General features: G+C 38.1%; 14 protein-coding genes across 17 annotated transcripts; 5 read left to right on the plus strand and 9 right to left on the minus strand.

Annotated features, from left to right (window-relative positions):
* Positions 1 to 2,266: 2,266 nt before the first annotated feature.
* Positions 2,267 to 32,181, minus strand: LOC134666544 (uncharacterized). Its single transcript, XM_063523738.1, has 9 exons — positions 31,879 to 32,181; positions 15,076 to 15,216; positions 10,827 to 11,097; positions 8,289 to 8,572; positions 7,174 to 7,388; positions 5,582 to 5,726; positions 4,878 to 5,247; positions 4,163 to 4,354; positions 2,267 to 2,437 (listed from the first exon to the last, which is right to left on the minus strand). Exons 2-9 carry the CDS (start codon positions 15,190 to 15,192, stop codon positions 2,301 to 2,303), a joined length of 1,731 nt encoding a protein of 576 aa, XP_063379808.1. The 5' UTR covers positions 15,193 to 15,216; positions 31,879 to 32,181; the 3' UTR covers positions 2,267 to 2,300.
* Positions 32,182 to 47,401: 15,220 nt separating this feature from the next.
* Positions 47,402 to 56,322, plus strand: LOC134666513 (uncharacterized). The gene is made up of 6 exons (XM_063523701.1): positions 47,402 to 47,648; positions 50,060 to 50,186; positions 50,382 to 50,525; positions 53,274 to 54,848; positions 55,237 to 55,428; positions 56,118 to 56,322. Exons 1-6 carry the CDS (start codon positions 47,532 to 47,534, stop codon positions 56,267 to 56,269), a joined length of 2,307 nt encoding a protein of 768 aa, XP_063379771.1. The 5' UTR covers positions 47,402 to 47,531; the 3' UTR covers positions 56,270 to 56,322.
* Positions 56,323 to 61,752: 5,430 nt separating this feature from the next.
* Positions 61,753 to 67,549, plus strand: LOC134666545 (monocarboxylate transporter 9-like). Its single transcript, XM_063523740.1, has 6 exons — positions 61,753 to 61,982; positions 63,880 to 64,150; positions 64,654 to 64,977; positions 65,078 to 65,686; positions 66,595 to 66,786; positions 67,279 to 67,549. Exons 1-6 carry the CDS (start codon positions 61,902 to 61,904, stop codon positions 67,428 to 67,430), a joined length of 1,629 nt encoding a protein of 542 aa, XP_063379810.1. The 5' UTR covers positions 61,753 to 61,901; the 3' UTR covers positions 67,431 to 67,549.
* A 180-nt stretch (positions 67,550 to 67,729) lies between these two features.
* Positions 67,730 to 94,787, minus strand: LOC134666538 (uncharacterized). Of its 2 annotated transcripts, none has more exons than XM_063523731.1 (4): positions 94,389 to 94,787; positions 72,277 to 75,334; positions 72,047 to 72,097; positions 67,730 to 68,079 (listed from the first exon to the last, which is right to left on the minus strand). In XM_063523731.1, the coding sequence occupies exons 1-4, from the start codon at positions 94,401 to 94,403 to the stop codon at positions 68,042 to 68,044; spliced, it is 3,162 nt and encodes a 1,053-aa protein (XP_063379801.1). In that variant the 5' UTR covers positions 94,404 to 94,787; the 3' UTR covers positions 67,730 to 68,041. The 2 variants fall into 2 exon arrangements, with proteins under 2 accessions (XP_063379801.1, XP_063379800.1); XM_063523730.1 differs by having other exon boundaries at positions 72,015 to 72,097; positions 94,389 to 94,786.
* A 15,124-nt stretch (positions 94,788 to 109,911) lies between these two features.
* Positions 109,912 to 110,997, minus strand: LOC134666514 (uncharacterized). The gene is made up of 2 exons (XM_063523702.1): positions 110,950 to 110,997; positions 109,912 to 110,548 (listed from the first exon to the last, which is right to left on the minus strand). The coding sequence occupies exons 1-2, from the start codon at positions 110,980 to 110,982 to the stop codon at positions 109,943 to 109,945; spliced, it is 639 nt and encodes a 212-aa protein (XP_063379772.1). The 5' UTR covers positions 110,983 to 110,997; the 3' UTR covers positions 109,912 to 109,942.
* Positions 110,998 to 111,959: 962 nt separating this feature from the next.
* Positions 111,960 to 113,121, minus strand: LOC134667002 (uncharacterized). The gene is made up of 2 exons (XM_063524310.1): positions 113,081 to 113,121; positions 111,960 to 112,586 (listed from the first exon to the last, which is right to left on the minus strand). Exons 1-2 carry the CDS (start codon positions 113,111 to 113,113, stop codon positions 112,005 to 112,007), a joined length of 615 nt encoding a protein of 204 aa, XP_063380380.1. The 5' UTR covers positions 113,114 to 113,121; the 3' UTR covers positions 111,960 to 112,004.
* A 2,534-nt stretch (positions 113,122 to 115,655) lies between these two features.
* Positions 115,656 to 116,684, plus strand: LOC134667003 (uncharacterized). Its single transcript, XM_063524311.1, has 2 exons — positions 115,656 to 115,798; positions 116,133 to 116,684. The coding sequence occupies exons 1-2, from the start codon at positions 115,763 to 115,765 to the stop codon at positions 116,652 to 116,654; spliced, it is 558 nt and encodes a 185-aa protein (XP_063380381.1). The 5' UTR covers positions 115,656 to 115,762; the 3' UTR covers positions 116,655 to 116,684.
* A 3,025-nt stretch (positions 116,685 to 119,709) lies between these two features.
* On the plus strand, positions 119,710 to 127,607 carry LOC134666556 (CCR4-NOT transcription complex subunit 7-like). Of its 2 annotated transcripts, XM_063523754.1 has the most exons (8): positions 119,710 to 119,898; positions 119,977 to 120,250; positions 121,097 to 121,206; positions 121,915 to 122,028; positions 122,765 to 122,883; positions 123,419 to 123,576; positions 124,153 to 124,293; positions 125,359 to 127,607. In XM_063523754.1, exons 2-8 carry the CDS (start codon positions 120,131 to 120,133, stop codon positions 125,452 to 125,454), a joined length of 858 nt encoding a protein of 285 aa, XP_063379824.1. In that variant the 5' UTR covers positions 119,710 to 119,898; positions 119,977 to 120,130; the 3' UTR covers positions 125,455 to 127,607. The 2 variants fall into 2 exon arrangements, with proteins under 2 accessions (XP_063379824.1, XP_063379823.1); XM_063523753.1 differs by having other exon boundaries at positions 119,710 to 120,250.
* On the minus strand, positions 127,603 to 162,446 carry LOC134666539 (chromatin-remodeling complex ATPase chain Iswi). The gene is made up of 17 exons (XM_063523732.1): positions 162,215 to 162,446; positions 161,884 to 162,107; positions 161,428 to 161,685; positions 160,972 to 161,095; positions 159,815 to 160,102; positions 158,830 to 159,043; positions 157,825 to 158,096; positions 157,274 to 157,501; positions 156,394 to 156,639; positions 156,030 to 156,135; positions 148,653 to 148,798; positions 143,806 to 143,912; positions 142,764 to 142,897; positions 142,379 to 142,494; positions 141,709 to 141,929; positions 129,552 to 129,692; positions 127,603 to 128,702 (listed from the first exon to the last, which is right to left on the minus strand). Exons 1-17 carry the CDS (start codon positions 162,263 to 162,265, stop codon positions 128,510 to 128,512), a joined length of 3,069 nt encoding a protein of 1,022 aa, XP_063379802.1. The 5' UTR covers positions 162,266 to 162,446; the 3' UTR covers positions 127,603 to 128,509.
* On the plus strand, positions 131,266 to 133,371 carry LOC134667004 (uncharacterized). The gene is made up of 3 exons (XM_063524312.1): positions 131,266 to 131,538; positions 131,651 to 132,080; positions 132,547 to 133,371. The coding sequence occupies exons 2-3, from the start codon at positions 131,676 to 131,678 to the stop codon at positions 132,610 to 132,612; spliced, it is 471 nt and encodes a 156-aa protein (XP_063380382.1). The 5' UTR covers positions 131,266 to 131,538; positions 131,651 to 131,675; the 3' UTR covers positions 132,613 to 133,371.
* A 1,215-nt stretch (positions 162,447 to 163,661) lies between the features above and the next one.
* LOC134666515 (uncharacterized) lies at positions 163,662 to 166,328 on the minus strand. The gene is made up of 3 exons (XM_063523703.1): positions 164,568 to 166,328; positions 164,218 to 164,438; positions 163,662 to 163,768 (listed from the first exon to the last, which is right to left on the minus strand). The coding sequence occupies exons 1-3, from the start codon at positions 166,180 to 166,182 to the stop codon at positions 163,667 to 163,669; spliced, it is 1,938 nt and encodes a 645-aa protein (XP_063379773.1). The 5' UTR covers positions 166,183 to 166,328; the 3' UTR covers positions 163,662 to 163,666.
* A 1,256-nt stretch (positions 166,329 to 167,584) lies between these two features.
* LOC134667005 (uncharacterized) lies at positions 167,585 to 169,899 on the minus strand. The gene is made up of 3 exons (XM_063524313.1): positions 169,629 to 169,899; positions 168,555 to 168,784; positions 167,585 to 168,170 (listed from the first exon to the last, which is right to left on the minus strand). The coding sequence occupies exons 1-3, from the start codon at positions 169,747 to 169,749 to the stop codon at positions 167,784 to 167,786; spliced, it is 738 nt and encodes a 245-aa protein (XP_063380383.1). The 5' UTR covers positions 169,750 to 169,899; the 3' UTR covers positions 167,585 to 167,783.
* Positions 169,900 to 172,150: 2,251 nt separating this feature from the next.
* LOC134666517 (uncharacterized) lies at positions 172,151 to 234,766 on the minus strand. Of its 2 annotated transcripts, none has more exons than XM_063523705.1 (12): positions 234,511 to 234,766; positions 222,028 to 222,244; positions 205,672 to 205,780; positions 204,171 to 204,195; positions 203,540 to 203,695; positions 202,084 to 202,228; positions 199,198 to 199,421; positions 197,891 to 198,383; positions 196,621 to 196,818; positions 174,615 to 174,929; positions 173,683 to 174,204; positions 172,151 to 172,941 (listed from the first exon to the last, which is right to left on the minus strand). In XM_063523705.1, the coding sequence occupies exons 2-12, from the start codon at positions 222,235 to 222,237 to the stop codon at positions 172,924 to 172,926; spliced, it is 2,415 nt and encodes an 804-aa protein (XP_063379775.1). In that variant the 5' UTR covers positions 222,238 to 222,244; positions 234,511 to 234,766; the 3' UTR covers positions 172,151 to 172,923. The 2 variants fall into 2 exon arrangements, with proteins under 2 accessions (XP_063379775.1, XP_063379774.1); XM_063523704.1 differs by lacking the exon at positions 172,151 to 172,941 and adding an exon at positions 173,165 to 173,603.
* A 9,426-nt stretch (positions 234,767 to 244,192) lies between these two features.
* LOC134666915 (sodium- and chloride-dependent glycine transporter 1-like) lies at positions 244,193 to 262,372 on the minus strand. The gene is made up of 13 exons (XM_063524220.1): positions 262,175 to 262,372; positions 259,918 to 260,077; positions 257,011 to 257,298; positions 256,124 to 256,277; positions 253,778 to 253,910; positions 248,886 to 249,020; positions 248,403 to 248,506; positions 247,729 to 247,966; positions 246,732 to 246,860; positions 246,156 to 246,365; positions 245,476 to 245,649; positions 244,828 to 245,013; positions 244,193 to 244,330 (listed from the first exon to the last, which is right to left on the minus strand). The coding sequence occupies exons 1-12, from the start codon at positions 262,370 to 262,372 to the stop codon at positions 244,864 to 244,866; spliced, it is 2,073 nt and encodes a 690-aa protein (XP_063380290.1). The 3' UTR covers positions 244,193 to 244,330; positions 244,828 to 244,863.
* Positions 262,373 to 273,098: the final 10,726 nt, after the last annotated feature.

Raw genomic sequence — 273,098 nt, forward strand, 5'->3', positions numbered from 1 at the left:
AAAAAAAAAGATCTTAGTTTTAATTTATATGCATTTTAAGTTTATATATCTGTAAGCTATGTAATAACGTAAATTTTAAATCATGCTATATACTATGAATTTATAAATACTATGTCCTCCGTACCAAGGCTCCGTCCCCTGTCATGAATGTCATGATAAGTTCACTGGATTTGTCATTAAATTTGTGACCATTGATGTATGTCAAAGAGATCTAAGTTTTATCTTTATTATAGGTTACAACCGGACTTTGATAGAAATCGGCTTCAAAGCTATAGCCCCATTTAGACATGCATGCAATATTCGATATACTGCTTTCTACAACGTAGAATTAATTCATTCGAACGACCAAATACCGCAATGTAACGAATATCACGTGCTAATTTTTGATCCGTCTAAATGGAGCTTCAGAAGCTTGATCGACCGACCAAACAGTCACACAAATGTAACATAAGTTAGAACCATTTCACATGTAACGTTTTGCTAAAATATTTATACATATAAATATTGGAACTGACCTTAAGTACTGACAACCGAAAATGTATGTTTTACATGCAAACGTCACATAAAAATAAATGTTACAATGTTTGTTTTGTCTGGTAATAGCTATAAGTAACACTCTTCACACGACAATCTTCACACGTCAGTTTTAAAATAAGTCATTCTCTATTCACTGGAAAATAATAGAATAATATGGAAGGAACAAGTTTTCAGACATATAAAAATCGAGGCAATATAATTACAGTTACTTAGTACTGGGTGCAGCGATCATAATGTGAATAAGTTGGCTGTCACGGTGAATTAGAGTTTTTATGTTCACCTAAGAATTATTAAGTTTTTGGATCCCAGAAGTGCTAAATAACCACTATGGTTTTATTGTATTGTTTTTGTTTAGCTGGGTACTGTTCTAGAGTACCTATGTTGTTCTAGACAAGTTCATTTAAAAATAACACTGCTCTTTCAAAACAACCATATCCATACCCGTTTAAAGTAAAAAAAACTTGAGCACATTCTAAACTGAAGTACTCAACCTATGAGTTACACCGAACTGATACCATACCATGACAAACGCGTTTTAGCATTTCTAGGACCAATAAGATCTTCTAATTTTTTTTTATCATACTCTAAATGTATGATAAAATGAATCTTATGCTAAGTCTGTTTATTCTATCCACATTCCGATCGCAGCCTGTGTAATATTCCGCTGTATTTTCCCCAACAAATGCTAAGTATCAATATTTACTTATTAGCTCTCAGGGACTAAAATTATAGTAAGTATTTGTCTGAAATCTAGCACCGTAAACAACACTTAAAAGTATCCGCATAACAAAAAAATACTTAACGCTAAAACAGTTAATCGCTCTGTCATTCTGCTAGAGAAGCTACAAGTAGCACAATTTGATATAATTAATAAATCGTCGAAACAAAAATATATATTATCATAATTATAATTGGCATCGACCGAAACATACTGTGGTCGCGGTTGACCGTCTAAAAGTTAAACTAGGCAAGAAAATAATATCAAAATATTGGAAGAGTCATGATCGGCTAAAAGGAAAATTCATTCGCTTAAACTAGATTATAAATACGTCAACGTCGCCCTGATATTTGTTTAAAAGTATAGTAAAATAGTCATAATGACCGCATAAGAGAAAATTAAAAAAATAAGCATTCAAGGATTGTTATTAGTCTAACGGTAATTGATTCCATTGTATTAAGAAAAAATATACTATAAATTGTACTGTTTTGTACTTATTTTATAGACATGTAAATCAACGGCATACAACAACACACTTACACGCATGTAACTTAAATGATAACGGCTTAATTTTCGTCAAACAACGGGATCAATTCACATAAGACTAATTACGGTCCTTAATTCTTTTTTACCATTCACCCATAAACTCCGACACCTTGGCCACGAAACAACATTTGACCAATGGCGGATGGCGTCAGAGTGCACGGTGCACGGGCACGGTTGCTCGTTGCACGGCACACGGCGCACGCTCGGTGCGTGCGAACGTGACCTTCGGGGGAGAGTGCAGGCGACGACAGACACTGCGCGCGAGCATGACACATGACACTCATTTAGACGGTGCGAGAACTCGCATCAGCCCTTACGCCTCCCCCACGACATCAAGCGACTTGCGACGGCGGGAGCGATAACCATAGGTTGGAGCGAAAGGTCCAATCGCTGTGTCACGCTCAATGGATATCGCTCCCGCCGTCGCAAGTCGCTCGATGTCATGGCCGACCCGTACGGAGAGTGCAGGCGACGACAGACGAGAGACACACGGGACACACTAGATCTGCACGACCTTGCGGCGACGCGTGAAGGCCAGCGCGTACTCCACACCCCACACCACCACGCACGACATGATCAGCGCGTTCTGCACGTGGATGCACAGAGCGAAGCTGCCCGAGTAGTCGCGGACGAAACCTGCACAACAAACGAAACGACCCCATTATACTCTGTATATTTAGGTATTTAAATAAAAGTAAACAAAATCTACCCTCAAATGGCTCCATAAGCCAATTGAGGGTAGATGAAATCATTACGTGATCAAATAATGTAGATTAAAAGCAGGTCGTCCAGTAACTGATCCTGGTATTTGGTTGGTTAACCGACGAAAATACGATGTAAGGAATATTCATTACCTCTGTAAGTACCTATAGTAATCTATAAGTACCTATAGTAATCTATAAGTACCTATAGTAATCTATAGGTACTTACAGAGGTAATGAATATTCCTTACATCGTATTTTCTCGGTATCGTTCACATTTGTCCATGCTACTTCAGTCAACCTCAGTACTTCACTACACCTTATAAAACAAAATCCCCGGACGCGTCTGTCTGTGTATATGTATGTTCGCGTTAAACTCAAAAACACCTGAACGGATTTTCATGCGGTTTTCACCTATCAATAGAGTGATTCTTGAGGAAGGTTTAGGTGTATAATTTGTTAAGATTTTGGTAACCCCTGCGTAGCCGGGGCGGGGCGGGTTTAAGGGCACTTTAGTACTGAGACTGACTGAAATAGCATGACACTTTCGTACGTTTCCGCAAAAAATCGATAGGAAAGGTTTATACACTACATCTGTGCTAAAATAATTCATAAACGATTCATATCATAAGAAATCTGTAAAACGATAAACTTCTTTGAAGATTTCTTGTAATTGGGTAGAATTTTCCGAGCCCTTTCCGCTTATTATGACTTATTGCCCTTTTCTGTCCAGTGTCCACTTTGCTAATCGATAATTGTGAGTCTCGGTTACGAGACTATTAGTCACGCTAGCCATAAATAATGGCAGCGCGTCTTAGAAAAAGGAAAACCGTGTTATAAAAAAATATACAATTATGTCTTCATCACTCAGCTGGGTTAAGAAAAGGAAAATGACTTTGTACCACAAGCCAGGACAATATGCAATTCTTTTAAATGGCCTAAGTGCTGCTTTAATTGATAATTGGTCAATTTATTTGAGATTGTGGCAAACCGAGAACTAAACAATACAATATAGGTAAAGGAAAATGTTTGTTTTACTGTGTAACACCGTATTATATGACTAAACAATGACTACATCAAAACTATAAGATGACGAAATAAAACAATTTAGTCGTAGAATGTATGAGGTCCCTTACATTCTACAATTCTTCTCTTTTCGCAAACAATCTAATAACCACGGTCCAAACTTTTTATCGATTCAGTCACAGAGACAAAATGCCATTGAGTAAGAACTTTGATTCGTCCTCAATTTAAATGGTTTCATAGCTATAACGAAAGTTATCCATAAAAATGTATATTTTTCGTTACGTAAAAAAATAATCTTTCGATTAATAGATAACTCCATTAGACTTTAACTCTCTATTAAAATACGGACGCTAGTTGCGGGTCAATGTACGTAATTCTTCGTGCTCAGCGTCCTTACTTTACAATCAATAAGGGCTGATTTAGACGGCGTGCGACCTCGCATGCGAGTTTCATTACATTGCGGTTTTTGATCGGTGAGTTGAATTGGACGTAACCAACATTCTGCAATGTAACTAAAATCGCATGCGAGGGCGCGCGCCGTTTAAATCAGCCCTAAGCGCCACTTTTACAGTTAATAATATATATTTTTAATATTTTAGAGTAATGACGGCAATAATTTCCAACAAGGACTCACCAATAATAGGTCCAATGATGACGACGAAGACTCCCTTGCCGACCATGTGCAACCCGAAGGCTGCCGGCAGCTTCTCGAGCGGGCAATACTCGGAGATGGTCAGCGTGAAGTTGCTCAGGCACATGCCTCGGAAGAACCCGCAGATGGACAGCCAGATCATCAGCGGCACCCATTCCCGCTGCTCCGCGAGCACTGCATATAAAAAACGTACTTGTGAAAAATATCCCCTAAGAATTTTCTCTTTAAATCCGTCGAGTTCCGCGAAAAATTACCTTTTAGATGTGACATCGGAATTTTATACACTGGGGACTCGGGAGATTTCTGATATTGTATACTCGTAAAAACCTCGACAACTCGAGGGTTTAAGACTTGGCCAATGTTTTTTTAAATTTTTATTATTACTTCAAATCTCATGGGGATCTTTGGCGGAGATTTTTATTTAGATAATATTTTTTATATCCTTGTTGCCGCAATATTAAATCAGTGAAAAGCGAAGCGCTAAGGATTAATTTAAGTATAAATTAAGGAAGAAAGTTCTGTTCGCTTTTGTTTTGACTGGTAGTATTCATTAATCTGGGGACAAGGCAGTGCTCTCACCAATTCGAACAAAACAAAGAAACATAGATGTGCCAACCATTACCCGAAGCCATACCTAAAGTCATTGAATTTACCGAGTTTGGGCATAAATTATTATATCAATATGCATATTACTAACCTGATCTCGTAGCCGCCAAAAAGAAAGCTGATACGAAAAATATCATTTTCTTGGATATAGTTGTCCTGTCAAAAATGGGGGGCAATATTAATCGCACCAAAATATCAGTGATGGCGGTCATAGACAGGCAAAACGCAGTATCCTCCATGTTGTAGCCCAAGTCTCGGATAAAGAAGGGCGTCAACATTCTAAACTGCAGCTCCCCGCTCCAAAACAGAGAGAGCCCCAGTAAAAGGTTCAAAAACGACCAGTCTTTCAGTAAATCTAAGTCCATTAAGTCTATGAACTTTCTTAAGAATCCTTTCTTTTTCTCCTCTTCTGGCTCTGATTTTTTAAAAGTTTTCATTTGTATGGCATCTTCGTCAGCTGTCTGAAATGAAAAAAGAAATACAATTACAATAAATGAAATGAAATGAAAAACGTTACAAGCTAGTGCGTGACACAGTATAATAGTATAATGTTCAGCATACTTGGGTTAATACGGATTACAATTTAGCCAGCCAATCGTGATAGAACTTTTGACATCGGATGATGGTAGCATGGCGTAGAAAAACGGGGTCATTCGAAGCATGATTTTTGGATGATATCAGGGGAGTGGGGTAAAATCGTCAAAAATAGATGACGTAATTTATGAACAGTCCCTATGTGAGGTTTGCAATAAAGAGTGTTGTATTGTATGATAGTGAGAAAAGATCATGACCTACATCGAGATAGAGCTGCAGGTAGCTGCCGGTGAAGTCCATGTTGGAGATGTTGGAGATGACGGACACCTTGCGCCGGCGCACCTCGCTCATGTTGGCCGCTGACGTCACGCGCGGCATCGCCGCCACCGACAGCGATGTGTTCAAGCTATACACAACAAAAAATTATTGATTTTAATTGAAGGGATGTTTACAAAAACAACATAACTGCTTAGAGCGGTTGACACTTTTTTAAGAACATTGTTAATCGTTTCAGGTGTCAACCAGTGTAGTCGGTTATGTTGTTTTTGTAAACACCCCTTCAATTAAATCGTACGTCATTACGTTGTACGTGTATGTAAAGTGTGCAAAAAATTGTATTGTAAATATAGTAGCTAGTTTCACGGCCTCCTAGCCTAGTCAGTGGTGACCTGCCTATGTTTCACGGCCTCCTAGCCTAGTCAGTGGTGACCTGCCTATGAAGCGGGGAGTCAAGGGTTCATTATAGGTGGTATTATAAACGTTTATAAAGGGTTTATTATAAACGTATATAATGGTTCCTGAGAGCTGAGTTATTGATATTTTCTATATATTCAAGAATTTATTTAATTTATTTTTTATGCTTTTATTCTATTGATTCATAAATTTACACAGCATTACAGCGGACCAAAGCAGTGCGAATAACAGATAGTACTTATATAAGCAAGGTACATGATACAGTCTAGAAAGAACAAACAGAACAAACGTGAGAAACAAACAATTTATAAAATCGTTTGGCACCCACAACAAGAGCCTTATTGAGCTTACTGTGGGACTAAGTCGATTTGTGTACGATCATCTCATGTTTATTTAAATTAATAAGTTTGTGCCAAACATTTCACTTTTTGGGCGCAAGGCGTAAATGTGAAGTTTATTCTTCCGATGTAGCCCACAATACGGCAGAACCTACTATACACAAGAAAACGTATGAGAACGGCACTTGCTTAAGGCCACGTGATGACCAACTCTCGACCGCGCACAGTCCGTATGGGCTCATTTAGACGATGCGAGAACTCGCATGCGAGTTTCATTACATTTCAGGTTTTGATCGGTCGGTTGAGTTGGACGTAACAGTCCGCAATGTAACTAAAATCGCATGCGAGTTCGCGTACCATCTAAATCAGCCTTATGGCACGCGTGGCTCACTCCGCGATTTCGTCGCTTTGCTACATGTAGCTAAAAGTACATCCGTTCCACACCAATTTTGGTGGATCGCCATAAGCCGCGCGTGGCGCTGTCGCCACCTAGCGGCCATATATGTGCTAATCGTAACAGACGCGTTTTGTTAGAGAGTGAGTCTTATGTCATCATCATCTCAGCCATAAGACGTCCACTGCTGAACATAGGCATCCCCCTTTTTTGAGGGGTGAATGCCATAATCGCCACGCTTGGCAGGCGGGTTGGCGATCGCAGTCGAGTACACCGAATTTGAGGGACGCTGCTGCCCCTCCACTGGTGGTCTTGGACGTGGTTTAAGGATTTACCCGGGTCCTGGACGTAGTTTAAGGACATACCCCCGGGTATGTCCTTATATACCTAGTACCTATTATTTATTCTGTGCTTATGGCGTTGTGTACCTTAAACCTAGTTTGTCCTTCTTGTCGAAGTCCTGCAGCGGCTTGTCGGCGGTGGCGGCGCGCGGCATGCCGACGGTGCGCACGGAGGGGTGGTTGGCGTTCATGTTGGCGTGCGAGCGCTGCGCCGTCAGCTTCGGCATCGGGTGCGCCACCAGCGGGTTGATCTCGAACTTGTCCACCTCCTCCTCGTCGCTCTCCAGTATACACTCCATCTCCTGAAACGGAAAGCGCATCGGTTAAAAACATCGGTCGGACTCTCCCTTAATTGCTCAAAAGTTAACTGGAAGCAGGCGTGGCTCACTCCGCGCTTTGCTACAGATAGCTAAAAGTACATACGTTCGACCCCAATTTTGGGGTTTGCCATTAGCCGCGCGTGGCGCTGTCGCCACCTAGCGGCCATATCTGTGCTGGTCGTAACAGACGCGTTTTGTTCGAGAGTGAGTCTTCTGTACCTGGTACTATTATTTATTCTGTGCTGGAAGAGATCCCTTAAAGGGACGAGTTCGCCTTTGTAATAAGTACGAATGTTATTTTTCCTGTTTTGTTCTGATTTTTGTACAATAAATAGTTTCGCTACTACTACTACTACCTACTAAAATCTAAACATTATGTACAGAGGTATACAAGATGAGGCATGGATAGTTTATTTTTCCTGTTTAGTCGCATCTCAACCCATCTCTTTGGGATAATAGTATACATATGTATTATGTGCATAATATTAAAATAACTTATCAATCTAGGTCAATAACCGGTCTATAAAGCAGTTATTTATAATGTAGGTTTTACAACGAATTGTACAGTCTTGTGTAAAAATATGGTTGCACAAATCATACTCAAAAGATGTCCCATGGCTCTTATGACAGCGAATTAAGTACCATGAGACATATCTTTGAGTAAGTTGTCTACACCCATATTTTTACACTTGACGGTACATAAGTAATATACCTAAAGGCTAAAGGCTATAGTACCTAAAGGTTGTCTGGAAGAGTTCGTTTTTTAGCGATAAGACCGCCTGTTGTTTAACCTCTTCTTCCTGTATTATTTGTATTGTTTTCTGTAATAAGGTGTGCAATGAAGGGTATTTGTATTGTATTGTATTGTAATATGTAACCAACCTTAACAGTCTGCATTTCGCAGTCAACCGGCTCCTCCTTGAGATGCCGCTTGACGGGCTGCAGAAGGCAGGAGCCCAACACGGCGTGGAAGGCGAGGCCGCCGAGGATCACCACCGTCCACCGGAACCCGTACTCCTCCAGCAGTATCTTGACTAGTTGCGGCATCACCATGAGGCCGAAGCCGGTGCCGGCCATGGAGAGGCCGACGGCCTGGCCTCGCTTCTTGGTGAAATAGTGATTCAGGGACACGAAGGACGACGATGACGCAAGCCCTACGCCGAATCCTGGAATTCATAAAACAGTTATTTGATATATGGATGACAGGATTTTGTTTTATGGTGTCATATGCTGTTTCTAGTGCAAATTCGCATTACTGGCCTGACCTACCTACTAAAAACTTTAAAGATTAAAGAAAGAATGTGTAAACTTTACAGTTTACACATAATATAGCTGTAGGTATGCACTATGATAACAGACAAGGAGAAAATGAAAATCAAGGGAAGCTGTAACTTTCGATCGATCACAATAGAACTTTTATTTTTATTCTTCTAAATTATTTATCATTTAAAAATTAACTCTTAATTTTGCTTAAATAATATTGGAAGTAATAAAAATATCATTAAAAGCCGACTTATTTACTACCTAGCACAAATTCTTATAAACGTGCAAAACTCAATTCAAAACAATTCTGTACAGTTATTTCAATTTAGTATCCGGCCCATTAATTTTAATCGAAGTTTAACATCTAAATCCATCTCATCCAGAAAATATGAAACTTTTCTATAAGAAGAACGATATTCCTCGGAGGGTGTACTACTGACTTTGTTGTTGATTTTTGACTGACTAATTGGTTTGTTTTCTTACTCAAGGCTCAGGTGATAGTGCCGCCCACGACAGCAAACCATGACTGTCTATAACTTATTTTTAGAAATGATTGAACTCAATTTACTCTGATATAAATAAAACGCTCTTATAAGGCACACTACTGTAGATATTGTAAACAAACTGGATGAAAACGAAATGTGTACGTAGGCACCAATATAAGTAATTAGCACAAAACGTACGTGTTTATTAGCAGCGATTATTTTAATTAAACGAGGACTACAGGGTCAGCTGACACTTCATACATAGTTTAACCGTTATATAAACGCAACGTATAATATGTATATGTACCTATTGTACCTACTAAGTATTTGGTGTGTAAATTGTTGAAAAAACCAAGACTACAGAATTTTAAATGTGTGGTTAACATCTCCTATATTTAGAGTCTCAGTATATGTGTAGGTTGATAAAATTTCCATGGTAAGACACAATGAGCTTCTTTTACGGACACAGTCAATATATTGATAACAGGCAGGTACATAACAGCCAAAAAAATATTTTATTGATACTGTAATGAATACGCCTTTCAGTTTTTCTGTCAGCAGTTGGATGTTCTCCAAATACGATGAACAGAAATTAAAACGAAAAAGCGGATATTGGTTACAATATTGTGAACTTACAACAAATTATGGTTGAAAGCTCCAAGTAAAATTATACTTGTGGCAGGAGATCCCGCTCTTCCTACCAAAGTTACATTCAAAGTAATCGAAAATATACTTAAATGAAAATCTTACAAACTAGACTTAGATCTAGAAATATAAGATAAACTACGCCAGTTATATTTGACAATACGTTTTTGTAAACGTTACTGTGCATACTAAGCAATAAAACAAATAAACATTTGGAGGTGACGCAAAACGAGAGCCATAACCAGGCTCGTTTTAACGATTCATAAAATTGTTTTATAACAAGGCATTAAATCATTTAACGCTTAGAAGTACGTGTGAATCATAAAATTAATGAACTATTCTTATAGTTTTACGTATTTGAATTAAAAAAAACTATAGATGTATAATAAATTGTCTAAGATTTATCCTCATTACGAGCTAATATAAAATAATTAAGTTTCTCGCGCAAAGATTCTCCATAGCAATCCAGCGCGGGAACGCTGCCTGCGTGATGGGCACCTTAACAAGGGCGCAAAATTTTGATAGGTATTTTTAATTTTTAGCTTTAGTTTTTAGTTGTAGTTAATTTTAGTTTTGTATTCATTTTATAACACTTATTTTACAATAAATGAGTTTATTTTCATTAAGTTTTTTTTAAACATTAGTCTAATATATCTAAAGATTATACTACATTTGATATTTTTAAAGTGATTATGTCATAATACGTAAAATAAAATAGTTTTTTGAGTGTTATGGATTTGATTTTATCCAAGAAAGTATGTAATGTCAAATGTAAATGCGATAACGGTTTACGGTAAAAGGCAAATCGCGGCAGACAATAAACACTTAGGTATGGTGAAAGCAAAGTGAAACTAAATCTCCTAGAAAACACAGTCCATTAAGTTTGCGAACGACCGTTATGTTGAGTTTACTTGGCTCTCAAATATCGGCTTTAGGAACAAAAGCTGATCGTTAATTACAGGTTATCATAAACATGCCGATAAGAGCAATCGTCAACTGCACGTGCGGCCAATGTGATTTAACTTACCCCCTAGAATGCTGTACGTGGCTAAGATATGGGCCATGCTGTTCGCCGGGGCGGTGAACAATAGACCCAGGGCGCATATTGTCGAGCCGACAATGCAGACTTTTCTGTAGGAGAAGGTCTTTATGACAGGCCCCACGAAGAACCCGGAGAAGTTGACGACAGAGTCGAGCGTGCTGGCGATCACGGAAGCGCCCGTCGTCCGGACGCCTAGCTCGTCAAGCAGATCTTTGAACAGGAGACCGAATGACGGCTCCAGTGAACGCGTTGAAAACTGGAACATGAAATGTGCCCAATTCAAAAATCATGCACAAATAGATATATCGCAAAGATATCTTGTTGCATGAACAATATACATATAGCTTAAAAAAAGGTTATGAAAAGGTTATGCAGCTTAAATTGTTTTATTTTATTAATATAATGTCTTCTTGCAGTTATTTTAGTAAAATGTTCCATCTACAATATTCAAGGTACTTTCCCTCCATGTGGCTTAGCCGTGGGACGCCCTGTATATTGACTTAATGGGTAACAAAAATTTTGCTACCTACTGCTTATTCTTGACCTCTTTTTGGCGATGTGATATGATAATATTGACCTTAAAGTTTTTGTCAATAAATACAAATTAGGGCACGTTATTATTTCATTGATCTTTAACGGGCACAAACAATACCATAAATATAAAACATGTAAAGTTTAAAAACCATTAAAGTTTAAGCAATTATTTTTTTGGATTGGTTAGATTGAATTATGTAAGTAGGTATTACGAGGGTCGCACTGAAATATTCGGGAATGGGACACTTAGAAATAACATAATAGAAAGAGGCATATAATTTATAAAAATGTAACTCTTTATAAAACTTTTAAGGTATATTTCATTTGGTTGTCATTTGTATTTAAGAATTACTGGCAATTTGAAAATTGTATGTCGAACATTATTTGAATTTTTGGCAAAGTGATTTTTCCGATCAAATTTTTAAACGGTTTTCAATATGCCCTCAGCGAACAAATAAAAGTTACAATGGGCTTCTGTTATTTTTTTATGAACTAGAGTTCATCGTACGCTCGTTTGCGGTTAAAATTAAATATGAAAGTCACTTTCATTTTATCCCATAGATGATCTTAAAGAAGCATGTCATTCCAAAGCGACGTCAAAAATTAAAATCGCATTTGTGCTGTTAATTAAAAAGACTGCCAAAAAAGTTGCATATCGGCAGATTTCGACATTCCTAAATATTCATATGACAACAGTAAAAAAATATTATATATATATATATATGTAAAAAAAACTTCAATTCCGTTGGCTACTCCACGAATTTCATACAAAACCACTAAGGCTCCAAAATCGCCATACAAAAAGGACTTTGGGATTATGAGCCGTGTGCATTACAGAATGATTACTTTCAAAAGAAAATTTATATGCGTGGTCAGTTTGAGATTAAGTATGCATTAAAATAAAGATTGACTGTCTAGATGCGACAGTATTCTCTATTCCCGACATTTTCAGTGCAACCCTCGTATAACAAACATTATCACAATAAACCTATTAAGATTATGGTAGTAAATAAGGTAATAATGCTTAGTGCCGAAGTATCCAAGGATCAATAATATTCAAGATAACCTCATTTACGCAGTCACGCGCTTTTGCACGTAGCCCACTGCATAAAAGCATAATACCGTCATTGATAATTTTGGCACTACCCAACTACTTATATCTAAGTATAGTATAAACATCTTTACTATCTTATTACTAACTGTAAATGTTACCTATCTATTGATATTGATCACTTTAATGATGACGCGTTAGATAAAAAATGTTATACGAATGATGGCACCAATTTACTCATTGATACGAATACCAACGGCACTGGGGTATCATTTTGTGAAGGCTCGAATCCGATTTCTGAAAAAGTACCTAATTCTTGACGACAAGTGCATGTTGATGATTCATCATTTATTTAATACCATTTTTCGTGTAATATTTCACAATAATATCGTGTTGTTTGATATATAATACCACGGCATGTGGATAAACAAACAGGGAATGATTATCACTCGTCAACATAACTGAAAGCGTTTTAAATTTCTCCCGATTCAACGGAAACTAGACTCCTTTAGATCAATTCAAAGATAAGTATAAAGAATGTCGCGAACGCAATTAGTACAGTCATTATAGATTTTGACCCGTGAATAATTAGTTCTTGGATTTTTTTTTCGTAGGTCCCTCGGGGGGGTCACTGGGAGTGTAAATTCAAAAAGTAGGCTTAATCAGGCTCCTGCGTATATTCAAAAAATGGTTTTTTTTTCCAAAAAAACGGTTTTTCTTCAATAACTCGGCCATTTTTGATTTTACAGTAAAACCGTAAGGACAAAAACTGTAGGAAATTTGATTCTCTACAAGTTAGTCCAGTCATTATATCCAAAAAACCGACCCTTCCCGTGAATAATCAGTTCTTGGTTTTTTTTTCGTAGGTCCCTCGGGGGAATCACTGGGAGTGTAAATTCAAAAAGTAGACTGAATCAGGGTCCTGTGTATATTCCAAAAACGGTTTTTCTTGAATAACTCGGTCATTTTTGATTTTACAGTAAAACCGTGAGGACAAAAATTTTAGAAAATTTGATTCTTTACAAGTTTGGTCCTTACAATTTTTCTTCTAGGATCGATAGTTTGGAAATAAAATTTGAAAAAAGCGACAAATTCAAAATATTCTCAACATCTCGTTTATTTTCAACTTTACGACATAAATGAACAGGACTAAACTTGTAGAGAATCAAATTCTGAACAATTTTGGTTCCCACCTTCTTTCCCCCAAAATCGATATTTTAGAAATTAAACCTGAAAAACGCGACAAATTCAAAATATTATCATTATCTCCTATGTTCCACGCTTTACGGCATAAATGAAGGGAAACAAAGTTGTAGAGAATCAAATTCTGAACAATTTTTGTCCTCACGGTTTTACTGTAAAATCAAAAATGGCCGAGTTATTGAAGAAAAACCGTTTTTGGAATATACACAGGACCCTGATTCAGTCTACTTTTTGAATTTACACTCCCAGTGATTCCCCCGAGGGACGTAATAAAAAAAAATCAAGAACTGATTATTCATGGGAAGGGTCGGTTTTTTGGATATAATGACTGGACTAACTTGTAGAGAATCAAATTTCCTACAGTCTTTGTCCTTACGGTTTTACTGTAAAATCAAAAATGGCCGAGTTATTGAAGAAAAACCGTTTCTTTGGAAAAAAACCATTTTTCGAATATACGCAGGAGCCTGATTAAGCCTACTTTTTGAATTTACACTCCCAGTGATCCCCCCGAGGGACCTACGAAAAAAAAATCCAAGAACTAATTATTCACGGGTAGGGTCGGTTTTTTGGATATAATGACTGTACTAAATGCACTTAAAAGTAATTGTGTCAATTAGCACGTGAGCACAAAAGGTCTGATTAAGCAATGATAATTATGAACAAGTGCCCTGCTGTATACAGAATCGTTTTTCATACAACAAACGGTTGTGTAGGTTGAATGAACTTTATCATTCTATGTTTTAAACAATGAAGCTAAATTACAGACATCATACCATGACTGTTAGTGTTATTAAATACATGGACTTCATGGGCTATTAACGTAGTTTTTTGGTTTTACCTATAAATCAGAGATTAGTGTAGACGTAAGACGTAAGTACCTACGAACTAAAGTCACCGACATAGCCCACCGGATTAGCAAGCTGAAGTGGCAATGGGCAGGCCACATTCTATATCCTTAAGACGAAACAGGAGCTGAGTTTTAAATATTTTAGGTAAATATACCCGTCTTGCTAACGGAAGCGGCTCCTAAAACTAGTGCGATAAGGACAAGGCGAAAAATCCTGCGTAAAAATCTCATAAATCGAGGTTTCGTACTCGACTGTTTCCTCCTCCAAAACTTAACCAATCGTAACCAAATTTGGAAATCTAAATGATTATGAAATTATCTGTGTCGGACCGTTTTGCTTTTTTGGCTAATTGATATCAGTTTTGAATACTACGTCTCTCTTTGCGGCATAGTCAATGAGGCCATTTTGGCCATTTTTGAAGGGCTCTAGCGCCTTAAAAAACAAAAATATAAAATAAAAACGGTCCGACACTATTAATCTGTGTTGAAAAAATCATTGCTCTAGCATCAAAATCCACGGAGGAAACAGTCGAGTACGTTTGTATGGAGAAATGACCACTCCTGTTGGCTCTTAAAGATGTCAGGTACTAATGACTTACATTAACTAAGCTGACACCTAAGCAGACCATCCACGCCCAGCCGCCGTCGGGGGCGACCTTCCGCGTCGCGGGCGGGATCATCTTGGTCTGAGCACCTTTGCTCTTCTCCACCGTCATGTTGAGCCTTCGTCACCTTTGAGCCTGCAACAGATAGAAAATTACTGTCCATATATAATCACTAATATTCAATGATGGCCTCATCTCAAAATTCAAAGTCGCTCAACGAGCTATGGAGAGGGCTATGCTCGGAGTTTCTCTGCGTGATCGAATCAGAAATGAGGAGATCCGTAGACGAACTAAAGTCACCGACATAGCCCACCGGATTAGCAAGCTGAAGTGGCAATGGGCAGGCCACATTTGGGCGCAGAGAAGATGGCCGATGGGGTCGAAAAGTGCTCGAGTGGAGACCACGGACTAGCAAGCGCAGCGTAGGACGTCCACCCACAAGATGGAAGGACGACCTTGTTAAGGCCACCGGAAGACGCTGGATGCGGGTCGCTTCCAACCGGTACGAATGGAGGTCCAAGGGGGAGGCCTATGTTCAGCAGTAGACGTCTTATGGCTGAGATGATGGTTCAATGATGGTCCAATGACGACCCAGAACAGAAATGGCTGGCGAAAGGCCGGAGAAAGAAGAAGAAGAAGATATAATCACTAATATTGTTCACCAAGTAATTATGTTTTCACCAAGGAAAAGTTTTGGCCGAAAGGTGTCAAGTGATATAAATTACATATTTATTGGCTTAATTAATGTTTTATAAATACGTTGACAATGAAAAGTGAATTGACAGACATGACATATGAAGACCGTCGATAATGTGATATGCGGTATGAAATGAGGTTGTAACATTCGTCCGCCTTTAAAGATTTACATGTCCATCTCATCAATTAGCCGACGAGGTGGTTTAATGGCACGCTTGCTTCGACGCGGTGCCATCGGTGTAGCTGCTGTGGCCTCGCTAGCCTCATTCTGAGGTGAGCCAGCTGGACTAACTTCTGGAGCCTCATTCTGAGGTGAGCCAGCTGAAATAACTTCTGGGTCAAGTTCCACTCCAGCTCTTGACCCTGGGCAAGGCATTGCGGATCTATTGGTTCCCAGTACTGGCGTCGATGAGGCAACTGGGACCATAGATGATTGAGAAGTTTGCTCTGCAGGGCTTTCTTCTAGATCAGGCAGACGGGGTCGTATATGATCTGCGTGATACCTCCTCTCCACCCCGACTGGAGTGTTAATGACATAGGAGTATCGATGCGTGCGTCGAGATACTGTGGCAGGCTCCCACCGCGGCTGCTCCCTGCTTCGCACATACACAGCATCACCTGGTCTATAGTTTGGAGTCTGGCCGTCGGAGTTAACATTTGCTTGTATCTGTTTGTATTGTAATGAACGTCTAGCACTTGGTCGGGCATTGTCAAGCACACAATGTAGTTGTCTTCCAAACATTAGCTGGCCCGGGGATTTGCCAGTGGTGCTATGGGGTGTGATGCGATAAGCGAAAAGGAAATGTTCTAAACGTTTTTTGAGGCATCCTGTGCTGGATGACATTCTGGTCTTGAAAGTCCTCACAAGCCTTTCGGCCAATCCGTTCGTCCGTGGATGATAAGGTGACGATTTGATATGATTTATTCCTTTTTCTTTGCAGTAATCCTGAAATTCCTTAGATATAAATTGTGGGCCATTGTCAGACACTAAAAATTGGGGTAGGCCAAAGGTAGTAAAAATGGTATCCAGTTCATCACAGAGTTTGGTTGTCGTAATTTTGGTCATCGGCTTGATCTCGATCCATTTGGAAAAAGCATCTGATACAACTAACCAATATGTGCCCTCGAATGGTCCGGCAAAGTCAACGTGAATCCTTTCCCAGGCTTGATCTGGCATAGACCATGAGAAGATTGGTAAATCTGAAGTATTAGGTCTATTCTCTTGGCATTTGTGGCAAGCCTTCACATGCGTGTCTATATCTTCCTCTATAGTTGGCCACCAAACGTAAAAACGTGCCAGTGCTCTCATTGCTGAAATGCCTGGGTGTCCACGATGCAGATATTTTAGGGTCGCCTTCCTTAGAGTATCAGGAACAATAATACGGCCCTGCCACATGACTATTTTATCTTCTAGTGACAACTCACCGCGCTTTCGAGCATATGGTTTTACATCGTTTGAGTATTGATGCTCACGCCAACCAGTTTTTATAAGATGATATACTTGTTTCAGCGTGATATCTTTGCGTGTTTCTTCTCGTATAACGCTTTCAGATAGTGCAAGATCACCAATGCTGTCAGTCTGCAATCGCGCTACAATTCTGTGAACCTTAAGCTCAGATTTGGATGGCAGTTCTTCTGGGTTGGGCATTCTTGATAAATAGTCTGCGATCAGGTTGTTACAACCTTTTGTATACTTAATGTCGTAATCGTAACTTCCAATTATTAAAGCCCATCGTACTAGGCGATTGTTAGCGAGTTTGGGTAAGTTTCGTTGAGATCCCAAAATGTGTATTAGGGGCTTATGATCCGTGACTAATGTAAATTTCGTGCCGCGAAGGTATTGGTCAAATTTTCTAATTCCATAAAATATTGCTAGGGCTTCGCGGTCTATGACAGAATACTTTGACTCTGCGGGTCGGAGTTTTCGTGATGCGAAAGCGATTGGTTGTTCAATATTATTCCTCATGTGAAAAAGCACTGCTCCGACGCCCTTTTCTGAAGCATCACAGGCTAGATAAAGTGGGCATTTGTCATTGAAAGCTACAAGTGGTTTAGAATGTACAATCATTAACTTAGCACGTTCAAAAGCCTCAGCTTCCTTGTCGGTCCATTGCCATTTCACCCTGTTTCCAGTTAGTGCGTGAAGATCAGCACAGACGCTGTGCAAGTGTGGTATAAACCGCTCATAGAAGTTGACCAACCCAAGGAATGCTCGTAGCTCCTTGGCATTAGCTGGCGGGGAGGCTTTGGTGATGGCTTCAATCTTTGATTTTGTAGGGCGTACTCCATTTTTGTCAATTGTGTGTCCAAGATATTCGACTTCTGGCTGTAAAAAGGTGCATTTCTTTAAATTGACTTTCAATCCGGCTTGTTCCAGTCTTTCGAATACGGTACGTAATGTTTCAAGGTGGTCTTTGTCATTTTTCCCTGTAACCGCAATGTCATCAAAATAGACTGCTACATTTGGCAATCCCTCTAGAAGCTTGTCAAGGTAATGTTGGAATATTGACGGCGCCGTCGAAATGCCAAACGGCATTCTGTTGTAGACGTAGTATCCTTTGTGTGTCGATATTGTCAGGAATTGTTTCGATTCAGGTTCAATTTCAAATTGTAAGTACGCGTCTTTTAGGTCAATTTTCGAGAATTTCTCACCATCCGCTAGACTCTGGCGTAGTTGGTCAAATAAAGGAACAGGGTGTGCGTGTGTTATAAGAACAGGGTTAAGTGTACTGCGGAAGTCACCACAGATTCTGATCTGGCCATTGGTTTTCACCACGTTAACTGTCGGCGTTGCCCACTGAACCGGAGTTATATTTGGGTCTACTTTGGTTATAATTCCTTCTTCGACCAAACGATCTAGTTCAACTTCAATGTTTTTCTTCATTGAAAATTTAATTGATCTGGCTGGGATGTGTTTCGGTTGAGCATGGGGCTTGATATGTATGTTTACTCGATAATCTTTTACTTTTCCAAGTTTGCCGTCGAAGAGAGTTGTATGCTTGTCCAAGAGTTGTTTTAGTGTAATGGATTCGTGTCGAGTTTTCTTGATGGAATAGACTGGCTTTGGGAAATCCATCTGGAACATTTCGCTCCACTGTAGGCCGAACAACATAGGGTCAGCTGACTTCATTACAACAACAGGAAGTAGTTTTTCCTCGTCTTGAATGCGTACGGTAACGTTTGTTAGACCCTTTGGTTTGAGTCTTGTATTTCCATATGCGCGCAAGCTGGGAGCCTTCATGAGGGAAGGAGCTCCGATACGCGCCCACAATTGTGTACTAATAATTGAATAGAGTGAACCGGGGTCCCAGTCCATCGTGCACGGAATGTCGTTAATGAAAACATCAATTTTTTTGCTGTCCTTGCTTTTAGTTTTGCTTATTTGACAGACAACGTCCGTTTCATCTCCGCTGTCGTCTGAGTAGGAAGATTGAGACAAGTGGCTGCTGCTCCCGTCATGCTTAAGTTTGTGCAGCTTGTTTCCTTTAGTAAATGTTGTTTGTTTATAGTTCCGATTAGGTAAGCATGCTTTGCCTGATTTGATGCAGCAATCCTCAAAGTGACCTGGTGTGTTACACTGTTTGCATGTATGTGCTTTGGCAGCACACTGGTTTAATGGATGTCTTTCGGGCTCACCGCATCTCAAGCATTGATGGGTCCGTAATTTGCGCGGTGACGTGTTCTGGTAAGATTTGGGGTTTCTTTTAATCTTATTGACTTTGACGTGTGTGTCTGTATCGCCTTCTGCTCGTTCCCGCGATTGAGCAACGCTAAAAATCTGAGAGAAGGTGACTTCTTTCGTCGTACCATCTTGAATTTCTTGTAGATCCGGCCATTTTTGTTTCAGGTCGATCTGTAATTGTTCGTGGTTAAGCCCGGTTGCAAATCGGTCACGTAACTGTCGTTCTAATAAGTTATCGCTATAGCCACAATCTTTACTTATTTCTTTCAATCTGTTAGCGTAATGTTCCATAGATTCGTTGTCTTTTCGTATGCAGTTCCAAAAGTCCGTTAATGCTCTGTATCGTGTGCGTTTAATTCTAAATAGGTCGAGCAGTTTATTTCGAATATCCGCATATGTACTGTTTTCAAAGTGCGGTGTAAGGGCAACCTTAATTTCGTGAAAGGTCTCCGGTGAGAGGCAGGTAAATAGCAGTTCCTTCTGTATGATACGTGCATCCTCGCCCCAAAGTTTGCATTTGGTTTCGAAATAGTCGATAAAATTTTCAACTGCGGTGTCATCCGGGTTGAATTTGTCGCTCTTAAAGCCGTTGTAAACATTGTTTCTGTTACCGTTCGTGTTCGAAGAGCTGGGCGACTCCGTGCCGTGTGTCGTTGTTGGTGTGGGAGTCGCGGCAGCTGCCTTTTGCTGTTGCGTTAACAGCAATTGTAATATGTCCGAGATTTGTTGTTGTTGTGTAGCTTGCAATGCAAGGAATTTGTCAAATTGTTCGCTGTTCATTTTGTGACGATTTTTCTTTAATCCTCGTCGCCACTGATATAAATTACATATTTATTGGCTTAATTAATGTTTTATAAATACGTTGACAATGAAAAGTGAATTGACAGACATGACATATGAAGACCGTCGATAATGTGATATGCGGTATGAAATGAGGTTGTAACATCAAGTCCAGGCGGTTATGCGACCGGCTCCCTGACACCGCCGTGTTGCATTACATATCGCAGCCATAATGCAATCCAGGTTTCGTTTTTAGATACTTTTAAAAGATGTACTTATGCTAGATTTTAAGGTATGAGCCCTTTACTGACTAATAATAAAGAATACATCGAATGGTAAATAATGCACGTTCATCATGTACGTTTTATGAGAAATTGGTGGTTTAACAAGGTAAACAATTACGAAAAATCTCATGGATAGTTGAACTCGTATCAGGCGAACTTTTTTGACTCTACCAGCCCTGGCTGAAAAATAATCCATCTGATTTAGCGCAACCAAAGCTCAACTATAATTATAGAACCTGTGTAATGTTCGTACTTGGTACACAAGACACTTACGGCCGTAAAAATGATGAAAATAGCGTCTCTACTCGCATGTCAAACATCACAGCACTGATGGCTATACATGACCGTAACTCGCAATCGGCAACAAATGGGTACTTGTAAATTATCAGTTAATATCAGATCTGTGTGCGCCAGCAAAGGCAAGAGTTATCAGGCCGCGTAGCCAAAATGCCAATCGCTTACGCTCCGTAGCGATCGAAACGCAACTGTCTCTGTCGCACTAATATGGAAGAGTGATAGAGAGACACAAAGCGTTTCGTTGTCGAAGCGATAGCGATTGTAACCTTGGCTAGGCCGGCAGTACGAGTAGGTATCGTGGAGCGTGTTTTGAACGCCGGCCGGCGGACCACATCGACAACAAACCAACTGCGAGCGTATAAAAAACTAAGCCACGCGACTGGTTCGTGAAACCGAGTTCTGCGGTTGATTTCTCTGTAGAGCGCAGAGTCATTTTTCCCAGTATAAGTGTGATCTCCGATGGCGTAACGTTTCGGTTCTTTCGATCATCCTTATACCAGTTCGACTGAGGCGATACGCTTGGTAAATTGGGAGTTATAGCCCTGGAGATACGGTACGGGGCAGTGCGTGCCGGAATATCGTATCGTTAATAAGTACACGTGCGTTTGGTAATAATGAGAGCAGATAACATGCAAACTTAACATGTAAACATTTTACAAAAATGTGCTTATCGAAATTATAGGTTCAGAAGTACCTATTTAACAATAGGTACTTGTGAACAAATTCGATATCATTAAAAGATATGTAGGTAATAAAGAAACAGTATCAAATGTAAATCAAGGTTTAAACATGTTTTTTTCATAGTAAACGAAGTTAGATTACCTTTTTAACATTCAATATTCAATCATTGAAGATTAACAACGACAGTAAACATAACTCATAACAACGATGAGTAGACGACGAGCGGACCCCGAGCAATATCCATTTATTAAGGCTCTGGCCTGTACGAATAGGCATGTGATATGGATGATACTTATATAAGAGGCACGTGCTATATTAATAATGCCGTTTCCAACGCGCTGTCTCCAGATCCATGCTCGACATCGCAAGCAGAACGGATTCATTCAATGGCAGTAGTTGAACGACTTACCTATATTTTACTCTCAACAAATCTCTCTCTCATCTCTCAAATAGGTGTGTACCTTACGAACACACCTGAATTAGAACATTACAAAATGTTATTGAAAATATATGATTACTCGCCGAAATTGGCATATACCTAATAGTAGGTACTTAATTTGCAACTTGCAAGTTCGTATCGGCTTCCTGACGCTATTAAAATAGGCGTAGGCATTGAATTAGACATTAAATCGCACACTAACCCCAAGCGAAAATCAAATAATGAGGTCTGCACACATCTGTCTTGGTAACCAAACCGGTTATCATTATCATTTACTTGGCATATTCGCCTTACGTGTGTATCTAACAGGCAAATGCAAAAAAAACATGTTTATCCTGCTGAAGCTCTGAGAAAACCAATTATTTAGATAAATCCGGTGTATGAGAGGAATAGAGGATCGCCGGTGGAGAAGAGCGTGCTTTTCGTGGAGAAATGGACGACCCAGCGACCGCCAAACGTCGGACCGCATAACCGTGTCCTCAAATTGACGCTTGAGCATAATTCGTTCGATCGCACTCTGTAAGGGTTTGTGCACAAATCACGCGAGGTTCGAGGTGAAATCAAAACAGATCACGTTGGGGGTATAACGAGACCTCACGTATATTTGTCTACAGTGAACGAAACTAAGAAACAAATACCTAGATGATACATGAGTAGATACTTTTTCTCAGTTTCGTTAAACATACATCTTCACTCCACACTTCAAATAGCGAGTCTATTTTACGAAATTTTGAAGCACGTGGCCTTGACCGGTCGGATGGAAAAATTTCAAAAAAATACACGGGGAGGAGGGGTAACCATAAACCTCACCAAAATATCACCAAGGGAGAGAGTGATTTGTGCACAACCCGTAAAGTCCTTGCAATGAGTACGGTACGTAAGTACGGTACCTACGATATATCGACATAAAGATTTACGACGTCAATTTGTACAGTATCAGTTAACAGATAGCTAGCTCAACTGAGATGAATATTTAGGTACAGTACAACAGAAGCCAGAACACAAGGTTACAGTCACGGTAGCACGCGATTTCATAAGACCTGTGCTCGAATAAAAACAACATAGGCCGGGTTATCATACTTATCATCTCGGTTAAAAATCGTATGGTTTACAAATAACTCGGATTTACCTAGCCGGAGTGCTGGGACGTCCTAAAATAGCCTACAATCCACTGGTAACCTTGCGCCGTACGGTGTCGCGTGTCCCGCGGACGCACATAGAGTACAATTCCAGTTTCTAGCCAATATTCTCTTGTGACATAATACGAAGAAAACAACCTACTTCGTAGACAATAGGACATTTCATGTAATGAGTATAGTAACTATCCGTTCACATGACTTATTTGCTCATCGGAAACTATTAGGCTCATGGAAACTTTGTTGTAACCGCATCTACAGCAGATTTAATTATGTGGTTAATTATAATTATAAGTATAATGTTGAAAACAAATCTACATATGGCCACATATAACTAAATATAAATGCGATAAATAAATTATACAGTGGTTTAATTGGAATAGGGAGAGGGAAATATTTACATAATTCCACAAAAACTACAATAAATGTGGTTGTTAATTTAAGTTTATATGTTAATTAAAGATACATAAATATATATGTTAGTACTTATATTTTACACTATGGGACTAATCAGTTAATAAAAAGGCTCTGGTCAGACGCAGATAAAATCCCTACCATTTCTGAGCTGAGAAAGGATTTATTATTTATAAAATCACCTATTATTAATAAATAACCTTGATAGTAACCCTATCATAACTTTATATTAGTTTTTGTTTATACATAGCAGTTTGTATGCAAAGGTGCTAAGCGAATAATACAATGTTATAGTACATTGTACAATGTAAGTATAGCCACATAAACTATTATACTATTCATTATACATGCCTACATAAATGCAATAAAATAGAGCGTAAAGAAGGCGGACTGACGTGCATTTGGAATTTGGACTCGCGAGTATTTGGTGCTACATCAAGATCAGCATTTAATATTCGGCGCGCACGCAAATTATGTCGTCTTGCTCTAGTATTTCTAATATGTCAAAGACATACCCATCGTTGTATTGAATAATTCAGATATGCATACATACCAAACCATTGTACCAACATAGTGTTGGTTAATTAATTAATTGAAGTACATTTTTTCCATATCCTTATACCAGTACTAGGTACCACATGTATTTAGGTTGCCATCCTGTAAGCTAAGTTAAGGTTTTAAGCTTAATCGTAAAATTCGTAAATGTAAAACTAAAATGTGATTGCATAAACAAAGAAAATTAAGAATTTGACTTGAAAGTTACTGAATAATGAACAAGACGAAAAAACGGTACAGCAAGGGTCATTAACCCACGCTGGTGCCAGTCACTACGAAAACTTAGTACGTGTGGTTTTGCATGTAAGTATAAGGATCGCGATTTCATCAGACCGATGTAATCGGAATCACGTGCCTTTAGGAATGTTGACACATTTGACATTAGCTCAGTATTTGAAAGTACAATGTTCAGTGCACGGGCGCCGCGGATTATTCCGCTGAGGAAACTGGAGGGTACGCAGTTTTTTGAAGCTTCTTTAACATAATAAAACAATGTAATTAACTGTTGAAAACATATGTTCGTATGCAGAATTTCCTACAGACGGATTTCGCCACATTGAGCTTAGTTTTCTAAGAACACCCTACTAATAAACATCACAGATATTCGAAGTACACGTTATTTTTATATCCCTATCCAAAAAGATGGTCCAAACAGCTCAATTCACTAACAGTTCCCAACAAATATATAAATGAATGAATATGAAAACATTAAATTTATCAGCTTAGTACGAGAAATCTCGATCTCATATTTGCTCTATATCTTTCAATGGAATATTAAATATTTAGTAGGGATGCAAACGTAAAACAAAATTGGTATAGATTCTCCTGATTTCTGTATAATATGTAAATTAAATCAATTTTTTTTTCTAGTTTCATATTACTTTCTATACAAGCATGCCAAATTACAGCTTTCTAGCCCTAACTATCCGGAGCGGCCGCAGACGGACATGGCGGAACTAGATAAGGGTTCCTAGTTCCTAGTTGACTACGGAACCTTAAAAATGGCAATTGTATCGCATGGTAGATATGTAACATAGAAACACATACAATCTTTCAAATCTAGTAGATATTCAATACTTATCTTAACGAATGACGATTAAACTTATCACATTGGAAAAGTGGGTCATTAGGAAGAACTATAATTGCACATTGTCACGTGAAGTGACGATCATATGATATGAACGACAAATAGACAAATGATACAGATTGCTATTGATGCCAATTGATTATCATGATGTTTTGAGCATTAACTTTGATTTATAAGTCTTATCTCTAATTTTAAAATTTGATGCATAAGTGATTAAATTCTAGACTTGTAAAATCTATAGAGGAGTGCGTTGGCATCGTCCGCTCTACATCCATTTACAAGCAATTAACTACTACGAGTACCTACTCTATTCTAGGTGACTTTCATGACAACTTGATCGTCACGTAGGCTCCGTATTCGATTTTATGAACGCACATTCGTATGACTAGGTCTTATACACCTATCTTATAATTGGGTCCCTTTCTTCGCATCTTATATTATTGTCATGTCTTGTCAATATTGGGTATCTTCAAATTATTGTTATCTATCAAAATTCCTCCACCTACGCGACTGCATAGTACTATTAGGATGCCTTATAAATGCAGTGACGTCACAGACACAGATCTAAGTGCTGACGACGACGTAAGTTGGACAAGATTTGCATGAATAACAAATGAGAGAGAAGCCAGAAAAATAACCGAAATACTGTAGCCTCTGTACCCGGGAAAGCTCGTTAAGCTCACCGCTCGTTGCTCAACTCTTAAAGAAGTCTAGCCTAAAGTCCAACAAAAAAGAGACAAAATAAATAAACAGTAACTAAAAGATAACCACAACGGCAAAGGTAGTTGGCCAAAATTTCAAATAGGCAACTATCTCTATATAAGTAGTAGTGAAGGTTTGACAGTGTTCTCAACATATTTAGACAAGTAGGTAAGATAACATGACAAACAGTTCGATATTCGGCCTGGGCTATCCACTGAAATTGTTATTGCAGAGTTGATGCATGCTCTCAAGTACTACATTGAGAACACGTCGGTATTTGGTTGTTTCCTAGACCCGTCAAAGGCGTTCGACTTAGTTTCATAAGACATTTTGTGGGATGAATTGAAGCTGGCTCGGGTACCAACCAAATTAATGTTATAAAGTGAGCAAAATTGTCTTCGCATATGTGCTCGGGTAAAGTTTGAATGCTAATCATAGTCATAAGTAGTTAAGATACCTACTAATAAATTATGGATCATGATGAATAAAATAAATAAATTTAATATCTATGGTATGTATTTCATAATAAATCAAGGCATCACACCGTACATGTGTACCCTGCCTAGAGTGCAAATGAATGAATTTCATTCCATTTATATCGATAACCTATTGTTTTTTAGAATTGTATCACCTATTTCTATTAGAAATTATTTACTCTAGTGTAGTATATAAACTGCTATTAGCTATATTAGACACTACCGTAAATAAATCTAAACAGCAATTAGCGTGCAGAGCGGCTACCGCGAAAATCGAAATTCGCAAATTGCGGGGATCTTTCTCTTTTACTCCAATGAAGGCGTAATTAGAGTGGCAGAGAAAAATCCCCGCAATTTGCGAACTTCGATTTTCGCGGTTATAGACCAGGACGCATGAAACATCCGTAAATCCCCTTCATTTGCGACCGAATGAGGTGGATGTTTCCATGATGTCATTGCATCCAGTGGAAGCTCAATGGAGGGCCTATTTTATACTCTTTCTAATCGGACTGTTTGTAATGGACCTAGTTAAAAAAAAGGTTTTAAAAATCGTTATAAGGATTAAACTAAATGTACTAAGAATACTTAAGTAATATTTAGAGTAACAGTATTCTCCTAATCCTCTTATACTAACCGTAAAACCGTAATGTATGTGAAAAGTGAACCAGGTTAATTGTTTACTAAATCTTCACGTACATATAATTCAATCCCATGCCCATATTAACATATGCGGGATATTTGGACAAAGTTTCGTATTTGTAAAATAAAAAAAAAAAACATCTAACCCGCAATTATGCCCTATTGTTAATTAAACGTTTATATATCTGAAATTATGGTGAATAGAACATATCGACGCTGTGAAACTGTATGTAATTTCTACATTACCTGACACATTCCATATGGCAAAAAAATGGTTGAAAAAATTAAATTGGGTTCGCCAAAGCTCTTTATATAATTTATTTCAGTCCTTTTCCCTGAGAAAGGCTATTGTTAGAAAGCCTGGTTCAGGGTAATATTCCAGCTTTAGCCAGGCCATACATACATACTAAAATACCTCAAGATTGCTATTCATATTTTTTGCAACCGTATAATGAAAGCGTCACGATTTTTAAAAACTCCGCCGGCTCAACCCGCTGAACACCTTAAAGCCATCTTAAAGCCACTTCAGATTGGTAGTTGGGATAAAATTGCGTTGTCTCTCTCAATCCAGTCGGGTGTTACAATATTGTATCAATAATACTATAACAATTGTATCAATAATAATATGTAGTGACGTATCAGGAACTCAAAACAGTAGCAGAGAAGAGAACGGAATGGCGAATACTCCACCGACAAGAGCTAGGCTCTTAAGAACAATGATGATGATGATGAATACTATATTCAAAGTCCATTCCATTTTACTCTGACCGAGCCATGGTAGGTACTCTGATTACACGTTACACATATACTTGCAATATGCATTTAAATGTATATTCCCTGTAGTTGTTTACAGCGAATAACTTTATTTAAACAGCATATAGGTGTACCAGTGTACCTACGTATTTACTCTGAAACCAGGGGCACAGAATAAATAATAGTACTAGGTATATAAGACTCACTCTCTAACAAAACGCGTCTGTTACGATCAGCACAGATATGGCCGCTAGGTGGCGACAGCGCCACGCGCGGCTTTCCCCAAATTTGGGGTAGAACGGATGTATACTTTTAGCTACCTGTAGCAAAGCGACGAAATCGCGGAGTGAGCCACGCCTGCCAGGGCTGCGAAACTCCTGACTTCGGCCAAACTCGGCTCGGCTCAGCATTGCTCCGAGCAATTATTAGGGTTGACACAACTTGAAGTCCCTTTGCGTGCACGACCTCAGATAAGATAATGGCTTGAATTTTGACAACCCTAGCCGAAAGGGATAGTGCATATATAGCCGAAAGGGACAGTGCATATATGCTGTTAAACTTCGGTTTCGTAGGAAGTTTCCTTTCTGTACAGTAGTACTATTATTTATTCTGTGCCGAAACTATTAATTTTCGCTGCACTTACAATTACATGGGTCATGGGTCGGTCGAACCGGTAGCTCTTAAGGCCCTCTACCATGGGCCTCGTTGTACAGATGTAGTGCATAATTAATTTCCGTCGTATTTTAACTGAAATGTAAGAACGTGTCTTGCTATTTCAGTCCGTCTTGGTACAAAAAGTACTGAGGTTAACTGAAGTAGCATGACAAACATGAACGTTTCCGAGAAAATACGATGGAAAACAATACGTACATTACGTACTTAACGCGACACTGTAGGTCTAGGATATTTTACAATTACCCTTTTTTGGGTTATACTTATGTACTTATACCAGCGTACTCTGAAGTAACACTTCAGATTCCAGAATGAAATGGACGCTTTCGGATAGAAATAGACGCTTCGTTCCGTTCCGTGTTATTTATAAAGATAATTAGTTTTAACCTAATTCGATTGCGCGGGAATACAGGTCGGTTATCTTATTTTTATGAATTCCCAACTGTTTCAAAGAACAGGTACCCTGTTCCTCCAAAACACGTAAATAATATTATTTCTAGTCGGTGACTGTGATTGTGACCTTGCCTATGAATGTGGGGGACCACTGAATACAAAACACGTATACTGTTTGTTGTTGTTATTTTTTAAGTATTTATTTGTCTATCTATTATAATATACCGTCGTTTATTTTTCTTTGAACTCAGCTGAAATAAACATGAGATCATCAGAATCAGGCACTGTCTGTATTCGTTAAAATTTTGAAGTAAATAAAGATCAAATATTAATCGTGAAAGTTTAGATTCAGATTCTGCAGAGATCATTCTAATCACTACACCTTATAAAACAAAGTATCCCGCCGTGTCTGTCTGTTTGTATTATGTTCGCGATAAACTCAAAAACTATTGAACTGATCTTCATGCGGTTTTCACCTATCTACTATCAATAGAGTTATTCTTGAGGAAGGTTTAGTTGTATACTTAATTTGTTAACTCGTGCGAAGCCGGGGCGGGTGGCTAGTTATTATTACTATTTGATACTTATTATTTTAGTGCTTATTAGTAACTAAAACAAAGTACAAAGTAGTAGAAGTAATCGGTATTAAGTACATGTCACCTATGGTCATCGCGGTAGTGTAACGTACTGCTTGTAGAGTCTAACAATAGAAACAATAAAATTAATGAGAACTAATCAGCGTAACGAACTTCCTTTTTAACTATAACCCAGATAACAACAAACAACAAATGCGGTGCTGTGCAGATTATATGTAGGTTTTTAAAACTATGGCCCTTTTCTAAATTGGATGGATAAGTATGCGCTACATCTCGTTCACACCGGGCCGGTTTGCGACGTCCAAAGTTTAGGACGAGTTTTATTTATTTACAGATCCTAATGAGAAACGGCACACAGCTTGCGTGATGTGTGCGTGCAGCCGTGCACGCAGGCTCCAACATTTAAACGCACCGCACACGCAACCGGTGTGCTCTGGCCATCCCAACTTTTTTTTTTTACCCCGATGTTTCAAACAACGTGTGCCTTGGAGAACTCGAGCCAAGCAACATTTTTTTAAGTCTCTAGTCTAGAGCCCTTATGCTCACTTACGAGTATAAAATAATGTTATTATAAGTTCACGCACACAAACAAAAAAGTGAGGTTAAAGGCCAGGCCACACCGGCTGCGTGTGCGTAGACGTGCACGGGCGCGTGTACTAAAATGTTGGAGCCCCGCACGCACACGTCACGCAAGCGGTGTGCCGTCTATCATAAGGAGCGATGTCTACGCACACGCACCAGGTGTGTCCAGGCCTTAAAACTTTTGCCGTGGAGTTGTGGATTGGAGGAGAGTAGTCAGAGTAGAGTATAATGATGTATCTGTGTAGGTATTTTCCCAGTTCACTCCATACACCATCAATACACCATAATTGAGTTGTAAATTAGTTAGAACTTATTGAAGATACTAATGATACAAAAGAAACGTTTTTTTTTAGTCACCGTCGAAGTAGTTAAAATATACTGAAACACACTTTTGTTACCATAGAAATAAGGATGTGTTCTAATACATTTGGCTACTATGAAAGGAGTTGGACATTGTAATGCACATTGGAGCATTATGTTAGTATAATATGACTATTTCACACAAAATGTCACGTGTATGAGTCATGACTAAAATAACACATGTTATTGACTACATACTATGTAATAAACAGAATCCTCATTACTGACCCTATTCAATATTCGGTACAATAAGTTTGTTATTCTTAGAACTAATGTAAATGAGGCAAGTTTCCTGTTTATTATTATGTTGGATACCTGAAGATAGTGACAGTATAGAAGGCCTCCTTTACTTCATTTAAATTTTTTTCTTGTAATAATTGTTTACACTCCTTCCAATTTGACTTTTTTGTACCAATTCAGAGCCATTTAAAAGCCAATTAACAACTTGGAAGTGGTCAGCTGAAAGTTTCCAACAGTATCTTGCAGACTATAATACTTAAAATACTTAAATAATGCATGATATAAAAAAAATATCAAGATTAGCTTATTATACAGGGTGTTTGGTACATTGTTTGCCTGTATCTACTCATGCCTAGAAAAAAAAAATTGGCCATGGTTTTTTTTACTACTGTGCAAGTAAAAATTTGAAATTTACGAAAAACTGGCATAAAGCTGAATAAAAAACATGCGCAAAATTAAAAATTTCTAGGCCTCGGAACATAGCAAATGCCGTTTGCCTCAACCTATCTGCCGTTTTAATTTGGCAAACCAAACACCCTGTATATTAATATATAACATTTTAACACAACATAATTTGTATACTAAAGGCATCAATATCAATACACCCTATGTTGCATACAATAGTAGTTTATGTGAAACATGTGAAAAGCAATAGCTAAGTCTCATAAAACATCACACAAGTATAATATAGCCTAATTATCTACACACATATAAGATCTTCTATTTATAATTATATGGCGCCATCATAGCTTGCCCCATTCTCTATCTCTTCTCTAGCATCCAGGGCATAAAATACTATTAAAAAAAAGACAAGAACTTGACACAAAACTAGGGTTTGACAGGGCAAGCTACGCTGGCACAATCTGCTAAATACTTCGACCGGCCAACCCCATTGACATTTCATTTTGAATAAACATGATTTCGAGTGATGAGAATACTATTATTAGTAATAATGATAGATACTGGTATAGAACAGCACAGAATAAGAAAGAATGGGAAAACTGGGGGAAACCTATTCTGTACATGCCACATGCATATGAATATATTAAATAATATACGACACTTAATTTAACTACTTATTCACACAGCAAATAAATTAAAATTAAAGGTAAAAAATAATTGAATAACAGAAATTAAGGTTGGCAAAAAAGTTTGAATGTGCACAAAAGAGATTAACATGTAAGGTCCTATGAAAGTTATTTTATTTGTCTTCAACGACCCTTTGTTTCAACAGAAACAAAAACTTCGACCTAAATTAGTTTTAAAACTACCTATACTTAAACTTAAAATTTAGAGCTGTGAAGTTTCTTACTTGTGCCAAATAAATACATACCGTTCTGATGTGTAATTCCAAACAGCGTTGTCGATTAGCATGCCATTTAATCCTTTATTTTTCCTTAATTCTTCCTCACTTTCTATTGTTATCGACTGCAAACTATCAGACAAAGAATGGATAATTTAAATAGCTCTTTAATTTTTCACTGAACAAATAAACAACTTACTACAAATCAATACACTTTATTAGCAACAGATGAAGGTAACATAGTTAAAACCTAAGATTAAATTAGGTATTTCAACTTTATAATCAACTTAAGTAAAATAATAATAATGTAAGCAACAACCGCTCGCGGACGGATTGTCCCACAGACTAAACAGACAAATGTAAATGTCATCGAACGGGTCAAAAAAGGTTTACAGACGTAAAAATTCAACTTCAACTTAGGCCCCGTTCGCACGGCAGCTTTTTCAACGCGCGTTAAAAAGCGTTTGAATGACGCAAATGGATAACCATGTATGTATTCACACGAAGGCGGTTTTTAAGCGCGGCGCTTTTTTATCGAGCACTGTTCGATTTTCGGCGTTGAGCGTTGGCGTCAAATTGAATAGAACATACGGAACTCTGTGTATCTGTTCTCACAAGCGTTAAAAAAGCGCCGGCGCTGCTGTCAGTTGGCTGTCAAGTGTCAATTTTTGGTGTCAATCGTCAAGATTATTATTAGTTTCACCTTAAAAATGTCAACTTATGCTTACAAATTCCTGAAATATTCAAGCTATATTCAAATAATACATCGTAATAGCAAATAAAGTATGGCTTTGCTGAGATGCGTACGTGGCAGTACGACCCACAAGTGATTTTTAAGCGTTCATATGAACACAAATATTGGAAACGGTAAAAAAGCGCCAACGTCGGGATATAACGCAACGCTTTTTAAGCTGTCGTGCGAATGGGGCCTTATCGTTGCGATTTGTTGGGGTCATTGACTTATTAATAAGTTATTTCCTAGACCGGGAATCCTACTCTAAAGCCCCCTCCAGACTATGCGCGTGAATCGCGGGCGAAGCTGCGAACGCAAGTGTGGCGTCGATTTCGCAGATTGTTCACGCCTTCGCGCCTTGTTCTCCGTTTTTTGTCGGTATTTCGGCCCGCGTCAAAGGAGACGCGAAGCGCGAACTTGCAAGACTCCACATTACACAATATTTTGGCTCCTCTGTGGCAAGATAAATATGAATTATAATGATTATATTATATTAAGCAGCTATATTTTACGGTTTTACAATAAAACAAAATGGAAAAACAGCTAAATGATGCCATAGATAACTAACAGTTAAACTCGATCAGCTGATGCTTTTCCGCCATATTGCCGCAAACCAAACTGCGAAATCGCCGTGAAGTGTGCGAGTGTGGAGTCTTACGTCAACTTCGCGATATGTTCGCTCCGCGACGTCGCGCCGCGATTCACGCACATAGTCTGGAGGGGGCTTAATAGCCGTATCAGACTTTTAAGTAGCTAACACACTATCGCACCGCACCAAGGTCATTGTGGGACGCACCCATAAGTAAGAGGGAGAAAGGGATATCGCTTTCTCCCTTTTACTTATGGGTGCGTCCCACAATGACCTTGGTGCGGTGCGGTAGTGTGTTAGCTACTCTAGAATGTAATTTGAAACATAAAATTTAGGTAGCAACAACAACAGTTAACTATTTAAAACAGCGTGAAACGAAACGTTCACGTCCATGTTGGGCATGTTGGGGCATAGATATAATAATATACAGAGATACCTTCCAAGCGAGCTGTCACTGCATAGACTTATAATATAATATATAGAGTTTAACGAAGATATTGAAGCTTCAATTAATCGCTATTTCGTTCCGCTGTGTAGCGTTTATCGATATATAACATGATTAAAATCGACTTTTCACATCCCTAAAAGAGCACCATATACGCTTTTACGCACACATACACAGCCTGGGCGCATCAAGAAAGGCAACACTTGATTTGAAGTCCACCTTGTCAACAGTATGGTTGTCCTTTTTTGACAAACGGCATTTTTAAAAGAGCGAGGAGAGAGAAATGATACTAGTTGCTGCGCCGTGAAAGAGAACAGAAAACGTTGGGCCCTTATGCGGCCCTACCGCGAACCACGTTCGAAGTGTTGCCTCTCTGTCGCACTTGTAAATTTGTACTTAAGTGTGATAGGGAGGCAACACTTCGAACGTGGTTCGCGGTAGGCCCTCTGTCACTGTTGCCACTTTTGTTTAGTGTACGATTAACAATGAGGCCCACCTTGCTGTAGCCATGTCGATAAAGTCATATCTTGCAATTTTAATTTTACTTCAAAGGCTTAACGATACCTAAAATGAACAAACACGCTTTTATTCTTTATTGTGGTTATCAGATCACAATTTTATAGTCACGCCCCAGAAGTAACCAAGGGAAAGTTCAGATATATAATTAAAATACATAAATACCTACAAAAATAGGTGTTCCGCTGAATTATTTCATTATATTATAATATATTCATTATCCATTAGCATTTCAATTATAGCTGGTCAAGCAAATCTTGTCAGTAAAAAAAGGCGCGAAATTCAAATTTTCTATGGGACGATATCCCCTCGCGCCTACATTTTTCAAATTTGCCGCCTTTTTCTACTGACAAGATCTGCTTGACCAAGTATATGTTTATGTTTAACGAAGATATTGAAGCTTCAATTAATCGCTATTTCGTTCCGCTGTGTAGCGTTTATCGATATATAACATGATTAAAATCGACTTTTCACATCCCTAAAAGAGCACACATATACGTTTTTACGCACACATACACAACGTGGGTCTACCTAAAAAGGGGACACCTGGATTTGAAGTCCATTTTGTCAACAGTATGGTTGTCCTTTTTTGACAAACGGCATTTTTAAAAGAGCAAGGAGAGAGAAATGATACTAGTTTCTGCGCCGTCAAAGAGAACAGACAGCGTTGGGGCCTTGTGTTGGGGCATGGCCAACGAAAAATCGCAAGCCAAATTGTATAATGTATAGAGGCCCTTAAAGTGTTAAAGCCATAAAGCCCCCTCCAGACTATGCGCGTGAATCGCGGGCGAAGCCGCGAACGCGAGTGTGGAGTCGATTTCGCTGTCTGCTAAAATCGACGCCACACTCACGTTCGCGGCTTCGCGCCGCGATTCGCGCACGAGTGTGGAGGAGACTTAACAGACTACCGCACTGCGGCCTTGGTACGCCATACCCATAACATAAGTGAGCGCGATAAAGAGATATTTCTTTTTCGCTCTCACTTATGGGTATGGCGCACCAAGGACGTGGTGCGGTGCGGTAGTCTGTTACGGCTATTACTAAACCACGAAAATCTGGGTGGCTCACTTCTTTATACATAATAACTAACTTCTAAAATACATCTTAGGAACACATATATTAATTCTGCCAAATGAAATATTTTATTCAGAGAACGCCGTATTTGATCTTTTTATTATGTAGATAGTGTGCAAGCACGACTAGCTAGATTAACTCAACAGTACCAACTTACCTATCAAATAATCTGTTTAACCAGTTTATCATCTGATTTATCTACAGTGAAATAGTACATTATTGTCGAGGCTCGGAAGTAGCTACTTGCAGGCTGAGGATTCGTTTTAAACGGACGACCTTGGGAGTCCGTTTAATTGAATCCGAAGCCAGCAAGTAGCCTTCCAGCCGAGTCATATATAGTGCTTTTCTCAAAAATGGTGCAAGAAATATAAATGTCATAGAAATATTTTACAAAAGCAACGTTCTTACATATATATTTTGACAGAAAAAAGCCCTTGCCGCCATTTTATTTTTTTTAATAAAAAAATAGAAGTGTATTTTTCTGCCAAAAATACGCCAACCTATTTGAGACATCTAAATAGTCGCGGTACTAATCATCTGTTTGGCTGTTTAATGGGCCTGTGCCTTCATTTGATATGGTCATTTCAACTTTTAAAAAGTTTGGAACTCGACAAATAATGGAATTTGTATGCAACATTGCAGTCCCAAAATCGAGACTGCAATGTTTTTAACTTTTTAATTTTTGACTGACCATAAACTACGCGCTTCGCGACCTATTTTTTAGACGGCAAAGTCGACTATGCCGTCCATTTTTGAGAAAAACATATTTAAATATACTTACAAACATATAAAAGTCGGTCATGAAGTTATGACTCCTAACGGAAACACGCCGGCTGGTCGTGCGCCTATTGTGTTATACTTACTTATTATTTGTATTGCAGGTACACATCATAGTTTTGATAATGATCATTCCTTTATTTGTTTAGATAATGACTAACGTAATAAAAATATTAACGTGATTATAAATATTAAGTAGACATAGAAACACGCGCCTGCAAAATGATATACATAAAATCAATTAATCAGCCGGTGACATGGCGTCGCGTCTGCCAAAACTTGAGACTGTTAAATAGGTAGTAAGTAGTTATAGCTGGTCAAGCAAATCTTGTCAGTAAAAAAAGGCGCGAAATTCTAATTTTCTAAGGGACAATATCCCTTCGCGCCTACATTTTTCAAATTTGCCGCCCCTTTCTACTGCTTACAAGATCTGCTTGACCAACATAGTTATATATATAAGTTTCTAATCAAAGATACCTATCGGTAATCGGTAAGTAGTGTTATTACTTATTAGGTTAAGCAGTATCCAGACGGGACAGTTTTCGCACAATCCGATTAATAGCAGAATATCGATATACAACTTATTCTATATCGGGCGCAAAAACACCTACCGTTATTGCGCCCGATATATTCTGCTATTATTTATAATCGAATTTTGTGTTTTTGTTAGAATACCTATACCTAATACTAGTAATCAATCAAAGAAGAGTACCTATGATTTTAATAAAAGTAAGATCACAGCTTTAAGTCAGCTACAGGTCAGTGCAGTTGGGATGCAGTCCGTCGGTTAACTGATATGATTCCATTCCAATACCGTTCGAATTGGCCTGTAAGTTTTACATTGCGTCAGTACCAACCCACTCAAAGTGCTACCTATTATTTTTATTTATTTTCATTTCATCACCCTCCCTGCAAACCAATTTTTATGCAGTTATCTCTGTAGCTGGAGCTGGCTGTAGGTACGTATGTTTAATTATGTAGGGCGTTCGAGCGTCACTCGACCTTAATAATACTTACTAACAATTATTTCATGTACTGTGATTATTAGACATCACGTCGCCGGCTGATGATAACATGATCGATGGGCGTTTGTCCTTACGCACTATCGCGCACTTTAAGGTTCCAGCTAAGTTGGTTGTTCTATACTTATTTTATTAATCTCTTTATTTATTTTTCGTCCTAAGTTAGGTTATTTATAATATGAATATAAAAGTAAAATATAAAAACACTTACAAAACAATAAAAAATACATATAAACACATTATAAAAAACCTAACCTAGGGTGCCGCCGGCAGCGGGGCAGGGCCTAAAATAAAAGTAAAATATAAAAACACTTACAAAACCCGGCAACCTTCAAATCAAGAGTGAACAGGCACCTTCTGGGCGAGCTCGCTCCATCGTAGGCCACGTCTACGCCTCGGCTAGTCTGTGGCCATGAGTAAACCCATGCATAATAATAATAAAAAAAAAACAATAAATAGGGTGCCGCCGGCAGCGGGGCAGGGCCCAAGCTGCCGGTGGTCAGGGCCGCAGAGTGAGGAACCGACGTACTATACGCGCCGTGTCCAAAATTACCGCCTTCTGCACTCCGCCTTATTTTATTTATTATTATGAATCCATATTGTCCCACTGCTGGGAAAAGGCCTCCTTCTTATTTCTCCAGCTACGTATCACTATCCCCAGGAGACTCCCACCAGTCTCTGTCAAAGACGTCAAGCTCGTCCCGCCATCTCCGACGAGGTCTACGTGTCGCCGTACAATTTGTGGGATCCAACGGGTGCTGTTTTGGCCCACAGAGCATCCGGCATACGGCAGACGTGTCCCGCCCAATCCCATATTTTAAGCTTCAATACTTACGCGGTGAAATGTCCGAGGTAATTGTATTATTAAAATATTTTTAGTTTTTTTCTGTCAATATAGCAACAAAAAATAGAAGTGAGTGTAACCGTTGTGATCTAAATATTTTAAAATAATTATGTCTCACGAAAGTTTAATTTTGAGGTACGGGGTACATAATTAAAATATAAGGCTACTTTTACATGTACGTACATGGGTTTAAACTGGGCTGCTTTCATACATCCATCTGTTTTTGCCAATCAGTTATATACTTAAACGTAACGCAGTTTGAATAGGTATATATACCTACCTATACTCCGTTAATTTCTAATAACTATCGGGATTTTCATTTCATGTTCGGAGCCTGACAATATTATACCACCCATGTTTAGCGAATGTTGGGCCAAACTTGTATGGGAGCGGAACATCATCCTTTGAAAAGCATGGGACTAAAATTTTTCGAGCCATTTGAGGCCGACCGTCGGGGTACATATATATATATATAGTTATGTGAAGATAAGTATTGATAAAATTGATAGCTGTGCGACGATCATATTATATGCAAGCGCATGTTATTATTATTACGCTGCACAAACTTCTTCAATGATAAATATTAACTGTGTAGTACGCGCTTATCATTCAACCTATTCCACATGAAAGTTACAGAGGTAAAACCAAAATTAAAAATATGTATGATTTATGAACGCAACTCCAACGCTGAACGGTTCCCGCGCCGTCATCTGTCACGTCATTGTGTTTATTCATGTCAACCTAAACCATTACAGCTTGATAAAATATAACATTTTTATCAGAAAATAATAGTGAATACATAATTAACATGTGAAAAAATTAAATGTTAGTGTACGACAGTCCGACCAATTACAAAATTGGAAGAAAATACAAGAAGATTGAAGAAGGAAATGCTACTTTCGCGATCAAGGTCAAAGGCGGCGTCGTTTCGTGGATAGCATCATATAATTCATATAGCATGGATAGCCATCCATGCCCGGATATCAAAATAAGAATCTAGCAGGCCATGGACGTACCTACTTTTTATTTTAGGTCTGCATTATCATCTCCATCTCCGCCAGCGGCGTAGAGAAAAAAGCGATTTTTCGCGTGGCGTATAAAAAGCAATCTATGCCCTCCTCGCTCGCCAGCGACCGAATGTTTAATACATATCTAAAATTCCGAAAGGGAAAGAAAAAGGTAAGAAATATAGTGGAGAAATATCAAGTGCTTATTCGTTCATGATTTTCGACTATTCTAGCTAGGTGCATCTGTCTGCTAACTGCACACGGTGGTTGGGCCGTGCCAGTTGTGCATTCTGGGCCACTATATTAGGTGTGTCTGTCTGCTAACTGCACATGGTGACTGAGCTGTGCACTGCATTCTGGAGCACTATGATAGGTGCATCTGTCTGCTAACTGCACACGGTGGTTGTGCCGTGCACTGTGCATTCTGGGCCACTATACTAGGTGTGTCTGTCTGCTAACTGCACTTGGTGACTGAGCTGTGCACTGCATTTTGGAGCACTAATTTAGGTGCATCTGTTTGCAAAATGGCTATGCTAAGTTTTTTGGAGTACTAACCTAGGTATCTCTGATGATATTTGCACTTGGCAATTCTTCACATACTAATACTAGGTGCGTTCACTGCCAGTATCCTTGGGACATTGTGGTGTTGTCATATTCCTTACTAACAGCACTGAGATATTGCTCATGTCCTACCTGCCAATGGCAGTGGACTTAAGGCCACAAGTCTTGCTAGAACTGGGTTTTGTGGCGTGTTAGACTAGACACAGCTCTTAACCCCATGAGTTAATCAATGTGGTATGCCAAATAGGCCATCTCTTCATATATACTCATCCTCAAGTAGGTGAATTAAAACATTTATTCTTATTTCAGCAAGCAAAGAATTAAGCGAGTAAATCTTGACATCGTGGGACGGAGGCACCAGAAATTTGGATATGGAAAAATCCTAATAGGACAACCTCGTTGTTTGTTTTCAGATGTATAATTAAAAACATTACAAAACCAGTATGACCTAAACAATATTATGCAAAAATAATCTGCGCTGTAAAATTTTATTGGTGCTCTGAAGATGAACCCACCAACTTAAACTGCCGCTGGTGAGATTCTTGTCAGTAAGGAACAAGGCTAAGTATTGAAATGAAACAAAATAAAGTTTCCTGGTTGCTAACTGTGATGATTTAGCTCTCAATCAATTTTGTGCTGCAACCGGCTATGACAACCTGGTGTCGCTTTCAAGTGACTGACTTTCTTTTCTTTGAGAATCTTTGCTAAGGCAGCAGTCCTTTAAATACTAAAGCACAATAAATGGCATTAGAGATTCTTTAAAATATGCTGTCAACAAGTGATATAAGAAAATCTAACAGAAAAACTAATGGCTTAGGGCCCGGTACTTCAACTTCAAGGCCTCAATTATCAATCATATTTTTCAATGTATGTTTTGCTGTTACTTGTATTTGTTTCATATAATTAAGTATTAATTTAACATTACAACAGACAAAAACCCTGGTCAAAAAGCAGCACTTTCTTCTCTGCAGTCGTAATGTGGTCGCACTCAAGTGACATTACAACAGCCTGTGTCCATTTAGAACAAATTCTCATAAGCTGTGGTTTATTTAAATACACTTCTTTAATTGCAGTGACATCATATTTACAAGGATTTCGTCATACAAAATTAAATTTTTTGTCTGTGCCAATACCTACAGGTATCCCGAAATATGATCACTTCTGTGAAATTGATAGTCAAATACTAGAAAACTAGGTGACTGTGATATATACTGTGTGTATATGCCTATGATGTTCTTATATAATAATGTAGGTAAACTTTATACAGTTTAATATTGACTTAAATATTTTCTGTACCAAATCCTAAGAGAAATAAATACAGGTACCTATATATTTAAGACAAGTAAATTTATTGCAACTAAGCAATTTAAGTCAACAGGGAATTGGAACTGTTATGAAACTAATGAAGTACCTAATGACATAAGTCCATTTATTAGACTAGGTGTCTATATGTGTCAGACCTTCCATGAAGTGTCTAAGATCTAGAGGTAACACAATGAGCAATTGTTTAGATTATATATCAATTGTTGAAGCTCATTATTAAATGTTTTCATACAATGTAGGTGCATACCTATACAAGATACACTTAATTAGTCTTGATACCATTACCTATATGGAGCTATAATCAAATGAAACTAGTTCCTTAGTACTTACCTTAGAGAGCTGGGTAATACTAGAATTATTTCTTTAGCCGATAAGAAAAAATACAAACTTAAATAAAACAGAACAAGTCCTTTATATACTTATTGGTCTCATTGTCATTATTTTTAATGAACTCTGCTCATATAAATGGGTTGTTTGTACCGATACCTACAAGTTTGGCTAATGAATATGATTATGTGTGTATTTAAAGAGCTGAAAAGATAAAAGTACTTACCTATACTGAATATCGTATATTTTAAAGAAATACAATTCCAATATATCACCTAGTGTGACATAATTTGGTGGCTAATTAAAATAAAGGGTTATAAATATATATTTTTTTGCAGAATGTTAATCACTTTGAGTAATACTTACACCCGTGTGGAAATTATGAAATGAGCCTAATAGAATGCATTACATTAATTTTGTTCAGCTTATGGTGGTCTTGTTTATGTTTGAAGACCCTCATTTCCGGTTTACCAGACTGAGATACATCTGAGAGAAGCCAACACAGCTATCGCAATTACATTTCATACATAGTTTATTTAAAAACTGGTGAAATGAAATACAGTATTTTTATGTCTAGGAACATTAAGCAGTGGTGTGAAAAGAAACATTACAATATTTTACTTAAATGATATATGTGCTGTGTCATAAGCTGATTGAATGAAAATAGTGTAAGATTTCAGATTTAACCCAAATTAAATTTGAAATTTCTTACAACATTTTAGAAATCTATATAGTACCTACCGAGTACCGAGTTGTAGTTATTATACAAATATCCTGGTGAAGTAACCCAGATGTTTTTTCTACATAAGTAGATGCTTTTGCATAAAATATTTTATCTATGTTTTCCTTCCAATTGAAACGAAATCTAAGGTCTTAAAGTTTTAGGAAAAGTAGAAAGCATCAAGGCACGGTCATTGGAATTGCCCAGTTTACAAAATATTTATATGCATATGTACATATAATTGTATAGATTTGCGCCCCAGCTCTCATTTATAATAACATATTTTATTAACTGGTTTCAAGTTTCAACAGCGTATTATCCTGGTTACCCCAGTGTTATCCAGGAAGTGCCATCAGCCATCACTGAAGGAGAAGAGGAAGGGGAGAAAGGAGTACAGTGCGGTGTAATCCCTTGCGCCCAACACCGTCAAGCACACACACACACACACACTTGAAATACTAGTGTATGTTATGTAAAAATAATTACATTCATTACTTTATGGCATCTGTTCCAGAAGTGCTTGCCGTTTTAATAGCATTACTTATGTAATGAGGGAGCTAGGTATAGATGTGTAAATAATTGTAAATCTGCTCGTGTGCTTTTATTGGGGAATAAGCTCTCCTCAAAATGACAGAATTGAACATTTTATGAAGAACGTTTTTTCGATCACACCAAACTCAACCTTAAAGTGTGACCTAGGTACCCTTAATCGGTCTTAAATTATTTATTAATAATGTCACCAACTAATGAAAATCATTCATTACAGGATTAAATCACTTTTATTAGCTGTTGTGATTGTACACAACGTGCAAACCCTGTCCTTGAAAAAATATCAAACTTTACTGTTATTCTGATTGATAAATTTCAGCAACCCTTGCTATCCATAGTATTATTATTACTTTTTCAGGGAAAACACTAATTTTAAATTGGATGAGGTGTAAAACATTGATTACCTGTACCTATATAAATAACAAACAATAATATTCGTGATGGTAGTTATTAACTTGTTAGTGATTATTTATTGCCCTCAAAATCATGAAAAAATCACTTCCCTAATGATTTGTAGAGGGACTAAGTCAACTCTTAAAGACTTGTATTGATAAGTATATTTTTATTTTCACCACCTATTTAGCCTGTTTTGTGTTGGTGTCAACTGTAAATCGTTTAGGAGTTAATATTGGTGGAAGAAAAACATCAAGGTGGAGTGATTCTTAATTATAACGATTTTCTCAATTTCATAGTCATGGTTCTATCCAATAATTTTTAGTAAATCCTTACTATGATAAATGAGAAAATAACTGTTACTAAAAGTTGTAACCTGCAACACACTGTCAAGAGTTGCTTACTGTAGTTGTTGTATTCGTTAATAATTGCATCTCATGCTATCCTTTGATTTCTTTGATATTCCTATAATAATTAAGTTTATATGTGGTATTTGGTGGTATAAATGAAATACATCTATTAATAAGGATTACATTATTTTTGTTTCAACTATCTATACTGACGATAGACAGTTGATGAAATGATATCACTAGATCTCTAAATAATGTTATAAACTAAATATACATATATTTTGAAAATAGTTAATGATAACTAAAAAGGTACCTAATTTAAAATGAAATCAATCATTGTTAATCAATGATTTCATTGTTGCAATACAAAGCCAAAACAAACTTTGAATAAGTACTTATCTCTAAACATCTACACAGTTAATATTTATCATTGAAGAAGTTTGTGCAGCGTAATAATAATTGGAAATTAAACGAACTTACCTGTAAGTGAAGTTCTATTTCAATTATATTAGCTGCACAAACTTCGAAATGATAACCCATCCCACCCAGTACCCACGTTGTCCTGAGACAACCAGGGATTCGTGTACCTATAATCCCTGTCAAAGTTATGTTAATATTGGCTTTGCTGAATTGGAGGCCAAGTTGTTCCATCTATTGGCATATTCACTGCCAGCGTGAGCTACAAGTATAGCGGATACCATATGTTTTTTCCGCTTTGTAGCGATAAGTACCTAAGAATAGAGAACTCTAGCGGGCTACTGGCAGTGAAAGTGTTATGTCTTGGCTTGTTACTCTAAACTAAATGACGTGACAGATGACGGCGCGGGAACCGTTCAGCGTTGGAGTTGCGTTCATAAATCATACATATTTTTAATTTTGGTTTTACCTCTGTAACTTTCATGTGGAATAGGTTGAATGATAAGCGCGTACTACACAGTTAATATTTATCATTTCGAAGTTTGTGCAGCTAATATAATTGAAATAGAACTTCACTTACAGGTAAGTTCGTTTAATTTCCAATTATGTGAGTACCTACCTATGTACAGCTAACATGACATACTTACCGTACATAGTTCGACCAAGCTAACTTGGCAGCGATTTTGATAGTACAGAAAACGTCATAATTTCATAAAAGGTTGAAGTTTAAAATAACACTTGCGCAGTCTAATCTATCAAAAACGCTGAAAACTTAGCTTGGTGTAGCCTACATTTGCGGATTGAGATCAGCACTCAGGTACAGTAATACCTAGTTTTAGTGTCTGTTATTGTATTTTTGTGTCTTCTGTGTGCATACGTTTTTGTTTTAGGTTTTAAGTTCGGACATTTATTTTAGTGTAGGTATAGCACCAGTCATGGGACATTTAAGAGGAAATTTGGAGTATTTATGATATTTCCCTTATACATGTAAATGGTCTACCGCTTAGCGTGTTAAAAGATGAAAGTCCTATCCGTCTTTCATGTTTTAGGCGTGTTGTATCAAAGATACTGCAATTAGTTTCCACATATTTAACAAATTAAAACTATGCTTTTTTTCTCCAGTCATGGACACCAAAGTTCCAGTAATGGGCCCCCAGTAATGGACGTGGATCCAGTAATGGGCCCCCTATAATGGACATTACTCTATCAGTATAAAATATTGAAATGGGGAATAAATTACGGCAAAATAAAACAATTTTTGGTATAAGCTTTTATCGCTGAATGTATTTTTCTTTCCACAGCCAATTATTATTGTATTAGATCCATCGAGACAATTCTAATATACCCTAACACAATTAGTTAGGGTTTAATGCGATAAAGTTCCCATGGCCACCTCCTGTCTCCATCATCAGATCAGGTCCATGTTATCATAATATTGCATTATCATACGATTTTTTTTTTTTTTTTTTTTGTTTTATTAATTACACTTTAATAAGTTTAAACAAAACTTACATGGAATTAACATCACAATTATGCTTCGCAAAACAGTGTTGGTGTGTCAAAGAGGCTCATTGATCGATATCTACTACATAATACGGATTCATACACAAATAACTCTAATCAGAAAAATCTCAAAATATCTAAAGAACAATATAAGCAATTTTGAAATATTAGACGTTGAACATTCAAAGGATTTGCATACTTAATTACGTACTTACACAAAATTTCAACTGAATCGGAAATCGAAAAGTGGCTCAAATTCAGCTACCAAGATTGGACCCACACTAACTAAACAGGGCAAGTTAAATAAAAGTTTGGAAAAACGATATTAATTTATCCGAAGTCCGAGAATACCTCCTGATTGACATATTTCTTAACTACATTTTATTTCTGTATTGTTTAAACATGAAATTATGGCATAGCAAGCATCATTCTGTCATTTGTCCCATCATAGGAGGTACGCAGTTTTACGTGTGTAGTGTGTTGTATACCTTATCTCATGGTAAATGCAATTGATATCGCAATATTTTCGAACAAGTCAGAAGAAATACAGGATATGATGCAATCACTACAAACGACGAGCAAATGTATCGGCCTCGAAATGAATATCAATAAAACCAAAATAATGACTAACGGAAGAAGAGACAAAATATATATCGATACAGAAGAAATAGAATATGTAGAGAGCTATATATATTTAGGCAAGGAAATCTCATTCGATAAGAACAGAGGAGTTAAAGAACTGGACAGAAGAATAACAAAAACATGGAGCAAATTTTGGAGCCTAAAAGAGGTCCTAAAAAGCAATCTTCCAATAAGTCTAAAGAAAAAAGTTCTAGACACTAGTTTACTGCCGTGCTTGACCTACGGCTGTCAGACTTGGACTTACACCAAAGACATAAGACACAAGATTCAAACTTGCCAAAGAGCCCAAGAAAGAAGCATACTAAACTTAAAAAGACTAGACAGAGTGAGGAACACAAAAATAAGAGAGAGAACGAGAGTCATCGACGCATTAGAACACTGTCTGAAAATGAAATGGCAATGAGCAGGCCATATAGCGAGAATGAGCGACCAAAAATGGACCAAACGTGTGACACTTTGGAAAGGGCCACAAGGAAAAAGAAAACCTGGCAGACCAATCACAAGATGGGTCGATGACGTCACCGACACCATACCGCACAAATGGCAAGAGGTAGCGCAGGACCGCTCAGAATGGCGGAGGCTGGGGGAGGCCTTTACTCGCGAAGAGGTCCACCAATCATAGTAATTAAGTTTTTCATTTTAATATCAATAATTTTAATTAGGTATGTTAGCTATATTGTTATTTTTTAAGTTATTTGTTCATATTGTGTGGAATTAAAGGCTTTTTTATTTATTTTATTTATTAAATGCAATTAACAAAACACATTCTAGTTTTCATCAAGTATTAATTAATTAAAATTTAATAAATTAACTCACCTCTCTTAGCGAAGTTGTTAAGAATTCGTAGTGGTATTTTTTTTCAGTGACACGACAACTGACGCCAATTTCTTAAAAAACAACCAAATTTAATAAAACTTCAAACTGAAACAGCTCTAGGACTCTTATTTATGATAATATACAGCCAGTGTTTATAAACTACTTTTAGATACTTATTTTAGAGGAATTATGTTTTTTTGTCCCATTACTGGTTCCACGTCCATTATAGGGTCCACTACATATATGTTAATTTCTACAATTTCTTGTCGGTCTATAACTTTTTATGAATATTATGAATTAAATTGATTTGATATCAAGTTAGCGCATCATTTATTCCCATACTTGATCAATTTATACCCATATATCACACCGAACACTCAAACACATCGTGTTGGCCTTTAGATAATTAGATACAATTGATAACCTATTGTCAGAATTTATCAATAATGTTTTGTAAACAAAGGCGGCGGTTCAGCTGAATTACGGCAAGCGGTTTAAACCAGAACAGGACTTAAATGTAGGTAACCAGGATCCTAGTAAATTATTGAGATTAACTATTCCTATATTACAAAATAAACATTTTATTAATAGGTTTGATTAAAAAACAAATAATTATCGAAAACCTCTTAACAATATTCCACAAGATATGTTCATTGTTAAGTTTAAGAAAAAACCCATACAAAACCAAATAAAATACTTATGGTAAAATTTACGTAGGTATTATGTATTTTGGACTGAAGATATGTTAGTGGTTCTTATGGACTTTTGCAGGAAATTTTACTGTGCATACTTTATTACCTACCTTTTCAATACAGTATGCAGTTAATAAATACCTGATCATTAACATCGATTGAGATGATGTTATGCCATTCCTAATAAAACCATACATTTAGCTTCGAGTTATTAGTAAACCACTGTACGCATAAATGTATAGACGTCTGTCACAATACTCGTGCCTACATCATATGTGAGGCTAACGCAATAAAAAGTTATCAGTTTTGTCCGTAACGTATCAAAGACTGCACTGCCCCGTCCACATTTCTATACATTTAATTCGATAATAAATGTTAGTGGATGAAAAGGATGGCGAAAACAAAGGAGATGAAATCTAAAGTGAAAATGGAAGGTGAATTCATCCCCCCGGACGGCGGCTGGGGGTGGATGATTATCATTGCCGCTGGATTTTCTAACGTGAGTTTAAATAACCCTTTAAATCGTTGTTTCTTATAAAATGTGTGGTTAATAATTGGAATAGCGAAGTGCAGTTTTAATTGCAGTATAACTGCAATTTCTGTGAAGGCTAAATCACAATACCAAGTTAAAGTGCTTGCAGAGGTTTCATTCGTTCGACATTTAGCTGAGCGTACAATACAAAACATCAGCGTTGAAACAATTAATAAGTTTTAACATTGATGTTTTCCTTCTTGGTGACGATTACAATCCAAAAAGGTACTTAAAAAGTTTTTTTATGCGTCACAAGCGTGTGGCCCGCCTGATGTTAAGCAGCCACCGAAGCCTATGGGCGCTTTCAACTCTAGTATGAGTTACGTTAAATTCTTAAAAGATTGTATTTAGGTTGGGAATAAAATTGATCAGTTTGCCGAGCAGTCTCCTACTATAAAAAAAGTAATATTTTTAGTTTACTGAGATTTGTTTGACTTAGTATTCAATTGTAGATTTTTTTTTATTAAATTACAATCGTAAAGGCGTGCACGTGCTAGACACTTTATTAGGTTTAAAACTTGGCACTTTATAAGCAACAATAGATTGAGGTAGGTAACTAAACTAGGTACCTAACTATTGCACATACCTACCTATTAAATACCTACCTGCCTTCTTATGACTACTTAGAGACTAGAACTTTATTCGGTATGACTCATAAACTCATAGGAAAATATTACTTACGAGTAGGTTCACTTGCACCATTCCTCTAACCCGGGGTTAAGTTGTTTAACCGTCAACCCAGTGTCGAATTGTACTGGTAACCATGGTAACTCCAGGTTTAATCGGTTAACCCCGGGTTAGTGGAATGGTGCAAGTTGGCCTTAATGTCTATAACGAGACCGTGCATTATTAGTAGGTACCAGACCAATAATAAGGTACTGTATTAGATGAATGCTTGTTGTTTCAAGAATACGTTTAGGTACTCGACTCTTGGAACCTTTTTTATTAGGCTTTATCCGGTTCGTAAGATCGAGTTATGTTTTCATAAAAAGATACCTAATACTCAAATACATGTAGGCATGTTATGACAAAACTGCTCATTATAACGAATAATAAACTGACGTGTTCTGTTTTTATTTTTATGTAGGTAACAAGTATGTTATTTTTGTATTTGGGGTTTCATGTAAGTAGGTATCTAAAAATATAATTAAACTTAACCTAACTAACTTAAAAAATGGACAATCACCAAACCAGTCAGCATTCCTCCAGGCGCAAAGGTGCCCATTGCGCTCGGCACGTAGAACGCCACGTTGGACAGCAAAGGGACAATCACGGCACCATGAACGACCCAGAGCGAGGATCATGACCAATTGACCATTCTCCCGTAAGGGTTTCTTTATCATTTTTAGCCGACTTCTTAGCCTATTCAATATTCTACGAGGGGAGGTTCTCAATTCGGTTCTGTTTATGTTTTTTTTTTGTTTTTAATCAACTTCAAAATTCCTAAAGCAGGAGGTTGTTCATTCGGTTTCATGCTTTTTTTAAAGTTAGTTCCCTCTGAACTCCGTCATTTCTCAACCAATTTTGGAAAATTCAATCAATCAATTTAATTTAATTTGCTATAAGTAAGCACAGTCGCATGCATGCAAATATACAGTTCATTTCACTTATATGTAATAATTTCATATCGTCACAGTCCCTTAGATTTTTTATTGTAAGTAGGTATATATATATGTATATACTTAATTACACATTGGTTCCTTTCTTGTCAAAATTCAGTTCTGATAATGGATTCCATGAGGAATTGAGGAAACTTCTTAACTCTTGTATGCAATGTTTTTTTGTTTTAATCTAAAAAACCAAGCATAAGGATACACATTATTGTAACTTCACGATTCGTTTAAGCGGCAATGTTGCCGCTGAGATTTTTGCCGCGTACGTAGCGCAGGCTCTACCTTTTCATTCCAGTTTTTCAGGTTTAAGAGGTTGCTAAAGATTTAGGTAAAGAGCCATTACGTTATTTTCTAGCTCTATAACCAGAAGGTAAATCAGCTTTGTTCAATTTATTTGGTCTCTAGTAAAAACTATTCACGACGTCAAGTTTAACCTCCAAAATATCTGACCTTCACTTGTTTACTTAGTAACTTCAGTTGTTTAAGTACCATATTCTAACTAAAACTAATTTTGATCAAACAGAAACATCTGCGATAGGCGTTACCACAAATTTTTATATTAAAGAAAAAATGCAAAAATTATAAAACTTGTTTTTATCGCCTTCCATTTTTTTTAAATTTATTTCTTAACATAACACATAAAGCATAAATTTAAAAAATCATGACAACGAACAAAGCCCCCTCAGGCCTAACTGCCGCTGTAAGTAATTTTTTTTAAAAGTTTATTAAGTACACATTTTAAAGCTATGAAGTATTACGTTCCAGCTGTCCGCCCTGCCGATGCTCCAGCAGTTCGGGCTGCTGTTCCGCGACAGGTTTTCCAGCCTTGGCATCACCAGCTCGGAGACCACCACCATCATAAACATGAACTCGGCGCTGACCTCTTGCGTCGGTGCGTGACGCGCCTCGTGGTCACTACCATGGCACATTGAGTATTCCATTTTTTATAACCTGCGCTAAATATTTACTTTTTAAAGCTTTTTAAACATTTTTGTTTTAAATATTTTTCTCGTTGTCAGTCAATGAAATTCCCATCAGTTAACATTTCTATTGCCGACATTCAACTAACTTTTTTTTAATTTCACAGGTTTAGCCAACGGGCCAGTGTTTAAAACATTCACATACCGCCAAGTGTCGCTGACTGGAGCGTGCGTGGTCTTCATTTCATTAATTCTGTGCACTTTTTCGTACAACTTCGTCACCTACCTCGTATCGTTTTCTATACTCTATGGTAAGTGAATATTTTAAATAATACTACATTAAATCATTTATTTTGTTTTGGGTTGACGCGAGATGGCCTTTGATTAAGCTGCCGACGCTCAATGATGTTGGCTCTATCTGTCGCTTTATTTAACAGATAAAACTTGTCATGTTGTTTACATATTTAAACAGATCTTCGTCTGTATGCCATGCCATACCGAGGCTGAACTCTTAAGCTTAACGATAATGGTTGTTTATTTTGCCTTGGGGTACTTAGTTAATGAACAAACACGTCATTCTTTCGGGCTTTGATACAACCAATTGGTTAGGGAGGCGAATAGGGGAATTTTCTGCAATACTCGAGCGTGGCAGTTTAAGATATGAGAGATACCTTAGACCTAATAGAACAACCTTGTAAAGTATTTAGCTCTATATGTAGTGACGCGCGCCTAGGATAGACGATCAGATTAGTAAAAAAAAATGGATAGTCTGAAATACTCGAGCGCGTCAGATTAAGATATTGGGGGTTGATTTTAGTGTTCAAAGACTAAATTTAACTAATCTGACGATAAGTCCTTGACGCCGCCGAGTTATAGGGTCGCGAACTTGTAAAAAAAAAACGTTAATCCGGCATTCTCGAGCGCGATTTTTTATTTTTTTATTTTGGAGAATATAATCTAAAACTTACTAAAAATACAAAATCTGCCGGTTTCCGCATGACCGGAAGTGTGGAGGAGCCATTTCGTCTTCCTAAGAACGCGTTGCGGCATATAAGTCGCGAACGATACATTTTACAAAAAAAAAAGTTTAAATAAACAAAAAAGGTAATTTTATTTTACACAAAAAAGGTCTCTTTACATTTTTGTCCAAAGTTAAAACTTTTTGACTTGAAGCATCATAAAATCGGTCAGATTAAGAGAACCCACCAACATTTTTGTCAGATTAAAAAAATATGCTTTCAGGATACCGAGATAAACCTCCCCTATGAAAATCTGACGCGCTCGAGTATTTCAAAAAAACTTTATTTTTTTGCATTTTCAAAAATTCATCGTAACTTATCGTCACGCCGAAATCGTCAGTTTTTTTAAAGGAAGCTTCCTTGGGGCCTACTTAACACCCCTTCCGAAAATCTGACGCGCTCGAGTAATTTTTTTTTTTTGCATTTTTGACTACTTTATATGCCTACCCCCACCACGCAAACCGGCAGATTAGTATACCGTTGTTATCAGAGGCACTCGGGGCATACGTAGTATGAATATCTGACGCGCTCGAGAATGCCCAAGTAACTGTTTTTTTTAACATTTTTGAAAAACCGTACACGCCAAACCCACCGCTAAAATGGTTTTTGCCATACGAGCTTTTCTTTTCGAAATTATTTTATCTTTCGATTTTGATAGGTCTCGACGGCGCCGTTGAATTACGCCATTTAGCTACCTCGCCTCCCTAACTAAATTAAACCAATGCCGAGAGTAACTTTATTTGCAAGTTTCCTGGCAACGACGGGGTATGAAACTAGACTAAGTAAATTTACTTATTTGGGAATAAAATCATGCGTACAACATATTCCAGTCTCCTAATTGCTGGATAAGTTGGAGCTTATGTTGGAATTCAGTAGGGGTTGCTGGAGATATGCTTTACAACTTCATTTTGCTAGTACTCACAAACCTACTTAAGTACAAATTTAGTACGAATTGTGTACTAAATCCTCAAATAGTAAAAAATGCCAAAACTCAATATGGGGATGCGGGAGAGCATGACGTGAACAAACGCTAATGTGACAAATTTGAATGGGATTAAGAAAAATAATCCATTTTTAAGTACCAATAATCACTATAATCTGCAATAGTACCAGTACCAATTATATGTAGGTATATGGTACAATCATCATTCATGTGTGTGGGGATTAAACAACTGCCAATAACAATCCCAATTCCAATAATATCAATACATTGTGACCACGCCTCGCAAGCGTCATCACTCATCATTTCATAAGTCGTAAGAAATTTATCTGATAACCACTAGTTCGTCGTGCAATCATTTAATAGAAGGGTGATTACAGTTATACGCATAAGTATACGATACTTATATCTTATATAGATAAATACATACTTATAGATAGATATTACATAGAAAATACCTTATGGAAAACACACATGACTCCAGAACAAATATCTGTGTTCAACACATGCACAAATAAAAGCCCTTACCGGGATTCGAACCTGGGACCATCGGCTTCAAAGGCACGGTCACTATGGGTATACCCACTAGGCCAGACCGGTTGTCAGAAAGAATTATTTCCAATTTTTGCAGAGTCTAACGGAATATATTTCAACATGATATTTTTTTTAAATTAATAGAATGGGGAATGATCATTTTTTTACAAACAAGATACATGCAGTGGTATTAGTAAAATAAGTTAATAAATAGATAACTAATTAATAGAATTGAGATATTTGGGATCTAGGCCTATTGTGGTATTGATATAAATGCGATACAAGAAATTACTCACTGCACGTTTATAATGATCACCTAAACAGTCAGACGAAAGTCAAGTGTACAGGTTTTATCCATGTGATGTTTACCCACAGTGTTTAATACCTATCAGACATGATGAGTGGGTGACTGTATTTTAATTATAAAAAAACATGAAGGTCATTAAGTACCATGGTATGTATGTATGGTTAAAATTTGATTAGTCATCGATAATTTTCGTCCATGTGTCTAAAATTAGATCAAATATGAAGTTAGAATGCGCCTAACATTAATTTTACAATTTCAGGTGCTGGATACGGAATTAGCAGCTCAGCTAATGCACTTGCTTTAAACACTTACTGGAAGAATAGAAGACGTCTAGCGACCGGCCTCTCATGGACTACCACAGGTCTCGGCCCTATGTTATGGCCACACATTATCACCGGTCTGATCTATCTCTTTGGCGAACATGGATGCATTTTCCTTATAAGTGGGTTTTCCTTACATGCCATCGCTTGCGCATTGCTACTTCAACCGGTGGAATGGCACTGCAAATCTACTAATCGAGAAAATGGCGATGAAGAAAAATTACTGGGCTCAGAGCAATCTGACAAAAAGGATAAAGAAAGTGGTTATTTCAGCAATATGTCAAAATTTAAGAATTTTAGTGCTTTTTCCAGTCAGTATATTTATAATGAGGATGATCCAGTTAATCCAGGATATGAAATCACAGACCCAGGAGTGCCCATGATGTTGCGTGCCAACGACGGTTACTTCAGTCAATCACGACAATCGAGAAGCAGGCTGTCGTCAAGGGATGCCTCAGCTAAAACTTCCCGTATGAATTCAAAAAAACCTTCAATGTCAAATCTAACTGAAAATCGTTCTCGCAAATCTTCTACGTTATACCTCAACGAATCTAAAAAAAACTCCGCAGCAAATCTGGGCACACTAGCCAATGAGCGTGAAAATTATAAATCTAAGCTATACCTTAATGAATCTAAGAAAAACTCGGCTGTGAATTTAGGAGCCATGGCTCAAGACAGAGACAATTTTAAACCAAAAAGAAAAACTTCGATCACACAAACTCAGATTCCAGAATCGGAAATAGAAGACTGCCCGACACTTAAAGCTCCCCAAGATCTCAAAGCTGATGAAAAGGTAGCTGTTGAAAATATAGACCCAGAAAAAGCTAAAGTTATTGCAGATAAGGCTGAAAAACACTTAGCTGGCAGTAAGAGTCTAAAATCATTCAAAATGGAGGGTCAGTACGGTGAGACATATAACAAAAATAATCATAGCAACATATCGCTTAAAAATCAAGACGATGTTGATGAACGAAAATATTTAAGAGACAATGCCAGCAATCAATCATACCGTACTAGATATAGACGGAAATCGAACAATTTTAATTACGAAAGTGAAGTATTAAAACAAGCTTCTTTGAAATTAGAGCAGTATTTAAAAGAGAACGAAGAACCTGATAAGTTCAAATTGTTAATTAATGGCCAGTTAGAGGATGATGTGTTTGAAGAAAACACAGAAAACAAGGATGTTGAAGATGATGAAGAAGAACAGCTCACGTTTTGTCAAAAAGTGGCAATATTCTTCGATTTAGATTTGCTGAGAGACTTCACTTTCATTAACTTGATGCTCGGAATCACCTTAGCTAACTTTAATGAGCTCAATTTTTCTATCCTAACGCCATTTCTGCTAGGCGATTACGGTATGAGTAAATCAGAAGTGGCTTTTTTTATGTCGTTGCTAGCGGGAGTGGACATTTGCGTCAGATTCTGCATCCCTTTCGTAGCTGGCAAAATAGGATGGGACAACAATTCGTTTTTCCTCTTTGGTGTCTTATCAATGGCAATGGGTAGAGTGGGTAAGTCGGTTTATTCCAAAATTTTGTTTAATTTGCTAATCCTATATTATTATTATTTGGAGTGTGCTAGGATGAATAATCTAGATGTGTACGCAAAAAGCAAGAAAGACAATAATTACTTGGAAAAGTATTGTAGTAATTAAGAGTAACGGTTTATTAGAAACTACCAGGTTTCGTTAATATCCACCGCTGTACACTGTCTGCATTCTGAAACCAAATCAGTCCCAGTAACTGACGGCCCGATTCGAACTTTTAGAAACTGACGTTTCTGTTGACACTGACATATCTAATCCATATCGTATCTAGACTAGACGTAATATTTGACTTATCTAAAACTTCGAATCGGGCCGTGAGTCTCCGAGACTCTAAGTATGACCTTCTGTTACAGTTCTCGCCCACTACCAGACGTACTCCGTAGTGCTCCTGGTGGCGGTGATGATCGGCTTCGGCAAGGGTCTGCGCACGGTGTTCATGGCGCTGGTGATCCCCACCCACGTGCCGCTGCACAAGCTGCCCGGGGCTACCGGCATCCAGCTGCTCACGGCCGGCATCGTGTACTTGGTGTTGGGACCTGTTGTTGGTACGGTTATTAGCACATCACTTACCAGACGAACTCCGTAGTGCTCCTGGTGGTGGTCATGATCGGCTTCAGCAAGGGTCTGCGGACGATGTTCATGGCGCTGGTGATCCCCACCCACGTGCCGCTGCACAAGCTGCCCGGGGCTACCGGCATCCAGCTGCTCACGGCCGGCATCGTGTCTTTGGTGTTGGGACCTGTTGTTGGTACGGTTATTAGCACACTTACCTATAGGCCCCGTGCATGAACTATAGGGGCAGCATAGGAGCCGTCAGATTTTTGGCGTGAGGCGTAAATGTGTCGTTTATGATTCTGATGTAGCCCACAAGATGGCAGAACCTACTATACACAAGGAAACGTAACGACGAGAACGGTAGATGGTAGCACTAGCTTTGGCAATGTACATGTGCACATATGTTTCCAATTCAGGCCACAAGATGGCAGACTCTCCAACGCGCTCGGTTCCTATACAGAGTATATTTTAGATATTTGTATGAAAAAAAAATCAAATTAAAGATCTGCATGATTTTTTATAAGTTTTTTTTTATCGATTGAGGAGTACTTGTACCATTTGCCGGTAGTGTAGGAACTGCAAAAGTGCATATATGAATGGAATTCATCCACAAAGTAGTGCATTCACTATAATACAATTTGATATCACGGTTACACAGATGAAATACTTTTATTTTCAGGTTGGATAAAAGACAATGCCTCTACAGCTGTCACATTACATAGTTTAAACATATTTACGTGGCTCACAGCTCTCTCGTGGGGCCTTGAAAAATACATCAGATCAAAGCAACAGCCCGTAACCGTAACCAAAGAAGACATTATTAAAACATAATTACGTAATAAATTAATAATAAATAGGATACACATTTCATACTAATTCTATTATTTAATAATTGAATAAAATAATTGTAGATAAGGAAAGACAAGTTTTATTCACCTGTCCCTGTAAAGTAACATCAACATTACCTATGGAGAACATAATAGTATTTTGTACAACAGGTACATAATAAAGAAGTCCTTAAAATTCAAGGGCCGAAGTTACAAAACGAGACAAAGTCGAGTTTTGTAAAGACAGGCCCTCTCTTCTCAACCAAACGTCACATTTGACACTGGCAGGTCGGTTATAAGCCTTGTTCGAATACGGCCGTACGTAACTTAAGTTTCCATAATGTTTGCATCACGACAGAATCGGTGTCACATACAATATTTATATGTTTTTGTCTTATTACTGACTACATTAAAAAGTAACGGCTCGATCCAAACGATGCTCATATAGTGGCATAGCGATACGATACCGAACTGTCAGTGTCAACAAAAGTATCATACGAATCGCTCCATTGTTTACTTGTGTTCCTTGACGTTTTTTTGTTGAGGAAACGTCTCTTGACACTGACAGATCGTGAGATCGGTATCGTATAGCTGTGTCATCTTATAATGGCTCCTCTACACGATGGACCAACGCCGGCCAATACAAGGGACGCATTTATGCGTTAGAGGGAGCAAGTGATATTGCTATCTCATTCTACCGCATGGCTGCGTCCCTTGGAGGGGTCGGCGTTGGCCCATCATGTAGAGGGGCCATAAGCATTATTCTATAGTCAGACCGTAAAAAGTCTGCAGCGATTTTGATAGCCCACGCAGTGCAAGTGTCATTTTAAACGTCAAACTTCTATGAAATTATGTCGTACAAATAACACTTACACTGCGTGGGCTATCAAATCCGCTGCAGACTTTTATTGGTGCGACTATAATTGGGGCGTAAGTATGTATATATATATATGTATGTAATACATTAATGTAGAGTATAACGGAAGTACTATTGTGCTGTGTAACAATCAGCTGAACCAATAAATATTTATTTTCTACCTGAAAACATATGGCTTGTTGAAAGTGATTTTGTCGAAGTCAGTGACACGCCACCTTTGTACTACGATTACGGTGTATAAGACCGCTCGTTGAGTAAACCGGCACTCTTAATCAATGAAGTCGATTAGTCGCCGCCGCAGGCGCAGTGCTAGGGGTCATCCGAGTGCGCACGCACACGCATTTCACACTACCTACGCGTGTGTCATTGTAAAACAGTGATACCTCGTCTATCAGTGAGAGTGAAGTGTGCTTTTGTTTCTAAATAGTGTTTGTTAGTGTAGTGTAAGTTTGTGTAGGCTTAAGTTTCGAAAGTTTCTTAAGTAGGTATGTTGGAAAGTTTCAGGAAAATATTGTAGACTTTGATCTGAAAATTAGTTTGAAGGAAAATGATTCCGTTTTTACTTGTCACTTTTAACCTACAATCAGATTAATATTTATTTAAATTTAAGTAGATACCTATTTTAAAAAATTCCCATGATGCGCATTGCATTATATCAATAATTATTAAAATTTTCTAAGCGTTATATTGTGTATAATGATAACATTATTTCCAACAGTTGTGTAAAAACCGATAACATATCATTACTTACGCTACGTCTTACGTAGGCGAACAACGCGCGAACGCGGCGCGGCGCGGCGCGGCGAAATCAATCCTTTGATGCCCATAGAAGTGTCCTACGTAAGCGATCTCGTTGCGAACGCGGTGCGGCGCGATTTGCAAGCGAATGTCAGGCGGCGCGGCGCGGCGCGGCGCGGCGGCGGCCGCTTTCGCCGCGCCGCGCCGCGCCGCGTTCGCGCGTTGTTCGCCTACGTAAGACGTAGCGTTAAATGTTCAAAGTGCTATTAGGCAACATAGCAGCGCCTATGCAGTAGAGAGTAGCCAAGTGGCATCAAAATACGAGTAATATGAACGTTTCTTAGCAGGCGTGTTTTTTAACAAACTTAAATAAATTAAATTTAGACCAAGAAAAGTCTGCAGCGATTTTTATAGCCCACTGAATCCAAATGTTATTTTAAACGTCAAACTTATATGAAATTATGACGTAAAAAATAACACTTGCACTGCGTGGACTATCAACATCGCTGCAGACTTTTCTTGGTTTAACTCTAACTATTAAGGCACGTTACACTTCATTAGTAGGTAATACTGCTGGCCGAATTATTGAAAAAAGCGCTGGTGGCCTAGCGGTAAGAGTGTGCGACTTTCAATCCGGAGGTCGCGGGTTCAAACCCCGGCTTGTACCAATGAGTTTTTCGGAACTTATGTACGAAATATCATTTGATATTTACCAGTTGCCTTTCGGTGAAGGAAAACATCGTGAGGAAACCGGATTAATCCCAATAAGGCCTAGTTTCCCTCTGGGTTGGAAGGTCAGATGGCAGTCGATTTCGTAAAAACTAGTGCCTACGTGAAATCATGGGATTAGTTGTCAAGCGGACCCCAGGCTCCCATGAGCCATGGCAAAATGCTGGGATAACGCGAGGAAGAAGACTGCTGGCTGAATTATAATGCTTAAAGTTTTTGACAGTTCGTGACATAGCAACCCTTGTGTTATGTTATTGTATTACCGCTTACCGCCATTTAACGAAACTACTAATACTACCGTACAGAAAAGAGACTTCCTACAAAACCGAAGATTGACAGCAATTTAGCGACGAATCATGCTAGTCGCTGTCATTAATTTTACGTAAGAATTTGTCATTAATCCGCAATTAAGTAATTACAAGATAATTCGAACGTGACTACTTTATCATAATCACAAAAATTATCAATACGTAAGTCTCTTTAAACGGATCCGTTTTTTAAGGGGTAAAATATTATAGGCACAGAAGACTCACTCTCTGACAAAACGCGTCTGTTACGATCAGCACAGATATGGCCGCTATAGGTGGCGACAGCGCCACGCGCGGCTTATGGCTTTCCCCAAAATTGGGGTGGAACGGATGTACTTTTAGCTACCTGTAGCAAAGCGACGAAATCGCGGAGTGAGGCACGCCTGATATAGGTAGGTATAGGTAGGTTATTATACATCAACTTTTTACCAGGGCACTTTCATCAGGAAATGATGAGGAACAGTACCCACAGTAGTAGGTTACATAAAAAAATATGTTAGATCTCTATCTTCGCGTTAAAATCGCGTTTTTTTAGTCGAAGATTGCTGACAAAAAATAAACAAAAAAATAAAAAATATCTTGTCTGATTTTAGTAAGAGTAGGGGCATTAAATTGCTCGTTGTTTATGGAGTTAGAAAAACATATTACTGATCACGACTCAAATGTCACCCTGTATATTGAGCGCAACGTTTCGATTATTACCTAAATATTTGTTTACAGTTATCATAAAGTACGCTGAAGGACTCGCTGCAACCTGATTTGTTATCAGTAGAACACGATACTCTACTAGTATGTACATAGATAATTGTACCAATATTCTATTGTATCTAGTAATTTATCATTCAATGAACTCTGAAGGGGAGCAGTTACTTAAATATATAGTTTTGTGACATCAATGCAACGAAACTGTGCTAAACGAAGAAATTTTCCAACCATTGCCCTTTAAACAGTAGGTAGGGGCAGGCGTTGGCTCACTCCGCGATTTCGTCGCTTTGCTACATGTAGCTAAAAGTACATCCGTTCCACACAAATTTTGGTGGCTAGCCATAAGCCGCGCGTGGCGCTGTCGCCACCTTACCTAGCGGACATATCTGTCCTGATCGTAACTGACGCGCTTTGTTAGAGAGTGAGTCTTCTGTACCAAGTACTATTATTTATTCTGTGGTAGGGGGCTGGGTACGAGTACATAACTCTATGGCTTAAAACGCACTGCAATTAATTTCTTGCGGTTTCAGTTTAATTTAGGCGATTTTATTCTTGCAAGTCATGCAAGTGCGTGAGCTTATGGAGCATGCTTGCGGCATGCCGTACGTTACACTCTTTGCAGTCCTGAAACCGCAAGAATTTAATCGCAGTGTGTTCTGAGCCTAAGATTGTACTAAGCACATATTTTTACAAACATAATCTGCCTTCTGCGCTTCCCCAAAATCTTTCCAAATTCTAACTCTGAGGGGAATATGGGCCCTGTTACAATTCCGTGGGAATATGGCCATTATAATATAATATGTTACCTATTGCTTTTATAATGTGGCAAGGAATTGATTATGAGATTAGAATAATCGCTAGTCGTGGGTTAGACCCCAGACAGGTAGACTTATCAATATAACAACTAAATTGTGCTCTTAAAATCTTTTTAGAACTGCCGTAAAATAAAATAATTGTATCAGTAAAGAGTGGTTTCAGCTTAAATCAGTAAAATAAGGTCCATTTCTTTTGGCTTATATCGGCTATCTGGGAATTTGTCAATGTGCGTCTTGGATTATGAGAGCCACAGAGTTGGACATAAAAACTTATTAATTACGATTTGCGAAATTCGCCGTAGGTAGGCCCGAAAATATATTGATCAGATAAAACCTACCAAGTAGGTAATTAAGATTAAGACATATTCACGTCTGAATAATCAGTTAGTAAGCCTGTTATCTGAAACACGTAATATACGTGTGTATCAAATTCAAATCAGGGTTAAAGTTGTATTAACGCTTAGGTCTCTATATGAAGGCAACCACTTTCAATGTTTGTCTGTACCAAAAAGGTTTTTTTTAAGACATATACTTAGCCAGTAATAGAAATATAGCAAATCTCACTCTTAAAAAGTGTAACAAAAATAGTGGAAATACGAGTATATTGTTGATATATTCGGTATCATGTTCAATTTATAAAAAACAGAAGAAACAATTTTTTGGCGCGCTTAGATTTTGGCCTTTGAACGGAGGGCAGATTTAGACGACCGAAATAATGTTTTTGCGTTTCTATTACATTTTCCTTAACTGAACAGGGCACGGAATATCAAACGGATCCCCACTATTTTTGATACACGCAGACTAAATTGACATTTGCTTTTTAAGCTACGCGCATAAAAAAATGCATAATTGCGCTCCAATATTTTAATTTATAGAAATTACTTTTGCATCTTTGATTTATGATTTCTTTTATTCCTTATATACCTATCTCTATATTCTCTCAATACATTGCCGTGTAATTAATTACCTAATTTAAATAAGCTACTTATTTGTGACGTTCCGCGGCAAAAGGTACCTTATGGCGGCTGGCGCTTAAGTCGCGTAGCGCCGCAATGATATTGGAGCGGCGTTAATAATAGCGTAAGCGCCAACCGCCATAAGGTACCTTTACCCGTGGGACGTCACAAATAAGTAGCTTATTTAAATTAGGTACCTAGATATTATCACAGCTATGAGTAAATACACAATACCTCGTACATGATAACAGGGACTGAAAAGTCAGCCCGATAACGAGAGTCTACTGGCATCATGTCATTTAATAACACCAACGTCGAAAGCAGAGTCGCTACATCAGTGTAATAACAATGCACTGAGATAGTGCTATAATATCGACTAGTCAATAAGGACTAGTGCAATGAGAACGTTTTGTAATATATAAGTGTTTTAAATTTAATTTGGGAAGAACATTAAGTGAATAAAGTGAATTGTGAGGAGATGTGATAGTGGGAACAAAGTTACATTACAATGTCTAGACCCAAAGTGACCAAAGTGCCGCCTGACGGAGGATACGGCTGGGTCGTCACATTTGCTTACGCTTTAAACAATGTAAGTATTTGTACTTTTGTTATTGAATTAACAGGCTAATTAGAACGTACACTGACATCAGAATGATTACTAAATGTTATCATTTAGCTATCGTGCATTTCGATCGTACTTGTCCGTACATACATTGGCTTGAGCGAGACGCACTATAACAAAATGGCATCATTTAGAATTTTAGATTATCATTCTGATGTCTAAGTAAATACGTTCGTATTGGCCTGTAAGAATAGGTAGCTAAGTTTCACAATGATTATTTTTTTACTTGTTACCGGCTTTTGTTTTTTAAGCAAATATCGAGAATATTAAGTAACCTACTTAATAAACATAATCAAAATACATAGATATATGTAAAGTTCTTTAGGAACCTAAAATTAACGATATGTGTCAAATCTATCATTAGATTAAATCTAACCAAAAACAATTTATTATAATACATGGTGTGTCTGACTATGGGGCCTTAAATCTAGGGCTTGATTTTACTCGCTAAACTGAGCTACTTTTACTATGGGACCAACCGTCAAATCGGGGAAAAATGTTTGGCTTTTCCCTCGGAGTAATTAACAATGGAGCCGCCATTAACAGGCATTCCCCTCTGTCGAAAATAGGCGGCCAATGGTCAACCATATGTATGGACTGACGTTTATCTGACATGACGTACCTATACATTTGATGTGCCCCTCCCCCGCAAAAAACGGCAGACTATTTTGTACCGAAAATTTTAGACATGGCGTCTCCGTTGTTAATTACTCCGAGGGCTTTTCCATAGAAAACGTCGACATCTGATCAGCCAAAATGTATGAAAAAGTAAAAAAAAAAATCGGGATATCGGGGGAAGGGGGGGGATTTTTTTTGCCATAGTAAAAGTAGCTCATTGCCAGTTTAGCGAGTAGAATCGAGCCCTGGATTTTAAGCCCTATGGTCAGGCACACACTGTATACACTGGGCCTCACGAGGTCATTGACACCATATCAGTTTGCATGTAGATGGATACATTATCGCATTAATGTATCCATGTACATGCAATATTAACAATTATTGCTAAACTCACTCACGCTACGTCTTACGTAGGCGAACAACGCGCGAACGCGGCGCGGCGCGGCGCGGCGAAAGCGGCCGCCGCCGCGCCGCGCCGCGCCGCGCCGCCTGATGCTACGTCTTACGTAGGCGAACAACGCGCGAACGCGGCGCGGCGCGGCGCGGCGAAAGCGGCCGCCGCCGCGCCGCGCCGCGCCGCGCCGCCTGAGATTCGCGTGCAAATCGATTGATTTCGCCGCGCCGCGCCGCGCCGCGTTCGCGCGTTGTTCGCCTACGTAAGACGTAGCGTCATAGATAACTATGTCACAAATTCGGCTCTATACAGTAGAGTAGAAAATTTGTCATAAAACTTGTAATTGTGTGTAAGTAACTGTTTAATCACTGTAAGGGCCACTTACGCCAGCCAAGGTTAGCCACTAACCCGGGGTCAACCGTTAACCCAGTGTCAAATTGTGACGTTCCACGGTAAAAGGTACCTTATGGCGGCTAGCACTTATGTCGCATAGCACCGTAATATTATTGGAGCGGCGTTAATAATAGCATAAGCGCCAAACGCCATAAGGTAACTTTAGCCTTGGGACGTCACGATTGTACCGGTAACCATGGTAACTCCAGGTTTAACCGGTTAACCCTGGGTTAGTGGGCTAACCCTGGATGGTGCAAGTGGTGCTTGTAACATTAAAGTAAAAACATAAGACTATCAGCCGTATTCGAACAATGAGATACTTCAAATACTAGATATTGAAACGATATGGATCGAATATGTCAGTATCGAACAAGTGTCAAGATTCACGTATCTCATTGTTCGAATACTGCTGTATGTTATTATATTCAAGCTAGTCATCTAACCGGTTTTTTGTCCTAGGTCGTGGTACTGCCGCTCATAGCCGGTTTCGGCTTAGTGTTCCAAGAAGCGTTTCACGACGTGGGCTTGTCAGCTACACACGGCACCCTGATCATCACCTTGAACCATGGGTTCGGGATGCTGTTGTCCTTCTTCGGAGGGCCGGTGCTGCGCCGCTTCGGGTACAGGAAGGTGGCCATCACGGGAGCCATATTCATCTCAGCGGGGCTAATGCTCACGGCCGTTGCGACCAGTTTCTGGCTCTTCCTGTTTTCTTATAGCATTTTAAATTGTGAGTTTTTTGTACTTGTTTGTGACAGTGATTGTCAGTGCACAGTCTTTATTTACATACAGGTTGATTTTGTTGTCTGACCACACTGACCATAGTGACCACTCTCTGACAGGTGACTGTTCCGTGGAAAACATGGACATACTCGTATCATCATCATCAACTCTTTTGCGTCGTCCCGGCTGTTTGTCATGGCTTGGGAGAGACTAGTTGTTAGAAAACATACAATTCTCAAATATGTTGGAAGCGCCGATTTTTTTCCGTTTGGAGTGGACCGAATAGTAGAAGTTGTTTAGTATAATTTACACACGTGTCCGACCATACACCTCTTAGAGTTTGATCAGACATAACAAAGTCACCCTGTATATTTATTTAACCATAATAATTGATTTCTTTTATCTAGTATAATGTTTACCTATTATACCAACAATAAAATACCAATCATACAAGGCGAAATAAAAAGTATTAATTTAAACGTTAAAATTATTTATTTCAATGTGTTTCAGCAATGGGAGTAGCATCAGTCATGGCGGCCTTCTCCCTAGCCATTAACTCATATTTTAAAGAGAAAAGAAGCAGAGCTGTTGGTGTTGGAATGTCCATCACAGGGCTCGGAGCCATCTACATGCCTCTACTCATGAGCGCTCTCATATATGCCTACGGATGGAGGTACGCTGTGCTCACTCTGGGAGCAATTTGCCTTCACTCTTTGGTAGGAGCTTGCTTACTTAGACCAGTAAAATGGTACATGGTAACACCTCCCCAGGAAATGGTGCCGCTGAAAAAAGATGAACAAGTAGAACTTATTAATGAAGGACTTCCACATAATGGTAAGAAAACACTGTACAATCTATTTACATAGATTGTTTGTATTAAATATCATTTATCAATACAAGAGTTTTCTCAAGTTGGCTTTTTAAATCATTTCAGGCACTGTACCATCGCTACCACAACTTGAAGAGTTGAAAGAAAATGGATCGGTGTCTGTCAAAAGCCTGTCAATGAGATCACTATCCAACGGTTTAAGTTTAGAAACCAGAAACGCCATTTCACATCCCGATGTGCATAAAAAGTCTCAAGAACCAACATCGGTTTTAGAGTATAAATGGTGGGAATCTCAAGAAATCAATTTGGGTAGTTCGATAAATATATTTCGTGAGAGCGAGCTTCACAAAAAGCCTGTACCAGAAAAGGAGGCTTTCATAGAAAAAACACCAGAAATTGAATCAAACAAAACGCTTGTTCAAAAATTTGTTGACTTTTTCGATCTGACTTTATTGAGAGATCCAATATTCTTGAACATAATGTTTGGATTATCAATGGCTGGTTGTGTAGAGACAAATTTTTCCTTATTATTTCCAATAATACTTAAAGATATGTTAAGATTTGAGACTTCGCAAATAGCAAACTTAATGGCTGTGATCGGATTTTCCGATACTTTGTTTCGACTAGTGTCTCCGTTTATAGGAGAGTGGTGCAATAAGTCGCCCAGAGTCATGTACATGGTCAGCTTAGCTATGGTCATCTTTATTCGGTCAAGTAAGTACAAACTTATTGAGTACTTAATTATCTGAATTCTTGTGCAAAAGTTTCAGTGTCCTAGCTGGACCCGTAGCTAACATGCCAATCGCTTACGCTCCGTAGCGATCGAAACGCAACTGTCACTGTCGCACTAATATGGAAGAGTGATAGAGAGACACAAAGCGTTTCGTTGTCGTAGCGATAGCGATTGTCACCTTGGCTCGGCTGATTTCCCATTGCAGGTCCCTATTTGAGTTGAGAAAGTGACAGAAGGTGGAGTGACCTAACACTAATAAACTAGAGTCTGTGCGGAAAGAGAAGAGTCGTGGAATGTATCCCAATACACTTCACGACTCTTCTCTTTCCGAACTACTCCCTGAAGACCCATCAGACTTTGTTTCTATAATCAACATCTTCATCAATAACATGGCTGATACGTTTTATAAATAAGAACTATTAGTCTTTTGTAAATACTATTTAGCTGTCGTTACTAGAATTCAGGCTACGTACACAATAACACGTCATGTATAATGTATAATGATATAATGATACCTAATGGAAGCGGGATTTTCATGCCGGTAGTAAGATCAACAGGAAAATGCAAGATGAAAGTATACAATCACATTATATATTTCGTTCATTTAATATATTTCATATTGTATTTTTTGCCAATAGTACTCTATGTAGCTATGAGTGTACTTAAAATCATAATAGGTACCTCAATTCTCCTAGCGACACTTACTATCTCTGTATCTCTGCTCGTACGCAATGCGGAAAGAGAAGAGTCGTAGAATATATAGGTACCATAACATTCCACGACTATTATCTTCCCGCACAGACTTAATTAGAAATTTATTAGGGTGGTTTCGTTCGTAACAGACAAGCGAAAGCACGCTATAATACTTAAATTAAACTTCTATTTTCAGTAATGTTGTTTACAACTTCGTTCATCGGAATGATATTCGTAGCCCTAGCAATGGGGATAACGAAAGGGGTGCGGACGGTCTACATGAATGTTGTGATACCGAACTACGTGCCCTTAGAACGACTGCCTTTCGCCTCTGGAATTCAGATGTTCTTCAATGGTATCATTATCATCACGCTAGGTACCGTACTAGGTAAGTACTTAATCATTCATTTAAGCATTTATTTTTCATCACACTAGCTCGTGATGATGGCTGATGGGGTCGAAAAGTGCTCGAGTGGAGACCACGGACTAGCAAACGCAACGTAGGACGTCCACCCACAATATGGACAGACGACCTTGTTAAGGTCGCCGGAAGACGCTGGATGTGGGTCGCTTCCAACCGGCACGTATGGAGGTCCAAGGGGGAGGCCTATGTTCGGCAGTGGACGTCTTATGGCTGAGATGATGATGATGATGATGACACTAGCTCGTAAAGGCTCTCTTTGTTTTTCAAAAACTTATGAGAAAGTTGCATTTTGTTCACAAGAGTGCTAAAGTAATTTTATGCCAATTTTGAGTTGTTTCCCCATGGCGGCTGGTGGAATTTGCAGAACATTGGGCATATAATTATAGTTATATATTTAACAAACACTCAAAATTATAATATCGGCTAGGTACCTATTTATGTTTTCATATGTTTCAGGAAAAGTCCGCGAGCTATCCGGAAACTACAGAATACCTATCGTTATCTTGAACTGTGTCACAATGGTCACTGTAATCATGTGGGGTGCCGAGTTTCTCTACTTCAAGTTCAAGAACAAATCCAATGAAGAGGTAAAAGAAACCACCAGTTGAACGCTGAAAATGAATCGTTAGGAATTATTATTTTAATGAACCTTTTCTGCCCTAAGGCAGGCAGTCATTGTAAACTTTTTCTTTAATTAATAAGACAGAACCTATGAATTTATTTTTTATTACGCATTTATTATTTACAGATATATATTTTTTCAGTCATAGAAAATATTTACAAACTCATAAACTATAGTTAAATATAATACTAGGGAACATGAATTATCTAGTTAATAAAACAGGTTTATAGGCGACTGAAACCGTACATAATGGGAAAATGAACAAATTTTAGTAAACATTACAAATTTATGGCTACATAATAACACAGTTTACAAAATATAACCCATTTTATGACAAATCAAAAAGAATACGATTATCGTTCTGTATTCTTCTTAATTTGTCAATATAAAATATCTAATCTATGAATTCGCTATAGTTTGTAGTTTATTGTCTTCATAGTCAATGCGTTACGCACGCACACTTGAACACTTTCACTATAATATATCTCTAATTGTTCACGTTTTTATTCATTTGGTTTTGTAAACTAACCCTATGCGTAACAACACAATCACTGATCGTTCGATTTATTTGTTACACTTTTCTCACTACTGACGTTTTCAGGAGGTTCTGCAGTCACTGTAGTGGGGTGTGTATCCTGAAATACAAAATAAAAAAAATTAATACTCTACTCGTATGTAGGTATACATTACTTTTTCATATGATAGTAATTTAATAAATAGTAGCATTGTTCAGTCCTTCCGTTAGTAGTAGTAGGCTAAGCGAGTAGGTCGCACTGACATTTAAATGAAATTTGTATCATAATATTATCTTTAAGTAGGTAAGTAGAAAGAATAAATTAAGGTGGTTTGCTTTCCATACAAAAAACAATTGCGTGATTTCTGTATGAAACAAAGTTTGACTATCAATTTAGCGCAAATAAACATTCGAAAGTAGACAGATGCACACAAATTTATGTAGTAGGTAATAGTGTGTAATTACTTAATATAACGTAAGTGTTTTTGTATGGGAAGTGAACCACCTTCATAAATACTTTTACACGAAAACTATTTTGGAAATGATCAGTTGAGCCATTAAAAAACGTATCACGTGCAGCGAACACACGCCCTGTTGTTTCTGTGGATTTTAGTCAGTATGTTGTGTTTTTCATATCGTGGGAAAGGACGGAACCCTCTATTAAGGTAAGTACCCCTATTAACGAGCCCATTAAAATCGGCAGTGATTACCGCGGTATGTACAAAAAGGCGTTTTATAAGAAAGCCAATTGACTTTTTTAAAATTTAAGTACACACAAATAAAGCCTTCTCTTTTGACTGTCGAATAAGTATAGCACTAGTAAAGAAACACAAAGTAAATAATTCGAAAACCGGAAACTAACTCATCGGGGGCGCATTATTTGAATGCTCCATACTAACGCGCAACACCTCAAGTAAGCAAACGCGTATTTTATTTAGTGATTTTCATAGTAATGGTGAATATTATAGACATACCAAGACTTTATATCTATTTTGAATTATGATATTTATGGTTCCCAAATAATCAATTTGTGAATATTTGCTTGCCAATAGTAAAAAATAGGAATTTCAAAACCTCGGTGTTGGGTTCCATTTTTTGGTGTGGTTCCTAATTTCGAGGTATACCTCGGTAATAGCGGAAACGGTATTTTAAGTTCAAAGGGTTGTATATTCATATGTAGATACACATTTCCATAACTCTTGATGTTATTGAAATATTTAACCATCTATAAAGCTAAAGAGCTATTAACGTGGTATGAAATCTATTCAAGAACTCTTAATTTTGACTACAGTTTCAAGTACTTAACTGGAGGTTTTCTTAGAAACCATTATATGAGAATCTTGTTTAAATATTGATATAAAAACAAAAGCATGGTTGTCAAGTCTGTTTTATACAATGTTTTATAATATTTAGAACCTTCCATTTTGATTGTATTCAAAATATACACGATGTTTATTTATTTTTATTACTCGTAAATGAGTTTTGCAATAATGTGAATTAAACCGTTTAGCGATGGTTACAAAAGACATCACTCGGTAATATGATGTATGGGAACCTAATACCGAGTAATACCGACCCACCTACAACAGCTTTGGTCGGAAATAAATAGGTTCATAATATAATTATCATAAAACCTATTGTATTATTTTAATTAGAACATATAATACAAAAACATACAATATTAATTTATTTTAACGTGGTAACGCGGCAAGTGTGATGGGCACCTTCGAACTCGCGGAGGTCTGTTAGATTAAAATATTTTAATATTTAGATATATTTATGTTATTTTTGTATGATTTTATATACCACTAACCTTTTGTATAAATAAATTATTTTTATTTTTTTTAACCCTTATCTTGGCGTTGTAACATCCGTGATACATGGAACTTTAAAAAATCTAGCAGGTTCACTTTATTACCTAACAAAATAATTCTGCCATCAATATGTCGAGCTACCCTCCTTACTTATAGAAAAAAATAATGGACACGAGTGTCATTGTAAATTAATTAGTAATAATCAACATGGCACTGCGGAAACAATAGATTTCAGTTCGTACTGGAAGTTTTGCATTTATTTCTTAGATTAGTATATATTTTACCATAATCTACATTTTGATGTATTTACTATCTCTTAGTGCGTACATATTTACAATGCGTTCGAATTTAGAAACATTTAATACACAGAACCTTACATGAAACTGTTATGTATTATATTTGATACAGTGCTAAGAACTCAGAAATGTACATATCGAAAGGATTGTATTACATTTAATACATTGCCAAGTTTTCGTCAAAATAGTTTTACATGATTTTGTAATTTTTTTGTATTTGTGGGGTTACAAAACATGTTTCAATTATTGAATATTAGTTGTCGTATTATTTAGTTATTAAACTTTGATTTTTTTAAGTACTAGATGTTATTTAACTATATATTTGTACGCTGTAGCACTATTGCTACGCCGTAGCCCGTAGCACGGAAAAATATGTGAGTGGCAAAAAATGCCCCCAAATTAAAAAAATATATTTTTTTTTACTTTTATTTATTTGTTTACTTTTCATATTTTACTCAACTTTTTGCTGACGACTTTTTTGAAACTTTACGGGATCAAATTTTCCACCCATGTGATCAGATAATTGTAGATATAATTTATTTTTAAAGGTTTTATAGTCATCTGATGCTTTAGATTGCGTTTAATTAGCAATAAATGATAATTTCTGTTGCATTACATGTTTTATTTTTATGAAAATCTACATTTTTCTTCTAAAAAGTAGGTAACTATTTTGTCGAGTTATTGGCATTGTATCAAATATGATACATATGATTTTCCGAAACTGGAAAATCCTGGATTTTTTTCCTTATTTTTTAATAGTCTAGTATGCTCTATAGGTGACAAAAAACTAAAAAAATGTTTATATTTAAGATATTTTGAGCCTTGCCAAGATAAGGGTTAATAGGTATTTGATTTCCCATATCTTGTATCATTGGATGTTGATGGGTATTTATTTTCTCCTTAGTCATGGGTGTTTTTTATGTATATAAGTACGTATTTATCCATATAAGTAGGTATGTATATCGTCGCCTTGTATCCATAGTACAAGCTTTGCATAGTTTGGGGCTATGTCGGTCTGTGTAAGATGTCCCCTTATATAGACGGCCTTTTTAATTTCTATAATTTCTTGTCCGTCTATAATTTATTAATATTATGTAGATACTCGTATACAGCATGTATTTTTGATACGACCACATATCTTTTATGCAAGTGTAGTCAGTAGGTGTAGGCTCAAAGGAATTAATTTTCATAATTGTTTTACTAAAAATCCTCTTGTTTCTTTAAAGAAAAAAAAAATAATTGAATGTAATGATTGGAAATCAGATTAAATAATCCCTATTATTTATTTAACTACTATTGTCAAATAAATATAAGTAGATGTATATAATATAAATAAGGAACTAAAAATGCGATGGGTTTATCTACCCTCGCAAAAAGGAACCCTTATCCGCGGTATTTGGATAACAATGATCAATTACCACGGTAATAAGCGATTTCAACGTTTTGGTTTTAATAATTATTTTTTTCTATATAATTGGCCAAAACAAGTCCAAAAACCAATGAAATATAAATTTCGATATACAAACTATCATAAAAAAATATGTCTTTGTTCATACAGAGCCAGCTTATATTTCGTTTTTGGCTGTCTTTGTAAAAGTTGCTTAACCCCCTCGTTAATAGGGGTACTTACCTTATGCTTTGTCCGACTCCCACTTGGTGAATTTTTCCGACCCTTAACCTGCCTTCTCCAGTAGTTTCTATGACTCTATGATTATTGATAATATGTTATGTTATGATTAGTCAGTGCTAAACTCATAAATGTGCCAGGATTGTAAGTACATCCATATGTACAAGGGAATTGATTTTATCATTAATTTTTAAAACTATTTATCAATGTTAATTGACTACTTACGAAGTACCGATCTTTGACTTTGAGATACTGTACATACTGTAAGTTGGGAATTCTACACCTAGATTGAAAATTAGTAAATTAGTATGAATAGAACCTCTTTATTGTTAGTGGATATATTCTGAGAACCTTCTGGAAACGATGTACTATTGTTATTCTTCTTATTCTCCAAGTCATTTACTGAAAAAAAATAAGTGTGTTGATATAAAAATATTTCTGTACAACAGATATTTGCCTATAGTAGACAAATATGAGAGTCAAAAATCGAATATAATAAAAATGAAACTAAGTATAATTACTAATTAGCTTTCTTAGTTGGTGCGGAGTAAATTTAATGGAAAACTTAGTTTACAACTTACTTCTTTGATGCCAATTTCTAGAGAATCCATACGAAGAATCGGATTTAACGGATTCTATATTCTCGCCAGTTGTGAAGCTGGGTCTGTTGGAGAATCTGGGAGATTGAAAAGGAAGATTGTCTGAGGCAGATGCCTCGTTATCTAAATTCGTCTTCTTAGACTCAAAAGATGCTATATGTTCATAATCGTGAACAGTCGTATTCTGAGATTCCGTCCATGGTTTTGATGTAACCACGTACACCTTTTCTTTTGTGAGTGGAGATATAGAAGTTTGAATAGTCTCCCATGGAGCAGGAGTAGTGGTAGAAGATCGGAATGATGACGCTGCTGTATATATGTGAAGCTTTTGCAAATCTTCATAATCATCTTTATTTTTGTCTTTCAGTTTAGACCTGCTACTATCTATATTATTATTATTATTTTTGTGTGATTTTGTATTTGAACTTTCGTCCTCAGTTACGGAATGCCGTATACTACTTGATCCTTCGTGATCATAAAAATCATAATTATATATGCTAGTTATGCTAGGCGTCACAGAATTAGTAATCGGACTAATTGTAGTAAAATATTCGTCTGGAATTTGTTTAGCATATTTACCGTTACTACGAGTTCGTTGAGATTGAGTTTTAAAACGTTTAGAAAACTCTTGTTCGGTCCAATCATCGATATTTTGTTGAAGTTTTATAATATCAAAGGGAGGTTCTTTTACATCATACAAGTCGTTTAGTATAGCATGGGTATTCAATCTCTCTGATTCGTAATTATCATTTTCTGTGTGAGATGGCTCCTCTGTTGTTGTACTAGGAGTAGTGTAACTCTCCGTAGTAGAATCAACAGTGTAATAATTTTCTGTATTAGTTGGCACTTTCCTCGCAAGGTAGTCATCTTCAGGAGTTGATATCCATTCCTCTTGGTTCTGTTCGTGTTCATTCGTTTCCTTATTCTGTTGCCCAGTTGTGTATGGTATGATAATTTGAACAATTTTTGGTTTATTTGAATCTTCCTGAGCTGCTGTTGGTTGTGAAAACGCATCACTATAATCGGTTCTACTTTCATCCCAAGCGCTACTAGAGAACGACGATTGTTTTGGTGCCACTGTTGTAGGAATATCATCGTAAATTTCATAATCGTCTACATTTAATGGACCACTTGTAGAAAACACGAAGTTAGTATACTCTTTATGCGGAGCTCCAGGTTTCAGATACAACAATGGTGAATCTATATTCTGTAAATTACTCTCTGTACGATATTTATCAACGTCTTCATCTTTAACTCCTCTTAAATCAGCAAAGTTCTTGTGGTTAGAAGGGTGATTACCGGATATATATTTTAAATCAGAAGGTATATTCGTCTCATATAAATCATTGCCAACCTCAACTCCAGTACTTTCAAAACTAGAATCTTGATTTGACTTTGTAGCTTCAATATGATCTTCAGATGCTTGGGAAGAAATATCCCTGAAACTATCTACTATAAATCCATTAGGAATATTTCTGTAAGCCTTCGATTGATTTGATATTTTTCCGACATCGATATCGATAACTGGCGATTGCACTATAGATGTAGGATAATCTATAGAATGAGTGTATTCGGCAATTGGCAAGCTTTGTTGTATATTAACATTATTTGATGGTGGTTGTACTTGTTTTATTCCGAGGGCATAATTTAAGGGCAAGTTAGGTAGCGGCCGGAATGGTCGAGCATTAAATATTGGTGGTAATGGAGATACGCTCAAGTTCGGTAAAGCAACAGGTTGTAACGTATGTATATTTCGTCCTCTATTCAATGTAAATGGGGCTGGTTTTGCCAGAGCTAATGAATGATTGGGATTTAATCCTTTAGTTCCATCAAGGGGTAAAACTTCAGTCCTTATTTTAGATGATTCCGCTGCAGTAGCCGATACTGGAAAAGGTATATCTGCTCCATACGAACTTGGAATTGGCTCCCCGTATGAATTTTTAAACCCTAATGGAGCGGAAACTTTTGGTAATTGTAAATCCTCGGAAGGAAGAGTGTTCTGTATAACATCTATTTGATTATCTTGAGGCAGGTCATTATTTATTACTCCTGGCTCATAACTGGGAGTCACAGGTAAGTAAGTCGATGTTAAAGGCCTCGGTGAATCATATAGTGGCGCAGGTGTGGAGTAAGTAGAAATAGGTGGACCATAAGTTGAACTGGGTAATCCATACGATGAACTTGGTGCCCCATATGTAGAACTAGGAATATTGTACAATGAACTCGGTTGTCCGTAAGTCGAACTTTGCACATTGTATGAATTACTGACTGAGTTATAAGGTGAACTGGATCCAAATGATGAACTTGGTATAAACGTAGAGCTAGTAGGATTTGCTACCGTATGAGTTGGACTCGGTGGCCCATATGTGGAGCTTAAGAAACCGTTGTTGTTATCTAGGGAAGGTGGACCATAATTTGCATGAGGTATCCCAGTTGATATATGTGGTACTTCCTGATTTTGTGAATAAAACGGCCGTGGTCTAAATTGGACCGCGTTTTGTGCGGTGGGACTCGGAGGTCCATAAGTCGGTATCAAACTTTGCTGCAAACTTTTACCTCCCAAATCGTATCTTATTACTGGAATCCACGGCACTAGATTGCAGGGATTGCAATCTTTTTTTATAGGCGCTATATTGTTATTGTTGTTATACGCAGATACTGCTTCTGTTTCTTGAGAAGGGAATAACCAACCTGAGACTTTTTGGAATAGCGAAGAAGGTGGAGTTGTGAAAGGCTGAGGAGGAGGTACAAAATTAAAATTGTATTGTTTGTAAAAAGGAGCCGGGAATTTGAAGTCAGACGATAGCGCCTGAGGTGGAGGCGGCGGTGGAGGTTGGTAATGATATCCCGGGTCAACATTCTGCCGTTGCGATCTGCTGGCGCCTCCGTGAAACGGCACCGGTTTGATTTGAGACAGTGGCGGCGGTGGTGGCTTCAATAACTCCCCAAATGTCCCCCCGTTCCCGCTGTTGTAATTGTATCCAGTCGAGGATTCGCATTTACTTCTTGAGACCACAGATAGCAGTATGAAGGGGAGTATCTGGAAAAGAAAAAATAATACATTAATTTCCATATTCAATGATGAAGTGCGGGAAGTTATCATCATCTTTATCATCATCGATTGACAAGAACAACTTTTAGAAAATACAGTGAAACACTAGGCGTGACATATCAGAGGCATTGTGGAGTCGGTCCCACGAGCTGCCATTCTTTGCACTTTTCTCTTTTCTCATAATATGCCGCCAATGGACGCAAACAGACGCTACGTTTTTGAATTCAATTATAAACTAGATTTATTTACTGTAAATGTAAATGTGTAAATAATCTAATATAATCATTAATTTTTATCCTTCATGATCTGCGAAATACAAAACTAACCCTTAAAACGATTAAGTTCGACCACACCAGTGCACCGATTACGTGCGAGTATTACTCGTGCATTGAGGGTTCCATATCACTACAAAAGTTCATCAACTATTATAACTTAGAACAAAAAAGAACCGAATGACATCGCTAAACAGTTAAAAATGGCAGCATTTTATGGTCTGAATCAGTTTTACTTTACTACATGATGCTTTCCTATAGCAAATGCGGTGCTCTATTTTTTCCGAGAGCTAATGAACAAGTTAAAAACTACCTGATTATTACCAGTGGTTACCACCACTAGTGACATCCTATTTTTTTTTCTTCATCTCTTACCACTGGGAACGACTAACAAAAAATATCCTAAGAGTTACCACTATTCAATTCAAATCACTTTGATTTTCAAAAAATAAGTTTCTTGTATACTTAAGTATGTTAAATGTTCTAACTGCCGCTCCAAACTCCGCTTATTAAATATACTCAAACTGACAATTTCCATTAGTTCTAGATGCATAATGTAAATTTATCATTTGATTACGAAATGTATCGTATTGGATCGAAACAAAAACACCCATTTAAAACCTGCAGCACGAACATGCGCATGATTTGGCAGCAAGACAAACAGCTATGATCCATTCAAGCCTCGTCCGCGCCCGAGTTTCGAAACTGATGTCTGTCCACGTAAGTACTACATCTGGGTGCATCATTTAAATAAATACGTGAAGAAAAGTGAAATTGTTTGCTAATTCTATTAGTCACGCAGAATTTCCATAATTACACCTCCGGTCAGATGACATCGATTCGGATCGACGTTAGGTCGACGTTAGGCTCTAACAGTAGCAATGCTTGTAAAAAGTTATCAAAATAAGTAATTACCGCAATTCTGAGTAAGCGTTCTTCGCTAAAGGTCATCCCACTACGCAGAACATTAGCCTTCCTCAGTTCACACGATCTTAAAATAGAGAACTTTTACTTAATTGCCTGACAAAACGCAATGCTCTCATAACATAAGGCGCCTTCTCTCATGACGAAAACACGAAAGTGAAAACTGGGTTAAGCGTAGCATTGATTCTGAATGAGATAAGGGTTGATAAGATTGCTGAAGAATCCGCTTACTGCATCTGCACGCTGTAGAGAGCACATGTATAGAGTGACCCAATTAAATGTATGTATAGCACGAAATTCTGAAACGTTGCTAAGTAAAAATATAAATACAGGTACCCAGGTAGGAACACAGGTATTGCAGTGTTAATTACGGTTTACGGGTGTAGACCGTAACTAACACAGCAATATTAGCTTTCTATAAACCGTGTAGGTACATATTGTGCCGTAACAAATGCCAAGTGCATTTTTAAATACGAGTAACTAGATAGGTACCTACCTACTTCCAGCCTTATTGTTTCCTATGGGACTAGGTCAATTTGAGTAAGATACTGAACCTTGAATAGATACAGCCAAACAGTGCTAGCCATCCAAGTGATCCAAGGCTTTACCTACACTTTTTTCCGGGTGTACATAGATTGAAAGCAAAGTTCTCCAGCTAAACTAAATTTTGATAAAATTGCTGTCGATTAAATAAATAATATATGTAAATATCAACTTTCCATACACAGCCAACAACTGAACAGAAGTATTGTAGCTATTGTTTAGCTATTGGAGAATAACAATCAAGTCAAATGACTTCGTGTTTCGTTCAGAGCATTCATACCATCATCATATCGTGACTTCAATCTTGACAGTGGACAATCGTGATCTTTACAAAAGCCCCCTTTTGTTTTTATAACTTGCCAATATGCTAAGAGGTACCTACATTTCTTCCTATATATAAGTATCTGTACAGTCAGCAGCAGAAGTTGATAAGCGGGTGAGATCTTCATAATTACCTTGACGCGCTCTTATTCTCTTAACAATAAAGTCACGTCAAGATTATTTTGAACACCTCGCCCGCTTAGCAACTATTGTTGCTGACTGTATCTACACGTACAGTGGCTACGGATTTTGCAATAGTCAATAGAAAAAACATGAGAATAGAAAAGTACCTATTGAGATACAAACAATGGCCATATTCAATAAGCGATCAGAAGATCACCTATGATGATTAACCATGAATGAACCTTGGAAATGTTAAGCGATTCGTAGGTCATTTGCGAAGAGAAAGTACGGAAATGTGATCATTGAATTTACCTCGCTATTACTCGTGGCGTCTGCAATAGTAGTAATAGTACACGCTACATGCTATGAATGTGATTACCATTCAGCCCCCATCGTTGTGAATTAACTCGAATTGTCTTTGTTATGGTCTAAGTGAGGTTAGATGGGGTAAGAGAAACACTGAGAAAAATAAAGACTTGTAGGGAATCCTCATACTGTTTCTCCTGCCCCATGTTTCTCTTAACGCACATCACCCCCTTATTAACTCTGCCTAACATTCACGAAATTTTTGATTGAATTCCGGTAAGGGCAATTGTGAAGATAGATGTGTTGAGCAAGAGAATTAATTTGTTCCTGAGATCCTGAGTTGTGAATGAACATTTTCTATGTTCTAACTCGTGAGTCCCTATGATAAATAGGATGAATAGGTACATATTCAAAGTTTTATTTAAAATAAAATAATATTTTAACAGAAGGTTTCAAATTCAAACACAAAACAATTGCTTCTTAAACTCGGGATGGTATAACGTCGCCTAATATGTACCCATATCTGTACCCATATAACCCATTATATAGTACACACCCAATAATATTAAACAAATAATGCTAATTATCTTTACTTTTCAAAATCGAAAGCAGTTTACCTAATACAACAACGGTCTCAGAAAACACTCGTACTTTAGGTGTTATTTAGGAAACATTGTATGTATAATTTAAAATGTAATGTACCTATGTTTCAGAGGTAAAATAATAATAATAATGAATAGCACCAAAAAAAACCTACATTTCGAATGGCATTAATGAACAAACAACATCTCTATTATATTTGTTCGCTAGATGTAAAGGTCAGTGGCACCATAAAACGACGAGAGATGGTAGGATAGTTGTCTAGAAAGGGGCAGAGATCAAGCTCGTCCTGTACCTACCTAACTATACCTACAACCTACAAGTGGTATTAAGTCAACGGAATCAAGCACTACGATTAATAAAATACTAAGATTCTAATGTTTATAATTCGATATGTATATATAGGTACATATGGTATAGTTAGGTAACTGTAGTTAAAGTTAAAATATGAAACCTATGTTTTGCTTTGACTGAGATTTGTAGTTTATTACAAAATTACAAAGCGCTATGGTTACGAAGTGAAGCGGAATACCAAAGAGAACTCTAATAGAGTTAGACCAAGAAAAGTCTGCAACGATTTTGATAGCACACGCAGTGCAAGTGGTGCATTTATACGTCATAATTCCATAGAAGTTTGACGTTTAAAATAACACCTACACGACGTGTGCTATTAAAATCGTTGCAGACTTATCTTGGTCTAACTCTAACAGCAGACAATTCATAACGTCACTAAAACATTTAAAAATATATAAACTAAATTAAACTAGTGGCTCTCTAGATAGCATGTTTGCCCATGCTGAAACAAAGACCTTCGCTGACGCTCGGTCGATAAAAAGCTAAAAATTCAACTAAGAAAAAGTTAACTTGAAAATTTTAATATTAGCTGAAAAGCAAGCGTCTATCCTATCAATAAAAATGCTGACCACGATGAAGTAATACTTAAAAAGAACAAACAATAAATATTTAACCTGGCTATATCTTACGCAAACGTCCCATCACGATACGGAAATTCGACAAAGGCTGATAGAGAAAACAATCGGGCTCATGACAAGCTTATTGTTACGGTCCTTTAGTGGGCGATATTGAAGTGTTTGTAAACAATGGAGGCTCATCGCTTTTTACGACGACAAATGGGGTGGGAACGTCCGGAGAGAAAGCCTCTTCGTGACTGAAACAGCAAGCTCAGACGAAAATGTCCCGCCTATTAATCTTTCTAAGTATGCATATTTATGTAGGTATACCTAATAGTTTTTATTCATGTATATGGTACAAAAACATGCCAAAAAACAACTTAAAATTACAATTATACTAAATACAAACTATTTTAAAATAAAACTAAACTAATCTAAAAAAAGCCCCTGTGGCAAGGTTCCCAAAATGCTGGCTGCTTTACCCCGCTGAACTGCCAGACTGAAGCGTTGAGCGAGGTAACTGCCAGCTCTTGGGTCCCCAGTTGCGTCCCTGAGTCTCTTTGAAAATTATACCTTAGGTATTTGAGATTTTTGAGTTCAATCATGACATAAACTGCTACGTTTCCTGTACCATCGCCTACGCTGTAACTGTACATCGATGGACCTTATGCCTTTTGTAATAAGGTCCACCGATGTACAGCTAGGAGTGTTGCTATTTGTACGTGTACGTTGGTAAACAAGTTTTAAGTTACCAAACCGGGAGGTAAATTGGAATATTATCTATCCCGATGAATCGCAGTCGATTTTGATCGGCTACCAGCACATGTTTAACCATAGATGCGCTTAATTTAAAACAGATAATATACACCAAGCAGCAACAATGGTTACTTTGCAATTTAACTGCTAGCTTCGATGGATCTGTTACGTATTTCGAAGAGTTAGTATAAGTATGTTCATTTTGGCTACTTTTCAACTCATCTATACTGATAGTTACATTTCGCCAACTTTATGTCATTTAACTTTATTTTTCCTTACTTGCCAATGTTATTAAATTGACCCATTAACAGTCTCTGTTTGTCAATCTATAGACAGTCGTAGATAAAAGTGAAATGACAAAATTAAATTTATTGAAGTTTATTTATTTACCAATAAAACATAAAATACATATTATATTTCTTCTGCTAAATAAAATAACATATTTATCTAAATGTTATATGTGTGTCTTAAAAAGTTAATAAACTTTAAAACTTATTGAATAATCGAACTTTAGACAGCCTTTCTAAGCATGTTTTTAAATCAATGTCACCCAGCAAATAATGTTCCGTAATTTTCGATGTTCTTTCATCTGTAACCCTGTCTTTCAGTTGTCGTTTTCTGCCATAAGCATGTCTACAATAAACTTGTTACGCCAAATCGAACGTACGAGTACAATGGTGTTTTAGTTACTTGAAATTTCGTACTTTAACATGCAATACATATATGCATCTAAAAGTAAAAATGATGTATTTATACAAGTGTCTCAATATATAATTTGTTTTCTATTTGCCCAGCATTTTCTAACCATGTGTTTGGAAATGTTTGCATAGGTATATTAGGCGTTTCATGCCGAATCTAATTTAAATTTTAAGTACAGTTTGTAAAATATTACGGTAAAAGTTTCGAATGAAAAGACTACTGATTTGACCGATATACATTTCGGTATCTATCTAACATTAATTTGTTTAGCTCGTGAATTCATTAGTTATCAAATAAATAAATTATTTACGTAATTAATATGTCCATTTCTCATTCTTGAAGTTAATTTAAAAATACATACTTATACAGTATCCCATAAACGTAAAAATAAGCCAAGTTCTCAGTTGCCACCAAAACATTGGAACAAGAACAGGATTTTAAACTTTAAAACTAAGATGAGCAATATACAGGATGCAATTTTAAATACTAGGCATACTCTGCGTAGTAAGTAACTTTATTGCTGAACAACTTTTATTATGGGACCAATGCCAAAACCGCGAAAAAAAGATTTGGTTGTCCCATACAATAGAAATCAGCGTCATCACTATAATATGTATTCTCATTTCTTTTATTGATTTTATTTCTTTTCCTTTTGTAAGAATTTGATATGTTTTCTGAAAGAGCTATGTACTCACTGAGTATAATTGCATGAATTCTATAGTAATTTAAATTTGATTTTTCTTAATTACTCGTAATGCATGTTAATTATAAGATGTAATAATGTTTTGAAAAGATATGTCCCGCCGAGTTTGTTGCCGGTCGCATATTGGGATACCCTCCTCCAATTGAGGGGGGATTTAAATCTTCTCGGGGCAGAGGTGTACGGTTGGAGCCGGTAAAGGTTTATTTGACGTTCATAAGCGCATTGTAATATGCCTACTTGAATAAACTATTTTTTATCTTATCTTTATCTTATCACAACAGCCGGAATGCATGAAAAATTTACAGGAGAGGTTAGCTAGTTAAATAGAGCTCAACGAGGGTGCGGAGCGTTAGCCGCCAACGCGCATAGTAACACCTCTGGAGTTGCAGGCTTCCATAGGCTACGGAGACTGGTTACTATCAGGCGGGCCGTATGCTTGTTTTCCACCGACGTAATATAGATAAAAAAATACTTATAATTAGAATTACCTATAATACCTTTTAGCGGTGGGTTCTCTGTTTACTCTGACAAAAAAAATGCACGTGTGAGAATTTATGACGGCATTTGTTATTTGATTGTTATTCTTAAAATAACTTGGCCGGATACACTACCATGTTTCCAGATACTATGTACGGGCATGTGCCTGAACGTCATTAGCTCGGAGCACCTTTGAGAACGCAATCGGTTTTAGGGTTCGGTAGGTTTATGGTTTTTCATTTAATTATGGATATCTTTCCTATCACGGAACAATGGTGTTCCGGAAATTTGGGAGGCGTGCAGGAGCCGAAGCCAACTAGTAGAGGCCATTTTGACACTTTAATGAGATGTAAAGGGTACACACACTGCACGGATGCTGCCCTTGCCCGTGGCATGGGACGCACGCAGAGGCACCCAGCGGGGCTGTAAAGACTATCAGGCGTGGATAGAAATCTAAAAATTAACTAGGTTACTAGGCTATTGGATATAAAACCGGACGCCCGACTATTAAAATGGTATAGGTAGGTACTAATAATTCTGGATATTATTAATGAGAGAACGAAGAGAGTCTGAATTTTCTGGTAAAAACATCACGTCTTACAATAATATCAATATTATTCACGAGTTCGCTGACGCCTTCATTGATGGTTATTTTTGATGAGTGAGAGATCCTTTAAAAACGCATTGAACAACCCTAATAGGAGTAGTTAGACCGAGTAGCTATACAAACAAGGTAAGGTGTATTCGGGTAATACCGAATGTCGGATAATTCCGAAATTCAGATGAAAATCACCCTTAATTCCATCATAATAAAAGTCTCTTTTCGGAATTATCCGACAGTTTTCGACATTCGGAATTACCCGAGTAAACCCTACCTAATTGCTGAGTACCTACAAGTTGTCGTAAGCAAATCGTTAAAAAAATAGTCACGAAATAAAAACCAAGTTTACACTTGACCAGTTTTGTTTCTAAATACACTTGAGATAATAGCGATACAATATATCAAAAGTTGATTACAGTGTTGTGAAGTAATGCCGATGAGATTGAAAGTGAATTCCACTCTTGTGTCTCGCAGTGGGTGTCCCTTACTGGACGTTGCGTAGATATGTGAAAACCTGTTCTTTTTAGGGTTCCGTACCCAAAGGGTAAAACGGGACCCTATTACTAAGACTTCGCTGTCCGTCCGTCCGTCTGTCACCAGGCTGTATCTCACGAACCGTGATAGCTAGACAGTTGAAATTTTCACAGATGATGTATTTCTGTTGCCGCTATAACAACAAATACTAAAAACAGAATAAAATAAAGATTTAAATGGGGCTCCCATACAACAAACGTGATTTTTGACCAAAGTTAAGCAACGTCGGGAGTGGTCAGTACTTGGATGGGTGACCGTTTTTTTTTTTGCTTTTTTTTGTTTTTTTTTATGTATTATGGTACGGAACCCTTCGTGCGCGAGTCCGACTCGCACTTGCCCGGTTTTTTTTTTCTAATCAACAAGTCGGCCTATTCCATGTCGATCTGACATTTGATAATATATTGATGCCGATTCGGTTAGCTTTAATTTAAAAAAAATCTAAACGAAATGAATAAAAGTAGGTGAAGATGCAAACATGCGTGATATTGTAAGTTGATACTCGTATGTGTAATTGTAGGTTTATGTATGAATTTTGGTCCATCGGTTTTTTTTAATTGATATTTTCCAATTTTACAACTTGCCTTAAATAATGTTAATTTGTTTGCAACTGCAATGGCGTAACTGTGCACCATAGACTAGGAATCCTCTAAACAGAGTTTAGTTTAGAGCAATTATTTCATGCAACCGATGATGCCAAAAATGCGGGGGTGCGCGGGACGAGGTGAGCGAAATCCCGTGCCGTGATTGGTCCATTCAAAGACACGGACGTCACACAAAGACACTTTCGACTCGAACATGGAGTAAAATTACCGTATGCGTGGCAGAGGGGGTAGCGCGACTCTGCTCAGTCTGGAGGATGTTTTGTCTGTGGCTGCAGCATTGCCGAAGCGGGAAAAGGGCAATATCACTTCTAGATCAAATGAGTCACAGTTGAAGGATTGAACATTCCAATCGAGACAGCAACGCAGCAATTTATCAAGCAAATTATGAATGACATCTTATGCACTGCAGTCGCAGTACGAAGGTTCCCGTGAACTTTGTAACGATAAATTAGTCGATTTCCCAAATGACAAGCCATGTTGATGGGCAAACTTATGTGTTCATGGCGTCGAAAGTAAATGGGAACACGTACATTAACGCCACATTGAATGGGTGATTTTCGATGTCAGGGTGAAAGGTCCACGACGGCGACTAATATTTCGTCGTCCGTAACGTCACGAGTTACGAGAATTACAAATATTACGAGTATTACGGTAATTCATTCACGCCGTAACGAAACGGAAAGTTAAGAGACAATATAATGAACAACTATTAACATTCGAACATTGTGCAATCATGCGTTATCATTAAAATAAAGGATTAATATATGGGACTACTTTTTGAGCAGCTTTCAAATCAATTAAGCCATTTAAGTCTGTATTTGAAAGCTGCGTTAAACATTAAACCGTTAAAAGTCATCGCTAATTGCAATCGCATCAGTTTTTTTAAGAAACCAGTTCAACAACAAAAACAATTAGGTATAGGATATGAATTTAAGGGATTAAGCAAATTATGAATTACATAAACACTAGGGACTGAGCAGGGCACATCTGCCGAATGTACCCAGAACGCTGGGCCAAATTAGCAACGGACTGGATCCCACAGGATGGATCTCGGGGCAGAGGAAAACCCAAACGGAGATGGCGGGACAACTTCGATACATTCTGTGTGAAGTGTGCATTAGACAGAGACAAGTGGCGGGAAAGGGGGGAGGCCTTTTCCCAGCAGTGGGACACTATGGCTAATTAAAAAAAAGGAGATGAGATATTCGACTTTTCCCTAAAGTTGACTGATAGAGAATGCCTCATGGCGTTCAGTTCGCCTTTTGTACACTAAGTTTTTCTTTTGTGCAATAAAGTAAAAATAAATAAAATCATGCTATCGATTATAACTCTGTATGCCGTATACAAGCCTCTTAAATAGAATTGCAAGCTGTTTGAAAGAAATGCTGCAGGTATGTCACGGACGTTGCAGTTCGCTAATTGTATAACGATTAGCCGGTTGTTGCTCGCGACCGCGCATGCGCGTGCCACAGATGAACGCGCGTTTCCGCACTTTGTTTTCAAGTTCCATATTACATTGAGTTACGACAAGCGCCGTAATAGAGGAAGCAAATCGATAAGTACGATTCTTACTGAACGGGCGATGTCGGAGCGCATTTCACATTTTTACTGCCGCAAGCCGGTCGGCTGCTCGCGGACGCGGTCGGCTCTGGACGGATACCATCGCTTCAGCCATAATGTATGTATAATGTTATAGGCACATTGAAAATGCGCTTCGGCGCGGCCCGATTCCAGCCGGTCGGTGGGAAACGTCCAGTGAGCTGCGAAATTGCATGGAGAAATTATGAATGAATTCATTGATAAAGTCACCATGCACTTTTACGGCTGATGGTACTATATCCTGTGAGTTTTGAAAGTGACGCGGTAATTTATATTATAAACAACCACTTAACACTCACGATTTCAATAGTTTAATAATCTAAATGACTTATTATTCACGCACATAAACATGCAGTAATAATTACTTTAATTATAACCATTGCAAAGTATGACCTAACGTTTTTACAACAATCGAGAGACGCATGTTGTTCGTGGGAATGCGATATTTTTTAAACAGTTTAGCATTAAGTCGTTCTCTACTACGATATTACTGGTTGGGAAAATGCGCTTTCACGAGGTTCACGATGAGCGGGGTTCCCAGCGATGATGACGAACAATGGCTCCGAGCACTTGGCTGACCTTAACGGAATGTGACGCGAGATATGGATAATTTGCCCATTGCATTATTTAGCTATGGAGATTGCATCTGAGCTATGATACGGGAATTGACTGTGACATTGAAATTCGCTTTGAAATTGTATGCATATTAGTCGTTACTTAGCTAGGCCACAGAGCAGAGTGGACGTGTTTTATCGTCGGTAGAGTCAGACCGCGTTTTGTCTGCAGTGATTCTGATAGCCCACGCAGTGCAAGTGTAATTTCAAATGTGAAACTTCTATGAAATTATGACGAGTAAATAACACTTGCACTGCGTGGGCTATCAAAATCGCTGCAGACTTTCCTTGGTCTAACTCTAGATAACTGTGCGATACGTGTCACAGTCTAAGTGGAGCACTAGAAGACCAGAGCCAACATTCGTTAATTAAATATGAAACAGTTATATCTAAAAACATTACCTACTTATATATATCATAAGTGTAACACGTAAAAAACGAGAACCAAGTCTGTTGGTTTATTTTGTACCTACTTATCTAATTATTGAAGTAGGTACCTATCAAACAACTTTGACATAAATGTTTACCTTATTAGTTAATTAACATTAAGTACTGACTTAAATATTTTTTTATATTTATTTAAATACTGAGATAGATATTCTTACTATTTATTATAAGAAATCATCGTCGATAAGTAGTAAGTACCTATAAGATTTTATTTCTATTCTAATATGTAAATTAATATGCCAACCAAATACTATGATAAGGATCACAACCTATTTTAAACAGTCCGCAAATTATCGATGTTTTTCCGCTACCTTGTTCTAATTATGTAGTTACTTACATAGTTTAATTTAATCACAATTTGTAAGTCACATTGTAATACCTACTATGATTGACATCCAAGCAGGCCAAGCAGCCTACCCTACCTACTTAATGCGCTTCAAACTTTTTTAACTATTTCTCAGAAGTGCGAATTTAGCATGCATTAGGTTGACGATTTAAAACCTATATATATACATATGTATAGGTCGCCTTTGAGTTTTTTCGTATTAGGTTAGGTAATGGAGAATTTGAATCCAAGTTTAACTCGATGCCCATCATAAGACCCTTTACGCTTGGAACGCCCTGTAAAGTATACTTCCCTGTAATAAATACAATTGCTATAAAAGTCTGTTCCGTTCCGAGCACATATTTCTAATGTTATTGTTTCCGTCCATTGTGTTTCATGCGGTTTTTGGCACATTCGTGAGGTTTTTTTTGGGTTCTGTAATGAATATTACTGAATCTTGCAACATACTTATACCATTATTCATCAGTAATTTCATTCATTAAATCAAATAGTTTTGTACACTTTTATCAGCATAGTAATTGTTGTCTATTTCTGCAATATCCAACTGACTTTTGTCAAAAATCAAGTACATATATAGATAGAGCTCTAATAACATGCGTAAAACTACTCATAAACTAATTTATAACATGTAGGCACATAACTAATACACTTCCTTATTGCGTAATTATTTTCCATTTCGTCTCAGCTCATTTCGTATCGGATAGTAGGTAACCAAAATTCGGAAATGGAGTGGAAATTTGCATATTTACTTTGGACGTAATCCTCATATGCATAAACTAATAAACAACATAGTGTTTGTGCAACACTCGTCCGTCAAAAAGCCGGAACCCTTGAAAAAATGCATCGTAACGTGATAGAGCGGGTAAACGCTGGGCGCACCGAAATGGAAAGTGCGTGTAGTCAAGTATAGTGTTAGCGCATTCACGTAGAAAACCGAAATGTGTTCCAGTGTGTTACGCCTTTAATTTAAATACAGAAAGAACATGATGTCTATGTCTATTTGTATTTTTTTAGGGTTCCGAACCCAAAGGTTAACAATGATCCTATTACTAAAACTTCACTGTCCGTCTGTCTGTCTGTCACCAGGGTATCTCATGAACCGTGATAGCTAGACAGTTGAAATTTTCACAGATGATGTATTTCTGTTGACGCTATAACAACAAACAAGTAGGTACTAAACATACGGAACCCTAGGTGGGCGAGTCCGACTCAGGTTTTTTTTTAATGACGGATTTTTTATTATTATTATATAACGGATAATTCTCGCCAATGTAAGTTAAATATATGATGGAAAATAAATTAGGAAAAAGTAGTGTCATCGGGCGACTTGTATCATTTGGAGACCTTCCCTGGACTCAATGGTCAAGTGGGTAAAACGAAATCTCATACCGAACGCAGGTAAGGTGTATTACATCCGTTATATCAATAAGTTTATGTATTATGTAATTAGTAACACTCGTATAATGAATCTGAAAATAATCCTGTCGGGCTTTTAAAGTTTTGAAAACAAAGGTTTTTTTTTTTATTTGTTTCATCAAAAGTATAAAATCAGCATAAATGCAATAAAATCAGCATGTACGCACGAGTAACCTCCACTACATTTTTTTGCTATATTTAATTGATTATACACATGGTCCTGAAAGAATGTTTGATTACACATTCAAGTTGGTTTTGTCATTGATAATTTGACCAATACTGATTTATTTTTCAAACCTTCTATTCACACATCGAGTCGTGTGCTTTATAAATAGTTTGAGCTTACAATCACAAAGCCTCAAGCACGTTTGCCCCATCACTTGTTTGCTCAAGTGGACAGTCGCGGCGGAAAGCAGATAGAAATGTTTACTCTTACCTGCATTTTATTTCTTGCCTGCCTTTTTTCCGACGTACGAAATAGATGCATGCGTTAAGTGAGAGCGACCTTTACGGGCAGGTTATCTACGTTCGGATTCACACTGCACTCCAGCATTAAATACTGCATCCGCGTTGCTGAGCAGCATTACTGCATTCAGAACATCGATATTGATTTCGACGCGAAGTCTGCAATTCTGTATATGAATCTGGTGAGTATTGGCTTTTAGTTACAGCATAATGTTTACCAATGATACAGCATTTTGACAGGACACTATGTTAACACTTTCTTTGAGAGTGTACTCGATGGCACTCAGAGCCGGTCGTGAAATAATCATCCACGATGTTTTTCCTAAGTTTCACTCGTATGATTACATGACGATTACTTTACGATGCCTCTTAATGTTTTTTGATGTTAAAAGCCTATATTTTAGACAGGATAAAATCTAACAAATTAGTAACAAATTATTTGTTAAATAGTTAATACATATTCAAAAATTCTAATCATCGATTACGTCAATCCTACCGATAATCTACAAGGTACCTGTTACCAAACTTTTAACGAGTTTATGGATGGAACCTGAGTAGCACTAATGTTTTATTACACATACCATTTAAAGTTACGTTTCCGACAACTATCAAGTTTTAAGGTAGTTTTTATCAGGCTTTTAAAAACCTCGTTGTCGACAAAAAACTGGGCAAGTGCGAGTCGGACTCGCGCACGAAGGGTTCCGTACCACAATGCAAAAAAAAAAATAATTTGGCCAAGTCCGAGATAGCTCGAGGCATTTAGTGTTCCGTACGGCTACCATCAGTTTGGCATTGACATAAACGATATCGTGAACGTAATTTACTTCCTATAGGTATATCTCTTTCGCACTAATATGTCAGTACGAGCGAGATGCATAGAAAGTAAATTACGTTCACGCCCACGGTAGCGTTTATGTCAATGCCAAACTGATGGTAGCCGTACCGCTCGCATCGTTACATTTTACAGAGGTTGTTTGCCTGTTTTTAGGATACCGTATTCAACTACATACACAGAACTATAGTACAAAGTGTCTAAGTGCGAAGGCCGAAGACCGAGCTTTAGCAAAATGTCATCGCTTTAGCACAGAGCAATAGTACAAGTGTCTAAATGTGAAGGCCAAAGGCCGACCTCCGCGTAGCCCGAAGGCCCGAAGCGTCCAGGATGTCAGTGCTTTAACACAGAACAATAGTACAAGTGTCTAAATGCGAAAGCCGAAGGCCGAGCTCCGCGTAGGGCCGAAGGCCCGAAGCGTCCAGGCTGTCAGTTCTGTGTTTAACCACTGACATCTTGCAGGCTTCGGGCCTTCGGCCCTACGCGGAGCTCAGCCTCCGGCCTTCGCATTTAGACACTTGTATTAATTACCTGTGTTTAGAACTGACCTCCTGGATGCTTCGGGCTTTCGGCCCAATGCGACTTCAGCGTTTGGATCTTGCGACTTAGACACTTGTACTTAAAAATACTTGGAAAAGTTACGGGAGGCGCGCGTCTGTCGGACGCTTCGGATCTTCGAATCGCTCCTTCGGCCTTTGCATTTAGTTAGATTCTTGTACTATTGCTTTGTGTTTGAATGCCGAAGTCGAGCATCTCGCAAATGCTTGATGTATTATAATAATTTAGAGTAAGGCCAAGCACGCACCACGATTTTTTGTCCTGCGATAATTTTGTCGCAGAAATGCAACGTATGTGTTTATATGTTAGTGCGCGCATATGCGACAAAAAAATCGCAGCGATTTTAAAATTGTGATTTGTCACATTTTTCCGCGATTGTTCGCGACGCGATTGTCGCAAAGTGAATTGCAGCATGCGGAGTTGTATGGCCCCGCGCGCACTATGATAATAAAATCGCAAACCGGCCGGACCTCAGTCGGCATTTCGCTCTCCAAACCCCAAAATCTCGGCACCTGCATCTCCAATGGAGTCTCAAAATGAGACGCTAGATGTTGACCATTTAATTATGGAAATAGACGGGGATCGCCTGTGTGTTATAAATGCTCAAAGTCATACAGCAATCGCATATTAAAGACACGTTTCATGACAAGCAACTGGTACGAAATCCATGTTGAGAATGAACAAATTAATCGTCGACTTTTTCATCGCAGTGCGCGCAGTGAATTTTCTGCGATATATTACAGCGCGATTCTAAAATCGTGTCGCAAAAATTAATATCGTGGTGCGCGCTTGGCCTATAATACCTTAAATGTATACTCCTTCAATTTGAATTTAGAACTCATTATTATTTTTTATTTGATTTTGTTTATAGTTCTATGCCATATATATAGACTTTAATATTATTTAGAACTGCTAAAATACAAGATCGGCTTACTTTAAATATTTCGTCAATTTTACCTTTGTTTCTAAAAACTGTGATATTTAACTGTCATATTCATACTATTAATGTCTTCCAAAATTATTTTCTCGAAACAGGACTGAGGGGCTACCGCGAAAACCGAAATTCGCAATTTGCGGGGATCTTTCTCTTTTACTCCAATGAAGGCGTAATTAGAGTGACAGAGAAAAATGCTCGCAATTTGCGAACTTCTATTTTCGCGGTTATAGCCCTGAATCTTGTTGCTCACCGATCCGTTCAAAAATATACATAAGTACTGAATATAATTAATAGATATTATAATTATACAATTAATACAGAAATGTAATGGTACTTAATGAAAAGGAATATTGTGTATATTGTTTCGACGAATCAGATACTCTCAATAAAATCTATACATATGAGGCCAAAGCTGTTCATAAATATTAAATGACTTTATTATCTCTATACGCCTTACTAACTCTATGTGTCCTATTGTGGAAAAAAAAAACACAACGACAGTCAAGAACGGAATTCTTAATTTGAATTTTTCAGATTTTTGAGTCCATTGGTTGGAAAGCCCGTTCGAAATTGAAACTTATTTGCAATATAATAAGGTCGTATTTTGTACATCTCTCTCATACTTATAGTAGGCTATTGAGATAAAATTAAATATCCCACAAAGATAAGCAAGCAGAATTAAACTTTGTGTCAAAGACATAAGTCATAAATTTCAATGCCAAAGTTTTAACTAAGGATGTTTCTCGCCTAATATGAATTGACCAGTGTAAGCATCAGTTAGCTAGCCCTAAGCAACCAAAGGTCAAGCTGCAGTTGAAAAACTAATAAAGATAAAGTTAAGCTGATAATTTTCCCGCCGTCTCCATGCTTCTTTAAGTTGGGTATTGACTGGTCAGCTGCCTGTTAGCTATAGTTTTCGCGAAAATCGCCAGGACAGAGGTGAAAATTTTTGTATGAAAACTTGCAACTTTAAATGCATTTTTTGACGAAACTATTGCAGTCTAAAATGAAGTCAAAATCAGTCCATCGACTCAATTTTTTGCAAGCTTTCTAATGGTACCCCACACGATTCTTACAAATGAAAAAAGTTTCAGCCTACCCCTCTCAACCCCCTAAATTTCCCCCTTTAATAAGAAATAAGCAGTTTTGACTTATTTAAAATATGAGTGGTGGTAATTGCTATAACTGTTCCAAATTTTAGGTATCTATGTCAAACGGTCTCTGAATAAAACGTATTTAACTGATTTGCAAGACCGAAGTGATCCCATAAGTGTTCCGTAAACAAAGTTTTGTACGGAACACTAACAAAAAAAAAGAAAAAAAATGCGGTCACCCATCCAAGTACTGACCACTCCCGACGTTGCTTAACTTTGGTCAAAAATCACGTTTGTTGTATGGGAGCCCCATTTAAATCTTTATTTTATTTTATTTTTAGTATTTGTTGTTATAGCGGCAACAGAAATACATCATCTGTGAAAATTTCAACTGTCTAGCTATCACGGTTCGTGAGATACAGCCTGGTGACAGACGGACGGACGGACGGACAGCGAAGTCTTAGTAATAGGGTCCCGTTTTACCCTTTGGGTACGGAACCCTAAAAAGGGTAGAAAATGTTTACATTAGGAAATAGCTCGTTAGGAGAGCAGTGAACACTGTTTACAAAAATGCATTATCGCTTTTTTACGCCTCGGTCTCCTGTTATTTATTTTCTTACAAAAACTTTTTGAACACGTTTTGAGTGGGTGAATTTAAAGAGAAGGTCATACGTAGCAAATACATAATTATTAAACGAATCTTTCAACACAATACAATAATAATTTTTTTACGGCATTTGTGCTAACCTCTATTGATTGTGACTGCTGTGAGGTATAATTTTAACCCTTTACCAGGCTAAGGGATATATATTTCCCACATATGGCCCTTCAAACCAAAGTAGAAATTTTCGGTCAGTAAGACTGACATTCGATTCTCAATTTTGAACAGTCAGCCTGGTAAAGGCTTAAATAAATCAATAGGTACATTTATTAAATGTTGAATGTGATTTATATTGGAATAAATCAATTAATTTAGAAAATGTCCAAAGTCATTGTAACAATTAAATGCGAGCATACGATCTCAATAGTACATTGTGTATTAAGGGCGGGAAATAAGAAATTACGAACGAGTGTCAATTTTAAGCCCGACGCGAAGCGAGGGCTTAAAATGTTCACGAGTTCGGAATTTCTTTACCGCCCGTGGCACACACAATGTTTTTCATCACACTTGTAAGGAAAAAGGAGAATTAATAAAAACAAACTTCTGTATAAAACACTTTTCCGCCCTAGGGCGAAAATTTCAATTTCCCGCCCGCAAGCCCTACGTGTAAATAAGTGTTTTTCATCACACTTGCTCGGAAAAGATTTTTTCCGCCCTAGGGCGAAAATTTCAATTTCCCGCCTGCAAGCCCTACGTGTAAATAAATCTTTTCCGAGCAAGTGTGATGAAAATTCTATTACGTTATTGTGATGACGACCACAGACCACACCATAAAAGATGTAAAACAAAAAGCTGCGATAAACCAACTGTAACGCTACGTCTTACGTAGGCGAACAACGCGCGAACGCGGCGCGGCGCGGCGCGGCGAAAGCGGCCGCCGCCGCGCCGCGCCGCGCCGCGCCGCCTGACATTCGCGTGCAAATCGCGCCGCACCGCGTTCGCAACGAGATCGCTTACGTAGGACACTTCTATGGGCATCAAAGGATTGATTTCGCCGCGCCGCGCCGCGCCGCGTTCGCGCGTTGTTCGCCTACGTAAGACGTAGCGTAAGCTTCTGTTAGCTGCTGTCGAATTCAATGTGTACAGTCGACGTCAAAGATATGTTTACACTTTTAGCATTATTACAAAGGAGTAAGGTACAAAAGTGTAAACATATTTTTACGTCGACTGTACAAAGATCACTTATGTGATTGGACCTGGTTTTGTAATGGCGACAAGTTACAATTTTAAATGTCTATTACACATGATCATTTTTTTTAGAAATTTATTGCTTAAACCTTTGTTTGACTGGTGCTGCCAGTTTTATGTGCAGTAAAGTGGCATATATGCATACATACATACATACAATATACCTAAGTATCTAATCGAGACAAATTAAAGTAATTCAATTATTTATTCCCATGAGAAAAATAAGATACAAATATTATATATAAACATTGTAGAAGACCATAATAAAACACCACGTTTTATTGCTTCAAAAATGCAATTAATAAGTTCATATCTCCCTCGAGCATCAAAGCTCAATCTTTTGTAATAAAACAATTAAAAGCTCCATTTCCATACTCATCTGCATTATAAAGCAATTTAGTCAGAACCAGCTCTAAATCAATTACTTGGTGTCTTCACGGAGCTCAGTGATATACGAGTATATCTCGTTAAAATTGTCAAAAAGTTATAAAGTGAACAGGAAACATAACTCACCGGTGCGACGGCCATGGTATCCGCTTATCTAAGAGGAAGGACCCCGATCACTCTGTTTGTTCTATCATCACTCAACTTTCACTAGGAAACCCGGCATCACCTCAACTTGGTCATATTTTCACAAAACAGTTTATCCCGAACACAATTACACTTATAAAGTCATCTCATTACGTGCGGTCGGTCGTATAGCGGCCGGGGAATAGCGGGTAAAGCACAAAAGAGTCAATCGTTCCCACGTGAGAGAAATGCTCGTTCATGAACAATGACAGAGGCTGCGCGCGAGTCGAAAGGTGGGCAAAAACAGAATGAGTGTGGCATGAAGCGCGCGCGGCGATGGGGCGGGGGCGGCCGATACCTGCTGACCCATTTCAACTGTTTCCACCACCGATAATTGGAATTCTAAGCCCATCGATCCCCGGCGATGGCCTCGGTATTGGCTTAACAGTCGGAATCGCAGTGACTACGTCCGATTTGGTCAAGATAAGTAGTTCTGATACAATCATAAGAACACGGACGAACTATTTGTTTTTTATTATGAAACTATGAGTTAATACACAACTTGCTGTACTTAATTCTTTGGCTGTAGAGATGATCAGACGATGGCATCAAGGGTTGTGTAGATAAGACATTATATATATATATGTAAATACTTACATGGATAACGTATAAGATGTATGTAACGTTAAGTAGGTTGGTACCTACTCTATGTCCTCATCTTCCCCATTTCTATAATAAGACCTTAATACATGTCAACTTTTCCCCGAAATGACTATTAAAGCTCGTCCTCTATTTTTGTCATCGGTTTTTATTTTAATGCGATGGGTCCTCTCATGGTCTAAGAATGCAACAAAACTGCAGGTGTGTTGTCATCGGTGGCGCGAGCGCGGGCGCATCGAGCTCCAGGATGCTTAGCCACGGTGCCACTCGTTAACGTGACGTGGTGTAGCGTAGTCATCTCTCTCTATCCTCCTTCATCTATCTCTTCCGACAATTTAATGAAATGTCAGCCTTGTCATATCATGCGATGCTCCGCAAGAAGAGCTAGCACCCGCCAGGATGTACAAACTTTAGAATTAATTGAATCTAAAAATTGTCGGTTAATGGGTCAAAAAGATGGACTAAATACTTGACTAGGCTAATGGTAGAAAAACCTCATTTGTGCTTTGTAAACTTTCCCCTTTTTATATTAGGCAGACGGTGGCAAAGGAGGCTCTGCAAAATGGGCCCCTATCGAAGCAATGTCAGTGATAGCTTGTTTTATTATTATTGTCATGACAATAACTTTTGTTTTAGTCTCACTGACCTAAATAATTGTTGCCCTAACCACTAAATGATCAATGACATGTAAAAAAAATTAGTCTGAATGACTAAGGGGATCATCACGCAGGCGCCGCCCAACACGCTTAAGACACACCAGCAACACGCCAGCTTTTATTCTGGTTCGTCTGAGTGAATAAGTCTGCGCTCGGCAAGCGATCAGAATGTCATCTGTTTATAACTCGATTTTTTGTAACATCATGCATGCCGTATCGTATCAAAGCTATTATCCTTGATCCGGGGGAACCCGAGACACAACTTAACCCTTAGGTATTTTTTTAAAGTTTAAACGAAGTTTGAATTGACTGAGTGTACCTACTCAAAACAATATTTTTGGGTATATTCAGTTTGTGTTAGGTCAACATTTAAATTAAAAACGCCTAGATATACTTCTTAGAATCATTGAATAAAGCCTATGTAAAGTACACATTCATACGACGTTGGATTTTACTGTTTGGGATACGATCAACACGAAAAAGATGCCTAAAAACTAACATGGCTAGTTTTAGGGCTATTTTTAATAATCAGTACCCCATGTGTAGGGCCGTAGGGGTTCTGTAGAGTTTGTTTGACTTGTAATAAGTTTGAAGTTAGTTAAAAACAACAAACACCACACCATTGAAAAAGAACATACATACTTACATAGTAACTTAGAAAAGATAAGGAGATTACATTACAACCCAAACTGAATCTAATTGCTAATTACCTCGATGATATCAATCATAATTCCATCATGGTGCATTATTGCAGCCTATTAAGTGTAAATATCAGACATTACCATTTGTCATAATTAAATGCAATGTCTCATTTCAACTATGTACGGTGTTTCTTCCGTACATCGCGGAAGCGTTACTAACACGCTAACCGCACGAGCATATTAACACTTTTTGTTTTCATGCGATACGATACAATAACTTGCTGATTGCATGTCGTCGTCATATTTTTTATTCAACGTTGCTGGCAGACACGTGGCCAGTCTGATGTAGGTACGTAGCGGCATATTGTTACGCTTATGGAACTCCTATGGTGTCAGTTTCACAAATGCATTTCACACCCTCCCTTTAGTCCGTAGCGGCAACATACTTGTCATCATACTTAATAATTAGCTGGGGTATTCATAACAGGTAACAGTTTCATGACTTATATACTAACGAAAAATATCTAATTTCTGCCTATAAATAACGGACAAACAAAGTTCCGATAATACCTCTATATACTTAATACGAAATATACCAAAATTATAAAAATTTAATCCATAAAAATATGATTAATTAACTGTACCTAAATAATAAAAAGTGTCGCAAAATCAACGCAGAAATCTCATTCAATAAGTGCAAATAAATAATGTAATTTATTCCACGTATTCAAACACTTGGTGCCAGACTTAATTAGTAGCAATACTTAGGTACATTGCCATTACATAAGTGGAAAAGGTAACTACATACTTACACTGCAAATTTACAGAGAAAACCAACATTATCAAGTAAATAGTTTTTGAATATCCTTATTTAGCAATTCGTACTTACATTTCAATAGAAATTGCATCACCAACTTGTGAAACTTATCGGTTAGTATTCCATGGCCTGTCCTGTCTGTTATTCAGAGAAATTGTTAAATTTCGAATGGGGCGCGTGCGTCTTACTAAACAGTCTGCTTTCGCAACTGCGTGCGATTTGCGCGTATCTTTCACTAAGCAAACTAGAGTATTTGATGTGGGTAAATGCTAGTTTCTACCTATAATTTTTATTAAAACCGGGCAAGTGCGAGTCGGACTCGCGCACGAAGGGTTCCGTACCATAATGCAAAAAAAAAAGTAAAAAAAAACGGTCACCCATCCAAGTACTGACCCCGCCCGACGTTGCTTAACTTCGGTCAAAAATCACGTTTGTTGTATGGGAGCCCCACTTAAATCTTTATTTTATTCTGTTTTTAGTATTTGTTGTTATAGCGGCAACAGACATACATCATCTGTGAAAATTTCAACTGTCTATCTATCACGGTTCGTGAGATACAGCCTGGTGACAGACGGACGGACGGACGGACAGCAGAGTCTTAGTAATAGGGTCCCGTTTTACCCTTTGGGTACGGAGCCCTAAAAATTATGTATTTGAGTTAACCATTAAAAAATACTAAGTAAATTAGTAGTCAGGGTTTTGGCGCATCAACAACATAAATGAATAAATACATTTTTAGGAACAATGTTATTACACGATCGACGTAACGTCAAAATATAACAAATACAAATTTGGGTAGTGAATACGTAGTTAGTCTTCGCCAGCGCCAGTTCTTGGGATCAGATGCCAAAAACGGACCTCAGGCTCCGTATCATTTCTATACGTAGGTAACGGTATACAGGGCCGGATTAACCCTAAGTCAAAGTAGGCAACTGCCTAGGGGCCCCACGTCGGCTTGGGGGCCCCACCTCGGCTAGGGGGCCCGGCGGCTCAGTGCGCACCAAATAAAATTTTGTTCCATAGGCTCAAAATTCATGAGTATTTTTTTTATTCTTACATTATTATATATAAGAATAAAAAAAATACCCATGAATATGCTTTGTAAACAAAAACAAAGCATATTTTTTCGATCCAGTCTTTAAATTAATGAAATACTGTAATAAAATTGAAGCAATACGTAAAAGTTTACGAGGCGCATTCTGCGTAGGTACCTGTTGTAAAGTTGTAATAATAGAGGTTTTCAGGAAAAATGGTTCGAAAAAAAATTTGAACAACCAACATCTTTTGGGTTATTTCGACTCAGAATCACGAGGACTAGATTGATCAAAACAAAGAAAAAGAAAGAAGACGAAAGTGTCCCCAGTTTTTCAAAGGAATGGTCGACCTTCAGCCTCAATTTACCATTGGTTTATTGTGTTGGAGTAGAGGAGATCCTCCATTTCAGCTTAGCCTTTAGTATCGCTGCGCCAAGCTCGCCCTGCGGTCTCACTTTTTAATACAAAGGACATTGGTTCGTTTCGTATCTGTGCTCAACTATTTATTAAAAGCTCGCCTCACTGGGGCACTTCGGACTTTTAGGCACAGATGAAGATCGATACCCGGCCTTTTAACACGGTTTCACAATTTGCGATATTATCAAAAATTTTCGCGCTCGCTGCGCTCGCGTTTATTTTTGGTTCTTTAATTGACCCTGTATCTACATGTTAGCTTGACTGGTGAATTAATAGAGGTACCTAGACCAAGAAAAGTCTGCAATAATTTTGATAGCATACGCAGTGCATGTGTTATTTATACATCATAATTTTATAGAAGTTTTGACGTTTAAAATAATACTTGCACTGCGAGTGCTATCAATATTGTTGCAGGCTTATCTTGGTCTAACTCTAGTAATTTAAGTAATTTTAATATATGGAAATTCTTTATTATTAGGTTGATTCTAATCTTGTGGCTCGGCGTTTGGTCTTATGCTCGGACAATGGCTGTTCAGCCTCTCAAAATAATACATTAACTATTGAGAAAGTCAACTTTGCGGCACTAGTGAGCTTAGCTTTTAGCCTCGCTTAAAATTGGCCATTAGAGGTAGATAAAAAAGTGACGCTGAAGCTCACATCTTTGGTATTCCACTGGGAATTGGCCTTAAGCCTAAAGGGCTCTCCCCACACTTGACGCGACGCGGAATCGGCAAAAACCGATAGAATAAAGCTTTATGTCCATGCAATAAGAGCGAAAAAGACATCGTTCGATTTGGATCGGCTCGGCCGACGCCTGAACTCCTGAAGATTGAAATTAAAAACGCAAACTTTTATTTCCCTGTACTGAATGTGCTGTGTGCAGAATTGACTGTAGGGGGCCCCGAGCTTCTCACTGCCTAGGGGCCCCGACGTGCTTAATCCGGCCCTGACGGTATACATACTTTTTTATAAAAAAAAAACTTAGGTTTAGGGAGAAATAAGAATAAGAATAAGAATAAGAATAAGAATAATTTATTGAGAAAACCTTATTGCTAATGTTGCATTATGCGTGAACTTTTACATTTTACGTATATTGTTACGTGCGCCTGAACTAGGAATATCCTGTATCTCAGGCAAAGAGATAATATACTAATTTAAAGAACAATAAATAATGAAACAAAATAAAATCATGAACATAGAGACATAAAATAGGTATTGAATTATCTTACACTTAGTAACCTTAGTAAATATTCATAGCCATTAGCACAGAATAAATAATAGTACTACCGTACAGAAAGGAAGCTCCCTACAAAACCGAAGATTGACAGCGGTTCAGGGTCGAATCATGCTATCCCTTTCTAATACATGGCACTATCCCTTTCGGCCAATTAGGGTTGTCAAAATTCAAGTGATTATCTTATCTGTGGTCGTGCACGCAAAAGGAAGTCAAGTGGTGCCAACCCTAATAATTGCTCGGAGCAATGCTGAGCCGAGCGGAGCCGAGTTTGGCCGAAGTCAGGAGCTTCGCACCCCTGCCATTAGTCTCATTACACAATAAAATCTCCTTATATAGATTCGAATCCAGAACATGCAACTTGAATTTGGCTATTTTCCGACCATGTGCATGCGGTTCGAATTATTAAAGATGTTCGGAACATGGGAATCATGGCCGATGAGAGGTTTAAACTTTTACTCTTTAAACCAATCAACATTTTTCCCTCGTCAACTTTATCGACCTCATGAGAAAGGCGCGAGAAATTTCACACTGTAATTTTAATAACGATGTTTTCAAATTACACCCTACGCGGAAGTTATCGGCTACGTGAGAGCAATAAGTCTACATCTCATTATTAATGCAGCCTACATCACGTAGTGGAGCACTTACTTTGCTCTGTAGTCTATGCAGTCGCCAAGTGCAGTGGTCATGATGAAAATGGTTCAACTTTTGAGACGTGGCATGTTTTTTAATAGAGTTGCGAAAAGCTCCGCAATCTCTACAAAGTCTGAGCGATGAAAAGACTTTGAATTTAACCGTTTGTTAATCTACAACGGATATATAGTGTAGTCTAATAAGTACATATATTATTATCAAAACCACTATTTATTTTGAAAGACCTATCCAACGTTATCCACACTCTAGGGTCGAAGTAAAAAAAAATCATCCCCGCTGTGTTGGTATGTTTAGGGGAGGTACCTTTTTATTTTACCGATTTTCGGCCTGATTGATTTATATACTTATACTAAATTGCAGCTTTCGTAATATATTTAAAAACCCTATAAAGCCAATACGAATTCAGTTTTTTACATGCTAATTTACTTTTAAATTTAATTTACATAATATGTAATTAAATATTTGTTGTATGATATTTTAAAACTAGGTAAGTATTTTTGAAAAAAAAAAAATTTATATTATTTATAGAGGGCTAAAATTTGTATTTTTTATATATTATTTGAAATTATTAAATATATACATAATACACCCATACCTACACAACTTTTTATTGCTTTTCCACACCGAATATGGAACTTTTGTATTTTCCCACAGGTCCTCTACTCTATATTATTATACCCTAGTAACCACTAAGCATGCAGCCTGCACGTAATATTGTATCTTATGCTGTACACCCCTTCAATGTATTATCAATTAATACTCCTTTATCGGATCTGTGTTGGATTTAAAATCGATCGGGGTTACCCAAGACACGCGAATGAAAGCTTATATGTGACGTCCCAGGGGTAAAGGTACCTTATGGCGGTTGGCGCTTACGCTATTATTAACGTCGCTCCAATATTATTGCGGCGCTATTAGACGTAAGCGCCAGCTGCCATAAGGTACCTTTTTCGTGGAACGTCACATATGGTATATCGCACAACGAACTGCTCGCACAAAGTGCTGAGGCAAAGGCCGTGGAGTAATAGGATTTATTTTTTCATACGTATATAATTCCATGTTACAGGTGTCTATTATTTCATATGAATTATGATTTAAATCTTACTAAAGCTCTTTAACCCATAGCATATTTAAAGTTTATAATAAAATGTGTGTATTAATTTTCAGCCTTTCGAGTAAAGTAAGTAATTAATCCTGTGTAGGTACCTTTGGATAATATCATTAATTTTTTATTGAATTTACTTGTTAACTTAATAATTTGGCCAAGTCCGAGATAGCTCGAGGCATTTAGTGTTCCGTACGGCTACCATCAGTTTGGCATTGACATAAACGATATCGTGAACGTAATTTACTTCCTATAGGTATATCTCTTTCGCACTAATATGTCAGTACGAGCGAGATGCATAGAAAGTAAATTACGTTCACGCCCACGGTAGCGTTTATGTCAATGCCAAACTGATGGTAGCCGTACCGCTCGCATCGTTACATTTTACAGAGGTTGTTTGCCTGTTTTTAGGATACCGTATTCAACTACATACACAGAACTATAGTACAAAGTGTCTAAGTGCGAAGGCCGAAGACCGAGCTTTAGCAAAATGTCATCGCTTTAGCACAGAGCAATAGTACAAGTGTCTAAATGTGAAGGCCAAAGGCCGACCTCCGCGTAGCCCGAAGGCCCGAAGCGTCCAGGATGTCAGTGCTTTAACACAGAACAATAGTACAAGTGTCTAAATGCGAAAGCCGAAGGCCGAGCTCCGCGTAGGGCCGAAGGCCCGAAGCGTCCAGGCTGTCAGTTCTGTGTTTAACCACTGACATCTTGCAGGCTTCGGGCCTTCGGCCCTACGCGGAGCTCAGCCTCCGGCCTTCGCATTTAGACACTTGTATTAATTACCTGTGTTTAGAACTGACCTCCTGGATGCTTCGGGCTTTCGGCCCAATGCGACTTCAGCGTTTGGATCTTGCGACTTAGACACTTGTACTTAAAAATACTTGGAAAAGTTACGGGAGGCGCGCGTCTGTCGGACGCTTCGGATCTTCGAATCGCTCCTTCGGCCTTTGCATTTAGTTAGATTCTTGTACTATTGCTTTGTGTTTGAATGCCGAAGTCGAGCATCTCGCAAATGCTTGATGTATTATAATAATTTAGAGTAAGGCCAAGCACGCACCACGATTTTTTGTCCTGCGATAATTTTGTCGCAGAAATGCAACGTATGTGTTTATATGTTAGTGCGCGCATATGCGACAAAAAAATCGCAGCGATTTTAAAATTGTGATTTGTCACATTTTTCCGCGATTGTTCGCGACGCGATTGTCGCAAAGTGAATTGCAGCATGCGGAGTTGTATGGCCCCGCGCGCACTATGATAATAAAATCGCAAACCGGCCGGACCTCAGTCGGCATTTCGCTCTCCAAACCCCAAAATCTCGGCACCTGCATCTCCAATGGAGTCTCAAAATGAGACGCTAGATGTTGACCATTTAATTATGGAAATAGACGGGGATCGCCTGTGTGTTATAAATGCTCAAAGTCATACAGCAATCGCATATTAAAGACACGTTTCATGACAAGCAACTGGTACGAAATCCATGTTGAGAATGAACAAATTAATCGTCGACTTTTTCATCGCAGTGCGCGCAGTGAATTTTCTGCGATATATTACAGCGCGATTCTAAAATCGTGTCGCAAAAATTAATATCGTGGTGCGCGCTTGGCCTATAATACCTTAAATGTATACTCCTTCAATTTGAATTTAGAACTCATTATTATTTTTTATTTGATTTTGTTTATAGTTCTATGCCATATATATAGACTTTAATATTATTTAGAACTGCTAAAATACAAGATCGGCTTACTTTAAATATTTCGTCAATTTTACCTTTGTTTCTAAAAACTGTGATATTTAACTGTCATATTCATACTATTAATGTCTTCCAAAATTATTTTCTCGAAACAGGACTGAGGGGCTACCGCGAAAACCGAAATTCGCAATTTGCGGGGATCTTTCTCTTTTACTCCAATGAAGGCGTAATTAGAGTGACAGAGAAAAATGCTCGCAATTTGCGAACTTCTATTTTCGCGGTTATAGCCCTGAATCTTGTTGCTCACCGATCCGTTCAAAAATATACATAAGTACTGAATATAATTAATAGATATTATAATTATACAATTAATACAGAAATGTAATGGTACTTAATGAAAAGGAATATTGTGTATATTGTTTCGACGAATCAGATACTCTCAATAAAATCTATACATATGAGGCCAAAGCTGTTCATAAATATTAAATGACTTTATTATCTCTATACGCCTTACTAACTCTATGTGTCCTATTGTGGAAAAAAAAAACACAACGACAGTCAAGAACGGAATTCTTAATTTGAATTTTTCAGATTTTTGAGTCCATTGGTTGGAAAGCCCGTTCGAAATTGAAACTTATTTGCAATATAATAAGGTCGTATTTTGTACATCTCTCTCATACTTATAGTAGGCTATTGAGATAAAATTAAATATCCCACAAAGATAAGCAAGCAGAATTAAACTTTGTGTCAAAGACATAAGTCATAAATTTCAATGCCAAAGTTTTAACTAAGGATGTTTCTCGCCTAATATGAATTGACCAGTGTAAGCATCAGTTAGCTAGCCCTAAGCAACCAAAGGTCAAGCTGCAGTTGAAAAACTAATAAAGATAAAGTTAAGCTGATAATTTTCCCGCCGTCTCCATGCTTCTTTAAGTTGGGTATTGACTGGTCAGCTGCCTGTTAGCTATAGTTTTCGCGAAAATCGCCAGGACAGAGGTGAAAATTTTTGTATGAAAACTTGCAACTTTAAATGCATTTTTTGACGAAACTATTGCAGTCTAAAATGAAGTCAAAATCAGTCCATCGACTCAATTTTTTGCAAGCTTTCTAATGGTACCCCACACGATTCTTACAAATGAAAAAAGTTTCAGCCTACCCCTCTCAACCCCCTAAATTTCCCCCTTTAATAAGAAATAAGCAGTTTTGACTTATTTAAAATATGAGTGGTGGTAATTGCTATAACTGTTCCAAATTTTAGGTATCTATGTCAAACGGTCTCTGAATAAAACGTATTTAACTGATTTGCAAGACCGAAGTGATCCCATAAGTGTTCCGTAAACAAAGTTTTGTACGGAACACTAAAAATAGGTAGGTATGTACATACATAGCAAGATGCCGTTTGCAAGTCTATTATATATAGTTAGTAAGGATATTATATGCTTTTCTTCGTCTTATTCTACATTTATAGATAAACTACCGCTTTCAGCAATTATCGCACGAACAAAATGAAAAAATTCACGATACTAAGTGAAGTTCCATTGATATGGCAATAACTCTACCGACAAAGGCCATACGCCTAATTTCCAAAATGAATTGGAAAACCGCTCTATGTCTTTATATGTTCCGTAACGGAAGTAGCAATTAAGAAGCATGTTCTCAGTGGCAATGAAAACAATACCGACACCGGGAACTCTCAGGCTCTTTCCTCACAGCGACGTAAGTAACTTCTATATCCATCTACCATACTACCTCTTCAGTCCATTTTCGTAAGGTCTATTTTCCTTTGTGTACTTCTGTGGAATCTCCTTAGTGTATTTGGATGATTTGCTAGACAAATTTGACCCTGATTCCGCGCTGACTCTCGAGATTCATTGTATGGTCTTCATTCACTTTTTTCTAAGGTACACGATACTATCGTCTTAGTGAATGAATATAACAACGTGAAATGCAATAAAATTATATCGTGCTCGCATCAATGATATACACGGTGTAACATGAGTAAACAGAATAATTAACAGCGTATTCCTGATCATATTTAGAGACAAAAATGTCCTATAAACTTTTTTGAAAAAACGCCTAGTTTCAGAGATAATATTAATTTAAAAATAAACGAGTTTTTGTTGTTACATAATGTAAAAGGCCTTTTTGATGGTAATGATGCTGCTATGGGACGTAGTCTAAATATCCTTATTGTTAGATGTCAAAAAGTGACAAGTAACACTTTGCAAAAAGAAGGTTTTAAGAAAAAAAAATGTAAATATCAACTTTAAGTACCAAGTTTACCAATAACATTTATTTTTTATGTACAAATACATTCAAAAACTTGAAAAAAAAAAACACAACAAAAAATAATTTTTTTTTTGGCGAAATTGACCTAAACTCATATTACATTTTTTCCTTCTTTTGACCTCAGAAATGCGTGGTTAAAATTATTCGGTCTCCTCATGTTACACCGTGTATTCTCCGTCCGATAAAGGATTTTTGACATAAGTACTTACTCAATTAAATGTAACGAGGACGTCGGTCGGTTAATACTTATTTAGCATAAAGTTACACTATTGGTTTAACCATCATAGCCATTCATACAGCTTAGGTGGTTTAGTAACTATAATCTGGCAAGCCAGCATTATCAGTAGCAAAAAGCGGCTAATTTCGAGAAATTGGATAGGTGGAATTATCGATCTGGTACAAAATTTTAATTTTTTCTGCAGACTAAGTTGGCGTGTCAGAGAAAAGAGCTCCTAGACTTACCTTCTTTTACATTTTTAATTTTGCATTTTGCCAGGGTTAACATGACACTATTCGAACCAATTAGGAACCCTTCGCTTGCTCGGGTATCAAATTTAGCACGAGGAGATAAACAACAATTTACTTAGCCCCTTTCCGAGCGAATTAATTACCTTTCACTGGGAACCACACAATTATGTATATGTTATGTTATGTATGTAAATAATTACATACATGTTCGAAATAAACGTTTTTGAATTTTTAAGAGGGATAATTTGGATTGTTCATTTTTTTTAGACCCGCATTTTTATTTTATTTTCGGAAAATATAGGTTAATTTAAGATACTAATTTGAATGATTTAGTAATTCGTGGCTCGGTTGAACATTTATAATTTATTGAAAATATGAGATACGACTTCTCGTAAATTACATGTCGTCGGCTGTTTGATAAAGCACAAGCAACAACAAGAATTAAAAAAATAGTTGTCATTGTCAATTGATTGTAATGTCACCTGTCGACAATGTCAGTGTCACGTGTTTCTATAAATAATAATATCGTCTGGAATGGAAAACTCGTTTATTTTGAATCATTAATTTCAAAATACCTACGCTATAAATTTGAAAAAGCTGATTCCAGAAATCTACCTAAGTTATATAATATAACTTAGTTTTATTGGAGTATGTATCCATATAGCATCCAACTCCAACCATAACTTGGCTGAAATCAAGGGAGCAAAAATACAAATGTAAGTTACCTACATCATATATATTTTAACTAATTCGATTTGTAAGAAGATTTTATAATAAAATAAAATCGTTACAAGCGTCCATTGCTAAAGGTAGCTTAGCACCCAGTGGGTGCTTTCTATCGGCTTAATTGTCACCATTGTTTGGATATTGTACTACATACTTATACTATTATATTAGGAACATGCCAATTTTGCTAATTATATCCTATTATTTCAGGTCATCGTGATTCCTATTTAGATACAGCTGTGAGATATGTAACTGCACTTGGGCCCAGAACAAAGTTGAGCATTTTGTATTGAAACGAACGTCATATTAATTATTAATCGTCGTAATACTTTACGACCGTAAATAATGCCTGGGAACAGAGTAAATAACAAACCATACACTTCTCTTCTGGATGGTCAACAAGAAGCCATCATTGTCAGATGCTCGTGCAGAACATGATAAACATACATTTAATGTAAAGTTACTATTTTTTTTGGAAACATATATAACATATTTCCCAAATTAATAAAAAAGTAGGTAAACAAAAACATGTTTTATTATTCACAACTCTTTATTAAGTCTTGTCCACCATGATATCAGCAGCTTGAACTGCAACATGTACCTGGAAATTAGAAATTATATCTTTTTAAAGCAGTTTCAGGCTGAATTTTGAGTATGGCTATGTATTCTTGTATATTCCTTCTTTCTAGTAGGCACCATCTCTGTTTAACGGTTTGCCTTTAGATACTCTGGCTACATTATCACAGAAAATAAATAGATACCACGACCCTACCAATAAAGTGAGCTTTGAAATACTTAATTGTAGTAAATTAATATTAATTTTATACTTACATCGACGTGATTCTCACAGCAATACTGTGTGTAACACGTGAAGTAGGTAGGTATTCCAAGTTTAATTCACGGCACCATCTTTCACGTCGTAGGTCTTCGTGGATTCGAACTATTATTTTTGTGATTCATTCCAACACATAGGAACAAGTTTTTTGATATATTATTAAGCAATGAAATCTACTGTTTAGGTATTAATTATAAATCAAATTGTAACAAACAAGCGCAGCGGTTTAACTGAAAAATTTTGTTATGACAATCGATGACAATGATAACTTTGACAATACGTGAGTGACGGATTTATTTACTATGGTTCGATAACTTTTATTATGCAATGACTTTACATTCAGCCCAGGAGAAGGTCAAACTAAGGTCATAAGGATATTTGTTGAAATATCTTCAATCCTCAATTATTATATCGCAGCAAATGTCGGAAACTGTTTAAAAACCTTATATCTCGAAATGGTTTTCGAAATAGAACATTTGAAAAAAAATGAACAATCCTAATTATATCACTTCACACCCTAAATCAGTTAAATCACATTTATATATATATTTTTAGTCACAGTGTTTGAAAGAAACACACGTTTGACACACTAATATTAATAGTAATGCATCTTAACAATTCAGTGCCATACCGCGATCAGAATGTGACTACAGAGTTGTCAGATTTGTCATAAATGTCAATCATAAGTAATCAAACATGAGGGAAACCATAGAGTCAGACCGAAATAAATCTGCAAAACTGCAAATTAAATTCTAAAAAATTCTAGCACACGCAGTGTGCAAGTGTTATTTCTTCAAACTTCAAACGTCAAGCTTCTATGAAATTATGACGTATAGGTTAATAACTTTCAATGCGTATAGAATAATAATAAATAAAATAATAAATATTATAGGACATTCTTACACAGATTGACTAAGTTCCACAGTAAGCTCAAGAAGGCTTGTGTTGTGGGTACTCAGACAACGATATATATATTATACAAATACTTAAATACATAGAAAACACCCATGACTCAGGAAACAAATATCTGTATCATCATACAAATTAATGCCCTTACTGGGATTCGAACCCAGGACCATCGGCTTCGCAGGCAGGGTCACTACCCACTAGAACCAACCACCATATTTTTATTTTTTTGGTATAGAGACCAAGAGAAGTCTGCACTGTGTGTGCTATTAAAATTAATGCGGATATTTCTTAGTCTAACTCTATCAAAATCGTTGCAGACTTACCTCGGTCGGTCTAACTCTACTTTTTTATTTTTTATACTTAAATTTCCAACGCATTCAAACTTTTACAGGGCACCTACCTACACGTATAAAAACGAAAAGCTAAGCCAAGTCTATGGCATGGACAAAATGGCATGTAATAATAATGTAATAAATACATTTCAAGAAACTTTATGTCCATGAAAGTAAATTTAGTAAACATTTATTTTATAATGATAAAGTATATAATATTAAGTTTGAATAAATTTGCTATTTGTGTTGACACATATCAAGTGCGACGCGTCAATAAGTTTACTTTCTTAGTGACTAATGTTCCCGACTTCTACAACAAATACAATAATGATATATACCCTGAAAAAGCTGAAACCACACTCACCACAAATGATTATATATTTAAAAAACAGAACAGACCAACCACTGTAAGTATTGGCGTAAAGAAGAACAAAGTCAGATTACCATCATCATACATAAAAAGGGCAAGAGCAATGTATTTCAAAAATTTTTACAATACTACTACAAAAAACAATAACTTGATCCTATCGCAGAAAAATGAAAATACTAGTACAGAATTTCAGACTAAAGTGAAGCCAGACGAATCTAGCTTTAAACATAACCAGGAAACGGTTAAAAGGCTCGTCTCTTTATTGATATCGGAGCACATCTACATCAGGCACAAAGAAGAGAATATACATATCAAAGCACAAGAGAAACGAGGAGTCGGGAAATATGGACGGCGCGTTCCTAGATATAAACATAGACATTATTAACAACTTGTTAATTGTTTACAGTAAGTCAACAGATCTGCGTAGTAAACCATTGTTTTCTAATGTTTACTTTCTTTTAACTTAATACGTTATCAGGTTATCACATGTTAAATTTGCAATACCACAGAGTGATGGGTGTCGTGTCTACATAGAAATTTAAACAATGTATGATGCATTGGCTACAATATAATTAACCAATAATAACAAACATGACAATATGCAACAATTAAGGTAATAATATATTTTTATTCTTGGCAATAAACTCGTTACAACGCACTAATAAATTTTCATAAACAGGTATTGGATATTACTTCACATAGGAACAGAATTTGTTAAGAAGTTGTGCAAGTGTAGCTTGTGGTACATACTGCAGTATCGGGATCAAATACGGACGTGGAAGGGCAAGTATAGTCATATTCGAGGTAAGTACCATCGGACGCCAATACGCAGTAAATATAAGTTTGGCACGTAGTGTCCGTAGTGTTCGCGAACCTTCCTGCTGCCGTGCAGGTGAACGTGGACGTGGTGGTACAGTTGTAGTCGGATTCACACAATGTAGTGTTCGGGTTGTAATACGTGTCGTCTGGGCAGGTGTACGTTGTTTCAACGAAGGTACCGTTGATCTCGACGCATTGTATGTAAGTAGTGCAGTTTGTCGAATCAGGATCGGCTATATAGCCATCTTCTGTGCAGACTGATGTGGTCGTGTTGGTTGTAGTTACGTTGCATACGTAGTTGGAGGAGGCTGTGCACTGGGCCGTGTTGGGGTTGAAGACTGATGTGGTAGGGCATACGTAGTTGTAGGCAAGGTAGGTGCCGGTGGAGCTGTCGTAGACGCAGAGGGTGTAGTTCTGGCAGGTGGTGTCGTCGGGGTCCGCGAACCGACCGGCCGCCGTGCAGTTGACCGCGGCGTGGGCGTGCCATACGCAGCAAAGCACCTATATCAGTGTTACTTTAAAAACAGCTTATTATGTAACTGTTTACTGTTTACATTATTCATATATAGGTACAGTCAGCTAAACTATTCGCTTAGGTAGCTGTTAGCACCTTTGCATACGAATTTGTGTGATTTTCTCTTCGAATTATAAAATATCACTGGGGGCAAATTTGACTAGGTAGGTTTTTTTTTTCACTGGATTATTCGTCACTACTTTGAAAAAATCTCGTATCTCACACTGCTACCTACTCAAAGTTGAAAGGCAGTAACTCTGTATGTATCCCATACGTATAGACACCGACACTTTTTCTTATGATTGACAGAACAAGATACAAGTTTTTTTCAAAGTAGTGCCGATATATTCTACAATATTATTCAGCTATTAAGCTAAAAAACACTTACGAGGAATACTGCAACTCCGAACCTGCTGTCCATTTTGCTGCTCTCAATAAAGTCCTACAAAACGCCGGTTTATATAGCATCGTGGATTGTAAACTTAATACGGGTCAATTAGACGATTGCCAAAATCTCTCCTCAGAATGATAGCAATGTTTGTAATCCGTAATCCTTCAGCAATTACGCGGTATATCACCATGGACAGAATGATGCCATATGTTTTTCGGCATTGTGGGTTTTCTTTTTTCTAATTAACGATATTAACTGAGTGGTAAGTACTTAGTGTAGGTACGAGTATATACCATAACTTAAGTAGATGTCTAATTTGTTTTGGCTAAGAGAATATCGATAATGGTACAAGTAGGTAAACAAATATCATAGTAATTAAATAGTAATTTATAATTAGGGCATTAATTAAATTCGGTAGGTGGGAAAGTACATGCGTATTTATGAAAGGTAATCAAATAAGTTAAGTACAGTCGCCATCAGATATATCGGAGCGGCTAAGGCGCTCACAAATATCTGAACACGCCTCTATTATCGGGGCGTTAGAGTGCGTGTTCAGATATTGTGAACACCTTGGCCGCTCCGATATATCTTATGACGACTGTACCTATCATATCACTTCATAAACTGAAATAAATGTCATATACTAAGAAAAAGTGACCAAGGCCTCCAGTGCCCCAGGCTGGAATCGAACCAGCGTCCTCTGCTATCGCGGCAGGTGCCTGCTTTTTCTTAGTATATGACATTTATTTCAGTTTATAATTTATATAAGTAGTAGTGTTTCTACTTGATAAAAACAAATTAAAATATTTTCTGAAAATAATTTAATTTGTTCAAATACTTTGTAGTACGAGTATATCACTTCATGATAATGAAATTTATTTCAAAATTGATGGTTATCTCAATAAACATGACTGAAATACTAAATTATGAGAGGGCTTAAGTAGTAAATCCATAGTAAATCTTCCAATCCAGTCGTTAGGTCCGAATCCTGGCTTACACCATTAAGTCTCTTAAGACTTGTGTACTCGTGCGAAGAAATATTCCTTTGTTATTTATGTACACGTGTACCTAGTAGAACATAGCTTAGTTCTAGGATTAAACAAAGACGGCGAAGGGCAAGTATATTGAGCCAACACGAAGCCACCACCGGGCGCAGCAACACAATTGTAGAAAGTTGCACACGTTTTGTCGGCCGTGTTAGCGAACCTCCCCGCTGCGGTACACACGGTAGGACACAAGTAGTTGAACGAGCAATCCTCCAAAATCGGGTCAAAGTACGACCCTGTTGGACAAGTATATTTCGTTTCTATGAAGCTCCCGCCAAGCGCTACGCAAGCAATAAAAGTTGTACAGTCCGTAGAGTTCTCATCTTCGAAGAATCCCTCGTCTACACAAGCAGATACCGGGTTGGTCGAAGTATTGTTGCATACGTAGTTGGTAGTGCATCTTTGCGTGTTGGGGTTGAATACAGAGGTTGTTGGGCAACGGTTGTAGTAGGAGAGGTAGTTGCCGCTGAAGGGGTTGTAAACGCAGAGGGTGAAGTTTTGACAGGTGGGGTCGCTGGAGTCGGCGAAGCGGCCTGCAGCCGTACAGTTGGCCACTGCCGCATGCACTTGCCACGCGCTGCATAAAATCTGAAACCGCATTATAATTACAAGGATGAATTCATCCTGTGTTGTTACGTTTTAATTTTTCCAAATTCACCAACCAAGCGAAAAAAAAGTTCGAAATATTAAGTAGGGAATAATTCTTTATCCCTGCTTACCTAATGTTACAAACTTATAAATGCGAAAGTAACTCTGTGCCTGTCTGTATATTATCTCTTCACGCTTAAACCGCTGAACTAATTTAGATGAAATTTGATATGGAGTTACTTTGAGACCCAGGGAAGGACATAGGGTAGTTTTTATGAATCAGATGATATCGTGGACTGATTTCCACGCCGACGAAGTCGCAGGCACCAGCTATTACTACCGGGATGGGCCGATTCGGAGATGTAATATAGTTAAGTATAGCCAGTACTAGAAAATTCTTAACAGGAAAATAAATCATTGAATTCTAGTGTCTAAGCGGAAAACTTTTTACTTGCTGTGCCTTGTAACAGGAATTGGAATCAAATAGAACTTACAAGAAAGACTCCAACTAGTATCCTCCCGCCCATGTTGACGTTATTCGATAATCTTAGAACTAACGGTGTATGCATACTTTATAGGTATCCAAGAAAGTGCACATAATACCTAACAAGCTAATAAAAGGCTATTGTTAATAAGGCTCCAGCGAGATAATCAATATTAATACAAATCCTTCATCAAACATACATGTGAGGCGTAAAGAGGATTTGTATCAATCAGTTAGTTGTAACCCTTATGGAGACCAATTCAAGCTATTAAAGTGAATGGACACTGATCGAGACATATCGCCAATACCTACAGATCAACCGATTTAGTATTCTGAAAAGGATTAGCGTAGTGATACTCGTAGGCTTTAAATCCTAATGTTTGAATTCACCAGATTTAAGTAATTATGTACTTTATTGTCGGAGTTTTCGGATTTTAAATTCAGACATGGTATTTTAGATTGGCGCATTAAATAATTTTAATTGGGTAGGTTGTATTTATTATACAGTCAGATATAGTTTTAATTTAACCCTTTATTCTAACAAACTTCTACGCAGCGTACTCACAGTCACGTGTTCTTCACCCAACAAAAATACAGATTTACGATTTAAACCTTAAGATCCTTTTTATCAAAAAACGTGTATTTTATTAAATAGAGTATTTTCCTCAAATGATATCAAGATAGAGGTATGTCGATTTTTAATCTGAAGAGCACACATTCGTGACGCAGAGGACAAGCTGTAGAATAGTCAGGTGTAAATAATATGCGTATATACATTGTTTTACTTCATTGTTGTGTGGAAATCTAGGCGAAGCTTAGTTGTATCTCAACATCTGTATCTGCTATCTCGCTAATACTAACATAGTGTTGTGCGATAGTCGATGTTCTCATTATCTTGTTTAAAACAAAAAGGTGTCTGGGAAACCGAGCTTTGCTCGGAAAAATTATAAAAACTCAAAGATGCGCGTTTTCTTCGAGATAAGACCTAGATCAATTTTTCGCCCCCGAAATTTCTATAGTAAATTTCTATCTAATACATATTATTTACTAAAATTGCTAGGTGTCTACCAACTAAGCAATTCCTGAAAATGTCTTAGGTAGATCGACTTTGAATTCCCGTCTCTTATTTTTAAATTGGCAACGCGACGCAGGAGGCACACTACTTTTGACCGTCCTTTTGCATATTTCCGGGGAAAAAACCTTAGCACTATTGATTGACGTATTGCGCCAAATTAAGGGCTTTGCTAAGTTTCATACGCGAATAAATAAGTTAATTTCCTGGTCAGAGAAAAAGCGGCGATCCTGGCCCATAGAAACGATATTGATGGGCGGTGGAAAAATCTATTCCAGGATCATTCGACCACCAAAACACCAAAAAACCTACTCTACTAAAATAAAAGGCTTATATGTAGGTAATCGAATTTTATCTGTTGTGAGACCTACTACCATTGAATAAATTTACGGTTTAGTTTTCACTTGTTTTTAGTCACTCGCCTAAACATGCCTAGTATTTGCCTATTAGGCTAGGCACCTAGGCTCTTCGAAACATGTCGCGCGAATGACTAAAACCGGGCAAGTGCGAGTCGGACTCGCGCACGAAGGGTTCCGTACCATAAAGCAAAAAAAAAAACGGAAAAAAATGCAAAAAGAAAACGGTCACCCATCCAAGTACTGACCACGCCCGACGTTGCTTAACTTTGGTCAAAAATCACGTTTGCTGTATGCGAGCCCCACTTAAATCTTTATTTGTGACGTTCCACGGAAAAAGGTACCTTATGGCGGCTGGCACTTACGTCGCATAGCGCCGTAATAATATTGGAGCGACGTTAATAATAGCGTAAGCGCCAACCGCCATAAGGTCCCTTTACTCCTGGGTCGTCACATTTTATTTTTTGAGCGTTCCGACTGAACAACTAGCGACCTTCACCAAGGAGGAGTTTTGGCCGAAGGGTGTCAAGTTCCGGCGGTTCCGCGGCCGGCTCCCTGACACTGCGGGGTTGCGAACTGCATCGCAGCCATAATTTTGTCTTTAGTTTTAAGATATATTTTGTATTAATATGTATGCTAGTTTTAAGGTATTTATCTATGGGCCAATAGTTGCCTGAAAATAAATGTTTTCATTTCATTTCATTCATTTCATTTATTCTGTTTTTAGTATTTGTTGTTATATCGGCAACAGAAATACATCATCTGTGAAAATTTCAACTGTACGTCTAGCTATCACGGTTCGTGAGATACAGCCTGGTGACAGACAGACGGACAGACGGACGGACAGCGAAGTCTTAGTAATAGGGTCCCGTTTTACCCTTTGGCTACGGAACCCTAAAAACGAGTATAAACCCTAAAATTATTCAATAAAAGACGTATAGGATACTTAAGTACCTAACACTCTTTTTTTCGTTTATAATAATAATAAACATATACAGCTACTTAGCTATATATTTCAAAATTTAAACAGATATTTCTGAATACAAATGTATCGATAACAAATTTACCAAAAGTAATAAACCTGTAGGCTTAGACAGTACTAAAGAGGCTCTCGCAATAAGTACTTGTTTTATCTCATACGAGATAAATGGAAGTGTTACTCGTTAATTACTTTATTTTTTTAAAGTTAAGCTGCCATTAAACTAACTACTGTCTTCCAAGGGTTACTACGGGTTGGGATAAATTTACATCTTTTATTTTCAAAATGCCACGAGTTTGGATTTTTACAGTGTTTATCATAGTAAGTTTTTTGTTCCCATAGTAAAATCTTAAAATCTTAATTCAATATAAGTAAATTAATAATTAAATAAGCATTCATTTCAATATGTATGTATAACATTGACAGTTTTTTTTAATATTTTGTTTTTCATTGCGTTTATTTTAGTGTTGATGATTTAGCTTACAGTAAGTATTGTATCAAATAGTATCAATGAGTCATAATATGTGTTTAACACGTCGAGAACATGCGTTGTTTTCATTCTTGTAATCAAACGATTTAGATCGTTATACGTGTACCTAGACTTAGGGGCCTATTAAACTGTTAAGCAGATAAAGGATTAGCGTTTCAATTGCAGGGCTTATTGAGCGACGTCAGTGAAGCTAGTTGCTCGGACCGTGGACGGTTTCCGAACGAGAACCTGCCCAACTGCCAAGGATACACCATGTGTCTTCAAGGCGCTCCAGGTGTTTACACACAAATAGACCTCAGCTGTCCAGATAACTTTGTTTACAGCCACGTAGACCACCAGTGTACGAACGTGACCAGCTACCAGTGCTATCCGGAGTACAATTGCATTAGCGTAGGAAACTTTGAAGGAAGCAGAGACAAAAATTGCACCATGTATGTTGCTTGCGTTCAAGGGCTAAACCAACTCGCTACCGCCAGACTAATGCAGTGCCCAGAAAATACGCTCTATAGTCCTGTAGAAGGTGCTTGTGTCAACAGCACGATGTTTACCTGTGACAACGATGGAAAACCGAGCGTTCATGATGCTATGCCGAGCCAGGAGACTAGTAATACCTCTACAAATAACGCAGTTAATCTGTGCTATAAGTATGCTATACTTGTTTATTTAATGGTTGTTCTAGCTCTATGAATAAATTGTATTTGAGTCTTGTTATAATAATTGTTGTTATTGTATATTCACCTCCTTCAAAAATCCTAACTAGCATCATAACTAAAGGGTGAGTACTATTAAATTGTCGCAATTTGAATAAAATTTTATACAATAAAATAATATACAATAAAATTCAAAAATGTTTATTATTGGTAAGTTTATGATAAAATAGGCGAGCTAAAACCGTTTTATTGTTTGTCTAAAGCACGACGTGAGAATTCTCGGACTTTACTCTTGACCCGACTCATAGAATTTTGCACGGAATCATTTGTGATAAGTTTAGTACATTTAATCCACTTCCTTTTGAAATCGGGCAATGATGTGGCCGGTTGGCATGTTTTCCGCAATTTTGTTTTTATATTTGCCCAGTATTTTTCTATCGGCCGTAATTCTGGGCAATTTGGCGGATTTAATCCCTTTGGTACAACATCGACAGAATTCAAATTATACCAATCCATAGCTCTAGATGAATAATGGCAACTTGCCAAATCCGGCCAAAATAATGTCGAACAATTGTGCTTTTTAATAAGTGGCAACAACCTTTTCTTTAGGCATTCGGATATATAAATATCTGTGTTAATTGTGCCAGTGGTTACAAAAGGCGAACTTCTCATACCGCACTGGCATATCGCTTGCCACACGAGGAACTTTTTGGCAAATTTCTCGACTGGAATCACTTTTTCTGATTCAGGCAGACCCGAGACGTTGCGGGAAGAAAAGTATTGATTGCCTGGTATTGAATTGAAATCAGCCTTTACATACGTTTCGTCATCAATGATTAAGCAACCTGCTGTATTTTGAACAAACAAGGCGTACAATAATCTAGAACGTCGAACTGCTCGATTATACTGATCAACGGTTCTTTTCGGAGCTTTTTGTTTTTTGTATGTAACAATACCGCAGTTTTTTTTTATTTTTTGTACATTGCTTTGGCTTGTTCCAACTTTTTTGGACACATCTCGGGACGAAATAGCCGGATTTTGATCAAACAGCTTACACACCTTTGATTCCAACTTTTTGTTCCGTTTTCTTGTCGGATGACCCTCTCGCTGCTTTCTTTCAGTAGTTTTACCTCGTTTTAGCTTTTTTATGGTCCTTTGCACTGTTCTCCGAGTTGTATTGCACGATTTTGCAAGTTCCAAAGTAGATATATAGGGATTCATAGTAAATTTTTGCAAAATTAAATCGCGCACGCTTTTTTCTTTTGACGACATCTTGAAAGACAAATACAAGTGAATGTTTTTTTTTAAGAATAAAAGATGCCAATACATTCTAATTTTGATATATATAATAAGTTTTACCAAAAAGGTTGAGAGTCTAGAAAAAAAAACGGAATATGTTAGCGACAATTTAATAGTACTCACCCTTTAGGATCCTAAATAACACCCATGCATGCACCTTCCCTAAAAATATGCTAAAAATTTGTTCCTAGCGTCAAAGATATATTTACACTTTTGCACCTTACTCCTTTGTGTATATTATAGACTAACATTAGCCTTAAGATAAAATTGTCACTAACACTATTGATCCAAGTTGGTCACGAATAAATGAATTTATTATATATTTATTTGTAATAAGGCGAAAAATGTAATAGTTATTTGTTTTACAAGGGGGCATAGTTGTTGTTTAACCGCACTTGCTCATATTGATACCCGAGCAAGCGAAAGATTCCAAAATTGAACCACGAGCGTAGCGAGTGGTTCGATAAATGGAATCTTAAGAGTTGCGAGGGTTTCAAAGCACGAGGGTTAAACAAAATTTGCCCCCGAGTGAAACACAAAATTTTTCACCACACCAATCCAAAGCAAATATTAAATGTAAAATATCATACAAAATCAAACCAAATCAAATCCAAATCATTCAAAATCATCATTTAAAAGTCAATTCCACCAGCAAACTTAAGAAAACAACTCAAAATTTGCATTGCCTCACATGTGAATAAAATCCAACTTTGCTATCAGTTTTTGAAGTGCAAAGTAAGCCTTTCCGAGCTGGTGTGGTGAAAACATCTATTTTACGTCGACTGTACCTCCTGGTACTTTGTCTAACGCTAGTACTAGCACCTAAAAGAAAGGGATGACTATAGTTTTTTTTGTTCTTATTTTTGTTTGTTTTTGTCTTAGTCTCACATTTTTTTATTTCCCACCGTAAATTTAATTATGGTGGGCAGCAAAAAAATCGACCGTAGTGTCACATTGCGTATGTTTTGTCCCTCACGGACTCGTTAGCACGTCTATAGGATCCTAGAGTCTGGCTAGCCAAAAATTGTTGACAGATATTTCGTTGTTGTATCACCAATTGTCTATGATTTGAAAAAAAGCTAAAAGTCAGTTGTCGATTTATGTCATTCATTCAAATTGTTTGCGGTTTTTATGGGGTTTATTTTAAATAATATTAATAATTTCTATGCTGAGTGAGGTTCACAAACTATTATTTAAGCTCGTAAATAATTACGACAATGTGCGAAGTCGACGTGTAGCGTTGTATAATGAAAAAGTGCAATGTTTACAACTTCTAACCAAATGTAAACAAAATACGAGGTTGGTGCTCTATAAATATTTTGATACTTTAAGTACTAGTTCTAACATTTGCCGATTACTTTGATTAAGTACGTGAATTTATTAATGCCTGAATCTCATAAATAGGACAAGTGTATAAAGAAACGGATAAATTAAAAGTTCTGAAAAATATCTATAAAATCTAAATATTGGAATGTAAACATGTGTGTTTGTCGTTGACTGTACTTTAAATAGTGGTAGAAATTATGTGAGCTGACTTTGAGTGCACTTAAACGTTAATTTAGCTTATTTCCTTAGGTACCTTATTTGTGCACAGAATATCAAAGATATTGTCTAGTATCAAAACTATAATTCCTACTACACAAAGTGTGACCAGCCCAAGATTTTTTGAATTTCCCGCCAATAATTTAGGTAAAATTTCAGTAGCCAGACTCTACCATCTATGCCATCTGCGCAAGCGATATTCATGGGGTTTGTAGAGCCCTTTAAAAAAAAAGTTGTGTCCCATCTGTCACTGTCAAACTAACGTCAGTGCAATGACCACAGCAGTAAGAAAGTAAGAATGCAACTGCAATGGCAAAAGTGAATTAAGATATTTAAATCTCAAATAACGCTAGTTAATTGTGTAATATACATATACAGTAACAGTGTTGAAATTTAAAATATATATATTAAGAAACAAAGTACTTTTTGCCTCAAATAAGGTCGGCATAGTCTCATAAACATAAATGATCAAACGCTTTTATTCCCGGCTTATTTATTGATTTTAAATCTCTGCGCAGGTGCCCCTGGCTAATCTAATTGCAGTCAAAATTTTCAAAAAGGAAAACTGCATTTTTGCCCTTCCGAGGACTATTTATACAAATTCATTCACTTTCAAGTTTACTCGTCGCATATTGTGCTTATAACCGCTTTTACACTAACGTGCCAAAAGCTATGATTCTACAGATGCCAACCGCTAGTTTCGGCGTAAATATGAATTCAGTGAAAGATGACTGTGCAATCAAAAATGTTTGGAACCACAATCTCCATGAGGAATTTCATGTCATTCGAAAGGTAAACATTTTTTTTACGCATCCTTGTGCTATATTATAGCTGTTTCTCGAATACGTAGCTAAAACATCATCAGTGGTGTGTAAAAAATATTGGACATATAAAACATGAATGTACTTCGAAACATTCACTCAGAACCAAACAGACACTCAGATACACACAAACAACAGTTCTCTCTCTCTCTTCTTCGTCAAAACCTCATGACTGAGGGTCGTGACCACCACAAGTCGCTTTAACTTGGATTGCTCTCCAACCTCGCCGATCTTCTGCCTTCCGCATAGAGCCCTGGAACTTGACATGTGTGACTTCCTCGGTGGCATCAAACCAACGTGTGGGTATTCTGCCTCTGCCTCTTCTGCCCTCGACCTGGCCACCGATCATCAACTTCTCTAGACTGTCGGGTTCCCACCGGGCCAAGTGCCCAAAGAAGCCGAGGATTCTCCTGAGACTGATAGTAGAGAGACGGGTTTTTATGTTGAGTTCGTTCAAACAACAATTACTCAGATACTAATAGAAATATTTGTTTTGGGTTTAGCATCATCCTTTCATAATCTCAAAAAGGTACAGTCAAGTGTAAAAATATGGGTGCATACAACATAAGAGATGTGGGACATATTTTTGAGTATGACGAGTGCACCCATACTTTTACACTTGACTGTACTTTGATTGGTGGTAAATAATCTAAGTAGGTACCTATCATTTTTGGGAAATTTTAAATAACAATATGTCTAAATAGCCACATGCACAACATGCAGGCCAAGCGGCCTGCTGTGGTTTGGGTTTAGGAGGTTGAGGAGCTTTTGTAGATTTTTTTTAAGTGTGATATTTTTTTTAATGTGTGTTCTTCAGATTGTGCAAAAGTACCACTGGGTGGCAATGGACACAGAGTTTCCAGGAGTGGTGGCGAGGCCTATTGGTGAATTCAGATCCACAGCAGATTATCAGTACCAACTACTCAGGTAACTATTATATTAATTATTATAAGCTTCTAAAGTTCATTTTTTCTTCACAACACATTGGTAATTAGGATCATCAATAACCTTTACATTTACTTTACTTTATAATTATAATATAATATAATTTAAATTTTACTTAATTTTCAATTATAACAAAAAATTAAATTATAAATATTATAATTGTTGATGTATTATTATTATTTTTGCTTGTATATTCAGCAAATAGGCCACAAGGGCACTTTTACATGTCTACATTGAATATACTTATTCAATATGTATATTATATTGAATATGTATATTCAATGTAGACATGTAAAAGTGCCCTTGTGGCCTATTTGCTGAATAAATGTTGAAGTTTGATATCCAGTGTATTACATAACATACAATGTAATATACACTTTTTACTTTGCACTATTTGTATTGTGTCTTTGTTACCTATAGCTGGTTGAGTTGTATAAAATGTGATTTTACATTAAGTCTTCCATTTCTACTTAATGCAATGCCATTTAAATATATAAAATATAACAGGTAGTATATTAAAAAAGATATTAATTTATAATTTCAAAACAAATGTGGCTTTCCATCAGAGAAGGGTCCTTATGCTGTATGTGCATAGGGACCCTTCATATATACATATAAATGTATAGATTATAAGATAAGATGGTGAATAAAGACTGAATATTATATAAAAAGCCATTAATTATATTTCAGGTGTAATGTAGATCTGCTGCGGATAATTCAGCTGGGGCTAACATTCATGGATGAGAACGGGAAGACGCCTCCAGGCTGCACCACATGGCAGTTCAACTTCAAGTTTAATTTGCAGTAAGACCTTCATTTCTTTATCTTATTGGAGATAAGATTAGCTGAGATAAAAATACCAATTTATATTTAATTGACAAAATTTCCTTAGAGTAACTTGCACCATGCCACTAACCCGGGGATAACCAGTTAAACCGTTAACCAGTTAAAATGTAAAATTGTACCAGTTTCTGGGTTCCAGATTTAACCACTTAAATCCGGGTTATTGAATAGTGCAAGCGGCCCTTAGTGCGTGTCCAGATGTTCCATATCATGTATGTTCGAGATATATTTAAATAGGATTTAAAGACAACCCTCACAAGGTTCACATTATGGGCGTGTTAAATCGTCTTAATAAGTAGCTAAAAAAATTAAGTCAGTATAAAGTTGTAATTAAGGTGCAGGGGGACAATTTCGATAGCGGGGTAGTTTTTTAACTAATCAAAGTATCCTCCATCTTTTACATTCTTAACTAGAGTCCCATATATGTCCAGATAGCGAAAAGATGTGTTGTGTGTCTCTAGTTAATAATGTAAAACATGGAAGATATTTTGATTAGTTAAAATTACCCCGCAGTCGAAATTGTCCCCTGCACTGCACCTTATAAGGAATTAAATAGTTTTTTTAGTAAGTATAAATTTTTCTTTAGAATTCGCGAATGTACCGACTGTGCCTAATTATTGGAAACTCGTAATAACAAATTACGTAGTAAATAAATACCCCGTTTTTGATACTTAGCATTTATAATATTTTTTTGTAGGGAGGATATGTATGCACAGGACTCCATTGATTTACTGCAGAATTCTGGGCTTCAGTTTAGAGAGCATGAGGAGCACGGCATTGAACCATTAGAGTTTGCAGAACTGCTCATGTCTTCAGGTTGGTTGCTTCTTTTATATTTTAACTTAAATATGGTTTATAGGACGTCCATAAAGTTGCGTGGGCCAGATTCGTGAAAGGTACGTTATTACTACCTAGGAGGAATATATTGATGTTAGAGCATCTTATTAGCAAAGGTTAATGAGGATAAGACCGTCTATGAGGTAAGACGGTCTACATGCTTTTTCATTGCTTCTAACTCTTGCGTTTGTCTGCATACCCCACTTACAGATCGATGGTATAGACCAGCGCTTCTGAAATTTTTTTTGGAACAAAACCTTTTTTGAAAGGGTTAAGTTAAGCGAAATATTTGACGGAGCTCCATATAAAAAAAAATTGTCGGTCGCTATTTAACTGTGGACCAGAGATATACGAGTAGAAGACCTGGTTATTGATTTATTTTCCCTTTTTATCGCGGAGCCCCCATAGAGGCTTAGAGATGCCTAGAGGTCCGCGGAGCACACTTTGAGAATGGCTAGTATAGACTTGTTTTTGTAATAGATATTTTTATAAATTTCTGTATTATTTATTTCAGGCATAGTATTAATGGATAACATTAACTGGTTGAGCTTTCACTCCGGCTACGATTTTGGGTACCTACTAAAGCTGCTGACAGATCAAAACTTGCCTCAGGAAGAGAATGATTTCTTTGAAAGTCTACGGTTGTATTTTCCAACTGTTTATGATGTCAAAGTAAGTATTTTTTTCTTCTTTTTATACTACCTAGTTAACCCTGCGAGTATGCCACGCCATCTAGTGAAACTACTATTTAGAAGTGTTTAATTTTTCTTCAAATTTTACAATATAGTCTGTGTTGTGTAAATAATATTTGTATTGGGCTTCTACAATGTTTTTCATCAAAGCTGGTGGTGGGGCTGTCACTATCACTACAGTACAATTACTGGTACCTACCATAAATTTGTAAGGTGTATTTGGGCAATCCCGAAAAGTTCAGACTTTCACCCTTATTTATAATAGAATTACGGGTGATTTTCTAAGTTAGGCGACATTTTGAAGTAGTCGGAATTACCCGAATACACCTTACTTAAAAATTACCCGCGTTCATTTAACACCTACATAGTTAGGCTAATATTGTGTAAAATTATGTATATGAGTGGGTCAAATGCTTACCTACAGTTTTCGTCATGTCAATTCAGTTAATATGCTATAGAGCTAAATATCACGTGAACTTTTCAGCTTGAGCTGGATAAGAAAATACATTTGAGATTAAAATGTAGTAATTTCTCATTGTACCTATTTATATTTCAGTACTTAATGAAATTATGCAAGAACCTAAAAGGGGGGCTCCAAGAGGTAGCAGATCAGCTGGAGCTCCGGCGCGTGGGGCCGCAGCACCAGGCCGGCTCCGACTCGCACCTCACTGGCATGGCCTTCTTCAAGATCAAAGAGGTAAACTAAAACCACAGCACAGTATAATAAAGAGTACTTGAGTTTTGAGTAATTGAAGTCATCGAACTTGACAACAAACTGGCGGGAACCCTAGCACGTCTTATTTCACTCACACAAGCATGGTACGCGTTCACCTACACGAGCTTAGATTGTGTGCGTAGGAACGCGTTTGTTTCATACATTTGATCGCCAGTGTCCGTGGTGTGACCACAGACTAATGGTGTTATTTTGATAAACGCTTTACTGGACTGAGCGGCTATCGCGAAAATCGAAGTTCGCAAATTGCGGGGATCTTTCTCTTTTACTCTAATGAAGGCGTAAATAGAGTGACAGAGAAAAATCCCCGCAATTTGCGAACTTCGATTTTCGCGGTTATAGCCCTGAATTAGCTATGCATCGTTTTTTTATCTGTGATTGAAATATGAATTTGTAAGGAAGGGATAAAACATAATTTAACTGAATCAGGCCCGTAAAGTTTTGTGAATAAGACGGTAAACCTATAAGCATACCATAAATGTTCGTACGCTTGCGATGGCAGCATATGCAATGCGATAAAACTAAAAACAAGTTTTAACATTGCTGACAAAACGACAAATTTCTAACATATGACGTTTGTAACGCCACTCCACACTTCGTCACATCATAGTCTGTAGGTACAGAAACCCCCTTATTCATAAAACTTAGCTATCTCTTACAAACCTCAGAAAATTTTTGTTCCACAGGCGTATACCGATTTTTTTTTAAATAATAATTATCAGAGTCATAAGTGAAGTATTTGGTTGAAGAAATGTCACTTTTGACATTGACAGATCAGATCCATAACTGTTCCAAATCTAATTATTAAAATCCGAATACGCCTGTCTTTCTAACAAACCGAAATGTCAAGATGACTATTTTCAACGGTTTGTAAGAGCGGGGACACACTTTCGCGCTTGCGGCGAAATTGCTGCGCGCTCGTCTCGCTTTCAACTTGCTCGCAAATCAAGTCCAGCTCTTAGATTCGCTAAATATTAGGAACAACGACTGTAGGTGTAAGTAATGTAATGTATATTGTATGTTGGTCAGATATTCTTCGACGGCAACATCGAGAGCACGAGCGGGCACCTGTACGGGCTGGGCGCGCCGGCGGGCTCCACCGACGACGCGGGCTCCTCGCCGTGAATTATCTTATATTACCTATCGTTATCATGTATAATATCCTATAGTCTAGAAAATTAATAATTCAATGAGTATATGCCTTAGACCAGCGTCGGCAACAACCGGCCCGCGAGCCTCCCTGGCTATTTTGTATGTAATATTGACAAACGTCAAAGTCACAAATATTACCAAAGTGCGGCCCGCGTCAACTTCGTTAACTAATGTGGCCCTTGGCTGCTAAAAGGTTGCCGACCGCTACCTTAGACCATAGAGAAATAAGTGAGCATACTGATCGCCCAGACATGGCTATTTTTAAGCTCGCTCCACACTCGCAGATCTGCGAACTCGACTCACACTCGGGAACGCGGCTTCGCGCCGCGATTCGCGCACGAGTGTGGAGCGGGCTTTCCTAACGAACTTTAATTTAGACGAGAGTCACGCGTCATCCCATTGTTATTTATATTGTGTATGGCGGAGTGTCCTCAAACGGGTTAAATTGAAGCTCGTATTATTATTTTATTAAGAATAAGTTTTAAGAAAACAGACTTAAAACTCATTATTATTAATTTAATAGGTTTTTAAAGAGGCTTACAGATTACCAGTTCGCTGGACGATGTCAGCCTGTTAGATAAACGCAAAAGTGACTGTTCCGAACTGACAGGCTGATATCGTCCCGTCCGGCGAACTGGTAATCATTGGGTTGGGCCCCTTTAGCCATGAATGAAGTGGGCACTCGATGCTTACTTATTGTTTTCTATGCTTAGGCTTAATTCAGTCCGACTCCGATACGCATCCGACGAGCCGCAACGGAGAGTATAATATGAAGCCTATACAACGCGACACGTAATAACCACACAATAATAATCACATTAATTTAATGCGATGTGCAGTCTCCATAATATATGTAGTTCATACGTTTCACTAACCTGTCCAATGTCATTTCGTCTCACTCTCTCATTAAGCATGAGACGCAAAACACAATAGACAAAGATATTGAACAGATGAAATGAAATACCACCCTAAGGCCCCATATACACGAGAGCTTTTTCAACGCTCGTTAAATAGGCGCTTGAATCAGTCTACACGCTAAATTCTATTTAACGACCAACGCTTAAAGTCGAAAATCCAACAACGCTTGATTAAAAGCTGAATAAATACACATGTATTCATTTGTGTCATTCAAACGCTTTTTTAACATGCGTTGAAAAAGCTCTCGTGTCAATGGGGCCTAACCGAGTATTCGCGTCGAACAGAAGTGAGCCTAATCCACACTATGAATAAACAGGTAATGAACTTGTGTTAAGATCATACAAAGTGCTCTTGAGATAAAAATGGTAGCAACGAATGAGCCTGGAGCGTTATTCAATTTTTTTTGTGACAACAGTCATGTCCACAATTACCCATCCCATGGGCACCATTTTATGAAGATTTTACTTACTATCGCCGTAGGTTGATCTGTGTAAAATTATCCTATAATTATACATATATAATTTTACGAAATAAGAAGAATTTTTGTTAATAACTGCGAGTCCGTGACATGGCAGCTGTCAAAAAAGAAACGAATAGCGTTCTTGATGTTGGGAATTCAAAAATATATCAAATTAAAATATATAAACTGAAATAATTTTAAGCGCTATATGAACACTCCAAGCAAATATCATGGTTTTTGAGATGCCACTACAATGAATAACTATACTCGGATTTTTTATTAGTTGCGAGTAATTAAAGCTGTCGTTTATTCACAAGAGAGGGTGTTCTAATGTCGCTCTTGTAATGCACGCAAGTCTCTAACATATTTATTAATCATTACCCTCCTTTTGATTTGCCAATGTGGGGTAAAAAGAGGCTAGCATGCATTATGGCGCGTACACACCCAGCCAAGAAACGCGAACGCCTTCGTTAGTCCTGTCTGGAGGGTTTAGCGAACGCCAATGACGTCCGTTTGCGTTCTCCGACGATCCGGAGTGTGATGGCAAGGACCTCCGCTTGTTGTCATCTACCTACAAGTTTTCGTGAAACGGCATACTTTGTATATCTAATAATTATTCAAATTGACATTCTCCAATTAATGTATTTACTACAAGTAATAAAAATCTGAGTATAATTTATAATCGTCAACCAAATGTATTATTATTATTGAGCTTGTTAATGAGTAACAATAAAACAAATGGAACGGATTGAGTATCAATTTATTGTAATAAATGTAAAATCTCATGACCTGTTATTAACACTTCATAGGTAAAAATATCACTTGATTTTAATTGTTTCACAAATATCTATTATATCACACGCTCGTCGTTTTGGGTAATCTCACTGGATAGTAGAGGGGGGGGGAAGGGTATCATCACAAATGACCGTTACATTAATCTTTATTGTACTGTTTTTCACGCCTTATTTCCATTGTGGCAATTTCATTTCATGGCACCCTTCCTTATATTGACAGCATTAGGTTGAGATAGATATTTCAGGCTAAGCTTTTTAAAATTTAAAACTTATGCAGATCTGTCAGAAAATAAATTAGGGGACTTAAAAATACTGGAATTCAAAGTTACATCGATACGGATCGAAATCACACACAATTTATTATAATTAATAATTCATTCAACACACACTATTTAGATAAGAAGAAAATTCTTAACTATTACTGTCGTCACAGACCAGAGGTCGAATAAAGAGAGACGTACAAAAAAGTAAATTTAAACATCGGGACTAAACTAACATTTATTATTCGTACAGGTTGTACAGTCGCGGAGCGACCAAGGTGCTCATAAATATCTGAGCACGCACTCAACGCCTTGACAATAGAGGTATTGCTATTTCGCAGTGCAAGTATCGCGATCGTACTTTGAGACGCGGTGTGTATAGGCCGGGAGTGTATAACCGTTATTCATAAACGCATTACAAGCCTCAGTATTAATCGTTCGTCTTAATCTGTCATCACGAGTTGTGTATTTGTAAGAAAGGGATAAAACAAATGCACTAATCGAGTCTTGTAAAGTGTTATGAATAAGGGGGTTTAATGTATGGTAGACCGTGGGAGTGTGTGGGTGTGTGCGGCTCGGAGGCGGCCGGCCGCGGCTCATTTCTTCTTCTTCTTGTGTTTCTGCGCGTTGTCGGGCGTGTTGTCGGCCTTGCGCTTGTTGGCGGCGCCCTTGGAGGCTCCGCTCGGGGTGTTCTGGTTGGCGGGGCCGCCCTTTTTCTTCTTTTCCGCCCGTTCCTTCTCCTCTAGCTCTTGGTTTTCTCTTTCGATTAGTGTGATTAGCGTGTTACATCTGAAAAGATATTTTTCCGTATAAATTTGCACTAAACCATAGTAGAAGTAGTGTACGCGTGCCTCAGTGAGGGACAAAACTTACGCAATGCGATACTATCTTCTTCCTCGCGTTATCCCAGCATTTTGCCATGGCTCATGTGAGCCTGGGGTCCGCTTGACAACTAATCCCAAGAATTGACGTTGGCACTAGTTTTTACGAAAGCGACTGCCATCTGACCTTCCAACCCAGAGAGGCAACTAGGCCTTATTGGGATTAGTCCGGTTTCGTCACGATGTTTTCCTTCACCGAAAATCAACTGGTAAATATCTAATTTTATATTTATTGGTAATTTTACTCCTCCGATTTAAAAAAGTAAAAGTATTTATGTAAAGTTAAGATTTACTTATTTTTACATAAATACAAGACGCGCTAGTAAAAAGTGGCAACATTGTCTTATTTTTTACAAGCTTTTATTTACTTTCACCTGACCGTCAGACGTCTGTCTGTAATCAAATCTTGCAAGTTAAATTTGATCCACTTCCCGGTTTCCGATTGAGCTGAAATTTTGCATGCATGTATAAATCGGATGACAATGCAATATTATGGTTCCATCGAGCTGATCTGATGATGGAGACAGGAGGTAGCCATAGGAACTCTGTGATGAAACAACGCAACCTAATTGTGTTAGGGGTTTTTAGAATTGTCTCGATGAGTATTAGTTGTCTGTCGTAAGAAAAGTACAGTCAGCGATAAAAGCTTGTACCAAAAATGAAATTTTTGCCAATAACTTATTTTGGTCTTGAATTAAGATTTTCTACGAGTTTAATCAACGTGTAAAGAGGCCCTCAAGCCGGTGAGTAGCGGTACCTGCGCTGCAGCTCGACGGCGGTGCGCGACTTGAGGAACCAGTCGAAGCGGAACTGCGGCGCCGCGTGCACGGCCGCGCGCAGCTCCTCGTACACGTTCTCCTTGTCGAAGCCCAGCTTGTGCAGCATGCACACCAGGAACCTGCAACACGTCAAACCATACATTGCACACCATCACCATACACTACACAGATAGCGCCTTATAACAAGCCTTATAGCGCCTTGCGTTTACAAAGAGCACGACTGCTGCTACGGCACTAAAATATAATATAGATAGGTTAGGGGCGTATTTTGAAATTTGGCGCCCCGGGCCAATAAGTTTCGCCGCCCCAGAAGTTAAGGAAATAAACAATTTAAATAAAAAAATACAGAATGTTCAATTATTTTGGACGTGAAACGTTACGCCGCGTCTCGATATCGCGCGGCAAACTATCGAACTTTGGCTCGCGCGGCAGCCGCGCGCAATGGATACCGGGCTGCCGCGCGACGAACCATTGTCAGTTTTTGGACGCACGCCAAAGGAGTGTGTACGAGACGGTACATGAAATATGTAATGACATCTGTCAAAAGGTCACTTGAAAGTCAGTATAGAGCTTACCTCGTATCTAAGCACAAGCGTTAACGGTTATGAACAATATATGTGTGATGTAGTAGTTAGAAGAGTGGAAATACAGTACTTTATTAATATTTAAAATATGTTTCATTAGTGCCTAACATATTTATGGTCCTTCGATGGGCCGTTAGCGCTAATATCTGTAGCCACGAACAATGTGCGTGGACATGCGGTGCGTGCTAGATCAGCGGCCGACTCCATATCGTCTGTATTGTGCAGTGCGCAAGTTTGCTGAACTGATGTGAGGTGCTCTGTGCTCAAGATTTTAATTGCAAGTTGCAAAATAGAGGACCTACAAAAACGCAGTGCGTGTGCGTAGTGACTTTTTGGTGTGCGAAGTTGTCACCAGCGTTTTTCCGGGGTGCGGTGCTCGCCGGGACGCAATACTAAATACCGAATGTTTCGGTGTCTGTTCATTGAGCAGGGATTCTTTAAAAATAAAACGCAAGTTGCGCATGACCCGCGTGCAGTGCTCGTGTGGACTAATTCTTATGTCTCGAAGTTCGAACATTTTCAGAGTTCAGTGAACTATATTTTAATGCGTAACGCAAGTTGTGCTAGCAGTTAAATTACGTCTCCGTGTGCAGTGCAAACGGAGTGATATTGACATTTCTTTCGAACTTTAATGGCCCCTATAGTGGTCTACATATATTTAGTGTAACATACTATCCAATATTAAAGACAGTGGCTGCAGTGTTAAAAAGTGTTAAACAGTATTACAATTAGCATAGTTGCTAGTTGAACGTTTGGAGGGTTGCATTTATTTAGCTATTTTCCCGTTGGGTACCCTTTCTAGAACATTTGACTTTTTTAGTTCGTTCATTTGGAATTAAAATTCGTTCATCTATTTCCGCTAGAAACAGGACCAATAGCTATCAACTTTGTATAACTTCATGATAACTTCACTCATATGCGTTTTGGTTATGCAAATTTATAATCGGTAACTTCAATACGCACAAGTTAATTGCAATTTGCTCGAGTGAGCATAGCTTGCAAAAACGAAACGTCGCCGGACTTCGTGCCAAGCTTCGTGTTGCAGCCGCGTGCGCCTATTGGCCGTGCGCAACGCATCCTTCGTTCACGCATTCACTCATATCGGACGCCGACGACGCCATTAATTTCGTTTCGACAAAGGAAATAATTCGTGTTATTTGTGCTTGGCTTATACTTTGTTTTTCTAACTCTCCAATTTTTCTTTGTAAGAAAGTGCGGTTGCATAAACAATTGCAAAAAATTAACCGCATGAACGCTAAGTTAGTGCTAAGCAAGTGTTTATATTGTGTTTATAAGTTATTTGCATTGCAAATTGCAATTTATTTGCGGCACGGTGTGCAAAGCTTTAACAATTTGTACTTATACGTTTCGGTTGATCCAGGTAACTATAAGTTATACGTAGTTATTGTCAATTTGTATTCGCATACGTGTGACGTGTGTGTATAACTGTATTTAGATAAATTATCTAATTAAGTTGTTGAATATTGTTTAAGGGTGTTAGCAAGTCTCCATTACAAAATGGCGGACGATGATGTTAAGAGACTGCGAGCGGCCAGGGGACAATTAAAAGCTGCTTTAACAAGGATGATGGCGTTTAAAGCGGTAGCTGAATCGGCTTCTTCTAGCGTAGATGCGGACCCTTTGCTTTATCAGCAAAAGAAGGATAGGTTGGAGAAGATCTTTGAGGAGTATAAGGAGCTCAACCTCGAAATCCTGTTACTGGATCCAGCTGATCAAGAACGGGTAGAAGATTTCGAAGACAAGTACGATGTACTGCGCTCCTTTTATGCGGGCATAATCAATGCAGCGTTGAGCGAGGCTGCGCCGCTCATGTCACCGCAGCGATCTTTCGCCTCCCCCGGGGGATGTAACGCGTCGCCATTCAGGCTGCCACCTATTAATTTGAAGGTGTTTACTGGTGAGGTAGGTGATTACCAAGGTTTTATCTCACTATTTAACAGCGTCATTGACGGTGATGTCAAATTAAAGGCCTGCGAGAAGTTATATTATTTAAAAACTTATTTAAGTGGAGAGGCCTTAGCGCTAATTAATTATTTACCTCTCACGGCCGAATCATACCCAATTGCTATTGAGCTTTTAAAACAAAGATATGATAATAAGAAACAATTAGTTAACCATCACATCATATCAATTTTAGATTTGCCCCCCATGCAAAAGGCATCTGCTGGATGTTTAAGGAACTTAGTTTCAGTAACTAGACAGCATCTAGGTGCGCTAACAAATTTAAGTGCCCCAGTCTCTCAGTGGGATTTAGTGATAGTTACAATTTTGCAAAGGAAACTTGACCAATATACTTTGAGAGCTTACCATTTAGAAAATCAAAGCAACAGTGATTTGCCAAACCTCAATGATTTTTTAACCTTTCTAGAGCAACGAGCTGCTGCCTTGGAGTCGCTGGGAGAGCGCACGCCCACTGTGCGACGCTCTAGTTTAATAAGCTCAGCAACAAGTAATGTTAAAGTGGTTAAGCCGTTGAAGTCTAAATGTAAGTACTGTCAATCTAATGTTCACAAGCTGCATCAGTGCTCAACTTTCAGATTAATGGAGCCTCATAAGAAAAAACAATTTGTTGTGTCTAATAAATTGTGTAGCATTTGTTTAAATGAACATGTTGGTCAAAAATGCATCTATTCTTTCAAGTGTGCCATTTGCAAGGGCAAGCATAATACTCTATTGCATGAGGAAGTTCCGCAGCAGTGTGCGGCAGTCTCACAGATTGATGAAACTGAGAACCCAATATCGGGGTACATCAGTTTATTATTAAGTAGGAGAGGTACTGATCTTTTACCTACCATAAAGGCTAGGGTATATGATAAGTACGGGCAACCTATGATTGTTCGTTGTCTTCTAGACACATGTAGCCAGATTACCTTTTTGCGCTCTGATGTAGCAGAGCGTTTAGGATGCGAACTATACCCTGATGATTCAGCAATCTCAGGGGTGTGCGATGCTCCCAGCTTTAAGGCTATGCAAACCTCATTGAGAGTTCATTCTATGGTAACGGATTATAGTGTCGCAGTGACATGTAATGTTGTTAAAAATATTACGGCTAATATGCCACAGTTCTCTCTCAGAAATGAAGTTATAAACATACCACCTAATATCCAATTAGCTGATGACAGTTTTGATATTTCTTCAAGAATTGATATACTATTAGCGTCCCACGTATTCTTTCAGGCACTTCTGCCGGAGCAGATCGCAAAGCGGTAGCTGAATCGGCTTCTTCTAGCGTAGATGCGGACCCTTTGCTTTATCAGCAAAAGAAGGATAGGTTGGAGAAGATCTTTGAGGAGTATAAGGAGCTCAACCTCGAAATCCTGTTACTGGATCCAGCTGATCAAGAACGGGTAGAAGATTTCGAAGACAAGTACGATGTACTGCGCTCCTTTTATGCGGGCATAATCAATGCAGCGTTGAGCGAGGCTGCGCCGCTCATGTCACCGCAGCGATCTTTCGCCTCCCCCGGGGGATGTAACGCGTCGCCATTCAGGCTGCCACCTATTAATTTGAAGGTGTTTACTGGTGAGGTAGGTGATTACCAAGGTTTTATCTCACTATTTAACAGCGTCATTGACGGTGATGTCAAATTAAAGGCCTGCGAGAAGTTATATTATTTAAAAACTTATTTAAGTGGAGAGGCCTTAGCGCTAATTAATTATTTACCTCTCACGGCCGAATCATACCCAATTGCTATTGAGCTTTTAAAACAAAGATATGATAATAAGAAACAATTAGTTAACCATCACATCATATCAATTTTAGATTTGCCCCCCATGCAAAAGGCATCTGCTGGATGTTTAAGGAACTTAGTTTCAGTAACTAGACAGCATCTAGGTGCGCTAACAAATTTAAGTGCCCCAGTCTCTCAGTGGGATTTAGTGATAGTTACAATTTTGCAAAGGAAACTTGACCAATATACTTTGAGAGCTTACCATTTAGAAAATCAAAGCAACAGTGATTTGCCAAACCTCAATGATTTTTTAACCTTTCTAGAGCAACGAGCTGCTGCCTTGGAGTCGCTGGGAGAGCGCACGCCCACTGTGCGACGCTCTAGTTTAATAAGCTCAGCAACAAGTAATGTTAAAGTGGTTAAGCCGTTGAAGTCTAAATGTAAGTACTGTCAATCTAATGTTCACAAGCTGCATCAGTGCTCAACTTTCAGATTAATGGAGCCTCATAAGAAAAAACAATTTGTTGTGTCTAATAAATTGTGTAGCATTTGTTTAAATGAACATGTTGGTCAAAAATGCATCTATTCTTTCAAGTGTGCCATTTGCAAGGGCAAGCATAATACTCTATTGCATGAGGAAGTTCCGCAGCAGTGTGCGGCAGTCTCACAGATTGATGAAACTGAGAACCCAATATCGGGGTACATCAGTTTATTATTAAGTAGGAGAGGTACTGATCTTTTACCTACCATAAAGGCTAGGGTATATGATAAGTACGGGCAACCTATGATTGTTCGTTGTCTTCTAGACACATGTAGCCAGATTACCTTTTTGCGCTCTGATGTAGCAGAGCGTTTAGGATGCGAACTATACCCTGATGATTCAGCAATCTCAGGGGTGTGCGATGCTCCCAGCTTTAAGGCTATGCAAACCTCATTGAGAGTTCATTCTATGGTAACGGATTATAGTGTCGCAGTGACATGTAATGTTGTTAAAAATATTACGGCTAATATGCCACAGTTCTCTCTCAGAAATGAAGTTATAAACATACCACCTAATATCCAATTAGCTGATGACAGTTTTGATATTTCTTCAAGAATTGATATACTATTAGCGTCCCACGTATTCTTTCAGGCACTTCTGCCGGAGCAGATACCTGCCTTGCCTAGCAAGCTGGTGCTGCAAAATACACGCTTCGGGTTTATTGTAGCTGGCCTGGCCGGTTGCTCCAGCGCAGCCCCGGTTCCAAGCTTAGCTTCAAATTTTTGCTGTCAACAGCTAACACAAAATAATGATGAAGGTAAATTAGATAATATTGTATCCCAATTTTGGTTAACTGAGAAGGTTCCAGAAACATACACAGAGGCCAGCTCGGAACAAGAGTTAGCTGAAACAATATTTCAGGAGACGGTAGTCTTGAAAGATAATAAATTTGAGGTGGCATTGCCACTCAAACAGAATATTATTGATCTGTATTTAGGTGATTCACTGTCATGTGCTTTAAAAAGATTCTTAAATTTAGAATTGCGCTATAAAAAAGATAATGAATTGTATTCAAAATATAAAGCTTTCATAGATGAGTATGTGCGGTTGGGCCATGCAAGGTATGTCAACATTTCAGAGTACAACTTAGAAGGTGAGGCGGTTTATTTTCTTGCCCACCACCCTATTTTCAACCCCTCAAGTAAAACTTCATCCCTTAGAGTCGTATTTGATGGATCAATGCCTACTTTGGCTAAAATTTCACTCAATGACGTTTTATTGAATGGGTCCGTTGTACAAAATGATCTGTTCAGTATTTTGGTCTTGTTTCGCCTATATAAGTTCATTTTGAACTGCGATATACAAAAAATGTTTAGGGCTATTTCACTAACCCCAGAGCATAGGCCGTTGCAAAACATTTTATGGCGTAAAGATAAGAATTCCGATATACAATGCCTTCAGCTGCAGACTGTAAGTTACGGTCTAAAAAGTTCGTCTTTTCTAGCCACTAGGTGCCTATTAGAGTTGGTGAATAGATACAAAAACGATTATCCCCTGGCCGCAGACGCTCTGTTATATAATACCTATGTTGACGATGTCAACCTGGTTGCTAATGATATGAATCAAATCTTGTCAGCCAAGACACAATTGATAGCCTTGCTAAGGTTAGGTGGCTTTGAACTGCACAAGTGGTGCTCAAATGTAGACAATTTATTGGATGATAGGCCGGTCATATTTGACACAAAAAATTGCTAAATTCGCAAGCTAACGGCTAGTTCTGATTTTTTAATATGTTGTTAGGATCACTACCAGCATTGTAAATCCAAGTTTGCAGCTTCGAAAGACCTGTGCTAACTTTGCACCACTCGAAAAACCATGAAATTTTCATACTTTTTTTTGTATTCTCAATATAGCTCCTAAACTATTCATTTTTTATCAAAAACGTCTATGAAGAAACTAAAGTTAACTAAAATTGCTACAATTTAAGACCAGAATCAATTCTGTAAGTTCAATACTTACCGAGATACTGCTCTGCAAAAATGGGCAATTTTATCCAGTATAGCGAAATTTTAAGGTTTGTTCAATTTTCGACCCCGAAATCAGGGAAAATACTCATTTTACGACATCTCTAGACCATACCGTTTATCTTATCTTATTGTTCTTGCGGATACACTTCGACCCATAGGGATCTTTTGTGCAGTTACCCCCTAGAGAAGATCCGTCAACTACTCAAGAGCTTTTCCCACCGTATCCATGTGTCGGATGATGGAGCTGACGGGTAGCGTTTTAAAGTCCTTTGGTTCCAGATACCGTTTACTCACAAATCTTAAAAATGGGAAAACTGCTTTTTTCGCATATTTGCTATGTTTAGTTAGCTCCACCCCCCACGGCATTTTTCACAGAAGAGGGTTCGTTGTTCTACTCAACTTTCACTCCGCTACCTCAAAGCATCTCAGTAGAAGCCGACATGTTTGTTGTGGTAGATGGGTGTTTCTTACTGCACAAGGTGATATGGCATCGTAACAACTCCGTGAGGAATATCGTATAATAATAATTTCAGTGTAGTATTCCTCCGTGAGGAATAATAATCATTTCAGACGGAACGTTGCTCTGGTCTTTGACGGATATCCTGAGGATGGAGCAGAGAATAACACAAAAGCTGCCGAACGCGCAAGGCGCTATGGTTCTCTGCAGTGTAACGAAATCGTCTTTCAAGAGTCAACCATAATAAAAATAGCCCAGGAGAAGTAATTGACTAATAACAGCAACAAGCGGTGACTGATTGCCCTGATATGCTCCGCCTTCCAAAGGAAAGGGAATTGAGACAAAGCAGGCAGTCGAGGATGCTGACTGTGGCATCGTCAACTTGACAAGAGCACCTCTTTTAAATCAGTGCTAATCATTGCCCAGGATGTGTTGTCCTTCTACATGGGTTCGGTTGTGATTGTGAAGAATGTTTATTTACAGAAAAGTGGCAGTGGTGACTCTGGCCTCATACAATATTCCTCAACCTCATTTAATCGCGGAGATTTGGAAGTTCCTTCAGGATTCGAGTTGTTTCTCCGCGCCTTCACTGGGTGTGATACTACCTCTGCCCTTTTCTGGCATGTGAGGAGCAAACTGTGGAGCGCCATTAAGAAGAACGTTGAGCTTATCATCATAGCTTAAGTATTCCTGCAACCTAATGCAGCCTACCCAACCATCGCAGATGCCAGAGCAAAATGGTAGTAGCTTTATATGGAGGGGACTACACAAAAGATACGCTCCATGCTCATTAGCTTACGCTACAAAAAAAAAACAGCCGCTTTCTTTGACTTGGCCCGTTTGCCTCCAACGGAAGATGGTGCAACATTCCATGCTTACCGAACTCAGCACAACCACCAAATTCAGAAGTGGTTGGGGGTGGAAAACGGTGCAACTCAATGGGAATGGGAAAAGACCAAACAGGGGCTCATTCCAATAAAAATGAAGAGTGAAGTAGTGGCACCTCCCTTCCTTCTGAAATTTTGCGGGTACAAGAAAGGCTGTAGTGGAGGCGGCTGTATCTGCATAAAAGCAGCAGGCCTTAAATGCTCAGAGTTATGCAAATTTTGCTCCGATGTCTCTTGTCACAACGTCGCCTAGCTTTAAATCGTAGAAGAAATTCATGACGACGTCGATATGCCTTTTTTTCAGACTGTTATTTCAAAATGAACAGATGTTTCTAAATGTTATTTTTGATAACTTTTAACTATGTTTAATAAATATTTATAATTCAGACTACCCTCGGACCATTGTGAGAACTATATAGAGCAAATTTGCGAAAAATACAGTTTTCCCACCTTTTGGATTTTTAAGATTAGTGAGTAAACGGTACAGTCAAGAGATATCATTGTTTGCTTAATATTAAAGATAATTACATTTGCTACAACATCGTTTTATTAAATTACCCGTAAAATAAGTATTTTTTTCTGATTTCGGGTCGAAAACTGTCCGAATGATAAAATTTCACTATACTGGATAAAATTGCCCATTTTTGTAGAGCGGTATCTCGGTAAGTATTGAACTTACAAAATTGATTTTAGTCTCAAATTGTAGCGATTTTAGTTAGCTTTAGTTAGTTCATAGACCTTTTTGATAAAAAATGCATAGTTTAGGACTTATATTGAGAATACTAAAAAAAGTACGAAAATTTCGCGGATATATGAGTGGTGCAAAATTAGCACAGGTCTTTCGAAGCTGCAAACTTGGATTTACAATGCTGGTAGTGATCCTAACAACATATTAAAAAATCAGAACTAGCCGTTAGCTTGCGAATTTAATGTTCGATATGACTGGCCTATGATATCCCACTTAGCTCACAAACTAAGGCAGTAGTAGACTTTTCCAATGAAAAGGACCCAATTGTGAAAACTTTAGGCATCCGATGTGACTTGGCTTCGGACACGATTATAATGGTTGCCCCTAAACAGGAGGTTTGTGATAATTACACAAAAAGAAGTTTATTGTCATTTGTCAGCAGACTTTTTGATCCTTTAGGTTTAGTCGGGCCTGCCATAGTCAATGCTAAGCTGCTTTTACAGCAGACCTGGTTGGAAAAGCTCCAGTGGAACTCTCCGCTACCAGACCACCTAAATGAAGGGATCAAAAGGTTTGCGACTAGTTTGAATAAAATGAAAAGCATCGTTGTAAAAAGAAATTTAGACACATCTAATGCTAAAACTATAGATATAATTGGATATGCTGATGCTAGTGTAAAGGCTCATGGATGTTGTTTATACCTCCGGATTGTAAATTTTGATGATAGTGTTAGCGTTGGCCTATTGTGCTCTAAGTCACGGGTGAATCCAATACAAAAATTAAGTATCCCTAGAGCAGAGCTTAATGCAGCTTTGTTGCTGGCCAAGTTAGTTAAAAAGGTCTATGACCTCATTAAAGATAAATTTGAGGTAAAGGTATACCTGTTCTTAGATTCTCAAGTTGTATTGTGTTGGCTCGCAACAAGCTCATTAAAGCTCAATGTCTATGTTGCCAATAGGGTCAAATATATACAGGAGACGACTCAAGACTTCTCTTGGTATTATGTGCCTACAGAGCACAATCCAGCCGATCTTTTGTCAAGGGGCGTTGACCCGCATTTATTGCAAGGTAATAACTTATGGTTCTATGGGCCTACATCCTTAAAAACAGCTGATTTTCTGCCCAAAACTGGATATGAAATACCAAGAGAAATTCCTGAATTAAGGGTCTCACATGTAACTGAAAAGAGTGAGCCTCTACCTCTGTTCATAAGTTGTTCTAATATAGATAGGATTAAACGGATTGTATCCTATATGTATAGATTTGTCAATAACTGTAAGGTTAAATTAGAAGATAGACTGTCAGGGAATTTAACGCCCGAAGAATTGGATCTCGCTTTAAAAATTGTTCTCAGATGGGTGCAAGCACAGTACTTTGCACAAGAAATAAAGGCTTTGAATTCGAAGTCGCCTCTAAAGTCAAATCTTCAGGCGTTGAACCCGTTCCTTGATAACATGCACTTAATGCGTGTAGGTGGGCGGTTACAGCATGCTGATGTGCCTTATGCCACTAAGCATCCCATAATATTGCCAAAAGGCTGTAAGCTTGTGCATTATTTAATAGAAAAAGAGCATAGGGTTCTGCTGCATGCTGGGGCAAAGCTTGTCTTGTCAGATTTAAGTTTAAGGTACCATATCATTAATGGCATAAGAGAAGTTAAGTGTGTTATAAATAAGTGTATAATTTGTTTTAAGTTAAAAGCAAAAAATGCCGAGCAATTGATGGGTTCTCTACCTTATGACAGAATAACGCCTTGCAGGGTATTCGAAAAGACTGGAATGGATTTTGGAGGTCCTTATAATATAAAAATGTTAAGGGTGAGAAAACCTGTTATACGTAAGGCATACATTTTGCTATTTGTATGTTTCACAACCAAAGCTCTGCATATTGAGTTGGTCTCAGACTTGACCACTGAATGTTTCATGAATGCATTAAAGAGGTTTATAGCGCGTAGAAATAAGCCAAACATAATTTATTGTGATAATGCCAGTACCTACAAAGGAGCTCAAAATAAATTGAATGAGTTGTATAAATTGCAGTCTGCCACAGACCACAAGAATGCTGTAGAGCTCTTTGCTGCTGATCAAGGCATTTCATTTAAATTTATACCGAGTTATTCTCCTGTGTTCGGTTCATTGTGGGAGGCTGGAATAAAATCTGTGAAATACCACTTAAAGCGGGTTGTAGGTGAAACCGTCTTAACATACGAAGAATTAAATTCGGTAATCGTGCAAATTGAAGGCATTTGTAACTCAAGGCCCATGACTGCTTTGCCTACAACCGATGTTAATGAGACTCCATATCTTAGCCCTGCTCATTTTTTGACTGGTGCTCCTCTTACCACATATCCTGAAAAAGATTGTACTAAAGGGCCTGTTAGTCTTACTAAGTTTTGGGAACAATGTAACCGTATGGTTCAAAGCTTTTGGAAGCAGTGGCATAAACAGTACCTTGTTCAATTACAAAATAGGCCAAAATGGCGCAAAGATTGTAAGAATATAGAAGTAGGTACTTTAGTGATAGTTAAGGATGATAATGTAACACCTTTGAGGTGGCCCATAGCTAGAGTGGTAGAGGTCTACCCCGGAGTTGATGGAAAAGTAAGGGCACTCTCCATAAGGACAATTAAAGGGTCTATCATAAGAACAAGCATATATAAAGTGTGTGTTCTACCAATAGATAGTTAAGTTGTATAACATAGTTAGTTTCTAAGATAGTTAACATATATTTTATATAAACCTTTTTTGTGGTTGGGAATATGTACGAGACGGTACATGAAATATGTAATGACATCTGTCAAAAGGTCACTTGAAAGTCAGTATAGAGCTTACCTCGTATCTAAGCACAAGCGTTAACGGTTATGAACAATATATGTGTGATGTAGTAGTTAGAAGAGTGGAAATACAGTACTTTATTAATATTTAAAATATGTTTCATTAGTGCCTAACAGAGTGTTTGCGCGCAGTTGGGACGGATGCATGCATTGCATCCACTGAAACATGGAATGAAAAGTGTCATTATACGGCACTAAACAGTTTCTATGGAACAACATCGCAACAGATCATTTTTCTATTTGGCTATACATCGTTCCGAATAATTTATTTTTGTGATATAATGGGGTCGATCGTCGGATCGCTTGCCGCGCGAGATTCAAGATGGGACACCATTTTTGACAAAAAATGGTTTGCGAACCAAAATACAGGTTTGCCGCGGTCGAACAGTGCTCGCGCGGCCGCCGCGCGATATAGAGACGCGGCTTTAGGTAATCGTCTTTAAAAACCCGTAGAAAAGGGATCGACTGGTAGGTAACCGAGAATTACCTGTCCTCTTCTTCAACATAATTCTTGCCCTTGTTCGTGCCATACGAAATCCTGAGCTGGTGGAAGGGAGCCCTGTAGCGAGCCATTTTGGCGTCCAGTGCTTTCTTGATAGAGGCTCTTCGTTGTATCTTCGCTTCTCCCCTCTCTATCTGCCCCATTATTCTGTCAATGTCTTGCAGCTCGTGGCATCTCTCCCAGAATACTGCCGAGTACTCCATAACCTAAATAAAGATTACTTTGTTTTATTTTGTACAAAAGGTTATAATATAGATGTCCTGTTGAATGGACATTGCTTTCAGACTACATATTAGGTATCATACAGTATTTTAAAGAAACGGGACTCGATTTAATAATTTTTACCACAATATTTGGTCATTTCGTACCTAATATCGTACATAATCGCAAAAAGACTGGTTTTGTTTATGAGTTGACACATTTACTGCCAGCGACCCGCCAGGCGTCTGTCTGCGTTCGTAGGCGTTTTTCGCTACATATGATTTTCCCGTATTATCTATCGGCTATGCTAGTACTTAGCTCACGCTGGCAATTAATGCATTAAAAGGCAACCCCTTGACTATTAATGACGCAATATCGTATAGTGTCAACTGTATTTAATACTTCGAGGTCGTTTTTTGTGTTAAAATTAGTTTAAACATCAAAATAAACATACCTCCTCAGGAGTCTTGCCTTCCACGTCTTTAGCGATGTTATCGATGTCGTCTCTGCCATATTTCTCATTAGCCTTAATGAATTGATTGAAATCCCGTTTGGTCCAAGTAGTGAAACCTATAAGAAGTTTAAAACTTTATTATCTTTATTCTTTGGCAGGGGGCAGGGAGCACACATGAACTGTAGGCACAGGAGCCCTCTGTTTACGGGCGCGAGAAGAAAAAAGTTTGTTTTCGATTCAGACCACGATTTAGGCATTAGGTAATAAACTATAGACAAAAAATCACAAACATAGGTCTAAACTGCACTTGGAGACGGCCGCTATATGACGGCACCGCTATCCTAGGAAACTAGAGCATGAGAGAAGAACAAGTGAGTATGGGTACCTTGTGTGAGGAGTTGTTCTTTCTCCTGGACCTCCTCCTCGGTGAGCGCCTCCGCGTCGTCGATCTTGCGCTGCTCCTCGCGCTGGATCTTGGCCGCGTCCGGGCCCAGCTCCGGGTTGCGCGGCACCTTGTAGCTGGAACATCAACATCAGGTTATTGCCACTAGTTACCAGTGGTGGACAGAAAAACTCTAACTACCGATATCACAAAATTTCATGAGGATCGGGTGCCAAATGCGACCTGCAGATGTGAACATCCGGACATACGTAAACGCTCGGTCAAAAACGAGGGGAAGGCCTTATGAAAAACCCGTAGTCGGGATGTTTTTGGAAATTTTGCTCGTCATTAAGAATAAATGTGATACAGTTAGGATCCAACACCTAATGCGTCTTACACAATTTGATGACAGCATGCAGGTGATCCTGAAACTAACAAGGAAGGGTACCCAACTGTCCGACTCCGAATTGATTTATTTTGATATATGTTATAGAGTAGTCTTAAATAACGGACACGTATTTTTTTTTAGCTGCCCAAACTCAACGTACTGAAAATTGACCAAACCTTCTAATTTCTGAGAAGAGTAGTAGTAACTTCGTAGTTTGAACAAGTCTGCGACGTCTGCGTGTTCGGCTACGCTGCACCGCCCGAGCGAGTGATGCGAGTAATAACCCGTCGCACTCGAACATTCGCCTATAGCCGAGCGACAAAACTATTGGAGCTAACACTCGCTTCTCGCCGCTCGCCCACTCGTTTCTAGTTTATCGTTCTACTCGCTTATCGCTCATCGTCGGCGGTGGGACAAGTGCCTAACCATTGGTTGGTAGAATTGGTGATTCTACATTTTCTAAGTGTAGTAGGGCATTTTCATTTAACTTGTACAAGTTAAGCGCGTCTTAAGTCGTGTTTCAGTAACGTTTAACCGTTACATTCCTGACAAAATGTATATGATTTGACATTGACCGTCAGTTTTGTAACGATTGCTAACCGGCCGTTAAAGGTGTTCAATTAAGTGAAAATGCCCAGTAATACCGTGTGAACTTACCCCAGCGTCTTCCTGTAGTGGTAGATCTCCTGGTCGAGCAACTCGAACAGCCTCGGCGGGAAGAACTGGAAGTCCTGCACGATAGGCTGCTTCGGCGGCCGCGGCGCCTACACACACACACACCGATATACACCACTCATATTGCAGTTGCTATTGTAGGCGCCAAAGGATCGTTCCGATGAGGCCATAAATCTTTAGGCTGGCCCCGCCCCTTTTACTATAGTAGACGCAAACCAAACTGACGACTGGAGCCATATCACTATCTCTCTCACTCTACCTACGACCACGCGAGTGTGAATGAGAACTTTTACGACCCCAGTCGTCAGTTTAGTTTGCGTCTACTATACCTACTATACCTGCTAGGTACTAAAGATGGGAGAACCAACACTCTTACCGCATATTACCAATCTCTTCAACTCTATTTTAAAATCAGGTAAACTTCCAGATAAGTTCTGCCATTCAAATATTATTTTATTACACAAGAAAGGCGATAAATCGGACATCAATAATTATAGACCCATTAGCCTTATTTCACACCTCTATAAAGCCTTTATTAAAGTAATCGAACGTAGAATTGCTGGTAAATTAGACAGCAACCAACCTCCAGAACAGGCCGGGTTCCGACCAGGACTTTCTACCACAGACCATCTACAAACCCTAAATCAGATTATTGAAAAGTATCACGAATTTGACCTCCCTCTTTATTTAGCCTTTATAGATTACAGGAAAGCTTTTGACAGTAAAACCCACACATCCATATTTGATGCACTACAAGACCAAGGCATAGAATCCACGTATGTTCACCTTAACCGCAATATCTATGCCTCTAGCACCGCCAGTATCAAACTGCAGTCTCCCGGACCCTCCTTTAACATAAGCAAGGGCGTCAAGCAAGGCGATCCTCTGTCCCCCAAATTGTTTAACAGTACCCTTGAGCAAGTATTCCGGAAGCTGGCGGCAGGATGGGAACAGAGGGGCATTGGCGTCGACGGAAGGCAGTTAACCAATCTGCGTTTCGCCGACGACATAGTCTTCTTCTCATCTTCGGCTACCGACCTCTGCGACATGCTACAGGACCTAAGCAGGGCAAGCCTTGAGGTTGGATTAGTGATGAACATGTCAAAGACTAAGCTCATGACCAATAGTGCACCAATAAGAATAGGAATAGATGGGAGAGAAATAGGATATGTCCATGAGTATATATACCTTGGCCAAATAGTCTCCTTCCAGGCACGGCAACACAAAGAAGTCGCAAGACGGACCGAGAATGCCTGGAAGAGCTTTTGGTCTATGAAGGAGTACATGAAGGGAAACCTTCCTATACCGCTAAAAAGAAAACTCATGGACATGTGCATTCTCCCCATCCTTACCTACGGAGCGCAGACTTGGTCTTTGACAAAAGTTCAAAAATCCAAACTCAAGGTTTGTCAGCGGGCCATGGAGCGTAGTATTTTGAGCGTGAAATTGACCGATCGCATTAAAAATACAATACTACGCTCCAAAACGCGAATCACTGACGTAGCTGAAACTGCCGCCAAGCTTAAATGGGACTGGGCGGGACACGTCTGCCGTATGCCGGATGATCTGTGGGCGAAAACAGCCACCCGCTGGGTCCCACGGACTGTAAGGCGTCACGGCAGACCTCGTTGGAGATGGCGGGACGAGCTTGACACCTATGAGAGAGACTGGTGGGAGACTTCAGGTGATAGGGATACGTGGAGAAATAAGACCTGGAGGCCTTTGCCCAGCAGTGGGACAATATAGGCTCATAATAATAAGGGCAGCTTGTGGCGAGCTGTCAATCAATCAATCAAATCAAAATATACTTTATTCATGTAGGCCTAGCAACAAGCTCTTATGAATCGTAATTAATCTTAATCTAATTATCAGAGCAATTTATTGATGTTAATATTATTCCATAATAAAATTGGATTATTATATATGTCAAATTTAACACTAAGAATTACACAAAAGGATCCTCAAACATTAAAAAAAATTGTATAAAAAAATACTAGTCTAGAATTTCTAGAATAAAATCTAAATGTCAAAAAAAGCATAAGTAACAAACAAGTAGATAATATTACATCGGAATATGCATTTCCTCATCAATAATCAAATATACCTAATAAATAAATAATCATTTCGAATAACAATTAAACCCACGTTGTATTATCATTCATGTAGTCCTGTGTGGTATAATAAGCTTTGGAAATAAGTTTACGCTTTACATAATTCTTAAATTTATTAATAGATAATTCAGTAATATGGTTTGGAAGTGTATTATAAAATCTTACACAATTACCCATGAATGATTTTTTAATTTTATGGAGCCGAGTGAAGGGCACTGCGAACTTATGTTTATTTCTAGTATTAATATTATGGATTTCACAATTTTTCCTAAAATTTACAATATTTTTATGTACATACAGAATATTCTCATAAATGTATTGACAGTGCACTGTCATTATGTCAATTTCCTTAAATTTATCTCTAAGTGAGTCTCTATGGTTCATTTTGTATATTGCTCGAATAGCCCTCTTCTGCAGAACAAAAATGAAGCACCGCCCCACAGTAAAATACCATATGCCATAATGCTATGGAAGTAACTAAAATATACCAATCGAGCTGTTTTCACATCAGTTAACTGACGGATTATGCTCACTGCAAAAGCTGCAGAGCTCAGTCTATTCGAAAGAGTAGCAATATGGGGACCCCACTGGAGTTTAGAATCTAAAGTTATACCAAGAAAAACTGTACTATCAACTAATTCCAATTCCTCATCCTTCACAATGACACTTGCTTGCACATGCCTTACGTTACTACTAGTGACAAACTTAATACATTTAGTTTTTTTCTCATTTAACATTAAATTATTAACATTGAACCAATTTACTACTTTTGAAATAGCAACTGTTGGGGAGTAACGACCCCACGGACCCGAGTGCTCCCGAGAGTCGGTCAGGGTCTCCGTCTCCGGCGTGTCTTCGTCGGTCGGAGTGGACCCCAAGGGGACCCACAGGACTCTCAGCTCTGGCTTGCCTTAATTGGCCGTCCAGAGAGGAGTCGCTAGAGCTATATGCTCCAGGGGTGGAAGTGAAAGATGCATAAGACGCGAGTTGGCACAGTGGCTGGTAACAGCCACTGGGTAGAAAGCGGCGCACACCTCTCGACACCCCTGAGCCGCTCACACCGATGTTGCCCCTGGTCGTCTTCACGACGGCAGTTTCAGGGGCCCATCTAGTCAGCGGCAAGTCACCACCTGCCTCGATAACGTGTGTTAGCATTGTTATGGCAGGTGTCCGAACTCTTTACAATAGCCCAGTCTCATAGTCCACCCAAACTTCAATCCATAGACCGGTATACTATTCACTTTTGCTACAATAGTCCCAATGCCTGCTGAGACCGGTTCATGGGTGTCTATTGTTGCACCTGTGAACGGGTTCCAGCAGGCGTTCTACATGACATTAAAGCTCTCCAAGGGGCCTCTACGTGTTGGATCTGTGTCCCCACGCAAGCCTATCAAAAAACCGGGATTATAGGCCCGTGATATCCAAAAGGAGATACAAAATAATAATACCTGCTTGTAGGGATGCGTGTCGCAACCTTTGCAGATTATCGATGGTGGTATTTATAATAACATAAATTGGTTATGTTAGTTTTGAACTCATTGTATTAAAAAAATATGCTAATAATTACCAGACAGTTCTAAAATATTAATGAATCCATCGGTACTATAATAAATGCAGATGTATACTACTGTTTCATCGAGCAAGTGTAATTCATCGATAAGCAATATCGACTTTAGCGGCATCCTTGATGACAGCTCGGTTTATTACCATATCGGAACAATCGTTTGGCGTCTATTATAGCAAGAGCACTGGTCAGAGTCAACTCGGTTGCGACTAGGGTTACCAGATACAAATTATGAATTTTTGACAACATTCCTGATTTGCAAAGGGGAATGGATAGGCAATAAAAAACTTTTTATGTATACTTGACCGTTTCGTTTACCCATATAATTATATTAGGAATTTCCCGTCCTTTTAGGGTTCTGTAGTCAACTTAGTCAGTCAGTTATAGTTTTGCCATGTCCGTCCGAGGATTTGCTTCGTGATCGTTAGTGCTAGAAAGCTTCAATTGGCTTGTTTCTCTCTGATTTGTTAGGAGGGGCCAATAGCTGTAGCAGTCGCCCTAGCAGCCGTTCAAGATCTATTGTGACGGACGGGTAACTACGGAACCCTACACTCTGCATGGCCCAACGTGCTCTCGGCCGATTTATTATACTAACAAATTGGTTTGCCCGAGTACAGTAAGAACGATGTCGCGATAGAACACCGTCGCGTAGCATAATAACCTCCTGAGTCTTAATGTACATTACAATGTACATATTCATGCAATCTAATTTGAACTTTTCATGAACCAAATAAAGTAGCATTTCTTTTGTTTCATTGCTTTTTAAAACAAACGAAGTTCGTTCCAATTTACATATAGAACAAGGTTCAAATTTAAAAAAATTAAAACTATCTATGGTGGGTCTTACGAGGATAAGGATAAGAGCTGTTTTGGACGGCGCGCGAACTCGCATGCGATTTTAGTTACATTGCAGACTATTGGTTACGTCCAATTCAACCGACCGATCATAAACTGTAATGTAATGAAACTCGCATGCGAGTTCTCGCATCGTCTAAGGGCCAGTTGCACCAACCACATTTGACAGACTGATCAACGGCAGCCAACGCGCCCCGGCGCTTTACTATGAAACTTTCGCGAAAATTTAGCGAACTCTTTAACGATACGCACAGTTTGGTGCAACCGACCCTATATGTGCCCTAAAGAGGCGTACTCACCTGCACCTTGGGCGCCTTGGGCTCGGAGACGCGCAGCGCCTCGCGGAAGTATGCGTCGACGGCGTAGTTGGCCTTGCGCTCGCGCTTGGGCGGCTCGATCCAGCTGCCCATCGGCAGGATCTTCTGCTTCTCGCGGTAGTCCTCGCCTGCCAACACACGCCAAATTAAGCACTATTCATTAAGGCAGCGGTCGGCAACCTTTTAGCAGCCAAGGGCCACATAGTAGTTAAGGAAGTTGAAACGGGCCGCGCTTTTGTTAAGGCGCGGTGTGTAGTAAAATGCGCTTTTTTGTAACCATATTTACAGACTTTTACAAGGATTTCATGCATTATTTTCTAGTATGTATAACTTTAGTCCTTGAACTACGTTATTGCTTGTCAGAAACACAACGGCTCATTATTTTCTCGATAGAATCTTAAGTTGAAAACATGCTTAAAGCTGTCTTTTGATCCATATTTTAGAAGTACTACGACGAAAATGGATATGAAACTTACCTCATTCGATAGCTTTTAAGTAAATCTTCGTTTTTGCTGGTCCTTTTATCGATACGTTAATCTTTTCATTCATAATTTTATGAATTCAACTTTTACCTACTAAATTACACCCTACGCGGCAATACCTTGCGCCCATTCCCCGCGCCAGTACGCTCGTGGCCACTGCCAGCGTCGGACCTATGCTAGTTTAGTGGACGTTTCATAAAATGGGTAACCACTGTATAAATATGCAAATATGTTATACACACAATGTTTTTCAACATTCTTACGAAGAAAAGCAAAATAATTCTTAATTACTGTGACATTTCAGACATTCGCCCGTCATATTGTCATTTTATAACAAGTTGGGAAGCAAAGACACACACCCATCTAACCAATCCGGAATTCAGTCACGATTGATAAATTGTGTAAACATATTTTATTAAAGGCTATTTCAAATTGAATCATTTTTAAACATATGTGTACGGGATTCAAATACCTATGTGGGAGTGTTTAGTGTATGGTGGTACCTAACCATTTCACCGCTTTTAGTTTCCGAGTTACCTACATGCGTTTTAAGGGAAGTGGTCGAAAAATGCCTAAAATGGTTTTGTGTTTAATATTAGGTAAGGTAGAAGTACTAGTGCTCGACGCTGCACTAGTATTCGACATGGGTATAGTGTGTAGCTTTCAAATAGAGCTCGACGGCTAATCCTATTGTCTATTGTTAAGTAAAACCGCTCATGCCACGTGCCACAACCACCTGCATAAAAAATACGTACTCCGGTTACTGAGTGCGGCGAGTCGAACGCTACAGAACCAGTCTAAAATGTGTCATCGAGATGACACAAAGGCGCGTTATCGGAGAGCGCACCTACACTGGTTTTTTGAGCGTTGGCCTAGCCGGCGCTCAGGTGCCAAATAAAATAATTAAGACCCTTTTTTGCAGGTAAGTAGCACGTGCGGTTTTACTTAACAATAGACAATAGGATTAGCCGTTGAGCGCTATTTGAAAGCTACACACTATACTTTATGTCAAAGTAATATAGGTTAAATTTGAACGGCGACGATCTTTCTGTATTCAAATTTAATTCTTGTCACTTTGACAAAGTGCCCGTGTCGAATACTAGTGCAGCGTTGAGCACTAGTACTTCTACCTTATTTCCGCCAAGTCCGTAGCGTGCTATATGGAAATTTATTCCAAAAAATGCTGTTTTTATATACCACACTGGTGGCAAGCCAGCATACGACCCGCATTCACCATAGCCTATGGACGCCTGCAGCTACGGGGATGTGACACATCATGCCAAATGTTGATTGATTTTATATAAAATAAAAGTCCTAATATAGTACAAAATAAGCTTTTATAACTAATAGTTACTGATTTTTAAAAAGCGCTTTTCATTTAAAAGACATGTCTAGATCGCTTACCTTCTTTCAAGTACTTTCTAATGCTAAAATAACGAACTACAGTATTCTTCCTTATTTTCAATACCTACTTGCCCGATATTGACTTCTAGAATTAGACCAAGTCTGCGACGATTTTGATTGCACACGCAGTGCAAGTGTTAATCATAATTTCATGAAGGTTTGTCGTTCAAAATAACACTTGCACTGCGTGTGCAATCAAAATCGTTGAAGAATTTTCTTGGTCTAACTCTATTCTATTTTTAAGGTAAGTACTTAAGTACTAATTTCTGTCTCATAATAATTGGGTATAATTTGATTAGATTCTTAGTTTGTCGGGGTATACTCTCATATTGTATATAATTTCATTAAGTACTCATTAAATTACGAATTTGCTAATAAACCTTATTCGATATTATTTGCCGGAAAAAATCCCGGAACTGACAAATCAGAATATTCAGAATACCGATGGCGCCAGAATAAGGATGTAGACGTGCTGCGCGGGAATGGTGCGGCGGGGCGCGCGGGGAGCCCGCCCGCCTGTTCTACCACTCGTCTGCTTCACCCCCTCGGAAACGTAAAACTCAACTATAAGAGCGCCTTAATATGTGCGACTTTATCAGACATTGTTGTTTGACAATATTACATCCGCTGCATTAAGAGAACCCATAAATCCGTCGACCAATCCGTCAATCGAGGTCAGGGCAACCGCAGTACCGTCTTTACCATAAGGGCACACGCGGCCCGTGCCCAGGGCCCCCATCCTTAGGGGCCCCGAAGAATAGACAGTAACAATATCTTTGAGTACCCATAGTAAATAGAATATCATAGATAAATTATAGTTAAATTCGTTTTCTTTACTTTCCAAAAGGGCCTCATCTTATGTGCCCAAGGGCCCCAGCATAGTTTAAGACGAAACGGGAGCTGAGCTAAAAGTCAACTTTGAGATTTCAAGCTGAATATACCCGTCGCTCTGACGGGGCGTAACCGCGGCGTGAGAGACTGTATTTGTATGTGTAATGCACGCACACAGATGCGTGCGGTGCGCCCGTACTCGCGCTGGCGTGCACCTCACTGATTGCAATTTGCATTGTCACTTTTCGTTACTGCTACTACTAAGTAGGGTAATTCGCCAGTAACTAGCCACTTTTAATAACTGACCGCCCTAAACTAAAAATGAATCCTATTCACTTATAAACAGAATTCATTTTAGTATAAGGTTTCAATAACTTCAATAACTGGCCACCTTATACTAAAATTAATTCTATTTATAGGTGAATATAATTCATTTTTGGTTTGGGGTGGCCACTGACGAATTACCCTATTGCGATTGAACTTTTTTACTTACCCGGCTTACGTTTACGGAACTCGATATCGAATAGGGTAATTCGCCAGTAACTGGCCGCCCTAAACTAAAAATGAATTCTATTCACCTCTATACAGAATTCATTTTAGTAGGTATAAGGTTTCAATAACTGGCCACCTTATACTAAAATGAATTCTATTTATAGGAGAATAGAATTCATTTTTGGTTTGGCGTGGCCAGTTACTAATAGTGGCCTGTTACTGGCGAATTACCCTATTTATGTACTTAGTGGTTAATACTATACTGCAAAACGTAATTCAAGACCAAAAAAAGTAAGAAATGTTGCCATTTTTTTACTAGCGCGTCTTGTATTTATGTACAAATAAATAAATAAAAGTACTTTTTTAAATAGTAGGAGTAAAATTACTAATGAATAAATTATCTTAGCGTGATTATTTATCAAAAGGAATTTACAATTTTACAAACAAATTATTGCAATGGCAACATTGTCTCACTTTTTTTGGTCTTGAATTACGTTTTACAGTATAGTATCAAGTAAGTATTTTTTTTTTCAATAATGTTCAGAAACGAAGTATAGACATGACAAATATAAATATTAACGTCTTTGTAAGGCAGGATTGGACATTCTATAGAGTAAGAGTAAGTGTATGAAACAACCAATTCAGCTAGGACTAGGGAATGCAATCTAGATCTCGCAATTTCGAGATCTCGCTAGATCTCGCACGTATTTTGGAGTCATCCATTAATTACGTCACACGTTTAGGGGGAGGGAGGGGGTCAAGAAAATGTGACATATTGTGACATGGGGGAGGGGGGAGACACAAACTTTGTGACGTCACTTTAACTTCATCAGTAACCGAAAATTTATTTAAATTATTTAGTTCGCTGTACATTTAAATAACAAGTTATTAAAATGAAAATAGTTTTTAATCGTTTAATTTTCTTTCCTAAGCAGTTTTGGGTTATAAAATTACTAATATTTATATCGTCAAAAATATTTTGATAAAATATTAATAATACTTAGGTACTTACTTAATTCGATTTGGCGATTTCGTAGAAAAAATGTGACGTCACACTAGGGGGGGAGGGGTTTGCCAAATGTGACCAAGTGTGACAAGGTGGGGGGAGGGGTCAAAAAACCTAGAAATTGGTGTGACGTAATTGGGTCAATCAACTATTTCTTGTTGTTATTCTGTCCCATCAGCCAGGAGACAATAGTAGCATAGTTTGTTAGAAGAACTGCCGTACCATGTTCTACAAACATGCTTAGTAGATGTCCCATTATGGAAAGGCCTTATAACTACCAAAAAATCAAGTTTCGTGCAATTAAATACGGAATAACTAGTATTTTAAGAGTGACCCGGGAGACCGTAACCATGGCAACTAGTGACAAGAAAAAGTTGATTCACCCAATTAATGGATGACCCCTTTCGAAATTTAACCACACACACACAGGAAACCTCAGGACACAGGAGGACAGGAAATCTCGATATATGCAATCTCGGTCGAGATCTCGATTAATATTTTCGAGATCTCGAACAAGACTGAAAGTGAAATACTTTGTTTTAAGTAGTATATGAATATGACCTTAGATTCATGTTGTTCAGGCAGTGCTATTATGTGTCCGGCTTTAGCTCTATTATTGTTACGCAGTTTCTAAGTAAAGGTAAATAGTGGTTTAACATCGATAGCATTTCATAGAAGTAAAGTAAAAATTAAAATTGATTTTATGTTAAAAGTCAATTTAATTTGTTGTTGTTATTTTCAAAATATAACACGACTGACGACCGGTCTGGCCTAGTGGGTAGTGACCCTGTCTATGAAGCCGATGGTCCCGGGTTCGAATCCTGGTAAGGGCATTTATTTGTATTATGATACAGATATTTGTTCCTGAGTCATGGTTGTTTTCTATGTATTTAAGTATTTATATATTATATTTATATCGTTGTCTGAGTACCCACAACACAAGCCTTCTTGAGCTTACCGTGGGGCTTAGTCAATTTGTGTAAAAATATCCTATATTATATATTATTTATATTATATAACACGAGGTACCTTAAATAAGTAGTATGTCGGCGGCATATCGTAAAATCGTAATCCTAGGCGTATCATGAAACGCCACCATTTCCTGATCTAATATTAAGCCAGGCATATCACGATCTTCCTTATGAAAGAGACGGCAGATCCATCAGAGCAATGCATTCTTTGATATTCCTAGCTTCATAGCGGGCATTGTAAAATAATTGATCGAGAAATCATATATTTTCAATGATTTTGTAAATGACTACAGTTATGACTACGGTTATTAGAAACCAATTATAGTATGTTTAATATTCTTTCTAATGGTATGCATGACCAATTGATCAGTAAAATAGAACCCGAGAAATAATGATCAGTTGAGGTCGGTCGCCCGCCATTTACGTGACGGAACAAAATTCATCATTAATTTGTTATATAATATCATACAGCAATAAAACTTATGTTTTTGGAAAGCTAATGAAATTTATCGCATACATATTTTATAATAACATTAATTGCGGTAAAGTTATAATTTATTGAGTTAGACGCATGTTTTGTCAGTACTTATGCCATCCATGCACGGTAAAAAATCATATATTTTAAATATTTTGTAAATGACTACAGTTATGACTACGGTTATTATAAAACAACACCTTGAGGTTTGCACAAAATGGCTGGTGTTCGCTAGGCAGATCATGAAATGTCGGCGTTTCATTATATTCCTAGGAATATCTCGATACGCCCGATTTTACGATGTCTATATGTATGGAATTCTTAGAGATTTTTGATTAAAATAACACATTTTTAGTTACTTTGTCAAATTCGATTTCGTCAAGATATTAATCTCGATCCCGAAAATCTGACTGTCGAGATCTCGAAACACCCAATCTCGATTCGGATTTTTCGTGCGAGATCTCGAATCGCCAATCTTGGTGCGAGATTGCATTCCCTAGCTAGGACCTTAAATTGTTCGACAATTACGGAGCGTGACTGTATCTAAAAATTTTGTAAACCCATAACCATGCAATAAAATATTTTTGATTTTGATTTCTAATTTGAAATATTAGAATCAAAAAGTTCAAAATAGATTGTACCTATGTAACTACAAAAATGTGTTCCCTCTCAACGCAAAACCCCTTGTGTCTTAGGAGGATCTAGATATTTTCACACAAGACGGTTTATCGATAACTTCTTACATCACTAGATTATCGACATTAAATGTCGACTATTGCCCATCACTTTTCTGGCTGTGTACGTATTTAGAAACTTGACTCCGCCCCTAAAATTAGTGCGATAGGGACAACTGCAGCTGAGGCGAAAAATCCTGCGTAAAAATGACAAAAATCGAGGTTTCGTACTCCTCTTTTTCCTCCTCCAAAACTTAACCAATCGTAACCAAATTTGGAAATCAAAATGATTATGAAATTATCTGTGTCGGACCGTTTTGCTTTTTCGGCTCATTGATATTAGTTTTGAATACCACGCCTCTCATTGCGGCATAGTCAATTAGGCCATTTCGGCCATTTTTGAAGGGCTCTAGCGCCTTAAAAAACAAAAATATCACAAAAAGCAAAACGGTCCGACACAGATACTGACAATATTAATGTGTTGAAAAAATCATTGCTCTAGCTTCAAAAACCACGGAGGAAAACGAGGAGTACGTTTGTATGGAGGAATGACCACTCCTGTTGGCTCTTAAGACGGCCCTAGGCAACCGAGATATGAGATTTCGCTTACTATAAAATTCAGCGAACGCCCTTTTTTATCCGCCGATTCGATATCAGCGATCAGTGAGTGAGTCAGTGATATCGAATCGGCGGATAAAAAAAATCGAAATGTGGCCTACATTCAAGGTAATTTTTTATCTGACAAATATTGACGGCACGTTTTTGCCTCATGTTTGTTTAAGGGCGTAATATATTCCATCTGTCCAATATCTTGGTCCAGTGTCATTGTCTCACTCTCTCATTAAGCCAATGTGAGACAAAATACACATTGAAAAAAGAAATTGGACAGGAGGAATACCACCATAAGAGATTTGGATACAGCATATTACAGCCTACACTGTTATAGGCTTGAAGCACGGATCGAAATAACTTCTAATATACAGGATAATTAAAATTATTTCATTATGAAGATTTTATACAACACCTTCAAACTGATAAACAGAATCTGTCGTGGCGCCCGGAGTGTCCATGGAGAAAGCCCTTAGTGAAGACTCGCCGAGACTCTCCAACTTTTGCTTCAACTCTTCAGTCTGAAAATAAATTTAATAAATTTTTTCTACTCCCGTACTTTTATTTGTCATTTAAAGGGTTGTGCACATACCTTTAAACCCCTATCTTATAGTTGTCAAGATAAGCCTTTAGTCTATTCCCAAAAAAATTATTTGTGCATACACGCAGTAGTAAGTCGCACGCTCTTACCGCTAGGCCACCAGCGATTTTTTCGCATTTCTTTTTTAATGAAAAACTTAATTCCTTTCATTTAAAATGTTAGCCAAGTTAAAACTTGCCTTAGTTTCTCCTTTAGCCAAAATGGAGTCAATATCCTCATCGGTGATCTCCGAGTCCTTTGAGGAGAAGACGTGGTTGGCGCCGTGTCGGATCATGTTGAGCATCTCGTCCTTGTTGAGCTGGTTCTTCTGGTCGACCAGCCGCCCGGACTGGATCACCAGCTTGTCTAGCCGAAGCTTCACTTCGGCGCGCTCCACGATTTTCTCCTCGACTGTGTTCTCCGTGATGAGGCGGAACACTCGCACCTGGAAATTTGCGCAAAATGGAAAATCTTTTGTGACGTTACTTGGATATTGACAGGCAACTCTTGGCCTAAACCAATGAATCTCTCTATCTCGTGTAATCCGATTGTGAAACTCCTTTTGCTCGTTATATAAAACCAAACTCGTGTTTTAAGGCCTAATTATAGTAATTATGTACAGCTGCATACAATTTTTTTCTGCAACAGCGAAATAACATCATTTTAACATTTAAATGGGGTCAGAATACAAATCTTATGCCTTCTTTACTAATTAAAAACTAACAACTGGCATAAATTTAAATATATAAAAATCCTTAATGATGCAGTATTTTGAATGGTATTTAATAGTTTATATATTCATGGTCAAATTTAGAGGAACGCAAAAAAAGATTTAATAGTTTTAAATTAAGTTTTAGTTATATTTTTTATTTATAAGTTTTCGTTGTGTTTTTATTATGTTGTAAAAATGTTATTAAATAGTTACTGGATTACAACACCTAATTTCAAAATTAGTATTAGTTTGCGTTCCTCAAAATTTTACTATGACCGTAATATAGCAATTTATTGTCGATCCTTGGGAACAACGGGTAATAGAATACCACAGACAGATCAATCCTTAACTGAGAAAACCTAGTTACCTGCTTCTTCTGACCGATCCTGTGCGCTCGGTCCATGGCCTGCAGGTCCATCTGCGGGTTCCAGTCGGAGTCGTATATGATGACGACGTCGGCGGAGGTGAGGTTGATGCCGAGCCCGCCGGCGCGCGTCGACAGCATGAACACGAACTTCTCGCTGCCCTCCGCGTTGTACTCCTCGATCTGACGGTTGCGGTCCTCGTGCGGCGTCTGCCCGTCCAGACGGCAGTACTAGAAATTTTTATGTCTATGTTAGCCGACATACACAACACCTAGATCTAGCTGCACCGACAACAAATGAGAGGACTGACTCTTGAACTGCCGGGAGATTGAACATCACATTTTATTTGCGTGTATTTGACTACTTAACACTCTTTCAAAATGTCCACTAACATCATCAGTAACATTACAGTCCATTTTTGGAACTACCCGACATTCTCAGCTTATTGCCTTCTTGACATTGCAGTTATTACGAAAAACAGTAATTATTTCAAACCAGCTAGCAATGATAGCTTTCATGGCCGACGGAGCTAGGTTCTACTGAGAAAATTTACCTTGTACTGTCTCCAATGGCAATAATCCTCCAGTATATCCAGCATCCTGGTCATCTGCGAGAAGATGAGCACCCTGGAGTCCTGCTCCTGCAGCTTAGGCAGCAGCTTGTCGAGGATGGCGAGCTTGCCGCAGTTGTAGACGAGGTGCTCGTCGGTGGTGTAGGGCGGCCCGGGCTCCGCGCCGTCGAACAGGTACGGGTGGTTGCAGCATTTGCGGAGCTGCATCAGGATGTTCTGCAGACGCATCTTCTCTACCTTGCCGGCGCCGTTCACTGGAAATAGAAAAGTAAATAGGTGGAGGTGGGCTCAGCGGGTGTCCACGCGTACCATCAGACGATTCGTCTACTCGTTTGCCTCCTATATCATAAATAAAGCGCATAGGAAGTCTTAAAGTGTACAAAATAAACAGCATCACTCCTAACTGTACATCGGTGGACCTCATTACAAAAGGCAAATTATGCAGTGTGCAAGTGTGGATGATAGATGACACTTGTAAAATGAATGTACTAAACGATGGCCATAGATAATATAAAAAATCGAGTAACAAAGATTCAAGTAGAATATGCATGCTGTGTTCGCCTGTAATTGGTGGCGCAATCATAATTGAATAGTACGCAAGTGTGTTAGTGCATAAGTTGTTGTTGCCACTGTTGGAGAACCTTAATAATAAAATTTCTAGTTCCTTTTTTAAAGAGACTTCCGCCTGTAATACAAGTTGTAAATCTATTACAAGCCACTGCTCCTAGTGCTCCTGCACTGGCCTAACTCCTTGCTGTTGTGTTAAGTAATTAACAAAACATTTGGCTAACTTTAAACATGTTGCTAGTGACTAAAAACATGTGTTAAACAGTAAAATTAGTTTAGAGTTAGCGTGACTCACTATAGTTTGAATGAAACCAGCCTAACTTGAAATTTCTATAACTAAAACCTTACTTATAAAAATATGAGTGAAAATAGTGTTAGTTTATATCAATATATAGGCTAACTTCTACAAAACCAACTCACCAACATCTATATCCTTCATTAAAACCTTTGTGTACCACTCTCTCTGCATTTTACTCAGACCCACATATACTTTCAACTCCTTCTTAGGTTTCAGTTTTTTCTCCACTTCAGACTTGAGACGCCTGAGCAAGAACGGCCTCAGTACAGCGTGCAGCCGAGACACCAACTGATTGTCACCGAGTGCTGCATTTGTGTTGAACCAAGAGTCAAAGTCCTGTGGAATTAGTAACTATTATGTAACATTTCATATTGATACTAGTATAATACTACATTTCTGGAACATCCATCTATAACAGATAATATGCAAGTTATTTTGATAATCTCTCTAGGCATGATATTAAATGTTTAGTTTGAAATTAGAAGCCACACACATCCATATAGCCAAGCCTAAACCTTTACCTGAATCTTAAGGTGGTATTCAATCTGTCCAATATTATTGTCCAATGTAACTGTGTCTCACTCTCTCATTAAGCAAAATGTGACGCAATACACATTGGGCAAAGAAATTGGACAGGTGGAATACCACCCTCAGCAAGTAACTCATTGGAATGACTCACAAATCTGTACGGAAGTTGCACACCATACCGCTAGGCTGCCAATGCTTCTAAATTCTAATAGAATAATAACCTGAATCTATTGCAAATCAACTTGTCTAGTATTACTCGGGAAATAAAACCAGCATAAGATACTAGAAACTAGGAAAGAACTAAGTAAAAACCGGACAAGTGCAAGTCGGACTCGCCCACCAAGGGTTCCGTAATTTTTAGTATTTGTTGTTATAGCGGCAACAGAAATACATCTGTAAAAATTTCAACTGCCTAGCTATCATGGTTCATGAGTTACAGCCTGGTGACAGACAGACGGAAAGCGGAGTCTTAGTATTAGGGTCCCGTTTTTATCCTTTGGATACGGAACCCTAAAAAATGGAATTCCAATTGTTATCCAAACAGGCTATAATGGGTTGCAAAAGAAAAACCCCACTTACATCAGAACTATTAAAGACATCCGGCAACAAGAAGTTTAGCAGAGCCCACAGTTCATGAAGATTGTTCTGTAGCGGAGTACCAGTTAACAGCAGTCTGTTCATACTCTTAAACTCTCGGAGCAGCTCCGACAGCTTGGACTTCTCATTCTTGATCCTGTGGGCTTCATCAATCACCATGTAGCGCCATGTGAACTTTTTGAATACTGAGCGTTCTCTGATGATCATTTCATATGATGTGATGCACACATCCCAGTTGCCTGGCATGAGGGTTTCACGAATGAATGTGTTCTGTAAAATAATTGTATAAATGTTAGATACTTCCTACTATGGAACAAATAAAACTAATCGAATAAATCCAGTAAATTTAATAAAGCCTCCCGCTTATTTATTTTAAAATTTAATCCAGACAAGGATGGATACATATTATACTTTACAGACTAACATACATGTAAATTTTATAAACTGTATAACTATAAACACTATTTTGGCGACAGAATGGCATAGCTCTGTTGAATCGTCTGCTCTTGTGTCAGATTTGCCAGTTTGCCCCAGAACCTCCAAAACACATATATCATATTTTATATACACCGTGTTTTTTTTTATTTCCGTTAATTGCAAGGGTGCACTCCTGAGCTTAAATCAAGTAACTTTCTCAAAGACACCGATATTCTAATTAACTCCATTTCGGAGATAATCAATTATTTATTTTTTTCTTATAAGGCCTCTACAAGCGTGTACACTTGCCTTAGGCCCGGTTTACATATTTTATTTTTATTTTATTTTATTTTTATTTTTTATTTTTTTTTAATATTGATTAGTGTTTAGAATGAGTTCATACATTTGCTACTAAACTTAAGTACAATCTCGGTCGATCGATGTTCGAAATGACAGTGATATGTCACAGATTTCAATTGTGTGGTTGAGTTAAATGTAATGTCCGTGTTACAACAACGCTATATGCTACACTTAATTACTTTTTATACCTTATTTTTTTTGTAAAAAAAAGAAAAAAAAATTAATTTTTTTGAAAATTAACTATGGTATTTAGTTCTATTAAACGTACTTAACCATACCCCGAAGTGAACGGAATTCAATAAAAACACGGTGTATAAAAAGAATATTGTTTGAAAATAATAGTAAGATATTGGAAACCTTACCCTTGTATCTTGGTCTCCAATTAAACATACAGCTCTCAAAGAAGGACACCATTTCTTGAACTCATTCATCCAATTTGTAAGTGTTGATTTTGGAACAATCACAATATGTGGTCCAGGAATGTTTCTACAATACAAAAGCAAATTAAAACCTAAACCATATTATTCACTCTCCTCTTTACCCTGATTGGTATTACTCTAGGGCTTTTATTTATAGCCTTATTTCAGAATACATTTTTATGTTATATCTACAGTTTTCCTTAATCTACATTCTATGGTAACTGATCCTGTGTGCCTTTGGGCAAAGGCCTCCCCCAATCTTCTCCACTCTTCCTTAGTATGAACTAATCTGGTCCATGTTTTTGTTTGGGCTTTGTGACTTATTGTCTACTAAATCATGCCTACTTAACAATAACTTTTGTTTGAAAGATGAATAAATGTTATTAAAAGAACACTTACTTAAAATTTTTCATATAACCAAGCAGTGATATTGTCTGTAGAGTTTTTCCAAGGCCCATCTCATCGGCAAGAATTCCATTGATTCCGTTTTCGTAAAGTGATATCATCCAATTGAGGCCACGAACTTGGTAATCTCGCATTTCTCCATTCTTAATGTATGGCGGAGAGGACTCAAATCTAAAGATGCTCTTAACCTTTGTGTTAGTCTCTGCAAGCAGCTCTTCATCTTCCTCCTGTTCGGTTTTACGGTGACGATGACTGAAAGAAACATAATTATATTGAATGTATGTTGCTTATAAGAATTGTTCTCCATTATTTTCCAGTAATTGTGATGTATATACTCTGTAATCACACTTTTACTGTCTTCACAATAAATTAAATGGAAAAACCATAGCAGATTTTACTAACAAATGGTATTTTTTATGAATGTTAATGTTAAATTTGATGTTCACTTACTCGCCAGCAGACCCAGATGTATCAAGATCTTTGTTTTTCTTTGGTCTTCCTGCTTTCGCTTTTGGAGGACTGCTTCCAGATTTTGGTGTATTTGTCATAAAATGCGAGAAAATTTCAGTTTGTTTCAACAAAAAGTCGAATCGCTTTGAACGATCAGTTTCTATCTTACTTTCGAAGTCGCCTTCTTTACCTCTCGACGAAGTCGTGTCGCTTGAAGAGCCATTCTACAATAAGAATTGATTTACAAAGCTTAATAATACAAGAACACGAAATAATTATTAAAAAATAGTATTGATGTCAGCACAAAAGCGTAAGTAAAAAAAATGCTTACGGAATTCTCCCCAACATCTGCTACTTCCATGGGTTCTTCGGTTTGTGACATGGTGCCAGAATTGAACAGTTAAACAAGTACAAAATCACGAATTATTCCATAACACTTAATTCGAGAAAACAATTAGCATTATGTTCACGATACAAACGTCGTTGTACCTGCGCCGGTGCCGGTCACAGTCACAGACGAGACAAGACAAGAGCACACCACAAACCACAACCGCACTGCAATGCCGCGAAAAACCGGGTAATGTCATTGTCATTGGTCGTAGAAAAGAAATAAACACACTGCTGTTGCTTGTCTATGGTTTCAAAACCACATCACACGATCGAACAGCCCTCCGAACAGGCCGCGTAGCCAAGATGCCGATCGCTTACGCTCCGTAGCGATCGAAACACAACTGTCACTGTCGCACCAATATGGAAGCGTGATAGAGAGATATAATGCTTTTCGTTGTCGAAGCGATAGCGATTGTAACCTTGGCTAAGCCGGCAGGCCGCGTAGCCAAGATGCTAATCGCTATCGCTCCGTAGCGATCGAAACGCAACTGTCACTGTCACACTCATATGAAGAGTGATAGAGATACATAATGCTTTTCTTTGTCGAAGCGATAGCGATTGTAACCTTGGCTAGGCGGCCAGACCATGAATCTAGTAATAAACTGGATTAGGCATGAGCGGTGGGGGTAACTGACAGAACGAGATAGTGTTACGTATCTTTCAGTAGGAGTAGCAGAGAAAGCGCTATTATTCATAGTGTCGCATTGCGTATGTTTTGTCCCTCACGGAGGCACGCCTATACCACTTCTATAGGATCCTACCTTCTATGGAACAGACCAAGGTCTCTTTATGATCCCCCATTCCCACGGGCGCTTTTACAACGCGAGTTAAAAAAGCGTTTGAATGACACAAATGGATAAAGAATGGATATGTCGGCGGCCGATCGTAATGTTCCTGTCATGGGTCATGGGTATTTATTCACACGACAGCGGTGGCGCTTTTTATCAAACGTTGTCGGATTTTCGACTTTACGCCTTGGTCGTTAAATCGGATTTAGCGTGTGGACGGATTCAAGCGCTTTTTTAAGCCGCGTCGAAAAAGCGCTCGTTGGTAAAAAGAGGCTTTACAAGCGATTTAGATCCTCGCGCGAGCCACGAGACGAGTCGCGCCACGAGACGCGAGTGTAAGCGGTGGGCTCGTGGTTCGTCTCGTGGGTCGTAAGCTCGTCGAGCTAATATAATTTAAACACTAACGGCACGGCATAAGGTTTATAACCGAATGACAAGCCGAACGCAAGTGTGTCGAGGCGAGCCACGAGACGCGCCGCGAGCCGCGAGTCTAAACCGGCTATTAGACCTGCGAGGGAATACGAATTTCTAGGGGTGATGTCTGATTAGGGTTTCATAGTTTACAGATGAAATGGATGATTAAACTATACATATAATAGATCTATTTAGTCCAAAAGTTTATTATTTAAAGCATTATTTATTAATTCATGTAAATAATCACTCTTTTCTCTAGCCGACTGTAGTTTTGAATATTTCTTCCAAGACACCTGTAAATGAACAAAAAATAATCACAATATGACAGGCAATCCAACTCCAACAAATTTTAGACTAAAGATTAAATCAGGGATCGGAATCGGTTTTTTGAAAAAACTTTGAAATAACCAAATATTCCGAAATCTTTTATACTCAAAACGTAGGACTTTGTCGTTTATAGGTAACAACTTCGTATTATTAGATTGCCCGATATCATCATTGGCCTGTCACATCAATAAGATGATGGTTTAAACAGCGTCTATATTAAGAGTGCGGCACTTTCGCAAATGACTATTAAGCCCAATGCGAGAGCGGCAGCCGCGACCGCATAGCTGGCAGGAGAATGCCGTGCCCGATAACTAATGAAATGATTAACATAGAATAAAAAAATCCGTTATTGTTTCCATACAAAAAATATCCGATCCCTGAATTAAGAGGCAACAAAATAATTGATCAGAATTACCAATGCAGCATAATAACCAAGGGCATGAAGATCCCTTAGCTTAGAAAGGAATGGCCCAGTTGGTAATCCAGTATTTTTTATTTCACCATTTCTTCCAGCAATTACAATAACTGTCCATCTATTGTTGTCTGGGGGTTTCCGCAAAATGCCAAAGCTTGCAGTGCTGAAAGCATTTGCAATTGGCAATGGCGTGCCATCATGACTGTCGCAAATGATTATATCTGAAAGATTAAAAACAGAAATATTTTATACAGAACTGAAATACCACCCACCCAAAATACTCCCAATCCTATTAGTTACATCATATGTATATTTTATGTATTTAGTATATATCAAGTTATCCCTCTTACCTCCTCTTTGATGATGGGTCAAGACATGATCACCAATCACATACTCATCACCACCTCTTTTCTCTTTTAATATCCTCATGACATCCAAGAACAGCTTTTCCGAGACATTGTATTGTTTAGGAAAATGTTCACTTGGACAGTAATCTGTGTATTTTTTTGCCAAAATTGTTATTTGTTTTGTAGTTAGAGAATTCATTTGTGTTTCGTTCGTACAATGAATGTCCCTTGCATTCTGGATTGTTAAAATTTCTTTGCCGTAATTGTGACAATACTTTCCATAGGTATTTAATAGAAATTCTGGACTTAACACTTTATTCATGAGGTCCACAGGGTACATGTTGAGCATTCCTAGGAATGAAATAGTACAAGCAAATGATCTACCAAATCGGTTTACCTCCGCCCCACGCTCCACTTTTCTCAATTCATCCATAACTTTTTTAAAAAAGCACTCCTTCGTGTCAGGCCTGTGGTTAAAAGTACCAAAAGTGAATACCAGTCTTTCTAAATCCTTTATCCTGGCTTCTGACATAGAATTTATAACTGATTCTGCAACTTTAGATAAACATTGTTTGTGTAGTGTGAGTGTTGCTGTACCAACTAAAGCAATGTGCACTTTACACATGACGGATAGTCTGGTAGTTTCATGCTGCAGAGCTTCTAGCAACTCGTATATTTTGTTGTTCTCGTCAGATTTCATTGAATAACGAATCACCTTGAGAAGAGCTGCTAGTGTCACCTCATGCACATCAGAAGATTGTTCTATAATTTTGTCTATTATTCTTTCCATCAGTGCCATACTTCTTATAGGTGTTTTACTTTTGAAAAACCCCATAGACATAATGGCCAGTTCATCTATTGAGAACTGTGAAAAATTGTTTTCCAAATGTACTTCTAAGTTGTGCATGTCATGAGGTGATTTACGATTTGCACTTATATAGAACATAGTTTGTACTAGCTGTTGTGGGGTTAACTGCTGCACCTTGTTTGTGATCCTTTGTAAACTTTTCGTAACATAGTCACTTGCTCTAGTCACATTTAATAAATAAAATAAAGACAAAAAAGAAAGCATCTGATCAACAGACCAATCTCTATGCCTTTTCAAACACTCATCATCAAGAGCTGCCCATACTTCTATGTAGTTTCTAGTTCTGATAGATTCCGTTTCTGGCCATTTTACTAGTGAATGAAATAACCCTTTCAGTTCTTCGTCAGTTGCATGCTTAATATTGTCAGTTAGGTTATCTATGAAGCTATCAAATATTTTATTGGATATACATAAACCATGTTCCGAGCAATATGTTCCCAGTGACGGCAAGAGAGCGAAAAGTTCCTGGGGTGACTTTTTACACCAATCTTGCTGAATCAAATGGTTAAATTGGTCTTTTGCCACTGGGACCGTTTGAACTTCCGTTTTTAATTTTGCTGCGTATCCATTGCTTTCCATTATGTTATACGCATATAGGTTTTCGTGCTCCATAAACATTTTAATTCCCATTATTTTAGAAGTGTGCACTTGTTTGTAATCATTTCTTAAACTATTTCGAAACGTTCGTGACACCGGATTCAGACATTGTATGTACTTTATGGTTCGTACAAGTTTACATACGGAATTCATAGTGATTTTTTTACTTTAAACTTCTGGTCTAATATTTTTTATGTCTGTTTAGCAGAAAAGTACAACGTTCTATAAATTCCACATAAATTATGATTTGAACTCATATTCATTCCGTCCGCGTGAGTAGATTGTCAGTGTCACCTGTCAACTGTCATGTCTCTGAGTGGTGTCAAATCAAATGTTTGAGATATTTAATAAAACGACTGCTTACAACTAATGGCCTCTAACATCACTGATAATCGCATGTATTTTACAATACACTGCGGCATTGATGTACATAATAGACTACCGCACCGCACCGCGACCTTAGTGCGATCAAAAGATATGTTTCTCGCTCTAACTTATAGCTGCGTCCTTAACGATGTAGTGCATAATTATTTTCCTTCACATTTTCACGGAAACGAATGAACGTGTCCTGTTATTGCAGTCAGACTGAGGTAGACTGAAGTAGCATGACAAATACGAACGTTTCCGAGAAAATACAATGGAAAACAATTATAATATACACGACACATGTACGTGCGCCGCACCGCAACTTTGGTGCGTTAGTCTGTTATAAGAGCGAGAAAGAGAATTGAAGAGAATATATCAATAACGGCTTTTAGTGGCAAAATTTGGTGACAAACGGTTTTCTCAGGAAGATCATAAAGTTTTGCTTTCTATATTTCGCAGGCAAATTGTAAGAATTTTTCACGTTTGCAAATCGAACTGCGGAGGTGAGTGTAGTGACCATACTTCGATACGCGAAGGCGGAAGGGCGGCTCTTCTATCAGCGCCCGATCCACCCAGAGCGGCTACCGCGAAAACCGAAATTCGCAAATTGCGGGGATCTTTCTCTTTTACTCCAATGAAGGCGTAATTAGAGTGACAGAGAAAAATCCCCGCAATTTGCGAACTTCGATTTTCGCGGTTATAGCCCAGATCTAAAAGCCACCTCCGTCTCCTACGCCCTAAAAGGCCAGATCTGCGAAACCGACACCACACTCGCGTTCGCGGTTCGCGGCTTCGCGCTGCGATTTGCGCATGAGTGTGAGGGGGCTTAATAAGTCTGACGAACTGTAGATTTGATGGACAGCGTTTTTCACAGTTTTGATGTGCAGCGCCACGCGTGGTAAATTAAAGAACTAATTCGACCAAAATGCCGCGGCAAACTACAAACGGCGCTGTTAATGTCATAATCATGAGGTATGTATTACAAATAACAATACAAAATGCGGACTTTTTACAATTTGACTGCAACTTATTATACCCACTCACATGCTTTTGGTAACTGTAGCTACCAGTGGCCCATTTTATAAAGCTACAAGTTACAATTTACAAGCGGAAGTCTCTTTCTAACCCTATGTGTTAGAACGTGACTTTCGCTTGTAAATTGTAACTTGTAGCTTTATAAAATAGGCCACAGCTGTCACCCTTATTTTATTATAATAATAGAGGTCACTGAAAAATATCAAGCATAAACATAACTACGACATGAAAAGAAACGTTTTTGCAGGTGTTCGCATAGTTACGACGAAGCTTTAATTCAATAGCAGTTAATATTATCGTCATCTCATCACTAAAGTAGTAGCTTTTATTTCCTTTAAACGATTTCGAACCATTTAAAATTGGCCTATTATACCAACTGTTGTCATTAAGGAGGTGTATGTTATGTTAGAATTCGGATTATCGGCATACGCAAGGTTTTCGTAGTCATGCGTCGCTTGTATTTCTTCATTACATTGTGCGCAATGCTCGGTATGGTCACAGCATCCAAAATATTGCGGATTCAAGTAATATAGTTTGTCTTCTGTGCGCCCTATCCCCGGTATTGGAATTGGCCGAATCTGATCTTCAACTTCCCTTTTTGATCCCAGATATAAATCCTTGTCGGTCCATCTTAGAGTATTCTGGGCCCGTGATATGGCAGACTTGGTCATTTCGTAAGGCCATTTCGGCGAATTCCTTCTTATCTCCTTAACATGACCACACCAAAGTTGCCAAAATATCTGTTAATTAGGTAAGATTTATTTTAGTGTGGTAAAAAAAATAACGGCACCTATCATGACCATGAGACATATAAGTGAAACTTTGGAGTAGGTGTTTTTAATGTTTCACTGATCAGTGGCCTATTTTATAAAGCTACAAGTTACAATTTTCAAGCGGAAGTTTCTTTCTAACCCTATGTGTTAGAACGAGACTTCCGCTTGTAAATTGTAACTTGTAGCTTTATAAAATAGGCCACAGGTAGGTAACCTGTAAAATTTCTACCGCTTAGTGCGTCAAATGTGAATTTCAGCTGTTTTATTAATACCTACCATAAAGTCGCCTGAGCACATGGCCAATTGCACACATTGAGACTATAAAAACCACAAAACATGAAAAATACTTACTTTTCTTCTGTCAAATTTTCCCAGTTCAAAGTATCTAGTAATCAATCCATTGAAAACCACCTTCAACGCCTGTCTACGTGTGCGCTTAAATACAGCTATTTGTACGGAAGTCAAAGGATAAACGGAGACGACTGAAAAATTGTCTATGTTTGGATCGTCTTCTATAAACCGTTCCTTTTTGCGTTCGGCGTTTTTTTCAGCAGCTATCACAAATTTTTTCGGAGTTATGGCTAGAAAAAATATGACTGATCCGTGAGTGGTCTACGAATTATTAAGGTGCACGTGACTGTTGGGTAAGTATAGGAACTTCGATCGATTTTGAATAAAGCGGTACCTAATTTTAAAAAAATCAAGAGATAGTACATTATTGTCGAGGCTCGGAAGTAGCTACTTGCAGGCTGAGGATTCGTTTTAAACGGACGACCTCGGGAGTCCGTTTAATTGAATCCGAAGCCAGCAAGTAGCCTTCTAGCCGAGTCATATATAGTGCTTTTCTCAAAAATGGTGCAAGAAATATAAATATCATAGAAATAATTTACAAAAGCAACATTCTTACGTATACATTTTCACAGAAAAAAGCCCTCGCCGCCTTTTTATTTTTTTAATAAAAAAATAGAAGTGTATTTTCTGCCGAAAATACGCCAACCTATTTGAGACAGCTAAATAGTCGCGGTACTAATCATCTGTTTGGCTGTTTTAATGGGCCTGTGCTGTGCCTTCATTTGATATGGCCATTTCAACTTTTAAAAAGTTTGGAACTCGACAAATAATGGAATTTGTATGCAACATTGCAGTCCCAAAATCGAGACTGCAATGTTTATAACTTTTTAATTTTTGACTGACCATAAACTACGCGCTTCGCGACCTATTTTTTAGACGGCAAAGTCGACTTTGCCGTCCATTTTTGAGAAAAATTATTTTCATGAGTTTTCAGACACCTTATATTTGCCTTATATGTACTTAACTAGTTAGGTAGGTACCTACGATACGTACATCTCCCACAACTTACGCCTAGGTACATATTAGGTAATATATCATCATAAACACATAGGTATTATACCTATACCTACCTACCTAATATCACTGTATCACAATAAGACCCTGAACGTGTTTCTTCCTCAAAGGGGCTTTCTATTAATACTGTATCTTCAATATTACGCTCTCTTTTGAGCAATAATTTGATAATTCCGTACATGTCGCAACGAACCAAAAAACATGAAATAAACAAAGCCCAGAATAGGACTGAACTATTTTAGATTTTATTACATAAATACCTAAGTGTGACTATAAATATCAAATAAATTATAATGAAATGACACAATCATGTCATTATCGACCTATTGGCAATATAATTATGTCTACAACCTACGCAGTCATTTGAAAACCACACCACGGATCAAAGAGTATATATATAGTAAGTATATCCACGGATCTATAGACATTTTTGACCTTTTTTTTTAATTCTTTATTTTTATAGAGGGTTTTTTTTACAAATGCCACCCTCATAATTTTTGACATCGTTTTCCGTGTCTTTTTTAATGTTTTTAACCGTATTCTGACATTGTCTATCACTTCAACGTATTTATAAGATAAGATAAGACCTTTATTTGCATACCAGTATTTAATCTATTATTAGTAAACAAGGAGAACATAACACTACCTTCGTTAAGATTAGTGAAAGTATTCTATTCAACCTTCTACCCTTGTTCTGCCTGCACGTGGACCTCCGGCCTGTGATCAACGGAAAATACGAATTAAAATTCTATTATCTTTCATCTGTGTGGTAACTTGGTAAGTACTTACCAATGCAATAACTCATATGGAACAAACGCCGTAGATAAGGAGGCAATTATGCTTGTTTACGTAATGATCTCACTTGCTGTCCGCTGTCCGCCCGTCTGGTACGGATTAGCGTATATTATGTGCACTCAGCAAGCGGCCGCACTAATTAATAACGATGTTTACACCGTAAGGAGGTATTTTAAGAGGTTTGAAGTAGGTACTACCTGTCATTAACCCTTATTGTAAATTCACACTAATTATTTGGTTAGTAAAAGTACCTATTGGATTAAAGGACCGTCCAACTCTGATAACGCCCGTTCGTATTTTGCAGTCCGCTATAATCATATAGGTACAATCAAGCGGCCGTTAGCGGCCACTATATGTAACTCAAACGTGGTCAAGTTTATTCATTTGTATTGTAGTCTGCCTCTTTTGCACTCATTAAATGTTCACCATACGTAACGGCTTTCCTTTTGCACACTTCAATTATCTTGAAGCGTAAGCGACATTCTACTTATAAACCTGTGTGTTACCTAGACATATGTATGCCCTTTTTCAGGGCCTGCTATTTAGTATAGGGACCTAATAGGGCATTACAAGAAAAAGCCCTTTCTTTCCTTTTACACATACCACGCAGTAGGTCGTAGTACACGTACAGTTAAAGAATTAATTTCCCACCCCAGTCCCCAGAAAGCCTAGATTTCTTATCACAGTGAGTTTACTGTGATTTTACTTTACTCGCTGTGTACGCAATGAGGACTATTTTCCTTCAGGCATGCACTATTTTTTTATACTTACTAATTACCTAAGCTGATACGAAGAGCTTCGCTACGCTCGGTCAATTATGTAGTATAAAGTACCTATACCCACTGTCAGTCAAGTGGAAATCTAGGCCACCAGAGTACTATTCTAAAATGACTTTATAAAAAAGTGCACGGAATTTCTTTCTCTTTATCACTTTATGTTTTTACGGAACTTTATCTACGTTCTTTATTACTTGTTTTTATTTTTACCTCTATAATAGACGATAGTAAAGTTAACCTTTTATAGGTAGGGGCTTGTGCACAAATCACGCGAGGTTCGATAGGAGGAGGGGTTCACGAAAAAATCACGATAGATCACGTTGGGGGAGGGGTGATTTAAGGAAACCTCACGTATATTTTTCTACAGTGAACGAAACTAAGAAAAAAAAGACCTACCACATGAGTAGATTTTTTTTTCTCGGTTACGTTAAACATAAATATTCACTTTGCACTTCAAAATAGCGAGTCCATTTAACGAAAATAGAAAAATAAACCAGATTTTCTATATACAACACTACTTATCTTAAAATTAGGTCGAATGCAAAAATATCAAGAAAATACACGTGAGGTTGTGTGGGGGGAGGGGGGGTAGCCAAAAACCTCACCAAACTCAATCACTCACTCAATATCACCAAGGTCAAAAAGTAGCCGAAAACACCTCGCGTGATTTGTGCACAACCCCTAGGTAGGTGTGTTATGATTGTTATGAACTATATCGTCAAATTTATGTCATATTTTAATAAGTTTATGTCATATTATTTAATAAGTAACTTGATATAAGAATTCATCATATCGCTGGTCCAATATTACAGGGTTCTATGACTTCTATGTTTCACTTTTATCGAACTGAAATTTGAACATTGTCATACATAGAGACATTAAGTCGAATTTCAACTACCTTGAAAATGTAACCTGTTCTAGGTTACATTTTCCTTACATTTACCTGTAATATTGGGCCAGCGATATGTAGACTTGTAGAGCACTGGTTATGGTAGAGAAAAACACTCCATGTTCATAAATATTCAATTGTTTAATGTCTACGATTATGACTTAGGTAATTCGTAAAATAATACAGTAATTCGCACTAAAACATTTGACGACTATTAGCACTAGACAAGTAGACACACATACTTACTTAGGCACACGTCAACTAAGCTGGACATATTTTAAATAAAGATTTCACAATTAAAAAGTAGGTAGGTATATAGTTGTGTCTTACTTAATATACCAAAGACCGACCTAAAGTTACCTACTTTACATACATGAGCAAATTTTTTTATCAATTTAAAAAAAAACTTAGTAATCTAAATTAAATATAGTTAGTTACACAATGATATAGGTGCCTATCTAGCGCACGATATGAAAGGTGACATGTTAGCGAGTGTTTCGAAAAGTGGAATCTAGAGCGTTGCGAGGGTTTCAAGGCAACAACTTTTCCCCTTGTAAAACAAATAACTTTATAACATTAACTGAACCTAGTCTGTATCCATAATACAGTTTTAGCTTAACTTCAAACAATTGTGAGAATAACTTTGGCAATGCCCTGTTCAATGCCTATGCATATAGCAGCTATAAATTAAATCAACTTGAATTATTATTATTAAATACGCTTTTTTAAAACAGTTAATGGCAATTTCTTCTTCGAAACTTTATTAAAACATATTATTTTATTCACAGATATATACTAAAATAATTATACATACTTTCTGCACTAAAAATATTTGACATAAAACACACTAATTAAACTAATTTTATTGTAATCACAAATCACAGTGATCTTCAAATCATCGACCTGCGTCGATCTGAAACCAAAAATAATAAATAAATTAAGTGCACGTCTCTTTTCTTTCCTTGCAGACCAACTTTTATTTATTTTAGAAAACTAACATTCCTCTATATTAATCTCTGCACCACCACCTGACAAGTACCTCCCTATAGTCTGACAAAAAAGAGTAGAAATTAAAAACTGGCAATACTGTAGTGTCGTCCCGTTTTCATAGATTGATTTGAAAGGGACGACACTGCTGTAGGTAGTATTGCCACTTTTTATTTCTACTCTTTTTTGTCAGACTGTACCTACAAAGATTAGAAATTTCACACCACTCTAGTGTTTCTTTTTTAATTTCACTCGTGCATATCGAAATTTGATTGTGCTCGTGATATTGATAGGTAGGTATAGATGAAGACTTGTATTAGGACTTAGTTGTTAGGTATAAGATTGAGTCATTCTTACATATAAATAAATCATCATTGTGTAAAAGACAATGGATAATGACGCAAGAACAAACTTTGAAGATATTTGTAACGCCTCTCAATGCTTTACTTTTGATACTTTGGGTATTGTTATGCTCGGTGGTAGAGGCAATAGATTGTTTCCATATCTGGCGTGAAAATTTTTGTCAATAGACCAATCACTATCTTCGTTGTTATCTACTCTCAGGATATCTGGACCTATCTGATAACCCTGAAAGAGAATCAATGTAGATATTACTTTATTACATTTACTGGGAACGCCTCGGCTACGATTATTATTTTGTACTTACCAATGCGTCAGTCTTTTTGCGTAAATTGGACCTAGAAAGTGTGAGGGCTAACTCGGACTGAAGTCTATTGGAAATATGTTCATCATCGGCTGCCGGCACGGGTCCATCAGGTTTGTCACCATTGAGGAACTCCAGCTTGGAAGGTTCGCGCCGGCTGTTCCCGCCTCCCGCGTACTCCCCTATCGTGACAGACACCGGTCTTTGGTGCTTCTTCATCGTAGCTGTCCCGTTCGGCGCTTTCACAAAATAATTCGATGGCGGCTTTGGTTGCACGTTAGCGGGATTCTTTAATGTATATGACTCTAGCGAGTCCAGCTCGGCCTTGTCATCTTTCACACTCTTCAATTTAAATTGTGTCTTAAAGTCTGTCTTGTTATTGTAGTCGGGCGTCGGCGTTCGTGCCAACGAACCATTTCTTTGGTTCAAAGAGTTAACCAGATCTGTGTTAAGTGTTTTTGGAAACGATTTCGATATGTCTAATTTTTTACGTTCTCCGTTCAGTTGACCATTCACCGCTGGCATCTGAAAGGAAGTTAATACAGCTTAGTTATCAAGGCCAAATTTCTCAACCGATTTATCAATTGGCCAATTATCCAAAAGTAAATTATGATGCAAAGTTGAAAATTCTTGGCGATTTGCTCTGCCAATGAAACGCTTAATTGCTGTTCAACAACAAATTCCAGCATGAATTTGAAATGAACAAATCATACATTATAATGAGGTGGATGGTAAAATATTTTAAGGATACTCTCGATTAGCGATGTTTAATTTCTGATACATTTCATAAATTTCCTTAATTGTGAAACAGTTATTTCAACGTTTGAAGGCGTGGTTAAGTTTAAAAAGAAATGAACGGCAAAATTGCTGACTCTTGAACCTGCATCTATGTCATTTGTAAAAATTCTGAAATCATCCAGAAAGTATTAACTTACCGGCGGTGGTGGAGGAGGGTTGTCCGCTTCTCGTTTTTGCTGCATATGCCCATCAGAATGCGGTTGTCCATTCGCGACTTGCCGCTTTTGCTGAAACCCATTCAAGTCTTCGCGTTTTTGTAGTATGTGCCCGTTCAAAGCTTCGCTTATATGCCCATTCGCTGTATCGCGTTTTTGTTGAACGTGCCCGTTGTAAGTTTCGCGTATTTGCTGCGTATGTCCGTTGCTCACATCTCGTTTCGCCTGCTGGTGTCCGTTTGTTAATATTTCCGACTGAGCTTCTATCTTCCTCAGCGGTAGCGTTTGCTGGCGATCCTAAGTATAAATGCACATTGAGTATAAAAGTGTTTAAATAACTAAGTACTTATATGTTACAGATACTAGGTTTTCCGAAATTAGCGCAGAGCACATTAACGTGCAAATTTACTAACAAATTTATTAATTTAATTTATTAACTTTGTACAAAAGGGGAGGAAAAATCTATTTCTAATGGAATAGAGTCTAAAACTAGCCCTGCAGACTTTATAATACTTAGGTATGCATATTTTAATAAAGTATTCGTTGTACATAACTATTTTGTTTGCTAATGCTTAGATAATTGTACCTATCATACTTATGATAGTTATAAATTTATGATGTATAACCTCGACTGTAGGTATCTGTTAGGTTTCATTATTCGCATACATGCAACCAGCTACCTTGAGTAAAAAGTAATTCTACTGAGAATACGCGGGTTTTAACCGTGGTACCACGGCTTTTGTACCACGGGGGACCACGGGTAATTTTTTTCCCCGTATTTTCCCCGTAGACCCCACTGCTCCAGTTTTAAGTTATCGTTTTGAATACGAAACTTTCCGTGGGCCCACGGGTCATTCCTCGAAAAAAGAAATTCCCCGTAGTCCCACTGCAATAGATATGTCATGCATCCTTCAGAACTTAATATTGTTTTTTTAATTCTACGTAAACAGCTTCGTTCAAGTAGGTATTTAGTTTTCTGTCGAAGCATATTTTCAAGGCATGAGGAAAATGTAACATTGCTGCGTTTATAGTAGAAGAGCCGGCCGCAAATTTTCTAACCGACTTGATACCACGATGAAATACACAATGGGAAACCATAAAAGTGATGCTAAGTCCGAATTCGATAGTCTGCCACGGCGGAACTTGCCGAAAGTACGAAAAAGAAGGCCACTTCCGGTGCGAAAAAAGGGGGCTGATTTAACCCATTTGATACCGAAATAATAATTATGGCAGCAGTTAGAAATTTACATGTAGACACATAAAAGCGAAGTCTGCCAGTATTTTTTTAGCCGGAAGTGCTTGGCAGACGCTCTCAAAGGTGGCCAACGGGACCCCTAATTTAACCCATCTGATACCACCATGAAACCAATTCCAGTCGGTAGGTATGAACCCTCATGTCAGGAATATATAAGTCTGCCAAGGCTATTCCTGCCGAAACACCTTGGCAGACGAGATTATGTAAGCAAGGTCGGCATCGGTTACCCTACACTAACCCATCTGATACCACCATGAAACCAATTCCAGTCAGTAGGTACGAACCCCCATTTTAGGAATATATAAGTCTGCCAAGGTTTTTCCTGCCGAAACACCTTGGCAGACGAGATTATAAGCAAGATGACCATCGGTTACCGTACACTAACCCATCTGATACCGCCATGAAACCAATTCCAGTCGGTAGGTATGAACCCTCATTTCAGGAATATATAAGTCTGCCAAGGCTTTTCCTGCCGTAACACCATGGCAGACGAGATTATGTAAGCAAGGTCGGCATCGGTTACCCTACACTAACCCATCTGATACCACCATGAAACCAATTCCAGTCGGTAGGTATGAACCCCCATTTTAGAAATATATAAGTCTGCCAAGGTTTTTCCTGCCGAAACACCTTGGCAGACGAGATTATAAGCAAGATGACCATCGGTTACCGTACACTAACCCATCTGATACCACCATGAAACCAATTCTAGTCGGTAGGTATGAACCCTCATTTCAGGAATTTATAAGTCTGCCAAGGCCTTTCCTGCCGAAACACCTTGACAGATGAGATTATGTAAGCAGCATCCGCATCCGAGGGATCCGTATTTTGGAATTATACAGATTACGGACATTATTAATAGCTGTAGGCTTATTTATTACTTTATGATTATACATATTTGTATATTATTATGTTATTATTAAAATATATTTATAATTTATTAAACCTAAACTTAATACATTGGGAATTCATTACCTGCTTACGGCAGTAGTAGGGATTAGTGGGTGAGTTCTGGCTCACTGGGCCAGGCCAACAGTCCCTCCCCCTTTTTTCCCTTGTTGAGGCCCTGCTACCTTGCCTTGAACCCAAACTAATGTCATTGTAGCTCGAATCTAACCTAATCTATTTTTATTGCTTTTAAAATATTTCAATTATCTACTTTTGCAAAGTTAAATGTTGTAATCTCTTTTTCGCAAAATAGAATTTTAATGTGACTTTAATGTATGTGCAGTCTACTTAGTAATTGGGTTTAAAGATATAAAAACACACATTTTATTTCCTATCCTAAGTATCCTATCCTAAGTTTATTCAAATAATATTCTGAACATATATAGTAACATCATTACTTATTCTGTGTACAGTGGAGAAAACGAATGAAATCATGCAATTTGATTTTGCTATTTTTAAATAAAGAGTAACCAAACAGTATTTTCCACAGTTGTTGGTAATGATACCATCTCTTACAATTTCTCTTCATGAACATTTTATGATACCTAACCTTCCAGTTTTCGCCCGAATTAATCAAAAAATTCACCAACACCATTTACACCAACCAAATAGAAAACGGGTCCGTGTCCGAATTCGCGATCTCGAGTCCGGGTCCGCGTCCGGGTCCAGGTTCAGGTAGAAGTCGAATTCAAAATCTTGCTTGTTTTGCCAGTGGGGTAACTTGCTTAACAATCAATTAGAAAAAGACAAGTCGTCGAGGAGTTCCGTTCTGATCACCACCAGCAATACCACTTCATCAAATGCCACTGTTCTTAATGTAAATCCTTGTTTGCCTGATGAAAATACAATGCCATTCAGATTTGTAGAGTTCCCTCGATTCCTTATGGATCCCGTCATTAGAACTTGAGCTTGACGAAAATATGACTTAAAAACCTAACGTGCTTAACAAACATAACGAAGAGGACAAATCCCCAAACATGAGCTATGCGTCGTTGAAGAGTTCCATTCTGATCATCATCAGCAGTTTCACTTCATCAAATGTCACAATTTTGAATGTAAAAGCTTGGTTTGTTTATAAAAACACCAGTATCACTATATGTTAGGGTGGTTCAAAAAACATTTTTTTTCCTAAGGGGCACCCCCTTATTTAGTTACACTTATTATGTTGATAAAATACACCAAGTTTCGTAATTTATCTCAACTACAAGGGGGTGCTTCACCACGTTGAAATTTTGTATGTTGTTTGAAACCCAAAAAAAAGAGTATTATTCAAAATTTTATTTAAATATCTGGTTTCACACTATTTGCACATGTGATGTATAAGTTTTGAAGTAGAAAAACATTTTCTTTCAAACTAATATCTTTTAAATCACACTTTCAAATAATGTGAAAACTACTACTTACATAAAAAATCTAAAAAATTATAACTTAATTTTTTTGGATTTCATACAATTTGAAAATTTCTAAGTGTTTGAGCGCCCCCTTGTAGTTAAGATAAGATTACAAACTTGGTGTATTTTGTCAACATAATAAGTGTAACAAAATAAGGGGGTGCCGCTTCTTCTAGCTAGAGTTTGAATTTTTCCCATACAAACGTGAACCACCCTACTATATGTATACCTACAAGATTTGAAGAGTGCCCTCGATTCGTCCTTAATCTCACCATCAGAACTGGGTTTTGACAAAGACGGAACCAATCTGTATGTATATACTTACAAGTTACAACTCAACTAAAAAAACAATTTTCAAAATCGATCCCGAAATGACGGAGATATCAAACATTAAAAAAAACCGAATTAATACCGATAGACACTTCCAAAGTGGTAAATTGTGTGCACCCCCCCCCCCCCCCTTTAATTTCTAAAATAAGAGAATGACAAAACTGGTTTACTAATATGTGGCCGAAAATTGTATGGCAAATTATCACTTCCCAAACTATTTTTCCCATAGTATCATTTGGCAAAACTATCAGATGGCAAACCAATGTTTCGCATATATAACATGTCGCAAATGATTATTTACAATATTATTGTATGGCAAAATATTTAGTTGGTCATGTTTCAAAATGTCTTTTATTGTTATGTCGAATGTATTGATAGGCATAAATTATTTTTCGCCTAATATTGTGATGCATACTACTAAATACCCTAATAATATAGTACTCAACTACTCATGGTACAAATTACAGTAGCATTTTATTTCGTTACGTAGGTAGTTTTTTCGAGATGTGCAGTTCAATGATGGAGGTAGTAATTTTGTTTACTACATTTCTGGCAACAGTTTGTTTTCGTGGGGTCGCAATTCTTACCTAACCTAACCCACTTTTCTGGCAACAGTTCGTTTTCTTGGGGGTCGCAGTTCTAACCTAACCTAACCCACCTTTCAGGCAACAGTTTGTTTTCGTGGGGTCGCAGTTCTGACCTAACCTAACCCACTTTTCTGGCAACAGCTCGTTTTCTTGGGGGTTGCTGTTCTAACCTAACCTAACCCACTTTTCTGGCAACAGTTCGTTTTCTTGGGGGTTGCAGTTCTAATCTAACCTAACCCACTTTTCTGGCAACAGTTCGTTTTCTTGGGGGTGGCAGTTCTAACCTAACCTAACCCACCTTTCAGGCAACAGTTTGTTTTCGTAGGGTCGCAGTTCTAACCTAACCTAACCCACTTTTCTGCCATCAGTTCGTTTTCTTGGGGGTCGCAGTTCTAATCTAACCTAACCCACCTTTCAGGCAACAGTTTGTTTTCGTGGGGACGCAGTTCTAACCTAACCTAAGCCACTTTTCTGGCAACAGTTCGTTTTCTTCGAGGTTGCAGTTCTAACCTAACCTAACCCACTTTTCTGGCAACAGTTCGTTTTCTTGGGGGTCGCAGTTCTAACCTAACCCACCTTTCAGGCAACAGTTTGTTTTCGTGGGGTCGCAGTTCTAACCTAACCTAACCCACTTTTCTGGCAACAGTTCGTTTTCTCGGGGGTCGCAGTTCTAACCTAACCTAACCCACCTTTCAGGTAACAGTTTGTTTTCGTGGGGTCGCAGTTCTAACCTAACCTAACCCACTTTTCTGGCAACAGTTTGTTTTCGTGGGATCGCAGTTCTAACGTAACCTAACCCACTTTTCTGGCAACAGTTCGTTTTCTCGGGGGTCGCAGTTCTAACCTAACCCACCTTTGAGGCAACAGTTTGTTTTCGTGGGGTCGCAGTTCTAACCTAACCTAACCCACTTTTCTGGCAACAGTTCGTTTTCTTGAGGATTGCAGTAATCTAACCTAAAACATGTTGGTACAGTCATCAAATCTATTAGCGTAGTGGCACCCGTCCATGGAAATATGTAGATACGTTTGTTAAAAAAAAAGCCACCAACAGGTCAAATAGCCATCAAAATATATTATGAAAAGTAAGTATAAATAAAGCAAACGTTTTTTGACAATTAAGAGTTAGCTAAGTTGAAACATTTGCTCAGTGACTATTTGTCTTAAAGAATTTTGGTAAAATGAACATCTACTAAATAAAATTGTGATCAAATAAAAAGTATGCGAAGTTTCAATTTTGGCAAACGTTATGTAACAATAAATAGTTAGGTATAATAAAACATTTGCTTAGTGACTATTTTTCTAAATAAATCGTGGTAAAATGAACATCTGCTAAATAAAATTGTAGTCAAATAAAAATTATGCTAAATAATAATATGCTAAGCATTGGTTTGCCAACTAAAAGTACTGCAATAAGTTGGTTGGGAAGTGAAATTAGGCGAAAAATATTTCGGCGAGATGGCAGTACACCGACAAAACTAAAAAATATATATGATGTACATTATCATGCAAACTTCCACCGAAAATTGGTTTGAACGAGATCTAAACTAGCCTCTAGACTGCTTGAGTCTCTTCAGCGATGCAATATTGACTATCGGTACATCGAAGTGTTGAAGTGTTTGTATAGTTACGCCACCATGTCGGTCCGAGTCAGGAGCAGAGTGCGAAGGCGATTCTATTGCAAAGAGGTGTAAGGCAGGGAGATATTATCTCTCCGAAACTGTATACTGCCGTAATGGAAGACGCCTTCAAGCACCTGGAATGGCAAGGACTTGGCATCAACATCAACGGCGAATACATCACTCACCTTTGGTTTGCCGACGATATCGTAGTCATGGCAAAGTCGATGGAGGAACTCAGCATGATGGTCGATGACCTCACCCGAGTTTCACAACGGGTGGGCTTGAAAATGAACATGGACAAGACGAAACTTATGTCAAATGCCAATGTTGTGCCCATCCCAGTCTCTGTTGGGAACTCGGTACTCGAAGTTGTTGACTCGTACATCTGCCTAGGACAAGTAGTCCAATTAGGTAGGTCCAACTTCGAGAAGGAGGTTAACCGCCGAATCCAACTCGGTAGGGCAGCGTTCGGGAAACTACGTAATGTCTTTTTGTCCGACATACCTCAGTGCCTCAAGACGAAAGTCTTTAATCAATGTGTGTTATCAGTGATGACTTACGGCTCCGAAACGTAGTTTTTCACTATCGGCCTCATCTCAAAATTCAAAGTCGCTCAACGAGCTATGAGAGGGCTATGCTCGGAGTTTCTCTCCGTGATCGAATCAGAAATGAGGAGATCCGTAGACGAACTAAAGTTACCGACATAGCCCACCGGATTAGCAAGCTGAAGTGGCAATGGGCAGGCCACATTGCGCGCAGAGAAGATGGCCGATGGGGTCGAAAAGTGCTCGAGTGGAGACCACGGACTAGCAAGCGCAGCGTAGGGCGTCCACCCACAAGATGGACGGACGACCTTGTTAAGGCCGCCGGAAGACGCTGGATGCGGGTCGCTTCCAACCGGTACGAATGGAGGTCCAAGGGGGAGGCCTATGTTCAGCAGCGGACGTCTTATGGCTGAGATAACAATGTTCATCACATTGTCCGTCACCCATGACGTCAGCGTGTTACGCGTTACGCTGTCTCGACTCGAGTTTATCATTTTTTTCCCCACCTTAAAAAGTGCTCAGCGCCGCTAAAGAAGTTTTCACTTCAATAATAAAGCAAACCCAAAAAGCGGCCAAGTGTGAGTCGGACTCGCCCATGAAGGGTTCCGTAGCAGCAAGTAACATAACAAAATTGCGGTTTACGATTTATGACGATTAAAAAAAAACTACCTACTAGATCTCGTTCAAACCAATTTTCGGTGGAAGTTTGCATGATAATGTACATCATATATATTTTTTAGTTTTGTCATTCTCTTATTTTAGAAGTTGAAGGGAGGGGGGGGGGGGTGCACACAATTTACCACTTTGGAAGTGTCTCTCGCGCAAACTATTCAGTTTAGAAAAAAATTATATTACAAACCTCAATATCATTTTTGTTTTCAAGACCTATCCATAGATACCCCACACGTATGGGTTTAATGAAAATGAAATTTTAAGTTTCAGTTCTAAGTATGGGGGACCCCCAAAATTTATTGTTTTTTTTTCTATTTTTGTGTTAAAATCTTGATGCGTTTCACAGAATACATCTACTTACCAAGTTTCAACAGTTCTTATAGTTTCGGAAAAAAGTGGCTGTGACATACGGACGGACAGACGCACAGACAGACATGACGAATCTATAAGAGTTCCGTTTTTTGCCATTTGGCTACGGAACCCTAAAAAGGAGGTATTAATTCGGTTTTTTTAATGTTTGATATCTCCGTCATTTCGGGATCGATTTTGAAAATTCTTTTTTTAGTTGAGTTGTAACTTGTAAGTATATACATACAGATTGGTTCCGTCTTTGTCAAAACCCAGTTCTGATGGTGAGATTAAGGACGAATCGAGGGCACTCTTCAAATCTTCTAGGTGAATGAAATGATGATGATGATCCTTCCGGCCGATTTCGACCATGGCGACCACTTCGACTCCTAGTTAGCTCGGCGCTCGTGCGCCCGAATATGGCTGACATAGCCGATCTTGGAGGTGAACCTCCGCGCACATTAAGGGCACGTGAGAACACCAGCCACATAGTGGTAGTGAATGGAAGCAGGCTGGCGCGCTTTCAGATCATCGCGTTTAGTGTCGAGGTCAACTTTACGTTGCTTCTCGTAATCGCGCACTTTGTCATGCACCAGCCTGCGCCACTCCGGACGTTGTGCTGCATATAGTAGTAGGGTGGTTCACGTTTGTATGGGAAAAATTCAAACTCTAGCTAGAAGAAGCGGCACCCCCTTATTTTGTTACATTTATTATGTTGACAAAATACACCAAGTTTGTAATCTTATCTTAACTACAAGGGGGTGCTCAAACACTTAGAAATTTTTCAAATTGTATGAAATCCAAAAAAAATAAGTTACTATTTTTTAGATTTTTATGTAAGTAGTCGTTTTCACATTATTTGAAAGTGTGATTTAAAAGATATTATTTTGAAAGAAAATGTTTTTCTACTTCAAAACTTATACATCACATGTGCAAATAGTGTGAAACCAGATATTTAAATAAAATTCTGAATAATAAATACTCTATTTTTTGGGTTTCAAACAACACAAAATTTTAACGTGGTGAAGCACCCCCTTGTAGTTGAGATAAATTACGAAACTAAATAAGGGCCCCTTAGGAGAAAAAAATGTTTTTTGAACCATCCTAACATATAGTGATACTGGTGTTTTTATAAACAAACCAAGCTTTTACATTCAAAATTGTGACATTTGATGAAGTGAAACTGCTGATGATGATCAGAATGGAACTCTTCAACGACGCATAGCTCATGTTTGGGGATTTGTCCTCTTCGTTATGTTTGTTAAGCACGTTAGGTTTTTAAGTCACATTTTCGTCAAGCTCAAGTTCTAATGATGGGATCCATAAGGAATCGAGGGAACTCTACAAATCTGAATGGCATTGTATAGTGAATTTTGTATTTTCATCAGGCAAACAAGGATTTACATTAAGAACAGTGGCATTTGATGAAGTGGTATTGCTGATGGTGATCAGAACGGAACTCCTCGACGACTTGTCTTTTTCTAATTGATTGTTAAGCAAGTTACCCCACTGGCAAAACAAGCAAGATTTTGAATTCGACTTCTACCTGAACCTGGACCCGGACGCGGACCCGGACTCGAGATCGCGAATTCGGACACGGACCCGTTTTCTATTTGGTTGGTGTAAATGGTGTTGGTGAATTTTTTGATTAATTCGGGCGAAAACTGGAAGGTTAGGTATCATAAAATGTTCATGAAGAGAAATTGTAAGAGATGGTATCATTACCAACAACTGTGGAAAATACTGTTTGGTTACTCTTTATTTAAAAATATCAAAATCAAATTGCATGATTTCATTCGTTTTCTCCACTGTACACAGAATAAGTAATGATGTTACTATATATGTTCAGAATATTATTTGAATAAACTTAGGATAGGATACTTAGGATAGGAAATAAAATGTGTGTTTTTATATCTTTAAACCCAATTACTAAGTAGACTGCACATACATTAAAGTCACATTAAAATTCTATTTTGCGAAATAGAGATTACAACATTTAACTTTGCAAAAGTAGATAATTGAAATATTTTAAAAGCAATAAAAATAGATTAGGTTAGATTCGAGCTACAATGACATTAGTTTGGGTTCAAGGCAAGGTTGCAGGGCCTCAACAAGGGAAAAAAGGGGGAGGGACTGTTGGCCTGGCTCAGTGAGCCAGAACTCACCCACTAATCCCTACTACTGCCGTAAGCAGGTAATGAATTCCCAATGTATTAAGTTTAGGTTTAATAAATTATAAATATATTTTATTAATAACAAAATAATATACAAATATGTATAATCATAAAGTAATAAATAAGCCTACAGCTATTAATAATGCCCGTAATCTGTATAATTCCAAAATACGGATCCCTCGGATGCGGATGCTGCTTACATAATCTCGTCTGTCAAGGTGTTTCGGCAGGAAAGGCCTTGGCAGACTTATAAATTCCTGAAATGAGGGTTCATACCTACCGACTAGAATTGGTTTCATGGTGGTATCAGATGGGTTAGTGTACGGTAACCGATGGTCATCTTGCTTATAATCTCGTCTGCCAAGGTGTTTCGGCAGGAAAAACCTTGGCAGACTTATATATTTCTAAAATGGGGGTTAATACCTACCGACTGGAATTGGTTTCATGGTGGTATCAGATGGGTTAGTGTAGGGTAACCGATGCCGACCTTGCTTACATAATCTCGTCTGCCATGGTGTTACGGCAGGAAAAGCCTTGGCAGACTTATATATTCCTGAAATGAGGGTTCATACCTACCGACTGGAATTGGTTTCATGGCGGTATCAGATGGGTTAGTGTACGGTAACCGATGGTCATCTTGCTTATAATCTCGTCTGCCAAGGTGTTTCGGCAGGAAAAACCTTGGCAGACTTATATATTCCTAAAATGGGGGTTCGTACCTACTGACTGGAATTGGTTTCATGGTGGTATCAGATGGGTTAGTGTAGGGTAACCGATGCCGACCTTGCTTACATAATCTCGTCTGCCAAGGTGTTTCGGCAGGAATAGCCTTGGCAGACTTATATATTCCTGACATGAGGGTTCATACCTACCGACTGGAATTGGTTTCATGGTGGTATCAGATGGGTTAAATTAGGGGTCCCGTTGGCCACCTTTGAGAGCGTCTGCCAAGCACTTCCGGCTAAAAAAATACTGGCAGACTTCGCTTTTATGTGTCTACATGTAAATTTCTAACTGCTGCCATAATTATTATTTCGGTATCAGATGGGTTAAATCAGCCCCCTTTTTTCGCACCGGAAGTGGCCTTCTTTTTCGTACTTTCGGCAAGTTCCGCCGTGGCAGACTATCGAATTCGGACTTAGCATCACTTTTATGGTTTCCCATTGTGTATTTCATCGTGGTATCAAGTCGGTTAGAAAATTTGCGGCCGGCTCTTCTACTATTATTAAATGTTATTTCGGATACTGAGAAATATATGGAAACTACGATTCCAAATAAGCGTAGAACTCAATATGTTTAACGTGACGAGTTTATACAACTGACTATAACTCACGAAATTCCAATCGGACATGCCCTTGAAAAGTTAAGTTAAATTTTTATTTTGGTGCTTTGTTTTACTAAAACTAATAAAAAAATGTGACCAATTAAAGCCATTTTAGTTCATACAAAGTTTTATTTAAGTCTCAGACATTTTGGACACAATTCACTAACAATTGGACCGAAGAGTTTATGGAAGCTATTGTGTTTCTAAAAATACGAACGACATCATTTGTGTACTCCTGTCCAAAATCTCTAAGAGTGTCTTGAGTTTGTGATAGTTGAACCCAGTTCTTCTCTTCCAAGTGCTGCTGACAAATGCGACATTTCGGAGGCAAATAAAAGTTATGCCCAAGTAATATTTTGGCCTTCTCGATGTCCGGAACTTCCAATAAATTTATGACATAGGTAGTGACGCAGGGCATAAATCATAAAGTGCTAAGAGATTGTATATCTAATATAACAACAATATATCTTCTAATCTGCAAAATATAACAGCGGTGGTCAACGGGTAAAACACAGTTTTTTTCAATTACCCGTAGTCCCATTTCGGTGCAGTGGGTATACGGGGAAAAAAAATTACCCGTGGTCCCCCGTGGTACAAAAGCCGTGGTACCACGGTTAAAACCCGAGAATACGTGCTGCACCACGGAGAAAACCTCTATTATACGAGTACGTAATTAAACTAGTTAGCAAAAACGAAAGTCTCTCTTTTGAAATCAATCTTACCTAGGTATAGTTATCGAAGCGGAGATTAAAAATAAAAATACATATATTTCTTCAATAAGTATTGACTGTATTTTACATTTTAGCTGAAAATAAGCTAAGTAAAAAAATAAATAAGCCTTGAGTGCTTTTTTTTCTGAAAATTTAAGGTTCAACCCATCATTTAGTTTAACTACGAGCATGACTTACGGAAGTTACGGAACTATTTTAGTTTTGAGATTGATAAGTTCGACAAATGGGTAAGTGATTAATTTTAAATATTAATCTTGGCATGTATACCTAACAGAATAGTCTAAAATACCAAATGTATTTAAAATAATCGGCGTGGTAAAAAAATTGTGTTTCTATCGGTAGCAACGTGCATTTAACCGCCGTGTCTTGAACCCTCGCTTCGCAACGCTCAAGATTCCACTTTTCGAATCTTGGTATCTTTCGCTTGCTCGAGTATCAATATTAGCACGAGGACAAACACCATCTTTGCCGCCTTAAGTAAGTAATTAAGTTATTTGTTTTGTGTTTGTTTTACAAAACACAAAACAAATAACTTAATTGTTTGTTTACGAGATTCACATCCACAAAGAACATCTCGTAGCTATCGCATTAAACAGGAAAAAAATGCATTCTTTATAACCTTGGGGAATTCATCATCATATCATTCATATCATACCTACATCGAGTTGTGTATAAAACCCACAAAAACCTTAGAAGCTCCTTCTTGGAAATTATTAGGGTTCTAAACCAAGCGTGAAAGGCGTATGGTAGGGTAAATAAATCAAAGAGTAGGTGAATAGTTATTATTTTGAGTCGCCGAATGTGAATGAAATAATAGTTTTCAACGATACAAGTGCGAAAAATAGGAAATTCGCAAGGACTTTTAAAACGCGGCCGAAAGAAGTGTTTTAAATTGACACGGGTTGTGAATTACCTTTTTGCACGTGTATCGTACAAGTACAAAGTTTTATACTGCCCGATTAGAAACGATCTCAAAATAATGATGTCACATAATGTAGCCTAAAGTAGGTAAGTCACTAGGGGTGACGTAAGGATGCTAACGAGAGTTAGAGTTATATACGAGTACGAGTACCTATGTGAGTTAGGAGTTGGAACAAAGAAACTTATATACCTATGTATTTACATATACACAAACAAAAAGTCATTACACTTCTTATTTTTGGGCAGTCGTATAAAAAAACGACGTCGCCGACATTGAACTTTGGTTACACGGTCGCGTCATCGAGTGGAAATTATATTTTCAGAATTGTGTAGGTAGTAGGTAGGTATATCCAACTCTGTATAATATGTATAATTATGTGTCTAACAAATAATATTGAATTTATTAAAATTTATTATCCTACGAATAAATGCCTATTTAACTTTTTAGCCAGATGTGCTTTTGCGAAATTATGGCATACCTATAGGTACTTATAGGTAAAGTGTTACTTATAATTTATACCTAATCACATATTTTAAGGTGTCTATAGGGGTAAACTTACCTAGGTACAGGTAACTTCATGTATTTTTCGGTAGGTTAATATGTTACACTTCGAAGGCCGCAATAATATGTGACCCGCTCTTATGGCTCTACAAATAAGATCGTGTCAGATATTTTTGCGGCCCTCGCTGTGTAACATATTATTGCAGGTAACTGTACCTCCTAAGTACCTATCGTATCGGTTTACCTATAACAATTCCATTATACTGTGTTGTTATTATCAAATCTCCGAACCATCGCTGATAAAACATTTTGTTTTGAGATTTTTGTTTGAAGTTTGCTGTAAGTATTGTAGTAGCTATCAGTGCGATACGCCGGGCATTGAAAATTTTTTGGTAGTTATTAAAACATGCGTATACAAATTACAAAACTAAAACAATACCCAATCAAAATTGTTTACTACTTTGTTACTTAGTTATTCACTACTACAGGTACCAGCAGATTTATTTACGCTTTCGCAAAAATATTCTCCGTACAGATAATAATGATTTTGATTAGATACGATCTAATTTATACTGATATGGGTATTATAGGTTAGGCGCGGCGATGTATCATCGGCAAAATCATATGTTGAACAATTTTTATGGCTAGGTAGTGATTTTTTATTGTCTATATAATGGTGTGTCACTTTGTCACAATACTCGTTCTCTCCATGTTAGTCTAATAACACTATTATCAGGTATTGTTTCGCTCTAGTTACCTACAGCAGGAGCACTAAGTACTTACTTCATAGCATTGAATGACGACGAGCGGCTTAGATTTATTATTTTTCATGTTGAATTGAAACCAACACTTCCAATGTTTACTATGAAGTCAGACCATGGTTTATGGAACGATCGAATTTCAAACGATGCACTTCACGCGGCACGCATTAACTTCTCGGAATGCATTCGAACTAATCCGTTTGGTATGGTTAAAAACGGTAAATAAATTTATATGTTTGCGTGAAGGTCGGAGTAGTTTTCCGTTTTCCGATAGTTTTTCGCGAGTTGTGCGAAGTGCGGGCGGCGGAGTGCGGTGAGCGCGAGCGACTGCCGTCAAGTACACAGCAACAGCACGGCTCTGGCTGCGGGCGCTTCGGTCTCGGTCTTGTTGTTATCAGTGCAAGGCGGAATCAATGCGAAATCTCGGCGCTCGATATTATGAACCAATAAATCGTTGATAATTAGAGTTAGACCAAAACATGCCTGCACGCGCAGAACTTCTATGAAATCATGACGTATAAATAACACTTGCACTGCGTGTGCTATGAAAATCGTTGCAGACTTCTCTTGGTTAAACTTTATCCACCTTAATTTAATGCGACAGATAACTGCAACGTTCTAGTTTGATGACAATGGTGACAGTTCATATACATTGATCATGTCGCCTGTGTAACAGTCAACGTCGACCACGTTTGGTTAAAACATAATCATGGTTGTTCAAAATGCTCAAGATAAATCAATATCTAATCATCTAATATTTTTCAAAGGAGCCGCGAATATCTTTCTCATTCGTTGCATAGAGGAGAGCTCTTTAAAGAAATCAAACAGCTTCATTAATTTTTTTGAGTTTCCTACAAACGGTAGGTGTAGGCACAACATATAAATATGGCAATGCAATGTTAACATTGTACTTCGCTACCTTAATCATTTTATCGATCACTATGGTAATTAAGGGGTCTTTTCAGAAGGACTTATTTTCTATTTGTGTGTAGTAGGTACTCCTAGATAAATATTACCATGAAATGAACTAACCTACACCAGAGACCGTTATTATGGTGGGTTTATTATCAATTTCTACAAGTAGGCAAGTAAGTACTCGTATTTTCTTTAAGGTCAAGAATTGCTGCACCCTCGGTGCCATTGCATACTGTACAGCAAGGCATTAGAATGACACTTGTCCACCAACCACTTGTAACCAGTTGGGTTACCCACTTAGAATAAGCAGGAAAACCACCGTTACGGGTAAAATCATCAGATGAATATCGACGATTAACCGACCACAAACTGGTATCTCACTCCACTATTCACTCTTAAATCGGTCTTGTGCTCATGTTATTTAGGTCGAGATTTCAAGCGTACACGTCGAGCGTCATACGAACTTGCGGAAGTTATGTCGGGATATAGCATATTGTAGCAGTGATTGCGATCTAAACCGAATAGCAGAGTGATCTAACTGTTTCGTTATTGTAATTAAAATTCTTTATCAATCCCGGCTTACGCGGCGCAGGTAATTAGAAAAGTCTCCGCCGCTTGAGATCCAACAGTACAAAAGCTATTGTCATTTTTATCAAGATTTCGGATGCTTTTGTAACTGACGTATTTGCCTGTTGCCACGAAGCTTAGTGAACACGACGTGAAATCTCAATGTAGGTAAATAATATAGAAAACTAACTTGCAAAAAATATAGATCTGACCCATCAAAGTTCGAGGTGTTCTTATCCTTATGGAACCCATCATCAGAACCTTGACATATAAATGTTCCTTAAAAACCATATTTGCTTAACAAACCTGAACTTGCTTGAACTAAGAAGACAAATGAAAGACGGAGGTATGGAGTAACAAACATTTAAAAAAAAAACATACAACTGAATTGATAACAAAAGGAGGAGGCCTTTTGAGATTAGGAAGTCGGTTAAAAACGATTTCCAGCTTGCTGGGAATTAATTCTTCGAGAAAAACTAGTTTGCTTGGCCTAAGTCTCAGGAAGAGTTTTTAATATTTTAGTACTAATTAGTAATTAAATACAAGGACATCGTTAGGTAAATCCTTTCTATTTTACTAAATCCTTTAAAAACTGCCTTAAATACCACATTAAAATGATCTTGGTACCTAAGTTAATTTCACAGTAGGCTTTCTGTATTGCAAATCGCTTTGAATTTGCTGCAACTTTTCAACGATTCAAATATAAGTGGACGAAATTAAAAGTTAAAACCAGCATAACGTTAATTAACTTAATAAGGCCGCTAATTCGCTGCCTAATAGCGTACCTTGTATGGTTACCGCACATAACTAGAGTAGTAGCGGACAGATTAAAGGCATATTATGCATACCGAGCTGTGAACTGCCGGCCTAGCCAAGGTTACAATCGCTATCGCTTCGACAACGAAAAGCATTATGTCTCTCTATCACTCTTCCATATTGGTGCGACAGTGACAGTTGCGTTTCGATCGCTACGGAGCGTAAGCGATCGGCATCTTGGCTACGCGGCCTGATGGCCTACCGCGAACCACATCCGACGTGTTGCCTCTCTGTCGCACTTGTGAATTCGTATCGTACGCTAGTGTGACAGGGAGGCAACACGTCGAACGTGGTTCGCGGTTCGCTGGTGCTATTACGGAGGATCGTGGGCTTCTTATTTTTAAGCACGCAATTAAATAAGTATTAAAATTGGATAATCCTTTGTGATGTTTTGCTTTATTACTTCGTTTTAATTATCAACAAAATAGCCCTATGATTTTGGATTTTAACGATAATGATGAGAATGTATTAATTTTTTTTTTCAAAACCCCTCAGAAGTGAACCATTAACGGGGTTAATATCGCAATTGTGTAAAATGTACTCGTTTAACTCAGAACAACAGGTATAGATATCGGTTGACGGCTTCTTTGAAGTTCCTGTTTATATTCTATAAATTAGCAATAATAGTCTACTAGACAAACTGAAAACGGCGAAAAATAGAGATTGAAATATGTACGTGTATACTCTCATCATTGGATTCGGAATGATTTATGGAAACATGTTTTCGAAGCGTTTATTAGCACACAAAAAAAATCTAAGTTATAGTACAGACAAAAAAACCGGCCAAGTGCGAGTCGGACTCGCGCATGAACGGTTCCGTGCTAACGGCAAAAAAATCATGTTTTTTGTATATTTTGTTTTTAGTATTTGTTGTTATAGCGGCAACAGAAATACATCATCTGTAATTTCAACTGACTATCACGGTTCATGAGTTACAGCCTGGTGACAGACACGTGGACGGATAGACGGACTTACGGACAGACGGATAGACAGACAGACGGACAGCGGAGTCTTAGTAATAGGGTCCCGTTTTTACCCTTTGGGTACAGAACCTTCTTTCTTTTTTCCGCCTTCCGCCTTTTTACCTAAGGTAAAAAGGCGGAAAAAAGAAGATGTTTTTTCACCAATTTCTCAAAAATTATTAATATTTAAGAAATCTTAATAGAATATTATTAAAGAAGAGAAAATTTGCAATAAAAAGTCCCTACTTGCAGAACTATAATAATCTCCATTACCTATTTAAGTATACCTACTTTTTATTGAACAACACAGCCCTCCGCGCCTCATTTTCGGGATACGCGCGCGGCGTGAAAAAGCGAGTAACATTAAATCTTATTTTAAAGGTTTAAAAATTCATTTAAAAGGAAATATGGTGTAATTAAACATAAGTACCTATACATATTATATTTTTATATCACCTCCGAAGTAAGTAAATCATTTTTTATTGGTTTTATTGTTTTTGTAATTTGTATATTAAATCTGTTTTTCTTACAAACTTAGTCTATCCGATCAGGCAAGATGTGGCTGAAAATTGATTACGAGCAGGCACAGGCAGTTACTTCGTTTGTTAAAAGAACATTTTTCCGTTTTAACATCTTTAATAGGTATAATTTAAATATTTATCAATAATATAACAAATAACAAAGAAAATGAAAAAAAAAACTAAACGTTAAAATTAAAACTAAACTATAACAAATCTTAAAATAAACTTATAAATAAAAAATGCTCTCAGGTCACCTTCGTGCGTTATGGTGAACATTATTTATATTTTATTATACCCTTGTTACGTCATACTGCCTATTTTTCACAGACCTATTATTAGTTGACCTCTATTTTGCATAGGTTTGTAAATAAGGGATCAGCCATTAATTACGTCACACACGAATTTCTAGGTTTTTTGACACCTCCCCCCCTCCATTGTCACACTTGGTCACATTTTGCAAACCCCCCCCCCAAATTAAAAAAAAATATTTTTGGTAAAAGAAATATGTATTAGTAATTTTATAACACAAAACTAATTAGGAACGAAAATTACTTACTTCCAAAACCTCATTATTTAAATGTACAGCGAATAAAAAAATATATATTAATTTTCGGTTACTGGTGAATAGTCTGAATAGTGATGAAGTTAAAATGACGTCACAATGTTTGTGAAACAGCCGCCAAGCTGAAGTGGGACTGGGCGGGACACGTTTGCCGTATGCCGGATGACTTGTGGGCAAAAACAACAACCAATTGGGTCCCACATCAAACCCGGGGTCGCGGCAAACCTCGACGGCGTTGGCGAGATGACCTTGACGCCTTTGATAGGTACTGGTGGGAGACGGGTCAAGACAGGGATACGTGGAAAGGGAGGAGGGAGGCCTTTGCCCAGCAGTGGGACACGCTAGGCTCATATAAATAAATAATAAATAAATGTTTGTGATTCCCCCCTCCCCCATGTCACAACATGTCACATTTTCTTGACCCCCTCCCACCCTCTAAACGTGTGACGTAATTAATGGATGACCCCTAATGTGTTCGTATCGATGCCTACTCGTCTCAATTTCGTAAGTTTTACCCTTCATGTTACTAAGGCTACTAAGCCTATAAGCCTATTAAGCTATCTAAAAATAAAGATAGTTTTAAGGTTCCTTGGCCAATATGGCAAAAACGGAACCCTTGTAAGTACTTACCTATGTAGTTTCGTCCGTCCGTCCGTCTGTGTGTGGTTTGTCATTATAACAGCCATTTTACTCGGAAACCATATAGGTAAGATATATTTAATCGAAATTGGGAACGTAGGTTTAAGATACATATACATATTTTAAAGTTAAAAAAATGTTTTTTTTTACTAAATTCAACTGCCACACATCATTTCATTAGATAGGTCTTTAAAATAACAAGTTTGTTAAAAACGTTTTATTTTTTTATGCGTGGTCCTACACGCTCTTGGCCGAGGTTTTTTCATAATATATTTTTATTGGTACCTATTTATTTATTTAATTGGTTATAAAGTGTTACAGTATATTATCATTTTTATTTTATCCATTTTATTATCAGTTATTTCATATGTATCTCTCAGTTACTTAAAGGTTAGCTGGAAGAGATCCCTTAACGGGATAAGTTCGCCTTTGTACACATTTATTGTATTATCTTTGTGTTATGTACTTGTTTTGTGCAATAAAGTGTTTACTACTACTACTACTACTACTACCTACTACAGTATAAATTACAAAATTGACCTTTATTAAAAATACCATTTTAGTTAAAATCATGTCGATTGGATTGGATCGAATGGTTTTCATTATATAGACACGATGTGTTTTAAATTTCTATTACAAATTTATTTTTTTAGTTTTCAGATTTTTCCCTGTGGTACGAGTACTTATAGTGTAACAAGACAATATTACTTGCCAAATTTTAAAGTTCTATGTCAACAGGAAGTACTTACCCTGTATATTTTGGTTCCCTTTAGAGTGTCGAAATATATGTTTTATGCGGCTTAAACGGACGTATCTTTTATTACGTTGAATTTGATTAGAATTTGTTTTTTTTTTTCACAGCTGCCAGAGACGCTAGACCTGAGTTTTTGAGCTTTAATTTCAACACTACCTATACATCCACGCGTTCTCGAAATAAATGGTCTTGACAGACAGACAGACAAATGAAAGGTCTGACGGACGGACAATAAAGTGATCCTATAAGGGTTCCGTTTTTTTCCTTTTGAGGTACGGAACCCTAAAAACGGAAGTGCTGCGAAGATACTTCATGTTGTTGTTGTTTCATTGTTTTGTTTGAATGAAATTCATTCATAAAGTAGATATACACTTTTGCAGCTCGCTGTACACTGTACATAGTATCTGGGCTATAACCGCGAAAATCGAAGTTCGCAAATTACGGGCATTTTTCTCTGTCACTCTAATTACGCCTTCATTGGAGTAAAAGAGAAAGATCCCCGCGATTTGCGAATTGCGGTTTTCGCGGTAGCCCCTCTGAGCACGGCTTGACTTGGGCTCGACATACTCTTGGTCGGTTTTAATTCAATGGTTATTTGTTATCAACAAGTCGTTTACCTATAGGCACTGGTCCCACCGCGAGCTAGTAAGCTATGAGCTATCGGCTATAAACACGAACAAAAGATAAGCACTCCCGTGTAAATAAAAGAGACACGGCGATATTTATAGTATGTTTATAGTTACTCGCCCAGCGGTGAGCTATAAATATCGCCGTGTCTCTTTTATTTACACGGGAGTGCTTATCTTTTGTTCGTGTTTATAGCCGATAGCTCATAGCTTCCTAGCTCGCGGTGGGACCAGTGCCATATGGTAGTCGGCCTAGGAGTCTCCTCATTTACATGTTAAGTATGCGACCAGCCGAGGCAACTACCTACGCTACTAACCGTGTCCGCAACCAATTTCACTCATTATACTATTTTACCGAGAATGCTGATGCTGGTCGAGTAACATTTTTCACACCAAAATCCGTGATATTACGGACTTTCAAATAACTTTATTTTTCAAGGGGGAATATGTGTAGCCTTAGAACGATTTGCAATTGGAATAATGTGGCGAGTTGGAAAAAGGTTTTTATTTAAATAATTTTCTCTGTTTAAGTAAAAACTGTTGAAATCTTTAATCAGTAAAGTTATTTAATTTCACATGTAATAAATAGGTGTCTAAGATGAACGAGTGTTGTTTAAATCAAATAAATTACTATTATATTAAGTCAGTAAGTAAACACTTTATTGTACGAATAAGACATATTTTACAGCAGATTGAACGTATAACGTGTAGTACAAAGGCGGACTTATCCCTATGAGGGCTATCTCCCTGTTAACCTAAAAGAGTAATTAAAAACTATACCTAAAGTAACTAAGTAATTAATTTACATTGTCACTGTCAGGTTAATTTGTCTTCTACAATTCGCGAAAAAAAGTTCAAACCCAAACAATTATAAGATTATAAATTATAGTAGATAATAAAAGTAGTATAAAAATGCATGTCAAATAATGTATACACCAGAAAATCTGAATATCCTCTGAAACTAGATTCAATGAAATAAATTTATCAGAACGCAACCTCTCTTAACGAGAATCTCTATAATTGAGACATTTTTTTGGTCCTGGCACGACCTGCTTAAATGGAAACCTGGTAAACTGATACAAAATTGCTGGTCCCTTGAGATTTCAATTATCCAGGTTTCGCTTAAGGTAAAATAAACCCGTTAGGCCCACTTGCACCATTCCACTAACCCGGGGTTAACCGGTTAAAACTGGCGTTACCATGGTTACCAGTACAATTTGACATTAGGTTAACGGTTTAACTGATTAATCCCGGGTTAGCGGAATGGTGCAAGTGATGGGCCTTCGTAACATTAATTACGTTGCAGACTTATCTCGGCCTAAAGTGGCCCACTGATTAACAGTCCGCTGGACAGTATCGGCCTGTCAGTTAGAACAAAATTTTGACAGTTCCGAACAACTGACAGGGGGTCGATACCGTCCGGCGGACTGTTAATCAGTGGGCCCCTTAAGTCTAATCGCCTGAGATAAGTGGTAGACGGTGCTCAGTAGGTACTATTTAATCCTCTCAAAAACTTACCAAACTGTCAACATCGTTGTTCTCAGCTTTCCCTGCTTCGCCGGGGTCCTGCCCCGAGAACATCTTCCGATGGACCTTCTTGAACTCGTCTATCAGGGCATCATGCTGCTTCTTCTTGTCATCGGTCGGCAACGGTAAGCTCGCCTTCTTTATAAGACTTAAAGGTAGGCTGTTCTCTGGATTCGAGTTCTTCTTGTTCTAAGTGAAAGAAAAACTAGTTAGGTATTCAAAATAACTCTACAATAGAATTCAGTGTGAAAAATGGTTTGATGTTTTTAAATTTAGGTACTTTTGATAATTATGTTCTTTTTTATTTTGGGTTCAACTAGAAATATGCGTATTTTAGTAACGTTTTGACAAATAACATAATACAGTTTTCAAAGAAAACTTGGAATACATTAGAAATGATTACTTAAATATTAATATCAGCGAAATATTAGGTACAGTCACCTGCAATAATATGTTACACAACAAAGGCCGCAAAAATATCTGACACGATCTTATGACTCTACAGTCATAAGAACGTATCACATATTTTTGCAGCCTCCGAGGAGTAACATATTATTGCACGTGACTGTACCTACAATACAGAATAATCGGGATTGGTACCTACAAGAAGTAAAAATATATACTTTTTTATAACTTTGGCTTTATGGCTCCTCTACACGATGGGCCAGCGCCGGCTACTCCAAGGGATGCATTTATGCGTTAGGCACTGGTCCCACCGCGAGCTAGTAAGCTATGAGCTATCGGCTATAAACACGAACAAAAGATAAGCACTCCCGTGTAAATAAAAGAGACACGCCGATATTTATAGTTACTCGCCCAGCGGTGAGCTATAAATATCGCCGTGTCTCTTTTATTTACACGGGAGTGCTTATCTTTTGTTCGTGTTTATAGCCGATAGCTCATAGCTTACTAGCTCGCGGTGGGACCAGTGCCTAACGCATAAATGCATCCCTTGGAGTAGCCGGCGCTGGCCCATCGTGTAGATGAGCCATTAGCTATTCTACATGAAAAGTAAATAAATTCTTTGTAGGACTATTATACTCAAAATTCAATGGTGAAGTTTTTATGGTGAAAAATTATTATTTAAATATAAATCTAAAGATCTTTGATCCTAGGCCGGATCCTAAAAACCTTATATATTTGAATCTTTATATATCGTCAGGAATATACTGTTTATCTTTATGGTTTCTTCTGAGCACCATTTGTTATCAGGGCCTTAAAGTCAGACGTAGAATAAAATGCGTAATCCCAACATACTCACCAATTTCCTTTTCTGTATCTCTTCGGCAATAGCACTCGATAGCGTCCCACAACTAGAAATGCTTGTAGTGTCAGAGCTAAGGTCTTTCTTCATTGGAGGCGGGTAGTTGCAATGTGGTTTGCCACAAGCCGGCGCGCTCGTGTGATGCACCTCGACCACTATGGTTTTTTTGTCATTGTCCCTATTCGACTGATTAGCAGAAAATGTACTTTTCCTAGGAGATTGATTATCGTAACTACATTGTATCGTGGCACCGTCTTCAGTTAAATTAATTATAGTTCTATTTGATGGGCTGCTAATTATTTCTTTCTTATTAATATTATTTTTCCTAATGTTACTTTTATTTTCGTATGTGTGGGGATTATTTGGTATACTAGGGCAATCGTAATCAGGTTCTATGTCTGATGGTGCGTCGAAGTTGTGAATGTCCATGTTCTTCCAGTCGAAATCTAAACTATCCCACGTCCGCCGCTTCAGTCGATTCATATTCAGTCTGTAACAAAGATACATTTTAAAATCAAGTATTTACTTTTAAGTTTAAAATATTAATTGTTTTCATACTTTATTTGTCTGTTTATTATGCATTGGCCCGTACCAGATCACGAATCTGTGCCAATTTTGGTATATACGTTTGCCCAGAATCCCTTGACCCGTGGCAAAATATCAGGACGCTAGGAAGATGACACGGACGGTACCTACACACTCTTTAACGCAGAATTCTATTTGGGTATTTCTACAATATTATGTTTATCGGGGTCGGGGGGCGGGGGAGGCTTTTGGATCTGGGTGGCCCCGGCGCTGCGGAAGAGCAGCCATTCCGCCCTCTCGTGAAGAAGCACTATACTCGGCTCCGCAGCTTCTGCTTATTTTGTAGCCTAGCTGCTTCAGCGGTTCTCTCCTGTATCTCCGTATGTATGTTGTATAAGTACCACCATTTTTGCTTGACCGTAGCGTGCCCCTTATTCACAGCATCTGGCGAGAGCAGCGCGATTTAAGCGCTGCGGCGTTGGGCTAGGACCATGTATGTTATAGGTATATTTGTATTGTATACTGAAGGCGCAGCGTGGGTAGACCCTCCACAGGACTGATGACCTGAGGGCCTACCGCGAACCACGTTCGGCGTGTTGCCTCACTGTCGCACTTGTAAATTCGTTCGTAAGTGTTACCTCCCTGTCACACTGACTCCCGCGACTTTTACCAGAGGTCCTAACCTCTGGTAAAAGTCGCGGGAGTCATTGTGGCACTCTTTGGGGGAGGCCTATGTCCAGCAGTGGACTACCTCTCGCTGATATGATGATGATACTGACCTATCAGCGCGATCGGCAGCCTCTTCCGCCACACTGGCGAGCCGCCTTCTCAGCGCCGCCGGAGGGGCCAGTGGGACGTGAGCGACCGGCGCGGGACTCCGCTCCCCTGCGGCCGATGACGCCGAGCTGTTGTAGCCGGAACTCTCCGGGGACACCAGCTCGGTGCCGGCTCCTTCGCGGATAAGCAGCTCCAGCCGGCCCGATGCTTTCATGGCTGATATAGCCTGAAAAATGTGAGATGTATTTTAGACAGATTTTTAGGTAATCCAATGGTTGTTTGGAAGATATCGCTCTTTAGCGATAAGACCGTCGATTGTGTTACCTCTGCTTTTAAGTTTGTGATTTGTACCGTTTTCTTTTATTTAAGTGTGCAATGACTAATTCCAATAAGGCCTAGTTTCCCCTCTTACTGGAGTCAGTTACGGATCGCTGCCATATATGACCCAAAATTTTTTTATTAAGCTATGAGCTTCATCACATATGATCTCTGAGTAATTCTAAGCATTTCTAGCCTCGGAGGCGATAAGAAGCGTGCGTCTAGTCGAGGAGGGCGGAGTACAAAGATGGCCGCCACCCGTCATCATTCAAAAAAATCTGTTCTGGTCTTGGTGGCTACTAGGGCAAGTTTGGTATCATTTTCGTATAAACCGAAGACGTGGAATTCATTGCTGATATTTGTTTTTTTCAGCTTCATAGTAATTTTGCAAGAAAAACGTAAAAAGATAAAAATTTGGGATGGAGGTTTTTGCTTTGAGAGCTAATAACTTTTGTATAGTGGCCAAAAGTATCATACAAAAAATACTATAATAAAGCGCAATTCATGCAGCTTCTAAACATATACATGTTTAGTAATATCCTACTGCAAAAAGATGGTGAAAAAATTATTAAATGACCGCAGCGCGGGTAGTTGTACTCTCGCTAGGCGGCGTTTATCTTACAAAATGGTCGAGTACGAGTATCTACGTAGGTAACTATGCTTACTTTGCTAGATTTTATGATGACGAATAAAATGCTTTCTGTATATTTAATGTCCGCAGTTTCCAGTACACAGACATAATTCTGGTATAGGTTAAAAAAATACATACAGTTATCCCCATGTCTAAAGAGGAGGGCGGCTCGCTTAACAAATAAGATCATGTACAACCGCAATTTCAGGTTGGGTTAGGTTCGTTAGTTACCTTTTATCCCTCAGAGCAGAAAATAGAAGCCCCGCGAGGCGGGGCTTCGTTGGTTTGTCACCAAGTCATACTTGCATAACCTATATTAGTATGACAAATATACATAGCTGTTATGATTTCTAAATGTAAGCTCTCCGCATAATAGTTATTTGTTTTACAAGGGGGCAAAGTTGTTGTTTAACCGCTCGTGCTAATATCGATACCCGATCAAGCGAAAGATTTCAAAATTGAACCACGAGCGTAGTGAGTGGTTCGAAAAATGGAATCTTGAGCGTTGTAAGGGTTTCAAAGAACGAGGGTTAAACAAAATTTGCCGCCGAGTGAAACACAGAATTTTTCGCCACACCAACCTGAAGCAAATATTAAATGTAAAATATCAAACAAAATCAAACCAAATCAAATCCAAATGAATGTTATGTGCAGGTTGAAGTTATTTATTAAAAACAACAAGTAAGTACCTATAAAATTACTTAAAGTGAGTTATAGCATGAAAATTATCGTGAAAATGAATATTTTGCTCTACTTAGGAAGCTAAGTAGTACAATTTCTCTCATAAATAGTGTTTTAATATTATCAGCAAAAATAAGAGCGCTATTTTATTAGAATAATTTCATTTATAATAGTTATTTCTCGGACCCAATTTTGGACCCGGGTATATCCTTAAACTACGTTCAAAAGAGAGGTATGGGCACTGTGAATGTCATCTCGCTTTGTGTGGTAGGGCACATCACAGCGGATGTCATTCCAGATCTATCCGAGCAGAGCCCAACTGGGGAAGTACGTACTTACCTCCACCTTACCCCCCCCAAACCCCACTCAAATCGTTGCAAGTGCATTAAAATTAAAGTGCATAAAATTATGTCTGTATGATGAATTATGTCTGCATGAAAGTATTTTATTCGTCGTCATAAAATCTAGCAAAGTAAGCATACCTACGTAAATACTCGTACTCGATTATTTTGCAAGATAAAAGACGGTCCGCAAGATAAACGAAAGTCCAACTACCCGCGCTGCGGTCATTTAATAATTTTTTCACCATCTTTTTGCAGTAGGATATTACTCAAGGTGTATATGTTTAGAATCTGCATGGATTACGCTTTATTATAGTATTTTTTATATGATATTTTTGGCCACTATACAAAAGTTATTAGCTCTCAAAGCAAAAACCTCCATCCTAAATTTTCATCTTTTTACGTTTTTCTTGTAAAATTACTATGAAGCTGAAAAAAACAAATATCAGCAATGAATTCTACGTCTCCGGTTTATACGAAAATGATACCAAACTTGCCCTAGTAGCCACCAGGACCAGAACAGATTTTTTTGAATGATGACGGGTGGCGGCCATCTTTGTACCCCCCCTCCCCTTATTGCTTCCCAGGCTTGAAATGCTTAGAATTACTCAAAGATCATATGTGATGAAGCTCATAGCTTAATAAAAATTTTTTGGATCAACTTCATAACTGACTCCGCTATCTGGGTTGGAAGGTCATATGCCAGACGCTTTCGCAAAAACTAGTGCAAAATGGGATAACGCGAGGAAGAAGATGAAGCGTGCAATGAAGAGTATTGTTAATGTTAAATAGAGAAACTTTTACATCAATTACTGTAACTACGTCATCATCATCATCATCTTTCACGCATTGTCTGAGGAGGGAGGCTATTTATATATTTACTAATATATGTATGTGCCTTTATAACTGCAACTTACATCATTAAAAGAAACGTTGGCAAAATCCTGTCCATTGCACGCCAGTATCTGGTCCCCGGGCCTCAAGCCCGCCTCTCGAGCGATTCCATTCTCGCGCACGAACTGCACGAAGATGCCAGGCTTCCATTCGGGCCCCTTGCAGATCCTGCACATAATAAACTATGGTTGAAATCAATTACGATATAAAAGATTGAAATACTCAAATATGATAGGAGAATTATTCTCCTATCTCATATTATATGAGTTATAAAAACATTAAGTAGGACATTTGAACTAACCTAGATAGGAACACCTTACGTATTGAAATTAAAGTTTCGTCAGACATATTCTAAACTGTTTAGACGACAACGGTTTCACTCACTTGAATTTTTAGTCGCTATTGGCGACATGTTTCGGGCCCGTCGGGGTCCTTCCTCAGGCTCGAGTGCTCGCGGCGGCTGCACTTCGTGCGCCGGAACATGTCGCCAATGGCGACTAAAAATTCAAGTGAGTGAAGTCGTCTACGTATCACAGGTAGACACAAATAATAATTTTTGGCGATATAAACCTACTTATTTTAAATTATGTATTGTAAAGTTAACAAAGTATTTACTTATAAACTGTATGCAACATTTATCAGGCGAGTAAATTATGCAGGGGCATGCCCGGCGCATTTTCTTCGTACTCGCCTGTATGCTTTTTCAAAGTTTGTAGGATAAGGGTGCTTAAAAAAGTAGGTAATTGTATTATGCTTGGCATGAATAGCCCCGGCTGATAGTTGATAACTGTGTTGACTGAATGTACCATACGTTGTAGGTATAATGAATAAGCAATTGTATGTATGTATGGGGCCTTGGACTTGGATGAAACCTTGACTGTAATTTGTAAGGTATCAAATACGCTACGGGTAAAATCATTTTCGTAGCATCTGGATATGTTTTAAAATTAATAAATTAATAATACTAAAAAGGAAGTTCCTCCTCTTCGGTGGGCGAGTCCGATTCGCACTTGTCCGGTTTTTATTTCATTTGGCGATTGTCAATGTACGATTGTCATCTTGGCTTGGCCCCGGACAGATAAAACATGTAGCGTGTGTCTCACCCGCAACCCAGTTTGGCCCTGGGCGGAACCAGGATGGACAGTCTCAGGTCGGCCATGCGCTCCGTGTCGTGGCACAGCGCCGGCGACGACGACACGTCGGAACCCAGCGAGCCCAGCAACGCACGGTCTAACACTTACTGCCACGACATCGACAGTGACTCGTATGGGTATCTATCACCAGGACCGTAGCCAAGATGACAATCGTCGATAGAAAATGCTCATCGAAACTTAAATAATGTTTGTAATTACAATCAACTGACTTTTCGTAGCATCTGACATCCCGATACGTTTTTTTTATTTTCGTTTGGCTTTGTTGATGTACGATTGTCGTCTTGGCTTGGCCCCGGACATATAAAACATGTAGCGTGTGTCTCACCCGCAACCCAGTTTGGCCCTGGGCGGAACCAGGATGGACAGTCGCAGGTCGGCCATGCGCTCCGTGTCGTGGCACAGCGTCGGCGACGACGACACGTCGGAACCCAGCGACGCACGGTCGGACACGTACTGCCACGACAACGACTCGTGGGCTTTGCTGGGACACATTAAAACCATGTTAACCGTAACATAAACCGTACCATAAACAAAAACCGTAACGTAAATAAATAAATTTTAGGGAACGTCTTACACAGATCGACCTATAAGCCTCAAACTAAGCAGAGCTTGTACTATGGGCGCTGGGCGACGATATACATGCTTATAATACATAGAAAACACCCATGACTCAGGAACAAAATATCTGTGTTAATCACACAAATAATTGCCCTTGCCGGGTTTCGAACCCCGGACCATTGGTTTAACAGGCAGGGTCACTACCCAGTAGGCCAGATAGGTCGTCAAAACAAGTTAGATTATATTTTATAACTATTCAAATTATTTGCAAATACAAAAATGGTTTACTTTGAGTACTTAACAGAAAAACACAATGATTTCACAATCGAGTGGGAAATATGTAAAATAATATGTGCACTTAACTACTTACTTATTTTATTAAGTAATTAAAAACTTACTCTTTTATTGGTACCATTCCCACATCTGTAAAAAACAAGAAGGGTCGTTAATATTTATCAAGACCACTTGACCAGATAAAACAAACAAGGGGTGTAGTGTTTGCAATGATAATAACATTAATAACTGTACAAAAGTAGGGTATCTGATAAAAATGGTTGGAATGTGGTCCACGTCTAGACTTAAAACAAAACTGGAAATTTGCGTAATCCACAGCGGTTTGGGCGCTGAATTTACCATTTTACCCACGCACTTTCACGATTAATTTACAAACAAAAATCGGTGCCAGAATCACACCCGCCTCCGAGATGGCGTAACGGCTGAGAAATTTGATTAATTAGCATATTGGTATTTGTACCTTCATTGTTACTAAAAAATAATAGAGTTGGGTGTCAGTTGCGTAACGATTAATGCCGTTTAGCGAGATACATTTATCATTATCGCCTAACAATGTTTGATCAATAGATATGCTGCCGTATTCGAACTTCAAGATATTCACAAGAGACGACACGTACTAGATCCATTCTAGATACGTTATAGTTTAGATATCAACTAGTTCTCTTTTGCAGCGCAATTCGGGCAACCAATGTCACTTTTACGTTAGATAGAGTAAGATATCTATTAGATGTGAATTGGATCTCTAAGTCATATTATGCTGTGGAAATCGTTCAAGAGTATCTCCAGAATCGCGCAAATGTCAAATTTGACAGGTTAGATCTTAAACATATCGTTATCGTATCTTGGTGATGTCTAAAAGATATCTAATATATATCTATTTCAAAATCCGAATCGGGCCCATGGAGCCTGCAAAAAGCCGTGTGTCGTTCGAGCGTAAACTGATTATTGATGAGTTACTAAGACTACAAAGTGAATGTTATTCATTCCATTATCGCATGTGAAACGTATCCATTGAGATACATAAATCAATGAGGATTACATAAGTATAATTTACTTTTCATATTTTTTCTTATACTTATATTTGAAGCGCTGGTGGCCTAGCGGTAGGTAGCGTGCGACTTCCAATCCGGAGGTTGCGGGTTCAAAGCGCGGCTCATCGGCATCAGTTTTTCGGAACGTATGTACGAAATATCGTTTTATACTTACCAGTCGCTTTTCGGTGAAGGAAAACATCATGAGGAAACCGGACTAATCCCAATAAGGCCTAGTTTTACCTTATGGGTTAAAAGGTCAGATGGCAGTCGCTTTCGTAAAAACTAGTGCCTACGTCAATTCTCGGGATTAGTTGGCAAACGGACCCCAGGCTCCCAAAAGCCGTGGCAAAATGCCGGGAAAATTCGAGGAAGACGATGATTTTTTTCTTATACCACGGTGGCAAAAACGCCACTTGAGTCAGTAAAAGTAGAATACGGGCGTAGCAAACAATTCATAAATCATAACATTCATAATCATAACCCTATAAACTTTTAAAGAATCCACATAATCATTGATTGCATCACAGTAATCCGCGGTAGGTCCGAAGGGGAAAGTAGTGAAGGGACTCACGTCTGACTTTGATCTTGAGGCGTGACTGTGACGCGAGGTAGTGGACCAGCTCGCAGTGCACGGCGTCGTCCACTCGGTAGCCGTTCACGCTCACCAGTTGGTCGCCCACCTGTGGACACAGAATAGAACAAGTTATAACTTGTCGGTTAATGACGGTTTGTACGGCGTTTAGTGTACGCAGTGACGGTGACGTTGACGTAAAGAAGTGCCATTTTGGTCATTTTCACATTGAAGTGGAATCTAAGGTACAAAGAATGCCTTTTTTAATAAGGTTTACCGATGGACAATTAACAGTGTGGACGATGGTACTAGTAGTGCCATGCCTTATGGGAAGCGGTCGCAGAAATAGTTCAGAGCCGGAAACCGCTACCAACTTTTAGTATGTTGTTAGGCATGGCATTGGGTCTCCAAAACTGCCGGGAGACGGCGGCGCCGGCCATCTACTTCAGCGGAATGACGTCGTCAAAATGACTCCCGCTTCGTTGCGAATATTGCATACTGCACCCAAATTATGCATAGCACATACACGTGTGGGGTATTAAATGAAAGCCAATTAAATAAACTATATTTTATTTATACAAAGTGTATCAAAATATGCAACAGTTTAAGAGAAATTTACAAAATAATAAAAATTACGTAAAAAAATTTCCGATTATTTGGGTTTTACAACCAAACCAAAAGTCGGACGATAAAGCAATGTCCTACAACATTAAATATGACTTCTCAAGCCATACACTGATATCAATAAAATCAAAATTGGACCAAATTTGTGGAAATTATGCATCAAAATGTAGATATTCGCCCATACAAAGGCATAAAAGTTAAAAAAATCAAAATTGGTCATTTTCAGGATAATCCGCATAAGCTTCTAGTATGTTATTGCCAATATGACCTGGAGTCTAAAACTGCCGGGAGACCATCGCTGTTGTTCCTCAGTTACAAATAATGACGTCATATAAATAATCACTGCCGAATTTCGCAAAATGTAAATTATAGCTATACCACGAGTCTCACATACACGTAAGTTACATGTAACGAAAGGTTATTAAATGTATTATGATTCACCTAAACATTATTTGTAAAAAAAATGTACGGTTTCAGAGCTAGAAACAACGAAATACCACTTTTTATGGAAAAAGTAGATATGTATCAATTTTATAGCTAAACTAAAACCGTCAAAAAATTTTTGCGTATAATGTTTGAAAAACTTGTTATTCAACTATATATCACAATTTAAATTTTACATTTCCGACAAAAACTGTGGAAGTTGTGGAAAAAAAACTAAAGCGCCCCAACAATTCTACCTTAATGCGCTCATATTATGCAAAGATTAGTTCTATTTATCGAGTATTAAATGAATGAACATTACATAAAATACATGAAAACGACATTTTCGAATGGAACCATAATTAAAAAATAATAATTTACTTGATAAGTAAGCAAAATACTGTTTCTTTAAATACCTAATCTCCTCCTTTCAAAGTCGGTTAAAATGTAGCTTTTGTGACCTCGGCTACAAAGACAAATAAATTGACACCTCATTTATCAAAATCAGTTCAGTAGTTTCATGCAAACGGTACCTACACATGCACGCATAGATAGCAAATTCTGCCGTAGTCGGACAAAAAATAAAAATTCAATAATTAGACCTTTACTATTATGGCCTGGCGTGGCTTGGCATCTAACGTTGAAACTCTCAGGCCGTAGATGTTAGCAGGCCTAGCGGGCGTCGCCTCGATGAGTTAGCAAGATGCCTTATGGAGGCTTCGAATGATCAGAGGGGTGACCTGTATTTCGGAGGTTCAGAGGGAAAATTCTGCCAGCCTTCTCAGCTCAGCCTTGAAACCCTTGCACCACTCAAGATTCCACTTTTATAAGAATACCCAACTGGCGCGAAGTGGCGCAGAATAGGGCAGAGTGACGCTCTTTTGTGCCAGAGGCCAAGATCCTCTTTGCTTTGGGTCACTGAGCCAGTGATGTATGTATGTACAAGGCTAATCGAGGCTTAAATATATAAATAATTATGTATCGCATTAAGTTAAGTTAAGTTAAGGACGGCTAAGGAATGGAATGCGCTCCCGGCATCTGTATTCCCTGAAAAATATGACCTCGGTCTCTTTAAAGCTAGAGTGAATAGGCTATTACTGAACCGGTGAGCTACATCTTAGGCTCTGTCTTCACTTTCCATCAGGTGTGACTAGAGCCAATCGCCGATCAGTTTATTATAAAAAAAAAAAAGTGAACTGATAGGGTATTTACCTCGATAAGGCATTTTGTATTAGGCATGTACCTACTTACTGGCATGTAACTTTACATTTCTCTAATAATGTAGCGTTAGGCCATGACAATAAGAGTCTATTTCATATTAATATTTACCGCAACTACAGCAGGAACTGCTATCTACGTATGTAATTATGTATTTTTTACATGAACTGAACTGAACTGATTTTGATAAATGAGGTGTCAATTTATTTGTCTTTGTAGCCCAGGTCACAAAAGCCACATTTTAACCGACTTTGAAAGGAGGAGATTAGGTACTTAAAGAAACAGTATTTTGCTTACTTATCAACTAAATTATTATTTTTTTAATTAAGGTTCCATTTGAAAATGTCGTTTTCATGTATTTTATGTAATGTTCATTCATTTAATACTCGATAAATAGAACTAATCTTTGCATAATATGAGCGCATTAAGGTAGAATTGTTGGGGCGCTTTAGTTTTTTTTCCACAACTTCCACAGTTTTTGTCGGAAATGTAAAATTTAAATTGTGATATATAGTTGAATAACAAGTTTTTCAAATGTTATACGCAAAATTTTTTAACGGTTTTAGTTTAGCTATAAAATTGATACATATCTACTTTTTCCATAAAAAGTGGTATTTCGTTGTTTCTAGCTCTGAAACCGTACATTTTTTTTACAAACAATGTTTAGGTGAATCATAATACATTTAATAACCTTTCGTTACATGTAACTGACGTGTATGTGAGACTCGTGGTATAGCTATAATTTACATTTTACGAAATTCGGCAGTGATTATTTATATGACGTCATTATTTGTAACTGAGGAACAACAGCGATGGTCTCCCGGCAGTTTTAGACTCCAGGTCATATTGCTAATAACATACTAGAAGCTTATGCGGATTATCCTGAAAATGACCAATTTTGATTTTTTTAACTTTTATGCCTTTGTATGGGCGAATATCTACATTTTGATGCATAATTTCCACATATTTGGTCCAATTTTGATTTTATTGATATCAGTGTATGGCTTGAGAAGTCATATTTAATGTTGTAGGACATTGCTTTATCGTCCGACTTTTGGTTTGGTTGTAAAACCCAAATAATCGAATATTTTTTTACGTGATTTTTATTATTTTGTAAATTTCTCTTAAACTGTTGCATATTTTGATACACTTTGTATAAACAAAATATAGTATATTTAATTGGCTTTCATTTAATACCCCACACGTGTATGTGCTATGCATAATTCGGGTGCAGTATGCAATATTCGCAACGAAGCGGGAGTCATTTTGATGACGTCATTCCGCTGAAGTAGATGGCCGGCGCCGCCGTCTCCCGGCAGTTTTGAAGACCCAATGCCATGCCCAACAACATACTAAAAGTTGGTAGCGGTTTCCGGCTCTGAACTATATTCCCATAAGGCATATGACTATACAGTATGTAAACTAACGAAATACATTTACTCAAACCCGTTAATATGTAGGTCACACTGAGCAATTTTTATTATGGCACCAACCCCGAAATCGCGAAAAAACATTGACTCTCCCATAAGAACATTTCAATGTTAAACCAGCAAAATGTATGAAACCACCAAATTATTTTTCGTGATTTCGGGATCGATGCCATAGAAAAAGTTGCTCAGAGTGACCTACACATTAACGGATCTGAGTAAATGTTTTTCGTTAGTTTACATACTGTAGTTTATTTATATTTTTTTAAATAAATCCTATATAATAATTAATTTTACGAGCTCATACTTAAAGGATCAAAATATTGAATCACTACTTGGCCATTATTTTGGACTTTAGAAGCATGATGATGATGGTTCATGGATGGACGGACTTTAAGAGTTCCTTTTTTCCATTTTGGCTACGGAACACTAAAAATTAAGAGGTACAGAATCCTTGGGAGCGCGAGTCTGACTAGTCTGAGTCATCCTTGATCAGTTTTTTCTTTATGAACGCTAAAACTTCAAATCATATAGATGTATCGAATTGTAATTAATCAGCACGATTAACTATCAAATCCGCATTCCTGCGGTACTAATAAATAAATCAAGCCAGTCGGAAACGCGAATGCTCAAAGGCCCCCTGTTGTACCAGAATAATATAAATAATGTATTTCTCAGATGTCGAAATAACAATGGAGCATAAAGTTATTAGTTGGGCGGGTTGGGCCATAGTTGCAACACGGAGGCAGTTCGCACTTCGCTTGCCACAAATCAACCTAACGCAAATCAATCCTGTCGAAATGTGGAATTGTTTTTTTTTTATATTTTACGATTTGTTTATTATAGGCTAGCCTTAGTAGATAAATAAGTACAAATAAACTAAAACAAGTGACTATTACCACGTCCTAATTATCTATTCCTACCTATGTACTAATATTATAATTCGTGACTACTTTGAAATAAACTCGTGTCTTATTATACTTATGTCAATCAAAAGAAAAATGTGGTATCTAACTATGTAATGAGATGATGGAGTTGTACCTATACAGAGTTACTTCGTTTTAACTTTGAATAACACTATAGCAGTGCGAGATACGAGATTTTTTTCAAAGTTGTGACGAAATGTTACTATAGTATACACTATAGTAACATTTCTCTCTGTACGCCTTTTACCTCTTAAACTCGGTAGGTACTTAGGGGTCATCCATTAATTACGTCACACGTTTAGGGGGAGGGAGGGGGTCAAGAAAATGTGACATATTGTGACATGGGGGAGGGGGGAGACACAAACTTTGTGACGTCACTTTAACTTCATCAGTAACCGAAAATTTATTTAAATTATTTAGTTCGCTCGTTCGCTGTACATTTAAATAACAAGTTTAAAAAACGAAAATAGTTTTTAATCGTTTAATTTTCTTTCCTAAGCAGTTTTGGGTTATAAAATTACTAATATTTATATCGTCAAAAATATTTTGATAAAATATTAATAATACTTAGGTACTTACTTAATTCGATTTGGCGATTTCGTAGAAAAAATGTGACGTCACACTAGGGGGGGAGGGGTTTGCCAAATGTGACCAAGTGTGACAAGGGGGGGAGGGGTCAAAAAACCTAGAAATTGGTGTGACGTAATTAATGGATGACCCCTTACTGAGATATTTTGATTTTCAGGGAAAGACTACAATAGGTTCTACCTATACGCAGACTTAGTAGCGACAGAAGTTAGTACAAAATAAATTCAATGTTATACCAACTTATATCTGTTATAAAACGGATGAAATGGCCTTTCAATACTCTTTACAACGTCACTATATTCTCACGCGTACTTTTTGCACGTCACGGCTTTGGAAAACATGCATAGCGTGGCCTACTTTCCTCGATCGTCAGTGATCGACAACTCGCAGTTTTCTCAAAGGGATTATAGTAAGGTACCGGTCATTAATTTCTTTCCATAGACCGGTTGGTTTCACTCCACTACCTATTTCTAGCGGCTTGCGAAACTGTTACAGTTGAAGGTTGATATTTACCTTCAAATCGATCTGTTATCGCTTGTAAATATTTTTTGTTGTGATATTTATTAATGGAATTGGTTTATAGTCTTTTTCAAACGGGAAGAGTAGAATGATACATGGCAAAAAGTAATTAGGTACAGGGTTATATTGTTACAAAACAATGCCAAAGAGAAACATTTTTTTTTCGATTATCGATTAAATCTGCAAAGGCCATATTATAATCGATTTTATTGGTGATGTATGATTTATATTTTTAAGTTAACAAACCTTCACAATTGGACGCGACTGTAACGATTTGACACGAGTGGAATCGATTAGATTGATAAGTAGAGTCAAACTACATTACAATTGAAACGATTATAATAGAAAACTCAACGATATTCATATTTTTATAACATAATACATATTATACACGGTGTAACATGAGGAAACCGAATAATTTTAACAGCGTATTCCTGATCATATTTAGATACAAAAATGTCCTATAACCTTTTTTGAAATTCGCCTAGTTTCAGAGTTAACAACAATTAAAAAATAAACATGTTTTTATTGTTACATAGTGCAAAACGCCTTTTTGATGGCGATATTGCTATTATGGGACGAAGTCTAAATATCCTTATTGATAGATGTCAAAAAGTGACAGTAACACTTGTCAAGCAAAAAGTAGGTTTTACGAAAAAAATGTAAAAATCAATTTTAAGTGACAAGTTTACCAATAACGTTTATTTTTTATGTACAAACACATTTAAAAAACTGAAAAAACAAAAGAATTGTGTTTTTGGCGAAATAGACCTGAACTCATATTACATTTTTTCCTTCTTTTGACCTCAGAAATGCGTGGTTAAAACTATTCGGTTTCTTCATGTTAAATACATCGTGTATGTATAAATAAATAAATAATAATAAATAAATATTGTAGGACAATTTTACTCAGATCGATCTAGTTCCACAGTAAGCTCTGGCTTAATAAAGCTTGTGTTGTGGGTACTAAGATATATATATATATACTAGCTGTGCCCGCGGCTCCGCCCGCGTGGAATTTAGTCTGTGTCAGTAAGCGGCTTTGAAACGCGTATAGCGTGGCACGTACGTCGGTCTATACCCGACTCTTTGAGTGGGCGCCGAAGGCTCCCGGCTTTGGTAAGCGTACAGCGTGACACGTACGTCGGGCTACGCCTGACACTTTTAATATGAGAAAGTCGAAGTCGCCTGGCTTGGGACCGCGTACAGCGCGCCACATACATCGGGCTACGCCCGACTCTTTAAATATGAGGGCGCCGACGGCGCCTGGCTTTGGATCGCGTACAGCGTGCCACGTACGTTGGTCTATGCTCGACTCTTTCAGTATGAGGGCGCCGAAGGCGCCCGATTTTGGAACGCGTACAGCGTGCCACGTACGTCGGGCTACGCCCGCCACTTTGACTATGAGGGCGCCGAAGGCGCCCGGCTTTGGTAAGCGTACTGCGCGTCACGTACGTCGGGCTACGCCTGACACTTTTAATATGAGAAAGTCGAAGGCGCCTGGCTTGGGACCGCGTACAGCGCGCCACATACATCGGGCTACAACCGACTGTTTTAGTATGAGAGCGCCGAAGGCGCCCGGCTTTGGAACTGGTACAGCGCGCCACGTACGTCGGTCTACGCCCGATGCTTTAAATATGAGGCCGCCGAAGGCGCCCGGCTTTGGAACGCGTACAGCGTGCCACGTACGTCGGTCTATACTCGATTCTTTTAGTATGAGGGCTCCGAAGGCGCCTGATTTTGGAACGCGTACAGCGCACCACGTACGTCGGGCTACGCCCGCCATTTTGAGTATGAGGGCGCCGAAGTATTGGTAAGCATACTGCGCGTCACGTACGTCGAGCTACGCCTGACACTTTTAGTATGAGAAAGTCAAAGTCGCCTGGCTTTAGACCACGTGCAGCGCGCCACATACATCGGGCTACGCCCGACTCATCTAATACTCTTTTAGTATGAGGGTGCCGAAGGCACCCGGCTTTGCAACTGGTACAGCGTGCCACGTGCGTCGGGTTACGCCCGATGTTTTGAGTACGCCGGATTTGGTAAGCGTACAGCGTGGCACGTACGTCGGTCTACGCCCGACTCTTTTAGTATGAGGGCGTCCAAGGCGCCCGGCTTTGGAAAGTGTACAGCGCGCCACGTACGTCGGGCTACACCCGCCGTTTCGAGTATGAGAGCGCCGTAGGCGCCCGGTTTTGGTATGCGTAATACAGCGTGACACGTACGTCGGGCTACGCCTGACACTTTTAGTATGAGAAAGTTGAAGTCGCCTGGCTTTGGACCGCGTGCAGCGCGCCACATACATCGGGCTACGCCCGACTCTTTTAGCATGAGGGCGCCGAAGGCGCCAGGCTTTGGAACTGGTACAGCGTGCTACGTGCATCGGGTTATGCCCGATGCTTTGAGTATGAGGGCGCCGAAGGCGTAACGGCGGACGTAAGTATTCTTATGATGTATCATACGTCTAAATCGGTTAAAGCATTCAGAAGTTAAGGTGGAATAAAGAAACTCATTAAATAAATATATACATACATATCTACATAAACTCTTTTTGTTGGGCAGACGTTTAAAAAGATGGCACTGCGCAATGAGGGCCAATTAATTTACTGTCGTTTAATTTTGTTGTATTATACTGTGGAATCAACTATCGCCTGCGGTATTTCCGGACCGATACGACCTTTAAACCTTCAAGAAAAGAGCGTACTCCCATCTTAAAGGCCGGCAACGCGCTTGCAACCCTTCTGGTGTTGCGGGTATCCATGGGCAGCGGTAATCGCTTACCATCAGGTGATCCGTCTGCTCGTTTGCCTCCTATTACATAAAATAATAAAAAAATCAACATAATTATTCAATTAAAGGACCCCGCAGCAAACATAGGGAAAAAGTGGTTTCAGTTAAATCTCACGAAATTTTAGTATGATGTTAATTTGGCTCTCCTGATTATTTTTTTGTATGGGCACAACTCTCTCAGAAGTATACTTTCAGAAATCCGTACCCCTTCTTCTAAACTTAGAGTTAATTTGGCAAAATCCTTCCTCGGTGGCTTATTCAATGTCACAACGTATTAAATTCAGCGCCATCTGTTAGTTTACCAGGGTACTCAGTAGTGGTAGCACATATTTGAAAAAAGTTTGTCCCTCCTTCCTAAGTATCGCCATAAGATTCAGGGGCAAACTTAACTCAATCGATTGTTGTGGCTACCCCCCCTTTTAGGGGATGAATTTTTATAGCCTATAACCTGGCCGGGGAATTTCTCGACAGATTAGTAAAATTTGCATCAAAATCCGTTCAGCCGTTTTCACGTGATGCGCGTTCAAATAAACAGACAAACAGATAAACAGAGAAACAGATAAACAGACAAACAGACAAAAATTCTAAAAACTGTTGGAACGTGTTCTGTTATTGATTCTAAGTCTCCTCAGCAAACTTTTTTTCAAATATCTTCCATGTACAGACTTTCGACCGTCTTCAGCTTTATTATATGTATAGATAGATAGATAGATAGAAGATAGATAGATATATATATATATATATATATATATATATATTTGGCCGATTAGGATTCAAGCTATTTTTGTTATAAAAGGATTTGGCTGAAAAGTCAATGGCGTGGAGTGAAAAAAAGTCAAACCCTACCCTTCCTGTTTGGAAAACACTTTACAGTATGTATCAGAACGAAAGGCAAAGAAAGAAACCCATTAATGTTTAGGTCATACTGAGCAACTTTTACTACGGGACCAACCCCGATCTCGCAAAAAAAAATTGACTCTCCCATAGGAAATTTCAACATCAGACCAGCAAACAGTATGAAAAATCCAATTCTTTTTCCGCGATTTCGGGGTTGGTCCCATAGTAAAACTTGCTCAGTATGACCTAAACATTAATGTATGTCTTTCTTTGCCTTTCGTTCTGATACATACATATCTGATGTATATAGTAGTTATTGAAAGTGACGTCACTGTGCACGCATGTTGCACACGTTTCTCGGCTCGCGCCTGCGCTGTGACGAACAGCACTTTCTTCACGTTCGTCTCGGCCGCGGTAAAAGAAGCCGGACAGGTCGCCTCGTGCCCCACATATCGGACAACTTTCGATCAGACTTTCGTTAAAATTCGCCTTTTTTGCGAGACACTCGAGGACCACCAGACTCGTCGTCGCCGGGCCCTCGAAATTTACTTTCATTAATAACACTTTGCGTGGTAATTATACAATTATCTTTATAGGAACTGGAATTTTCACGCGTACTCAAATAATGAATAAGTTAATGTACCGAAATGACCGTGTCCGAAAGGTCGATTTAACGGATTAAATAATGGGCGTGAGGTATCTTGTTACTAATTTTGTTTCGATCTTTTGCTGAAGGACTGAATGACTTGTGCAAGTTTCATCCATAGCTGACAGCTGTGTATACTCGTGTAACCGTTTTATTGTTCAATGCAGGTAACAATCACCTGCCGATGCGAGTGACTCACGCTGCGATAGTGTTTTGTTAAAACCGAAGTTTATTGCATTCGTTCTCTTTCGTCAATTGCTGAAACTAGGTGACTCACTCTGACGTTCATGTACACAGCATACCTACTGTAATATATGTAGTATTTACTGAAAGACCGACTTTAATACTTAATACAATAACATTATACTTATATCACCTATACCTTATAGGTAAATAAAACGTAGTCCCCCGCCGCGTCTGTCTGTGTGTTTCTATGTTTGTTCGCGATAAACTCAAAAACTCCTGAACGGATTTTTATGCGGTTTTCACCTATCAATACAGTAATTCTTGACGAAGGTCTAGGTGTATAATTTGTTAACCCATGCGAAGCCGGAGGGGGGGGGCAGGGGGTCGCTAGTTGAAATAAGACTACTAAGATTTAGATACCTACCTACAGTTCTCTACTGTGTGTTTCATTGCATCCAGATTATCCAGAACGTGAAATTTACATTTCTAGGTACAATTCGATAATAACTAGCCGAAATTGTCTCTACTAGATTAGATAGTACGCTTTCGAAATTGAGTATTTACTTCCGAACTCCTTTTATAGCTTCAGCTTTTGATTACATCGGTGCTACAAGTACCAAATTCAATTAATAACTCTGATGCCCATAAACATACTACAGTACAATCACATTAAGTAATGATTGTTACGTAACCTTCTTCACATCTGATTGAACAAAAGTTTTGGCTTGTTGACTAAACGAAGGACAGCATTTAACGCTTTTCTATTTTAGCGAATGTTACACAATAGTCGTGTTACTTAGATGAACTCAAAGACTCGCACGCAAGCCTGCACTTGTAGAAAGTCACAGAGTAGTAAAGAGGAGTCTGCTGTTTGTCTTTGTAATCCTCTTATCTTCTCCAATAGTGCAATCTTAAAAGCAACCATACTGTTATCAGTATAAATAACATTATTCAATAGTCGCAAACGGTAGAAAAGAGTGGGGAAAGTAAATAGTCTAACAGCCGTATTCGAACTCCAAGATATTCACAAGAGACGACACGTACTAAATCCATTCTAGATACGTTATAGTTTAGATATTAACTAGTTCTCTTTTGCAGCGCAATTCGGGCAACCAATGTCACTTTTACGTTAGATAGAGTAAGATATCTATTAGATGTGAATTGGATCTCTAAGTCATATCCTGTGGAAATCGTTCAAGAGTATCTCCAGAATCGCGCAAATGTCAAATTTGATAGGTTAGATCTTGAACATATCGTTATTGTAACTTGGTGATGTCTAAAAGATATCTAATAGATTTCTATTTCAAAATCCGAATCGGGCCCTAAGTTGTAATTATGACTCACGCACCGGATGTGTATGGGTCCGCTTCACAGGGACATGGGCTACTTCCATTTCTAATTGTCATACTTATAGGTTCTTTACCATAGTATTTTTGCAGTTAGCATAGCTGCCATGGTTGATTGATTAGCTATCAGCGAGTGTGCGGCTTCCGACACTTAAATGAAGATTAGGGTAGATTAGGGTAAGTAGGTAGTTATTTATAAGTTTCCCTTCCTCTCTGTCTGTCTAGGCAGGCATTGAACCCAAGGTGAGTAATTTTGTCTTTGCAAACTACATACTCGTACATATGTTAAAACGTTTCATTTGAAGGCCAAGCCAAATTGTAAAACAGTAATATTTAGTTAGATTATCACAATACTCATTAAGCTAATATACGGTTTCACTCACGTATTTTAGTCACTCGCGCGACATGTTTGGTTTACGGCTCGGCCACGACATTACGCGACTGTCGACGGCGGCAGCGACTACTATCCGTCCGATCGCTGTATCTCGCTCTAGCCTATGATTATCGCTGCCGCCGTCGCAAGTCGCTCAATGTCGTGGCCGAGCCGTTAATATGTCTCACGATAGTTTAAATTCGATCATCAGTACCCCGTTTGTTTATAATCATTAACTGTCCAGTTTGGATTCAACGTTAAATTAAGTAGTGATTAAGATGAAGTGTTAACGGTGGTTCTACGATACAGTTTGCCCGAACTGTATACATATATGTAGGTATTTCCCAGGATTTTGGACAATTGTCTCAAAACACCCCATTGTTAAGTTGAAACAGCGACGGATGTAGGCACTCGTGAATTTTTCGTAACTTCTTTGTTAAGGAAGTAATCGTGTGAAATTCAATTCAGACTAAGAATTTTGTTCAAAAATTATCTAATTACACATAGAGGTGGCCATTAAATTAAACAATCACTCGTAAATCTGTTGGTTCACAATTTCACTAAGAAAGCTGGAGGTTTAGTTAAAAATCCATATACTTATATTATTTATAGGTCGTATTATTAATATGTCTTATCCATATCTCGGGACCATGGGGTCCCGGACCTTTGGGAGGCGTACGTGGGGCCGAAGCTAACAGCGCAGAGGCCCTTTAAGACACTTTAATCTAAAAGCAAGGGATACACGTGGCGGATACCATCCCCGAACGCACAATGTGATACATCAAGAGATGGTCCCCGCCAGGTGCAAAGACTATTGCAGTGCAGCACTTTTGTGCTGCGATGGGAACTAAGGTCATGGGCTATAGATTTGAAAGTTGGATGGACTGGATAATGGGCTATGGGAGAGACTAGCGGAGACCTGCCGTGACAATCAGTCTCAAAATTGTATAAGGCGGGTGGTGACTCGCCAACTCATTGAGTGGGCCCCGCAATGGCCGCACGCACAGTGCGACAACAGGGCAACACTTTGGAGCGGCTGTGAGGTTGTTGAGAGGTGAGTCTGCGGTAGCCAGATCCCGGTAATCCGTTCAAGGGCCGCCGGCGTTATGACATTTTACACTTCCAACCTGGAGCATAGGTCCCGCTCTTGCGACTCCACTCTGGCCGGCCAATCAAGGCAAGCTCAGAGGCGAGGGCCAGATGACAGGGCCCTCTGGAATAGGGGTCCGCGGTGTCGCCACTCACCGTCAGCTCGCCACAAGCTGCCCCCGCGGGGTTATTAATATTATTATTATCTGTCTGTGTCCTTTTACGGCTATACAATTGAAGTAAGTACTTACTGCATCGATTTTGATGAAATTTTACTCGTGAAAAGGTTTTCACATTTTTTTTTGAAGGAGAGAAGAAATTAAATCCATTACTGGCTAATCTCACACTCGTGGAATCGCGTTTACAGTGAATTAAATAACTTACCTAAGTGAAAACTAGGTTTAAAGTAACCTACACTATTTCCATACATTTTATGTATTATGAAGTATCAAATAATAGGTAACAAGTACCTTTCAAAAGGAGAATATTAAAATAAATAACTAACATTCAATTTTGGTTCACCAACAAGACACCCAGAAAAACTTTGTAAAATACTTACGAGTATTAAATGTGTACGAAATGCTTTGGATAGGTAGCTATAAATGCTATAATGCATCCTTTTTAATTGCTCTTGAGACTCTTGATGTATTACATTTGTACAATGTACAGTTGAATGTATAAATATACATACATTTTTTCACCTTATTGCAATGAATTAAGGTGAAGAAATGTATACATATTTATGCACTCGACTGTACAATTGTACAATTTTAAACATGTTTATATTGTTTGAGTCGTTACTTACTACATAGAAAAATCATAATTATATAAGAGCTACTACTATTGACAGTATTGACCTTGTTACCATTAACATTCAATCATATTTTAACGTGAGCTTTCATTAAATAATAATCACTCAAGTACAAACAACGCCCGTGACACAATGGGTTACCTAATAAATCACCAATGACTCGCAACTTGGCACTTCACAATGACTCTAATGAAGTATTTGACCTAGATGATGACAACGCTGCTCAAGCAGGTAGGTACTCGTTTCGTGGTAGATCGAGTGCTGCCAAAGGAAACTGCGCTAGTTACGTGAGCGCGGAAAGAATGGAATGCGTCTTGCGACAAGCAACCTCGGATGTGGGTAATTTTGTATAGTGGTACAATTTGTAGAGTAAACTGGGGAAGCTTGTGACTCTGGCTTTACTTACGAAAAAAAAAATGAAACTTATTGCCTGCAGAACAAAGGTATGCGCAAGTTGCAAAAGTTCTCGTAAGTTGTAGAAAATTAAACTTTAAAAAGGAACATTTCGTACTTTACACTACAAACGTACACGTACGACATGTAATTTATCTATGAGGAAAACTTTGTAATTTTTAAAGCTTTCCATCGGCTTTTTTTGAAAATTGGTTGCTAATTAAGCGACGTGAGTTTCTGTTATAATTATGGGACAAATTAATGTTAACTAGTTAAATATTTTCCTTTTATAATGTTTGCGTGTGTTGAAGCATTAACGGCTAATGAATTTAAATTATTTATCGCATATGTGTGAAATTCTTCAATTCCTCTTAAAATCCTTGGGAGTCAACTAATAAGTATTATAATAACGCCATAGGAAATGATTCGATTGTTAAAAATATCAAACCCATAATAAATAAATACATATAATGGTTATCCCCACAGCAAGCTCAATAAGGCTTGTGTTGTGGGCACCAGACGACGATATAAATTATATATATATGTCGGAGAATGGCTGAAATGTGCCATCTATCGCCTTCAAGAGGTGTTTTATCATGCAAACCTTGACAAATAGAGCAAACTAGGGTGTTACGTACACCGAGTGGCGTTCGACGCAGTACCGCCTAGACGTCATAGAGCGCGCTGTTAAAAACAATTGAAGCCCAGAACAATTGAAGTTATGCTGTCAATCAATCTTCAGAAGAAGCACGATGAGAACGAACGGGAGGAGATGACGTCTGTGGCGGCTCCTGGGTCAAATCCACTGGTTTGCTTAAGATAAGAAACGTATCGCGTGCTGTGATTTGTAATGAGTCTTGTGCAGTAAAGATTGTGAGTTGAACAACGTATTTCATAGAAGGCCCTCGTCATCCACCATTGAAGGTTCTGATGTGCTGCAGATAGTATGATACGCCCACATTTCCCGACATATATATATATATATATATATATAATAGATAGGTAAATACTCAAATGCATGGAAAACATCCATAACTCAGGAAAAATGCCAGTGATGAACACACAAATAGATAGATGCCCTTACCAGGATTACCCATAATAAATAAATACATATAATGGTTATCCCACAGCAAGCTCAATAAGGCTTGTGTTGTGGGCACCAGACGACGATATAAATTATATACATATATATATAATAGATAGGTAAATACTCAAATGCATGGAAAACATCCATAACTCAGGAAAAATGCCAGTGATGAACACACAAATAGATAGATGCCCTTACCAGGATTCGACCCCCGGACCTCCTGCTTCTTAGGTGAGGTCACTACCGACCGCCTGGGCTAGAAGGTTGTTAAATAAAATACTTTATTTTTATTAAATAAAAGCTTTCTTTAGACTGCAGTTACTCTAACGAAATATCCCGAGTTTACATTAAATAAAAGCCCAGTTTACCCAACGTGGCAACGTTTTAGAGAGACAAAGTGATTCGCAAGGTGTTCGCAGACGACTGTATCCGTGAAACTAAGCTCGTGGGAAGCAGTTGAGACGACAAAAAGTGTCAACAGACTTAATCTCTCCCTTTAGCGATGTGAATGTACATAACAAACACAGAAATCAAACAATGACATAATGCTACATTGCCCAAAGTCCATACAAAAACCATACCAAGAACTTTGTAAGACAATGTGACAAAAGTGACTGTCTATAATGGGAAAACGAAACTGAAGAATTTATTACTTATAACAATTGAACATTTAATTAGTGTGTGGATGCAGTGACGAAACAGACAGACACAACACACACACAGACAGACACAACACACACACACACACACACACACACACACACACAGACAGACAGACACACAGACACAGTGCAACAAAAGTGCAAGTGCAAGTGTGCAGTGTGTGACAGAGTGCAACGGGCTATTTTAATGATGAAGTAGATCTTGGGATAATGGACCGTGGATTTGTGGATCCATCCCTCAGAGTATGGATGGTCAGACATAAGACATAACAAAAACACACTGAATACTAGCTATGAGAAACAAACCGTACCTACAATTGTTTTAAATACACGGCTACCCAAAAGAGGATTGTATTATTTTTTAGTTCATTAAAATCAATGGTATTGAATCTAGGGCATCTAAGCAAATACCTTGAGTCCTTGCAGATGAGCTTCGGAGTTGAATTCCACTTTGGAGACGAAGAAGCCCGTGGCGTACTCCCGGCCCCCGCGCAGCGAGAAACCAAAGGCGGGCGAGGCGCGGCGCGCACGCATCAGGCGCACCACGCGCACGCGCCGGTCCACAGCCACGCTCGCCCCGCGGGAGCCCGACGTCGTCGACGCCGTCGACGTCCCGTACATGTTGAATCTGAAGAGATAACCAGGAATTGACGTGAGCTATAGTGGATTGCACGACAAGAGCGTCAAACAACTATCTAATGACTAATGACAACAACGGGTCCTTCAGGACATGGCTCGTCTACACGATGGGCCAACGGCGGCCACTCCAAGGGACGCATTTATGCGTTAGAGGGAGCAAGTGATATTGCTATCTCATTCTACCGCATAGCTACGTCCCTTGGATGGGATGGGGCATGGGGGATGGGCGTTGGCCCATCGTGTAGAGGAGCCAACAGACTGGTTGGATGGATGTGCAAAGTTAGGCACCATAAAATGTGCCTACTTTGCTCCCCACTGGGTAACTGTGCTCCACAAGTGCCATAAAATTTTTTTAGAACTACATACACTTAAGTGTTAAAACTTGGTAGTAAATAGTAATGGTATACTTTACGTACGTATATACCTATGCTTTACATGTACTCCAATATACAGGGTGATTCATGAGACGTGAGCAGGACTTATCCTGCACACTCAGTAACTGATAATCGATCGATCACAGTCGTATTTAGGTGAACCAACCACACTTTTTCCTATTTTTTACCTTTTTGGCGAGAGCATATTTAATTCTCTACAATCATGGTTACACTACAAGACCTAATTAATAAACATAAAACCTCTTTAACCGTAATGACAGCTTTATAATTACGAAGAAAATAAACTGTCAAACTTGAGTTTTCAAAAGTAACCAGACCGTGATGAGTTGATGACATTCAATTTGACACAGAATATCGGTAGTTTAGTATTCTAATTGTAGGGTGACCATGCATGTCGTAAATAAATTAATAACTTTTTTTTCAACACGACTAGAAAATTAACGTTAACCTCACTAATACTGATACGAAACAGTTGCTTATAATTTACGAAATGCGCGGTGTTAGTCCTGCTCACGTCTCCTGAATCACCCTGTATATTATTGTATATATTATAGACACATTTTACGGTACGGTAGGTATATAAGTTGTTGTTTATTAATTTTATTATAAATGTTTAGATCTAGTAGTTACATTTACCCATCTTGAGAATCTTATAATCGACTTACCGATTGGAATCCCTCGACTTTGAAAATATTAATTTCCATTTGCCAGTTAGTATACCGGTGAAGTTTCCAGGGAAAAACGGAAACATAATGTTAGAAAAATATTCGCAGATTCATTGAAATTATAATATTTACACAAGCGTATTTATTTACTTGATATTACGTTTCCTTGCAACAATACATCGTTGAAGTACACTTGATTTTGGATCGACATTGAGATAAAATAAGAAAAGATCTAACGATAATACTGAATCATTACGTTGTATATCCATAGCTATCTATTGATAACAAATTCAGCATTGGCTTATACTACTTTGTCCTGAGATGAGTGTTCAGGGGATCATCGCAGTGGCTGGTGGATTGGATTACTATAAGCGGAAGATTTTCTATTAGTCTTTAGCCTTTCGAAAATATTTTTATAGCCCTTAACTTCTGAGTATCTCTACAGGAAAGACGTGAACATAGTTTTATGTTTGACCCGGTTTTTTTCTGCCGAGGAGTTTCTACGGCTTTGTTATAATTATAATATGCATAATATTATGTAGGTACACTAGGTACACAGTCGGTGTCGATGTCATAATGGTGCATGGGCAACTTAAAGGGCAAGTTGGCCGCTTCTCCATACAAAGCTGGCCCCAGGTGCTACGAAAAATATGTTTTCCGTTCTTTTTTCGTTTCCTTCCAAATAAAAATATTTGAAAAGGCATAGGTATGGTTAATGTTTCTATATGTAGAATTGGTCGTCCACTTTCCTATTTACGCTGTATCGGCAATAAAGAGGTATTTATCCGGATTAACCTAAAACAAGAAGCCGTGGAAATGGCTGACTGTAAAATTGCTCACGTGCCGCCATTGACTAAATATTACTAAGCACCGTACCTACAGCTTGTGGTTTCCTGTCCGGACCAACAATAAATGCAAAATCTGCAGTGTTTTCACTAATACCGTTACATTTTCTGACATGATTCAGTCCAATTACTTGCTTTACCCAGAGTAGAGTTCCCGGACATTTGGGAGGCGTGCGCGGAAGCGAAGCCAACACGTAGAGACCCTTTACACTTTAATGATGTGCTCTACATAAAACGAGCTACCTACTATTTTTATTTCATTTGAAATAATAGACCTAAAAGTTATCCTTCTTGCAACATACCTATTTACGCTACCCTACACCCTAATTAGAGTATAATACGCTAAAATAATATATCGTTGGTGTGGTAGTGAAATGAAATCATGCAAAATGCAAACATAAAAGCATGACAAGAACCCGTCACGTGTGACGAGGCTTTAGTAAGAATCTAGCGAAGCAAATCTTGAAGAAGCTATTCGCTATTTTCCTTGACATTATACCTACTCCAATAGTACAAGAAGGCGGTGCAAAGCAAAGGTCGTTTTAAATGCTAAGGTACCTACAATATTTCTGTTCCAAGCTTGATCCCGTATGAATAAACTTAAGTTATTAAAAATAACTCGGAACGGAGCATTCAATTAAAGCTTAGTAAGTAAATCTGTCAGTAGATTTGTACGGGAAATTGCGAAATTAAATAATCATTTCGAAGTATTGCGACTATTGCAGTTATGGTGCACAAAGCAGCAAGAACAACCAATCTAGACTAGCAAATCCAGTGTAACTATGCTGTTTTGTTCGTCGTTTGTCAAAGGTGCAAGGATGTCAGGTCGGGCCGGGGAGGGGGCAGGGCTATAGTGCAGCCTCCTCGGTGCAACGACCTCGGTGCACAGCCTCCCGGCAACTCGCCGCTACCAATGCATACCGTTCCGTACACCACGCTCATTGACACGTCGCAAAACAACGACATTAGCTATTACCTCGCTCACCGACAACGCGCTAGATTAAGCACAAACGACCGACTAAACCTTTCTACCCAATCTTCTGTTACATAAATACCGGTTAGCCTCAAAAGATACCGCAATGCAATTAATTCAATAATTGAATGAACTGTTATTTTACCACATTACAAACTCGTATATATAAATATGCATAATTCGGAGTAGGTACGTACGGAGTGGAAGTGAAAGTAATAAACTTGTTGGTTAAAAGTAGCCTTCTAATACAAACTGTTACGCAACGCCTAAATACAATACGTAAGTTTGAATTCCCTATTCCTGAAACGTGACACAAGAACGGTTGCTTCAAATCTGACTGAGGCATATTAGAGGTAGATTAGTTCGCAGTTTGCATAACTAATGGAAAACGGCTGCATTGAACTAGATTTTAAAACAGATGAACGTGGCCATTGTTCTTTGTGTTTTTGGCGGCCTAGAGGTGTCACAGTTTCTGAGGTCATAGTTGCCGGAATCTATGAGATCAACTTGATATGATTGATGTGACTACGTATGGTAGCTGCAAACAAAACTGGACACGTGTTAACAGATGTAAAAAAAACATGCTAGTCAGCGGGCAGTACCTACCTACCGATAAAAAAGTTGGTAGTTCCACAACGGAATCAAATAAAATAGAAACTGTTAGCAATTGGGGCAGGTAGAGTGCGATATCGGGCGGGTGGCGTAGCTCCAGCGCGGCGCCGGCGCAGGTGGCGCGGGCGCTCGACCGTGAATCCCGCGGCCCCGACTAACAACTGTTCCCCTGTTTTTTTTTCTCGGTCTAGTCGAGAGCAATGGCCTCAGTCAAACAGCTTAAAATGCGAAAATCACTTTTTGACAATCGTTCTAATCTTGTTCATCGCGGCGATAGCAATAAAAAAACCTGTTCTGAGTTTCGAGGAAACATTCTAGTTTGCCGGTATGTAGATAATGCCCGGATAAAGGAACGTGACGTACGTGAACGTAAAGCGTTTTGGCTTAGCTTGGAATACAGCAAGGATGCAATTAGACAAAATGCATTTAGGATATTACTTCATAACAATGTCGACATGATGGATCAATATTGCTAGGAAACGGATACCAAAACGACGAGGGCGCCTGTTTGTTGGGTTGAGGGAAATAGGGAATTAATTTCCGCTTAAAACCGGGAAGCCGAGTACCATGCACCGAGGTATACCTAAGGGATTCGGTTACAATATACTGAAGCCAATGAAACTATAAAAACGAGTAAACCTGATACTATCGATCCAATCGTTTCTTAAAACTGTAGGTACGCAGACTTGTCTTTCCTACTTCATAGTCGGTACGGTACCTTTACCTTTTCGTCGTGTCCTTGCGAATTTCAGTTTAGGGAAATGTGTAAATAAGTACTTAGTATACGGTCAACCGAAAAATTGCTGTTCATTACGGTACGTTAGACTTGCCGCCAATTTGACACGGTCCAACCACCACACTGTTTCGTTACTGCGTCAGAGTTGAGCCTAAAATGTCGAAACTTAGGCTGACTGTACCTGTGTCATTGAACCGCGGTGCAAGAGCTCAGCTGTTTATTGCGGAGATGGCAAAGAGAAAATTAATTACTTAAAGATGGATCTTCTTAATGTATACCTATACCTACTAGTAAATAGGTATGTTTTAGTTATTATGTATGTTTTATTTATGGCAATTTGGCGTTTTTCTTGAAGTAGATAATTCTTTGAATTAGGTAGATAGTTTATTGTATTACCTACTGTTGAAATTCGCCTTAAATATACCTAGTATGTATATTCATTTGAATAACAGCTTTATTTTCATGTAGCTAAATATATATAATAAAATGTATACTTACCTACTTAAACATACTTATTCAGCTTGAGGTCAGTAAAGCTAATGTATTAGTTGTGATTTTCTCCGTTTGCTCGGCAGATTGCAAAAGTACGAGAGAACAAATGTATGCCGTAAAATAATGATGGTGGGTAAACCGGCCGGTCGAGCCGCCAATTAACCGCCAGCGACCTCTACCCCGATGAAAAGAGATCTAAAACATACTCACATTTCATGCTACGAAAACTACAAGCGACAATAGCGAATACATGTCCATGAATAGCGACATTTGAAATGGCCAGATTAAAGCGACTATAGTTAGTATAATACTAACTCATTCATTTTAACGGTCCTTAGATAGGTATCTAATTAATTATTAACAAAACTACAACTAACTTCTGCGTATATGAATTTTAATACAGGCTGGTTTGTTAATAACCTGCAGTATTTTACGATGTGAATATATAGGTCATACTGAGCTACTTTTACTATGGGACCAACCCCAAAATCACGAAAAATAATTGCCCGTTTCATAGATATTGAATGGCAAGATGTTGATATTGATGTTTTTTATGGGCGAGTCAATATTTTTTTCGTGATTTCGGAATTGTCCCATACTAAAAGTTGCTTAGTATGACCTATATAAGTTTATATGATTCATATCGTAAAATATTGCAGGTTACTAAAAAAACATCCTCTATTAAAAGCTTACAATGTGAACTTAAAACTTTTTTTAAATCACGTACCTAAAATCCAACATTGTGTACTTATATGCGTATGTCCTGACTTACTGACTTATTAACACAGATCCGAAAGTACAAAAACTAAAATGCTGAATTTTGCCTTTATTAAGAAGCGATTCTGAAAAAACAACCCCTAAGGGGGTTAAAAAGGAGACGAAAGTTGTATTGAAATACATTGTAACAAGCAAATGTCACGTGTTATCAAATTATTAACAAGTTATTAACCCTACTGTTATCTTTTGCTACACAGAATATACAACATCCGACATAGGTATTTATATTTAAATCCACGCGTACAAAATCGCGGCCAACAGCTAGTGAGAAATTATTTAAATATAGCCTCCTTTGGTTGGACTCGGCCCTGCCGCATACCTGCCCGTGTCCGATACTATTCATAGATACCAAGTTATCCTAGAATGCTGACCAGAGACACCTGGACCGGCTTTGTGGCCCAACTAGTCACTTTACTTCTAATTACTTTGTTGTGTCAGTTAACTTGACATTTATCTTAAAATCAAGTTAAATTCCAGTAGCCTAGGTAACTAATAGCCAATTAAACAAGTAGGTAGGTACTTAACTCGTTTAGGGTAATAAAATAATACTATACAGTTGCACGTTTTATCGGACTTCTTTATTAACCCTTTAACCGATTTTTTTAAAATTTGCAAGCAAAGTTACCAGACGGCAATATGTTTGCTGTTGCCGGTCAATGTGCAACATTTCTTAGTGCGACTGAAACTTTGTAGAGAAATTGAAAATCTTTATAAAATAATTTATTTTAATATTTAAAAGCATTCATTTGAGATTTATGATTATCAACAAAATCAAGCGTAACCAATTTTATTCATCAGACATTTTTGTTCAAATGTAGGCAATATCAATATCAAAGTATCCAAGACTTTGCCAAAGAATTAACATTTTACAAGAGATAGAATAACTTTTATCAGCTTTCCTTCTTTTCGTAGATTGGTACGAGTATATTTTCCAGTACGAATTAAAATTTATTTATTGCAAGCAGCATTATCGCTAAACCTTTTTTTTAACGCTGACTGCTACGTCAGTGTGCTAGTTTTCTTAACACGCATGACAAAATTGCAGACATAATGACTTATCAACACAAGCAATACCATGGGATAACAATGCACCGTTTATCCCAGTGCGGTTCCCATCTACAAGGCAGAAATCAAGCTTTTGTAATAGTAAACGAAGTGGAGACCGCATCTCTTGCACAATCGAACACATCTTGCACCTGCGGGCCGCGGGCGACTCCATAGCAGTTACAAAAGGCAGTAAGAACCCACGCGGTTCAAACTCTATCCACACTTTTAACACGTGAGAAAATTGTCTGCGCTCGACTGCGACCCATAATCATGCTAATTTTGAGCCTTACCTAAGTTAAAATGTCTTATTTAAACACTAAAATAAATTTCCGCAAACGTGAAACTTTCTCCACAAAACGGTAAGAATTTAATGAAGACCAAATCAATACACCAAACTCACTTATAGCTTAATCTTCACTGAGAAAGTATTGAATACGTATTACTACTTGTATGAAGTAAGATCGGGCGAGGTATAGGTAATAATTAAACAGGTACGTCGTAAAGCATAGAAAGGCCCCAAAAGAAATCGATAGAAAAAAGCTGGAAACTCCATGAATGGATGGAAAGTGAGCTGATAGTCGAGAGCAAGACGGTTGTTGCAGTAGTTTCTCGAATCGTTCACACGCTCCCATACCCACTACTGAATTTTCTTAATACATTGACTATTTAATTAATCGCTACAAATTACTGCATTCAATAGTAACATTATGTATAGTCTGTATCCTTAGGTATTTAAATAAAAGTAAACAAACTATTTGTAAATTTTCGGGTAGTTATAACATTTATTGGCAAACCAACCAAATACAAAACCACCTGGATCAGTCACTGGACGACTTTTCTTTAACCTACATCATTTCATCATGTAATTCTTTCATCTACCCTCAACTTAACTGGCTTAAGGAGAGCCATTTGAGGGTAGATTTTGTTTACTTTTATTTAAATACCTAAAAATACAGAGTATATGTACTTGTTCTATAATAACTTCTGGGGCTTGTTCCTGTCGTTATTAGAGGCTAACCCTATTATGACAGACTAACAGAACATAGGCATCTACCTAGTAGGTAGTTAGTACCATATATAAACTGTGGTAGGTAGTACCTATACTCTGTATTTTTAGGTATTTAAATAAAAGTAAACAAAATCTACCCTCAAATGGCTCCTTAAGCCAATGAATAATCCAAGATTGTGACCTCGAGCGCCGAACGCAACTTTGTCAAAAATCGAATAAACCGCATTTTTTTTGGATTTGGGCGATTATAACCCTAAAGTACTAGTTTTTGATAGTAACTTCCTAGGGCGTTTTTAAAGTAGACTAAATTTGCTTATATTTATGGAAATAAAAAAATGTATGAGTTTTATGGAAAATAAATATTTTGTAGAACGTGGCGGTGATGAATTCCATATAAATTACCTACCTAACCCTTATATTATACCTAAGAACTGATGTAAAATTATAAAATTTTGAAAGGCTTTATCTCGGAAAATATTAAATGTATAGAGACAATTCTAGTGTCTTATTGTAGCAAATTTAGTCTACTTTAAAAACGCCCTAGGAAGTTACTATCAAAAACTAGTACTTTAGGGTTATAATCGCCCAAATCTAAAAAAAAATGCGGTATATTCGATTTTTGACAAAGTTGCGTTCGGCGCTCGAGGTCACAAACTTGGATTATTCATTGGGCCAACATCATAAACATGCCTGCAAAAAATCAGAACTACCGGATTTGACGCAAAAGAGTCAGGTTACAAAATTCGACAAAGTTACTGGATTATATTTACGTATACGATTTTTTTTGCTATGGGCCACCGTTTACGAGTTATTTACGAAAACCTGAAAAAAGGTAGCATAGAATTGATTATAACTAACTTTCCGGCCTTAATATCTTTTTTACTGTTGATCCTAGAGAAAAAGTGTACTGAATCTTTCTTGTAGGCAATTTTATGTAGATCATTTTTTGCTATGAGCCACCGTTTACGAGTTATTTACGAAAAACTAAAAAAAGGGACCTTTAAACCCCAAGTCAGCGCCACCCCCATCCACCAGAACTTTCAGTATGTTGTGTAAGGCACTTTTACCGACAACTATGCCAAAATTCGCCTATACACAAATTATTTCCCCTGTGTGGCTGTTTTTGGTCCTCATTTGGTGACTTAATTCACCCATTTAATCATTTAATACGATACGAATAAATGAATGGCTGGAATAAATTGGCCAATTTTATAAATTACGAACATCAATCACGGGAGAGAGATTCAATTAATAAAATGTATCCGGTGAATAAATACCCTACAAATGCAGTAACCAGAGATAAACACCGTAGTTTGAAGGTGAGCGTCGGGCTGGCAGTGGCAGGATGCGAGACTGGTTTTCTTGTCAGTCTCGTTTCCACGTACTTACTGCCTAACTGTCATTATCCTGTAGCGGGGGAAGCATCTGATTGCAGTAATTAAATACCTAGCTGAACATCGGTGCGGTGGAATGCCTCTAGAGTGCTTCTAGCTATCTCTGCACCGATTTTAAATAATACAACGAATTGACACTTTGTTCTATAAAAATGTGACGTTTACTTATGAAAGACGTTTATAACACTTTGTGATACAAAACAATTCACATAAATATGTACTCGTATACGTATAAATAACAATTATTACGCACCTATGTACCTATTGTACCTACGTCCTACATAAGAGTACGTAATCATTGTATATCGATATACGGTCGCCATCAGATATATCGGAGCTGTCAAAGTGCTCAAAAAAATCTGGACACGCACTCTAACTCTTGGTAACCGAAACGTGTTCCGATATTTGTGAGCGCCTTGGCCGCTTCGATATATCTGTTGGCGACTGTACCTACACTCTCGTGATATGAAACGCTGAAATGCGAAGCGGATTCGATTGACAGTTCTTATTTTATTTCAAATAAATATCGAATGTAGACTCCAGGGGAAAGACGATGGCAATCCATTTCTCCTCGGCGGAAAGGAAGGCCGTGTGTGACCTATGCATGCATTTAGGGTGTATACCGGGTGTGGCCTGTAACATGAGCAAATAATTAAAACATGGATTGTACTCTTCAAACGGTGACACTTTTGTTCTACAACTTTTAAAAATTATGAATTATTTAGACTCCCTATTTTTCATACAAAATAAATATTATCTTCAATGGACGCCATCGCCACGCCATATCATTGTGATTGACGTTGCTTGTCACGCCTTAAACAAAACAAAATTCGCAATACATTGCGTCTTAGAATAAACTTTAAAGTGTATTAAAAATCAAACCACAAGTTATTTTTACAAGTCGCTGAACAAATGTTAGTCAGTATGAGGAGTACAGAGCCTACAGTTTAATTTTTTGCTCATATTACAGGCCACACCCGGTATGCTGTTGGTTTGTGTTTCTGTTTTTTTTATATGCCAGTGAATGTTCCCATTGATCTCCAATATTGCTTAGCCGATCTCATTTTTTTAGTTTATTTAATTGTTTACCAACAATGATTTTACAAAAATAGGTAGGTATTCAACATAACTTACATGTGTATAAGAGTCAATTCGCCAGTAACTGGCCACTAGATAGTAATTGGCCATCCTAAAGTAAAAATTAATAATCAATGTAATTGCTCGAATTTTTATTGCCCTTCCGTTTTCTTTCATTCCTTGCCAATTGTTTCAGTTACTTGTCGATTGCTTTCAAGTTTTTTGTTTAGCGAAATCCAAATTGTTGTATAAATATAATTAACGTGCCAGGAGTGATGCCTATTCGATTAATGGGCTCATAATTAATTTATATTGCACTTAAAATATATTCAAATAGAAATCGCAAGGGCAATGATATGAATAGTTAATAAGATTCTAAAGAATGATCCACGTACAGTCAAGTGTAAAAAAAATGGGTGCACAAATTACCTCAAAAATATGTTCCATAGCTCTTATGTCAGCGAATTAAGAACTGTGGGTCACATTTTTGAGTAACCCACCCTACACCCATATTTTTACAATTGAATGTACCTACCTACGAGGTAATCGTACCTACATAATAATCGTCATATTTTTTATTGAAATACATAATTTTATTTTAAACGATCCCACCTTTACGTGATACACTCGGTTAATCGTTTTTAGGGTTCCGTACCCAAAAGGTAAAACGGGACCCTATTACTAAAACTTCGCTGTCCGTCCGTCCGTCCGTCCGTCTGTCTGTCATCAGGCTGTATCTCACGAACCGTGATAGCTAGACAGTTGAAATTTTCACAGATGATGTATTTCTGTTGCCGCTATAACAACAAATACTAAAAACAGAATAAAATAAAGATTTTGAATGGGGCTCCCATACAACAAACGTGATTTTTTACCAAAGTTAAGCAACGTCGGGCGTGGTCAGTACTTGGATGGGTGACCGTTTTCTTTTGCATTTATTTTCCGTTTTTTTTTCATTATGGTACGGAACCCTTCGTGCGCGAGTGCGACTCGCACTTGCCCGGTTTTTATTTTTACTAATCCGATCATCGAATATCATAATACACGACAGAAGTGCTCAAATCATTGCCGATTAAGTACCAACTCAATGAGTGCAAGGTGCACTCGAGTAAATCCAAAAATCCTCCAGAGAAAGAGAGGAGTTTCTTTAGACCTAGACACTATAAAAAGCAACCCGCCTGTAAAATATTTCATTATATAGGTTCCATACAAAGTGACCGTCTTCATTGGTGAGTGCCAATTCAAATGGAAAACTTCGCAAATACATCTATCCACTTTTCTTGCATGATATCTAATTCATTAATACTCTGGCAGCTGATTGATAGTGTTTATTTGAAATTCTTTATTAATAATTATGTTAGGATAACCTAACCATCTGAAGTCTAAAGAATGGGATAAATTAAAACTCTAAACAAAAGTTTTATTATTTTAAAAGCATGAGACTTAATTTGAGGGGCTTAGTTCAGGGAAGATGTGTAAAACATTGATTTCGTATTACCATTTTGAAGTCATCCTGTCTATGTATTATACCCAAAGTTCTGTTCATGCTTATGATATTTTGAAGGGTAAATATCACATCACAAGAAAAAGACATCAACGCATGGAGATGGAGGTCCGAAATGTAGAAACAAGTTGCAACTATCAAGATTGATTGAATTGCTTTTTTTTGTAATTAGGTAAGGTCTTAACTGAGTGAATTGCATAAAAATTGTACGTAATTATTAATTAAGCGCAGTTAAGGAGCTGTGATTAGTCTTAATTTAATTGAATTATTTGTGTTACGAAAATTAACTATGTATATTGTATTGTATTTATTGCACTTAATTCGTACACATATAAGTCTACAGCATAATATGCTAACATACTTTCATGCATCTAACTTGAATAGAAATGGCTTAACTGTGGTAACACAATGGAATCAATTAACTTTAGACTAATTTACAGGTGCTTAACTATGTACCTACAATTTTTTTCTGCAATTCACTCAACTGAGCCTTTATACGTTTAAAATTTAATTGATACTTGTGCCTAATAATAAAATATAATAAATACATAGATAACTTTCGTTACACAAAGCAATCAACTGGCGTTTTTTTTTTAATTTATTCTATACAGACTATACAGTTAACTGATATTATAAGTACCTAATTATAGAAACGTTACTGAAGGATTAAACTAGATATACTATTACATACATACCGTACTTATATGTAAATTTAACATAACTACGTACCTTTTAGAAAACCGCAATTAATAAATTGTTCCAATGGTGTCCATCATAAGTTGTACAAGCCAATAAAAACTGTTTATCAACATTTCATTCCACCAAAGTTTTCACCAGTCACTCGATTCACTTAAAACTTGGAAATGGTCAAAGGGTGACAAGGGGAAACATGCCAGGATTCGTTTACACAAAGTTATAGAATTTAAGCACGATTCGAACTGGCGGTAACAGGGCGTGCGTGCGCTCGGCGCGGGCACCCGACGCGAATGGAAAAATAAAAACATTAAAACAGTCGAAGAAAGTAGTACGTCACAGCACCGCCATAGAGCCTCAGGCTGATTTAATTCAATGGTAGCCAGTGTCACGCGTGTACGCATGACGTGTGACTCTTGTTTAGTGGGAACTAACAATCAATAACTCTTTAACTCAATCACAGAGGACTGTGATGAGTTAACAGGTACGGATTATTGTTGGATGGTTTGGGAGCATAAAGCACCTATCACTGTAACAGAATTACTTAAACATATTTTTTTTTATTAAAAATAAAATGAATGATTTGATTGATAATATGTACGTAGGTCACGGCATAAGTCTTGTCGTACTGCACTTAAACATAACGCAGCGTCGATTTGTTTACTTTATTATAAAGTACCCTCTTTGTTTTGTCTAAGTACAAAATATAAACAATTAGCTGTTAACGCAATTTAATCAGTGATTTTTTAAAAACGTCGCTATGACGTCGTTTCCAACTATCGGTTATCGTGCTATTATTTTCTACAATTTTCGTCGCGGACTATCTGCTAAAAAATGTGAAGAGGAAATGAAGCAGGTATTTAGTGAGGATTGTCCGTCCTTAAGAACTATTGAGAGATGGTTCTTAAATTTTAAGCGTGGGTTATTTAATTTAGAAGACGATCCTCGTTCAGGCCGGCCGACAGAAGTCATAACTGAAAAAAACATTGACCGTGTGAGAGAAGCTATAACTAAAGATAGACGAATCACTTATAAACAATTAGCAGAAACTCTGAAGATTTCTGAACGAAGTATTGGAAGAATTATATCGAACCATTTAAATGTTAGAAAACTTTGTACCCTTAGGATACCCCACGAGTTGACCGACGCACGACGGCTGGCACGAGTAATTTGGTGCAAAAAAATGTTGAAAGATTTTGAATTGGGACAACACAGTGCTGTAAATTCAATTATTACAGGTGACGAAAGCTGGTTGTATTTTTTTGATATACCAACTAAATCACAGAACAAAGTGTGGGTCTTCGAAGATGAGGATCAGCCTACACAAGTGAAGAAATCACGTTCAGTTGGAAAAAGAATGATCGTGTCTTTTTTTCGTAAGACGGGCTTAGTGGCCAATGTCGTGCTAGATAAACAGAAAACAGTCACAGCTCGTTGGTATACTGAAGTTTGTTTGCCACAAATATTTACAGCGTTGAAAAATCTCAGACCAAGATCCCCTATGCGCTTGTGGTATCTTCATATCGACAACGCTCCAGCGCATCGTGCTCAGTTAACTCAACAGACTTTTGAAGAATCTGGAATTCGAGTATTGGACCATCCACCTTATAGTCCGGACTTGGCACCATGCGACTTTGGTTTTTTTCCATTTGCAAAATCACAACTAAAAGGACGTAAATTCACTTCGGAGGAGGAATTAATCGCAGCCTGGGAAACATTATGTGATTCCATTGATAAAGAAAAATGGGAGCATTGGTTTGATGACTGGTTCTTGCGTATGGGAAAGTGTATTGAGTGCGGTGGAAATTATTTCGAAAAACAATAAATACTTTTGTCATACGACAAGACTTATGCCGTGACCTACGTATATTTTCAAATGAGCAAGCGAAGCGACGTTAAACTTGGATCCCAGTCTCACCGGACGGGTGCATTTCGAAGTTTTTCTTAGTAGGTATGTTCCGCGATAACTCTCTGATCTTGAAACTTGGTAAGATTATATTTCAGATAAATCTATATTGTAAGGTCTTAAGATAAAGTTTACAATAATTTAAAGGGATTGATTTTTTCTTTTATGAATTGTATTTATCCTTACTGTTTTTAAACAATGAGGGATAAAAATAGGTACCCACACTTCCTTCATATTTCTAATTTTAATGTTAATACCTATTTGTCTTTTTCCTGTGATAATATTACCTATAGGTACTTGCCCAAAAACAGAGATGAATATAGTTTTTTTTATTTCTGTCTGTATTTATACCTCAGTGTTCATCAATTATGCGTCAAATGGTTAGGTTGTCGTATTTGTGAGTCAATGAAGAATACAGGGAAATAAAACAATCAAAAACCACATAAGAACATATTTTATTAATAGCACAACAACACTAATTCTATTAAGTTAATTTATCACATCATTACCATCTTTATGTTTTTACATCCTCTCTAAATCCTGTGCTCGTGTAAGCGAGGATACATTTTACATTAGATATGGTGGTTTCCTTTTCTCATCCCAAAATAAGTATCACCCAAAAATACAGTCCTCTATATAATACGAAACGCTCTAAAACATCTCAATACATCCTTTGCTTTCCAGTAAATCTATTATTTACAGTAAACATCTATGTAACATCGATTTATAAACAATCATCTAAAATACATCGATTTCAACAACATTATAGCCATTTCATTAGACGATTTAGTTGCCACTTTGATAATGAACAACTCAAATACCCTCATCATTACCCGTCATTTTTATTGCCCTGTACCTAATGGCCGCCTTGGCGTATTGCTCGCGGCTCGAACCGACCGGATCGGACACCTCTTGCAGTTACTTATTGTACTACGTTACCATTGTTTTTGACGTGATGTGTGCCTAGGCACCTACTCTCAAACTTTCTGTCAACATTACTCACATTCTAAGTTACTAGGCTAGGTAATATTTCGGAAAATTTCGTGATACTTATATTCGTAACTGTTTTTCTAAATGTCAAATAAACAACATATTTCAAAAAGTTGTAAAAAGTTACCTACTAGATAAGATCAATTCTAAAAATTTAAACTGATTAAACACGATATCAAAATAAACTTATCGAAACAATGAACTAATCCAAACAGTTCCATGCAAGTTCTTATTTCTAGATACAATTTAAGTGAAATATCTAAACGTCAATTCTAATTTCTAGTCTTATTCGAAATAATATGGCTAATTTTTAAACACTTGGGATTTGTAGGCTGGATACAGCTATTACATAGAATCCTTGGGAACGGTTCAAAATATCTAAAAAGTTCTGGCATACAAGCCTATACCTTATCAACTATTGTTGATAGGTACCTAACTTTATACTTGGGTCAAATACTCTTCTAAAACTACTGATTGGCCTTATTTGAGTACAAACACATTTTATAACCAGTAAATTAGTACAGTCAACGTCAATATTAGCGGATGAAACAACGCGACAAAAGTATCTGCCACCCTTGATAACTTTTCCAAATAGAGATAAATCTTTACAGTTTGCATTCGATAGTATATACTTATGTGTTGCAGCCTTATTGTCCTAAGTATAAAGACATCGCTTTTTGTTAAGCTGTTGATTTTTTTTATTTTATTTCTCATGCTCGGGTCATTGTTGTTCTAATTGTTCTAAAAGGTGTGCAGAAAATGATACGTTTCTGCACTAGAGCATTTTAGGTTCCAAGTAAGATTTAATTAAATTTTTTACGATATTAGCAATTGAAATTTGGGTATAAATGGATTTGTTATACAATTTCATTTCGGAGTCCCCATTTCATAAATAACGATGCTTTTGCCTAACTAAATTGCTAATTCAGAGTACCCTCAAAAATACTATAAAAATTTCAAAAACCATTTTACTTTCCTCGTATTCGAAATGAAAAGTAGAGTGAAAGGCATCATTTCATCCCTTGGCTAACAATCTACCAGTGTTGCCAACTCGGATTTTGAAAAAATGCTAGACTAATGTCTAGATTATGCTAAAATTATGCCAAAGATTTTTGAAACACCTATGCTAAAAAAATGCTAAAATATCACATGAAATTAGACACTTAAAACACAAACATTTTTCAAATTTACAGCCTTTTTCTACTGACAAAATCTGCTTGACCAACTTTATATAGACCGTTGACGTCCATCCGTCCACAAAAATCAAAATTCATATGAAAATATGAACCACATAAGGCGATGGCGCATATTGTTGCTGCCAAGTTGGTGCAAACTTGGCTTAGACTAAATAATGCAAAAAAATATGCCAGATGCTAAATGGAAAATTTTGGTGCCAAAGCCAGTGAAAATATGCCAGATCTGGCATCATTTATGCCAAGTTGGCAACACTGCAATCTACTACAGATGCGTAGTCTGGTCTACTAATTTTGATGCTGAGTACAAGTAAGCATGTAAAAACAAGAAATTTCAGAATTTTTGTAAACTAAATAATTTAATTTATTCGAATTTGAAATAATTTTATTAATATAAGTTCACAGGTTTTTATATGTCCTTATGTAAATACTAAAGAGTAGGTAGATAAAATATTTTACTACTAGGTATATTACAATTGAGCAAGGATCCAACTTAAATAGTATTGAAAATAGACGGATTAGGATCTATATGAATAGTGGACGTCATTCCAGAACTATGGGAAACGTGATTGATTGTGTTTGTACTATGTAATAAAGTTTTTATTGTAACTAACCAAACATTGGTGTATTGTGCTCCACAGTGCTAACATATACCGATATAGGTATTGTAAAGTAGGTAAATAAAATTAACTTGGTACATATCACTGGTATCCAGGGGTCGGAAACCGGTATTTGCTCCATACAAAAATACCGGTATTATTACGTTCGGTTTCGTTCTTTGGTTTATTGTTTCATTTTTAGTGAGACAATCTAATAATACGAAGTTGTTACCTAAATATATGACTCAGTCCTTCGTACAAAGCATATAATCATTCAAAATACTGGGCTATTTCGGGGTTTTACTAAAATACCGGTTCCGAGCCCTGCTGGTATCAGTTTTGGCACTAAAAGCAAAACTTAGCCGGCCACTGTATTTTTCTTTCCACTGACAACTTAACTACACCTACTCATCGAGGAATTCTAACAAACTCAAAGACAATTAGCTTGCGTTGTTTTATCACAGAATTCCCATCCCATGGCTACCTCCTGTCTCCGTCATCAGATCAGCCCCATGTCATCATAATATTGCATTGTCATCCGATTTACATACCGATGTCCTCCTGAGTCCCCCTTGTCATTATTGCAGTTTTGAATTTCGAACCTTCTCATATTCCATCTTAACTCAAAATTCCAATCCAAAAGGCCACACGAGACAAGTTAAATAAAAGCTTGTAAATAGTTATTTGTTTTACAAGGGGGCAAAGTTGTTGTTTAACCGCTCGTGCTAATATTGATACCCGAACAAGCGAAAGATTCCAAAATTGAACGAAAAATGGAATCTTGAGCGTTGCGAGGGTTTCAAAGCACGAGGGTTAAACAAAATTTGCCCCCAAGTGAAACACAAAATTTTTCACCACACCAACTCGAGGCAAATATTAAATGTAAAATATCAAACAAAATCAAATACAAATGAATGTTATAAAATATTTATCATCCAAAATCATCATTTACCAGCAGACATAAGAAAACAACTCAAAATTTGCATTTGATTACTTTGCCTCAGAACTTAAAGTTATATATATACATATTTTGCTGGATTTTAATGTATTAGATTAGATTAGATTATTTATTTCATGAAATAAATTACAGTACAACTTTGCCTAAGCCAAAATTATAAGAATTTACATCACAATCGTCAATTTTCAATGCAATATTCGTAAATTGATATTTTAATTTTATTATATTTAATAGAAATATATTTTAAGTTTCGTACATGAAAACTTCGCTATTTAAGTCAATTACTTTTGCTACCCTGTTACATGTGATTCTCTCGTTTTACAGAAAATTAATTTAGGTTCTATAATTCATATTTTAAGTAATCTACATTAATGTATCTTGCTTTTAAAATTACATATATTTGCTACAAAATATTTTGTAAATAATATTGAGTTACGTAGACATTTCAAGACATTCGTTTTCTTTCTTGTCAGGTATTAAGTCTGCGCCTTTATAACGCATAGGTACACATATATAAATAATACCAGATATGTATATTTATAGTGTATCAAATCAATTACTTACCTACTTTGTTTGATGGGTTACAAAATTGCTACAATGCGTCTATCAAAATATTACAAATGTTGATTGATTACATTGTTAATTACTGAATAAACCAAAACCCAGCAGTAAGTATTTATATCAACATTTTTTTTTTAAATTGACTCTATGAGATGAACCAAAACATCTCTAAATGGTTTCAAAAATTTAAATTACAATATTGTCTACACAAAATATTTATTTCTTTCATAGCACCACTAACCTACAATAATACATATAATGCATACCTACCAAGTAGATATACATGTACCTCCCTATTCGTTTGTAGAAGATAAGAGTAAGTACAAAAGATTTGAGTAGGCAAACTACGTTCCTTTTGCACGTTGAGATTAAAATAATTAAGGGATGCTGATCAGCAAAATGCCTTCTACTTTGGGAAGGCATTTTCCATTAGGCCACTCTAGGTCCTGGAGTCAGCCTCTTTATACTCCAGAACTGATTGCACCCGAACCCGAACATAAAAAAATAAAGTAGACACGGTTAGAAAGGGGAGGAGTATTAATAACGTCCTACGGAACGATTAATTATAAAAGTAATATTATTATTATATAATAATTCATATATAATGTTTTTTTATCTACCCCAGTACACACCTTAAAGCTCATTAGCATACGCATAATAGTATTTCACATTATTATTAATATTTTGTGCATCAATTTTGTATCATGCCTGAGTCAAAATTGTTCTCGTTTCTTTGTTTGTGATCAGTTAAGGCTGGATTCCATCAGTGAGCGGCACTGTGTGGCACAAGCATATTCAAGCAAGCGAACACTGGTGGAATTCCGCCTATAGGATTTTATTTGTATCTTATGATCTACTAAACAAATAAATGTGCCATTGTATGTCTTTCTTGCTGTAAATATTATTTTACATAGAAAAAATCTAAACGAAACTTTATTATCTCATAAAAAATACACTCTTATTTTTTTGGGAAAAACAAGACAAACGAATAGAATTTTGAACCACCTACTGTTTATCTAATGCGAGTGTTATGTCCTTAGCAGCCTTCTAAAAATTATACAATGTCCTTTTCAATTCCTTTGGTTAGGTAGCTATAGGTAATACTTATAAGTAATATAATTCACCGACCCTAGTTATTATAATTAGGTACCCACAACACCATCCCTGCATGTATACTACTAGGTAGTATTATAGTTTTGGGACTTTATTAGTATTTTTCACAATACTCGTACTCGGTTTTCTATTTCACTAATATACAACTCAAGTAAATTAAAACATGCAGAAAGAACAAATATTTTTTTAGTTTTCTTTCATATTTAGGTACGTATGTTTGTTGTCAAGACATACACTTTATGTTTTATTTAAGTGGCTTCTTTTTTGATCAGAAACCTATCTGGAACAGCATTCTGTGATAACCTACTTATTTATCATAAATTGACATATATTAAGTGATCTGACTACATGAATTCACACTAGTTCACTTATATGTGGTGGCATTACCTAGTTGAAACAAACTAACACCCAGAAAAATGGAGTATGAATTTCATTTTACAATTCAACTGTTCAACTCTTATTTACGTATTTAATTAACGTAAAATATTTCATACAATAATCACTTAGCTTTGAGCGATGAGCAGTAAATTCACTGGACATTACATATTATTGCAACATTTTAGTTTATTGTTTTTGTATTTTTACTGCTGTACTTAGTGTCTTCACGATGTTTGACTTCACTTTTCAACGAAGATTCTGTGGCAGACTCTGAAGACTCAGAAGTAGTTGCTGTAGCATTAGCACCAGGAACCACTACAACCTTACTAGTAGTGCCTGAAGCTGCCAATGGTTTCTTTGTTGCTGTACTAGATTTGCTTACTGATGATGATTTAGTTACTGGCGCCGAGATCCCCTTCGCACTTTTCTTATCACGAGGCACACTGCTAACAACTACGGATTTAGCTGACTGTACTGATGATATTGTCTTAACGGTTGAAGGAGATGTTAAATGTGTTGTAGTTGGAATTGACTTTATCGTGATAGTTGAGGAACTCGGTGATGATTTTGTATCAGATGGTGTATTTTTCGTTTTAGATATCGATGACACTACTGTTGCCACATTATTGGATTTGGGTTTTAAACCAACATGGCCTGCAGTTGTTGAAGATATGTTAGAAGATAATTTAGTATTATCTGCTGTAATATTTGAAGTAGCTGAAGTTCTACTCAGAGCTGACGTCAGGGATGACGCTATTGTTTTTGTGTTAGTTGAAACTGGAATGTTGTCAACATTGGCGGCAGTGACAGCGACAGTGGCGGGTTTTGTTGTATTTATAATTTTAACTATATTTTTTTCTGGTTCTTTGACAGGTGACTTAACATTAGATGCCGTAATTTTACCATCTTGCCTACCCGACGTGTCTTTTAATTTTTTTGTGGTTGTTTTCACTTCTTTAGAACTAGAGCTAGAGTTTTTCAAACTAGAAATATTGCTGGATGGTTGTGGCGTGAGATTTTGCTCAGTTTCTTTGTCTTCCGATGTTATTTTTGCAAGGTTTTTAAGTTCTGGCTGTACGTTTTTGTTTATATCTACATAACTTTTATTAGTTGCAGAATTGATGTGTAATGGATCTGTTTTTGTAAAATCTTTCTTAGCCAAATTAGGCATATCGCTTAAGTTAGATACTCGTTGTGATGCTTGTATTTTTATTGGAAAGTTGGCCGTCTTATCTTCTTTAACTGGTTCAGTTAGGATGGCATTATTTGATCTTACCGACTCCTCTGTCGGATTTTTACTAGTACTTGATGTTTGTGCTGTTGTTTTACAGAATGGTGTACTGACTCTAATTTTATTGTCATTGTCTTTGTTTTGTGAACATTTTAATGATACATTAGCGGTATCACTCTCATTTAACGATACGTTGAGTTTTTTATCCAGTGTTTTAGATACGTTAGAAACTGAAGTTACTCTCGACACTGGAGATGTTACTTCGTCTTTGCTTTTATCAAATTCTTTAACGTTGTTTCCTGATTTCACAATCCCACCTTCGATAGTTGACAAAATAGGAACTGGGGTAACTTGCACCGGTTCCATTTGCTTTATTTTGCCGTCAGTGTGTATTTTAGCTGTAGTAAAAATCAACGGGCCCTGACTATAACCTGAAGGTTTACTTGTATCCACCTCGACGAGTGTTTGAGTTTTAGCTGTGATTGTATTTTTTATTCCATCTGAGGTGTTAAACACATTCGTATTCATATGATTATGAATAGATGCAGCCGATAGTGATTGTCTCTTGTCTTGTTTAAGATCCTTTACGCCATTACCAATATAAGCAGCAGTTATTTCTGTTAAATCAGTAACTGAAGGCTTTGAAATTTTATCATCTGCTAGTAAGCTATCTTTGTCGTTCGCACTTGCAAAATCAGTCTTCGTCTTTGACAATAACATTTTGGCACTTTGTTTTTCAATTTCACTTTTATCTTTCCTCTTATGTAGCAATGGTTCATTTACCATGTCGTCACTTTCATTTCGGAAATTCTGTACTTTTTTCTTTTTAGAGTTTCTAGTGGATTTTAAAATACCTGGACCGGACTTCTTTATTTCATTTTCAATGCTGCTAGTAATGGATGTGTTGTCGCCGCCATCCTGAGACAACTGTAACAAAAACATATTTGGCGTAGGGGTTAAACCTATATGCCAGTATTCTATGAATAAAATAAACCGAACATTTAAATTTGAATATTTTATGTTATGTCCGTAAGTATGTCAGTAGTATAATCGTTTGTAATACTTTTCAGTTTTTTTTAAGTAATTTATAAGTAACATAAGCCAACGTACAAAAATAATGATACCATTATCAAGGCGCACCAATTTATTTATATAACTCAAACAAAACCTCATAGCATATTGGTATGATACGAGATTAGATTACCGATGCATGCAGACGTCTTAGGATGCGTTTATAATAAAAATAAATAAGTAATAATGTCGCAATAATTGACTTGTTAATTTAATTTATTATTATCTTTCTCAAATGTATGATACTTATATGTTTATTTATCTTTATATTAGTCATGTAAGTCTGACCTGTAATTTATATTACAAATAAAATGTGAGTATGAGTATATGATAGGTAGGTAAGGTATGTGTACCTTGCGCATGGCGATAAGAGGGTGTGCATGCGGGGGTCAAGCACCGCGCTCGCGCAGTACGGGGCGGCCGTGCAGCAGCAGAACTGGCGGCGACACTTCGGGCTCCGAGCGCCGCGCTATTGCGCACACGCCTGCTTTGACCGGCGGGCCCCATTCGTCAGTCGGGCGAGCTAGTACTCGAGCTTTCTGTAAATATCAATAGAGTTTTATATCCACAGAAACAGAAAGATAACAGTTTGATGATTATGTATGGTTTATTTGGCGAACATTGGCACCTTTACCTAAAGTTCTTAGTCTATAAATAGATACTTGTGAAAGACTTTAGGCACCTAGGTATATAATAATAATATATGATCACTGTCTTTTCATTCCGTGCTTAAACTCAATATTGCGAAACAAAAAATATTCATCTAGATCCTTGGCGTTTTATGCTTTGTCTTTACCAATTATTTGGGGCATTATCTATGAAAAGATACCTGTCGATGGTGCTTACGCCACACAGCGTCGCACGGCATTGTATTTATCATCGTATCATCGTTAATAATGGCGTAGGCGCCATCGACAATAAGGTCCCTTTCATAGATAACGTCATATTTAAGTAAAATACAACTAGCAGCGAATCAATTAACTATGGAAAAAGCTATAAACCTCCATGATGGTGAGGTCGTCGGGGCCGCTGCAGATCTTGTCGACGGCCATGATCACGACGACGAACACCGGCAGCACGCCCAGCAGCCACCCGACACCGTCAGCCCACATCGGGTACACGTAGTGCCCGTACGACGCCGGCTTGTACTCGATCCAGTTGAACACGAGGATGAACTGCAGGCAATCACATCACATGCCACTAGAGGTCATCCATTAGTTACATCACATGTTTATAGGGGGGAGGGTCAAGAAAATGTGACATGTTGTGACAGGGGAGGGGGGAGTCACAAACTTTGTGACGTCACTTTAACTTATTTAAATTATTTAATTCGCTGTACAGTTAAATAACAAGTTTTAGGAACGATAATCACTTTTTTTTAATTGTCTTTCCTATCAGTTTCGGGTTATAATTATTCATATTCATTCGATTTGTCGATTTCGTTGAAAATTTTGAAAAACTGTGACGTCACGCCAGGGGGTGAGGGATTTGCCAAATATGACCAAGTGGGGGGGTGAGGGGGTGAGGGGTAAAAAAACCTAGAAATCCGTGTGATGTAAATTAATGGATGACCCCCTATTGTTAGTAGGAAATCTAAAATGGATAATTCTTACATATATAAGGTATTATATACTAAGACCTAGAATTAATACTATGATTAGGTACTTAAAGAGCTACATACCACTAAAGTAGAAGGCGTGATACATCTCCACATGGAACTCCAGAAGATGACCCAAAGCATGGACTGCCGTCCGATCATACACTGGATATCGCGACAAAACTTCTCGGCGCCGTAAATCCAGGCGATCAGTATGCACTCGCCGATTGCGATGATCAACACCGACCAGTTGGCCGCGTATTTGTCCATTAATTGTAGCCAGTACATCCCACTCTGCAATGATAAAATAACGTGAATGTGTGTGTAATTGACCCGACGACCTCGCAGCCATGTTTAAGGTGGTTCGCTTTCCATACAAAAAAAACAATTGAAATTTGTTTTATACAAATAGCACGCAAAAAACGTTTAATTTTTTATCAATGCAATACCAAAATTATGTCTTTTGCGTGATTTATGTATAAAACAAAGTTTTACTATCAATTTAGCGCAAATAAACATTTGAAAGTAGACACATGCGCACATTTATGTAGTAATAGTGTGTAATTAACTAATTAATTACTTAATATAACGCAATTGGTTTTTGCATGGAAAGCGAACCACCTTAAGCAGTCCGATAGAGATATGATATTGATAACTTACGTTAGTTGTGAAGATAAGTCCGCCCAAATAGCCGAAGACAGAAACTGCCAGTACCACCCACACTTTCTTCTGTCTCAAGTTAGGAAATCTATCCAAGATAGCGGTTGTTACGGTCTCCATAAGAGCAAACTGGAAAAGAAAATAAATACATTTAAAATCTATATGTATAGGTACTGCTTATAATAAAAAATAGATAACTATAATACCGTTTAGTAAGGTACGCTCAATGCTGCTGGCACGTACAGGGAAACTACACACAGAACACTGGCTAAACCAAACTGGATGCAGACAGGCCAAGCAGGCCATGCCTAGCATGAACGGTAAGCTCACAAGGGCGCTCCTTCAACTAGGAAAGGTTCGACTGAGTATGGTAACCAGTGTCATAACAGGTCATGGACTTTTTAACAAACATCTTTTTATAACAGGTGTCACAGACAGTCCCCTATGCCGTGGATGCATGGAGGAAGAAGAAACAGCCTCTCACGTGGTGTTGGAATGCAGCGGATTGGCCCCATACAGGGCAAAACATCTCGGATCCCCGAGTGACCTCCCCGAGGTCCTACTCAACATCAAAGGTTTGATAGGATTCCTCGAGGAGCTGGGCTGGCAAGACTAGCCCACCCCCTATCACGCAAAATAGGCGCAAGACGTCGAGTTGCGGAAAATCGCCCGAGCTACAATACAATAGATAACTATAGACCAACCGCTTAAATGAGTCCTCGCCTGCGCGGCAGGCGTACACCCGCCCGCACCTTCCCCGCCGCCCTTAGTCGTCCCACCCCGTCGCCCCCGTACCGCGCAGGCGAGAACTCATTTAAAGGACCCTGTACACAATGGGCCAGCGCCGGCCAATCCAAGGGACGCAGCCATGCGGTAGAATGAGATAGCAATATCACTTGCTCCCTCTAACGCATAAATGCGTCCCCCAGACTGGTCCTCTCTGGCCCATTGTGTACAGGGGCCTTAAGCGGTCGGTCTATAAATGTCAGCAAAGTACCTGAGAGTCGAGTCCAAGGGTCAGCAGCATTACGAAGAAGAGGATTGACCAAAGCGGCGAGACAGGCAGCCTCGTCACTACTTCAGGATACACAATGAATGCCAGACCAGCTCCTTGGTCAACAACTTTATCCACCTCCACTTCTAGCTCATGTGCCAGGAATCCAATCACGGAGAATATTACCAGTCCGGCGAAAAATGAAGTCAATATGTTGGAAGCCGCAACTATCAATGAGTCGCTGTGAAGCAAAAAAGGAATAATTATTTGACATGGAGACTTACAGTCTGACAAAAAAGAGTAGAAATAAAAAGTGGCAATACTGTAGTGTCGTCCCGTTTTCATACTTAAATTGATTTAAAAGAGACGACACTACGGTATTGCCTCTTTTTAATTTTTACTCTTTTTAGTCAGACTTATACAAATAATCTCCCTTAACATTAATGAAAAAAAAAATTCTAATATAGTTGGTCAAGCAGATCCTGTCAGTAGAAAAAGGCGGCAAATTTGAAAAATGTAGGCGCGAAGGGATATCGTCTCATACAAAATTTAAACTTCGCACCTTTTTCTATTGACAAGATTTGCTTGACCATCTATAGCTAATTAATATCTTAAGCGATATGCGAAAAAACTGGCAGTATCAAAAGTATAATTAAAATTGTATTGATTTCACTTACATATAGCAGTTATTTGAGAATTTGTTGTAAGATGATAAAGTAATGAGTCCACCCCATGCCGGGCTAAGGGCGAAAAATATTTGCACGGCAGCGTCACCCCAAACCTGAAATATCGCCGTATTGACTATAGACTTTTCTCACCATCATTATTAAAATTAGAAACAACTCAGTTCAAGAAATAAAAAGTGGATTCCTCGCGGGCATATTGTATAATTGTAGTTAGCAAGAAAAATACTTACGCTACGTCTTACGTAGGCGAACAACGCGCGAACGCGGCGCGGCGCGGCGCGACGAAATCAATCCTTTGATGCCCATAGAAGTGTCCTACGTAAGCGATCTCGTTGCGAACGCGGTGCGGCGCGATTTGCACGCGAATGTCAGGCGGCGGCCGCTTTCGCCGCGCCGCGCCGCGCCGCGTTCGCGCGTTGTTCGCCTACGTAAGACGTAGCGTTATAGTTCGACACTTAAATTAATTTTACATACTTGAGCGTTTGCTAGTTGACTGAAATCCGGTGTGAGGTAAAACAGAATTCCGGTCCCAGCGCCTGGCAATGTTACTCCGCGGAAGAACAAAATCACCAGCACAACGTACGGAAACAGTGCAGTGAAATACACGACCTGCAAATTTGAAAGACTTCAGGAAAAATGTTTTTTCTACTCGTCGACTGTAATGCATGAATTACTAAATCACGTACCTTTCACTAGAGGCTCCCGACTCAAATAATAATGACTTCATTACGAAACGCTAATAGTGAACTATAATGAATTTGAACAATCACGAGGACATCAAGAGGACAAAACCAAATGATAGGACAAAAGACATCAACGAGCTTTTTTTAATTGAAAAAGAAGGTCGTTGATGTCTTTTAGTCTATCGTTTTAACCACTGAGATATAATACCCAAATTTGTTTAATGAATTAGCTTGTATAGTAAAAACGGATTGTATGCGTATGAAGGGTTTAAGAGCGCTCTTACAAGAAAAGTCGAAATAATGCAAAATTGATGATACTAGTCGACGAAATTCAGGACTTTGTGCTCATTATTAGAAACAATGAGTACTTGTTCCAGTAAAAGCGTCTTCTTATCTTTTTAAATATCGTTGTAAATATTAGAAAAAGGACTTATTAAATTAGTAATGAATTTTTTTTCTGATGGTCGTTTCCGAAAAACCGCGTGAAGCACTGAACGGCAAGCTCTTATTTGGAAATGTTGAGAAGTTTACTCTGCTAAACCTGGCTATTTTGTATTACTAATACCCTGTACTTTAGGCATATCAAACGATATTTTTCCTACATACCTTTGAGAAAGAGAAAATCAAAGTAAAACGAACTCAATTTTCTCTCCGAAACAAGTGTCAATTTCTACGAAAATCTACTTAATATCGAAGTCATTTTCATACTCAAGCAATCTGCAACGTTTGCTTATACTGTTGGTATACATTAGTGTTTATGAAATTCTACTATAATTTTTTGGCAATTTTTTGAAAACTACTCTATATTACCGATGACGCGCGCTCGCCAGCTCAGTGCCGCGGCAGAGCTTGTACAGGCAGGACGTGTGTCGGTCGGCTCCGCACTTTTTCAACGGCGACGACGAGGTTTTTTATCATTGTGTGCGGCGGGCGCCGTGTAAAACGCTATACTGTGTGCGTGTAAACCGCAACGAGAGACTTTGATCCTAGCACTGTTTTTATAGTATTATAATTTATAATGGTACAGTTTAATAAACTACCGGACAGGATTAAAAATATTTGAAACGACCTGACATTCTATATGTATTTATTTGACTCAAGATAGTACTCAGGGTCTGATGATGGAGCCGGAAGGTGGTCACCGGTACCAATCAACCATGCAACTAAACCACTTCGTGTTTAGGCTCGTTTTATTCGTCTCAACAAGATCTTTGACACAAGATAGTACTCAGGGTCTGATGATGGAGCCGGAATGTGGTCACCGGTACTAATCAACCATGCAACTAAACCATTTCGTGTTTGGGCTCGTTTAATTCGTCTCAACAAGATCTTTGACACAAGATAGTACTCAGGGTCTGATGATGGAGCCGGAAGGTGGTCACCGGTACCAATCAACCATGCAAGTAAACCACTTCGTGTTTGGGCTCGTTTGATTCATCTCAACAAGATCTTTGACACAAGATAGTACTCAGGGTCTGATGATGGAGCCGGAAGGTGGTCACCGGTACCAATCAACCATGAAACTAAACCACTTCGTGTTTAGGCTCGTTTTATTCGTCTCAACAAGATCTTTGACACAAGATAGTACTCAGGGTCTGATGATGGAGCCGGAAGGTGGTCACCGGTACCAATCAACCGTGCAACGAAACCACTTCGTGTTTAGGCTCGTTTTATTCGTCTCAACAAGATCTTTGACACAAGATAGTACTCAGGGTCTGATGATGGAGCCGGAAGGTGGTCACCGGTACCAATCAACCATGCAACTAAACCACTTCGTGTTTGGGCTCGTTTGATTAGTCTCAACAAGATCTTTGACACTGAAGATACACAAGGTTTGATTATGGAGCTGAAAGGTGGCCACGGGTACCAGTCTATCATGTAACTGAACCACTTCGTGTTTAGGCACGTTTTATTCATCTCAACAAGATCTTTGACACAAGATAGTACTCAGGATCTGATGATGAGTTCGAAGGTGGCGACGGGTACCTGTCTATCATGCAGTGTTGGCATCAATCTGAACTAAATCAATTCGGATTGATCAATCGAACTGACGCGTCAATCCGAATTGATCAATCCGAATTGATCAATTCGAATTGATTTAATTCTGATTGACGCGTCGATCCGATTGAATCAATTGGAATTAACGCATCAATCCTCAATTTGGATTAAATCAATTCTCAATCTAGATTAACCTAGGGTCCCTTTCCCTTCCCTAAGATTAGTTTTCAAAGGTGTCCTTTTTAGGGACTTACTGGACTTAAAGTCGATATCTGAGGTTCCCAGAGGTTCGAAAACATGTTCCTGATGTCAGTATTGACTGATGTCCCTTTTAGGGACATTTTTCGAAATTGGCCAATTACGTTCATATTCGTAATCGATGTCGACCATAGGTCCCGAAAAATGTTTCTGACGTCAGTATTGAAGGATGTCCCTTCCATTTCGGGACATTTTTTTAAATTGATCGTTGGCACTTTAAAACGATATCTGAGATTTCCAAAGGTTCCGTAACATGTTTATTTTCTGGACATTTATGGGACATTTCTTCCAATTAACCGATTGCGTTCAAAATCGATATCTGAGGTGCCCAAAGGTTTCGAAACATGTTTCTGACGTTTCACAAAAATGGCCTAAATAAAAAGGACATTAGGTAGGTACATACAAAGTAATCGTCAATACGAATTGACGATTGAGGATTGACCGATCAATTCGAATTAACGATTAGTAATCGTCAATCTTCAATCAGTAGATTTAGAATTAGTTTCGTCAATCGTCAATTCGAATTGATCGGTCAATTCTCAATCGTCAATTCGAATTGATTTTTTGCCAACACTGCTATCATGTAACTGAACCACTTCATGTTTGGGCTCGTTTGATTCGTCTCAACAAGACCTTGGACACAAGTTAGTACTCAGGGTCTGATGATGGAGCTGGACTGTGGCCACGGGTACCAGTCTACCATGTAACTGAACCACTTCGTGTTTGGGCTCGTTTGATTCGTCGCAACAAGATCTTTGACACAAGATACTACTCAGGGTCTGATGATGGAGCTCGAAGGTGGCGACGGGTACCAGTCTATCACATAACTGAACCACTTCGTGTTTGGGCTTCGTGTTTGGTTTATCACCTAGTGTCAAAGATCTTGTTGAGACGAATCAAACGAGCCTAAACACGAAGTGGTTTAGTTGCATGGTTGATTGGTACCGGTGACCACCTTCCAGCTCCATCATCAGACTCTGAGTATCACCTAGTGTCAAAGATCTTGTTGAGACTAATCAAACGAGCCTAAACATGAAGTGGTTTACTTGCATGGTTGATTGGTACCGGTGACCACCTTCCGGCTCCATCATCAGACTCTGAGTATCACCTAGTGTCAAAGATCTTGTTGAGACTAGTCAAACGAGCCTAAATATGAAGTGGTTTAGTTGCATGGTTGATTGGTACCGGTAACCAACTTCCAGCTCCATCATCAGACTCTGAGTATCACCTATATATAGTTCGTTTTTTTAGCATTAGAAAGAACTCTACAGAAGCAAGCGTGCAGTTTTTATCAGGCTCTTTAATTGTTAATAATGATTGAATTATCTAATGAAGCATGGTCAATACATATAATTTACTTCAAATTATTACCGCTAATAGTGCCGGATTTGGAACCACAAGCTTACTTCTGCGAAGTTCTTTCTAATGCTAAAAAAAACGGACTATAGTGTCAAAGATCTTGTTGAGATGAATAAAACGAGCCTAAACACGATGTGGTTTAGTTGTATGGTTGATTGGTAATGGTGACCACCTTCCAGCTCCATCATCAGACCATGAGTACTGTCTTGTGTCAAAGATCTTGTTGAGACGAATCAAACGAGCCCAAGCACGAAATTGTTTAGTTACATGAGAGACTGGTACCCGTGGCCACCTTCCAGCTCCATCATCAGACCCTGTGTATCTTCAGTGTCAAAGATCTTGTTGAGACGAATCAAACGAGCCCAAACACGAAGTGGTTTAGTTACATGATAGACTGGTACCCGTGGCCACCTTCCAGCTCCATCATCAGACCCTGTGTATCTTCAGTTTCTTGTAACTTGTTTCTTGTAAATAATTGAGTACCTATAATTTCTTTCGAGTAATATACGTTCATAAGTACGAGTATGGGGCTATTCATAAATTACGTCGTTTCAAATGGGAGGAGGGGGGGGCTGGACATCGGATGATGGTAGCATGACGTAGGAGGAAACAGAGTCATCCGAAGCATGATTTTTGGATGATTTGAGGGATGGGGGGGTCAAAAATAGATGACGTAATTTATGAACAGCCCCTATGTACATTTGTACTGCATTTAGTATTTTCGTACTTACCAAATAACAGTTTTAGGACTTTATAAGTTAAGTACAGTTAGTGTTGTTATGGTTGATTTCAATATGCTTCACGAAGGATCAAGAATGTTTAATCCATCATTGTAGTGCGAGTGTGGTAGAAGGGATCGGAATACTGAGCTCGCACGGCCTGCCGCAGCGCGTAAAATACCTAAACTCGCTCAACCCCGAAATGTAATAGCACTCTTAACAACAATTTTTCCTATTTGTAAAACAAATAACTAATTAATATATTACTTAATTCGAAACATGTCATAGTAGCCCTTCTTTGTCTAGCCCCCTAGTTACCCTAGTCTACACATTTAAAATGTTCTGATACCTTTCCAGATGACTGCACCCCTTTGCACAAGCAAAGGAAAACTATAAGCCAAGCAGCAAATAAGCACGCCGCCATGTCCAATCGTATGTGACCTATTTCTTCTATCCCCGATGAAAGCCCGAGCACCTTGTTACTGCAATAAAGGTAATGAACTTGCTTTATCAGAACTCATGCTACATCGTGTCTCCGCTCCGTGTCAAATGCTTGTCACATCGTTGCTTTGAAATATAGTTCAGTCATTATATCCAAAAAACCGACCCTACCCGTGAATAATTAGTTCTTGGATTTTTTTTTCGTAGGTCCCTCGGGGGGGGGTCACTGGGAGAGTAAATTCAAAAAGTAGACTGAATCAGGCTCCTGCGTATATTCGAAAAACGGTTTTTCTTGAATAACTCGGCCATTTTTGATTTTACAGTAAAACCGTGAGGACAAAAATTGTAGGAGATTTGATTCTCTACAAGTTTGGTCCTCACAATTATTCTTCTAAAAATAAAATTCCGTAAAATCAAAAATGGCTGAGTTATTCAAGAAAAACCGTTTTTCGAATATACGCAGGAGCTTGATTCAGTCTACTTTTTAACCGACTTCCAAATCCCAAAGGAGGAGGTTATCAATTCGGTTGTATGTTTTTTATTTTTATTTTTATTTTTTTTATTTTTTATGTTTGTTACTCCATATCTCCGTCATTACTGGACCGATTTTGAAAATTATTTTTTTGATTGTATGTATATGCATACAGATTGGTCCCGTTTTTGTCAAAATCCAGTTCTGATGATGGGATCCATGAGGAATCGACGGAACTCCTCAAATCTTAAAGGCATACATATGGTGATTTTTGTGTTTTTATCAATAAATCAAGCATATACATTCAAAAACGTGACATTTGATGAAGTGGAACTGCTGATGATGATCAGAACGGAACTCTTCAACGACGCATAGTTCACCTTTGGCGATTTGTCCTCTTCGTTATGTTTGTTAAGCAAGTTAAGTTTTTAAGCCACAATTTTGTCAAGCTCGAGTTCTGATGATGGGATCCATGAGAAATCGAGGGAACTCCTCAAATCTTAAAGGCATACGTATAGAATTTTTTGTATTTTCATCATAAAATCAAGCATTTACATTAAAAACTGTCGCATTTGATGAAGTGGAACTGCTGATGATGATCAGAACAGAACTCTTCAACGACGTATAGTACATGTTTGGTGATTTCGAATTTCGATTTTGACTTGGACTGGGACCCGGACCCGGACCCGGACTCGGACCGGGACTCGGACCCGGACTCTGACTCAGAGACCCGGACCTTGACCCGGAAAACCACTATGATACCTAAACTAAATAAACCACTATGATTACCTACCATAAAATGTGGGTATGATGATGCCAAACCCCTCCCGCTCAAACTCCCGTACACCGCACCGCATGCGCCGTTAAGTGGGTTAGGTTAGGTTTGAACTGCGATCCTCACAGAACCGAACAAAAGTGGGTTAGGTTTGGTTAGAACTGCGAGTCTTACAGAAACGAAATGCTACTAGAAAAGTGGGTTTGATTAGGTTCGAACTGCGATCCTCACAGAACCGAACTGCTATCAGAGAAATGGGTTAGGTTAGGCTAGAACTACGACCCTTAAGGAAACGAAATGCTACTAGAAAGTACTGGTTTTACCTCCTTTTCTACATAGTGCACCATCTACCATAATCTTTCACCGGGCCCCATAGAAGTCGGTTTTTTTTTCTTAAAAATTATTGAATTTACACTCCCAGTGACCCCCCTGAGCGACCTACGAAAAAAAAATCCAAGAACTAATTATTCACGGGTCAAAATCTATAATGACTGAACTAATATAAGCTGACTAATATTACAATGAAATATTTATTTTTTAATTTTTAACAAGCAGAAACGTCTGCGAACGATGCGATTAAGTATAGAATAAATTTAAAAGTGGAAAAATGACTGTCTTGCTTGTCTTGTTTGCTGACTTATCCAGATATTTTAACCTTAATTGTTCAGTAACTCAAATCTCAATAAATAAGTATTACTAATTACTGTTCCGCAGTTTGGCGAAATTGCAAATCTGTAAATTATTCAGATTTAGTAAAAAAAAATACACAATACCCATGTATTTACTTTCCTCGGATGAAGGCACCCATTTGTGCCTTTCATCCCTTGGTTCACTATTAAGTGGGTATATTGTACCTACGCAGTAATTTCACACGATTCAAAATATCTGGAATATGGATGACGTGGGCTAGTATTATAAACACTCGCTTCCTTTAGCCTTTGAACTTCATGTAAATTAAACTCCCTCGCCTGCGGGGTTTGGATTTCTGTGATTTCTTGGTAACTTACGTAAAGTACTCCTCCGCTGGTGGCCGCCTCAGGGCCGTGTCTGCTAATGCGCTGATATTATGAGCAATGGTGTAACTCTGGTTGAAGCATTTTCTTAGATAATACGTTCCATTCTGTGCCTCACATAAATCGGCTTCCTCATATGAATAACAATCTGAAATAAGAAAGGTATCATTATGCAAAGTATAGGTATATACCATTTTCTCTACAAGTTTCGTGTCGTTACAATAATTACAAAGAGACAATTAGCACTTTCGGTTGTTTTTTCCATGGCGGCATTGTGACATTGCGGCCGGCAAGTCTGGCATAGATAACCTAGATACTTAAACATATATCGGGGATTTTCTTTTCTTAACAGGTAATTAGGTACCTACCTACTAATTATACCTAATATGTCTTTCGTTGTAATACTATCAAATGGGTAGGACTTTAGACAGGTATTTTTTTGTGTACGTACATGTGATGTGCCTACTCAATTCGTAGTTCAATAATCAAATTTTTAAGATTACTCATGAACGGTACACGGGTACAAAGTTATCAGAATTTTTTCTAATATTGTCCAGAGTTTTCCTTATCTAAAATTCCGTACGTGTCCTACACGTCACGGTACAATAGTGCAGTATTTTAATATTTTTAATAAATGACTCGTCAATGTCGGGACCGGTGAAGAAAATATGAGAGCAGTGTGCTTGAGCCTCAATCCTTGACTTGATATAAGGTAAACGTACTAGTGCTCGACATGCTAATGCCCAATAGATTAGGTACACCTTGATGTCACCTTTATTGACAATGACTTAAGTTTCAAGATGACATGTACTGGGATTGCGTCGAGTACCAGTACGTTTACCATACTTAACTTTAGAAACTTATTAAACGACTCTACTTACGTTCAGTACTCCAATCGGCGTCACAATTCTGCCACGGCAGCTGATAAAACATGCTGGTGAATGAGACAGCCATGTAGTATATAGTCCAGGCTATTATGAGGTTGTAATACAGCATTACAATGCTGGAGACGATGACCATGCCGTAGCCAAGCCCACGGAACAGAGGGCAGAATTGGTTGTAGACGGCCACAGGGCCTAGGGCTGCGTACTGCCCAAAAGAAAGCTCCATGAACATAAGCGGGAGACCCGCTATAATGAGCATTACGGTGAACGGGATAAGGAATGCACCTGAAAATAAAATTTAAGGTTAATTTGCAAAGAAAGACTGGGGCCGATTTTTTAATATCGAGCGCTCGATTTCGTCACTCGAAAATCTGTGGGAAAACGGCGAAATGCTATTAAATTATATAAAGATCGATCCCTATAGAAAAAATTAAAATATTTACACAACGTATCAGAATGAAATATTTACACAACGAATCAAAATGTTACTTTGCCTCTTTGTCGGTTGTTTGGTCGTACGTATTACGTACTGTCGGTCGGACCTGGGTATATTCTAAAGAAAATAGCCTGTAAAATCGATTTTACTGTTTCTTTTACATCAGGCGCTTATGAAATTTATTTAAAAGACCGACTGATATATCGAAACTATAAGGGTTCTGTTTTTACCATTTACTTAGGTAATCCTAAAAATGTATAGTAGCCATAGTTAGATTACAAGTCACTTACATAAGTTACTTACTTACTGATTAATCTAAACACGGCGTTTAAGGTGAGTTTACCCTGACGCTTTTTGTTGACAAGACGCTAATATGATCAAAGGTATGCTAATTAATTAGATTGCACACAAATATACATATTTTATACTATATCATTTCCTAATCTCACATTGAAAGGATGATGAAATAACTAGCTACATAATGTAGAGCAGCTGTAAATATTTTTACAGTACATATGGTCCTATTTTTCCGCACTAGTGCGTAAAATAGCACTTTTCGTGCGATGTCAAAAGTTTAAAGGGCCATATGTACTGTAAAACGTTGTACGATACACGTGCGAATAGGTAATTTGCAACTCGTGTCGATTTAAAACACTCCCTTCGGTCGTGTTTTAATTTATCGCCACTCGTTTCGAATTTCCTCTTTTTCGCACTTGTATCGTAAATAACTAATTTCATAAAATAATTGGTTTCTTTACGTTTGCCCTTAACACCTACGCTGGGATAATAACTCACGCGTATAACCTCGAGCGGCCTACCACACAAGGAAAAGTTGCAATCGAATTCGAATCAACGGTTTTAGAAAATAGAGTTGAATTTGTTTTGTTTTAAAATAACGAAACAAAACAAAAGCTCTGTTTAATTTCATTCAGATTAAAATTTCATTGGAGGTAATTTGTACTTACTTAGTATTAGGACATTGAACTCCAAGGGGATAATTAAACATACTTTGCATTGCTTCTTTTGTCCCCTTCGAGCAACACCGGCTTCCGACACGTCGGAAGGGAGGGGCCCAAGCGATATCTCACCGTACAAATCATTCTGCCATTTTTCGCGGGGGGAAGGTGCACACAGTCGCACTTCTCACACACTTACATACAAAATCCAATCAAAGGCCCTACCGCGAACCACGTTCGACGTGTTGCCTCTCTATGGCACTTGTAAATTCATACGTAAGTGTGACAGGGAGGCAACACGTCGAACGTGGTTTGCGGTAGGCCCTCTGTAATGACGACACAAATACATAGAAAATGACACACGTCAAAGACAAATCTTGCAAACCTCGATCTCTTTTTGTGTACGGACGAGTGACTAGTGTCACAACACGCACACTAACACATTTTCTTTGAAGTATGTCATTGTATTCTGAGAGATGAGAAGTCGGATTTGTCGCTCTACCGATCCGCAATTTGTACTGAGCGAGTAAAATCGATAAATCCAACAATTACTTGAGACTAAAATATAATAATTGTATTTAAATGTAATTAAACGTATGATATGTAAAAAAAATATTACATGTGAAATGTAACACTTTCTTTTTGTAAATTTGATGTCCCCGACCTCTTTTTATAACAAAAAACCGAGCAAACAGGCATTTTTGTGCAGCAGTGTTCACGCGCGCGTCTGGACTCAGTCTAGTGAAAAATCCAAGTGCAACTAGTTTTATTACTCGCGCTAGATTTTATTGACGCGCTAATCTTGTACCTCGGCAGAGGGGAAATAGTGCGAATGCCGCCTCCCTTCCGTGTTGCTCGAAGTTTGTCCCGGTGTCGTAGAAAAGATGCCACTGAGGCGGGAATGTGGTACAATGCCAAACGTTTTTTGTATGCAGTGATGAAATTAATGCAAAAGTGGTTAATGTTCATTGTCATAATCGCTATGACGGTTTGTTAACATTCATAGTCGATTTAAAAAAAAATCACGTTATGTAAGAGTTTACATGATTTGACGCATTATTTTATACATAATTTTCTGTAGTTAGTGTTGTAAACACGTATGGTAGGTACTTACCTACAAAGTTAATAACCACACGCCAAACATGCTGAGACCCCTCTAGGTCAGCATTGACAGCACTAATTTACCTAGTTCATTCATTAATAAGTAGACACAGACAAAACATCCTCCAGACTGAGCTTAGTCGCGCTACCCCCTCTGCCACGCATACGGTAATTTTACTCCATGTTCGAGTCGAAAGTGTCTTTGTGTGACGTCCGTGTCTTTGAACGGACCAATCATGGCACGGGACTTCGCTCACCTCGTCCCCCGCACCCCCGCATTTTTGGCAGCATCGGTTGCATGAAATAATTGCTCTAAGCTCGGTCTAGAAGATTCCTAGTCTATGTAAGTAGATAACACATTTCCGATTTTCGCGGCAGGCTCATCCCGCGCTCGCCCTCCTCGGAACTCACCTCCCCCGTTGTTGTAGCAGAGGTAAGGGAAGCGCCACACGTTGCCGAGCCCGACGCTGTAGCCCAGCAGCGACAGCAGGAAGTCGAACCGGCCCGTCCAGTTCCCTCGCTCGGGCTCCGCGTCCTCCGCCGGAGCCTCCGCATCCGACTCGTCTTTATTCTGCGCACAAAACAAAAAAATAATGGATACGGTAAAATTAACGACAATTGTTAACTTAATAACAGGACAGTTCGATGGCCGACAAAGGACATTGTTCCGGTCCCATGTTTGGCCTAAGACTAAACAGACATTGTTGATTGTCATTTGTCAGGTTAACTCCTGAAACTCAAATTAGTTGTGTAGGTACCTACTGCCCCTACTGGAGGCATATTCTGGCTGTCTGGTTGTAATAACAGATTTGACACTAACGGATCATATCAAAAACAAATCCAGATCAAATTCATAACCTGTTATGACAATCAGAATAACCCTCCTAATTGTGAACGTAAGTAAATCATTGACATAAATTTCGCGATTTTGAGGTTATCTTCTGAATTATTGTATCTATATCTGAATATGTATTATATTAAATATATACTTAGTGCTATATATTATGATAAAATAAACTACCATTGAATTGAAGACCTCAGATATCGTTCTATTAAAGAACAATACATGGCGCAGTCGGTAGGATCACGAGGATATATATATATATATATATATATATATATACTAATATATATATATTAATATATATATTATAGATCACGGTTGACGCATTCATGCAATTAAGACACAATTCTCTACCTAATTGCTAAGTGAGCCAAATCGACGAGAACATTTACCTACTCAGGCATACGTTTGTACCATTTATGTAGGTAATAATAATATTCACACGGAGGTAAACTCTCCTGCGCTCGCGGTGTTACGGTTAAAAATAATTTGACTTAAACCTTTACTACCTGCTACTTGCGAGGCGTTCAAACGAGTATCGCCCTAATGGCCTAAAGGATGACTCACGCTAGACCGGGCCGTGGAACACCGCGAGCGCAGGCGGTTGTACGTAACATCTTGCACGCAGGCGGTTTGCTTAGCGCTGTACGCACGACCACTTGCTGTATGAAAAAAAAGCAAACCCCCCTCCCCCCCGGTTTTTTTCAGTTGCGTATAGGCTGCGCCATTGTCAAAATTGGTTTAGCCTATGTCACCATCACCATTAGTTTTCGTCAAACATACTAGGGGTCAAATTGGTAGGTAAAAGGGTGAATTGCATAAAAAATACGTAGTTAAGCCTAGTTAAGAATCTGTAATTAGTTTTAAGTTGCATAGTGCTACGAAATTACAATTATATGTAAATTGTATTGGATTTTATTATACCTAATCCATACACACATAACATAAGTCTAATATAGCATCGCTTGTGGTAAAACAATGGATTCAATTAACTGGAGGCCGGCTAATTACAGGTCCTTAACTATGTATATTTTTGCAATTCACCCAAAAAATAACTATTAAGTTATATTATCATTCACCTTGGTGTGATCCGGACTGAAAGCGACACCATGTACCGGGGCTAATTTGGCTTACATATTTCCTTTACAACTCTGCTGAAACGTCCAAAAACAGGCAAGCCGGTGGGAATCAGCTTTTATGGACGCGCCGCCTCTGCCATGTACGTATAGCTACATATGTATATTGATTATTGAATATTGCTTTATGCATGAGTAGCAACTTTGTGTACATAACACGTGTCACGATTTTACACGCATTTTGGCACATCGCGATGCATGTCTAGCCAGGGCTATAACCGCGAAAATAAAATTTCGTCAATTGCGGGTATTGTTCTCCGTTACTCTACGTCTTAATGAGATTAAAAGAGAAAGATCGTTTACAGTCGTTATCGTTTATCGTTATTGTTTACATAAAGTGTCCTCAAAAATGAAAGCTCTATTAACCCCTTAAATACGTTACCTACCTGTTAAAATTTCTGACGAAGTATTAAATTAACGACCGTAAGTAATACTTGGCGCCGTAATGAGATGACAATCGTTTAAGGACAAACGCTAATCGAAAAGTAAAACTTCTAACCTCAAACTAACAAGAGGGGAAATGCTTTACGCATACCACCCGGCGCGGGGACGGGCCGGGATGGTTATGTGGGACTCCCTGTTGTGGGCTAATGAGACCCCAGGTTTACCCACCAAACCCCCTCTGTTGCCGCCTCGTTGCTATACGGCGAGGTCCCAGGAACGCCAAAGTACTCTTCCGCAAACTAACCTTTTTTTTGTTGACGGAGTGGTAAAATACGTTACGCATTCCCCCGGCCTGGGGAGCCATGAGGGATATGTGGGCCTCCCTCCTGCAGCCGCCCTCTCCTGTTGAGAGGGGGAGAGGAGGTATACCCACTAAAGGCCACTCCGGCGTCACCCTTCTTACCGTTTTGAAGGAGCCATGGGATGCCTGGGGTTCTACCATGACTCCTTCTGGTGGCCCTGGCTTATGTTACGCCAGACTACCCACACCGATGGAAAAGAGTCTCCGCAAACTAACCTATCCTAACTAATGTATCGGGATAACATGCGCCGAAAAGACCTTTTTGTTATATGACGACCTTGACCCGATTCGCGGTGCATCTCGCGCGTAACAATTAGTAACGTGAGCTGAGCAATATTCTAGGTCACGTTTTTTTTTTTTTTTTTTTATTATGAATGGGCTTACTCATGGCCACAGACTAGCCGAGGCGTAGACGTGGCCTACGATGGAGCGAGCTTGCCCAGAAGGTGCCTGTTCACTCTTGATTTGAAGGTTGCCGGGTTATAAGAACACGGAAATATAGACGCCGGCAGGGAATTCCATTCCTTGGCAGTTCGCATAAGGAAAGTAGAAGCAAAGTGCTTCGTGCGAATTGGTGGAATATCTACCATGTAAGGATGGAAACCGGCCGTGCGTCTAAAAGTCCGATGGTAGAATGGGGACGGTGGTATAAGCTCGTGTAGCTCTTGGGCACACTCCCCGAAGTGCAGCCTGTAGAATACCGACAGGCTGGCGACTTTCCGCCGATGGGCCAAAGACTGAAGCTTAGCCGTTAGCTTCTTGTCGCCAATCATCCTCCTGGCTCTGCGCTCCACTGAGTCCAAAGCGGCGAGTTGGTATTTAGTTGAGCCATCCCACAGGTGGCTGCAATACTCCATACACGACCGGACTTGAGCTTTGTAAAGTGTTAGAAGCTGTCCAGGTGTGAAGTATCGCTTCACCTTATTTAGGACGCCCAGCTTTCTGGCCGCAGTTTGAGCTTTAGACTCAATGAAGCTGCCGAAGCTGAGGACTGAACTCAGCTCCATGCCGAGGAGTTCCAGACTGTCGGCAATAGGTACAGATGCACCCCGGAAAGAAGGAGTCAGGTCGAATGGACTCCGTTTTGCGGAAAATAGACACGTCTGCGTTTTGGAGGCATTGAACGTGACCAGATTGTCATCACTCCACTGGGAAACGAGACTTAGCGTCAAGTTCATTCGCTCAACCATGGCCTCACAGGTTCAAATCCGAATTTATGGGATCAAATCATGATGAAATACCGCTCCGTTCAACACGAATTTCATTTAATTGATGCTCATTATCTAGTTTGCATTAAACGTTATGACAACATGTTTATTGTTTATTAACAAAAAAAACTTGCAAAATATTTAATAGATAATAGTTTTTATAATATGCAAGAGTTTTTTTAAAGTTACAGTTATACCTGTAATAGAAATGTAAAGAAGATCTCATGAATGTTGAATTTCCATAATTATTTATACTGTATGTATCAGAACGAAAGGCAAAGAAAGAGACCCATTAATGTTTAGGTCATACTGAGCAACGAAAACGCGGAAAAAAAAAATGGATGTTTCATTTCCTTGCTGTTAGAAAAGGTACAGAAAGCTTTTCTCCGTTCTCCGTTAGGTACTTAATTTTACAGTGCATTGGTGTTAGCTGTAATGCTGTAAAATTTGATTTCAATAAATATCAAATATCAAATACATTTTGCTGGTCTAATGTACAAATTTCCTATAGGAGAGTCAATTTTGTAAGTTACGTACTTAATTTGCAGTGCCCTTACAGGGCTCATAGATTGTCACCATTCTAATGTAAGATCTAATTGTACCTATGAAAGCAATAAATTACTGTATACTGATCTTTATAAGTACTTATTTGGATGTTGATCCTAGGTATTAAAACGTTTTTTACTTGCAAAAGCAGCACATGCAGGCATTCTGACGGAGCTCGTCACGCGAGCAATTTCAAAACTGTCAATAACAGACGGTCAGAGTCCGGCTCAGCTCTGCATCTACACCGACTTGCAGTGCAAAAGTGTGTAATGCCACCATAAACGTTATATTTTCACAGGAATCTCTCTTAATCACTGCAGTCTTTACAAAGTTAACTAGGTACCCTAAGCTGCGACTTTTGGTAGATTGCATAGAACATGATGATCATCATCATCATCTCAGCCATAAGACGTCCACTGCTGAACATAGGCCTCCCCCTTTTTTGGGGGATGAATGCCATAATCGCCACGCTTGGCAGGCGGGTTGGCGATCGCAGTCAAGTACACCGAATTTGAGGGACGCTGCTGCCCGTCCACCGGTGGTCTTGGACGTGGTTTAAGGACATACCCGGGTCCTTGACGCAGTTTAAGGGCATACCCGGGTGGAACATGATGATGTTCATCGTAAACTAATTCAAATTTATAAATACCTACCTAAGTATACATAAATAAAAAAAAGTAAATTGAAACTAATTCCTCCCAGCTCATTTACCTTTAGTACCATGGATTTCGCGATAGGTACAAGTAATTTAACCTGCCCAACTAAATTGTTGTATGTCAACCAGAATCACGAATTTGTCTTAGACTTTGTTACACATCTAATCAATGAATCTTGGCTTGTTAGCACCCGCGAACCGCGATTATGTTATGGCATGGCCGACTGAAATCTCGGCAGTACTTATATTATAATACTTATATTTTTTTTTTCGATGTCTTGATTAAGTCCAAACGCAGGACTATACTTTAGCTAATTATCGTATCTTATATTGTAGTTTCAAAGTTGTATACTTTATTGATTTTTCTCAAAAATAGCTTATTTTAATAAATTAATTGACTGCTGCTTAACACTAACTTTTATGCTTTATGTCTCTTAAGTGCACTATAATATTTTACGTAACTAAGTCCTTGTAAACTTCACAAAAATAAATGCACTTTAAAAGCTTTAACTCATGCAATATTCATAAAAGCTTGTTCATGGGAAAATGGACAATCAAAGCCTTTGTTTATTCGAGCACTTGGGTATCCAATCAATCGGATCAATAACATACACCTACCTATATATCACATAAATGCATATCGCAAGCTTTTAGTCTAACCAATCAAAATCAAACAAATCGGTTAACAACTACGCAATTTGCTTTTAAATTTGTCCCCGTTGCGAGGCCAAATTTTTATATACGTATTGTTTATTACAATATCCCAAACTTTTAAGAGCATGCGATTTTAGATTATTGCCGGCTATGTACTTAGGTGCAACGTATTCAATCCATCGACCAAATGTTGAAATGTAACGCAAATCATATGAAATTACAGGGTGAGTTGAGCGCCTTAGGCCAGGAATTGTTATTGTAATGGCCCATCGTGTAGAGGAGCCATAAGATTTGATGTACCTAATCTTACCAAATTACTTACGAAAGAAAGCCTGCCTTGGTTACTTGCATCTTACTGACATCATGATTTTTGTATTTTTAATATTATTAGTCTAATTAATCAATATAATAAACGGTCAGCATTTCAACCACTGACTTTTATGGTAACGGTTGCCGTAGATAAAATTTAATAGCACCTAAGAATAGTAGCAACTTCTAAAAAACAGGGCTACAAGTGCTACAACTCAACTACATTCTTAATTAAAGGAATATCCTAAACAATTTCTAGGGAAATTATCAATTACATATTAGGTTTATGTATATGATTGTTCTTACTTATTAAGTCCAATTAATAATTTCAGCTGGAATTTTGGTACCGATCTCTTTAAACTCTTTAAAACTACAATGCTGCACCAAAGTTGCTACAACATTTACGATTTCTGTCCAAGTAGCTGCGTAAGTTTTAGCTAGTTTCGATATATGAGTTCTATGTCTTAGGCCAAACATATGTTAAAAAACTCATTTTTTCAACTACGTTGGTTTTCCGAATCATATTTATTTTATTCAAAATGGTACACAATATATGTATTTGTTATCAATTATGCTGAGAAAAACTATGTCACACTCTATTATAAACATGTTGCAGGAATCTCTGTAGAATACCTGAATTACGTACTTAATTTTAAAATTATTTTAGTTGGACCTCGAACCTTGTCATGATCTACCTTCCATGTTGTCTAGATGCAGCTCTAATTACTAGGTAGGTACATGCAATTTACGCTGGTATCATCCTCAGACAACATGTTTTTGCAGCGCTAATCTTCATACCTTCGTGCTAAGTACTATGTGAAAAGTTACGAAGCCATGCCATCATCATGGAAAACGCCGTTATACTTAGATACAAATTAAATGTTGGTGTTACGTAAGCGAAGAGTTCCCGAAAGTAGGTAGTAAAATCAACTTGCACCACTTGGACTTTGGTAACGAGAGTTACCTATTTACATGGTTTCTCGAACGTGTTTAAGCCATTATTAATTATGAATTATAATTAGAGTTTTAAGTAAGTATATAAAGAGGAGTCTCTAAAGAATTTCAAGTTCAAACACAGAGTGTTTTTAACTTACGAAAATATTATAATTGCGGCCCTAACACAGTACCCACGTATGTTATGTTTACTGCTTGGGCTTGCCATCGATTTAGTTGTATTTAAAATCCCTGAAACTAATAAAAGAGAAGAAATACTCACGTCGGAATATGTAACAACATCCATGGCTGGCAATGTTTTGTTCGCATCTGGTAGAGATGGATTGGTGGCATTCGCCATCGCGCTGAGTCTTCCGACGTACGCTATTTCAGTGCCAGCTGCACCATGACGCTCGACGACATTGCAGCTTCGGTCTCTCGGGCTCCAAGTATCTCGCGACTCATCACATACACTCACTTTTAAGAATCACTATCAAGCACCATAGTTGAACTGGCTTCTTTAAAAAGTATCAAGAAAATTGGCATAATTTAGTAAACTACCGACCGATTCCTGTTCACTTATGAAATAAAATAGAGAAAAACATTTAAATACACATTAAATTGGAAAACACATAACGAAGGATCGCGCAGATGTCAAGTTCCCATCGACCGAACACTGAATGAACATCTAGGTCAATATCAAGCCTTCTCCCTCCCCGCGCCCCTTCGGGACCCTTCGGGGAAAACGCTCCGACAAATTTCACGTGAAACTTCCCAGTGCTGCCGAGTGTGTGTTCACCGAGCCGCTGCCTAACTCTCACTGTCATCTACAAAGTGACCTATTAAAATTACGCAATACCGACTGCATGACAATCCAGACGCAATCGCAGTACACTTCGTAGGTACTGTAGTGTCCTAATTTCATACAACCTAGACAGGTAATATTTACGCGGAAGTGGGATGGGTGGGAAGGTACTATGTTGTCTAATATAGGTGTAAAGGGGTGAGGGTGAATCAAGTACATATGTACAGTGTCACTGACCACATACTTCGCCGTAGCTGACCTATTGAAGTTTTCCATGGGTATTGCGAATAAACTGCTACCTTCATGATAATGCCTTATGATAGGGTCATAATACTCATAATATTTATTTCAATCTATTAAAACTACCTACAGAAGAAAACATACTTAAGATGGTCTGTCTGTCCAGTGTCCGTCTGTCCTAGCCTATTTGCTCTGAAAAAGGCGGCCATGTAACGCACATAAATGAATTTTATACATAGGCGCAATTTTTGAGAGGTAAATGAGGAAATTAAAAAAATGTTTTACAAATTATGCATGTCCTGTTAACTATCTATCAAATAAAACAGCCATTTTTTTTTTAAAGTCATGATAAAAGTTTAGAAGTTTATTAAGAAAATGAGTCAACAACAGTCTCCCTTATCTCGAAAACTACTGGGTCTAAACTTTTGAAAAAAATATACATAATATTATGTACTAAATAGTTCTTTACCTATGGGTAAACATTGTTAAAAATCGTATGATGTACGGAACTATTGAAGCGCGAATCCGACTCGCACTTAGCGGGTTATTTTTTCTTTCTTCTCTCGCCGTGAATTTTCACGGCCGATGAAAATTTACATGTAGACAGGCCGCGTAGCCATGCAAGATGCCAATCGCTTACGCTCCGTAGCGATCAAAACACAACTGTCACTGTCACACTAATTTGGCAGAGTAATAGAGAGACATAATGCTTTTCGTTGTCTCTATTCCTACTATCAAGAAGATTCTTAATACCTAGTAGGAATAGAGTGCCGTAATTCAATACCTTTATAGTGGATTTCCATCAGGAATCAGGATGCAAAAGGAATAATAATGCAGGATTGGGCCATCAACAATTTCGAGAAATATCATTTTAATAGGTAGGTATATAGGTAAAGTTCAGATAGGTTTCTTCAACTTGTTTTCATTTATTAATTTTTCAACTAGGTAAGTAAGTAAATCTTTATCGCAAACATTATAGTTTTCGCAACCATATAGAGTTCCTCGCAGTCTTGTCCTAACTATAACAAACTCATAGACAAATATGATAAACCTCAATGCAGCGCACAAAAGTAGGGGGAGGAAAGGAAACATATCGACGGGAGGGAAAACGTGACTTGTTTCTCCCTACTTTTATTTTTTGTTGTATAGGTACCTATGTATTGTATTCGTAAAAGCAGGCCTCGTGCAGGTTCCATGCGTTCTTCCTGATAGGACTTTACTTGCTATCACAATTTGTTAAAATTAGGAGACATCTATTAAATATGGCTGGTTATTTTTATAATACTATAATACCAAAATAATAATAGCAATTTAATAAGCCTTAATATGGCTTGTCGATAGAAGGATAACTACAAAATAAGTTTACCAGGTACTTAACTGGAAACTGCCGGCCTAGCCAAGGTTACAATCGCTATCGCTTCGACAACGAAAAGCATTATGTCTCTCTATCACTCTTCCATATTAGTGTGACAGTGACAGTTGCGTTTCGATCGCTACGGAGCGTAAGCGATTGGGATCTTGGCTACGCGACCTGTATGGAGTGTATCCTTTCTATCATCTGATGTATCCTACACTTTTTGTAATAGGCTTCGTTCATTATTTAGCAATTAGGGGAGGTAGGAGACCATTGGGTAGTTGGGAGGCTCGGGCACTCTCATTTACAATCCGGACTTATTACCTACAAGGGCCTGCCCGAGCCATCCCGACTACCCAATAGTCCCCTAACTCCCCTACACTTATTATTATTAGTTAAATGCGATGCGACTGATTCGTCAAAAAAGGCTTAAAAGACATTTGATAGGCATGTGTAGCATATATATGTGTTACGAATGTAAGGTTTTTAAACTAAATATGCAATCACAAAAATAAATACGAATTTTCCATGAAGGAAAATATCGGTTAATGCCTGCCTAAATACAGTCCAGTAACAGCAACTGCCAACGTTGATTAAGTTAATTAAACGGGAAATTCCAGTAGGTAAACAAAAGCAGTTAAAAAAATTCCCAGTATAGCGGGCTAGCGGGATATCAAGTCCAATAAGCACAAGCCGAGCTGTAAATTAGACTACGGTTAGAATGCAGGCAGATGCTGGATGCGGCAAGCTGAAGACAGGGCGCTTTGGCGCTCTTTAGAGTCTTTAGGGGAGGGCTATGTCCAGCAGTGGACTAATATAGCCTGATGATGATGATGAGCGGTAAATAATTAGTTCACGACATTGGGATAAAGGTATCAAGACTATAGTGAAAAATACCTAGTAACGGAACGTCATTTAAATCCAATTAGCATAAAGGATGACTCACCGCCTGGGCCGATGCGTCCGACACGTTTTCTATGACGGCTGATCGGTGATCATGATCACGTGGTGATCAGGATCACGATCCCATAGAAAACGATGCACCGGAAGCTAAAGCCCGGTCTAGCGTGAATCATCCTTAAGCCGATCCGGTAAATAAATTGTCATGAATAGGAAAGCGCATTAAGGGTGCAGACTGGAGCGTAATTTAAGGTAGTGAGACGGGTAAAAACTTGCAGAAGAAATCACTTTGACATTCTATATATAGCGCAGTTTTTGAGGAATACCTCTGCTAAAGGTGACAGTCCATTTCCAACGACAGCTGCATTACTGTTCATTTTACTATGGAAATTGACAATGACAGCGACGCGTTCAGTACCGGTAGTTCAGCTGCGGTTAGAAATGGAATGTTACCATAACCTATAGAGTATCTATGATAGAACACGCAATGCAAGTGTTACTTAAATAAGCTACTGCATAATTTTACTCGAAATATCGTCGGACGGTAATCCGATAAAAATTACGTCAGTTGTTTACTTGTTTATGATATTTTAATAATATTTTCGAGCCTCACGGCAGTTTCTTATCGCTAAAATGGATATCGCCCGTTTGTTATGTTTATGTCGGTATACAGCCGTTACATAGTGTGGAAAAATAAGTCGGGCCCTGGATCCTTAAGTTGGCTCATTTTACTTAAAGGAGACATTCCTTAATTTTTAAACAAAACTGCATTAAAAAAAATTTAAAACTCGCTTCCCTCGCCCGGGACTCAACCGACTAAAAATTCCAAAAAATAAACACTCGCAATTTTATTCTACTAGTCGATACAGTTAATGTTAATAATTACATTTCTCCAAGAAATATTAGGTCTTACATGCATCTGTCGTACAAAATATCCATAATATCTAATATTTAGTACGTAGGTATTTTTATCAAGATTTTTTTAGTCAAGCCAAATTGAAGAAAAAAAGAAAACCGGGCAAGTGCGAGTCGGACTCGCGCACGAAGGGTTCCGTACCATAATGCAAAAAAGCCAAAAAAACAAACGGTCACCCATCCAGGTACTGACCCCGCCCGACGTTGCTTAACTTCGGTCAAAAATCATGTTTGTTGTATGGGAGCCCCACTTAAATCTTTATTTTATTCTGTTTTTAGGGTTCCGTACCCAAAGGGTAAAACGGGACCCTATTACTAAGACTTCGCTGTCCGTCCGTCCGTCCGTCCGTCCGTCCGTCTGTCACCTGGCTGTATCTCACGAACCGTGATAGCTAGACAGTTGAAATTTTCACAAATGATGTATTTCTGTTGCCGCTATAACAACAAATACTAAAAACAGAATAAAATATAGATTTAAATGGGGCTCCCATACAACAAACGTGATGTTTGACCAAAGTTAAGCTGCAACGTCGGGGTGGTCAGTACTTGGATGGGTGACCGTTTTTTTTTTTGCTTTTTTTTGGATTTTTTTTTGCATTATGGTACGGAACCCTTCGTGCGCGAGTCCGACTCGCACTTGCCCGGTTTTTAGTATTTGTTATTATAGCGGCAACAGAAATACATCATCAGTGAAAATATCAACTGTGTAGGTAATAACAAGTGATGTTAACGGAATTAGTATAAATAATTTCAACCCTAATGATTAATTAGCGTTAATTACGTTAATATTAACCTTAATTTACCATTTTAGTTGAAATTATCGATAAAATTAAAATGTACGATCATTGTTTATTATCAATGATCGTACATTTTCCAGCATTTTTGGCGCAGCGGAGTGGTGTTAACGGAATTGGTATAAATAATTTTAACCCTAATGATTAATTAGCGTTAATTACGTTAATATTAACCTTAATTTACCTTTTCAGTTGAAATTATCTATACCAATTCCATTAACACCACTCCGCTGCACCAAAAATGCTGGAAAATGTACGATGTCTGTTTATTATGTTACTGGATAGGTATTAGGTACCCAAGAATCAGGACGGGAAAAACAATTCCGCGGGAACTGAATAAGCTTAATATTTTGAAATATTCCTAGGCCCGTACGGCGTACCTACGCCACAATGTAAAAAGTAACAGTGGCCCGACGGCCTTATTTGACGTGTGCCGAGCTACCTCAATGGCGATGACAGTGATGTAGCTCGGGTGCGTGTGACCCCGTCTCCCGTCGTCGAATGACTGTATATATACAGGGTCATTTTAGGTCCGTTAGCCATATTGTGCGAGGTGATTAGGTAGGTCATACTAAACAACTTTTTATATGGGACCAACCCCGAAATCACAAAAAAAAATGTTGCCTTCCCATAGAAAACGTCGACATTCACTCAACCAAAATGTCTGAAACGGCCAAAAAAAATTATGTGATTTCGGAGTTGGTCCCATATAAAAAGTTGTTCAGTATGGCCTACCTAATCACCTCGCACAATATGGCTAACGGTCCAAAAATGACCCTGTATAGACTGTGTCTAGGTTATCATCGCATGACTAAATGTATGTTTTAAAATTAGTTAAATTATTCCTTAATGTACCGACGACTCATCATAAATGTGGTCTAGATATGGCCACGGCCCTCCAGAGTGAAGGAAGGCCGTTGAAAGTGGAGCAGCGTATTGATTCTGTAGGGTAGACGGAGCCGTTTTACCTCTAAAATGCACTTGATGCGAGCTTACAGATCACTTACACACACTTAGGGTCGGTTGCACCAAACTGTTGGTATCGTTAAAGAGTTCGCAAAATTTTTATGTATGGAAAGTTTCATAGTAAAGCGACGGGGGGCGCCAGCTGATGTTGATCAGTCTGTCAAATGTGGTTGGTGCAACTGGCCCTTAATGAGTCACACGTAGACATAAAAAAAACTACTTGGCTCACCAAGCATAAAATTGAAAAAAATTGAAAAAAAACATTTGATCGTGAAAAAACTGGCATATCGCTATACTTACGAACAAATTGATAGAGTTAGACCAAGAAAAGTTTGCAGCGATTTTGATAGCCCACAATTTGATAGCATTATGTGTCATTGTAATCGTCAAACTTCTATGAAATTATGACGTATAAATAACACTTGCACTGCGTGGGCTATCTAAATTGGTGCAGACTTTTCTTAGTATAACTCTACAGTTCATGATCTTTAAGAAACCGATTTTACGAAACAGTTTATAATACCTTCCAGTAAAAATATTTATTTATTACAGATTTAAAAAATGGGGTACAAAATGTCAGACATACTT

The sequence above is a fragment of the Cydia fagiglandana genome, chromosome 8, assembly GCF_963556715.1.
Source record: "Cydia fagiglandana chromosome 8, ilCydFagi1.1, whole genome shotgun sequence".
NCBI lineage: Eukaryota > Metazoa > Arthropoda > Insecta > Lepidoptera > Tortricidae > Cydia > Cydia fagiglandana.

Coding starts and splice junctions, on each gene's coding strand:
- LOC134666514 (XM_063523702.1), bottom strand. CDS start 110,982: ATGGACAGCAGGTTCGGAGTTGCAGTATTCCTC. Junction 110,549..110,949: donor TCGGAGTTGCAGTATTCCTC/GTAAGTGTTTTT, acceptor ACACTGATATAG/GTGCTTTGCTGCGTATGGCA.
- LOC134667003 (XM_063524311.1), top strand. CDS start 115,763: ATGCCACGAGTTTGGATTTTTACAGTGTTTATCATA. Junction 115,799..116,132: donor TTTTTACAGTGTTTATCATA/GTAAGTTTTTTG, acceptor TTTCAATTGCAG/GGCTTATTGAGCGACGTCAG.
- LOC134666515 (XM_063523703.1), bottom strand. CDS start 166,182: ATGAATTCCGTATGTAAACTTGTACGAACCATAAAGTACATACAATGT. Junction 164,439..164,567: donor GACCCATCATCAAAGAGGAG/GTAAGAGGGATA, acceptor TTAATCTTTCAG/ATATAATCATTTGCGACAGT. Junction 163,769..164,217: donor TTGGTTATTATGCTGCATTG/GTAATTCTGATC, acceptor GTTCATTTACAG/GTGTCTTGGAAGAAATATTC.
- LOC134667002 (XM_063524310.1), bottom strand. CDS start 113,113: ATGGGCGGGAGGATACTAGTTGGAGTCTTTCTT. Junction 112,587..113,080: donor TACTAGTTGGAGTCTTTCTT/GTAAGTTCTATT, acceptor ATGCGGTTTCAG/ATTTTATGCAGCGCGTGGCA.
- LOC134666517 (XM_063523704.1), bottom strand. CDS start 222,237: ATGTACGGGACGTCGACGGCGTCGACGACGTCGGGCTCCCGCGGGGCG. Junction 202,229..203,539: donor AGGGCCAAACTGGGTTGCGG/GTGAGACACACG, acceptor TATTATGTGCAG/GATCTGCAAGGGGCCCGAAT. Junction 199,422..202,083: donor CCAACGTTTCTTTTAATGAT/GTAAGTTGCAGT, acceptor CACATTTTTCAG/GCTATATCAGCCATGAAAGC.
- LOC134667005 (XM_063524313.1), bottom strand. CDS start 169,749: ATGTACGGAATTATCAAATTATTGCTCAAAAGAGAGCGTAATATTGAA. Junction 168,785..169,628: donor TTGTGATACAGTGATATTAG/GTAGGTAGGTAT, acceptor TATTTTTTCTAG/CCATAACTCCGAAAAAATTT. Junction 168,171..168,554: donor GAAAATTTGACAGAAGAAAA/GTAAGTATTTTT, acceptor CCTAATTAACAG/ATATTTTGGCAACTTTGGTG.
- LOC134666538 (XM_063523730.1), bottom strand. Junction 72,098..72,276: donor TAGAAATTGGCATCAAAGAA/GTAAGTTGTAAA, acceptor ATTTTTTTTCAG/TAAATGACTTGGAGAATAAG. Junction 68,080..72,014: donor TATCCACTAACAATAAAGAG/GTTCTATTCATA, acceptor TTTGTATTTCAG/GATACACACCCCACTACAGT.
- LOC134666545 (XM_063523740.1), top strand. CDS start 61,902: ATGTCTAGACCCAAAGTGACCAAAGTGCCGCCTGACGGAGGATACGGC. Junction 64,151..64,653: donor TTCTTATAGCATTTTAAATT/GTGAGTTTTTTG, acceptor AATGTGTTTCAG/CAATGGGAGTAGCATCAGTC. Junction 65,687..66,594: donor GGTCATCTTTATTCGGTCAA/GTAAGTACAAAC, acceptor TTCTATTTTCAG/TAATGTTGTTTACAACTTCG.
- LOC134666556 (XM_063523753.1), top strand. CDS start 120,131: ATGATTCTACAGATGCCAACCGCTAGTTTCGGCGTAAATATGAATTCA. Junction 121,207..121,914: donor TATCAGTACCAACTACTCAG/GTAACTATTATA, acceptor ATTATATTTCAG/GTGTAATGTAGATCTGCTGC. Junction 122,029..122,764: donor AACTTCAAGTTTAATTTGCA/GTAAGACCTTCA, acceptor ATTTTTTTGTAG/GGAGGATATGTATGCACAGG.
- LOC134666915 (XM_063524220.1), bottom strand. CDS start 262,372: ATGGTAGAACCCCAGGCATCCCATGGCTCCTTCAAAACGGTAAGAAGG. Junction 257,299..259,917: donor CTGCTACAACAACGGGGGAG/GTGAGTTCCGAG, acceptor TTTTATTTTCAG/GTGCATTCCTTATCCCGTTC. Junction 245,650..246,155: donor TCACGCCTTCTACTTTAGTG/GTATGTAGCTCT, acceptor GATTGCCTGCAG/TTCATCCTCGTGTTCAACTG.
- LOC134666544 (XM_063523738.1), bottom strand. CDS start 15,192: ATGACGGTGGAGAAGAGCAAAGGTGCTCAGACCAAGATGATCCCGCCC. Junction 5,727..7,173: donor AAGGACAAACTAGGTTTAAG/GTACACAACGCC, acceptor TGTTGTGTATAG/CTTGAACACATCGCTGTCGG. Junction 2,438..4,162: donor CATCATTGGACCTATTATTG/GTGAGTCCTTGT, acceptor TTTGTTGTGCAG/GTTTCGTCCGCGACTACTCG.
- LOC134667004 (XM_063524312.1), top strand. CDS start 131,676: ATGGCGGACGATGATGTTAAGAGACTGCGAGCGGCCAGGGGACAATTA. Junction 132,081..132,546: donor TGAAGGTGTTTACTGGTGAG/GTAGGTGATTAC, acceptor TAACCTTTCTAG/AGCAACGAGCTGCTGCCTTG.
- LOC134666539 (XM_063523732.1), bottom strand. CDS start 162,265: ATGTCACAAACCGAAGAACCCATGGAAGTAGCAGATGTTGGGGAGAAT. Junction 159,044..159,814: donor ATGTCTTTAATAGTTCTGAT/GTAAGTGGGGTT, acceptor CTAATTCCACAG/GACTTTGACTCTTGGTTCAA. Junction 142,898..143,805: donor CACTACAGGAAGACGCTGGG/GTAAGTTCACAC, acceptor TTGATGTTCCAG/CTACAAGGTGCCGCGCAACC.
- LOC134666513 (XM_063523701.1), top strand. CDS start 47,532: ATGAAAAGGATGGCGAAAACAAAGGAGATGAAATCTAAAGTGAAAATG. Junction 50,526..53,273: donor ATCGTTTTCTATACTCTATG/GTAAGTGAATAT, acceptor TTACAATTTCAG/GTGCTGGATACGGAATTAGC. Junction 54,849..55,236: donor AATGGCAATGGGTAGAGTGG/GTAAGTCGGTTT, acceptor CTTCTGTTACAG/TTCTCGCCCACTACCAGACG.